The 288,358-nt window shown below is 38.9% G+C and overlaps 1 protein-coding gene across 4 annotated transcripts; it reads right to left on the bottom strand.

Annotated features, from left to right (window-relative positions):
• Positions 1 to 65,710: 65,710 nt before the first annotated feature.
• nectin1b (nectin cell adhesion molecule 1b) lies at positions 65,711 to 219,921 on the bottom strand. Of its 4 annotated transcripts, none has more exons than XM_067595290.1 (10): positions 218,857 to 219,917; positions 168,065 to 168,436; positions 166,173 to 166,472; positions 165,341 to 165,458; positions 159,738 to 159,889; positions 100,061 to 100,208; positions 91,231 to 91,324; positions 85,542 to 85,643; positions 80,356 to 80,468; positions 68,317 to 68,496 (listed from the first exon to the last, which is right to left on the bottom strand). In XM_067595290.1, exons 1-10 carry the CDS (start codon positions 218,906 to 218,908, stop codon positions 68,466 to 68,468), a joined length of 1,482 nt encoding a protein of 493 aa, XP_067451391.1. In that variant the 5' UTR covers positions 218,909 to 219,917; the 3' UTR covers positions 68,317 to 68,465. The 4 variants fall into 4 exon arrangements, with proteins under 4 accessions (XP_067451388.1, XP_067451391.1, XP_067451390.1 ...); XM_067595289.1 differs by having other exon boundaries at positions 68,359 to 68,496; positions 80,282 to 80,468; XM_067595287.1 differs by lacking the exon at positions 80,356 to 80,468 and having other exon boundaries at positions 65,711 to 68,496; positions 218,857 to 219,921.
• Positions 219,922 to 288,358: the final 68,437 nt, after the last annotated feature.

The following is a 288,358-nucleotide window of genomic DNA, read 5'->3' as shown; positions in this document are numbered from 1 at the left end:
TGCTTAAGTGCGAAAATGATATGCCTCATTGGGATAATAAAACAGTCACATGAATCACACTGGAAAACTCTGAAATCTGATCTGAAATCTTTTATAATTTAGGGACTGGGAATAAAAAGGAAATCCAACATTTCAATGGAGGTCCTGTGGATCCTCTCCAATGTATGATTATTTCGAAAATTACAAAGATTCAGTTTCCGCAGCACACACGACAGATATTATTGACCATACTGAAGGGACCTCCCCAAAGAAGAATCACGTCTTCCCTATAGAGCAGCAAATGGAAAGTGCTTTAAACTGTTTTCCCTTCAACATGGTGGAAGTGCCCTCATGGGACCCACTGCTGGAAGGCTGAAGGCAGAAGGACTGTATGATTAGGCTGGGGATCTGATAGAAGGTCGAGATCTGTGGTAGGCCAGAGACAAACACAGATGCTATCAGGATGTGTCTGGAGAGCAGTGATAGTCCTTCAAGACTGTGATCAACAGAGCGGCAATACTGTCAGTCCATCAGCTGGCTCACCTGAAGATAGCTAACAGCTAATCGATGATGATGTAATCCACGTTTCAAGCCACTCCACTCAGTTAGTTATGTTGTAAATCTTACTGTGAAGAGCTTCAATGTTTCCTGTAAAAAAAAAAAAAAAAAAAAGGCAGCTTTGCCATTATTGGTGATTACACCTGGCTTCTGGCTTTCTAATCTGAAGTAGGTTGTACAATAAGTGATTAATGAATTCTCTCCTTCACTGAGACATCATCTGAAGTTTTGAAAGGATTTGAAAAGGGTTGGGACCATGAGACAATACAGCACTTGTTAGCTGTCAAGAGATACCATTTAGAGCAAGGAAGTTAAACCTTTAATATCTCTAGCTGTGTTGGGCCGTTGTGAACCATGTTGCAAATCCATTAAGAAGACTGCTTTATGTTAAAACCGGATTTGCAGGATTGTTGCAACAATTCAATGAAGTACATTAATTTGCCAGGTATTTAATTCAATAGATAGAAATGAACATCTATCTATTAGTGTCTCAAAATGATATACACCCTATTTTAACTGCAACACCATGAAGGAAAGAAGAATAAAACACAAAGTGCACACTAATTTAAATGTGTTCAAACCTGTGCTCAGATCTGATACCTGCAATCACACATTTTTATTTAAACTACAAGTACAACCCTTTTGTATGTTCAATGTGACAACCGCAGGGATACAACCTTGCTTAAAGCATCTGTGTTTAAAGGCTTTTCACTAATTGCTGCTATGTATTTAACATCCAAAACTCTCTGAAAATAAGGGAGCCACTTGCCTACTGAAACTGGTCATCATGTATTAGTGTGATATTCAGAGACTGATTCAGATTCTCCTTCCACTGCTTACAGTTTCCTGTTGAGCATGTATATCAATAAAATATGTCTCTGACAAGCGTCCTAAACATCTATCAGTATGAATCTTGTTATACCCCTCATCCCTCCTTGTGTAAAATGGCATGCAATATGTGCATGAATAGCAAGAGAGGAAAAGCCCCTATTGTCTGCTGTGTCGGCATTTCTGTATTCACCACATGGAATACTTCCATTTGAGAAGTGAATTGTGTGTCAACATATCCCTGCTTCCCATCTTCCCTGAGGCGCTTTTCTCAATGCAAAGCTGGCTTTAGCCCCTGCTGACCTGTGTAGTTCTGCAGGAAGATGCTTTTAGCCCTCGGAGAAACAAACATGAAAACAGTCCCTCAGTCGAACACTGTCTTTAATAGTAATGTGGGCCCTGTGGGTGTGCCTCGTTTCCTCTGAGCTCCAGCACAATATCTCAGAAGACCAGCAGTGCTGGATTCATTGAATCTACCAGGAAGAATAGAGACTGAAATCCCTCTCAGTCCTGTTAATCCAAAACATTAAAAAAACATCGCAAAAGGAAAACTAATTCTTTAAAAAATATAGTGTGTGTGTGTGTGTGCGCACGTGTGTTAGAAAGCATCATCTAAATTGTGTCGAGATGAAATAGCGTAAGTTCTCGTTATTCATTATGCTGCCCGCTTCAGTGCCTGCCAGCAGCAGCAGGTTTTACAAAGACAGATGACTAAAAATTAGACATATAAGATGTCACTGTACAGTTCATAAGACCACTCAACTCACTTATCTGGCTCCTATGGCTTGATTAAAATCTGTTTAGTGTGTGTGTCCAGAGTGCAGCAATTTTTAAATACAACCATAGGTATGAGAGAGCAGAGTTATGGTCCGTCTCATTGGAGAAGACAGCTACAGTACTTGCTTGACTTTGGGCAAGGACATGCAGAAGCAGACCAGCACCACATGGGACATCTGGATTTTCACACTTCTCGACACCCATGTGTAATCGACAGCGACAGGCAGTGAGTGACAGCATCAACTCTGAGTCTGAATACTCAGGTGGACAATGATTCCTCAATCATCTCTGTGACTGGAACAGATCACCGTCCGCGCTGCGTGGCAATAATACTTTAGTCACACGTTGAAGTGGAGTCTTTTCAATGGGAATTGTGTCAGTTAAAAATCCACGTTTGCATTGTTTGTTTTGCGAGAGATGGCAGGTTATTTAGAAGATGAGTGACAGCTGCATTGTGATGATAAGATCGTCATGAAAACGGACCACATGCAATCATTGCAAATAGAAAGCCATCTTTCTTCATATATCAGATGTGAAAGAGAGCAAAACCAGTTTCTGATCAAAGTTTGGTGAGATGAATCCAATTTGAAATAAATAAAAAAAAATTACACTATACACTATACTGTATACCGCTATAAATATAATGCTGATATAAATATTCAGGTAATTCTGCAGGGAATCATATATGGGGGGGTGGACACAATTAAAGCAGCATTGTTTAAGCTTATGTACGTACTTGTATGGCACAATCACAATGTCCATGTGTTGCTTTCCACACCCTGTAATTAATTAAGATTTTGTGTCACGTTGTCAAGGTTTCTTTTGTTTGCAATTCCTTTATTATAAGCCTTTTTGCTAGGTTAACTAAGTTTTAATAGAGTAATAATGCTAGTACTAACTATCACATGTTTCAAAATACTTATTTCATAAGTTTATAATCATTTTGAATTACTGGCTGTGCACCTTATTTTTGTGACAATCTGGTATAATGTCCATACATCAGTGACCAAGTGCAGCTCATTTTGATGAATATTTATTTGATTTCATTAGCTCTGGTATGTCAAGCTGTTTCAAGTGAAAACTGCTACTGTTGTTGGCCCTGCTGCTACCCTTCAGTGTGACATCATACTGAGTGATTATTACAGAGGGAAGGTTACCTCTTGGATATTAATTTGGCTATTAATATTACTCTGGTTTGAGAGTACAGTGGAGACCTAAGCCACCTATGAGGAGTGTGAATAACTCAGGTTGAGGCGTCTGATGCAGTTAACATCCTTTATTTATGGTGGAATGGGCAGTGCTACCAGTGGTCTGCAATGAACAGAAATTACAGACATAACAAAAAATACAGGATTTAGTACTATAATGTCAATACCATAATCTACATAGGGATAATATAAAATAATACTGAATTAAACATTCTTATATGGGATGAACATTATAAACTCAGAGTGAGTTAATTCAGTCCTGCTACAACTGAAACAGCAGCCTGAAGTAGCTAGCAAAACTCAAATGACATTTCCACAATTTGACATAATATCCAATTATTAATCCTCAATTACTGATTACAATTAAAATAAACAGGAGATATATTTTTGTATATATAATTCACCAACTGGCTAGACATTCACCCACATCAACACATTGTTGAACATCCACCAAGGAATGAAGGAAAAGAAACAAAACTAATAACATGTGCCTCTCAGCTAGTAGGTGGGATTTTCCAGTCCAGTCTGCAGGGGCTGTCTCCTAGCAACTACCTAACAACAGTAGCAGCCTCATTTTTATCCATGGGACTTTCGCACAGTGATTATGGTGCAATTTAACTTAATTGTTTCAAAAATATGCTGGAAAAACAACTTACAGACATTTCCTGTCTGATACTAACAAATGTATTCTTTTTAACAAGATTTTTTTCTTGAGAATCATTTGGCCACAAATGTATCAGTGGTGCGAGGAACACAGAACCAATTTACATTGTTTACTCTAACGTTCATGAACCAATCAAACCTTTTTAATTCTGAGACGATTTTATAACATTGTGAACTAAACGTCAAGCTGACACAAATGGGTTTTTTTGTGTCAAGCTTTGTTTTCTCTGTTGAACTTAAAATTGAGTCGCATAGAATCACACAATCAGACAATATTTTGTCAACATTTATCAGAACAATTAGTGTGCAGGTACATGACTGGTTGATTCATTTGTATGCAGTATGTGGCTAGATAAGCAATGACTGTCCAACTAGACGGTCCATCAAGTGTGAAAGACCACAGTGTACGTCCACTCTGACAGTCTCAACAAAATGGTCTGTTGAAGTTCCACAAAGATTATTCCCAAACTTCCAGCGCCTCCTTACCTGGCTCTAGTCTGCCTGACAACTTGGGAGTGTTAATGGCTTCTACGTAATAAATGAAAGGCGGACAGGATGAGAAAATAAACAGGTCCACACAAAAGTTCAAGAGACGCATCATTTCAGAAGCATTAAGCGAGACAGGATTCAATTTCGGCTTGCCTGCCAGAGCGTGTCCTTCTCGTCTGTCACTTCCGCTATTTACCAGCAGTTCTGAGCCAAAGGATGCAGTCGTCACATTTCCCATCACAGCTCTCTCCTGTTTCTATCACATACCGGACATGGTGACATGGTTAAATCAGCATACCTTTGCTCAACTTGACACTGATCATTGTCCTTTTGATGGAATGCTACCATCAAAACTGCTGCCAGCTTCTGCCCACAACAGTATGAATATAACAGCAGACTTGGATGTCCATGTCATGTGAGCCCAAATAGATAAAAATGCCTCAGTAGTGATTTGAGGAACCCAAATTCCTGGCTCAGATAGTGAGAGTGTAGGTGATTGGCAGCTCGACCTGATTAGCCAAAACCCTGTTATTTTCTGACAAGGAATGTGTGGAATGACTGTCTGCAATGTTGAAGGTTTTCAATAGCAGCTTTAGTGATAATGCTAATTTACTTGAGTTTTTTCACAACAGTTGCCAAAAAAAAGACAGAGTGCATGTGATTGTAAAAAGTTCAAAAGAAGTATCGTATTTAACTTAATAATCATCCATAGAATGAAACCAATCCACTACTAATAAAGAAAAAAAATATTTAATTCAACAACTATTGAATACTGATTCTATATTGCAGTGTAGTACACCTTGGCATTTCACTGAAGCTGGAGTTCATGTCTCTAAAATGAAAAAAAGAAGAGAGTAAGAAAGAGAAAACTACTGTAAAAAAAATTCTCAAAAACGAATCAGAGTCTGGTGTGAGTCCAACTCTGTTATTGATTTTTCACACAGCCTGCCGGGAGAAATTATTGTGAAATGATTAAATGAGAAATATAAGAGGATACTGAAACCTTTTTTTATCTTGAGGCCACAATGTTGGATCCTGTGGTGAACAGGAAGATTCGACTATGAGTGGATTACCTATTGCTGCTTCCAGGTGACTCTTAAGATGGAGATATCAACTCACTCCTGATTGTTCAACATGTTACACAGTGTTGTGTTATAACTTACTGTAATGTATCTCTTGTGCTATAATGTACAGCCTGCAGTATGTACTATGCTAGCCACATAATCTGCCTTGCTTTAGAACAACATGAGGTATGATTAGCAGAGTTATTTTCACTGTCAATTAATCTATTGGTTATTTTTTTGATTAATTGATTACTTGTTCAATTAATCTTTAAAATTTTATTTTGGCCGATTACACAGTCTGAACCACCAAAAATATTCTATTTAAATGTATATAGAGCAGATAAAAGTGGTAAATCCTTATATGAGAAGCTGGATCCATCTATTATTTTCTAATACTGGGACACCTCAACAGCATCACAGTGTTTGATCAAAATGAAGAATAAAAAACAGTCTGGTGGGAACTGAACTTTTTACTTTCTACAATGTTTTTGTGTCAAACTCCTGTGTCAAACTCCTGCCTCTTTCAGTCTCATTTTTTGTTTCAAACTCCTGCCCCCTTCAGTGTCAAAGCTAGGGTGCTTTACTTTTTGAGTAGGAATCTGATATGAGATCATCTCAGCTTTTAGCTGCCATCTCAGCACTTCAATGTACAGCTGGCTTAGTTTGCTCATGGGATCTGTCCATGGTGCTAGATTGCTCTGTTTATAGCATTTCGGTCATCCATGAGACCTCCTGATTTACAGTCCATGTACTATCACCTCATTCTACCTGCATTTCTATTCTTGATGTGTCTGAGGTCACTCTGCAACCTATTCTGCCATATTATATCAGTGTTTGACTCCCCCAGAGGCCTTTGCTACTCTATTGTTCCCAGGAGAACACATGCTTTGCCTTCTGGGGCACAGAGGAACATAACTGGTCCAAGCAATGCATGAGTTACATTAAGTGAAAGATATATTGAGTGTATGACCTTGGTTTTATGAAGGCAAGAGAAGAGTGCACCAACATAAAATCCCTCTCTACCAATTTAATAAACTCAAGAGTAAAGGGGCAAGCTAAGAAGAGCAGGACAAGACTTCCCCTGGTCTACCAACTACTTATTAATTGGGGAAAAAAATCCACTTGCTAATAAATGTTCATATGCATGTCAGTTGTTTTTAGTATCAGGTTAATTTTCTTCCAGGTCAGAAAGGCAGCAACTCTACCATTGTCTGAGGTCAGTTTTGCTGGACAGCTGCTGGATAAAAGCTTCAAGAGCCCTCAGAAATTTGAGCAAATCTCTTGGTTCCAAATTTGTCAATCAGTAAATGGTCTACTATCACAGTACGTCACTGATGTGGAGATGGCTGAGAGGACCAGTCAAAGGGACTTTAAAGTGGGTTTACCTTTTTAGTCAGGACTGGGAAATTCAAATCCAGCTGAACTTAGTTTATTCATCGATTCATGGTATATTGCAATTATACCTATCAGGTTTTTAAAAGCAGAGTATTAAGTATGAAGTATAAAGAATACAATAAAGCATTTGCAGATGGGAGCACATGTCTAAAGCATTTTAGTTGATTCAGAATTTTTGTCTTTTCTCAAAAAAGGTAAACTTAATTTTGAAATACAACCTGTCATGTAATATTTCCAATTTTTGTGTTGTGGCCATGTAGATGTAGTTCTGGTGCAGCCACTGAAAGCAGTTATATTCCCACTATAATTTAGCTTTCATACCAACTGTAAAATTATCTGGACAGGTGTCTGCCATCAGTTCAACAAACCAAACCTACCTGAAACATCCCAACCTCGCTGCTCTCCAAACTCCAAGACTATATGCATCCAAGAACAACATAAGTCCATTGATCTCTACAATTCCTTTGAAGTTTGAATGAATGAAATTGTATTGAATGAAAGAGAACACAACATGTGAATTGTCCATTCAGTTGTTGTTGCAACACACTGCAGCGTGTGGTGGGTGCACACAAAGGCAATGAAAAGTAATATTTAAGTTTATAAACCACACAAAATGTTGACTGTTTGAACTTATAAATGCAAACGGACATTTGTTGTATATATTTATAATTTATTATAATTTATAATTATAACACTGTTCATTGGTCTGCCATTGAAATTATAACCAGAATTTAATTTATGGTTATGTCTACTCACACGTAAAAATTATGAAGCATGGAATATGAGTTGCTTGACTATCCAGCTTAAATTACCTGCATTATATTCTTATTTGATTTGATACTTTAATTTATTGAATGGAATAATTGAGCTTTGAATTAACCATGTTCAGTTTATTACACTATGAATATTGAACTGTATTTCAGTAATTGGTCACCTGTATCCATCCTGTTATTGATTGTCATCATTTGATTTATGCTACATGAGCAGATATATTGTTTATTTTTGTTTCCTCTGTACAGCACACACAATCAATTTTCAGTATAATACCACAGTGGTTAAACTTAATCCCTGTCTCCGCTTCGTCCATCATCGGTCAGGCTGACCCGATTACCAGCGGTTACCTGCTCACCTTGTCAGTCACCTCACCTGATCCATAGCCTACCCTTAACCTTTTTCACTTTCAATGAATAACAATTTTACAAAATTAGATCCGAAATTTATGTTTTACAGATCTGAATGACACTTGGAGTGATTGGGATGTGAGATTGCTTTCTTTCATTTGCCACATTAAGTGGATACTTTGTGTGGGGGCAATAATTAAATGGCCTCGAATTAAACACCACAGATAACTGAAAGTAGGAATTGGTCAATTAAAAGCTCACTCACTAAATGTACTGCAATTATAGTTATCAAAACATTCACTTTTTGCTAATCGTGCTTCACAGCTCTATTCCAGTGCAGCTAATTAAATCGCAGCAGACGAGATATGAATGCTTTTTGACCAATCAACATGTCAAGATTAAGACCAGCCTGCAGTAATGAAATACTGTGTTGAGTAAAAATTTAATTCAGATAAACATGGCAAGTAAAAAAAAGTCCCATATTTCATCAACAGTGCTGTTTATGAAGGAGTAGAGGACTGCTCAGAGATGTACTGTATAGACATATCACACCCACGGGCCCAGTCAGTTGTTTTGGGTTCACCCACTACACCGTTAATGATACAAGGTCTGAAACAAGCCTTTGTCGGACCCTACGCCTAAACAAGACATAAAATGTAAATGGCAACAATCAACTACAACTTATGATGCTTGATTTTGTTACTGCAGCACAAAATTGTAGTGGGGTCAAAATTTACCTCACCCAGGGGAAGCCATTCAAAACTTTGTGACAATTTAATTTTCTCTATTAGTGCACACCATACAAGCACTGATGGAGATATAAAACACTTAGCACTTAGCCCCATAACCTGGGGCTTTTGGAAACTGGGATTTACTGGCAAACATTTGGCACTACAGCAAAATAATGTAAACAAAATTTAAGGAGAGAGCAATCGGGGTGGGATTACTGGCCCAACATAAAGCTTTGGATAGTAACACCCGCCAACTGGTCTGTGTTGAGTTGCTCTAAGTGTATATTATTGTTGAAAATATCAGTTTGAAATGAAAAACTCTACGTTAACAGTGCACTGTTTTTAATAGCATGTGCAATCAATAATGCGCCAGCGCTATGGATTGAAATAATGACTGATCTTTCAGAAAGTTGAAGTGAGTGCAAGTAATGGTGAAGGTCAGTGGTTTGACCTGCAGGAGCGTCAGCTTAGAGAAAGGAGAAAATGCACTGGTGTCTGGAGAGCTGACAGAGGCAGCAAATGGAGAGCATGAAATGGAAGTACTGCTCGTTTGAACTAATTTTCAGAGAGAACCACTGTTCTCAAAGTGCCAGAGCTTTCAACTGACTACTGATATCACCTGTGAAAAGGCTGAAGCGAACACTCAACTGCTCTGGCAGCAGCTATTTTACAGATGTCACTACAATGTATTGTTCCCTGAATTTTTTATATCTGATTTTGTTTATCTGAGCTGTTTTCATAAAACTTTTCCTCCATCTCCAACTGTCTCCTAAAATCATCCAGAGGATGATACTAACCCTAGTCTCAACAGATTCAGGCTGGTTATGTATTAAAATTGATAATGTAATGATGCAGTGTGTTACTGCATTATTATTTTCTTACACTAATTTATGAACACAATGCTTCCTTTTGTTGTCTTTGATCTTGTACTCATTTAAGTCATAAAATGAACATGCATGAAGTGTTTTCTCTCTTTTTGTTAAAGTCTAATTCACCCTCAGAATAGGTTAATGTGAAGGTAGTTCAAGTGGACGAGCCCAGTGACAGAGATGCATATCATATATGGCCGGATTATGAGCCGTGATATGTTAAATTAAAACTGGAACAAATCAAGTAGGAGTCTTTTTGGTGTTCCATTGAATATTAATTAAGGTAATTAACTGAGGTAAATTGCAATTTAGAATGTAATTGGTAGTGAGATGACATTTGAAGTTCAAACAGGACTGAAATTCAGTCACCCCTAACCATATGCTAATGGAATTTCCCTAATCTTTAGCCTCGCTTTTGAATGCATTGGATTTTATTGTCCAATTAGTTTTGACCAAACAACCTCTGGGTCGGCAATGGTAGCACAACCGAAAAGAGCTGGTGGAAAAACAGAGGGACATGTTGGCTGGGAAACTGTAAGAACAAGTGAATCCGGAATACTAAATGTAATGACATACATCAGCAGTGAGCAGCATACTGGTGGGAGCAAGTTGAATGAGGGGTAAACTCAGCAAAGGGAGCACATACACTTGGCTTAGACATAGGAGCTGAAGGCTTTGTGCTTACCCACCAGGGGTAAGCTTTGTACTGTTCTCTGATTGAAGAAAATCATACAGTATGGATCTGTTGTACTGCCAAAATTTCTCTCCCTGTACTCCAAACACAAGATATGGGGCTGGAGAAAAGAGTTGATTGTCTGTTCTTTCAGATATTAAAGTGGTTGCACTGGAATAAAAGCTGTTTGAATAGATGAAACATTTTTTTCTCACCAACAAGAGTGAAAATCAAACAGGTCCTTGTGTCTTTTGTTCCTTTAACAAACTTGTATGAGATATAAACTAAACATCATCTGGATTTACCAAAATGTTAAACACCTTCTAATGCTGCGGTATTACTATTTGAAATCATTGACATCATTGACTATTTTACATGACACTTATCCAAACAGCATGAAATAAATACAATAAAAGCTTTGATCGAAACAAAAAAATGGAATACAATTCAAAAAAGGATTCTGCTGAAGAAAACAAGGCTGAAACAATGTTAAAATAAAAAGACATTTATTCAACTCGTCACTGAGGGAGTTTGTTACAGGATTGTGTTGTGTGTTAAATCAAGTGCGTCGTCTTCAGAGGCTTCCAGCCTCTAAGGCTGATTTATGATAGGTCGCTCAACAGTAATGACGTGTTTTTGACAGAAAAAAGTGTTGCTCGACACTTTCCTTTCATTTTGCGCACCTAGAGAATTTTGTTATGTCGCAGATACCGTCATATTTTGCCAATGTAACTGGGTAGTGTTACTAACATCACCATGGAGATTGCAGAATAACAATAGTAACAATAACAATAATAATAATAATAATAATAGAGATATGACTAGTAATAACAACAGCAGCAATAGCCTGAGAAGGACACCAACAGGACCGCGCCACCATCCCTGCACCATTCCCGCGACGAAGGCCCACAGTTTGGATTCCGGGGTTTACTGCGAGATGAGAAAACACAAAAAACTCCAGGGAAGAAGCTAAGTTAGTAACATGCATTAATGGTACATGAATGCATACAGATGGAAGAGGGGAGGAGAGAGGAGCTCAGCCCATCATGGGAAGTCCCCCAGCAGTCTCGGCCTATAGCAGCATAACTTGGGGCTGGTCCAAGGCGAGCCTGGCTGGCTGTTTGTTTACAAGAAAACTCCACAGGGTCCCTTTAAGGGTAACAAATATTGGTGGCATCTGATGAACGTTAAAACACCCGCGCACCTGCTCACTTGTGGTATCTCAGTCATTATTATTATTGTTGTTATTGTTATTATTGTTGTTAATTTGAACCCCCACCCGCCCCCCCTTCTGAACCCCGACTAATCCTGTCTGTGTAGCACATCCCGTGTTTGCTATGGGCGTCAATTGACACACATCAAAAGACACAACTCAGTTGGTGTGTTGCACTTCAGTATCATACTTAGTATAATCTGCAGTACAAACAGTTGAGTAGAAACATAATGTTAGAAAGTTACTCTTTATTATGGTACTGGTTAGCTACCGACCAATCTAATAATAAAAAATGAAACGCATTAAATGCAAATGACAAAATAAAATATAAGCTTGAACAGAAGTTTTTCTCTTTGCCTTGTGAGCTATGTCACATATCAGTATATACTATATAATATTACTGTATATACTGTATAACAAGGAGAAATGAGCTGTTTGAGAAAAGAATAGCCAGTAGAAATACATTTATTCATCTTAAAGGTTCTATATGTCGGAATCAGAAATTCCTTCTCATTAGTGACGTATGTGGCTGTTAACTGAGCTGCAGTTAACATCCTGGTGCTTGCGCTCGCTCGCGCTTGTGCACTCGCGTGCTTACTTTCTCACACACAAACACATACAGAGAGGCTCCTGTTGTGCTGTGGCCAATCTGCACCACCCAAATCACACAAATATGTGTTAATTAATCACCCAAACCTGACCCAACCCGCAAACTGCCACTTTTTTTTTTACCAACGGTGTTTACTAAACACCGGTAGGCTCAGTGAGCTGTGGCAGGGGAGCAACGTGCTGTGGTTGGGCAGCAACAAGCTATGGTCAGGGAGCAACACACTGTGGTCGTCGGTAATTCACTGTGGTCAGGAAGCAATGCACTGTGACTGAGGGACAATGCGCTGTAGTCAGGGAGCAATGCGCTGTGGTCAGGGAGCAATGCACTTTGACTGGGGAACAACGCACTGTGGTCAGGGAGCAATGCACTGTGACTGGGGAACAACATGCTGTGGTCAAGGAGCAACGCGCTGTTGTCAGGGAGCAGTGCACTGTGACTGGGGAACAATGCGCTGTGGTTGGGGAGCAATGCGCTGTGGTCAGGGAGCAATGCCCTGTGGTCGGGGAGCAATGCGCTGTGGTCAACGAGCAATGCTCTGTGACTAAGGAACAATGCGCTGTGGTTGGGGAGCAACGTGCTGTGGTTGTGGAGCAATGCACTGTGACTGGGGAAAAATGCGCTGTGGTCAGTGAGCAATGTGCTGTGGTCAGGGAGCAATGCACTGTGACTGGGGAACAATGTGCTGTGGTTGGGGAGCAATTGGCTGTGGCTGGGCAGCAACGCACTGCAGTTTTGTTGTGAAATGTGTGCTTATTACCACCTTTGAACTACCAACAGGAAAAACAAAAGGGGTAAGCTATGTTCAGCTATCGCTCTGGTGCTTGTTTTGTGCTCCTTTGTTGAGGAAATAATGTTGTTTTAGCTGTGTGTGCTCAGGAGTGGGCGACTTGGCATTGCAGGGGTGTTTTGTTGTGAAATGTGTAGTGGTTGATGGAGGCAGCTAGCTGTTTCATTAGCTGGAGAGCTAATATCTGCAGGGTGTTTCTAGTTGGATAGCACCGTTTCTGTTGTGCCATTATGCTGTCATTTGTTGATGTTAGTGCGACAGAGGCAAGGCACTTGGGAGTGCGCAAAAACATCACTTCAGTTAGATTTTTGCGGAAAATCTGGCCTGAGTCCTTCACATAGAAATCAGTCCACAGGCTGTTACAGACAACTGAGAAAGTTGATGAAGGTCTCTTTTTTATATTAGTACTCATTCACTCATTGGCAATAAAAAACAATTAATACATGTAAATTGCTTCACAATTCTACATATAGAACTTTTAAGGCTGCAACTAATGATTATTGTGACTTAAATTATTCTTTATATTTTTTCAATTAATATTTAAATTGACAAATTAAAAAATAGTCCCGAGGTGACTTCTTTAGATTAAATGTTTTGTTGGGCCAAACATGTTTGGCATTTTGCTCGATAAATTGTTGATTAATTTTCTGTCAGTGGACTGTCACTCGATTAATCAACTAATCCTTTCAGCACTAATTCACACCAAAATTCTGTTCTGTTCTGTTTCTTACAATTAAGTGAGTGATTAACAATTGTTCCTCTTCTTTGTTCACAATAACTGCCTGAGCAAGCTACCTGGGAAACAAAAGATACCCTTAATTAATTTTATCCTTCCATAACATATTGACGTTGTTATATACTTTGTTTAACTGTCCAGTGGCTGTTTTTGTGAGCTCCAGCACAGCAAACACAGACCATACTGTAATCACAACACATCACTGAACAATAGAAGTGCTCTCGGGAGGAGCACTGAGAATCTGCTTGCTTCTTCAAAGACCTCAGTGCCTCATTTTTAAACTTTCTCTTAGAGGTACAACCACAAAAAGAAACTGATGCCGAATGTAGGCTGGATAATAAAGGTGGATCTTCTGTTTGAGCCCTGCCCATCAGGACCAGCTAGAACTAATAACTTATTGATTAATCTGCTGCAGGCTTGTTCTGACTCATTGCTTATCAAAATGTTTGTACACTGAAATATTCTGGCTTTTTTGTGTAATACTTTTGGATGACAGTACTTTTTATATGGATTTTTCAGTTTTCCGCCACATGGGATATATCCCTCACTAACATGTGAAGTATTGGCTATTGTCATTTTTAAACATTGTAAGTAATAATACACACATTGACTTTCTTATTTGGTAATATTAAGCATTCAGAAATACAACATTTACACCAAGTGGTCATGCAATGTATAAAGTACAAGTTCCATGTTTAAATTGGTCTCCAAACTAAAATCACATATATCTGCCCTGATTGTATTTAGAAACCCATCTTGTGACATTTAAATTAGCATGCATATCTGAGCAAATGTTATATCAACCTGTCCACACTCATCTGTGATGACTCAGCCTATACAAGGATCCTACACCCAACAATAACTGTCTGAAATAAAGCCATTAATCTTGAACACGCTCCACTGCAATAAGGACACAGAAGTCACACAGTGTGCATCAGCGGAGAAGTACATATATCTAAATTTAGGTTTTTCAGAGATTGAAGCAGACAACAGCCCTGAGATGGAGGAAGTTCAATGAGGCAGCAAATGATGCTGGGGCAACTGATACCATCAAACCCTCATACGTCCTTGATTATACATACAGTATAACATTGGATTCTAAATATGAGAGGTTGCTCCAAAGAGCAAAAATCACTCTGCAGTCCTTGATTATTCATTAAACCCATGTAAAGTATTCTCAAATGAAATCACACCTTTCATTGAAAAGCCCTTGATAGGCACTGTAGCAGCAAAGGCTCACCAAAAGCAAGAGCAGGGCACACGAAGGTTCAAATATATTCTCTTTTATACTCCTCAAATCCAGCAGGCAATCAGAGCTGTACTTGAGAGGGCAGTGTATAGTTTAATCCATTAATCAGAAAGTCTCATAAATTGAGCTGCTGTTTAAAATATCCTTAATGTTTGCTTCTGTTTATGCCCCAAATGCTTCAAAGTCTTTTCGCTCAAAGGAAAACTTACCAAAAACCAAATTGCTTCTCATGTTTCTTATCATTTTGATGTTGTTTTAATCTAAAGATTTTAACTATTGTGTGTTTACATAACCGCACTGCAGGAATTTTAAAGGAGTTTGGGATTCAAGAGCTTAATGTCTAACATTAGTCCCAATGTGCAGTTCCCTCTGTATTGAGACCTTATGGTTGCAATCTGCATACACATTTCTAATGTTAATGCAGTAAAAATACACTGTTACACATATAATATAAAACATTAGCTATTTTGGTTGATATAGCCTTTAGAAATAATGCACACAAGTTAGTACAAGAAATAGTTGTGAAATGATGAGTCAATTAATCAAATAGTTAACTGACATAATGAATTTCAACAATTCAAGAAACTGATGAACTGTTTAAGTCATTACTTGAGCAAAACTTCACTGCTTTGAGAGAAAATGTAAAGATCCTCTGCTTTCCTCTGGTTTATTTCATGGTAAATTAAATATAGTGTTTTAATCTTACTTTAATTAATAGATCAATCAATAATGGGAATTATCTTTAGTTGCCACCATAAACTGAAACATTTGAATTTTCCTACACTTGACTGTAGACAATATATCAGTAAAATAAATGTGAGGAATGATATGAATGAAATAATATATCTTCGTTTATGACTGTGAAGCACTTAGCGCAGTCAGTATGGTCCACATAAGAGCTTTATAGCTAAATAACCCTTTAGGATTCCCGTGCTGTGGGTATACAGCCTGTCTGTGAGATGAATGATGGAGATTATTCATGGTCCCTTGGAGACGGTCTGAAGTGATGACTATTAAGGTGGGACTCATTGACCTCCTCTTGACTGGCAGTGACACCAGAGACTGCTTTGTGTGGGCCAAGGGTCAAATTGGATCACTGTGAGGTCACTGCTGACACGGAGTCCTAGACAGGTCCTCTGAGTAATTAGGTAAGGGAGGAAGCGCGGCTGCCTCAGACGGTTAGCCTCCACCGCTGAATGCCACTGGATTTCAGCTTTGCTATTAGTCTGCCTTACAGGGGCAATAAATGAGATTTTTACTGCTCCATAGCACAAAATAGCCATAATATATCTGGAGGGAGTTGATAGAGTTGTTGATAAATACCAATGACTCCATGATTACTTCACAAGGTGCTGACCTTTCTGGCGTTGAAAACTCACTCTCTGGACCATTCTGTCTGTTTGGCAAGAAAAACATCCTGCCCATGGGCATTTCAGGCCGCTCCCAATCTGTCCACCTGCCCCCAAATACACATCTCCAATGCCCCAGCTGCTCACATTTTCAATTCCTCAGCTACAGAAGATGAGGCAGCATGATCAAGGTAAGATGGGCTGACGGGCTCCTAGGGAACAGTAGCATTGAGGAGATGTGGAGTTGTTGAATTTATAGATTATCTTAACGCAAGGACTATTACTTGCAGTGTAAGCTGTAACATGAAAACCTTCTGCTAACCTTGGTGTTTTTTTGTCAACACACTACTTTACATCTGGGTGACCTTTGAGGCACACAGGCATTTACAGAGATTTAAAGCTGATAAACCTTAAACCCCAAAGCTTGTGAGTATGTAGTTACCATTACACTATTTAGTATACTAATATTTAGACAGTTAGATACACACAGACTCTTCTCTTTAATGTCCAATATAATTGGCTTTACTTGTTTGACATTTTAGTCAGTTTAGTTAAATTCAGTTCATTCAGCCAGAGTATACGAGGAATTTAATTCTATGTTGCAGTTCGTAATGTTGTATGCAATAAATGTAATAGATTATGTAATTCCTCTTTACATTCAGAGGAAAACAGCAACCCTCTCTGGAATATACAGTAAGCACATTTTGGGGAGTAGGGATCAAGTGCGATTAAGATCAGTTTGTTGGATCAGGTTATTGGATCTTTGGCTGCTGCTTTCCATGTGAAATTATTTCACAAACATCATTTTCACTGCAGGACTCCTGGCTGTTTTCACCTTTAAATGAAAGAACTCCACATTCAGGGGGAAGCTGAACTGATGAAGGACTGATGAACTCATTAGCATGCAGAGACCTAAAAGCAGATAATAATCTGTTGTCAGTTGTCCGTCTCCGCCGGACTGTTGCAGGTGGGGAATAAGCATCACCTTGGTGTTCAACATTCTGCTGAGCCTTTATGGGATGCTGTGATATGCTTAAAGGAGCTCATCCAAAATTTCACCACCTCAGCAATGCCAAGTGCGCAGGGCCGTCCCTAGATGCCCCAGCCAAGATATTTGTGAAATTTATCTGGCCTGTTCTGATGTCTGATTCACCTGTGTGAGCTGGCCAGAGGATGGTAAGTATGCAGCTTTTACCCAAGTAATGTTTTAATTATGTCTACTGGAGGGAATTTTATATTTGATTTTAAAGCCTATTATTCATAGTTGCACACATCAAAGCTAATATACTAGTTTTCACTCTCTGCGCTAAAGTTGCTTTTAACTTTTGAAAAAAGAGACGGAATTAGTGGAGTGGTGTTAGATAAAAAAGAAAATTATGTGACAAGTTCAGAGAGATCATGCATATTTTGTGCTGCGAGTTAGCCATGTCAGCGCAGTGAGGTCAAGCAAAGCGCTTAAAATAATACAGATGAAGTTCCCTTTTGCCTTAATATAAACACAAGGACGTTACTGAGCATACATTTTAATTCCGCATTCATGAATGTGCCCTTCTACTTCACAGATAGAAATTTGCTGACATTTTGAATGTTCCACTTTTCCTTCTACACAGGTGTTTTTTCTTATACTTTATAGACCCTCAAAGGAAAATTCATCTTTTTAATAGCCATAGAAACATGACAGCATCCCTGAGCCCGGTAGTCATTTTCTGTCTTGCTCAAGGACACTTCAGCAGAGCCGTTGCTTGCTGTCACAGGTGAAGGAATGTTATCTCTGTTGACTGAATGTGTCCCTTCATGCTCCAACTGTGTTCATTGTCTAACTGTTTAAGTTTATCATTCTTTATTAGTACAGCATGTTTAGAGAGATTTGATAAGATATTTAAATCGGGCAAACTGACTGTTTGATAGATAAATGGAATTAATGGCTGATATGCTTGCAAAACTGTCTAATGTAACTGCAGCAGATCTGTTTACTGTTGCATCTTTTCAGTCCCATCCATCATCCATTAGCTATACCCGCTTATCCTTTGCAGGGTCACGGGGGATTGAGTCTATCCGGGTGTTCAGCCTGGACAGGTTGCCAATCTATCCCAGTTCTGATACAATATAGACAGACTGTTGGAGGGAACCCACACAGGTATGGGGAGAACATGTGGAGGCCACACAGATAAGCCCCAGCCATCCAGCACATTCAAACCCAGACCCTCTCGCTGTGGCAACAGAGTTACACATTGCAGCCGCTTTTTTTCAGTGTGTGAAGCTAAAGTTAGCTCCAGCAGCCAGTTTGCAAAGCTGCCAACATTATCATTGATATAATAATGTTTTCAGATGTGCAACTTACCAGGATTATTATCATTAAAACAAAATATGATGCTTCTTTTCAAAGTCAAGATTTTTTGTTTTTTAATTACTGAGTGAAGTCTAGTAAAACATTAAACAAAAATGGGAGACCAGACGAATTTACAACTGTGGATAAGCATATTTTATTTACATTGAATGAAGGAAAACAGAAGAAACATGGAAGTCAGTAATCAGTGGTGTAAGCATATATTGGTGTGTATGTGTGTGTCTGTAGCAAACAAAAGCAAAGCAGCCGTGCCGCAGTGGGAGAGGGAGAGAGGGGTAACTCCGTGGAAAAGTGATGCTTTATATCAGAAACCACACCAGGCCCAGGCGTGGCTCATGAAGCAGATGACAACCCGCCGCCCTGTTCGGATCCTGCAAAACAAAGAAAAACCAGCAAAACAAACCAAAATAACACAGAAACACCTAGTGGAGTGGAGGGGGGGTCATCACACACTGCAATATTTTACTAAATGGAGCTAAACTCGTTAATATCTCTGTAAAAAAAAAAAAAAAAAAACCTGAGTAGAACTAAACAACAACCAACAACAGTCTTCTGGATTGAGCTGGAACGATTAGTCGATTAATCAATTAGTTGCCAACTACTAAATTATTCTCCAACCATTTTGATAATCAATCAATCATGTAATATTTTCTGGTTTCTTTAGTCCTCTATGACAGTAAACTGAATATCTTTGGGTTGCGGACTTGGTTGGGACAAACCAAGACATTTGAGGATGTCATCTTGGGTTTTGGGAAACAATGATCAACATTTTCCACCATTTTTTGACATTTTATAGACAAAACAACTAATCAATTAATCAAGAAAATAATCGACAGATTAATTGATAATGAAAATAATCATTAGTTGCAGCCTAAAATTGATTAACAAGATATGTTTATGATTACACTTATGGTAGTTGGTAAGTACATTGTTAGATAAATGAAGACCAATCAAACAAGCCTGAACTTAAAATAATCACAATTTAATTTGCAATCACAATGCTGGTCAGAAAAATCTCATTTTGACAAAATATTCGGTTTTACTAGGTCAAAAGAAATTCAGTAAGTGGACCTTCTTGACTTGAACTCAGTGAGAAACTATCTCACTGAGTTCAAGTCCAAATTGTTCAGCCTTAGCAAAGGACAAGGTGTACTTAGTCTAGTACAACCCGTTTACAACACCTGTTCATTTGACTCATATTTCCTCAGGGGCTGTGTTGTTCAATAACAGCCACAGTCACTAAGTGACTGTAAATCTTTTTTTTTTTGATAAAACTGTTGAACATTGACACTATTTAAAACCAATTCTCATTTCAATCATTTGATTTTAAGTGCTTGACACATCCATGTTAAACAAAACACACTATTTTCAATGCAAAATAGAAAAAAAATGAAATGAAATAATTTAATAAAATGCTTTTTGTCTCAATTTTTCTGTGCAGATTTTATATTCATTTGGAGATTTTTTTTGTGAGTCGATAAACCTTGAAGAGCATTTTTTACTTTTATCTATCAATAATAGGAGTTTGCTGCTTCCTCAACTTATTCAATTCTGTCTCCGGCATGTTAATTATGAGGCTGCTGCTGAGATGTTGTATACATGTTAGTCGGTTGACTTGTGTTCTCCTCAGCTTTTCTGTTCCGCCTGTCAAAATGTATTGATGCCTCTTTTAAAATGGCAAATACGGCGGACTGCGGAAATAATTCAGGGGAAATTTAGAAAACACTTGTGCCAGTCCGGGTCTTGAAATGTCAAGGTCCATTTTGGCTTAATCCTTTGTAAACAGTGTAAAGTTGCTGGGAACTTGACACTTCAAAGTTTCTTCTTCTTTTGTGCCTTTTCTACTTGACAAACTCAGCCTTGAGAATATTTCTCCAATGAACTTGAGATGACAAGACACCATTTGCACCACATTATTTATACTGAGTACAGACAGGGCAACTGAAGAATTATATTTTTAATAGCATGTCAAGGAAAACTTGAATAATGTAACTGCAAAACTCTTAACAGCCAGCCCGTCCTTACAAGAAAAACGTCAGTTTAAGTCTTAAATTCAGCCAGCAAAAATGACCAATAGTTAAGTTTACACTATCTAGTGGCTGTAGTATTTATTACCCGGGGAAGTGACACAATTCAGATGACATTGGTATAAGGTGACTTCCTCATTAGGAGGAGGAGGGTTGGGATTAGGGGGTTGGCTAGATAGTTATTTAGATGGCAAAACATGGACTTTGCCGCAGGAGAATACTATTTGCTTCCTGTTTCCAACTGCGAGTTGGGACATTTTTTTAAAAACCTTAGCAACTTTACGGTTGTGTTTACTGTTGCCATGATGACGAAGTTTGTGTAACTTTAAGGAAGAACTAACTATGTTTCATGTGATAATTTTAACCCAAATGATGGTCTTTCCCCAACCCTAACCAAGTGTTTTTTGTGCCTAAACCTAACCAGACCTTTATCACAGTGTCACACAATAAGCATGAAATACTTTATATAAACTGTCACACCTTTGGAAAGCGGCATTTTACGCTCCTATTTATCATTCTGAAAACGCTACCATGGGTCGTTCTGGAGTGCAGGTACAATCGACCCATGTGGTCATTTAATTATGAGGATGTGTTGTAACAGCTGTTATTGCCTTCAAAATGTCAGGAGTCTACGTATACACTGTGACATATTATGTGTCTTTAACTAAGTTGAAAGCAGACATCTTTTTATTCCATCAGTTCTACGCAGAGCCAGCCGACTGGTAAATATGCCACTTAAATTCATTAGACATTGGCTCATAAAGAGAGTAATTATTTGGAGTCCTGTGCCTCCATCCGGTTAGCGTAAGAGTCAATTAGGGTGAACAACTGAATGTTAACTGGCTCATTAGATGGCAGGAAACAAAGCAAATGTCACATTTCCATAGGAGTGCTGCTGCTTGGCTTAGTGGAGAGTTAGCAGGCCAGCATAAGAAAATCCATACAGACAATTTAATAACTTATGTTCTGGACTAAATGCTTTGCACCAACATCATCACATCCACAATTGGTAGTTCAATTGGTACCAGACTGAGAACCCACACAGAACAGCATTTGTTTCCTGTTTTGAAATATTGACTATTGAGTTGCACACATTTATTTTCTTCGTTTCTACAGAGAGTTATATTTAAAACCAATTGCATTAAATCAAACCATTCTTCAAGTGAGGAGTTGTTATGACAAAGATGAGAAAAAAAATACCTTAGTAATCAATCAATTTGTTCCTACATACTGCAGATGTAATACAGTTTTCAGCACAGTCAGTGAAGCAGTTAATCTTTATTCCAATGAGAGTGACAGAATCAGAATTTTTTTGTCCTTACACTAGCACAATTTAACAAAATTAGCAAGAAAATAAATCAGTTAAAATAAGGCTTGCTTTTGCCAGTGTAACAAAATAACTAATCGCTGGATAAATTCATTTTGTTGAAGTGGTTATCCACATAATCCATAACAGTCTTATTATTTTGATAGTAGCAAAATCTTAGATAGATAAATGGTCCCTGCTCAAAGGTTAAGATGCTGCATAAAACATCCTAAAGATCACTTCATGTCAATTAGCACGGTCTTATTGAGCTGTCTTTGTCGTTGGATATTCTGTTAATGAAGTTTGAGTTTTTGTCGGTGGTATACTATCTGTCACTGATCAGCCCCGGTTGCCGTCACTGCTACCATATTCTTTTCTTTCAGTTATTCAAAACACATTGTTGTCTGAAGGCAGAAAATACATTACTTTGTTCACACAAGAGAATAAGTGGAGCACCAACTAATTATAATTTTTATTACTGATTAATCTGTTTATTATTTTTATACTAATCAACTATTATTTAATCTATAAAAAAAGGTTTTATCTTTTCTTTTTTCTTTTTTTTTTTTGCAACCAACAGTGCAAAACCTAAAGACATACTGCATAATTTACAATATAATGAAACTGAGGGAAAGCAGTAAACATCAGAGAAGCTGACATCAGCGAATGTTTGGACATTTTTAACAGTCGACATTGATTTCTTTTAACCCAAACCATGATCTTATCCTGACTCTAACCAAGTCATTTTTGTGCCTAAACGTACAGTAACTAAACCTGAACCATAGCGTTGTGAGATCTGATAATACTTTTATTTTTTGGAACACTGATGTGTAACCGTTTTGGAAGACAGTAGCAATGTGTCTTTCTGAGGAGAAGTTACAAACAACAGATTTTGTCATTTAACATAGGAGGAATTGTTGTGCTATGATCATGCAATGTTACATTTATGGAAAATACAAAATGCAAAAACCACAAAAAAATGTTTTGTGTCTTTGCAGAATTTGGAAACTGGTATCACAGCACACCACGTTTCTCTGCATTTGTTGAAAATAATATGGCAAGGTGATACAACTAGTTTCATTCACATGCTATGCAATAAGCTCTACTCACAAAAAGCAAGTTGTATCTGCTGCCCTGCCTTTATTGTTGATTTTTAATTTAGAGGTTAAAGTCTGTTAAATGAGATGTCAATGCATGCTTTAGCAAATATAAAATAGATTTGATGATCTGAGTATAATTATAATCAGTAGTATATCAACTTTCTAAAGAGTACAAAACCAAAGAACACACATTTGTATGAGAATATTGACAGTTATTATTAAAGACTGCAGAATCTTCCATAGAAAGCAAATGTTTAATTTACACTGAACGCTGAGCACGCATACCTTCAGATAAGATCATTTTATAACATTTAAACTTTCATATTTTAAGAGAACAGAAGTGGCAACACTGTAGAAAATGTGTTTATAAAATTGTATCTGGATGAATACTGGTGGTTTGTGAATTGTGTAGACTGTTATCTAAAGAGAGGATAGATACAGCTCAAAAAATAACCCAACATTACATACAGTCGCACACACAGCCACACAAGGGGATGGATGATACAGAGCCTGACAGATGTAGCAAGCAGACTTTTGGGGTGGCGATAAAACACATGGAATAAGAATAGTCTCTCTGGACAACAGAGGAACCGCACTCCTTTCAGAGTGGCAAAGGAAGTCATACTCCAGATACTCAACCACAAAGCAGGCTACAGCTACAGCTCTGATACTGCCTCTTGTCTGAGAGCAATAGCCAGCAACACAGAACACTATCAAATAGAAGAAAAAAGCTAATTCAAAGAACAGAAATTTAACGATAAAATAAATGATGTGCAAAGAAAATACACACACATGCACACACACAAATACATGTAGACTCAAATGTAGCTGGTTTTCTTTTCCTGGTCACAAATAAGAGACGGCTGGAGAGACTGTGAGGTAAGCACAGGAGAAATGTTATTCAATTTCTATTCTCATCCATCTCTGTATATCCCCATGACTCTACTGAAAGTGTTTTCCTATCGGCAAATGTGGCAGCACTTTGGTAATAAATCATGAGCAAAAGCTGTGGCCCCCAGCTCAGCTGACATGATTCTCAACAATTGGAATTCTTTCACTGTGCATATGTTATCATGGCGCCGGCACCACGTAGAACAGCAGTGCAGCCACCAGTCAGGTGACTGTTAACACCAGGAGAATCTCTGTTCTCCTACTAAATATAAATCTAACTGATTTGTCACATTTTTATCATTTCACTGTCGTGTGAAAGTCACTGTGAACTCACTTATTAACATTTTGTGGTTTAAATACTGATAGTATAAAGGTTTCACATGAACTATAAAATTTGTGGCTCATTCAAGATATCCACTAATAAAAGATGGATACTTCTTATTCCCTGCAGGCAAAATGTAAAGCTATGCAAATGACACCATGCAACTACAGTATGCACATATTGCATATATTCAAGCCTTATCTTCCTTTGCAAATACAGCTAATAAAACTCTAAGCATAACAATTGGACCTGCAAGCAAGGTTAAACATTTGCAGCTGTGCCCTCTGCCTGCACTATTTCCATCTCTGTCCAGCAAATGGTGAGAAGTGTTTAGTGAGAGGCTGAAAGAAAATGCAGATTAGTCACCAGAAATTGGATTTGTGCTTGCCAGAGAAGCATCCTGAAAACATGTGATGAGCTTCACACAGCCGGAAACTAAGAGAGAGAAGAGGGTGAGAGGAAAAAAAAAAAAGAAGGGAGTGGGAGTGGAGGTGGGTGTGAACAACAGCTATTGTAAGAGTTTTGAAGTGACAGCAAATGATCCACAGGGTGAGATGGAGAGTGAGGGCCTCATCACAGTCAGCAATTCACAAAGTGAACAGCTCTCACAAGGGCAGACTGCCTATAATTTTCTATTTGTCTTAATTTTATTGTTTTGTTTTGTTTCTTTATGTGATTGGAGATTCATACTCGTTTTCAAGATGCAGACATTGAAAGGCTTTTTATGTTTGTGGGGGATTTCCTCTGATGAAAACCCAGAAATTCTTAATTATGATTCCCTTTTGCCTTTCTTTCATGGTTACATCTTGGCCACATTTAAGAGTGCCAATAAGCCTGTGAAGATGTGAGTTTTTCTGTTGGTAAAGTACTTGTGTATGCTAGCAGATGGGGAGCAAAAGAGCATCAGAGCATGACAATATAATGAGTCTACTAATCATAGCATTCAGCCAAGCAGACAGTAGAGACATTGTCAACACTTATAATACTGGTGCTGGCAAAGAGACAAAAACTTTTGATGTGGACGGTCCTCATGTAGGAATCAATAGAATCAGGGGCCACTGAATGGAGAATTTTGACATTACAACACTGGTCAAGCCAATACTGAGCGATGGTAAGAGTATAGTGATGTACTAATGTGTTACAGTACACAGAATATACAGTATTTCATTTGCTTGTTATCACAGTTTGAGTTCAGGAGCATTTTAACAAATTTGAATCATTTTTGGATTCTTAATTGAAGCAATTTCCATTGAGCTCTCTACAATTTTCTCTAACAAATGTTATAAATAAACTTATCATTAAGAAATAAAACTCAAGTGTTACAAGATTCTGACACACATTTTCTGTTTAGTTAAATAAGTGCATACAATAGTATAAAAACAACTGAAACAGAGAGATTTGTTAGACTCTGAGCTTCAAGTATTTTATTACTTTGTAACCAGATCCAAAATGTATTTAGGTAGCTATAGCAATCCAGCTGGATATTGTTAAAATGTTTTGATACATTCGTCCTAAAATGTTACCTGAGTTTCATTCGGATACCAAAACAATACTTTTTTTTCAATGGCTTTCTTTGAGGGATGTAGAGAGCAATGTTCCTGTCATTTTCACTTTTTCTATCCAACATAAGTTAACAATATCTGCACTGAGTGGATCTTTTTATTGTTTCAACAAAATATGGAAGTTTCTTGTTCTAACAACTCATCAACTTATGTTATTATGAGAAAAGTTTGTTTTAATGAGATACGTTCATTTTGTGAAATAATGAGAAAGTGATTTGTTGTCTAGTAATAACAGGAAAAGTATGTCATTATAACATGAAACTATCTTTCTATTGCTGCCTTGGAGAGCAACATTATACTGCCTTGTGGAGATTGATAACATTAGCTTTCAAGATAACTTTAAAACATGAATAATAAAAGCTAACCTTAGAGGCAGAATTTACTCATTGTCTGCATCATATTGCAAAGCAGGTGCTTTGTACGATTATTATTTATATTCTCCATCGAATTCATATCCCTAGATCAGGAACATACTGTAGCTTTGTCCCTGTTATGCTCTTACACTGTCATGTGTTTAAACACTAATTGTGTTGGCATTTACTCTTTTCAGAAAATATGGACTGACAGCATATCTACATTTCTTGGAGTGGGTTCTACAAGGACAAATACTTGGACAAGACTTTTATCTCTATTGCGGTCAAATCGGAGCAACATTTCAATTTGTCTTACACATATATAAAAGTATAAGTATTTAAATCAGGAACTGATTTAAATAAAGGAATCTGATCAAAGAATAAGTACGGTTTTGGTCTGCATCAAAAATGTACTGAAGTTCAACATTCAAACTATTGCAGATAATGATAATCCAGGTCAGCTGGAAATATGTTTCCATCAAAACACAAAATAATTTTGATATTATGAAATCTGCACTAAACCTCACTGAGAATACCAAATATGGATCATCACAGACTCTCACTGTGAAGTCAGTTGACCATACAGATGTTAATAGGTGCAATCATCAATGAGGCAGTTTCAAACAGAAGACATTTTAACAGATACCTGCAATATTACTGCATTACAACAGCTGGCCTTTTATGCCTTGTGTTACATTAAAGAATAAAGTATACGTGGTAATTTCCAACAGTGCAACGAATAGAGCGAGGTAATATTTCTTTAGACACACAATAGGTCTTTCATGCCTTGTGATCCTTTACTACACAGGTTCACTGTCGAGTCCATGTTTCCATTCTGTCTTATTATAGACATCCATTTCTTTTATGTTCACAGGCTTTTTCTTTCCATTGTGTGGCTGACGAGACACATTACATTTGCCTGAAGTCTAATGATGACAACCAGCCCTGACATTGTTAAATATTGCCTTAGGGACATCAAATATTTGAGGTCACATAACAAAACTAATGATGATCTGTCGGAGAGTCTCATTTTTGGCTCCTGAACTGATAGTGAATAAATTAACAACTATCAAATTACACCTGAACAAATGACACAGGGCATTTTTTAAAAATGTGCTTGCTAGTATCTTTTTTACCCATGAGAAAGTTTCAGTAACTTCTCCTAATTACTTTGGACTTAAATTGCAACTTATGATTATTTTCATTATTTATACCCGTTGATTATTTTCTTGATTAGTGTCACAAGATGTTAAAATAGTGAAAAAGACCTTTGCAATTTCACAGTCCCAGCCTCGGGTCATGTCTTCAAATTACTTGTTTATCCAATCAAATTCTTAAAAACCGACCCAACTGAACACCTATGGGGGATTTTGGACTGACGTGTTAGACAGTGCTCTCTACCACCATCATCAAAACACCAAATGAGGGAATATCTTTTTGAAGAATGGTGTTCATCCCTCCAGAGGAGTTCCAGAGACTTGTAGAATCATTGCCAAGGCTGAGGAACACCATTATTCAAAAAGATACTCCCTCATTTGGTGAGGTCGGTCCAAAATCTCCCATAGGTGTTCAATTGGGTTGAGATCTGGTGACTGCGAAGGCCATAGCGTATGATTTATATCATTTTCATACCATTCAGTGACCCCTTGTGCCCTGTGAATTGGGGCATTGTCATCCTGGCAGAGACCACTCCCATCAGGATAGAAATGTTTCATCATAGGATAAAGGTGATCACTCAGAACAACTTTGCATTGATTTGCAGTGACCCTTCTCTTCCCAGGGACAAGTGGATCCAAACCATGCCAGCAAATGCCCCTCACTGTACACACACACACACACATATATATATATATATGTGTGTGTGTGTGTGTGTGTGTGTGTGTGTGTGTGTGTGTGTGTGTGTGTGTGTGTGTGTGTATATATATATGTATGTGTGTGTATATATATATATATATATATATGTGTGTGTGTGTGTGTGTGTGTGTGTGTGCACAAAACAGAATATCTGCGTCAGCATCAGCATTGTAACACCAGAAAGGCAGCTATTTTTCAGTTCAAACTCAAATTCAAAAATGATTGTTAAAAGCCCTTCTTCACTTAAGCATTTCTAATCACACTTTACTATAATGATGTTATGTGTGTTTAATTAATATACTTGTATGAAAACCAATAAAGCAATGCCAGGAGGCACAACACTGTTAGTTGCTTTCAGAACCAAGGACAGCTCCTTAAGTAGCTGCACAGCACCAGCACACAATGATCTGTTTTCAACCAGGAACATGTTATTGATTTAGGAACAGTAAATACATGTGTGACTGTCTCAATACTGCTCTTGAGAAATGGTTCAAAATATGGGTGGTTAACATTCACATTCATTACCCATTTAGCCATGATATAATCACCTTGAATATCAGTGGTGCACTTCATGATATTGGAGTTTTGGCATGGAGTATAGGACCCACTTAGATTTTAATTTCCTCTCCAGGTTCATTGCTCATTTCCCATGACACTTCAGAGCTTATACAATTCTTTATGACCCTCAGCTGTCAACACACCCCATAACTCCACTTTCTGTTACACAACCCAAGGAACTGTGGCTTAAGAAATAGACTGGATAAGGAACAAAACTCAATTCAAAAGACATTGGATTTCTGTTCCATGTGCCATTTTGCTGCCATATCAAAAACTCATACAGTTTCGGGAATTAGTGGCCAGTGAAATTAAACTTGATGGTGTTAAACTTGATGAAGGCTCTACAAATCACTGCATAAGACAAATCTACAAATGATGACAGGGGGTATTTACTATCTCAATGTACAGGACATCTATTTCAGTACAGATCATCATTGCCTGCTGCAATGGAAGCATCAACTTAGTTAAATATATATGTTTAGTTCTGAAGGTTGTAGCACAACCATTGTAATTAACTAGACAATGGGAGTTGTTCTTGGAGGAGTATGTGCTGGCATTTCATTCCTATGTTTTTACACCCCTCTTGGTCTTTGCTGAGATGCAGCCTCCTTTCTGAACTTCAATTAGTGAGGAATAAAAGAGAAAGGTCAGAAATACAGTGCTTGACAGTTAGATGTTGCAGCTTTAAAGCTTTACTCTCTGTTTGGGGGTTGGTGCTATCTGTAAATGAGTGATCCTTTTTTAAAGTGATACTTAGATTGACATCACTTGGATCCCTTCTCATATCTACAGAAAGCCATTTGACAAGAAGAATGATAAGCAAGATATCATCTGCTCTGTTGCAGATTCACTTGCATTCATAAGAGACTACTTTCTGGTATATTTTGTAATCCACTTCAGACATATTACAAAGCTATATTCTCTTTCATCTCTCACATGCCCTATAGGCCGAGAAAATCTGCAAACAGAGAACCTCGAGTCAAACTGAAATCAAAGCTGAAATAAAAACAGGAGGACTGTACTGCCTTTTCCCATGATACATCTCTGAGGACAGAATAGGAGCGATGGCAGCATGTTTGTACCAAAGACATGTCTATGATGTTTATAATAACAGTGTCTTACATACAACAAAACATCGTCACAGTAGTTTTTTTTAGTGAGATACTGAATTACATAACTTTACAAGACTCACAGATATTTGTATTATGGAAACCATTTAAAAATTCTATTTTTTTTCTTCCCATTATACTAGGAAACAACTGAAATGTGTCCTATCTTTAACCAGTTTAATATCACAAAATGTAAGATTCAAGATGTATGATTTAAATAGAAGTGCCTAATAATGTTTGTGCAGACAAAATTTCTCAGAACTTCTGTCTGAGTCTTGTAAAAAAATCTCACAGGAATATCTGGAATGATTTTTAGCCATGGGTTTCAAAATATGATAGATCTCAGTTGAATTATTTTCTACTTTGGAATCGTCTTAAATTAAAGGAAAGCTGAATTTGATCAGATTCCTGAAGGAACTGACGAAATCACAACTTTCAGATCTGATTTTTCTGATGAGTTTTGAAAGTGTGGTCTGTCAGGTTTTAAGATACTTGGAGATACTTACAGATCTTTGGTCTCCTGTTGACAGATTATAGCCTGACGTTCTTAGGCAGGTTCCTATTGACTGCTGCAAAAATGTAGATTAAAAGTGAGAGGTGTCTCTGCCATCTGGGCTTCTAAACTTCAGAATGGCCTGCCTGCAGCTGAATAAATTACATAATTCATTCACTCATTTCAACTCATTTGATGGATGTGCAATTTAACCTCCCTTTTATGTTTCTTTCTTTTCTTTATACTATGTGGTTCCATTTTGAAAAATAACAAAAAATGCAACACAAAATTATCATTTTTATAAATGTTGTGTTGTCATTGTTGTTGCCATCACTGTTGTTGTTTCTGTCATTATTATTCTTGTTGTTATTGTTGTCGCAAATCAAAAAATGTTTCCAACGAACAAGTATTCAGGTCTCTGGATAAACTCCTATACAATCTGGATACACTGTTATTACAGAAGAAAATAATATTGTTGTTTTATATGATAAAAATAATCCTGCTGTCTTTTGTTATAAATCAAGAATTTCCACTTTTTCCTTATTATCTTTTCCTACACTTGACTTTAAACAAATAAATGGGACTTTTTATCATTTTTCCCCAATCCTTTGAGAAAAGTAAGTACAGCATTTAACTCTATTCTAGCTAGAGGTAAGATACAGTAATTGGAACACACTCTGTGCACCACAATATGAGTGAATAATGGTCTTAATCATCACAAACTGCCTCATTAGTATCATCAACCACAGAGGGAGAGCGGGACCAAAGCGGCTCCCTGAGGCATGCCAAAAACATTGCCCACCATTGCCCACATGAAAAGCAAAACATACTGTACTGCAGGAAACAACAAAAGTCTAACTGGTGAAGAAAATATCAAACAAAGCCCTGATGGTAAACCTTGTCCTGCATTCCTCAATAATGCATTACCTAATTAATTCAGGAACAGCATAGAAAATATGATCCTCATGTTTACAGAGCATTATGAAGGTGACATTCTGTAGATTTAAGTTACTATTTGTAATGATGAACTACTATAATGGGCACATTATGGAAACTGAAGCAAAATAAACAACACAGAACGCCCTGAGGGTAATCTTTATTCCATTGTATTACTGCAGAATAAGCTGTCTGTTTTCTCATTGTTGACTTTGCAGTCTAAACTGGTGATGCAGTCTGAGGTGTCACACATACTATTCAGGATGTGTGACAGAGGCCTGCAGAGCTTGCAAAGCAGGTAGCACCAGTTCCTCACAGGCAGAAGAAACAAATAGAATTATTTATAGGTGTAAAATATTTATTTGGGATGTCTGTGCCCCCATTGCTAAAATATAACATACTAGGTTATTCAGCAGAAACCTAGAGTGGGCTGGAACATTAAAAGATTAATCACTTCTCATTCCAACGCTATATTAACAACCTATCTGATGGTTCAGGCAAACACTTGCATGAGTTGGCACTATAAAACCACACTTAATTAAAATGAAGGTGTATGTAAATAAATGAACAGTAGCTGCCCTAATCTAGGATACAACAGTTACCCTATACAATGTAGAACATCTAATAATCATGATGAACACCACTATGTGGCAACTTTAGATGAAAAAAAATCTATCAAAATTATGTATCAGATATTATAAATAAGAGATGTAGTGCAGCACCTACATTTACTGGATGTGGTCCGTGGGACTAACAGTGCTAATGAACTATATAGTGTGAGGAAAAATGGAAATCAACCTTGTCGTTCAAATGTGGCTGTGGAGCAGGAATACAGAGTAAACACTCTACTTTTTCAGGCTCCAGAGGAGACTTAACAAGAGATTCATGGGAGCTTCTAAAAAACATGACAAATTCAAGAAGTCAGACATCTGTATCTGCATAGTGAAGGCTGGAAGCTGTGATTTTCTCAGTCTGAGTGAACATGACTGTGAGAATGTGATATTCATTTTAAAATTGCTTTTTTTTAAAAATTAGCCACGGTTCTTTATGGTCATCAAGAAGGGCAGTGGACCATTCAAAATGATGGCTGCTGTCAATCATCTGATCTCAAAAATCAGATTGTTATGACAGCTTTATGTATATTTGACATCATTCAAAGCATTTTGTTTTTTGTATTTATGTCAAAATGTTGCTTATATGTATTTATAATGGTTGTGTGTCACAAAGGAAGTCAAACACTGCCAAAACTGGTTTCCAAATTGCAATGTGAATAAAATCTGATTTTTGTGTGTCCAGTGCGCCGTAATGTGATTAAAAAATGCTTTCAAATGAGGAGTTTTACCAGAGCCAATATTAAACAGTGGCTGGGAATCATCCACTCACACAACTGCCTTAATTCCCTCGACTGTGTCTCCTAAAATCACAGACTTGTTTTGACACACAGCTGGGTTCTGACACTGTCACTCAGTGAGCAGGCACAAGCTTAGCAGAGAGGAGGAGTGATGATCTTAAACCGAACCTCTAAAATGTTATTTGAAATATAGCTTGACATCAACTATTATGCAGAAGTGTTACTTATTCCAAGTAGCGGGCCTAGCCAGAATGTGACCACACCCCAGTAAAGTATCTCCAAGCATTACAGAAATGTACTATCCAGTGAATTGAGATGTATAAATCTAAACCCAGCAACGCGCCTGATATGCAGCAGCAGGTTAAGACACGTCAGCAATGCAGCAGATAATTACACACATTAAAAATCACGAGAATTCATGGCATGAGCAGAATTCATGGTGTGTAGCAGACAATCTCTTATAAAATCTTATGTAGTGCTGGTAAAAAGCAGATGACCATCAGTATATCTTATGGTGGAAATGAATGCTGCTGAGTTTATCAGCAGCTAAACCACAGAACAGGGGCTCAGCAGTCTGGATGTAATTATGATGTGAGGAATAATAAAGCATAAATTTGCTTTGATTTGAAATTGTTTCTTTAATGCTTAGCTGAATATGAAGTCTGTGCTTAAAATGTTAATGTGACTACTAGTCTCTGCTGGCCAGTTTCCTGTAAAGCCCATATTATTGGAAAAAAATTACAGGTATGTAAAATGTGTGCAACATTTGATTCACATTTTCTAAAGCCAATATACAATGTTACCCTCCACTACACACCTGTTGACAATTAATTATAGAACATCCCCCAAAACAAAGGCAGCAAACTGCAGGAAAATAAGCTGCAAAACCAATTCATCCTAGAAGATATGAACATGACTATTCATATTCCACCATTACACAAACACAATAATGAAATATTGTCATGCACAAGCCAAACAACAAAGAAAAGAAAGTCATTCACAATGCAAACACTGCACACAGGTAACTAGCATTGGCTAGAAACATGATGTGAGCATAATAAGCAAGAAATGAGCAGCCAGCAAACTCCAAGACACTAAAAACAATTCCACTCAAGCAATTAAACAGCATCCTATACTCTGCAGCTTCATAGCTCACTGATTAAATCAACAACACAAACACAGCCAAGACATCAACTCATAATATGCATGTAAGCACAAGCAAACACATACCTAGTTGAAGTGAAGCAGTGACTCTCTCAGTAAATAGCAGAAGGTCTCTGAGCGCAGTGCAAGCCCGATTATTTCCTCCACAAGTGCATCCCAGTGAAATGATCCGACTGTAAGCAGCCAGCTTGTTTATGACATGCAACATGAACAGCAACTGTAGCTACAAATGTCCCGTAACTTATCAGTGCTACAGCAGAGTTGGCAAACCAGCACTGCAGCACAGAGCAAACCAGTGGGAGGGGTACTGACAGTTTAAATAGGCCGCGCTTTTACAAAACCTGCAGTGATGTGCTGAACCTAGTTGAGTCAGGTTTTAATTAGGCTTTGATTAGTGTCATGATGTGCATTCAGTAATTATCCTGCATTTTAATAGCTCCTTAAAATAGAACTGTTTGTGTTTCATTTCCTCCTCAGCAATATATATATATATATATATATATATATATATATATATATATATATATATATATATATATATATATATATATACACACACACACACACACACATACATACACACATACATATATATACTGTATATAATATATAAAATATATTTTCACCAAGAATACTTTGTTTCAACACCACAAATTGTAACAATGAGAAAATTAAAATCAGATAAAAGTACAACAAATGAAATTAAATTAAATACAATTCAACAAAATTTAATAAAATATAACTACTTAAGAACTAACAATTAGGACTGACATTTATACATTTTTTAAAATAATAATATTTTCTTGCAGACTGGAAGAAAATAACACTGTCTCACAGAGTATGTTAAAAACAATAAAATCTAATTTCCTAATGTCTGTGTTATTCAGAGTGAGCTGGATTACCACTATTATGACTTCAGTCAAACCAAATGTTTATAATCATATACAATACAACATCATCACATTATGATCTGGATCTCAGAAGAAAAAAAAAAACGTGTAAAACATTAATTTGGATTCTAACATAAATACTGATACTAATGGATTGAAACACATATTAAGAGGGCTGGTCAGTCTGGAAGACATTTCCATATAATAACCTTTGCTCTCACTCAAAATAATGAGCAGGTTCTCTTTTGTAAGACATTACCATGTTAAGTAACTCTAGCATCTTCATGTAACCAGGTTTGTCAATTTGCTAAGATGCCCTTTTTCTGTATTGACCGTGCCCATAATTAGGCTGTTTCCTGTCCATTCTGCTTGCTTTGTGGTCACTACAATCATTAAAAGAAAATGCAATAATGACAGCTCTTTATTCCATGTTTTTCTCAGCAACAATGAGTGTGGTTCATTTTTATTAATAATGAAAACATCCCTGCGGCACAAACTGTATAATGTCAGGGCTGATAAGTGAAGATGATGTCAACTGCTATCATGTCAGTTAGAAAATATGTCACAGTGTGTTTTTCAGGATTCTGATTGTACAATTAGTCCCTTAATTAAGTCCAATATCGCAGAAAATAGGAAACATATTGTTTTTTCTGCAATCAGAAATGATCTGTGAAGCCAACCCATACATCACAGGACACTAGGTGTTCAAAAATTGTCCCAGCTCCTTATTTCACTTCATGTCGGCTTTCTATATAAAAGGAAAACCAACAGAACACCATGCATAACTTTGTGCTGCATAAATTGTATTGCCAAATGTGTCTCATAAAAAATCTATGTCATAAAAGTATAGTCAAGTCATCTGATATTCACATTGCCTTATCCTATGTAATGTACTGTACGCCGTGCATGCAGAATGATGAATAATAGCATTTCTTCTTTTATATATTATCCATTTCTTCAAATGCATGTACATGTTTAATATGCTGCATTTGTGAAAGGGAAAAAAACGTATTCACTGGAAACTACAAAACCTAAAGGGAGCTCTGTATGAATGACTGCTGCTGTCATGTACAGGGGGAAATGTGACCCCCCTCCTGGCAGTGCTTTACCTTGCAATGTCCCCCTCCCACCCACCACCCCCACACTAACTCCAGCTGTGTGCTCCCTGCTTCCGTCTGCATCCTGTCTCCTTAGGCTCTAAACCATCATTAACAGGCAGAGTAAGCCGTAGCCTCTCCCAAACCCCTTCTCTCTTTCTCTCAGTGGTTTCACATAAACATAAGCCTCCTATGCCGGGCCTGGCATTCTTGAAATGTCAGAAGAATTGTCCCAAGGCTTTCCGGCCCGTTAAATTAAGCCAGACATGCAAAACTGAACCTCTAATGAAGTACTTTAACCTGGAGCACTGAACACCCATTCACAGTATTGTGTTGTTTACTTACAAACCACCATGGGAAAAACAGTGAGAGGAGGAAAGAGAAAGAAGATACACTTTGACAAACATATTATTGTGGAAAAGAGTCGACAATGACTCGGTGGCTGGAATACACTGGTACATTCTTTAAGGATAGAAAAGATGAAACACTTTGTCCAACATCACTGATATCAGTGACAAAAGAAGAAAAAGGAGGAGAAAAAACAGAACTCTCTCTGGACCACGTTTGACTGCCCGACACAGCTGATGTGCCCACAGACTGCTGCGTCAAAATGAACAATTGTGTGTCCAGCAGGCCTTAAAAGTGCATTTATCCAGTCGTACATTTGAGAAGATTCAGTCACTGACTTTCTGTGGAACTCACACTGCCATTTAAGGTTTGGACTAACACTGAGATCTGTCAGCTCTGGATTCGGCCCACAAAAAAAGTCTTCTCTGAGTATGTCACTGAGTTTGTTAAAGTGCATTAAGTGAGATTTCTTCTGTCTGATGCACAAAGTGCCCATAATATATCTGCAAAGGTCTGCAATGTTTGGTAGGGATGGTGATCAATACCAATGAGTCAATGATTACTTTGCTGAGTGCTGAAATTTCTGGCTTTCAGAATTTCACTTCCATCTCCCTCCATTTTCAATTGCTTGAAGATGAGGGTTGGTGTTAAAAGCAATGCAGAGCCACAGCACATTTTGTTCCCATGCCAAAAAGCCAATTAAAAAGGATCTCTAATGTTGGGTCTGCTCTATTTTTCTGGCTTACTCATCTCTTGTTAAAATGTGTATTTAATTGCATGAGTTGATGTAGTTTGAGCTCCTTCATTGCCAATAGAGACTGACATAAATAAAGACATCAGGGTGCTAAGAAGGTGCCTTTTAAGGTATGGGTAGCTGTGAATGCAGTATTAGTCATTCTGCTGGAGTACACGGTATTATATAGCATATTGTTTAGTATACAGAACATGTTATAAGAAAGAAGTAGATGTCCTTTCACATACTGTAGCTCTTGGTTCACACATACACTGATAGAATATATGGATTTCTTTACAGAATTGAAAAAGAAGGAGGTTCAGAACTCCTGGAGAAGTCACAGGTCAGGGTGTTGCTGAGGGGAATTTCATTGCTCAGGCTGAGCACCATTGAAATTATATCATCCATCTTCTATTAATGTGTTCACGGAGGAAATATTGGGTCCATATAGAGGTTTTTGTACTACACTGGATATGAATTATCATTGATTGTCATTTCAATAGATTTATTTATTTGTTTTTATTTATTTCAATTATTACTACAATCTTGGTAGCACAGTTGATAAGGTTAATACAATGATAATACAAGGGAAAATTTAGTATGCTGTACCCTAAAAACTTTAAATGATTGATAAAATTTTATTTAAATGTTGATCTATTGATTCTCCCTCATGTCTGGAAAAGGATATGTTTTTTTCACATATTTATATATCCTCCTGTTGGTTCTTTTTTGAAATGATGAGCAACAAGTCCAGCACATCATAGATGTGATCACAGGTAATACTGAGGCATATGGTAACAATTTGAAATTGCAGATGATGCTGATACGCAGATGTTTGTTTCACTTGCTTGTTTCATCCAACAAATCCAAATCCAATCTGTCTTAGAGACTAGGAAGAGCAAGAGGGCAGACAGCAGGACCCTACAGCTCACTGGCCAAATGTTGGTCAGTCAAATGGCTCTGGGATGAAAAGACTTGGAGCAGAAGGAGGAGCTGCACAGCAAATGTGTCCGTGTTAGCCCCACATTGATTAGCCACCACTGGGAATACATGGTTGAATTTATTATTAATGTGCTCTGAAATGCAACTTATTGCCGTCCAACTCAAAGTGGTAACTGGAAAAAGGCTGGATAATAGGTGCATACAGTCAGTCCATATGGGCTTACCATGAACCCCTTGAAGAAACTGTACCCAGTACCAGCCTACTGTCTGCCCATACAGCATGAGTTTCACCTTTATGGGGACCACACCCGTATATTTACCCAGGTAGATCACCTGAAGGCCCACATGAACATTTCTGGCTGAACACTGACAAGTTCCTTTTCACCTTTCTCTCAGTTGTAACATTAACATTTAACATCTATCAACAACTATGGGATGGGTTACCATGAAATTTGGTACAGATATTCATGATCCCCAGAGGAAGAATGCTGATGACCCCTCACTTTTGCTTTAGTGCCACCATGAGGTGGACATCTGTGGCTTCAATTGAAATGTCTCAACAATTATGGGACGGATTGCCATAAAATTTAGTCCAAACATACATGTCCCCGACAAGATTAATTGTGATAACTTTGGTGACCCCCTGCCTTTTCATCTAGTGCCATCATGAGGTCACAATTTCAATTTGTTCAATTCTACTTACATTCCCATCAGCCTCAGTTGTACGTCGAATGTTAACACACTAAACTAATATTGCAATAAAATGGATCTTCAAAGCACAGGATGTTCTTTGCTCTGTTAATGTTTTTACTTTGTTCTATAAGTTTCTCATTTCTCTCTTCATGTAGTTAGTATAAGTTCCTTTCAGCAGTTAATCGCCTTCCCACTCATATTCTCATTTCCCATGCAAAATAACCTTGACTGTGATAATAACAGTTGCAGTATGACATCATGTTGTGACTGGTGTCTGGTGCCTTTGTGTGCCTCCAGTATCTACTTGGAAAAAAAAAAAAAAATTGGCAATACTGCTTTTTTCCTGTGAGCTATCAGCTGTGAGTGTTTGCCAGTGTTAAAGGCTTTGTGAGTATGAAATCCAATTCTATGGGCGCAGATGACTCAGAGAAAATTTGAAAAGATGTTGATTATATTGATTTTGACACCACCCGCTCCACATCACACAAGTATAAGTCACACAGATACACACAGATTGGACATAAGGCATTTTGTCTGCGTCCAGGAGGAGACAGTGACAGAGGCACAAGTCAGGAATAATGAGAAAGGTAACAGCCTAGGAGGTGAGCTAACTGACATTAGTTACTGTTATTGGGTTGTTATGGTTTGCAGGGTGGAAAAGTGTGAAGAGTGAAAAGCAAAACACTTTGAGAAAAATGGAAAAATTGGAGGAATGTTTGGGATAAACTAAATATATAACTTTAAGGGTATAATCGAATCAATTAACAGTTTAATAGCATGGCTATTAGAATGAACGTATGCATGTTGAATAACTGAATGTTAAAAGAGACTTTATATCATTTATTACCAATTCATCTGTTCATTAATTTATAATATTCACAGCCGCAAAATGAGGTGTGTGCAATCACATAATCTGTCCAGTTAAACAAATACATGAGGTGGATTCTAATCGTAGTACCATTGCTGTGAAAACATTTGCAGTATAATGTATTCATGCTACATTTTCATTTTTTTCAGTTAATGTAATGGCATTACTTGAAAGCCTCCTCTGCACTGTTATCTTCCCTCTCTGACTGTCACACTGATGATGCTGAACTTGGAAAGTCAGAGATAACTTTTGCAGTGAATCATATAGCATCATTGGTGCTGTATCAGAATGTACCATGTGGCTTGAAATTCATGAAATAGCTCTGTGTTGCTCCTTGTCCATCACTCTGAAGTTATCTGTCAGCTAACTTAAGTTTGTAACAAGCCGGCACTGGGATAATTGGCTCAGTTTATTAACTTGATTTATCTGAGTGATGATGAATTAATTTTCCAAAAGGTTACTGACCAGTGGTCTGACTTAAAGCAGTGGCTGTCAAAGGGGCCATTTTGACCTTTTGTCAAAATGTCAGTTGGGTATATAATCCCAGCCTTCTGTACTGTATATGCCCATTTAGCTGTCAGTTTATCATTCATCTACACAAGTATTATTACTTGATACAGACTATGTGTGCTGTTTGACACAATGCAATCAATGAATAAGCACAATGAAAAAAGACGAATGATTATTTATTATTATAATAATTATAATTAATTATTATAATTAATCAGTCACTGATGAATTGTTTTATGGTAGGATTATTTACCCTGACTCACAGGTTTAACTTATTGATTGATTTGATTTACCAACAACAGTCCTTGCACCTTTATGAGGGTCAGTTTTATGCTGCACTGTCATGTCATTCTGACAGACATTTAATAGAATAATAACCTTTTTTACAGTCTTGCTCTAAAACAGTTATTGCTCCTCATTGTTACACACTGACAAAGATTTTCACTTGAAAAAAATAATATTTTGAGATAATACACAGATTGTCAATGGAAATGAAAAATAATTTTATTATCTGCACAATAGCTTCCTTGTTGAAAAGTGTCGTTCAAATTTTCATGGCAATTCCAGTTAACAGCTGCAGCTGTTGTGGAGCACAGGCTGCTAGTGACATTATCCAACACCTTATATTATATCAATAAAAATATTATTGCCTATAAAAGTCTGATTTCCTCACACTGAGTTGCCTACATGAGACTGCTGTCCCTAATAGCCCTGAACACATTTGTTGCAAGCAGGATTGCTTTTTCCCACAGTAGGCATCTGGTTTTTTGGTGCTCTCAACCTCAGCTTTACAGTGGGAAAAGTGAATTTCCAAAACGCTCTGAGAGAATCAATATCAGAAAAGATGGAATCATACAGCTGGTCTTTTGCTCTGTGTTTGCGATATGTCTGCACATAGAAGGTGTAATGAAATATTTACATTTTTTCAAGTATGGTGCAGTCATATACAAAAAAAAAGAAGAAAAAAAATGCAGTAATGTTAGGAACTGGATCAAAGGCCCTATTAGAAGGCTCTACTGAGCCGTGATGGACTAATTTTAGACAGTTATAGTCAAGCTAAAGGTCATCCGACCGTAATATCACGTTGACAATAAACATTAGAAGGTGACACACATGCAACGTCTAAAACTGCAGGTTTAAAACCTGCTGTTTGTGTGAGACTGCTGGTACTGCAGCTGGAAGAGCCTCCTGCTGAGTTAATGGTTGTACCTCTATCTAGCAGCCAAGGTCCCCTAATGTGTCATGATGACCATCTAGTACATGTTATACACAACATCAAATATAAGTGAAAAGATATAGTGCACGTAAATATTTTATACATGTTCAATGCATTTTCAGTGTACTCATGATCAAACAAGAACTTTCAAAGCACTGAAGATAATGGCTTGAGCTGAATAACAGTATTTCATCATGAAACTCATTCAAATTCTTTCATTTTGTGTGTGAGCCACAATCAGTTAACATTAGTGTCTTGCTCCCTCTTTGGACGATCACATTATTTATTGACCAGATAAAGTAGCTTCAGTCAGCTCATCGATTAAATACATGACCTTCTTTCATTTGACCTGAGGAAAGCCACAATGTGACCAGCTGCTGACCAGTGTCACCATCTCCCACTGACCCAGGCTGATCCTCTAATCAGATGGCTGCCCTCTCTTCCATTAATTTTACCCGGGCTTTTCTTGCTTAAAGAGCATTACATTCAAACTGATCTGTTGTATTCTGACTCATGGCTGTGCATAAAAACATGTTCAAAGAGATCGTTCAGCAGACAAAACTTCAGTGTTGTTCTTCTTTGGCCTAATGAGTTATTATTCCAAGAAGACAAAAAAACACGAAACATATATATATATATAAAATAAACTGAATTACATATTTTTGAACTTGTATGACAATACAAAAATGAATTACCTATGCATGCAATTATGAATAATGGATGCATGCAAACATAGTATTGTGGTGGTCTGAACAAAGTTGAATATATTAGTTTGTTTCTGCAGATTTATTTGACAATCATGACTGTCCAGCCTATTTAACTACATTTTCACATGGTTTGTGCAATGTGGTCAAATTATATAATAAATTACAACATTTTATTGAGCCAACAATGATTAAGCATCCTGTTTTCCTCACTGGCAGCTACCTAGCCTTTCTTTTTGCAATCTCTGTTCTGCTGCTGAGCTCCACCGGTGCAACTTAACTATTGTTGCTTTGCTTAGGGGAACGTTGATGTAGCAGAGAGATCAGCATTTCTCATTCTGCACCTGAATTTTCCATCTAGAGTCAGAGGTCAAACTTGCAGGTAGAAATCAGGTTCAGTATCTTCTAGGCTGAACATGCTCATGTACAATGTCCTTACCTCAAAGGGATACCATCTTAAAGGGAAGATATGCACATTCTAAAAGCAGTAAAAAAAAAAAAGAAAAGACAATTCAAAGTCAGTTGACTGTAAAATTAAATTAAACAACATTATATAACTAAATAAGGTGTAGACAGGGCTGCACCGTGACAGAGTTTTTGTAATAGTAATTATCTGTAGCTGGATAATAGTACTTTTATTCATTTTAATGATACAGTCCTCCCTTTTATGAGCACGTTTTCACTGCGTTTGAGATAAGTTAATTGAAATATAGTGCAGGTGTGATAGGAGCTCTCAGAATTGAAAAATAACCATTCTTTGACATTTGTCAATTGTGTCAGGTTTATAGCCAGGTCATGTGAAGGTGATAAACTGCAGTGTGGTATTCATATTTATCAATGGCTCTATTAAGTTCTCAGACAGGAAATGTAAGGTCATGGTGACTGGCGGTTGATGGATGCATTTATAAATGTACTTCCTTCTGTTGCCTTCTATAAGTCTGCATGAGAAAAACTGTTATGAAAACCATTATGAAATTTAATTTTTATTTTAATATCACTCATTTTAAACTGATAAACTATATACTATAATTATATATAACTACTAAATAGAATTAATCAATTGAGCCAAATAACTTGATCAAGATTTATAGTAAACTGTCCCATTAGATAGCTTAAGTGCAAAGGGAAGTCTAATATGAAACTCAGAAATATCTAGAGCATTCAGTCCTCTTTTTAATTTTTTTTTTACTGCTGCTGAATAAGTAGCTGATTTTAATATTTTTGCATATTTGGATGAATGCTTTTTATGTTACCTTCAAATGGGGCCATCAGAATTTAACTTTGATGAAAGCCTTTTGTGGAATTGTCATCTGAGCTAGAGCTCCTGCAGAGTTTACACAAGGTGGCTTAGATTTGACTTCAGAGTGTTGGGGGAAAAAAGATGAGTGACTCAAGAACAGATAGAGTTAAGGAGACAGTTTCATCTGATCTATGTGCAGTTTTTACATTTCTCTGTCTTTTCAGGACCGAACGCCCGCAGATGGGGCAACATCATGGACAGAACAGAAGAAAATCTGAAATGAGAAATTATGCATTTTTTCATAGTGACACATGTTTCCTTATATGGGCTCCCTGCAGACACTGTCATGTGCTGTTACAGTACATGAAAGCCTGACAATCACTCACTGCATCAGATATAAATTCCACTGAAGAAACTATGATAAATATTCATTTAAAAAGTTCCACATGTACAATTTTTCCTCCGCATGATTCAGCAAATACAAATCAGTCACAATAAAAGTACTATTGCATAAAGTTGTAATACAGATACAGAACCGTTGACAGAAAAAATATGCCATCATTTAAAACAGCAGCTATAACAACAACAGCTGCACCTGTGTCAAAACTCAAATCATAACTGCAGTGGTGTGACTTGGTGGTGTGCAAAAGAAATCACCTATTTCCAAGTGCTAAAAGATGATAATGAGATGTTTAATGCTCGTTTAAATTCACATTAACATTGTCGGCTTTTAGCTGACACTATTATTCAGAGTGAGTTCCAGCAACAATGAGTTAAAGAGGTAATTTAGCGTAAAATGTCTCAATCTCCAACATCACAGGCAGCTAAGAATAAGAAGGATCAAAGGTTAGAGTCACGCTGCCCTGATAATAGACACCCGATTTGACTGTTATCAGCCTATTGAATAGGCATTATCATTACACATCTGTACCAAATATATGAGCTAGTGGGGGCCTACTAAACCTTCTTGTAGGTTCAGGAGGCTGTTACCACCCATTTATTTCAGTGAGCCAATATTGGTATGTGTAGTTTGTCAGTTATTGTGAGGATTCGTTCAGGTCTTTCTATCGTTGTTGTGGTGGTTGCTATGGACGTTGCTATTGCTGAAACCACGTAGCTTACATGTTTGAATCAGAGACTGTGTAGTTATCTGAGCTGTTATGTTATTTGTGTTATTTTATGTAACTCTTTGATGATGGTCTTTCAATAAAAAAACAGAAAAATAGATTTTAAAAAAACAGATAAGAAAAATAAATAGATTTTCCAGTGCCCCAGGGATGAATTTAATTTGAAATCCAGAATTTGAAGCTTTATGATTGGTTGGTTTCTTGACGCAATGCAGTTTGGGACTGATTTAGATTATCTCCAAGTGTTTTCAAGTACTATGGTCTCTACTGGGATTTGTAGTTTTTAAATACATTGATATATTCCCCTTAATTAGAAGTTGGCGGTTTTAAACTGTGTGTACCCCAGAAGGTTTCAGGGAAACACATTGGTTTTATTAGATTTCAAAAATCTAATTGTTAAATGGGCAAAATTTGCTTTTTTCCATATTTGACAGCGCCCCCAGTTGGTTCCCAATGTTGACCATACACATGACAGTTCAGGTCTGCTTTGACAGCTGGTCCTATGTCTGTAGCCCCTCCTGTTGCTCAATGGTAAGCCTTCAAACATGCAACAGGTTCGAGGTTCAGAGGTCAATATTTCAAAGCAGGAGCCTTGTATCATCTTCAGACTGACATGATGTTACTCTCCAGGTTGAGACCTTTCCAACGATGTATTTGGTTTAGTCCTTCGACAAAGTTTTATTTTTCACATTTCATGAGCTCGACTCTACTCAGGCATAGCTTCACAGAACCCTCTGAAAGTTCAATAGGCTACATGTTTTATTTTATTTTATTTATTATTTATTCTTTTTTTCTGTTTTAGTGAAAATAGTGACAAAAATCCCTCAAGGTAAAATTGTTAGACTTGGCCTACTTTTAACTTTATTTTCATAATGATAATGCGGTGTCTTAGCCCTAATACCTTTCGCCTTTTAGCTAACAAATTAATGAATTTTAAACTGCACAACCCAACTAATGCTTGGGTCTAAGATTATCTCTTGTCTCTACCTCAATTTGTCAGGCTTGATAACAAAGTGTCTGACATTATCTTAACTAAAACAGGAGCCCCAGAGGCCACGGTTTTATCCCCCTTTTTATTCACACTCTATACCACTGACTATCGGCATAGTCAGTGTCTTGTCTAATCCAAAAGTTTTCCGATGACACTGCCCTAGTGGGTCTACTCAGCCAAGGCAATGACCTGGCCTACAAAAGAGGGGTTGAATTATTTGTCAGCTGGTGTGATGCAAATATTTAAAAATTGAATGTTGGGAAGACCAAAGAGTTAATTATTGATTTCAGAAAGCAGAAGGAGGAGGTCTTCCGAGTGATAATTAAGGGTCAACAGATAGAAGTTATCTAGTCTTACAAATATCTGGGTGTCTACCTTCACAGTAAATTAAACTGGAGGTTGTATTCAATAAGGCTCCGTCAAGACTATTCTTCTTGAGGTAGCTTAGATCCTTTGATTTCAGCAAGAAGCTTCTTCTTATTTTTTATCAGGGAATCTTAGCTAGTGTCCTCTTTTATGCTGTGCTGGAGAGGGGGGGGGGGGGGGGGGGGGGGGGGGATCAGAAAGGCTGGCTCAGTGATTGGTCTTATTTGAGGTCACTGTGTAAAAGAGAACAAGGGCCAAACTAAAAATGGTTTGGTACTTTGTAGGGAATCCATTACACGGTGTTTTTAACAGACTCAGAAGCTCATTCAATGAGCGACTCGTGATGCCTCTACTGAACGACTCAGAAGGTCTTTTGTTCCACCAGCGGTCAGATATTTTAATGAACAGTTTTAGATGTGGTCTAGATGCATAGCTCCTTTCAGCTGTTAATCATGTCTCAAATAGCTTTTTATGGTGTTATTTGTTTGTTGTGTACCGTGAATGCAATGTCTATATTGTTTGTTGTCTGTGTGAGTTGATTTGGTGGCAAATGAGTTTCCCCACTGGGGATTAATAAAGTTTTGTAATCTAAAAGTCTAATCTAATGAGAGAATCCCTTTGGAAGTAAGTGAAATGTGCCTCTGCCACCAGACGGTGCTGTGGGTAACTTAAAATAACGTCAACCTTAGTGTAAACACAACTTAGTTTATATGCCCATGGTACAATATTTGATGCAATTTAGTGCAAAGGCAGGTTAGGTTTAGGGAAGGGTATTGTGTTGTGGGTGGACTTGGTGTGTCCACCTCCTGTTCTGAGTTGTCTGCCATGGGTTGGCTTCATTTGATGTCAAATGGTGGGGGGGGGGGGGGGTTGCTCTAGGAACACACACAAAATCTTACTTACACAAAATAACACAAATAAATCTTCAATACAGTATGAGTCCCAATAAATTTTGGTCCCATTAAGAGTAAAATAGACGTTAAAGCAGGGTATGCTTTAGGGCATGGCTACCCTGTGATTGACAAGTTGCTACCACGGCGGTACATGAGGTGTTGGTTGGACCCTGGGGAGCTCCTCCCCAGCTCCATGTTCTCGTTCAAATATGGTCACTTCTCATCACTTCTGGCTCTAAAAAAATAAAGATGGCCATGGTCAACCTGCCAAACTCGAGGCTTCAAAGTGGGAGTCCACAAACCAATGGGTGACGTCACTGTGGCTATGTCCATTATTTTTAACTAACAAACTAAACATCATTTGCATTTATTGAACAAAGATTATGGAAATAAAATGCACATTTCTAGGTAGAAATGTTATCAAAATACATTTTAATGCCCAAACTATCTGAAAAGGTTGCATTTTCCACTGAGAAAAAAAGGAATGTCAGCCTTTCATGTGACAGCATATGCCTGATAACAGGCCTTCTGTGCCCACTGGGCTCCACCACCATTGGCTCACTGAAATAAATGGGTGATAACAGCCTCCTGAACCTACTGTAGTTTTAGTATGCCCCTACCAGCCGTATACTTGGTACAGATGTGTGATGATAACACCTATTCAATAGGCTGGTAACAGTCAAATTGGGTGCAATAGAGGTAAGAAAATATATCTAGGCCTAAAGAATGATTATGAAAAATCACTCTTGTTTGTTGTCTTGCTTTCACACACACTCAAACAGACACACAGAGAGGCATCAACCTTTTGAAGTGTAATGTATGAAAATTTCTTTCTACATGATAGCATGCAGCACCCTACCCACACCACTTATCTCTGACTGTGTTTTGTTTATCTGCCTCCTCACCGGTGCTCTCCATTTATCAGTTGCTTTGGCATTCCTGTTAAAGCATCCCCGTGGCTTGTCTCTTGGACAATGATGGACACAGGTGGTCAGAGAAAGAGTCCACATGGCTGAGACCAGAGCACTGTCCTGGGGCTCTGGCAGTGGCCTTGAAGGCTTATCATCTCTCCACAGAAGTGCTCTTTCATGCTTTTGATCTCGTGTAAATTAGTTTCTCTGGCTTTTCTGTTAACGCAATCCCCGTCACAGAAAATCCCAATGGCGATGTGTATGATCAGAAGTGTCATTTCTGATGCCTTCATGTCTGCGTCTGTGACTTTGATTGACAATCTTAAGGAGGGTAGTTTAGGAGATAAAACACGGCCAGACCACTTACAAGAGAAATACAATTAACTCATTATATGAGCTGACAACACTTACACAGCACTGACAGAGATCACAACCAACATCATTTATTTATTTGGATTTTAAAGTTTTTTTTCTTCCAAAATTCAATTAACAAACATAAAATAAATCAAATAAATCTGAGAAAAATCAATACAAAACTGGGTTGCACAAATTACAAGCTACTATTACTAAAGAATACATTGCATGTGTTATTTGACAAAAATATTAGCATCCAAACTTTACATTACAATAACGATAATAAAAATTAAGTGTAAAAATATAAAGTGTATTACACGGTATATTATATGGAAAACATATCTACGCTTCAATTACTTTTAAACACTATTGTTTAGTGGCACTGGCTGGTCGTCACACATATCACCATAGAGGTCCCTGAAAAGACTTCCTCAAAACTTTCCCTGTCTGACTCAGGTTCATCTGTTTGTTGAAAATGCATAAAGAAGATATCATTTGGACTGTCTGACATGAGCATCAAATATTGTTGTATTCATTAAATTCATGATGAGTAGTCCAACCTTGACATAGGCAAATACATGTGGTGTATTATGTAACATACTTGTCATTAATCTTGCAATGCAACAATAAATAAATAAAATAGTCCAATTTACCAATCATATGAATGATATATTGCACTCTAATTTACTTCACAGTCACATAATAACATTCTATAGTGCATGCACCTCTGTGCTGGTTCCTGCTTCCTCCTCCTCCATCCTTTCCCTTTCTTGTTCAGAGCCATGTTCACCTGTTTGTTTAGATTGTAGAGTAAGTATATAACAAATCATTTTCATTGCTGACTGACTATCAAATATTATATTCATTATAGGTTATAATGCAAAAAAAAAAAAAGAATCAATGAGTGGAAGAAAATTATCAAATTTATATTTATTTTACCCATTTACAGTTGAAGTTGATGACCATTTTTTTAAAAATCTTCAGTGAAATTTAGTGTAAACTTCTCTAAACACTTGTGCAGTCTGACTAGTTAAACCATCGAAGTGGTCAAATCTGCAACGGGACTCTAGCACTGAAACCCCAAAGTTAACAAAAACATTTTGGTCTTTAGGTAGTTCATTTAGCTTTAGTTCACAGCACATAACATGTATGCATGAAAAAGCACCTGCTCCCTATTCACTCATCTGTGATGTTTCTGCCTCTCCACTACTGTCCTCATCATTACCTGCAGACTGTGTAAATAAATCCGTTATCTTAGCACACTTTGCAGCATCAGCCAGCAAAACACACATCAGCCAGAAGCGCACCTTCTCTGTACCACCGGCCATGGGTTTTCTCTTTCTATCCATGTTTCGGCAACGAGTGCTAGATACTTTCAGTTTCAGTTGTGATTCCAACTGCTTCCTGCTATTACGGATTGCACCAACCATGTCGTTGCAGCTAAGATGACCCATTGAATATCCGTATAAAGGCTATATACTGCCAGGGTTGGGAATAGTACTTAATGTACTGTCTTCCAAACATCTTCAGCAACTGAACTTATAAGCTTACCCTTATGCAATCTTGATGTCCAACATACTCTAATTAATCAATTAGGTACTGGACTGCACTTTTAAAGTGCTTTTTTGCTTTACAATTTTTGCCGTCCATTCACCATTTCACACACACATTCATACACCTATGGCGATTGATTCTCCTCAAGGATCGAACCATCAACCCCACAATCACAGCTGAGCCATAGCTGCTCAATACTTTGGTAGTATTGATACTTTAGATATTGATATTACTGATACTAAGTCTTGTTTTAAGTATTAATACTGTACCAGTGTCTCACATTAAATCATTTTCTGGGGACATGAACACCCATTAGTTCAGAGAAGCCACACAATAGACATTTTCTGTTTTAAATTAAAAACTGGGTTGTGTTTTAACATGCATGTGATTAAGTAATTAACAGAGAACAGTAAAAAGTCTACTGTTTGGCAAACCACTGAGGTAATAAAAAAACATTCAGAAGTAGTAAATTAATGATGCATTCTCCTCATTATTATGACACATTAGTAGGGACAGCGACTATTTCATTAGCCACCATTAATAATAAAAGGTATCGATATTGGTATTACTCAGTATCTCAGTATCACCCACCCCTTCTAATCAATAGATATATCTATTTTCTCTTTTCCACCATACTGCAAACTCTGACTCTGTTTTTACAGAAATTATGTTTGTAATAGTTTTCTTGATTAAAACATGAATCATGTAGACAAATCACATGTGGCATAGTTTTATAAGTTGCATTTCCATCAAAGCAAGTACACATCATCAACAAAGAGAAACTAAGCTTAATAATTTGGCAGAAGCGGGACTACATGTTTTTACATGTTCTTCATAATGGATAATAATGGATTTTGTGGGGAAAAAAACTAAGATCGACAGATTGACATGATCACCTTCAAGCAAATGGTAATTGTCAGTGGCCACTGTGATAGAGGGCATAAGCGAATCACTGTCTATGGTGGCAATAATATATAAAGATCCTTAAGTACTGCTTGTCTTATTATTCTTTACTGCAAAGAGCAAAAAAGTTTTTATGTGATTGTTATGTCCACTGTCTTTCCTCTCGCCTCTTTTTAGAAGAGAGCTGTCTCTTTCACTGTGTTTCAGGTCTGCCACGCCCCTCTCTGAGTGCTTGGATCACCCACACCTGAAATTAATTTTATCATCAGTGGAGCTGTATATCAACCCCCTGGACCAGTGCTCCTAGCCATTTGGCCAGTGAGCTATCTGTTGGACTGCTGCACCTTATTTGCTTCCATTTCTGTAATTTAAGTTGATTTATCTCTGTTAATCATTTTCTGTAAATAAATGCTATTCATTGTTGCACTTCAAGTGTTTAAGCAGCCTTTTCTTGCCAATTTGGTTCCATTTTTGCAAGGGCTTAGAGTAAACTTATGTTACTCCCTGTGTTCCCCTCGACAGTACATAAAGATCATAACATAATTGGGGGCTCGTCCAGGATATGGCTTAGTTTGGAAAGTTTTATGAATAATCCTACTTTGAAACAGTTTGATACTTGTAGGAAAGACCTATGTGTAATTGCTGCACATTATGATATCCCTGTGTCTAAGTCATTTGTTAAGCAGGAGTTAAAGTCTATCATTCTGAATGGCTTGGTAGATAAAGTTGTGTTTCTCCTAGCAGTTCTGGAGCAGCAGGCCCCAGCAGATGATCCTGAAGCTGCTGCAGGGGTGGCTTTGGTCATAAGTCACCCTGAGGTGTCCGAGGATGTGTCAAGTCCTCCTGCTTCTGAGACAGTTGAGGCAAAACACCACCTCCCTCACTGCCACAGTTTGAGCCATTTTCTATTGATTCTTCTCCTTTGTCTAATGTGGGTACCCTCTTAAAGGTGTGCTTAGCCCATCTTTAACTTGAAGCAAAAGAAAAAGCACCTAAAGAGGAGTTAGAACTACAGTTAAGCTGCCCTAAGCTTGAGGCTGTTTCAGAACTATCAAAATCCACCAGCTTGAGTTACAGTCTCAAAAGAGTACTACTGAACCTTCTGCTGTGTTCCCTCCTTCAGCTTCAACTCCTCCAGCATTCGATGTAAGCAAGAAGGAAAAAGATTGAAAGTGGCAGCCTATCCCGCACATTTGAACAGATTGCTCCTGCCTTGCACCTTTTTAGATCCTGTTTGTTTTTATCCGCATCTTTTAAGAACACAAAGGATTTTAGTTATTGGACAATTGGATTTTAAGTGACTAGAGAAATAAGCTGAGCACTCGCTCAGAAAGCCATGACTATGCCTACTATGAACTGTGAGGACTGTGTTACTCCAAAAACTCAAACAAAAAGATTGCTGACCTTAAGGAGGATATCCAATGGATTTCTGATGAACTTAATAAAAAAAGAGTTTTGACTATTGTCCAGCTTCATGGAAGTGGCCATCCAGGACACAGGTATGTGGGACCCCTCCATCTGTCTACAGCCTTCCTCTTGCTCGACACCTAACCATCAGTCGGGATACTCGGATGGGGATGCCTCACTACCTCACCCAAGCCTCTCTAACTGCTATGCGCTGCTGTCTGTGGAGGCTTTGTTCCACCCAGCTGATGCTCCAGCAGTTCCAACTCATCTGGATCCAAAACTGGCCTCTGCTGACACTGTAGTATCTTCACCACCGGTGGCTAACAGTGTTTGGATGGTTTGCCAGTCTACTGTGAAGCCAAACCAACAGCCCTCATCTCATTCAAAGACCTCCACTTCCTGTTGTAAGCTCCTGAAAGAGGCTGTGATCAGACACTCTGGGCCGTGCCCTGAGTCAGCAGGGAAATCCTCTCTCAAGACTGAGGTCGCTGCCTCACCACAACACTCGCCTGCTGGGACACCCCATCCTCAGTCAGCAACTTCAACAAACATAGTGGAAAGATATCATGCACCCTCTTGCCAGGAGAACCCACAGCCGTCATCTCCTCGTCCCCTTTTCTCCCAAACCACTTTAATAGTTGGGGACTCCATAAGCAGAAACATCCGTTTCTTCAACATAGCCACACACTGTTTCCCTGGTGCCACAGTCCCTGATATACTGGATAAACTCCCGAACTTCTGTGCTCACTCCTGTCGTCTATCAAGCAAGTGATAGTTCATATTTGGGACAAATGATGCAGTTTGTCAGCAGTCTGCGCTGACTAAAAAGGATTTTAATGATGTTTTAAATGTTTTTAAGTAGTTATGGAAAGTCTACTTATGTCTCTGGACCTATTCCCTCACTGGCACATGGAACAGGGTGTTTCAGTAGAATCCTCAGCCTCCACACTTGGCTCCAGTCCACCTTTAGAGCCATGGGTTTTATTGACAATTTTAATCTGTTTTGGGATTGTTTCTTGCTCTTCAGGACTAATGGAGTCCACCCAAACAAACTGGGCTCATGGATGTTTGCTCCTAACATACAGCATGCAGTGCAATCCTCTCCACATGACTGACTGACTGTGAACACTTCACACACCTCCCAGGTTCATCACTGTTTCCAGTGCTAGTCCCCCCTTTTGTCCTCCACCAGCATTAACAGCTTCACCGATCCATTTCCCTATTCAGACCATTGTTACACATGGGGCCTCCCCCCTGGTGAGACATTCTGCTGTACATAGTGGATCAGAGCCTTGTTACCTGCGTCCCTTGGCTCGGGCCTCTGCTATTGCCAGCAGTGGGTTTGTGACCCTCAGGATGGCACTGTTAAATGCTCACTCCATTGTCAATGAGTCCTTTATACTGAACAATTTATTCATCTCAAAAGGCTTTGATTTTCTGTTTCTGACCAAGACTTGGCAGTGGAGCTTGAAATACGCCCCCCAATCGAACTGTGCCCATCAAACTGTACTTATATCAGCACTCCGAGGACCTCAGGCCAGGGTGGAGGACTCACCATGGTTTTCAGGAACTGCTTTCAAAGTCAGATGGTGAGCACTGGGGCTTTCTCCTCGTTGAATTGCAGATGACCAAAGTTGGTCGTTTTATTGTATTTTAATTTACCCCTGGTTAAACCAGTTCTTTTATGTCTGAATTCAGTGTTTTTTTTATCCTCTGTCATTAGGTTGGACAGAGTTATTACGGTTGGTGATTTTAATATTCATGTAGATGTCATTTCTTGTAGCTTTGCTGCTGATTTTAGTTTAATTCAACATGTATCTGACCCTACACACATTGGGGGTCATACTTTGGACCTTGTTTTACACTTGTTTTAAATGTTGATTCTAACTGCTCTGAGGAGCTGCATGTTACTGACCATGAATGTGTGCTGTTCAACATGTCTATTCTCCGCCAAGTGAACATGTAAAGTGCTCTTGCATTTTAAATCACCTCTAAGCTGAGAAGTTTTCTGAAGCTTTTGACCCAAGCACAGTGTAGTTTTCTCACACAGACGTAACTCATCTGGTCCACTCCTTTAACAAACATTACTCCACCATTTTGGATATAGTGGCTCCTAGTAAGATGAGACTTGTTCCCTCAGTCAATTCATCACCCTGGTTAAATGACGACATTTGTTGTTTCCGGCGTAAATGGTGGAGGGTAAAACGACTGTGGAAATCCACCAACAGCCTCCATTACAAAGACTTTTTAACGGAATTTGAAAAAATGGTCGAAGATGCGAAGGCTACTTTGCCAACCTAATCTCCTCCAGTAAACGCAACTGTAAAGTCCTGTTTGATACCATTAACAACATTGTCACTCCTGCACCTCCTGATGTGCCTGTCTTTTCAAATAAGGATTGCAGGAACTTTCTCTCTGTCTTTGAGGATAAGATTAGAGATGTCAGGGCTAGCATCATCCCCTCCTCTACTCCAATTTATGCCTATCTAACCCGGGCCTCAATTTTAGACTGCTTTTCTCCTATTTCCCTACAAGACCTTACTGATCTGGTGGGCAGTATGAAACCTTCCTCCAGCACTGCAGATATTTTACCAACATCTTTGCTCAAAAATGACTACGGTCTATTAGCCCATGCCTGGTCTCTATTATAAATAGCTCCTTGCAATCTGGTTGTGTCCCAGCCTATTTCAAACTAACCTTTACCCATCCCTTCCCAAAAACTACAGTCCTATATCTAATCTACCTTTTATTTCTAAAGTCTTATAGAAAGTTGTTGCCAAACAGCTCACTGCTGTCTTGACTGCACACAACATTTTAGATAACTTCCAATTTGGTCTGGGAAGCATTCCACTAAAACAGCTCTTCTGAGAGTCTCCAATGACATAATGATGTCTTCTGATGTGAGTGAATGCTGTTTTGGTGTTGCTAGAGTTTAGTGTAGCTTCTGATACTGTAGATCACAGCATCCTGATTGAAAGGCTTAGGCAGTGGGTGGGTGTCTCTGGGAGTGCCCTGTACTGGCTCTCCTCCTATCTCTCGTTAGGAGTTTTTCTGTGTTGATTGATCCCTACATGCCTGAAACTGCTGCTCTTTCCTGTGGTATGCCACAGGGTTCTGTCTTGGGTTCTGTGCTATTTGCTCCATATATGCTTCCCTTAAGTCCTATTATTAGCAAATTCAAAGGCATCTCTTATCACTGTTAAGCTGATGACATTCAGCTGTATGTCTTCTTTAAACGTGATGAGATTGATCTGTTTTGTACAATTGTCTAACTGCCATAATGGACTGGATGGCTAACAAGTTTTTACAACTAAACTCAGATAAGACTGAGGTCCTTATCATTGCTTCAGATAGCATAGCTTCTAAAGCTGCTCAGTGTATTGGGTCCCTTTCTTCAGCTGTACAGTCTAATCTTAGAAATCTCAGTGTCATTATTTGATCAGTCAATGCACTTGGATCAACATATCAAATTGCTCACCCGTTCATGTATCTTCCCTTTAAGAAACATTGCCAAACTCAGGTCTGTTGTATCACAACCTGAGCTAGAGATGATTATTCACACTATTACATCATCCCAGCTGGGCTACTGCAATTCCATTTTCACCTGCCTCAACAAGTTGTCCATCAACAGATGGTCCAAAACACTGCTGCAGGGCTGTTGACAAGGTCCAGCAGGATGACTCACATCACACCCATCCTGTCATCTTTACATTGGCAAACGGTGATCATGCCTTTGAAGTGGTGGCTCCAACACTGTGGAATGCTCTTCCAATAGACATACGATCTGTAGTCTCTGCTGATGTCTTTAAAAAAACAGCTGAAGACTCCTTTATTCAAATTGGCTTTTGTCTCACCTCATAGCGTTTAGTGTTTGTATTTTGTGTGTTTTAAGTTATGTTGTTGCTTATGTTTTAGTGTTTGTTTCTTTTTGGCATTATATTGTACTATTTTTATGGTCTTTTTCTTAACGATTTTACTCTTGTGAAGCACTTTGTGACCTGCTCTGTGAAAGTGCTATATTAAATAAACTTACTTATTTAATTACTTACTTACTTACTTACAAGCTTAGCTGAGCATATGTTCAAGAAGCCATGACTCCACTTACCTCAACATCTGGCTGCAAGAGCTGCATCTGTCTCAGCGAGAAGATCATTGAGTTGGAGCCAAGAATTTCCATGTTCTATCATCTCGACACTATCATCTTCAGCCCTGCAAAAGCCACTGCCACCAGTGCTGAAGAGCTGGTTGTCACTGCTCCCCATTCTGCTGACACTGCTACCTCTCTGGCCGTAGCCTCTACTCCGCCTGCTGATGCTGCTCCAGCTGCTGCTTCTGTTCCTGCTCCAGTCACCATCCCCAAGGATGGTGACTGGAGCTGCTTGCTCCACTATAAATTCCACCTAAATCAGCTGTGAGCAGTTTAAGGACTTCTCTCTAAACAAAATTGACAGTATTAGGCAAATATTTTGCACTCTATCAAAGATTTCTCACTGGCTATTGAGGACATTACTGTTTTTAATAATTTCCGTCCTGTCTCTTTATCCCTGCTTGGTCGCATAATTGCAGGCATGAAGCCCAGTAGCTGTCAGCTTGATATAATTCCAACAAAGCCCCTAAAACATTTCCACGTCATTTGCAGCAGTTGGTTCTAGGATACTGATGATTTTTAACAGTTCTCTAACCACAGGTACAGTCCTTTCTTGTTTTAAACATGCCATAGTTCAGCCACTCTAAGAAGCCTGGTCATGACCTGGCTATTCCAGATAATTTTAGGCCAATTTCTAAGCTTTCTTTTTTATCTAAGGTTTTAGAAAATATTGTTTTTAAATAGATTCTGTCCTTTTTAAACCAAAACAATATTTTTGAGAAATTCCAGTCAGGGTTCCACCATCACCACAGCACAGACAGCTAAGAGTGACAAATGACCTCTGTACTGCAGATGCCAGTAAATGCTTCCTCTTAATTCTTCTAGATCTCAGTACAGCTTTTGACACTGTTGACCGCACAATTCCCCTGGATTGCTTGACATGCTGGATCAGCATTTCTGTATCCTCCCTTGATTGGTTCCATTCTTATATTTCAAACAGACAATTCACAGTTTCCATCGGCAGCTCATCCTCCACACCTGCAAATATTTCATGTGGGGTTCTGCAGGTTTCAGTTTTAGGTTAACTTCTTTTCTGTCTTTTCATGCTTTCATTGGGAAGAATCATCCAAACTCATTACATTTGTTTTCATTGTTATGCAGATGATACTCAGATATACCTCCCCCTCAATTCCCAAAATCAAGCCAATGTAACCCAATTACAAAACTGTCTCAAAGATATTAAAGACCGGTTGGATCGTTTCCTTCAGTTAAATGAGGACAAGACAGAGATCATACTCTTTGGCCCCCCACCACTGTTACTGCCCAGAGCCTCGATCACCATTCCACCTACATCAGACTACATGTTAAGAACCTCGGTGTTATATTTGATAGCGATCTAAATTTCAACAGGCTGGTAAATTCCGTTGTCAGGTCCAGCTTTTTCTGATTCAGAACTATCTCCAAAGTTTGGCATTTCCTCTCACCTTCTGACCTAGAAAGAGTCATTCATGCATTAATATCACACTAATGTCATCCAGGCTGAACTACTGTAAATCCCTCCAACTAGGCATCTGTCAGGTTACTGTTTCCTGTTTACAACTGATCCAAACCGCTACTGGTCCAGGTCCAAGAAACAAGACCACATCACCCCTATCCTTGCATCCTTACACTGGCTCCTCATTCATTACAGGATAACCTTCAAAATTCTTCTAATTGTCCATAAATTTCTCCATAGTCTCACTCCTACATATATCTTAGAACTTCTCACCCCTTACAGCACCACTAGACCACTCAGATCCTCCCACCATGGCATGTTGGCTGTGTGCCCCACTCGTGGGAAAAAAAGCACTTTGGTGCAAAACCTGTTTGCTTTTAAAAGTGCTATATAAATAAAATAAACCTGAAAGTAGTTAGTGTGGGTTTCTTTGTTTATTACTTTGGCCTAGGAGACCCTGACATGTTATTTGCTTCCACTTCTGTAATTTTCTGTAAAGTGTTTCAGCAGCCTTTTCTTGCTGTTTTGGTTACATTTTTGCAAAGGTTTGGATAAATTTGTTATGTTACTCCCTGTGTTCCCCTAGACATTTAATAAAGTTCATAACAGTGATCCTCAGGAGTAACTTCAATTCTTGTTGATGAGTCCATGCTGCATTGATATTTAACTGTTCTGCCTCTGCGTTTCCTCCCTCCAGGCCAAAAATGTTATCTCCTATTCATTATTTGGCTTGTCATATCATATGAATTGCCAGACAAGAGAAACACTTCCAAATAATATGAATCAGTTTGCAAAACTTCAGTCACAGTATCAATAAACTTCAGCCAAAGTCAGCCTACCATATCTGCTCTCACAACAATATGTGATTAGGGAAAGGGAAAAGGCTTTACTATAGGGATTGGGTATGATGTATAGCAGGATGAATAATGCTTATTGGTTGTGGCCACTGTGAGGAAAAGGCCCATCTTTCTCTGCTGTGGAGTGTCACATGGAATTTGTTTCCATTTGTGCAAGGCAGCGAATCAGTCAATTTCATCTCTTTCCTTTTTCTCTTCTATGCATCCCAATGAGCTTAACACAATATTAAAATATGGCAGAGAGCTGATGAGAAAAAATGAGCGTAATGCCCTTCTGAGCTGCTGCCGCTGCTTCTACTGTCTGTCCCTGTTTCCTGCATCCTCAGACGAGCTGCATTGACTCTGACTACTAAAGTTTTAGTAAAAGCAAAAACACATATACAGTATGATGCATTAATAATCCACACACACAGACGACGAACACACACAAACACACACACGCACGCACATACACACACATGCAAAGAGCAAAACAGATGCATTTAATATGCTTGTCTGAAAGGTCAAGTGTTCAAAGGAAATTGGCTCATCCAGCTTATTGGAGAATGTAATGAGATGGAATTGTTTATGCATCTACTAAACACTTGTCACAATTGATGCTTTTCCCTGGTTATTCTAATACATAAAAGAAAATGAGAAATCACTTCACGTTCCTTTAATATGCTCCTGGTCACTTGTGTGTTTGATTCTGGGTGTGACAGAAATCTCTTTAAAGCCTGTACACACACTGGGTGCCTGGAGCCCAGCAGTGTAATTGGTCACAGACATGTTGCAGGTGTGTTGATAATTCCCATACAGCATGCTCGAGCTTAGCTTTGCATGTTGCTATGCCACCTTGTGTGGTAACCAGGGAGCTTGTTAGCAATTTTATTTATTTTATGAGGTACAGGAGGTGAACAAAATAGCAGGAACATGTTCAATTTTGCACGATCCAATACAAAAGGCCTGCAATATCCAGTTTTGTGAAGCTTATAATGTGTCATAGAGGTGTTGAATCAGCTCGGTTATTACTAGTTTGTCCTGTAATTGTATCAGGTTGCATTATATTGTACATAGACGGTGTATGATGCATGTGTATCAGAACAACTGCAACCATTATTTTTTATGTAAGGCCTATTTTTTATAAAACTTTATCTCACTGGATCATGAGATCAGCACATCCTGGCAACTGCACCTTCATTGTTTCTTCTGTATTTATGTCATGTCCTTAGGGTGCAATATGGGTGTCAATTAACATGATTCTCCATGACATAGCTGGTAAGTATTGCACTTGGGAGGAGGTCAGTGGGAGCTGGCTGGACATCACACTGACACACACTGTCTCCCTCAATATTTATTTCTTTTAACCATGACCTCAATCTTTCCCTAATCTGAAATGTTTTATTTTCAGTTGCCGAAACTTCTAGTTAAATTCACACACAGCAGTGAGAGATGAGAATCATGAATCACTATGGTTATATGCATTTTAAAAGGCACTTTCGAACAATATACCCTGATGATAGAGATGCTGTAGCAGAAAACACTCATATGGGTCCTGATGGAATTTACTGACGCTTGTAATGTGTCATACAGGTGGTGAATCAGCTGTCCAGTTATTTCTGAGGCTGCAATTTGTGGTGTTGTTGTATCAAAACATATTGAAAACATACTGAAAATGGTGATTGAACTTAACTATTTACCTAAATGTATGACATTTAGTACAGTTAACATGCAACATCAATGTAAATGTAACTGCATTCATTGCCCTTATACACATATTCACCTGTTGAGCAAACAACACATAAAATACAAAGAAAGGAAATATGTATGCTTACTGTAATAACTGTACATTAGGCATTACTTAAACATCTCACATTAATAACATAAACACAATGACAACGTCACTGCTGACTATCGTTAGTGCAGATAAATTTGACGCTAGAAACTCAGATTAATTTAGCTAACGTTGAACACACCTCATTGGCTGCTTGTTACAGAAGAAGATCCTTCATTTTGTTGTATTTCTTAAGTGTATCATATTGTCATTATCGTCTAGCTTGTGGAGGATAAAGATGCATACATTTTTCATACTTTATAACTAACTTAAACAACTTGGAGAAACGTGTTACGTGACAGTATCCATACCCTCTTTGCATGGGATGTGCAATGACAATACTAGCCCTCCTCAGAACTTAAATCAACTACAATCACTTTACCTCACAGTCATTGCAGACACCATTAACACTAACACATACTAATATAAGTTCTCTGCCAGCTACACAGAGAAACAAGATATGAGACACTGAGTATATTGTTGTGTCACGCTGGGTGTAGCAAGAATAACAGGAATTTATATAATTATTAAAAAAAAAAAAAACACCCCAGAGAAAGGGCACTTTCTCTCTAGGAGGCCAAACAGCAGGAGCTCAAACCCCCTTTGAGGTCTATCTATGCACGTGCCTGCCTGTTATTGTGTCCAATTATTACTTTGAAGACAATGATTTAGCCAGCCACCTGCATTAGATGCAATTCAAGTCACTGGAGAAAATTAGACATTGCATTTACAACAGATCTTTGTCTTTCACAATAAAGAAAAACAAAGCCTCTTTGATATTAATGCCATAACACACAACAGCTAATCTAACTGTGAAAGTTGCACTATTCTAATGTCATACTGTAATTGGTATTACTGGAGTCGGTGTTACTAAGATGTCTGTTACACAGATATTAGAAAGACAATGCAAATTAGGGAAGAGCAAAAGAGAAGCAGGGCGACGTGTTACATGAAAGTGACACAAAGGATTTGTTCCAGGAGACTTCACCCAATCCAATCAAGTGGGCTTTTCTGGATGAGTTCTCAAGCGATTCGTGCATCTCTCAGGAGAAAGCAGTCAAGTTAACCTGTTCTTCGGTAATCAGGAAATGAGGCTTTTAGTTACATATTCTGCTGACATTCTGCAGTAATATATACAACACGACTGTATGATATTAATAGAATACATAAGTGAGACATGGCACCAAGTGACGGTCATGTTATTCTTCATATAGGTTTTAAGAGAATTTGTTGTAGCTATGATTGTTATTTTTTGTCACCAATGAATGCATTCCCATAGTTGACATATGCATTTTTCTATATGTCTTTGTCTGTGGTCAGCACAGTAAACAACTACAAATTTAGATTTATTGAAAATTTTACTGTGTACAGCATCCTCTGCAGAATCTTTTATTCCAATTTGAGTGAGTCAAATCAAACACTGGTGGTATTCTACACACAGACCTTTGGCGGGGATGTGTTTTATAATAGATATTTGACAAGATATTGTGTGTAATTCTAATGAGAAGAGGAACACACAAATGTGTAACTAATTGGAAGCATTTTGATTCTGTGTCTAACTTCTGTTGATTACAAAACTCTGAACTTATGGCAGTCGGGCCTGAAGGTAAATGGACTGCACTTGCATAGCACTTTCCCAGTCTTATCAACCATTCAAAGTGCTCTACAATACATGCCAACATTCACCCATTCACACACACATTCATACACTGATGGCTGAGACTGCCATGCAGGGTGCCAACCTGCTCATCAGGAGCGATACAGCACTTCCTATCCCAAGCACCCCACAATGTCTCTATGCTCATCTATTCAGACACACACTCACACACTGATTGTGAGCCATCTGGAGCAGTTTGGGGTTCAGTATCTTGCCCAAGGACACTTCGACATGCATACTGGAGGAGCCGGGGATAGAACTACCAACCTTTTGATTGGTGGACGACCTGCTCTATCTCCTGGCTACCACAAAAGATATATTTTATTATGATTATATAAAAATCTACAGAAGGGGGACACAACCTAGCAACAAATACTGCACTTGAAGTTTGTAATGCTCAGCTCTATGGTGATTTCTTAGACTGTAGATTAATAAAAAATAAATTAGATCACCTTTTACTAAATTGTACAGTTGTTCAATTTATTCTGACCACTCCTCTTAGTCATTAGTAAATCACTAGGTATAATGTATTTATTTCTTAATGTTGTCATATAGAAAAAATGGATAATAATGAAGCAATTTGCTAATTTCTCATTTTACAGTAACAGTGTACAATTGTTTTAATCGCTCATTAGAAAACTACCAATGTGTTGCTGCTCTTGACACAAACATGGAGATTGCTAAGGTAAGGTAGAGAAAACAACAGTTACGCAATCAATGCTAGCAAAATGTTTTCTGTACAGGCTGATATTCACTAAGGAGCAAAGTACATTAAAGATGCTGAACTTTCATTTTAGCCAAGAGTGCATTTAAAATGAAACACGTTTCAACACACAAAAGCATTATCTTTTATTCTCCACTGTGCACTCTACAGAAAGCCAGTTTAACAACAGAAGTCTTTCAAGTATCGTAAAGACAATATTTTCATATGTTGTTCAGAGGCTCTTGTCCTTTTATTTCTCTGGGTTTTTGTTGGTATTTGTAAAAATGATAACAAACCTGAAGTTCAACTGAAAAATATTTTCCAATAAATGTTGCAAACACACAGTTTAATGGCAGTGACAATATTTCAACCTCATCAGTGATTGTCTTTGAATTCTTCATTCACTCTTCCCCCATATTTTCAAATCTACAGATGATACAATTTAAAACCTGATGAGTTTTGTGATCCACTGAAACACAAATGAAACCAAATCAATCAAGCAACCAATCAATTCACAGAACTGAAATATTCAGCAGTCAGATTCAGTGTTCAGTTACTTTGCACAGTTATATTTTTATCACTTTCTTCAAACACTGTGTACAGTGCAGTAGGTGTTACTGACACGGCCCTTACTGACTCTGAATTCTTACTGAATGAAGCACTTACAACTCATAGCTATACTATACCATTCTATATCTTCTTTTTATATTCCCCTGAGGTTGATTGCAGTTTGAATATATTTTCCCTTCACACTCTCTTTTCCAAACCACAGTACTCCTTACGTGCTACAACAAATGATTTCCAGTTACGCAATCAAACTTGGTTATTTCTACAGCTTTGGAACTTTCAAAGAATAGTTATTGAAACATTCAGAAAGATCACGGACACCACCCTGAGTCAAAGTAATTTAGTGTGTACAGGATGGTTACTGATGCACAAAACAGTGTTTCATAACTTATGAACATGTTGAAAAATGCAATAAAACCTAACAATAGAATAATGAAATGACATGATTAATGAGAACAATGCTATAGTTATGTAAGTATACATCAATAACAAAAACAAAAGATCTGAATGTGGTAATTGTCACTTCATTGTCGTATTGGCTGCATTCAATGAAAAGGCTCTTTACAGCCCTTTTACACCTTTTAGCACATTTATTTACAATTAGCATGTTCACATTACCGCAGATATTCCAATTTACACCTTAAAAGCAACCATTGGTTTATAACTTAATAATGTAATAGCATTGACCTGTTAATGGAACATGTCTTCATATATTTTGATGAAACAAAAAGGAAACAAAGAACAATTTATAAGCTTTTGAGTGGTTTGGGTATGAAGGACATTCGTATCTCTGAGCACAGTGGATAGCCTCTTCAGGGTGAAACTATAGGGGCAGTAGTAGTTCTAGATAAAAAGCATATAATGGCCAAATTACTTCCTTAAACTAAACATTTAGTTAACACACAACATGGCATGTTGCCTATGGCACAGAACCATACACATTAAAACAAATTAGCCTGTTCAATTTAGATTCCGCTCACTTGCCCCCAGGGACAAGGCTGAGCTAGGATTTTGGTAACATGGCCACAGTCACGCGTCATGTGACACCCGGGGACCCAGAGAGACCTCTCATACTATGGCTGGAGCTGAACATCAGACATATTACACTGATTTATCACAGTTTGAACCATTAGGTCCAAAAGCCACCAAGAGCCACATCAAGAGAGATATATATTATTTTAGTGCCACCAATGTGTGCAGGGAGTCAGCCAGCTCAGCCAGAGAGAGACACTAATACCCATGCATTATGGGTACCAAAGCAAGAAGCAGGAGGGGGTTTCTCTGAAACATGTTCTTCTCCTTAGAGACCAGCTTTCATCGGCATGAAGAGGCCAACATGTTTGAATAGGTCATCCACTGAAAAATACAACATTCTGCAGCAATAGAAATTTAGAGACAATTTCATCAACTTTTCCTATTATAGTTACATTTTAAAATTTATACACCAACCTGAGATAATGCATATTATCTTGATTTAATCCGATTACATACAGCATTTAAAGCTGGAGTGCGGGACTTTTGTCTCCCCCTTCAGGCAGTGAGAGCAATTGCAAAAACACTATTGACACATGCTTATGTCATAGGCTCCGCTACAGCCTACTCCATAGCTACTGTTGTGGCTGTAAAAGGGTGGATACATTGTTTTGAGCAACACACAACCCCTGCAAAATGACTCTGAATTTGATCCATTTGGTCCAGTAACATTTGGAAAGTCTAGAAGAGCCGCAAAATTAAATTATTTTATCCCTATTCAAGTTAGCAGAGGGCTAACTGGAAGTTAGCCGCTCAGCTGGTGGAAGAGAGCATACACAGTATGCATTCATCCAGCCAGTGCAGGAATGTCAAACCTGACACCAGATACACCAGTATACTGTGAAATACAGAGAGATTTACTTGGCAGTGATAGGCTTGATCAGCATTGTGTGAGCTCGTTTGGCAAGGGCTTGAATGTAATGAACGTTCACTTATATTTAAAAGTTCTGCATTGCAGTTTTAAAAATCTTATAGGTTTACAATAATTGACAATATTGGGACTTTGCCAGAAGGACCTAATAAGTCAAAAAGAAAATATTCAGAGTTGTTTTGTATGTGTTTGATGCCCAGGAAATGCACAGCCATTTCTTCTGTAATGGACTTGAACAAGACAAAAATTGTTTCTGGCCATGAAGGTGTCTTTTACATGCAGGTCTGGCTTTGTACAGCTCTGTTCCTGGAGGCTTGCTGTAGGCTACATGCTGCCTGGCATCCATACTGGAACTCCTCAGGCTTTGGCGAACAACAACAGGGTACAGCTGATTTCACTGTTAAAATAATGACTTCAAATAGTATAAATCAGATATGACGGATGAATGGGCTTCTTTTGTCTGAGGAACTTATTGTCAGCACTTATGTGATTAGTTAATTAGCAAGCTAGGAGAAAGATATTTTGTTGACATATTTAATTTGTAATATGGAGACTGTTATGTGGCTAGTAGCTCACAACATGCACCCTAGCATGTGTATATTTCCATTTTACTTTAGCATTACATTTCATTTTTTAAGCAGGAAAACAGCAATGAAAGATCAGCCTGGGACCAATCAATAGAGTGATTAAGTCTAATCTGCCCAGCACCAAACATTAGACAGACAAAGTTAGCAAAAAGGTGGTGAACATACTGGAACTTTTAACAACTTAAGAGTCAGATAGTTCCCTCTGGAGTTGGTAGAGACCACAACACAGTTAAAGGAGAGTGAATATTGGACTTACATTCATCAAACAAGACTCCAAATGAATGCCAATATTGCTCCTTGTCTGCTGAATATGTAAAAAGGTAACAGTTTGCTAACACCTTGACTACATAAACTTTCTAATGATTTGTCAATGTTGTGTTTTCAGATTGTTGAGATTCCCCCTCATGGCCCATAAAACAAAAAAGAAAAGAAAATCAATGAATGAATGCTGCTGTAAGCAAAGTATCAGATCATCACAGTGCAGCACCCCTGTCGGCCTTTTTGCTATGTTTTATATTAAATGCTACCAGGACAGATTTAGCATGAATCTCTCTGGATTGCCAAACCCATTACATATTATACAGTATGTTTTGACTATAGTGAAGATAGAATAACAACAACATTGGTAGTTTGTGAAGTTTAATGTTAAACTGCATGACTTTTTTTTTTCACACATCAGATTACATTGTTAATATTTACATCAAATATAACTCCAAATTAAAAAAAAAACAAACAAAAACAAAACAAAAACAGGTTAAATTCTGACACATCATTTCATTATTCCAGCATGGGCAACAAAAAGAGCTTATAACCCTAATATTTATTCAGGTATTATCCTTCCACAAATATACAATAAATGTCAAAAGAAATGTGCTGTAAGCCTATATATATGTATATGTTTAAAAAAATAAAACTAAATGTTACAGTCTTACAAAACACAAAACAAGGTCAAGGGTGAAAACAAACATGGCAATCGTCTTCAGGACATTCGAAAATATTCAATGTGACTGAAAACATAAGGATGAGACAGTGAAAATGAATACATGTAAATGCCATTTTAAGCATACTTTGCTTAAAATGTAGCACTTACATATAATAATAATAATAATAATAATAATAATAATAATAATAATAATAATAATAATAATGATAATAACAATAATAATAATAATAATAATAATAATAATAATGATGGTAATAATATTATTAATAATAATAATAATAAGGAAGGATCTCTTGAATAGTAAATGTGCCACAAAAAGACAAAGTTGTGTTTCAGTGTTTTTTCACACAGCAGGTACAGCAATAACAAACTCCTTCAGTGGTTTGAGACCACCGCTTAAACTAAATGCTACCACACATATCGAGCCATTGCAAGACAACAAGGTGAGCACAGGAGAAAGTCTCACAAGTTTTACTCTATCTCATTAACCATCACCATAGAGAGTAAACACTAAATTACCTTCAATACCTCAAGGTTTTTTTTCCACATTGAGCACAAACACAAGATTTTTCTTTTCTTTTTTTTTCCCCCAAACATACATCTGACATGGCAAAAAATGTGAACTTTCAGTTTATGCAAATTTGCTGTGTCTAGAGGGCTTGTGTGTAGGAGGCAGTATCCTGAAATTGGCTTGCCAAGCACATTAGCTTATATATGGTCTGAAATTAACAGTCACAGTGAAAAATGGACTCTAAAAATAAGTGGAGTGCTATCATATATAACTAAGCATTCTCTAAAAAAATACAGTAGCAAGCTTTTCTCTTCAGTGTTTCTTAGACTGATTTGAAACTCTTTATGCTATATTAGTATAATTGTACAAATTATATTCAAAAAATATTTAAATATGTTAAACATGTAGGCTGTCCTTGAAAAAGTCTGTCCCTTCATTTATGAGGAGAGCAACTTAAAAACTATTGTAACAGTTTATTTTTTTTTCCAGGACAACCCAGGTATGTGATTGTCTTCACCTATTGCACCTGCATAAAGAACAACTCCTGTTGGTTGATAACTCTGCACAAACACAAAGAACCCGCAATGTAATGAGCCTCAAACCAACCGCCGTGAGGAACTCAAGTTTTCACGTACAGATATGGAAAATACAGCATATGGTAAGTGATCATGTAAACTGGGAAGGTATAGCACATTTCCAATCAACTGTTTTCCCAAACAAGGTAGTGTTTAATGTAAATGTTGACATAAAAACAAATAGAGAAGAACTGAATGAAACTAAATGTCTTTGGCAACTACTATAAATAATAATAATAATAATAATAATAATAATCATAATAATAATAATAATAACCTGGATTGATGGATGATAATATATAGAGAAACAGAAAGTTGATACTGATGGATCTCAAGCCCTTTGTTTTTTGTCGTAGCTAATCAGGATAACATTCACTTCTAATAATCTGAAATATCCAGTCAAACTTTATAACAGCAAAGAGATGAAGGATTCAGTTGAGATACTGCCAATTCACATCTTTACATAATAACCTTGTCATTAAAGGGGTAGTCCATGTCATTATAGATTGATAATTAGCCTTAAAAAAATCAAATGGCGTTTTTTTTTTCTTTTCACCAAAACACACTCGATCACACATACAGTATATATGACTTTCAAAGAAGCAAGCATTTGATTGACAGACAAACAGAAAACAAACAAAAGAAGCACGATGCTATAAAAGGTCACTACCACGGTGGGAAATGTAAAAAAAAAGAAGAAAAAACATAACATCTTGAGTGATACAATGGCATATTCTGTACACAGTTTAGACGGTTGGCAAAAAAGCAAAATACTCAAAGGTGAGGAAGCAATCAAAAATCAAACAGGATGAGTGGGCACATGTGAGGGGTGAGAGGGAGAGTTCTGCTCGTGGTGAGGGAGGGCAGTTGGTGACAGCTATGCTAAAATCACGAGGTGAGCAGGGTCCTACAGAGAGCCTCAGTGGAGCAAGTAGTGCACAATACACAGGGGATTGAGGGCCACAAATTACAGACACTTTCATCATGGCAGGGGGAAACCCACATGTGTTTTAAGCTTACAGAATAAACAGAAGCAAGGTGGGGATAGATGAAAATCCGTTCAGCAGAGCTTTGTTTTCCATGAAGCGTTTGTGGCATTATCATGATGCCTCTTGCAGAGCTTAGAGTTATGTGGCATGTCACACAGATTGCTCCTTGGGGAACGTGAACGGAGCTCGAGGCCCAGGGGCGGAGAAGCTTGTGTTGGAGTACATGGGCTCGTTGGAGGGATGCTGCGAGTAGGAATGCTGAGGCAAGAAAGTAACAGGAGGGTAGGCTTGAGTGGGCTGAGACTCGGGGAAGTGTTCCATGTTGCAGACGCGCTGGTAGCTCATGTATTCAGCTGGGTTCAACAGCTCTTCTGGATGCCTCCCAGAGTCCTGCAAGGGGAAGACAAAAAGAAAAGAAGACAGTACTGCAGGAGCACAGGGTTTCCTTTGTCTGAGGAAGGTTGGCTGAACCTGTAGAAGAAGTGCCATCACATCAGTACATCACAGTACACAGCATGAGTGTGTATTTCAACCACAGAGAGGCTAACTAAGTGGTGCAACTGAGCAGGCATTGTGAAGAGTATGTCACACTTCAGCAGTATTTCCTTACCGATAAAAAGTATATAAACTCAAATTCAACTGTCATTCTAATGCATGTTCCTCTACACTGAGCAACCATAAAGCCAAAAGAGTTTCTACTGTATTCTTGCTTTTTTATACTGCTCAAAGGTTGAAATTATCAGTTGGCACTGATCATGATCATTGCAGTAAATACTGTCTTCAAATAATATTGTCTTGTCTGTTCTGGTCACAAAAAGTTGTAAAGTTTGTAAATTTGTAGGATTTGTTTGACGTCCTTTTACTTTTATGCTTACAGTAAAGGAAATTTTAAGAGCAGTCCATTCATTACAACACCAGATGTGGAATTAAATATACCATATGTGCATAACTAACCACTAACCTTTTCCACTCTGGGCTCTATTTTCATGAATTAGAAAGGTGCAGATTTGGCCGGACCGACAGTTGGTTTTTGGTCATGTGGCAGAGTGGGCTCAGTGAGAGAGACTGAGCCCACTCTGACTACATCTGCTTTTTCTAACAGGAAACCAGTGTTACAGCTAATTTTGTTGTATAATATAACATAAACCAAAAAGCATTCATTAGTTGCTTGTAGTTTGTTTAACTGATTTAAGATATTGTGTTCAGTTAGCAGTCATATTTGGTCACATTTATAGCAGATGGGTTAGCCAATATTTTGATTAAGACATTGGGCCTCATGCAAGAACATTGTGTTCTTACCCTAAATCTCTCTTATTTATTTATTTTTTTCTGTGAGGTTTGCTTGTACATGTGTTCCAAGTCAGATTTACCCAAACACAACCAAAACTCACTCGTCAATCATTCTTTTCAGCTTGATGAATGCCCATCATTAGTAGGTCTGCATTCATGAAATTTGTTCCGCTCTGTTTGTGGGCAAGTTTAATTCACAAAAATGTTACCAAAGACTGAAAAAAAGAAGTCCTGCCTTTAGAAATCAGCAGACAAAATAATAATAAATCTAGTAGTGTGTCAGCAGTGGGACCGAAACGATTAGAAAATATTAGTACAGCTGCCAAAGATGTGTAATTAGAGCAAAGCCATTCTGTGACAAATATAAAGAGGTGGTTTGACATGAAGTTAGATGCTAAAAAACGTCTCTCTAAAGAAAATCGGTCCAATATGGAAGGTCGTCAAGTGGGATGAGTCACAGAGATATTAGACGAGAGAATATTATAGGCTCCAGTAGATAATGTCAGATGCAAAAGAAGATGATACAAAGACCAGTGTTGGGTCAAAGACTATTTCTCTGTGTTTCCCTTACCTTAATGTGCACCCAACCTTATCCCTAACCCCAACCAGTTATCTCTGCTACACCTAACCATAACTTAACCTAAGCTCTAACCCCAACCACAGAGGCGGGAACTATGGGAAACATCAATTTAACGGGTGGGAAAAACTATTCAAAGGGGTAACAGAAATTCAACACAAGACTGGCATAAAAACACTGAGGCAACTGTCGGAGTAAGAATCTTTCTAATGACTACTGAAACGTAAAATATATATGCAAAATATGCCAATAAAAATCATAAACTCCAAATTCATTCAGAAAAACATTATAATTCTGTTGTTGTTGTTGTTATTGTTTTGGGATTTCTGAACTTTTTGTGTTTTGGGGGTTTTTGGTTTTATATATTGCAGATGTTGGAGGTTGAAGTGTTGTGTATTTGGGTTATGTTTCATGTATATTCTTGGATGGACTGATGTATGCTGGTTTGTATCAAGAGGTTTTGTGTTTTCTGGGTTTTGAGTTTTTCCTCCCCCTATGTTCCAGTGCTTGCTTTGCCCATTTTTACACACTTGCCCTGTATCAGCCTCCTCAGCCCTGCCCTGCTCCCTGTGTTTCCCTCCCCCCAGCCAATCAGTTCCCTGTCTGTTCTCTGGTATCCTCACCTCACTCCCTTCTCCTGAGCTTCTCCACCCGTCTCCCCACCTGCACCTCATCCCCTCATTAGTTCAGTTAGTTTTTAAGCCCTGGTTTTCTGCTCAGTCTTTGTTGGATCCTTTGTTCTGTCCTGTTTGCTCAGTCTTGATCTGCTTCACCAGCTATATTTTGGGATAAAGAGTTATTCTCGAGTATCTGCTACCTCCTGTGTTCCGCATTTGGGTCTGCCTCCTGCTACTTCCAAAATAATTCTTATGTCAAACAAGTTTTTTTTCCCCCTTGTGAAGAAAGACAGACTGTCTGTACAAGACTCATATAACAGATACATTTTGTTTGTACCTAATAAAATAGAGTATGAGGAAATTGGTGAATGTGACACATTTTCCTAAATCCCTGTACATGCCACTTGATGAATCTGTTAATACCAGGTTCTTGCATGAGGTCCAACTGTATATTTAAGTTGTTTACATGATTTCATAAAGTGATGCCTCCCTGCTGTTATTATATTTACATGGCTGAATATAAAGTACATATATATATATAAAGTATTGCAGAATGGTGAGAAGCTCTTGTAAAATACACTTGTTTTCTTTCCTGCCATTGCCAATTTTAACCAAAACAACTGCAGCCATTACTCTTCTGTGCAGTTACATCATGTTCTTTGAAGCATCCACAGTCTGATAGTCTGACTGTTTATCTATTAGAATTCAAAACACACTGATTTGAGTGCTACTTGAAAGTTTAAAACGGCTTTCAGGTCTTTAATGGAGTTGTGTTCACTGTGTCCTCAGGATGTCACCCATCATGCTCGTGTCACTGTGGGAACCTGGAAACCCTTATACTTATTGTCAACAAGTTTGGTCTGCAGAAAAGTGCAGAGGTTTGTGTATCTATTTGCAGTTGCAAGTGCTGACATTGGACCAGGAATGCAAAATTGTGCTGTGCTTTGTAAGTGTAAAGTCACACTTAAACATACAAGTAGGTGAATGTATGTGTTAGATGTGACTTAATTAATGAATACTCTGCTTTTGTGACATTGGTTCCTTAATTAAACCACAATTCTGCACTGAGATGTTGTTTGAGTTGATGAAGGGTCAAGTTTTAAACACTGAAATTGTATTTTGCCTTTAATTTGTAGTTTCCTGCTCATTCCAACAGAGGGGCTATTGTAGCAAGACATGAAATCACCAAACAAATACAGGCAAAAAACCCCAAAAACATTTTGGCATTGTAAAGTTGCTGATCTTGATCTGCACCACCATGAATATAGTGTCCTCAGCACTGAATTGTTGATTTTGTTATTTTGGCTTTTGAGAAAAAATTTAAAATCTGGCTTTTTCAAAACATAGTTTACGAAGAACATATATAATGGCTGCTGTGAGCAAAGAACATTGATGTTTATTCCAAGATAGTTTCAGGGTCGACTAAAAAAATTTGGGGCCAGTTTGAATTTGATCTCCCATTCCAAACTAAAATCACTGAAAGGAAATAAGTTAGATAATGTGAAAGATAATAATGTGAATGTAATTACTGTAGCCAATCATTTGATTGTTGAGGAAATCAAAGATTTCCTTGATGTGTAATTATACAATGCATTCAATGTTTTCAAAGGGAAAAAAAATATGATTAAACTGATTATGAAATGACAGTGATAAATAGCAGACATGCAAAAAAAAAAAAAAATGGATGAGAGTGAAAATGGAACTTACGAATATTCCTGAAACATCTCTACATCTACGAAAACGATGATCCCAGCCCTGAAAATGTTTCAGCGGGGCAACAAAACCACAAACAGACTTAAAATAAATCTGACAACAAATGGATTGCATTACAGTATGTGAAAGAAAAGTTGTAAAAAAAAAAATGAAAGGTTGCATTTAAGCTGTCATAGCATGAAATATATTGGATGGGTAAGACACAGGGGATATAATGAGGGATTTTTATTAAGCAGGCAATGAGCACCTTATGAAGACTGTTTTCTCAACAAAAATGTAATCTCAAGTGGAATGACTGGCCCTTTTGTTATATGAACATGGTTTTTAACAACATGTACTTTAAATGGAAAAAAGATTGAAATACCTAAAAGAGGAGGCTCGGTTTTTCAAATTACGTTGAGAGAGATGAATAGTAAAAAAATCACAGCGGATCTCAGGAAGACAAGAGGGTAAGCAATGATCTTCTGTGAAGGTGAATTGGTGTTTTCACAGCAGAAGACATAGAAGTAAACCTTTCCTGACACATGCTGAAGACATTGACAGAACCGTCTGAGAAGCTTATTTGTTTCAGGTCAGTATCAAGGACTGCTCACTGCTGGAAAAAAAAAACATTCTACTTTGTCAGGTTATTAATTTTCTTTGCTTGCTGAAAAGACCTTGGTGCTTTAAAACCAACAGCCTGAGGAGCAGTTTCACAACTTACAGGCTTGTCTCAAGACTTTTAGGATTTAGATCTCAAACTTCAGCAAAACATCTGCTATAGATAAAAATTTGACTCTATGTTAGGGATATAGTGTCACTTCAAACAAAAATATAGTCAACACTAACTGTGAAAAATGGGCTGCTTTAACTAAACAGACCAGTGACAACCATGTATCTCTAAGTATTGCTGAACACATGAAAACCAGTTGGATTATTTAAAGCAATAGTTTGATGTTTTGATGTTTTGAGAAATTTGCCTTCTTGCAGAGAGTTAGATAAGAAGATTGATACTGCTCTAATAATATATGGCTACAGCCAGTTAGCTTAGCTTAGCACAAAGACGGGGAAACAGCTGGCCTGGCTCTTCTGAAAGTAACAAAACCCACCTACCAATACCTCTAAAGCTCACTAACTGGCACATAATATCTTGCTTGTTGAATCCATATAAAAACAGGTGCTGGTTGGCAGATTTTGTTACCTTTGGACAGAACCAGACTAATTGTTCCCTCTGTTTTCTCTCTTTATGCTAAGCTAAGCTAACAGGCTTCTGGCTCCAGCTACATATTTACAGACAAGCCAGTGAGATATATGGTTTTCACTGGACAGAAATGAATCGATTGGTAGAGATAGATACAGCACTGTAGATAGATAGATATAGAGCCCCCCTTGGGGTCAGCTGAGAAAAAAAAGATCTGTGTGTAAATCTTTACTCTTGGTTTAGAAATCTGTGCACACAGTTTATAATCCGTGCTCTCGGATTCATAATCCATGCCCTTGAATTACGAATCCATGCCCACGGATTTGTAAACTGTGCCCTCTGATTACGAATCCATGCTCAAGGATTTGTATACCGTGCCTTCGAATTACGAATCCATGACCATAGCTTTGTATACCGTGCCCTTGGATTACGAATCCATGCCCTCGAATCACGACTCCAAGCCCACGTATTTGTAAACTGTGTCCTCGGATTTGCAATCCATGCGCTCAAACAACTAGTGGATGTTTCACAGCTTTTATTGTGTAACGTTGTATTTATTGTGCTTTTCACTCCAAAACCAACCTTTCAGTTTGAGGCTAGTGGGGAAGTAGCTAACGTTAGCTTCCCAGCCTTTTGTTAGATTTGTTAGGCAGTCTTTGTGTCACAACAATGTGAGAGACCTCCATTTACAGTGCGACTGTTTATCCAGTTATGAAGTGTCAAACAGGGTGAAGACAATTATGTGAGAATAAAAAAGTAATATAATTAATAACATTTTAATATTTAATAAATAAGTGTAAAATATCAGGGCACAGTTTACAAATCTGAGAGCATGATTTATAAACTGTGTGCACAGATTTCTAAACTGAGAGTACAGATTTACACATGGATCTTCTTTTTATTTTCTCAGCTGACTCCAGAGGGACTCAATACATCTATCTTTACCTGCTGTAAGTAAAATATCCTCTACGCTGATAGCACACCTTCACCCAGCCAGTAAATACAATAAACAATACTCACAAAAACAGCCTGCTGTCAGATTAAAAAACCTTAAAAAGAAGTTATGAGAACAATGACTCTCTGTTGAGTGATAGAAACCTACAGCATCTAATCAGGTACTGTCATACAATATATACACTATATTTTTATTGAATGCCATACTAGGGTTAGTCATTGTCATCTGCATTCATTCTGGTTTTTTACACAAAAAGAATTGTGAAATCTATTTTTTCATCAACTTCATTAAAAACTGATGCCTCCATACGCTTATGTGCCAGTCTGCATCTGCAGGAATTTGACCTATAAGTTTTGTTTATCAATACATTTTTTATGACTACAGTGTATTTCACCTTAGGCTCAGCAACAGTGAAGCTGAATGTGTCTTTTTTTTAATCACTTCCAGAGTAAAACTCTGGGATATAGGCCAAAGATTTTGATGATTTAGGATAATGGCCTATCCGAGGACATACACCGACTTTTTAAAGGGAAATTTAATGCAAAGAGGGCCATTAATGAAAAGAGGGAGATGATAAGATGGTAAATATTAATTAAAGCAGCTAAACTTTATGTAAATGTATACCTATCCTGTCTTGCCCCTTTAGATTTGCCCTTTATGTTTAAGGCAATGTCAGGAATGGACACTAATGTTTGACAAATTCTCTGCCCACAAGAAATAAAAAAAATCTAAACTCCTGAACAGTAACAAGTGATTGAACCCTTTGTTCAAAGAAAGCTTGACTCACCAGTGTGAGGGCACTTAGACACGCTTGGGTCAAAAACTGAAACTGAGTGTAAACTGAAATGGGCGACAGAAGTTGATTGAAAACATCAACCGGTACCTCCACATTTACTGTTTTACTGTTGTCTAGGCAGAAACAGATGTAGCATCTGCTTAAACAAAGGAGTGAGATAATTACGTTTTGTTCAGTTACATCTGGTCCAAAAATTTTGTTTCCTCTTAAAAGGATGTTGTCATGAACTGAGACTGTGTCCTGGTGTCCATGTTTGATGTCCTCTGGGGAGACTTGTTTTCTTCCTTTTTTCCCCCCATCAAATTATTATCATAATTAATTTTAAGTTCATTACTTTTGCCTGTTTTATACTTTTACTTTATAAGATGCACAATGTTGGACACATTTATAGTATTTGTGGCAACATAACATTCATTATTTTAGTACATCACCATTCTGTAACATGAATTTACTTCTATAAAGAAACTTATATTTCTGATTGACTTTAGGGATGATAGATCAACTCATTTATGTTATGTTAAATCATCACTTTTTTCATTATTATATCATAAAATAAACACCGGATTAGGTATTGCACTTCCTCTCTGAAATCATCCACATTTGGTGGAAATCTTGACTGACAGGAACTTCTTTTTTGCTCTGTGGCATCCCTCTGAACATTATCTGTTTATCTGTGCCTGCAAACTGTGCTGCCTTTAAGCTTAATGAACATTCAGATTTCTCAACATAAAGGCATCTTGTTTACCAAAGACACTTGAATATGTGGATATGTTCAGCTTTTTTTCCCCACTATTCTGAAGATGTTTTTTGTGCATGAAAAATCCAGATGCTTTGTTTCTGAGACTACGGCATCATCAATCTCCACTGATTCAGTGTTTCTTAAATGATATGTCTTACTACTTCCAACATTTAGTTGAACAGTAATTGGACTTGTTGACCCTGTTGATTTGAGTTATTCTCATGACGCTCAGTGTCAGCTACAGGCCACATCTGCCCCAAAATCATCAAGTAACTGAGCTTCAATAAACTAATCAATAAAACAGAATTTTTCAAAACATGAATTTATAATATAAGGTTATAAAATAAACCTTTTCATTCTGTAATAACATGAATTTATTTCCACTGGGGAGCAAAGTACAATGTTATGCAAATTAATGGATTTCACAGCCTGCCCGCTTTTGCCACTTTTCCTTTCATGCTTGCATATCTGTCCACTCAGCCACTGCCACAAACTGCTCTCACTAGGAAAAAAGGTCAAAAACAACAAAAAGTCTCAAAAAACAGTATCCTATATTCCATCCAAGTCTGTTCCTTCCTAATAATAAACAAAATTGTAACAAGAACTGAAAAAGAAAGTGTAACAACAGAAAGATCTACTCAAAATAGACAGATGACCTCACTTTTGTTTCATTTTACTCCACTTTTCACTGTGTTTAGTCTACCAAACAGTCTGCAAACATCCAGACTCAAACAAAAGCCTGCTTCTGATATATCCATGTAGGTTTTCCAGCTGCTTACAGTTTCATAATTAAATTGTCCTCTATGAAGATTTGACAATTTACAGAAGGCTACAGTACACTTTCTTTGCTTGTGTGGTCTGAAGAATTGATGTTATTGCTACCACAACAATACTTGGGGTTTTTCTTCTATGTTGCTAAATTAGAAGTGGCCATGGTGTTTAAAAAAATCAAGAAGTTCAGTGACCCTTTACAAAGCAGGTCTATTTTTTTTCTACATTTCACTTTTTTTTATCAGGTCATACTTTCTCTTCCTTTCTCACTGTGGTAAGAGCTCCGGAAATTCTCTTCAACTTCGTACAAATATAAAGCAAACGAGGACAAGAGGAACATTCTCAAATGCATACATTTATAACTGAGGGGTTAATCTAAATGAAATCTGGCTCACCTTAAAGTCAGGGTGTAGATAGTATAACCTTGAAGAAGTATGTCCCAAATACGTTTTCGTATATCTGATCATTTAATAATTCTGTCAAAGTAAATGAATGCTAGAAAAATACATTCAGTAAGTGATTAACAGTTGGCTGATTCATTTCACAGATTACTTTTAAATCACTGACCAAAGGTGAACTTTAAAAGCTTTTATTCTTCTCAAAGAATACAATCAGAATTGTGTCACCCTGGATATCAACTAGGGGTTCAATCTTTGGCTCTGCAAACAATCATTTTATTGAATGGTGTAACCCCATGACTGGAGCCAGACAAGACGAGGTTTAATGCTTTATTACAAACAGGGAATGTCAACACTCAATTCCCAGGAGGGCTTTCATGTTGAAACTGTTTCACAGCTACAGTATCATCAATTACAGAGCTGCTGACTGAACACCTTGTGAAAACTGACATAAGAATTGAATCAATATTCATTAATTTGCCTGCTCTGTCTCAACTGTGTAATGTCTTGGTTGAACATGTTTTCTGATAACAGTTTTCAAATATTCTGTGCGACATTTGGGGGGAAAAAGTATGTACTGTGTCCAAATCTTGAATAAATGTTTATTATATCAGTGTCAGATTTATATATCTAGTGAATCAAGATACAACACACCAAGTTAATGCCTTGCATATTTGTTGAAAGTTATTATTATTTCATTATTTTGCCAATATTCTGTCCCAAAAAGGTTTAAAAACTGCCAATAAATTGAGATAATTTTGCTTTCTCTAATTATTTTTTTTACCTGTTTTAATGATGTCCTAAAAACATGACCATAATTGCACATGTTCCCCTGTATTTCAAGAAAAATGAAGGACCCAGAGCCAGAATAAATGATGTCTTACTTTGGATACTTTGGCAAAGTTTGAGGAGCTTCCTCCCATGTGCAACTGACTGTATGAACAAGGCTTTGTCTGAAACTGTTACTTTATACAAGAATATTGAAATCTGCTCATTTATTCATCTTAAATCACAAGGGATGCAGTAGAACCAAGCATCATTTCCCCCTCTTGTTCAAATGATGTAATGTATATTTGGCTAAATTAAATGACAATGCTGGATGTGATCACCACTGCAAGCTTATTCTTCATGTACAGGTGACCAGCATCTCAATTAAAGGACAGCACTGATTTTTGAGCATTTGTTCCAGCACAAGGGACAAAGATGCCGCCTACAGGCTCCCACTCCCCAATCTGGGGGAAGTGATGAGGTCATATTATAGAAGTATAAACTCTGTATATACTCTGTATACAAATAATACATCTGCTCCACAAGTTGGCTGACTGAAATACATTGTCTGTATTTTCTTGAGATTGTTTTATTGTTTTCTTATTGTGTTTATGTGCTGAGTAACTGACAGAGGAGCTTGTTGACAGCAACAGATGTTATAATTATTCATCATGCATGTCAAACATTTTTTAATTGAAGTGAGTTATAGATAGGTCTGTATTATAAATGGTACACTGAGATGTATGCATTATTGTTGTTGTCACATTGGGTCAGCCTATCATCAAGGAGCAAATAATTAAAATGAACAATAGTAAATACTGTCTCCTGGCAACCAGGCACTTTGTCCAAAGAAAGCTGGACTCATTTCTGTCTGACTTGTCATTCTGGTTTACTTTGCTGTAAAGCATAACAGAGTTGCTGGGTTGAATAATGCTTTTACTGTTTACTGATATCACGTTGCATAATTCCTGGCCACTGAGCCGGTCGAAATTCAAACAGTATCTCCTGTTGCTATCTGAGGCTACCAGTGAATGAATACCTAATGTAGCTTTGGATTCTGGCTGTCTGGCGGTGTTTCACCTGCAAATCACCTCAATAATGAATCAAAAACTGCACTTCGAGTTGACAAATAGTAATAATGTGCTCTCCAGCCCATCAGACTGACTTTATTCTGTATATAACAGTATAAACTGGCAGATTTTCAAAAATACCAACAATTCATTCCTGTTCTGATTTGATTTTAGAAGGCTTTATGTACAATAATGTATTTTATATCTACATTTACTTCCTTGGGAAGGAGTTGTCTCTAAATGAGAAGAGAATTACAGTATTTAAATGACTCATGCTTTGTGGTGTGTCTCAGCGTGTCTCAACAATTGCCTTAAGAAAGCCTACTGAATTGCCTCTAGATTACCTGCCAAAGCAATTGCTATAGAAACCAGTCTAACCAGTCTAGTGACATGGCTATTTGTGTACCCTTATATCCTTCTTTGCTGTATGTGTATAATGAAGATCTGAAGTGGTGCAAAGGACTGCATTTGTGTGTGATGGAAGGATTTCTCTTGGCTCTCTCCTGTGGGGTTCAGATGAGATATCAGAGGCAGCGTCTTGTAGATGAGAGCGTTCTGCCCTGTTACCAATCAGGGTTGTCAAGTGTGGCATAATCACTTGAGAAACACATTTGGCGTGTTTGTGTTGTTCACACACAAATATTTTACATGCGATATCTTCAATATTTTACACTGTAATTTTTGTTAAGGCACAGCATAACTTAAAAACACCCTAAAGCACAGTCAAATGTGTGTCTTACTGAATGCAAATGCATGGATAGTGATTTCGACATTCCTCTAAGAGGTTCATGCAAAAGACTCATGCAGCTAAATCTCCCATATTATTAATATTAATAGGGAATGTTAAATTACATGGCAAACACTGTTTTTCTCTATGATCAGGATACATGCATACAAAAACTATAAGACAAGAGGAGAATAAAGTGTAGAAGAACAAAAAAATTTAAAATCTTTCCCTTTTTTGTTTGTCAGTGACTCATTTTACATGACATTTTCTGAAAATAATAGCACTTATATGGCTGATTGTATGAGCTTTCACAATTGTGCAGGCTAGATATAGATTTCATTGTGTCTCTTTTGCGCCAAAGAACAGTACGTCTCTGCCACGAGTGCTATCTTATATAGAAATAATAGCCGGAAAATATCTCCACCTCAATCTAACTTTCTGCAGAGCAACGAGGGGGAAATCAAAAGACGTCCAAGACTAAAGAAGAAGGTAGACAGGGGAACCATGTGGAGCACATAAAGGGAGAATGTGAAAGGGGGATGAACGAAGGGAAGGAGTGCATCAGTCTGTGTACCTTGAGGCCAAAGTCTGAGGGGAAAGGCCTATAATGGCATGCGCTAGTGTGAGCTAGGCTGGATGGTTGCATACTCGACAAGGTCCCCAGGGCCAGTGTGAGCAGAGCTTCGTGGGCTGGGAGAGGAGGCCAAAGCTGCAGTATCCAGCTCCGCATACTGGACATCACAGTCCTTGTGGCCAGAGTTCTGGAGACAAGAGAGGCGAAAGGTGTGTGAGGAGTGAGGCAGCCAAAAATATGAGAGAGTGAGAATGACAGGTAGACTGATGCTGAGAAAGAGCTGCAGAGACAGATGAGAAAAAATACTGACTGAAGATGTGATGGTTATGGGGACATTTTGAGTTAGTGAGTGTTGTTAGAGAAGAAAGCAAAGAAAAATGTGAAAGCATGAAATATATAAAATGTCAGATTAAGACTGAATGTGACAAAAAAAAAATTGGAGATGTTATACACAGAAAATCATAATGGACAGACAGAAATTAATATAGAAATATACAGACGGGTGACAAATTAAAGGAAAGTCCAACATAAAATGTCTTAGTAAGGTGTTGGGCCACCATGTGCCGCCAGGGCAGCTTCAATGCGCCTTGGCATTGAATCAGTGCTCCTTGGCATTGAATCAATGCTCCTTGGCATTGATTCTGCAAGTCTCTGGAACTCTACTGGAGGGATGAACACCATTCTTCCAAAAGGTATTTCCTCATTTGGTGTTTTGATGGTTTTGGTGGTGGACAGCGCTGTCTAACACGTCGGTCAAAAATCTCCCATAGATGTTCAATTGGGTTATCTAGTGACTGCGAAGGCCATACCATGTGATTCATATCATTTTCATCACAGACAATAGATGAGAGGTTAGAGATGGAAAAGGACTCAGACTTTGTTTACATGCACATAATGAAGTAGTTTTCTTTTTCTGATTTAGAAAATAGTTATTTCAAGGGTTTTGCATGTACAACAGAAATTTTTATCCAGCATCAATGTGTTTATTTCAGATTTGTTTTCATGATTCCGTAGCTCATGTGTGCATTTCCCAGAGACGATGCAATGCTCAGAGTTGATGGGTATGAAAACTGTATTTAAACAAAAAGAATCGCTGTAACTAAACAAACCAAACACATATTGAGCTTGTGTTGCAACTCTGCTTGGATTATGGTGAACACATGTCCACACAATCTTTCAAAAAATGAAAACTGTGAAGACAGTAATTTATGTGTCCTGATCACTGTATGAATTCACTGATTATGGCTCTAACCACAGTTACTGTTCAGCTGATGGAGGGATATTTACCCAATCTGTAAGCACATTCATGGAGATGCTGTTGTGATTGCTTTAATACTGGAACATCTGAGTGCATGTAAACACAGACAAAGACCTTCATTCAATCAGCATCTGACCACTGTGCACAAACACAAGTCCAATGATTGACTGACTGATTGACTCAATGAGCAGTTGGCCAAGTGGATGATTGAGTAAATGATCTTACTGTAATGGGGTAATCAATAAATGACAATGAAAGCTTTCAGCGCTGTTTATCCAATTCCAAAAATACTTCTTAGATTGTCATATTGTGCTCTAGAAAGGAGACTCAAAGGCAGTAGGTAAACAATCATTTGAAAAATGATGAATTCAGGCACTCACGGACAAGACGAGTCAATGTATAAACTGTGGAAAATACATTATAATGTGTTTAATAAGTAAATATGAGATGTTGACATGGGCTTGAAAGACAATGTAAAATAGACAAAAGGTAACAAGTCAACATTCAAGCAAATGAGGTTTTGATTTCCTCGGCCCATTCTCTCCTTTAAGGTAACGATGATTGACAGTTTAAATTTAGTTACAGAACTGAGAAATGTTTATTCTGTATTTCTTTGTTTGGAATAAACCTAATAACTTGACCAAAGACGAACATTAAAGATGGAATAACATGCCATTTAATGAAAAGCAAAATGAGTTTCCTGCAGCACAAATGAACTGGACTGCTCCAATGTTTGTATTGCCTTATTACAAAGTAGAATTACAGGTGAACGATGGCAGGAATCAAAAGACGAATCTTCCATTTCACCAGCTGCATTTTGAGGAGTAAAAACTCCAAAATCTAAATTGCTGCTGCATGTTTTTTTGGGTTGTTTTTTTTTTCTATTTTGGTAGCAACAACGACTGCTTGAGAGAGTCTGTTATTGGATCAAATGGTAGTGCCTCTCCTTTTAGTCTGCCTCCCTTTATTCCTGGTAATGACATCAATAAAGCAAAAGAGAGGGAGTTATGACTAAGTAAATTCAAAGCAGAGATGTCATGTATCTCGTATCTACCTACACAACATCTTAGGATGGATGGTGAGGGTGCGTGAATAAGAAAAAGCAATTGGATGATACCTGTTGTCCCGCCATTGCATCAGTGTTATTTCCATCCAAGAAAGGATTACAGAGAAATGATTGAAGCTTTTACAGAATTTCACGTTAATAATTTAAATCTACTGTGCAATCTCCCTACCATTGCATATTTCCCCACCACTCACGCTCAGCAATCGCTGGATATTTAAATATCTGGAATATTTGTCATGACCAGAGTGCAATCAGGGGGAAAATTACAGCCACATCGCATTCAAAATTGGCAGATAGTGTTTTGCCCCTAGAGAATCATCATTAGTAACACTCGACGCTCAGCAGTCAATGCATGTCTCTCACAAATAGTGTTTTGAAAACCTCAGTGATACCCTATTCATCCTAAGAGCAGCCCTAAACTTTAATTTAAATGGAATGTTCAGAGATAAGAAATAAATCTAAGGAAAATCTCCCCTCAGTGTCCAAGGATTATCAGAATTAAACATCCGGTTCCTTTGAGTGTAGAATTGAAGAAGATAGTTTAATATCTTGAATAACTACACAGAAAATCAAAATCAATTCGTCCAGGGGAAAAAAGAGTGATAGTAATTGAGTAATCCTGCGAGTTCGGTGAGAAAAGATGAGTCATTTAAAAAGCACACCATAAACGCAAAAGCAGCAATTATAACAAATTGTGCTGACAGACTAATATGTGAAAAACAAAGCATGTAGTTCAGCAACAGCAGAAGTTGGAGCATAGTTTTCCATTGTTTGATAGGAACTTAAAGGACCAGTGTGTAGAATTTAGTGGCATCTAGTGGTGAGGTTGCAGATTGCATCAGTTATGGGCTACTGTAGCAACATGGCGGTGCAACATGGCAAGCTCCGTGGAAGAGGACCTGCTCCCCAATGTAGATTTAAAAGGCTCATTCTAAGGTAACAAAAACACAATGATTCTTATTTTCAGGTGATTATACACTAATTAAATCATACTTATGAATATTATATTCCATTCCTGCCAAGTCCGTTCCACTAGATGCCACAAATTCTGCACACTGCACCTTTAGGCCAGAGTTGTCTACATCAATTTTACATCAAAGAGACATTACTTTTACACACACAGCAGGCAGCAATGAGCTTTAAGCCAATTTAAGTTATTCACCAGACAAGAATTTCAGAGAAATATGAAATATACTGTAATGTATATCTTATGCACTGTAAAAAGAAAAAAAAATCTAATTTAACTGAAAATATGAGTGATGAGTTGCCTTACAAGAGTAAGTTCAATGAACTAAATAGTTGGTTCAAACTTCTGATTGCTTGTTCTAATGTAAAACAGAAGTTGAGAAAAATATTTGATAAACTTAAAGGATAGACTGATTGACAATCTGTATTATTCTTGTTGTCAACAAATCCCATTCTTAGTCCATCTCTCCATACTTTCTGATGCCCCTAACCTGCCTGTGGCACTCAGCCTCAATCTTATTTGTTTTTACTGAAGATGTAAATCTGTAAAATGAGTTGTGATGTATAATCTTTTTTTTTTTTTTTTAAAGATTAAGCAATTTCTCAAAACAGCTGGACACTAGTTTTTTACTGAATGTTACTCAAATAGGAGGAAATTGTGGATTTGCTGGGAACTGGATGTGCTTTAGCTGTGGATGTTTGGTGCTCTAGTGATATTTACGGCAGCAGGATGTGGAATTGATTCATAATAAACTACAGTTTGTGTCTCCTCATCCAAATGCAGGAACATGTCTTCCAGTATAACAATGAGGCTCAGATTGTAAGGCTTGTTAGTATCTGGTTGGTATTAGTTGTTTTTTAGTTTTTTCATGGGATTTGTTGGCAGTAAGAAAAATATACAATAGAATATCAGCAGCCTATAAGCCTAAAGATTTGATTGATTACAGTGGAGCTACAAGGTGTTGACATGAAATACTGGAATCCAGATTATAACCCACATGTTACTGTCATCAGCTTCACATCAGTTTACTGCAAGTTGCACTTTTCCATCTACAACAGCAGATGTTTGTTACATGCAACACAACATTTTTGCCTTCGTTAGCAATGGAGCTAGCAATGGAAATACTAATTTAAAGCAGACTGCTCCTGGTAGCTGTTGTATGGCAGTTACAGCAAGCATTCATATTTATCACAGTGAGACACAGTTGAAAGGCTTTTTTTTGGCTTGTACACACAACAGACACACACACATACACACACACAGGCTACACAATGTCAAAAAGTCCAAAAGATTTTTATTTTCTTTAACTCAAAGCCACAACTCTAGCCAAAGCAAATAAAGCCCTAGAAACACTAAAGCGTGTGCCACCGAGGGAGGCTCACTACAGTTAGCAGAGGCATCTGATACAACAAGGCAAACACTTCATAGTCAACAGTTAACACTCAGGGGCGATGATGTATTGTAGAGCATCAAAGTGCAATTTATCTGCACACCGTTGCCATGCAAACACACAAGTAATTACGACGGATTAGAGGAAGTAGAGGGGAGGTGAGGCAGAGGGCAGAGCGAGTGGTGAGTGTTGGGGTCAGAATGTGAAATAGTCCACACAGCGAGGGTGTTTGCTGGACCACGTTTAGATAGAAGGTGAGTGGCGCTGATGTAAATGATGAGATAAAGAGCTTAGTCAAAGCACCCAGTGGATTTACTGGTCAGCTCGTCATAAAGGCTCCAATCCACTTTTAACACCAGACAGGCAAAGAAGCAAGCTACATTAAAGATCCTCTGTGACATTCAGGAAGCATTAAAGCACTGCATTTCATTTGTAAATCAATTCTCAAATACCTCTAAGCATAATGGCTGGGAAAGTTTGCCCTTTCACCAGCAATTATTGCTAGCCGAATGCAGCGGCTGTGGATGACCCCTTCATAGAGAAGCTCCTTTTGAACTCACTCATGACATGTCTACTCACCGGTTTATCAGTGAAGGGGGTCGACTCAGAGGGTGCCATGTCGTAATAAGGAGGCTGAAGAGGAAGCTTCTGCATTTCTTCCTCCTTGTCGAGATGAACCACCTACAGGAAACACCAAAAGCTCAGCAAGACTCAAAATGAGCTCAAAATCTTTCACAAACCAGGCAGGTCAACCAGTTTATACTGGAGCTGCTCTACAGTTCCCACCAAGGTTAACTTTGCAATTAGCCCATAACTGAAAACTGCATCTTTTGTTGCATACACATTCGTTCAGTACTAGGAGACCTCAGCAGCAGAATATTATGTTGGAAGTTGTTGACTTGCTTTGCTCACGGTTTTCAGTGGTAATGAGCAGAAAGAATCGAGATCTGAAATCTGACTAGAACACAGCTTGCCAGTAGTTTGAACTTAAGTTGCTCTGTTTAAGTCTATATGTGCATCAAAGTTATTTTGTCAAATTAATTACTTCCATATCTCACAAAGGCATGATGCAAACATGATGCAAAATAGTGGAGCAGCAATGCTACAGCAACTGTAAAGCTTCAAGAACTAGCTGTGCTACACAGCCACTGAAGGGAAGGACAGCAGAGAATTTGTTTTATACAAGAAGGTGACATGTGATTACAAAACAGATATGCTGCAGAATAATTACAGCTTGGCAAACATGTTTTGCCAATATATAGCGGAAGCTCCTTGAAACCACCTTCATGTGTTTATATGTTCCATCACAATGAAAACATATCTTTTAAATTAAAAAGTAAACATGGAAAATATGAACTATTTTTAACAGCATCACACACTCCCTGTCCTGATGTAAAATCCCAGTTTGGTGTTAATTGTGCAGGTTTCTTTTAATGTTATGTTTGTTTGAATTATAGCCATAAAAGATGGCTTTGAATAGAGATTTTCTCTAATTGTGCCTCAGCCTTGTCATGGCTGTACATAGAAATTTTAAATTGTTATATGTTTATTTATTATTTTTAGCTATTGAAACCAGTGTTTGAGTATTTAAAGTCATCAGTGTTTATAGGACCTTTTTAGAAAATTCAGTAGGAAATTAAGGAGTCACTCAGGTTTGAAGAGAGGGCACATTAGAAAAGAAATGAAGGGTGAAATGATGGAATCAATCCAAACAACATGACTCACATCATGACACTACAGTTACACACGTTTTGCAACCCAAGGCTCTTTTTTGACAGAGGCATGAAAATGAGATGACAACATCCATGACAGCTGCCTGTATTTTTCTCTTCATTTTTGACATTCAACAGACTAGTTTAGGACTAAGCTATATGGTTCCCACTTGAATATTCAATGTTCTGCTATTAGATTTTCTTCTGCAGCGGTCGTCATCATAACAGAAGCAGCGTGTGAGCAGGGCGGGGGGCAAAGTGCTCCCATATAGTTTTCCTTTTCAACATATTGCCAGTCTTAAACTTTCCCCACAGCGTGTTCTAATTCATCTGTCAAACTCTGTCATAATCACAAAGCAAAGTTTGATGCCACTGACAGAGAGGTACCTTTCAAGGGTTTTTAAGGTGGAATATTCACAACAGGCTCTGGAGACATTTTATGAAATGAATTTAATTAATTTTCTAATGACAAATGAATGCTCACAAAACCTTCATTTGTCAGACCTGCACCTTGCACAATGGAAAAAAAATACAAGTGAATGAAAGAAATTAAAGTCATCCAGAACAATGAAGTTATCAACATAATAAATGTGAGATTCATATAATAGATGCTGAACAATGCATTTCCCCTCCACACCTCTGTGCTGTTCAATTTGTGGGATCAAAAGGCTGCCAAATGCTGTTAGATCCCCATTTTCCTTACAGTCAAAAAAAGCTGTTGAATGCCAGTCAATATGCGCTGCACTTGGTTGGTGTGAGCTTTTCCATTCACATTACATGAAAAAGTGGAGAATTTAATGGCTGAGTGGTCAAACAGCAAGCTGAGCACCTGACTTCATATGCAATTAGCTGGAGGAAATGTTTGGAGCATAAAGACATCGGCCTCCTGGATGGTTGTCGTCTGTTTGGCTCTTTGTGTCCACCTCACAGCAACATACACTGACTGTTTGTGATGTAGCGAGCGCAGATGTTGATACTCTGGCTGCTTTGCCAGTTTCGCTCTGTGCATTGGGCAATGATAAAACCATGATACTGCCAATTTCTTCAGGCCAGTCAAGTCACCTAGCAACCTATCCTGAAATAAAGCTACAATATCCAACTTTTGCCGCATCCAATTTCAATAATAGGATATACTCTATTGCAAGCCCGTTTTCATCCCCAAGGCATCAAATACCGACGCTTTGTCACGCGTCTGATACTGACGCACAAGGTACCCTTTGGCACCTGTATGAGACACACCGGGCTTTCAGCTAACCAATTAACTTTCCCGAAACCTAACCAAGTGTTTTTTGTGCCTAAACCTAACCAGACCACATCAGCTCTGAGCGTGTAATATTGCCATGGATGGGCATTGGATTTAGTTGAAAGCCCAGTGGGTTTCATACAGACACCAAAGGATACCTTGTGCGTTGGTATCAGACCCCAAAGGGTGTTGACCAATTGTTAGTATTTGACAACCTGGGATAAGAGCATGTTGGCATTGCCCATTTCCTGTCTGTGTGGACCCTCGTTTCATGCCTTAATCCAAACCTTTCCTAAAATTGCTTTTTCATTGATGCTCAGGGTTTTTTGGACTGATGGCTGTGATCAGAGTTATGAGTATAGTTCTACAGCAACAACAACGATGTCAAAAAGCAGTAAGAAAAGAACAATTTGTCTTTTTAAAATCTTATAGGTAATGAATCATCCTTGTAGATATTTGCTTTTTTTTAGCAGGTCGTCATTTTTTACATGCTTATGATAAGGATTTGACATTTATGGACAGGGAACAAAATGAAAGACTATGACAAAATGGGCCAACAGTTACTCTCTTGAGTGTTTTAGCAAAAAGTATTTCTATACCTGCAGCAGTTCACAAATCTAGTGAACAATAAATAGAGTTGTGTTATTACAAAATGTCTGGCAGCTCCACAGATGCTGATTATCTTAGTATCGTTTAAAGAGACGGTTCATCAAGATGAGTGACAGGTTTGGGGGGCGTGAACATGCACAGCTGAAGAGAGGAGGGCGGGACTAATGACACTCCTACATTATGGTTTAAAGTTGTAGCTCAGATAAACCCTCAACAACTGAAAGTGCAACCTTTGTTACGGCATGAATGCTGAATCAATTACAGCCATAAATCATATGAAACCTGAAAGCTTGAACCTTAAAAATATCTTGGTCTGTGAATTACATACATTCTGTGCTGCACATGCATCACAGTAGTGATGCTTATTGTTTATGCATCAGCGATTACTGTTTATTCATGCATACTCATGAACCTGCTGTGGTGATTTTTTTTTTTTTTCCTTTGCTTACTTTTATTTTTCCAACTCTGAGCATGCTGAGCTTGCAGTTTCTTTTAAAGCAACTACAGCCATAAAATTGAACACATTAAATCCTGTAAAGTGTCCATTACAGCCTCATCATTCTACTAATCACAGCATTAGGTGCCTTGCTCAAGTACTCCTCTGCAGTAATTTTGCAGGGAGGAGAGCACATAACTTCCCTTCTCTCCATTATTTTCTCTGCCTAGACATCCAGAAGTTTGACCTTGGCACTATAAAAACTATCATAAAGTTGGATTTAAAATAGCAGTGCTGATACACGGTGGCCTTGGCAGTTAGGTGAATCTTCAATTATTTCTTCTTTCATTCTGTCTCATGTGCACTGTCCTCAACTTTTAATGCATACATACTGCACTCTGGTTCTTATGAAAGTTAAACTGTAGTTCCTGTTGTGGACCAATCTACAGCAAGCACACTGGAAACCCACCTGGATAATCAAAATAAAAGCATGTAATGCCACTTGTTTATTGCTATTTAGATAACCTAAAGCAATATCAAGCTTGTGCAAGCTGTGATAATCATAATAATAAATAATAATAATAATGTAACAAATGTTCTGTGTGACCAACAGCTGATTTATGACTGGAGACCAGGAGCCAATCATCAACAAGGAGCTGTGCAGAGTCCATTGAAGGGGTTGAAGGGGCTTGGAAATATTTTTAGACCTGCAGCAATTTTAGAGGCACGTGTCAGGTTTGTGGCTTCACCGCAATTTTGTAATTGTGGTGGCACACAAAAGGTACAAAAGTGCAGCCACTCCACGGCAGAAAGCCACATGTCTCCTCCAAGACATAAACTGTGAACCAATTCAATACTACATATTTTATATGATATATATTTTTATAGTGATCTTTATAGTATCCTTTTCTTTTTAAGTTAGTATGCAAGAAATAAACATATTATGCCGCAGTAAGAGGAAATTATGTAATATGTGTGCCTGACTGTGACTTGACACTCCCAATCAAATACAGCAAAATGTTTTTTTTCCAAAAATGCTGCTGTAATTTCAGAGGTGTTCATGCAATTAGTTTAAATTTTTTCCAGCTGTGAGAAGCCTCCCTTCCTTTGTGCATAACATTGTGAGTGATAGTATCAATCAAGGGAACCCTCAAAAATCAAGTGTTTTTATCTGCATACTGGCTGTTTTTGAATCTACTATTTTTTGGCAAGTTTTCCAGTGTTAGCTCACTACAGTACGTATTCAAAACCAGGCGCCACTTCCATCTTTACACATTTACCACCAAGCACTAACTACTGTACGACCATCAGGGCTGGTGGCGAGTGTTTTGCCTCTTCGCCCGAGATCAGTGATCTGAGAAAAATGATTATATCAGTAAATTGTCTTCACTAATCCACTCAACGTTGACATTTGAGTTTGTCTCTGATTAATAATAAAACTGCTCATTCAAATTCTGAAAACATGTCGTGGGGTTAAATATACAAACACTGCTGTGAAATGAAGCTGTTTATCAGACTTTGTGGTACTTTATAATTGACACCACTCATCCATTAAGGTCCAAATACACAAAACAGTACACTGCACACGCAATGAGCATGTCTTACAGTAAATCAGACAAATAAACACTGCTTTCCAGCACAAATAAAATACTTTTAAATATTTATGCTGCAGTACAAGGTCAGTATTTATGTGTCAAAAATGACCCACTTACCATTACTTTCCTCATTAAGAGGGAAATTAATAAGCGTCAGACTGGTAATTACACTACATGTTACTGGCTTCTCTTGGAGAACAAGACATTTCTATATTTAGATATTCAAACACTCTCGACTAATTGTACTGCAGCTGGATTGTTGGAGGAATTCTGCAACAAGCACCAGTCCAGAGAATAAGATGAGAAACACTTTGACAGCTGTGTATGATGGGAAATACTGTATACGTATGTGTGAAAAAATAGCCTTGTGTCACTAACTGACATTTCGTGGTTTTGCTATTCCACCAAAGCCATAAATACCCTTCAGACATCAAACATGAAATCCAAAAGATATGCATTAAAATTACTTTTGTGAATGGGTCTTATGAATGTAATTGTGAAAGGTTTTTGCACTTTCTTTAAAAAAAAATTGACATGAATTGGCAATATCTCACTGACATGTGACACATGACAAAAAAATTGAGGCAGAAATATGACGTTTTTAAAATGTGTCAGATCAGTCAGAGAGGATAAGAACAAGAGAAGAGGAGGAACAGGAGGAGGAGGATCTTACCTGGATGTCATCAGATGTCAAGTGTCCCTTCATGTCACTGTTCTTCTTTTTGGGTGGGGGAGGGGCTGGCTTGTGGGCAGGTGGGAGGTCAGTCCTGTTAAGAGAGTGAAAAGATAACATGACACTCAGCACAGTAAGGGATCTCCACTCTTTACGTCCCTCACCTTCTACAGCACTCTATAATGAGAAGGCCTGCCTGCACTTGCCTTTTTCACTCTTTCCTTGGATTTTGATAGATCTCGTGTTGGTGGCTTTGTTGCGACGGCAGCCATTCCCCCTGCCCTTTCAAAGGCTCTCGCTGGAGAGACACTGTGCTAATGAGAGTGGGCTGTAATTGGACACTGAGGTGAGGAGATGGGGATGGAGGGGGTATAGGGGGCAGGGAGAAGGGCATGTGTGAGTCAAGTCCTCAGGGTGAATTGCGCCTCATTCAGAGTGCCACATGGACAAACACCCTGCCCACTGTGCAGCAACTGTTTGTTTGACATGTCGTCCTGAGCTGTGACTCAGAGAGCTCAGCAGGCAGCTTCTGCTCTCAACCTTTCCCTGGATCCCTGGTACTAACATCTCCTAATCCCCAGGTGCTCACCCCGCCCCTCTGTTGACACACCTGGGGAAGAGCAAAGCCTCAACAACCCAACACCTGTGCTCATTTACATGCCGCCATTAACAGAGCAGTAAACAGCTATTTTCTTCAAATCAACAATGAAATTTTCACTGGAGATAAAGGCCACGCTGGCACACAGTCATTACTATGATAATAAAAAGGAAAATTAAATTGTGAACAGGAAAGACAGGAGTAATTGAAAGCTTGATGTTGAAATTGTTTGAAGTGCATCTGGATAATTATTTCAGACAAGGAAGCAGAAGGGTTGTTGCTACGAAATTGTTACAAAGAAAACCCCTTCCCTCAAACATGCTGGCAGTCAGATGTCATCTGCCGTATTCTGACATGATATCAGGAGTGATCAAAGATAATGAAGTGGAGCACAGACACTGAGCTGTGTACCTACATGCATTATCTCCAGCTCCTCCCGCCTCTCATTCGCAGTGGTTCACGTCCTTATTGAATAACATGACCTTTCCGCAAGGCCAAGTCGGCGTTTTAATGTGCAGAAAATTTGTGCATGAGTGCACCCCTTAACTCTTTCTTTCACGCTCATTATTTCCAGTCCGTATCACCTTGTCTCCAGACAGGGCTGCCGTGCCACTGCCAGATTCATGTGGCAGCCTCTTCAGCCTGCCTGCAGCACAGAGCCACAGCAAACGCAGAGAGAGGCAGCATGCAGCACACTCCCTCATCTACAATAACCTCTTCTATCGAAGAGCCTTCAGAGAGAAAGCATCCATTTTCTCTCAGACAGATAATTATGAGTCTTGTAGAAATGCGGTTTCCACAGGTACGGCAGCGTGCTCATTATAAAATATTGTAATCCGTTGCTTATGATTGACTGGATGCTGATACAAGTTAGAACTTTAAAAAAAAAGCTGTGACAGCTGACAAGATCATTTGCTTTCAAGAAATGTATGTGACAAAATGTAATTTTCAGCCTGTCTGCACTGTGCATACACATTTCATCAATTTGCTGAAACAAAAAGCTGCTGAGGCACCTCATGCGTTGACCTAATTGTCATTTATTGAAAAGAAACGTGACATCAGCCAGCGTTTGATACAATATTTACTGTGTTTTTAGACAAATCACTTTGACATCTTCATTTTGGGGATGGATTTATTCAAGCAGGATGAAATCATACGATGTTTACATGTGATGCACAATTTGCATTCAGATCCTGCTGCATTTTTTCAACTTACATTTGATTTATGATTTGATCCTGATGATTGCATTTCATTGCACATTATGTGAAGGAGCCTGTTCAAATAGGTAGCGTGTTGGGGCCCCATATGCAGAGTGGGTTTATTAGATCTGACCAAACATGAAGAAACTCCCTCGTCTCATGACTACCACCCCACAGCAACCACTTTCTTCCTGTCATACCTCCCCTTCTTGATTGAATTCGGCTACATTTGTAATCACATTACGCACAAGCAGCAGCCTCAGGAGATTGTCAGCGTGTAGACTGTCACTATTGGTTGACACAATAGAGGGAAAACACAGCGGTAAGTAGCATCAGTGTTGTGATGAAGTGAGGTGTGTGTAGAGTGCACAAACATACAGTACGACTGTTTGCTCAGGCACGCATGTACGAAGACAAACATACAGTATGTGTGTGTGCAGTCACTCAAACTGTTCGCCCCAATTCCAAACCACAGACTAATACTACAGGAAGTGATTAGAAGGCGTGCATCAACATCTGTCAAAGTGCAATATTCAAAAGCTTCTTCCGACTCAACTTAAAAAGTGAAAGGTCAATGTTTTTTTTCCAAAGATTTAATGCTTTATTTATCAATAGCAAAAAGTCAAACAAATTTAGCATGCATGCAGACATCTTTGAATGTTCTTAAACCATAAATTCAATTTTTCCAACTTGGGTCTGATTTTTTTTGGCTTTGAACATGGCTTTGGTAACTTTGAACTCACCAATCTAACAGCTGAGATCTGCGAACACAGTGACATCACTAAGTCAGATGAGTCAAGAAACAAGCAAGTCAGACAATCAGACAAGTTGTGAACAAAGCCAACAGTTATCTAACCCACTTAACGAGGAAGTGAAAACGAAAGTGAACACATCCAAAATATTGGTATTAATCCAGGAAAACTGTGTGTGAGCACAACTCTATCAACTATGTTAACTTTGAGTGAGGAAGTCTGTAAACTGTGGTGGATGTTCACAACAAATAAGTTTACCCCTCATCATTCATTGGCTAACCTGAGAGTTTATTTTAAAACCTGTTTGATTGTTTGGTTGATTGGTTTCTTGTCCCATCTAACTATATGTGATGTCACGGTGTTGTCAGATCCCTGCAATTAACTAAGTGAGAATTATTATCAATGAGGATGGCCAAAAGACCAAAGTTACAATAAACAAAGATTTATTTAATTAAATTAATTCATTTATTGTATTCTTAGATATTCTTTAGCTGTCTGAACACTGTCCATGATTTGTTTTCTTTTATTCAGCTGTGAGTAGTTCTTGTGTTACATTGTTGGCAAAAAAAAAAAAAGTGCAATTACAGCACATTCAAATTAAGCAAATTTAGTACATGTGGACATATTTGAATACACTTGTTTTGCTACGTCTTGTTTGAGACACACGTGCAAACTGAGGATCTTGTAAAAATAAACTCACATGCACATGAAAATATAACTGAAGCTGGACAATTAAAAATTCAACAGTTTTTATTGTTTGAATGATTGTGCAGAAAAGAAAACCTCACAGTGGCAGCTGTTGGAGTCGTTCAGGGAATGTAAATGCAGGTGAATGATTTTTTCTTCACAATAATACTGTACAACAGTGAACCCCAGCTAAATAATTAAATTACTTCTTTCCCATGCCAAGCTTGCTTTCAGGCAAGAAAGGATTACGGTTTGATCTTAAATATATATATATATATATATATATATGTTTTTTTTCTTTCTTCTTGTCAATGTTGTCGATTAATATATGCAGCCTTTCTTGTTTTAACATTTCAGAGCAATCAACTGTGGAGATGTAACCTTTTGACTGGATGAAATTGCCATTTGCAATAAAAAGATGTAGAAAAGTAATGTACAAGACAGTATCGACCCAAATAAAGAGATGATGTAGATTGAAAATAAGGGTGGATGGGCTGCATATCTTGAAATATGTATTTCTGCCTTTATTTTATGATGTATACTTTACCATATGGCAACTAAAATATTCAGTACTTTCCAATTTGTGTACGATACTCCCCGTTTTCTTCCCTGACACATTACGATCTAACTAATTCTGTGGTTTGTACTTAATGTTTGCTCAATCTGTACGGCACGATGCTCAGCTTGACCACCTCATGTGCGCATCTCAGCTGTGTGATTATACACAGACTTCCTCAGAGCTGAATGTGATGCAGGCAGCATGTGGGCGTTGGCTTTGTGAGACACAGACACTAATGAGAGCTGACAAGCACCACAAGCCTGTAGGGAGCAGAAAGCACTGGGCAGGGAACCATAAGCTACATTCAAGTTTGCACTGTTTCCTGCTCAGACATCCACCTTGAAGACCTCACTCCTCTTCGCTCTGTTGGCTACAAAAGGCTCAGGGCAGCTTAAGGGGAGATTTAAGGGGGATAGCAAGGAGAAAACATAACTAATCCTTAAACTGAAAAGAGTAATCTGTGAGGGAAGATTTACAGCAGAGAAAATGACTTTTACAATGCATTTACCAAAAAGTGACTTTTTCTATTTTAAAACGCAGAAGTAGTTTTCGAGCTGCAGATAATCAGAATTAAGACGTGCTTGAGTGTGACAGTTAGAAAACACTCCTTCCCTGTCTGCAGCATGTTAGAGAAAGTGAAGTGTTGCATCCCCAGAAGCGTTTGGATTATGGAGCCACCGTATGACCACAGCCATCCTTGTGGAAAGCAATGTGAAGTGTTTGAGCTGATCCTTGGTGCTCTCATTGATTTCTGTTGATCACAATCTTATTTGGCAATTTAAATGCTAATGATACTTTTAATTGCAAGACGGGATAAATGTGATTTGATCTTTAGGAGGCAATTACTTTCATGCTTTGTCTAGCTCCGATCTTTTCAAAAGGCGGACAACAATTACTCTGCAGAGCGCAGCTTTTTTTTTTTTTTTTTTTTCCTATTTTCTTTTCTCACAGGAGAAGAAAGAACAAAACAAGAATGAAACAAAATGACTTTTGTTTTTTGTTCTTTGACAAGTTTATCAAAAACTATTTCTGTTGTGGGGGAAGGTTTTGCTTTTCAGAACACTTGACTTTACATTTATACACACACGGCCAGTTTCCAAACCTTTTTCCAACACCTTAGGCATTGATACTAGATTACATACACTGCTATACAAAAGACATGGAAATAAAGGTGATTCTTATGGACAGTTGCATTGTATGTATAACATTCTGTACAGAGAAACCAAGCACCATTTTACTCATACACAACAACACTGAATGATTCAAATTCACACCCTGTAAAATAATAGTCCATGTTGAAAGACAGTAAAGACAAACCTACTTTGGTTACAGCTTAAAGCTAGAGGGTGTCCAACAATACTTTACCATTTATCACATTTTAAAGGTCTCCACACAGCAATGGTGAAAAGCACTGGTGACCAGTTTATAAATCAAAGGGTTACACGATAATAAATCATGTCTCTTGGAAGCACTTCTGCAAGTGACATCTTTCAAATTGCGCTGCTAAAGCAGCCATCGATTTTTATAACTGCAACATCCCCTTTTTCACTTAGACTTCACTGTAGACTATATCAGTAATTTCAAGTGTCCTCTAAAATCACAATGGTGCTACATTTCAGTCCAGCAAACCCATTTCCAGCCTTTAAGGTGGAGGAATTTGTACCAACAACTGAGAGAGAGTAAAATGTCTGTTTCTTGGTGACATTGAGACCCAGGTCATAATTCAACATATTTTTTTACATTCTGCATGTGATTCTTTTCAGATATTGTGGTAAAAATGGACAGGAAGTTGGCATCAAAGTGATTTATACCAGCAAGTATTTGCAACTGTGTCAACACTAGCTGCAGATCAGGAACACTAGCGAGTGAATTCATTTAGCAGGGGAACGGCGCCACGATTGACAGTGCTTTTCGGCATTTTGGAGGTCATACATCACGCTCGGGCAAAAAAGACAGTGCAATGAACACATTATTCTGAGAACATTGCTTTTGACAATGCCCATCTATTTTGATAATCACTTGACTATTGTGCCAGTGCAGCCTCTAAAGGGCCAGTGATTTATTAGGACTGACCAATTTTGAGTCACATCATGTGCTGCTTTGTGAGGGCAAACAGAGGCGTGACTGGAGGTGCAGTCAGGCATGTTATCAAATGCCCAGGCTTGATTAACGGCTCATCAACATGCAGAATTAAACAGTCTGGCTAAATGCTTCCCCTTTACCCTGACATCAGACACTCATATAAAACTATGAATCTCTCGCAGTGTTTTTTTTTTTTTTTTTTTTTCTTTTTTACATTAAAATAAACCCCAAACATTCACTTGCAACTTATCTGCATTCACATGATTAAACATTTCAAAAAAAGTAAACAGTATTCTTTATAAGACACTGAACATGTTTGATGACAAGCCATAGGAAAATGGACACAAATATTAATCTCGACAATTAAAGCTTTGAATCACATTTCACTACAATAAGCATTACATGCCGAGCTACAAATAGGAAACAATAACAACAGATGCACAGTACTGACACGACTATAACTCTTGTCATGCATATTTGACAACAATCATGCACACAGAAGGAGGGGAAAGAGCAAGAGGAAGAGGAGAGAGACTGACATTATCATTGAGTTTCAGCCTATGTGACGATTACAAAAAATCCTCTAGAAGCTCACAGATCTCCCTCTTACTAACAATTTGATATGTAATGTATGTTCAATCTCATAAAAAATCATAGAAATGATAAGCAGTGTTGTGTTCTGTCCAAGCTCCCAGAATCTGATAAATTCTAAGTGGAGCTGGATATTTTATCTTAAGACTTTTAATTAAGTCTGATTTATCTTGGCACTGTTTCCACTGAGCTTAATTTTCATTCATAGTTGTTTATCAAACTGCATCGCCATTATTTGATAGAGCAGGATGTTTTTTTTTGTTTGTTTTTTGTTTGTCTTGCCCCAAAATAGAGATGTTTGAATTTCATTTCAAACATCTCAATTTGTCGAACGATATCGAGAAAAAAAAAAGAAGAAAATCCTTAAATTCCAAGATTTTTTTAGACAACAAGTCCAGTGTAAATCTCTAGTAAATTAGTATATCGATGAATGTTTGCTGCATTCAGCGCTCACAATGGTGTGCTCAAGTATGTCACTTGGAGGCCACCATTACATGCAGGCAACAGAATAGAGGATCCAGGAGAACAGGGTTCAGCAGGGGATAGACTGGGGTCAGGTGCCTCTACTTTCCTTGTGGGGGACTCTGGCTTCTCTGGAGCCTGTGTCACACAACTATCAGCAACAGCAGCAACAGCAATGCTGAGGGAGGGGAGTGGGAAACAGAGAGCAGTTACTTTGGCATCAGAGTGAGAATGAAAGATAGATTAGCAGGGAGGCAGAAAGAGACAGAAAGCAATGGGAGAGGTAAGAGTTTGTGTGCTTCATTTGTCTTGAAAAGCATTCCTGAGAGGTCGAAGCTGTCTGTGGTGGTTTCTGGGTCTCCACGGGCTCAGCGGTGGAACTGCAGCCACTGCAGAGCACTGAGACGCACAGCATGCGGAATGGCAGAGGCCAAAAACCTGGCAGAGTGTCTCGACGATGCTTGATGTTAGCATCGCTGCTTTGAATATCAAATCAATTACAAGATTCTGGAGGGGGACCTCTAAAATAAGCATTGTAATCTCATCATGTGAGTTGATTAAAGGCTCATCTGCACCTTCAGCCAGATTCTGCACACCCCCAACCTCAGTTGTTTTGGTAATATTCCCAGGGAGGAAGATAGCCAACCCCTGCACACAGCAGCATCATTCCCATGGGGATGTGGTTTGCATGTTGTATATCCAGTATAGCCAAGAGCATCATGGAAACCCTGGCAACCATTGAGCTATCTGTCGTGGCCAGGTGTTTTAGACAAAGGCAATTAGCAGGATGCAACTTGAATGCTTGTTTCCTTCACATTGAGACCAAGTTTCATACTATTCTTTCTAAACAGATGGCAGAGACTTTTCTCACCCTCGGAATAACACAAGAAGATATTTTAGATTCTCTTAGCTGTGCCGCTTGTTTTCTCTCAGCTGCATCCTCTGTAACTTCTGTTTTCTCCTCTGTGTATGGGCAGCAGCTGGCAATGTTCAAAATTGTCATGGCCCCTGGTTTGCAGGCAGAACAAAATTACCTGGTTGGCTGGGGGAGTGCTGGCAGGAGTAAATAAAGTAGAAGAGATACTGAGTCCCTAAATCTGTCTTTAAGAGCGATCTGCTTGGCTTAATTGCAGTGACATGAGAGGTCTTACTTATTCTAAAACATTTTCCATTTGAAATGACCTACAAACATCAGTGTCAAAAAAGAGATAGATCAATTTTTTAGTCCTATTTTCATCATTTGTCCACGCTGAGCTGCAGAGGATTTCGGGTTTGCATGTTTCCAAACCCAATCATCAAACTGATCCACTGATTTTGATTAAAATTCATTTGCATAATTTCGCAACTATCCCACCGGATAACATCTAGAAACAGCCTGACCTCTGGACCTGCTGCATAAGAAAGAATCTCCTGGAAAATCTCCTTCACTTCTTGATGATATCGTAACCATCCGACAGAGGTGAAGCTTTCCCAAGAAGAGACTGCAGCACATGTTCCTGCAATCAGTCTTGATTAAAACAATAGTGTTTTAATGGGAAATGAGCCAACTGCAGCCCACATTACAATCAAGTAACCTCTTAATAGCTGCTGCTTTAGTGATAATCATCGATTCTATCTTCTGTAGTAAATGAAGATAAACTTGCTTTTTTTTGTCTGGGTGCCATTAGATTATTTTTCAAATGGTGACCTATTGGAAAGTAGATTATTGGCTCTCAGAATGAATGAGGAGGCAGCGACATGTTTGCGGTGTGTTCTTCTGTCTCCAAACACATTTACTTTCCCCAAAAGTGTTTTGTCCTTTTCAAAGTGTTTCTCTCTCATGGGCTGACAAGAGTGCACACCTAATCTTACCACCTGTCCAGCCCCCTGCAATATTCTCTGGCAGAGGCTTGGTACTCACAGGTCATTATCTGTCTCAGTGCGGGTCTTCTGCTGCCGCCGATGGACCATGAAAACAGTAACAGCCACACCGATGATGAGTCCAATGGCTACGACACCTCCAAGGATCCCGATAACGCCTCCTGGGGGACCCTGCGGTAGTGGCTTCTCTGCAGAAGAGAGGAGAAATAACAGTGTCAGATAGGTGCTCTTTGAGAAATTGATGCTGCTGGGTTGAACTTACGACAGCAGTGAAGACAAAGAAACTTTACTAATGTTTCATCTCAGCCACGTGTTCTTGAAGCAACATCAGCTTTTCCAGATCCACAAGAGGAAAACTTTTGCAATAAATAGCAAAAATTCTGGACACTCTTCAGCAACTGGTCAAAAAATATTTCAAAATGAGAGCAGTAATGCATCCAAAAAGAATAAAAAAACAATAGACTATTGTAAAAGGAAAATCTTTACAAGCCATTTGACACGACATTTGCCAGGCTTGAGGCTTTCTGTCATAAAACAAATCCAAATACTATTTTCAGAGACATATTTCAGGATGAGACCATTGTCCTGTTTGCCCTGGCACTGCATGAATACCACACTGTTGTGGTCACGCCGCAGCTGCTGCTGCATTTCTAATGTGTACTCCATCAACTGTTCAAAAGGAGCCTAAATTGGCTCGGATTTGACAGTGAACCTAAATGCACTCTTGAGAACACGACAAAGCTATTATATTTTAAAGTCCTTCCAGCAGGAGGTAAAAAAATACAAAATATTTTCCCCGCATTTCAGAGAGAGAATGTGTGTGGTTTCTAAAGTAAGACAATTTACCTAATTCTGTTTAGAGCAAAACATGGAAAAGTTAGTCTACAACTGTCAGCTCAAATGACTTATGAAGGAGACATGAAGGTCTAACCCAGTAAACATAGAAGATTGTTAATGTTACGGCTCTGTGATCAAACCTCCAGTCCTCCCACTGTTGATAAAGCCAAGGTTATTATCTTTAAAAAGGGTACAGGAATAGTGGAAAGCTAAAATTCAAGATATTGATGTAACTTATTTTTTAAGAGCTGCGCTGGGTCATGATCATCTCTTAAACTTAATTTTTACAAGTGTCTTTGAGAGACAATTTCTTGAAGTGTCTTAGAGAGTTTTCGAAGGGACTGTCGAAAGCAATCTGTGATTAGTGCCAGAGGGAACTTGAGAAGCTGGTAGAAATATTGGAAAATAAATACTTTTTGATGCCAGCATGTAATTGTTTTAGCTCAATACGTTGCAATAAATCGGACATGCTTTGAAACCATCTCCACTGCTTTGCATAAGGGCCTGCTGATTTTACGTTTTTACGTCTGATGTTAACAATGAATCATCCCGTATGAGATCAGAATACATCAAAATGTAATTCTTCTGTTGTCACGTATATAAAAGACAAATTACTGCAGGTCCCATATGAACCTCTTCCATTGTTTCCCAACCAATGTCAGGTATTACTAAAATAGGACAGTCATCTCTTTTCTGAGGCATAATGAATCTTTTTTTTTTTTGATGGCACAGCACTGGCCTCTGTTTTCTTCTACAAGAGCAGTTAAAGCTGCCCTTTTTAAGACAGGCCAGGGACCAATCAATGGATGTGAGCCTGTTGTGATAGGACACTGCAAATTCTCACCATCTCCAGTTTGAAAAGGAAAGCCTATCTGCTGCCCTCATGATGTCTCTATTATTATCTGGCCGTCCCTCTCGGTAGTGACAGGACAAGGCCTCGCTCTCAGGGGGCCTCTTCTCAACAGCCCCCGCCTGCTTCCCTGATTCACTGCCCATAATGATGGATACACAGAGGACTATTTCACATACGGCCACACAATAGCAAGCACGTTACCCCAACTTGTACCCATCACTTGCTGCCTCAAAGTCAGCGATTACATATTGTGTCCATCAGGTTGTTGTGTCACGCAGTGGTTGCTGCTGGTACTTAAAAGTCGCATCATGTCAAATCTGCCGCTGGCAGGCAAAGTAAATAGGTTTTCTTGTAGCCATACACACTTCTTTCTTGTGATGCATTTCAATAAAATGGATGTGGAGTAGCTTTGAAGACCGGGTGTAAATGTGATCTTGCTGTAGCATGGCAACAGATAAGCTAAAACTCCTACTGTTGTCTCATCGCACTAGATAGTGAAAGCCAGTGGGCTGAATTTAATGGCCCTAATGCAAATGCCAGACACAATAGTCTGTTGTATAACACTAACACACAGAGGAGTGGACTGGATCAGAATGCAATTTCCCTGTTGTGGAGCCCTAGGCACTCAGCACACAGGATTTAGACTGTCACCTCGTAACACTTAAAGGTAGGGTGAGCCATCTGGTGCACAGTCTGAGCACTTTGTCTGTTTCTCATAGCGGGAGAATCATCAAAAATTAAACCGTTCATTTTCTGTACATGAGTTCTACATTACAGGCTTCCTATTATCACCAAGCCTTACATGTATAAATTGATTTGCAAAATTTTACTGCCACAGATGTGGATAGCAGTGGATGTTGTGGTCGGAATAACAAAATAATTAAAAGAAGTCAGTGAGCATGCACCGTTACTCCTTAGCTGTGTACAATAACTCTGAGCTTAGATAATTTTATCAGAAGAGCAAGAGCTACCCTTTGCTGAAGCCGAGCCATTATACAGTATATACAACCAACAGAGCACCTTCAAATTCAATTAGTTAGAAGTAAGATAGTATAACTGTACCAAATAACTGGTGTTGACGACTCAGTTACTGCAGGAAATGTACTTTCAAGGACAACATGGTAGTAGGACTTCAAAGGTCTATTCTATCATATAAGAGCTGTATGTTCCTATCATCATCAACCTGACACACATCATCAACCTGCTACACATCATCAACTGCTTCATGGTATAAAAGAGTTTAAAAAAATAAAATAATAAAATAAAAAGTAGTTCTTAAGCGGAGCGAACCCAAGTTTCTGCCGAAATCACTCAAGGACAGGCGCTATTGAAGAATGTGAAGACAGGTTTGCAAGTTAGAGTTCAAGTGTCCAAATACCACAACAGTTGAAGACAAATTAGGCGATGACAGTCAAATGAGTCGCTGACAAATATTTATACTTAACCTTCGATGGTGCTCAGCCTCTGCTCACTGGCTCAAATCTTTAGCGGAGATTCAAATTTCTTTTTGTGTTAGTATTCTCTGATGCCTGTGACTTAGTCCTGTGAAAGTAATCATTTGGAAATTCCCCTGCACTGCACACAACAGGCAATACATGAAGAAGACTTTGTCCTTGTTGTAGAATAAACAGTGGATTGGCAACAGTAATAGGCATGAAAACAGAGTTACTGTATGCAGCAGTACTCTGCTTCCTGCTTTCACAGCCACCAACAGTGTGAATACCAGCACCAACACGATCGTTACCTTCAGTATCGTCATAAAACACAGCATAAAAATTAACACCGTGCTGTTAGCAGGAAGAGGAAAATCTGTCTCTAAACTCACTGCACAGCAAGGTGCCAAACATAAAGTGGATAAAGTAATAAAACAAGACTTTCATATAGCAAAATGGCCTGCTTTGATGCAAGTAGTAATTTCACATACATTATAACTAGATCATGAAATGTTAGGGGAGAGCATGCTCTTTTCCAGGAAATATTCACTGTTTTGCAGAAAGTTATGCATTTTATATTTATGAAAGCAATGATTGCAGCTTATTTTATATACAAGTATAGTTTTGGGGTACTTGTAACTCACTTTAGTACTTGTATACCACTGCATTTCAAAAGGAATAATGTTTGGGGTTTTTTGTTTTCCAAATGCAGGACTTTTACCACATTTTTAGCAAAACTGTGGTATTACTATTTTCTACTGAAAGCCATATTCATCTCTTTAGACCAGCACTAGTGGAGAAGAGAAACACAAAGGCCACCTGGAAGATATATTATCGCCTCATAAAGGTGTTCTAGTTAGCAAACAATCCTCTACTTTTGCATCCAGCAGACACAGAGCACCATTATCATCCCATTGAAGTTGTGTTTCTGGCCACCTGATGAATCTAATATTCACTCTCCTTTTAGCTGTTTTGACCCCATGATCTTCCATGATGATAATTGAAAATGCATTATTAGCGGCTAAATGTTTGACTTTCTTCATTAAGTCAATTGCTAATTTTGTCTGTCTGCCATTCAGTTGGGCAGTTACTATGGTACACTGTACATAGTTTATCAGAGCGTCTTGCTGGAGACATCCGAGTCCCAGAATCTCAGACTCCATCATGCTGTATAGTAAATGTGCGGGTCATAATACCAAACCAATAAGCAAAAACAGGCTACAAAGTTCAGTACAGAAGCAGAATCTAATTCTCTTTGATTTGGCGCTATAAGCAACATTTTCACAGGGTCATTTGAATCAATGCTAACATCAAAGATATTAATTGAAGATGGTTTAAGTAAGTAATCTTCAACCACTGATAAGAAGCCAAACAAAGCTAAGAAGCCACAGAAAGTTCATATTATTACAGTTTGCCTGACCAACATTTAAAGCAAAACATGACCCCTTCTCATAAAGGTATCAACAAAATCAAGAAGCACAAGAACCTTAAGGAATACCAATAGAGAATATAATCAAATAATCTTTGACCTGCTTTGATCTTTCACCAGTGGAAAACCTGCATAAAATCTGACCAAACTCTATTGAGTAAATGCTGTTGTTCAAATATGTCTTGTAGCTGCCACTGAAAGATTGTTATTGATTTTCAATAAGTGTAAAGCACCCATCCATGCAGCAGCTCTCTCTGTGCTGTCAGTCCACCACTGTGGCACATTTGAGCTGACAGACTTGACCTTGGCTTTTTGTGGCTGCAGCTCCCTCTGAGGTGGCGGTAACCTTCATTCTTGTCACATCTACTCCCCAGTGTTCATTGAGCTGCACCAGATGTATGCGCTATTGTTGCTTTTCTCTGCTGCACAGTATATCCACAACACACAGTACAGTCACAGACCTGCTCATAGTCCTCAGTCAGCTTTGATAGGCTTTGAGGCATTACATTTATGTCAGCTGGTAGCCCACGGAGAATCAAATTTCCCAGGCAATACATCAAGACGGCGTCATTGGCTGAGTGCAACTTCTACCCAGCAGATTGCTCTGTTTGCAACAGAGTTCAGACGTGCAACCAGCCAGAGGTCTCATGGGATTTGGGGGACACAGTGAAAGTGCTTTGCATGTGATTATTAGTTATTCATTCCTCAGGCACAGCCTACAGATTTTTATGCATGCTCCCAACAGGGGTCGGATATCATTTAGAGAAGATCTGGCAACATTTTTATGGAGCAAAAGCAACTGATCAGCTGAAAAATTGATTACTTTCCTACTACTGCTTGTGGCCCTTTCTGAATGTAAACTACATGCAGCGTGATACAGCAATTTAGCGTGTGGACCATCCAGAAACGTAAAAACAGTGTAATCTCAAGTGCCAGCTGTACTCAATAGCCAAAACATGTGGGCTATAGTGTTACTAGTCTCCCATAGAACATGTTAGTCACACATACCAGAGCAGGACGAGTTCAGGTGGGAGGCCAAAGGGTGAGCAGTCTCCAGCTGGAGTGGGCAAAGCCCACTCCAAATCCAATCTGTCGTAGAATGCAGCAATGCAGGATTTAAATGGAAGCAGGTTTTTTTCAGCAGATAGCTGTCATGTACCTGCTGAGACCTGTTGTGGTCCATCAAACACTGGCACAGGGAAGACAATTCACAACTTCATGATGTCTTTAAATGTACAGTCACCCCTGGCAATCTGATAACAAACAAGTTAAAAGGAGGTGTATGGAAAGCCTGAAACTATACGGCATCACACTGATGGTATTAAGAGGACTTTTGTGTAGTGGCGCTTTGTAAAAATGGTCCAGTCATAAGTCTGATCATATTCCAAGAATGGATGTGACTCCTGGCGCTCTCCCTCTCTCCCATCAGAAATTGTAATTGCTATCTCCTCCACAGGGGCCATAATACTTTCCAGCAATACTGGGGAGTTTTTAAGTGGACAGATTGAGAGTCTGGCTACTAACTCACGCCAGCTCCACACCACCAATGCCAGTCCGAGACGGCCACCTGTTCCAAAGACCACAGTGACTGCTTTTTTGCCGCAGCCTGCGCAAATCGCCAGTCAACCAACAGCGTGAAGCAGTCAAGGTGTCTAGTTGCCTTTATCTCTCTATTCATGAGTTGTACAGCTACCTTATGTGCAAGTAAATGTGCAGGCTGTTAGCAATTTATCTGGAGGAGATTTTTTTTTCTACCCTTTTTCCACATTGGGTAAATGCTGCAGGCCCCAATAAAGAGAAAGAAATGCGGTTTAATGGAGTTCATAAATCTGTATTTCATGCTGCCAACTCCAAGCGGCACATGCTGTTTCGTCTCCTTCTCCCACCCCTACCCGAGTTGGTAATCTCGTTAAAGTTCAATGTTTCCAGAGCTGTCTCCTCTGGGAACTGGGGTTCCTGATGTCATCCTCTTTTCCACAGTAGTTTACCCTCTAGAGAGGTCTGCATCCTATTTCACCTAGATTCACACTGATGGTCTGTTCTCTGCCACCTCTCAGACCCAGTGTATCAAAATAGAGACAGGGGCAGGAGGAGATGGAGGCAGGGGAATGTGATGGTGTGTGATTGCTGTTCTACATCACTCCACAGAGGGCAGCACTTCATTAAATACAAATTGTTAACACATGGGACGTGTTTATTAAGATGAAACCAAGCCCATTATGATCCTAAGTGTCTTGGACCTGTTGGGCCTCCATGAAGAACACCTGAGTCCAGAGTATAGTAATAGTATTGTTGTTTTGTTTTGTTGTATCATGATTCTTAATTTATTCAGATTTGTTTTATGTTATTTTGTATTATTTTCAGACAACTACTTGCATTTAAGGATCAAAGCTAGACTAATGGATTGATTTCACTGCATGGCTGAATAAATACCTGCTGAGCCATTCTGCTTCACTTTATAGCCTGTTCAATCCCTGTGTAAACATTTTGTGAGTCAATTGTATATTAAGGCAATCTGGGGAAGTAATCATGAGGCTTCAATAATAATAATAATAATAATAAAAACACTTAGCATGTTTCCATGATTAAACAGACGACACTCAACATCACCATGGCGAGCTCAAGAACACCATGGTACCACACACACATCAGCTGGAAGCGCCTGGTGCACCGCTGAGTCCAGTGGGGTAGATGAAGCGACGACAAGCAGCACCAAAGCCCCTGTCAATGAATATGAGATTGCAGGCTGCCAAGCTGATGCTGATGCTGTCATGAGGTATTACCTCCTGTGACAGCCTAAATAACAACAGTTCTAATTAAAGAATGATTGGAATGGGTCGACCACTGCCTCCTAATGGGGGAATAAACCGCAACATCGCTCCAGGAAGTGAATTGCGCTCATTTATTAACTTCAGGAAGCCGGTAGCTGCTGTCAAGATGTAATAGCTTATTTTAAAAGCTACATAACTTTCCATCCATTCTGCCCACTGGCCCATTCACTCCAGCACGTTAATTAGAAAAAACTATAAACATATACCAGTATTATATACAGAAGATTGTCCGATAGACTGCTGTTTTTCAGTTTTATAACAGAGAGTTTTGAAGTGTACAGTAACTTGGCTGCAGTTTCTCCTGCTGTGCATCATCACTAATCTGAAAACTAGCTTTGGCTCCACATAAAGAGCTGGCCATGCGGTGTTGGTGATAGGGTTCTCAGTCTGCTTTAGCGACACTCTCTCTCTCCCTCTCTCTCTCTCTCTCTCGAGCCCTTTCATGCCCCAGCTGAACTCCTCTATGTGTTGAATGTTAATTTAATGGCTGCTCCAAGCTCTAAACTGGAGAAACCACGGTGCTTATACAGATCTGTACTCTCATCTCCACCTTGTACTCCCTCTCTTACCTTCTCCTCCGTGTAAGCAAAATTACTTCTCAGTGTCTCTCTCTGGTAAGTGCCGTGAGGTCACGGCTGTAATTTCCTTTGCCTGGTTAAAAGCTGGACCCAGTCAGTCTGGATATGTTCAAGAGGAGGTTTTCAATTTAGCAACACTTGGGTTGGTGAGTCTGCAGATCCCATCCCAGAGGCCGGCCCCTTTTACTGCCCCCGTTGCTAAGCAAGTGTATCATCTCAAGCACCATACACACTCTAATGTATTCAAATAACTTCTGTGGGATTGAGCATCTGAAATACAATATATTTATATTCCTGTACTGGACTGTTTGTGTTCTCTCTGGAAAATTATCATTGATTCCTTTATACACACTGGCAGGCCACTGCATTTCAGGGCAGGAATATGAATTCACTCCTCAATATTCATTTAGCGCACATGTCTCCTGCCAGACATTTTGATTTTGTATCTGCTCTCCACTGAGTTTTTGTCTCAAGGTATCTGTCATTAGCTGCTCTGTTTACTTTTGAATAGGTTATCATTTCTTTTCACACTAAGCATTCTAAGAGCTTTTTGAATTTGCCTACTAATTAACACAATAAATAGTGCACCCATAACACCTACAGTGAGAAAAGACTCCCCCTGTACATCACTGCTTCATGGCACATTAATGAACACAGACACAAGAATGCTATCATCTCTCCTGGAAAGTGTGGAGACATATATGTAATTTTCAGGTTCAGTAGTGACAGTTTGTTCCGTGTGACCCCACAGATACAGCTCTTTCCATCTCTGAAGGTATGACATTTTCAGTTTCATGTGTCAAAAAGGTTAATAATAAAATGTATGATTTTCAAATGGTGACTATGACCATGTGGTTGTCTCCTGACATGATAAAAAAAAAAAAAAAGGATAGTGAAAATATGAAATTGTCAAAAAGAGACATTTTTGTTCTCTGTCAAAATATTTCTTGAAAGAGGTTTTACATGAGCTGAGCTGTGATGTTCAATATATTCAATCTGGATTTCAAACAATGAATTGGAATCTCTTGAAAAATGATTATTCCAATAATATCCGGTGATTAAGAATACTTTGTCATTCAGGTGACATCACTCTGACGCTCTTTTATAATGCTGGTAGATTAATTGTTGACAGTGTTATTGTCATCTACACAGACACATAAAGTCAGACGCATAAAGTCATGAAGTTCATCACTCAAAATCATTATCCAAGTCTTAATTAGACAGAACATTGAATGAAATTAAATGACGTGATTGATCACATTTAAGTGCATCACAAAATATGTGCAAAAGGTGAATCAAAACTTGCTTAAACAGTCACCTCAATGACACATTTTTAATGCTGTATTAACCTTGTTTCCAGGTACAACTCTGATGATGCACTTAGAGGGTGGCTATATCTGAGTACCTCTTTGCTGCAATTGGTTTTAGGTTAATCATATATTTAGAACAGAAATTTAATATATCTAAATAATTGTATTGGTTTGTTAGCAGGACTTTCATTTTCTCATTTTAAACCTGTTATATATATATTATATGTAATGTATGCAGTACACAAGTGGTACTTATTTCATAAGTGTGACATAAATGCCTCAAGAGAAAGCAACATAAGTTAATGTTGGTAAAGAGATGATGATGATCCAAATAACAAAATGAGTTCTGAGAAAAACAAAACCAAAACAGAAAAAGCTCCTTGGAAAAAGATTCAAGAGATGACCATCTTAGAAGATAACCATCTTGTCTTTCCACATCAGAGCAGAGACAGAAGTAAACAAACATGTCCTCAAACATGGTAAGACTTGTCTGTTTTAGCAAGTAAGAATCTTCCAACACACTGAAAATACTTCAAAAAGTATTGAGTATGTGACTGCTTTTCTGAAATTATGTCTTCCTAAAGCCAAAGAAATGTCTCATCCCCAATTTAGGAACAAAAATAGCATTCGCAAAAAACTCATAAGAGGCACAAGAAGCAGCACTAGAAATGAAATGCAGTATATTTCCTAAAATGATTCATCGGCTGACTGTAATCTAACATATTAATGATGTTGTACTAGAAGAACCCTGGCTTCACCCCGTTTTTATTTTTAGAATTGTATATTATCTGTTATCTGTTCAGAAGCTTATTTCAATGCAGATTCAAAAATAGTGCAGTCTAAAGAGCTTTCAGAAGATAAAATCCTAACTTACAGATAAAATAACCATTACTATCTTTTAAAAGGTGATCTGCACAGCTAGCATATCTAGTAGAAGCTTTTTTTTTTATTTGCTGTAGCTAGTAGTGACATTGATTGGTGGTTTTACTGTGGTTACCTGAGTGACCTGGAGTCATACTGTTTTGGATTAATGATTAGAGCAAAAGAAAATATAGTGTTTTATTAGGCTAAATTTAGAAACACTGACTCAATGAATCTCACAATAAATACATGATTCAAATAACCAGTCTAAGGTTAATAATGAGTAACAGAACATATGTCTGGTCTATATTTGGCTGTTTTGACAAACTACAAATAAATTTATGAGAGGACTTCTAGGAATAAAAGAAACATGTCCAAGATCAGAAGTACCACAACATAGAGTTAAACTCTCTCTGAGTTTCAAAGAGAGAACATTTAAATATGCTCTGTGCCAAAAGAATCAGCATGTTGATGAATCATGAGGCTGTTGATGTTGATGACATCACAAGTTGGTGTTTCCTGTTTTTGTCTTCAGGGGAGGCTTATTCATGCTGACATAGTATATATTGTTCAGACTATAATTCAGGGGAAAAATGTGACTTCTGAGCTGGAGTGTTTTTTTTAAAGAAAACTGAAGGTTTGAGACCTCCTATCAGTATTCATCCTGACCTGTACATGCAAAAACAATCAATATGCAGTAACTATAACAGCTGTAAGTGAGCCAGAACAATTACACTGGTAGGCACAGCCTCCTGCTGCTTGACTGGAATGCAGATTCCACAGACTGGCACTAATATGCAGTTCATTGTGGTTTATGGAAAGCCAGGTTGCTATAAAGGACTCCACACACTTGGCTGTTTCCACAATGCTTGAGATTTCAGGCAAACACTTCAGTGGAAACATGATGCAGCACTCATGGTGGAATAAGCAATCGATGGATAGATGAAATGCTTTCATCCTGGGTTTCCTTGCTCACACAGAGGAAGAAGCTAAAGAGAATAACACAGTATGGATGCATACCGAGTTTTCCCACGTGGAAATAAACCCCTTATATTTCACACAGGGGGATTCACTGGATTTAAACAATCCCCACCTCCACCGCTAAGAAAATACATTTGTGTTGCCAATCTTTTGTTGTCTCAAAAGCCAAAACCCCACAAGAGGCTGAAATCTGCAAAGGAACACAAGTGTATCTGACAGGTTTGAATACACCGCCAGAGTTGGTTACAGTCCTTTAAAGCTGTGCTGACACAGCAAAGAATGACCATTGGGACAAATACACTATGACCCATCACCACAAACCGCAATTTTATGGCTATTAGAGTCAATGAGGAGGAGCGGTATTTGAGGCGATTTCTGCCATGAAGGTCAGCCAAAAAAGAAAAGAAAAAAAAAACATTGAGTAATCTGAACAGATGATTTAAGTCTCCTTGTATTCATATTGAAATGGAGAAGGTATTAAAACAAAGATGAGTCCACAATTAAGTTTTTTTAGAGCATCGTTACTTCACTCTGATGTAGTATAATGAACTAGCATACCAGTATTCATGCGTATCTTCCCTGGACACACTGATTTTTAAGGGGCAGTGTGCTAATATAAACCAGACCTGCTCTCTGATGTCTAGCTCAGGGTTTAAAGTTAAAAGGAGGAGGTATGTCCTCTTCACGAGAGACAAGAGAAAAAATCTCTCCTCTCAAACATAGAAGCCGCCTGAACTCAGATCCGCTTCAGACCACGTAACAGGGGTGACTATTACAATTCTGCACGCATACCATCACCCCCTCACCCCAGCTGAGTGCAGTTCCACTCCGAGCACACAGACACCAGAGTTTCAAAGGCATTTCATCAAGCTGCTGAAGCTACTTACTTCCACCGCTAAATACTGCCGGGGAATCTCAAGACTCTGCTGCGGTCACTGAAAATTATCTGTGGTGGGAAATCTGCGAGGGGAAAGAGCACGGGCAGAAGAAAAGGAGGAAAAAAACACCCTCCAAAGAAATTAAAGTTGTGCAAGTCCTTGGAAAGAAAATCAGTGCAGTCAAAGAAAAATGCATTTTTTTTTTCCTCCATCACTGTTGCAATTACCTCTGGCTGAGGAGAAATTTGAGACCTTTTTAGAAGATAGATTTGTCATCTTTTTGATACAAATGCAGCAAATTCTCAAAAATGTACACACACATGCACACACCGAGTTTAAAAAAATAATCTCTCCCACTGTGCAGGACACTGAAAAAGCTACCATTAAACATTTACACATTTGCCTTCTTTGGTCTCAGTTTGTTACTTTTGGAAACCATTCAGTTCATGGCAAAATAAAGAAAGAGAAGAAAAAAAGAAAAGATGTCAAAATGACCCAGTAAAAACATACTTTATTATTCCCCGAGAGTCCAGAAAACACATACACACAGTTCCTCCCAGAATCCAAAGCAAACACATCTAACCTTAACCTTACCTTGACAGCAGTGACACAGTTCAGTTAAGTCCAATAAGATTGAATGAAGATTTAGAAGTGATGATTCCTCACATCACAGTGTCATATTTCAATTCATTTCAAGGAAAATTAGTATTTCTATCCATGCTAGCAGCATGGCTCTAATGATGGCAATCTCAGTCTGTCAACCACTTTGGTCCAGACTGAAATATTTCAACAACTACCACATGGATTGTTATGAAATCTGCACACATTCATTCTCTAATCATCCCCTGACGTCTTATTGAACACCACCATCAGGTCAAAATTTCAAATTCTCCAGTACTTTTGTTTATGATTAAATACTTGCAAAACTAATGACATCCCCATCTGCCTCAGCTGCACTTGTGTGTTTTGTGCTAAATGCAAATGTTAGCATGCTAACATGCTAAAGTCAGATAGAGAACATGGTAAAGATTTGCAAAACATCAGCATGTTAGCATCTTCATTGGGAGAATATTATCATGGTGACTTTAGCTTTTAGCTCACACCATCGCAGCGCCAGAGTACAGCTTCACAGAGCCGCGATCATCGACTGTCATGTTCTTACTGTTTGTGCAGACTGAAAAATGTGCCACTTGAATCAACAGGTTTTCATGATGCTGTACATATTGTGACCATCTGGATTAGATGGATTTGAAACGCCATGTTTCAAATCACAACATCATCAAAGTGTGTCACACTTGAATTGTTAGTCTTATCTGAAAAAAGCATAGATTATTGAATTATATGCAATCAAACACCTCAGAGACTGGGTGCAAAGTGAAGGGCCTTTCTTTGTTTTCTGATTTGCAAATCCTGGACTTACGTTTCTCACAACTTGTTATGCCTCAACATTGCATTAATTACAGATCAGAGTGTTGCCATAAACCATCACACTTCACTGTGAAGGAAGATGATAAACATAACTGCAAAGTGGGGCTTTGACTGGTAATCATGTGGGAATCAGGGGAACTGCTTTGGAGACTAAATGGTCCCATCCACAAAGTGCTACCATGTGGAGGTTCACAACGCCATTTACAACCAAATGTGTTTCTTTGTTCAGTTTCAGTGGAGCTGCAACAGTGTAATTTCAAGGAGGATTGGAAGCGGGGACCCCAGTGGGAAACTTGTTTCAAAAACAGATGCTCAGACAATCTATTCAGTCTAGAAGAATATTTGGTTTTGTGAAGTTGAGATGTTTTTAATAAATTCCTGTAATGGTAATTATTTTGTAATAGTCTAGTTAGACGTAAGGGAACACTGTTTTGCTCAAGTGTGATTTAGCAGCAGAGCCTTTTCACCAGGTTTAACAGGCCTAAATATCATATTTACCTGGTAAGTGCAACAATGCCTCTCGAAATATTGGTCCAATCAAAGACAATCTGAAACAATCAAAATCACACAGCAACACAGAAAAAGTCTCATAGAGGTGAGGTTTTACTCGTGGCTGACTAGCTGCTGTTACATTAACTTCTCTTATGTGTGTGTAAGTGAGTGATATTGATAATAGTTTGTGATGTTCATTGTTTTGGATAGCTGATCAGAAGTGCTTGCACATGTGTGATGTGGCAACACGTTCTCACTCCCAACTCGTCACATATCGAAGATTGATCAGGACCCCCTGGCGACACCCGCAGTATCACGGCAGTCACTGTTAAAAAATAATTATATTTTATGGTGTGACAATGCGGTGGTTAAGGTCTGGTTAGGTTTAGGCACAAAAACCACTTGGTTAGGGTTGTGAAAAGATCATGGTTTGGGTTAAAATGTGCTGACTCTGTGCTGATTTACAAGTTTCTGCCAACATCATTACAAGCCATCCACTGGCCCCTCCACCTCCTACTAAAAAAGTAAATCAGCTTATATACATGTCATGTGAAGTAATTTACGTCACTTCAGAAATGTCGATATGATACGTATTGTTGAAATGCTAATATGCTCCATAATACAGATGTTGAAATACATATTCAACGTATCTGTGGTTTGCAGAAATGCACAATGCCAACGTATTAATCTGGCAACAAGGCTGAAATTTGTCACCTTATATAGACGTCATCGGTCTCATAGCGTCTATTTCAGACATTGTGGGAGCTCAACAGAAGTCTATTGGACTACCCTGCACATTAAAAAATGATGCTAAACCCCTGGCACGAAATAAAAAATATGTTTCTGCTTATTAAAGAATTGAACAAACAATACATTTGAAAAGCCCATGACCCATGACAGAAGCAATGATCAGATTGCTGCACTGACATCACTGTGAACCATTTTCATAGGAATAAGGTTGGTAGATATTCCAATGAAAAACTGTTCACGACTTCCATTTATCTACATTGTAAACCAGCACTATTAACATGGCTAGATGCCTCTATGGTTAAGTAAGAAAATATGTCTTTTTTGTGCTTTAGTTGAACTGACCTTTTAAAAATCCCAACTACACCTCTGTATTTTATGATTCAAAGGACCATTGATTTTCAGGGTGAACCTCACTGATTAATCTTAACAACAGAGAGACAGATAGAGAAGCTACAGTATGTTCCAGTTAGGCTCACTGTCTACTGATCTCTTTCAAACAACTTGATTGCTCTTCTTGGATTATCGGGTGGATGTGCGACCGCATGAACACAACTGTGTGAACTTGTGTGCACAATGTGCATGCAAGTGTGTGTTTTAATTAAAGTTTGAGGAGGACTGGGAAAAGTTTAATTTAGCAAAGGCAGAGTGAAAAATTGTCTCGTTTTCTTGTCTTCATTTCTGTGTCGTTTCTTATCTTCCTTTAAGCTCGGCCACTGCACAGGTTATCTCCAAATTACCAACAGAACTCATTTATTCTTCAATTGAATTAGGTCCTAGAGAGGAGGCCTGCACAGCCATCTCTCCTTTATAAAACAACCCACCAACAGTGGCTATCCACAGCTACAATGATTAGACCTCAGCATGACCTGGATCAAACACCTCTATCAGACACCACTGCTTGTTCTCTCTTTCACCCTCTTTGTCTCCCTTACAATCATCCTCTCAGTCTTTCTCTTCCACTGAGTCTTGACAACAGATTTTTTAAACACTGTATTCCAGCTCACACAAAAGACAGATTCACAGAAACGTTGGTATCACAAGTGCACAAAATGTTAATGTGGCTGCCAATGTCAAGTGCACCCAGAAAATGTTTTAATTACAGTTTTTCTCTCAATTATCTGATGAATTTATATAACACTTGTACATGTTTTGAGAACAGGTGACACAAGACACAGAATGGTTTCAGTTTGAAACCATGGCAAAAATCATGCTGATAATGTAATTATGTTCTCAAAAGTGCTCACAAAATCGGCTTTTTTTTTAAAAAAAGACAAAACTATAACCAAAACCTTCACAATAGAGGCAGCAAAGAATAGAAAAACAAGCCTCTTCACACCTGCAACCATTTAATGATATCAAACCTGAAAATAAAATTAACAAAACGTTAAATATCGTCACCTGTCTGCAGTTCATTTTTACTGTCATTTGTATCAGACCGTTGATTTTTATCCACATCACAACTATTATTCTTGCTGGCTAGACACCTTGGTTAAAAATATGACTATTTCAAGCTTGGCATGACTGCAGTGATGTTATCACAGGCTGAGTCCATAGCCTCAGTGAGTGTGACCTCATTGTTTATGTTTATAAACTTCCCACCTACAGGCTGAATATAATCCTCAATTGTATTAAAGGTGCGTATTGTGGAAGATAAACCCCTGATATTACTCTAAAACTTCTATATTATTATTGAACCTCACGTTGTCCCATCACATGGCAACAAAGCTGAGAAAGTTCTGACTCCACTTAACATTCGCACACAATCCCCATTTCTGCCTGTTTTCATTTAAACAAAGGTGACCTACCTGATGTATCAGTTTTCATGTTAGTTTATACTGATAATCAAGTTAGATGTTGTGTATCTCTTCGTGTTCACATGCAGTGAAAGAGCAGGCACAGCTGCAACACATTTCTGGGACAAAGCATGGCAATATTGTGAGCAGAAGACAAAAGTAAAACCTGTATTCAGGGCTTACATTTGTGTTAAATGTTTTGCAATTCACGTTTTTAATATGATATTGATTATACTGAATAATATTTCAGTGAAAGGTAAAGAGAAACATGCGAGAACCTGAAAGTTCAATAAATGCATTTGCAATTATTGGTGCAGAAAGCTGACTGATAATAAATAGTGTAGCAGGCAATCAGAACAGGTGACATGAATTGTCCTGAACTACCCTTGACTCCAAACACCAGACTGCACGTCAGGGCTGTTCAGAGATGGTCATCACAGTTCTGCTAATTCAACTGGACTCAACTAAATTCAACTCAGCTCTATTTATAGAGCACCTTTCATACAAACATGCAGCCCAAAAGTACTTCACATAGCAATACATTACATATTACTCCATAACATTACTCCGAATTAAAATTAAAACAAAAAGCTAGATTAAAAACATACCTTTTTAATTTCCTTTAAGAAAAACACAGAAGGCAGCCTTACCGGTGCTTTTATGGGACACATAAGGAGCATAAAAAAGAAAAGTGGTGGAAGATCTTAGTGATCTCGTTGCAACATAGAATTCAAGTAAATCTCTGATGTCGGGGGGAGCGAGGTTATTCAAAGATTTATAAACAAGTAAAAGAACTTTAAAATCAATTCTGAAAGATACAGGTAGTCAGTGCAGCATCTTAAGCAGTGGGGTGATGTAATCCATTTTCTGAGTTAAGATTGCAACATTCTGAACTAGCTGTAGTTTACTTTTAGAGATTTTAGATAATCCAGTAAAAAGGGAATTATAATAGTCTAAATGATAATAAAATAATAAAAGCGTGAATGAGCATTTCAGCATCTATCTGAGTTAAAAAAAGGTCTGACTTTGGCAATATTTATGAGATGAAAAAAGGATGTTTTAATGACCTTGTTAAAATGAAAATTTGAATTCAAATCCGAGTCTAAAATCGCTCCCAAGTTTGTGATTTGTGTTTAATCTGTTTGCTAATACCACCAAGCACTAATTGCAGTTTTTCTCTTGCTGCTTTGGGTCATATTAAAAGATTTTCAGTTTTTTCCTCATTTAATTGAAAAAAGTTTTTATCCATCCATACATTAATGACAGTGAGTCAGGCAATGAGAGCATGCAGTGCACTGGGGTCATTTGGTGATACAGAGATGTACAATTGAGTGTCGTCAGCATAAAAATGGTAGTTGGCATGATGATGGTTAATTTCCAAGTGGGAGCATATATATGAAAAAAAAATTGGGCTGAGAACACTATCTTGAGGAATACCATATCCAGTACCATGAGTCTCTGATGCATAAGCACCCAGGCTGACAAGAAAACTGAAACCAAGCTAAAACACGGTCATAGTGACCAACCAACTTCTCAAGTCTGTCAATTAAAATTTCACAGTTGATTGCTTTGAATGCTACACTGAGGTCTAAGAGAAGAAGGACAGCCACATTGTTTGAATACACAATAATGCTCAGGTCATTTACAACTTTCAGTAGGGCTTTACCAATGAAATGTTGATTAGAAATGGGTTTGTAATTGCTTAGTTCTGAGTAATTTGGATTGGATTTCTTGAGGATAGGTTTTACCATTGAAGTCTTGAAAGCTGTTGGAAGATGCATAAATTAAGAGATGAGTTTATTACACTTGTTGTTACTGGGGAGAAGCTTTGGAAACAGGATTTCAACAGCTTGGTTGGGATGGGGTCTAGAGCACAAGTGGAAGATTTCATCCTGCTAATTACTTCACAGATGGCATCTTCTGACATCAAATCAAAGACATAAAAGATAGAGTCTCATGGGCAGGGAGATCCCAGGGAGTTTGAGTGTCTGTATTTACAATGCTGGCTCTAGTAGAAACTATTTTTTCTTTAAAAAAAAAAATGAAGCCAATTCTCTGCATTTAAGTGTTGATGAGTTATTATGAAGACTGAGAGCAGGTGATGAATTTAGAAGGCTGTCATTTGTGGGAAAAAGCACTTTGGGATTATTTTTATGTTTTCTGAAATAATCTTTGAGAAATGGGAGTGTCTATCTATCCTGAATGCATTATTGTAGATTATAACTTGATCTTTAAAAATGTCAAAGTGAACATGTAATATGCTTGTCCTCCATCGCCTCTCAGCTTTTCGACAATTTCTTTTCAGCTGATAAATTGCAGTTTTCCATGGTGATTTGCAAATTAATTGCAAATTTTTTGATTTGTGCAGGAGCAACTGTATCGTATAATAATCTTAAATTATCATTAAAATCATCAAAAGGTTATCAACTAAGACAACCAGTGGTGGATGGAGGAAAGGTATTCACCAGATTTGAAAATCTGTCAATAACTTCATTGTTAATGTTATGCTTCACAACAACAGTCTCTGTCATTTGATGTAGAAAGAGTGATGTTAAAAAAGACACAAAAATGATCAGAAACAGGGACCTTGGCAATGGATGAAACATCAATACCCGTAGTAATAACTATGTCCAGTGTATTTCCATGAATGTGGATGGCACTCTGAGACAAGCAGCAAGATCCAGGAAATCCAAAGCCCTCGAATCAGTGTGGTCGTTAACATGAAAATTAAATTAAAATCACTGAGTAAAATGATTTTATCACGACCGTGTCCTGGTTCTGTTCCAGTCTGGCTCTATGTCCCTCCACCCTTTGTTGAACTGGACTTAGAGGCAATCGGCCCTTGAAGTTGATATTAAAGTTTGCTTTCACACTAGTTGTGAAATGTGACTGAGGTGTTTGACACATCTAGTTAGACATCAAAAATGCAGCAACTTGTACATCAGGCAGTTTCATTTCACGTCTTCTGTATTTACATTTAAGGCATTTGACAGATGTTCTCATCAAGAGACTGACAGGTGTTTGTTCCATGGCTGGATTCTCTTCATCTCATCCTCAACACATTATGAAAAAATCAGTTTGTTAACATTTGTTTCTGTAGATTTGAATAATTTGCATTTACAGCTTCTGTGTGCCATGTGAGAAGAACTGCATCATTATTAAATTGTAAAGAAGAGTTTGCAGGTTATAGTGTACTTGTGTATTCAAGTTTATTCATGTATATTCTTAGACAGGTTTATGTATGTTGGTTAATTACAAAGAGGATTGTGTTTTCTGGTTTCTTGGTTTTCTGCTGCTCTGTCTGTTCTGCTTTTCCCTCCACACTTTCCCTCCACACCTGCCCTGCATCATCTTCATTAGCCCTTCCCCTTTCCCCAGTGTTTTCCCCAGCCTATCAGTTTCTTTCCAGTTCTCCTGTTTCATCTCCTGATTCACCTCACTTGACTTTCTCTGCCCATCTTCCCCTCTTGCACCTCATCTCCTCGTCAGTTCAGTTAGTAGATCAGTCCTGTATTTCAGTTTAGTCTTGTTGGATCCTTTGTTCTGTATAGTTCTGCTCTGCTCTGCTCTGCTCTGCTCTGTGCGGTTCAGTTTTGTTTTGTTTGGTTCAGTTTTGCTGTGCCTGCATATTCTGAATAAAGAACTATTCTTCAGTTCCTGCTACTCCTGTGTCCTGCATTTAGGTCCGTCTCCTGCTACTCCCTTGAAAGACTGGTTAGAACAATGGACATAAAATCATAAAACTCAGATGAGAAGTTGCTGTCATGTTTAGGTGGCTGATAGACAGTCATCGTGAGTACAGGCTGGTGTGCTTTGATAATCATTAAGTATTCAAATGTTAGAAAATTGCCAAAAGAACATCAAGTGCAGGTAAAACTACTAGAGAAAATAGTGGCAATCAAATCCCTTCTTTATTTTGTCTACTGGAGTATAAAAAGGTTGAATTAAGAGGAGAAGACTCTAACAAAGTAGCTGAGGCATTTGAAGTGAGCCAGGCTTCAGTTAAAAATGAAAAGCTAAGATCGTGTTCAGAAATAAAAATCATTAATATAAAATGTCCTGCGAGAGAGGCATCTAATATTCAAAGGTGCTAACTTTATCGGCTCACTAGGTTGCGTGCATTTCTGCCATAATGAGGGATCGGTGTGACATTAAAGTGCAAGACTGAGCTGTTGTGAAGAGTACCCAAGTCTTTGTTATTGCAACAGCTACCTATAACAGGATTGGAGAATATATCACTATTCATAACTGTTGAAGTGTGGTAGGAAGAGGCAGGTATTTTTATGGATTGACATTGCGAAATGACTGAACAACAACCGGCTCCTATATAACATGGATGTCAGTGTTTTGACAGTTTACAGGAGTTCAGTGTGAGTTCTATGTTGTAGGTTATTTAATTACCTTCTTACATTGTTTAACTGATAGATGCTCATCTGTTTTCACTAGCTAGTTGCACCAAACTGTCTGTCTGCAGTTTGGTGGTCAGCAGGTAGCCTGTGGTGGGTTTATCTGAGCTATTCTCCTGAAAACAGCTGTTGCTGGAAATGAGGTTGAGAGCAGTAAGAAGAAACCACACAGTAAATGTGCTGTTAAACAAAAACAAGCAAAAAAAAAAAAAAAAAGAAATGCTAAAAAGCTGTGTAGAGCTGCAAAATTAGAAAAAAATGTTTACGCAAACTTCAGCACTGTGAGCAATCCATTTCAAATAGTCATTTCATTAATATAAAACATATTAGTTCCCCTCTTCCTCTATAATTATTATATTAGTGGAGGTTTAGTGTAATTTATCATGTCAGCCAGAAAAAACGGTGGTACTTTGGCTCCGCCCCTTGAGGTTTAGCCCAGCCAATGAGATTGTTTGTACCTTGTGAGAAACGTTTATATAATTAAAACCCCACTTTGCTGGTCGTTCTGTATACACCATATATTGCTTTATAAATATTGCTTCAGATTTATTCCTACAGTATCTAGTGCCTGAGAGACCTCTTGTCTTTGATGATTGCCTCTCTCCTTTCCTCTCCCCTCTCCCTCTGCTCCTACATCTGCTTTCATTTTTCTCTGTGTGTATGACAAACAGCAAAGAAATTCCAAACTGTGGTTGTCCTAAGCCAGCAACCCCTCCTCCAGCTTTCTCTTGGCAGGATGGCTCGTGTCTCACATTTAATCATGAATGCTTTGCCAGGCAGCTGGGCCTGAGGGAGAATCAGAGGGGGAGCAGTAGAAACCTGATCTGGTGAGGCAGGCAGCGTACAGTTAAACCTCTCCATAAAGACCTGGGAGGCAGGCCATAGCAACACTATCATGACAGTTTTACCAGAAAAACAACAATGTCGGAATTGTTTTTGGTCAGTGGCATCGAATTAGAAGAAAGTGGCAGAAGAACACCGAAAGTTTAGTAAAACATCAGGAGCGTTTTTTAAATGGCAAATTAATTGAACAGATGGAAAAGGGAAACGTCATTCTCTCGGCATGGCGTCCATTCATTTAAAAAAATAGTTTCCATTCTAATATGACTCTTGTCTACTGAATGAAAATAAAAACATTGCCAAGACATGTGTGATCTATTAAACTGCCGAGATTTAAAGCTCCACCGGTGGCCAGCCCCTCATCACAGTGTCCAACATTCTCATTCACATCCATCCTGTATAATTGCATCCTCAACGAGAATGCTTTAAGGGAACAGATAATTGAGTGGCACATGAACCTAATCATTTCTGCAGAGTCTCTTGAGGGCAGCGGGAGTGACGAACTCTTTATCTCACAAGTCTCAAAAAAGAACCTTTCCCCTAATCTCACTCTAGACTCAAAGAGAAGGGCATTACAATGAGGATGACTGGTCTTCCTCTTTTTATGTCCAAGAATTTATCCTTGGCTATAGAAAAACTTGGACACGGTGTCTGTGGTGTTGCTCGTAGATCGATGAATGGACATTCTGAAGGTTCACTTATGCTCTTCAATGACAACATGTCAGTTTCACCTTGATTTTGAAGAAAATGTTGCATCAGTATGAATGAAAAATGATGGAGTTTGTGAAACTGCATCCTGATGCCCCACTTTATGGATTCAACTGCTGGAAACATGTACATGACACAGAAACACATAGCAGTTTTCTACTTCACTCAACTATGAAAAGTATTTCAAACAAAATGGAGGAAAAGCTGTTTGTCAATGGTAAACAGCTCACTGATTTTCTACAATATAATTGTAATGAGCTATATACAGACACTTGAATAAGCCAATGATGTGTGCAAGCGGATCACTCAAGAAATGAACCACAGTACTTCACTATGTTAAGTGTCTAAGTGAGAAAATACCTGCCCATTGGAGTTGAGTGTATATATATTAAGCAGAGGTGAAATGATTAGTTGATTAATCGATTAGTCACTCAACACAACAATTTTAAGCAAAAATACAAGACATTCTCTAGTCCCAGCTTCCAAATTGTGAGTATTTGTTTCCTTTCTTTGACCTTTATTACAGTAATTTCAATATTTTTAGGTCTCCAAGTGTTAGTCGAACAAAACAAGCAATTTGATATCACCACCTTGGGCTTGTGTTTTGTTTTGTTTTGTTTTATTGATTATCTGCCATTTAACAGATCAAACAATGAATCAATTAATTGAGAAAACAATCTCTAGATTAATTGATAATCGCTAAGTCCCCAATGCAAACATGTCCACAAGCTTCAGGCTTGTGAGAGGCAAAAGAGAGAGTTTGCTACTTTGAATGTGTTTGTATGAATGAGGCACAAGGTTCATAAGTTTTTGACTAATACTTGATAATTAATACTTTGTAGCAGAATTTTCTGTTTAGATTTGTGGTCAAAGTGCAAAGGTTCAAGAGAAAAAGTAAATCAAATCGTGTTTCAAAAATGCAAGTGTCTACGAAAGGCAAAAATCACAAATAAATGTTTGTGCAAAACCATTGGTTTGGTCAAGACTTGTGGTCTAATTGCAAAGTCAAATACACAGGTGTTTGCTTTATTTTTCATGTTATATGATTTATATTGCAACAATCACTGTGCATTTGCAATCACAAGTTTTTTCTTATTATTATAACTCAGTTCACCAAGTCATCCGGGGTACAATTATTCAAATCAAGTCTTGTCCAGTGAAATTAATAACCACAGCTTGGTTCCAGTGTTTGCCTGTCATGAGTCATTAGAGACATCTGTAGTAAGAATGTCATTACCCACTCCTACACCACATAGCTGACAAAACTGTTCCACAGGACACCGCATAACAGACACTGTGTGGGAGCCATGTTGGCCTGCGCTGGCAGGGGGTGGAAACGCCTCGGTATTTTTTTAACTTTCACTCAGTGAAACAGTCGAAAGCCTAGCGGAAGTGTCTGAAAAAAGACTGAGTCTGAGCCATATTTGAATGTCAGCCTAACAAGCACGGTGGCACAGGGGACACAGGCTGCCGTCATTATGAGGGTCAAGGATAATTACGGTGCAGCGAGAAAACCACGAGGCACAGGACTCAAATAGAATTTCAATAAAAAGGGAAAACCTGAGGAAGAGATACACGTGTCTGGAAAAAAAAAATGCAATGGAGAATCAATAACTTAATATGGGAAAGATGATTCACACAGCGGAAAAGCTGTTTATGACATCTTCTGTTAAGTCCAGCATCATCACCATTGGCGTCCCAAGAGCCACATGACATCATGTAACTACTATTACAATCCTATGAAATCTGCAAAAATTATATTGACCCACTCCCAAGATGAGATTGTGCATGAGACTGCAACAAAAACATGCTTCTGAGTTGGAAAGACAACCGAAAAGGTAGTGCATTAAGATAAAAGAAATATAGTTTACAAAGTTCATGCTGTGTGTTTGAATCTGTAATAAAAAAAAAATAGTTGTTGTTGCTGTGGGCATTTGCAACTTTTTAGGTGATAATTCAATGAGTGTCTGAATAGGCACAGTTAGCTCCGCTGAGAAATGCTGAGAAAACAAGCTCTGACATCAGTCTGGTATTCAGGGAACTGTTTTTGGGATCACTAACCCAGAGGCTTGTCAAAATATAATATTCAATTTTTTTTTCTTACCACCTAAACAAACAAATGCATTGTTCTCAAAGTCCTCTTCTGCAGAAATGATGTACACAGTCAGAGTTTCACCCAGATCTTTGTTTTGTCTCTGGTTCCCCTCCACCCAGGGCTCTTTAAACAGAGCCTGCACTTTGTTTATCCTTCGTCTGAGCAGTTCCAGCCTGAAAAACACGAGCATTGATTGACAATGCCAGCAAATTAAGACTTACAAACTCCCTCCCCAGTCAGTCTTCGCTCTTTGAAACACGAAGTAAATGTGTTCACGAGAGCTCACCACAGCCCTTCTCATCGATCAGCCGAAGCATCAGGCAAAATGGACATATCCAAAACAACTCCTGTCTTCTGTTTTCTCTTCTTGTTCCAGCCCGCTGACATTCTACCAAATCTATCAACATTCGGTTGTTGCATGGAAAAAGACTGCTCATTTTTCAATAGTCTGTCATGAAATAAAAATATTCCAAAAACCTCAATGTCAGGCAGATTAAACAACCACAATCAAAAAGATTATTGTACTGTTTTTTAATGAAAACAGCCAATAATAAAAGGAGTGCTTTGTCACAATCTTGCCTTTGTTTTCAATTACAGGAGAATGCCAAATAATCCTAGTTGTTCCTTTTTTTATTTTGGAGGAACATGATCCGTGGAGAATAATCATTATAATACAAATCCTATCAAAGCAGAGGCCTCTTCCAATGGGGTCACCTCATCTTGACATATAAACTGGGAGTGAAATCATTATGAAGCACTGCCCCATGTCTTTCACTGTGGCTCTTTCACGTCAGATTATAATGTACCCTGCAAACTTTCAATACCATTGTAGCATCTGCTTTTTGCAGCAAGTCATGAATTCAATAGAGAAAGGTCCCTCTCTAACACAATAGATCACCTGATTGATGGCTATTCCTGAAAGAACTGCCAGAACAAAACAAGACCCTCTCCTCCAATTCCCTTAGAGGCGATGAGTTTTGTCGGGTGTCAAAACGAACAAAAAAGAGAGGAGAAGCTGATTCATTCTGGCCTGAAAATAGATGACACGAGAGGACTGCTACAACATGCACGGCAGCATGGCCCCACAAAAATAAAAGACATCACCTGATGGATGAACAGTCACTTAATTATGAGGTACTCATATCATAAAATCATATCAAGCCCTTCTACGATGAAGTCGCTCAGAAACATCGAGAGTGCTGTCGTCATTCCAATAGGCTCATCTGCCCCGGTACAACTCTCTGTCATTCATACAAATAATAGCATATGATTACAGACGGTGGACACAATAACATGAACAAATGTGGAAAATGATGCAATCTAACACAAAAGCACTGAAACAAACACTGCGTACAGGATATGAGGCTTTCCATTTTGTTGCATTGAGTTGAGGTGTTTATTCAACGGCATTTATTTTTTATTCTCATCTTTTGTAAAATGGGGTTTTGTATACATTGTTAGGAATTAATTTTCAACTAAGTCAAATCTTTCCTGTAATATCATTATGGTTTTTTTTTTGGCATCAGCAGTCAACCAATTAAATCAGAACATTTCAAAAGCATTGAATGACATGCCGTAAATATGTCACCGTTGTTGCACAGTATACAAACACTTGGTGACTGGGTTTTAATATCAAATAAATCTGCCAATTTGAAATGAACCCATTTTGCCAATTTCTTATGATCCGTTCACTCCCAACGATCACACTAATAGCTCTGGCACAAGAGCCACCCTGAAACTGATGTCGTTTTTCTGATTAGATGCCAAGGCAAGAATCCATCTCATAATCAAAAACTGGAATAATCTATTCCAAAAATGGAATACCAGATTGGATAGGTAGTTTGCCTCTGAAATCATATCTAATAGATGTGTGAATGTGCTTTTCCATTTTTTTTCTGTATTTCTTGCTTTCATATCATCCAGTTGTTTTTTTTTTTTTTTGTTTTTTTTTTTCTTTGTCTGTCTTGTGGAGTTTTTCATTGTCAGCCCTGCAGGTATTTTCAGCCTGCTCTTCAGCTCTTTGTTCATGAGCTGTCACTGAAGTTTGTGTTGTCATTATTTTATGAACTGAGTAAAGCAGCATGATTGTATTTTAATTAAAGCATGCCACCCAGGTGTAATACAGTTCACACACTCCTGTTTGAAACAAGGAAGAGACTAAAGACTGAATTAGTCACACTGTGGTCAGGTAGCCAAAAACACAATTTGGAGGAGTCGGGTATCATCATCAAAATCTACCTTTAAGTCTAATGTTACAAATGGCAAAAAATAACCAATTGATAAATCTGGTTCTTATCTCATTTGAAATCTAAATGTATTTGACCTGCTTTTGTTAATTGACCTTTGGGTTGCTCTAGGGCACTACAGCAGCACTACCGTGAAGCTACCCTGACTTACTTTTGCAAGGTGGTTGAGTAGTTTGACCTTTTAAGCCAGTTAAAAGCTTGTGAAGTATTTAAAAACAGTATGTTTGAATTCTGTCAATCATGACAGATGATTGGATGACAAGATGAGGGATGATGACGAGTCAAAACATATCGAACCCGGTCGTGGTTATCAGACATCAGTCGTTAAAATTGAATTTACTGTCTCAATAATGCCAGAAATCCCTCTGCCAGAAATTCATAATGAGGAGTGAAATCTGTCTTTTAATTTAACAACTTATTATTAGAACATGCCAGTTCTTCAAAACAGACACACACACACACACACACACACACACACACACAAGCATCTAGTATAACAACTACAGTGGTCAAAATGTGTCCTTGAATATAGAAGTAGAAGACCCTTTCCTTGTTTTTCGGCACTACAATATACTGTATAACACAGCACCATACAGCAAACACAAAAAAGATCAGACTCTGTCTCATGTATTTTGATATTGCATCGCTCCCAAGTGCTGAAACCCCATTTACCGGCAATAAATGAAACCGAATTCCATCTCTTAACATTCCACAACACTGTGTTTACTGCTGCACTGGAGGGTATAGTTTTATGTATCACTATCTGTGAATATTGTATACAGCTGATGCAGCATTGCATACTGTAGTATGTGTTTTTTTGTTTTTTCATGCCTGTGGAAATGAATTAAGTTTTTTTGAACTAAACTAAGCTTTTCTATCATTGCTTGGAGCTGTAATCTAATAATAGTAATAAGAGCAGATACAAACACTTTTGCCTGCTGATGAGGACGGACAACAACATCGTGCAAACTAGTTCTTTTCTAGCATAATTCAGCCATTAGAGGTGCTGGTGGATTGTGTTACATTTAGAAAGCCTGTTCTCCCCATTTTCTGTTTTTATGCTAAACTAAGCTAACAGGCTGCTGGCTGCAGCTTCATATTCATTGTGCAGACTGAAAGTGGTATCAAGCTCACCTCACTCTCTGAGCAAGAGGATATTTGAAGTAGTGTAAGACCATAATATTATACAGAACATCCTTCTATTTCTTTTGGTGAAAGTCTTTTTTTTTGTATTAATGAGATGCTTCTTATATTTGAAGATTTAATGAATTATCAATAAGTTTTCATATATAGGAGCCAGTTATTCTAACCGAATTTCAGTTTTACTTCCATCTTGTTTGCTTATGTTTTATTCAATGTAACTGTCCATACATCCTCCACTAATGGCTCTCAGTAGCTGCAGATAAAACACTGTGTTCACTGACCTGATGACCAGCATCATTCATAAAAATAAAAAAAAAATCACACATATAGTAAATATATAGGCAACATATAGTAAATTGTGTTGCAGCATTCTTCCCTTACACTGCAGCCAGCTGTTTCGTTTTCAGTGGCATGAACAGTTCTGTAGTTTGAGGCCACTCGCAAGGAAACGTCCTTCAAGTCAGTCATTGAAATGCTAGAAATAACATACAGCTTTATACCGAGTGCACAAAAACCTTCTTATAAATAACTGAAGGCTACAAACTATGTTTACAGTGAGTGTATCAGTGTAGTGTTGTCTTCTGAAGAATAAAATCTTTATTACTAGAGCCAGAAAAAAAGTCAGAACATATAAATTACATCTGACACAGTTGGCATTGGCATGAAGAACCGGATCCCCTCAATGCGTGTTAAGCTTTGCAGTGGTGCTGATTAATTGGAGGTTTAAAGTTGAGCTTTGTTTTCTTGTGAATTTTCATGTCAAGAGCCGCGCTATGCCAAGTTCGTCATGAAACAATCAGCCAGGCATCCACTTGCCGTCGCTGAATACCTTGTCTTCAAACAAGAAGCTTTTACACACAAGGCTATTCAAAACAAGGGAAACTTGTTCAATCAACACTACCATGTTGTGTACCACATTACCTTTTGACAAGATGCTTCATGGCAGGAAGTCCTTCTGTCAATAACTACACATATAGTGTGAGTCATTCCTCACTTGTGTGTTGCTTTGAGAAATAGCCATCAGGGCTCCATGACGGATGTTCAAGTGAAAGCATTAAAGGTTATTCTTTTGAAACATTATTGTATGTAGCCTACTACTTCAATTATACAAGCTGCTAAGTATTATCTACATCATGTCACAGATGTAGACAATAAAACTTGTGGATCACAAATCTCGCACAAAGTGAGAGATAAACCACTCGCAGATTTAAATGAGTTGTCTTCATGGCAACAAATTCAAACCCTAAACATCCTGATTGTTTAAAAATGTTCATGTCATGGCAAAGCACAGCAGCATTAAAAGTGATTTGTTGACTGAGTACACAGAGGGTGGCTAATGCAAAGCAAACACACCAACAACAACACCACAATATGCACAATCCAAGTAATGAATAAAGACCAACAAGTAGTAAAAGTAATCAGAAACGCCTCTGAAGGCCACGGCTTCTGCCAACTTCCCAGCAAAAACAAGATGACAAAGCTCTTTAGAAAAAGGCCCAAGTGATTATCAGCTTGTACACCTTCATCATCTTCAGGGAGATACGGCTATAAATAAACATGTCATCAGTGTTAGTGAGCATTAAATTAAGCTAATACATCTATAACTTTGATTAGCAAATTAAAACTCAAAAATATGTTAAAATCTCAAGGCACATCAACCACATAAATTTGCTTATGTGTATGTGCTGGGTGATTATTCCTGTTTCCTAAAATACTCCTTCCTTAAGCCAAACACGTTTCTGATATAGTAGCAAAACTGCAACAAAGATGATAAACTTTAACAGAAAATGCTGGCAAAGTTAAAAGATCATACATTTTTTCAAAAGCCAGTGGCAGAAGTTCATAAATTTATCCCCGTCTGTGCAGCACTGTAAGTGCAGGTTGTGCAGGTTAAGAGGTGCAGGTTGTATCTGCAAAGATATTCTTGTGATCTCACTGATTCTACAGTCCTTCTAAAATGATAAAATGTTTAAATCCAATATGTCCACAGACTGTGCCAGGTTTTCCCAGTCTCATTACAAACATGACATTGGGAAATGTTAAATGACCAAATTATGGAAAAACAGAAGTGCTGATGTCACAGATGGGACTAAAGACAGTGCAAAATTATCTTGTTTTCTTTCAGTCCTCTAAGCTCAAGGGAACAGCGTTCAATAGCTCGACAAGATGCCTGTTGACTGTGACCTTCACTCACAGTTGTTAATGTTCCATGAATCACAGAGAACAGACGAAAAGAAAGACAGTTTTGCAAATCGGCTGAAAACCTCTTGCTCAGCTGGTTAGCTTGCTAACTAGCATGCATTTTATATACAGCACTGACCTTTGGACAAGTTCAGACAAGTTGTCATGGCCTTTCAACAGTGCAACCCTCTCTTAAATCCAACATCTGTTGGCTTTTCTGGCTTTTATGTACCAAGTGCAGTCCCATTTTGTGTCTCGTTAGAAAGCAGTGTAATAGACCAATTTGGGTTAAGTGAGCTTCTATGACAGCAAAAGACATCACAGAGACAACAACAAAGACAATATATTTTAACAAACTGCATGACATGTCCCTCAACGCATCAAAAGTTAACATTGGTTTCTTTCAACCATGATGGTGATGGGATTCTTTGTATGTTTTTTAACTCTACTAACCGTAACCTAACCTTATCCAGACCTGACTAGATATAGAGGTGGCAGATCATAAAAAGCATATGAGTTGCATCTGTAACGGTCATATATGCATTGGAAGACATTTACAAGCAACCTATGTTGTTGTTTAGGTATGAGGACTTATTGTCTCTCAAGAGGGATGAAAGGAAAGCTCTGGGCAAACCAGATAAGAACAAACTGTATTTTTGAACCTCTGTCATTAGGTGGCCCAATTACATTTTCTAAATTGTCATGTAAAAATGAAGCATTCTTAAAGCCTCTTTGTGTCTTCAACAGCTAAAATATCTCCAATCCTTAGGCCTCCTTCCTTGAATGGAGACATAATAACACCGACACATTCACAGAACAAAGCAATATCAGCTCTGCTGACGTGTGCTCAGTGACTGACCTCAGGTTTGGGTATTGAAACCTGCTGCTGGAGAAAGCCAATCTTCCTGAAGCAACTAATTGGTTGTGACTTGTCATGGCAACCAGCCATGAGACGTCAGGGGAATTAGTCCCAACTGGCTGTGTAGTGAGGATCAGTTTGTTTGTTTGCATTTTTGCATGGATCAGCTTTTCAAAGATGGAGTTGCAAATAGCACTGTAATCTAATCAATTGCTGGCTCTGCATATGCATTTGTAGCAGATTAGGAGATTCATTTTTGCTAGCAGCAATTCTGAACCTTCAAAGACCAGAGTTGGGGGGTCAAACCCCACAAGTCCACAGCTACAGAATCTATGAGACATGAGTCGGTGTAAGATGTAGAACTTTGGACTCAATTAAATATTCCCTGACCTCTGGTGCCCAAAAATAATTGAGTGGTTAAGTCAGCCGCCACTGCAGCTACCTGCGTGTGTCCCTCCTGGCAGATAATCAGATCCCACTGCTTCTTTTTCTCCACTGCCTCCACTTTCTGTCTCACTGTCTCATTTCCAACTGTGGAAAAAAATCAACCCAGTCGCCAGAAGAACACGTTGGCATCGAACGTTTCTGCAAACCACAGAAACATTGAATATATACGTTTCAACATAAACATAGCATAATAACATTTCTACCCGTTGAATAATGATGTTTTATAGTGTGACAACGCTGTGGTTAAGGTCTGGTTAGGTTTAGGCACAAAGACCACTTGGTTAGGATTAGGGAAAGATCATGGTTTGGGTTAAAATAAAAATAAAAAATAAAATAAAAACAGCCGATGTCTCACTAAAAAAAGATGGTTTTCTCACCAGAAAAACAAACCTTGTTCTCTGCTGACTTCCAACTTGCTGACAAGAAACTTACTAACCATCCACCTGCCCCTCCTCCTCCTCCTATATAGGAAAGATCAACTCATATAGATCATATGTGAACTATATCACTTAAGAAATGTTGAGATGATACGTATTTTGGAAATGTTGCTATAATACATTTTGTTGACATTTTGATATAATACGTTTTGTTGAAATGTTAATATGCTATGTATTTCACATGTTGAAACGTAGATATTCAACGTTTCTGTGGTTTGCAGAAACGTACAGTGCCGATGTTTTATTCTGGCGACCAGGCTGAAAAAATTCTATCTAAAACTGCTGCTCTTTTAACATCTAATCACATTTAAATTTTAATTGGGAAATTCCACATTTTTTGAGATTATCCTGCAGTGGAGAAAATTGTCAGAATGAGGTGACTATTTAAATTTTGCAAACATCAAAAGTAAGGAATCATGTGAGTGTCAACAAAGTGCAACACAGTATTATGTGATTCATTATGATGAAGGATGCTCAAAGTGAGAGCCAGGTAAATGAGTAGTTTAGTAGTTTTGACTAATATTTTCCTGTCTTTGGTGAATATTCCTCCACAGTGAACACCAAATTAACACCAATTTAATTTGGATAATTATGTCAAATCTATGGCATCTCAATTTGGTGAACAGGATGCTTTCCTGTCATTTGAACTGATAAAGCATGTGTGTTTGGACATTAAAATCCTGTCTGGTGCAGCTTTATGGTTTTAATTTATATACTATCCATTATTATTTGTTTTGAGTCGAGGAGAGTCTCACTGCTGTAACGACTGGACAGTGCAGCCTCGTCCTCGTGGTTCTGCTGAGGAGGATTGTTTCTGACAAAGGGTCATTGGCTCTGCATGACGACAGACATGTATGTGCTGATGGACTGCCTCCTCTGGCACAGTTAGTCTAAATGTAGACTGGCATGGACACTAATGTACACTGATAAAGCTGTGAGAGTCAATAGTCAGGGAAGAGAGCGTGGGGGTGGGAGACACTGGATTCTTAATTTACCCCATTTGTCCCATTTGTCAGGCACTGGAAGTCCGTGGTTACTGCAGCTTGATGAATCATTCTGAATGTGGACGTGGAGTTCTCCCTGCAGTCAGCAAGTTCAGTGATTCTTAACAGGTGAAGTTTCATTTCATGGCAAGCTTATTGTCTGGGGGCCAGTGAAATCTTAATTTCAACTGACATAATGATGCTGAGTGAGATTTGACTCATCCTGCATCCTGCATTTCTCTCCCAGTGAGAGCTGCAGATTCATGCATGATGATCACCAAGGACACTGGCAAAGATCTGGGTTTAGCCCGAGGACAGTATTTCTTAGTAGCTGAATGTCAATACAGACTACAGAGGCTGGGACTGGTCCTTCTGTTCAAGAATAGTATAGTATCTTGAATTCATTAAGGTTGCACATATTCAACTGAAAGCACTTCTTATATTGATGAAGAGCATAGTGATCTGCTTTTCCTCTATATCATCTCTTATATCTGAATCACATCGGAGATCATTAGCTTAGAATATGTCTGTTTTTAATTAGTCTTGCATAGCCAGACCTATCGCTACACTTTGTGTTAGCACTATACCAGCACTGGAGAAAGGTCTGGCTCAACCCACTATCATTGTGCTATAAGGGGGAAAAAAAACGCTCTGGCTTGTTTGTATACCTTTAAACCAAACACAATCATCTTGGGCCCAGGATGCAGTGACAGTGTCCTTGCAAAATAGTGATGGGGGGGGGGGGACTTGTTTTGATTGAACATTTGCATGTGGGGAGGCGAGCACAGGTATTAAAATGGCTAAACCCCTGCAAAAGTAAACACCACATAAAACAGTGAAAGACGTATGTTGACTTTGTGATACGACTTTTACTGATAAAAAAGACAAACATAATTTGATCACTGGTGCCCTAGTGGTGAAGCCTGCGTATACTTTAGCTCTAGAGGAGCTCACTGGACTTAACCACAGACTACTTAATTGCTATATGTAGCTCTCGCAGAACGTAATTAAATCTTTGTTAAAACTTGGTTGCTAGCTCAGAGGTTGTTGTCACATAGTAACACCCTTTTACCACTAATATGCATTGAAACTCGTGTTTCAAAAACACACAGATAGCAGAAGGGGAGGAGAATTCCCACTGAGTCAGCCAGTGGCAGGCTTATACCCACAGTCTACATCCTGTGAGTCAGACTAGTTTTTAACTAGTTACTGTTTTTTTTATCCTTTATATATTCAGGGAATATATATTCTGCAGAAATGCCTTGATCACATTCACACAGTTACACACATTCACACCTGGAAGCTCCCCAGTACAACCAGAGTCTGATCTGCCAGCCACTGAGCAGCTCCACTGGAGCAGTTTTGGGTTAAGGGCCTTGCTCAGGGCACCTCAGTGGTGGTAATGAGGGAGGGGGCCAGTGCTGCTCTTTCACTTTTCCCCACCCTGATTTATCCCGTTGGTCTGGGGATTGAACTGAAAACCTTCCGGACACAAGCTCGCTTCTCTAACCTTTAGGCCACTGCCCCTAATGATAAAGCCAGCTGGTAATCAGTAGTTAATGCCTTGAAATTTTGGCTTGTTATTTTTTACACTCAATTAAATCAATGCATCCACCAATTATAGCCTCAGACAAATACAATATCTTTATTTCACAAACTATCAAGCTAATTAAATAATGATGTTAAATAATTGTTCAGGAAATCTGTGAAATTGTGTTAAACTCGCTGGAAGAGCAAAATCTTAAAAGAATGTGTGCATGTTATATTAACATGTGGGCGCGTTAGTTCTGAATTTGCACCAAATAAAACATTTAAAAAATGAAAATGAGAAAACTCCTACACACTATCGCTTACTCCTGGAATATTTATGACTTAACATTGTTTGACCTTCATCAGGTACAACAAATATTTATACCAAACCAAAAATTTAAATAAAATGTCACAAATCAAAAAATCTCTATCTGTGCTTTATTATAACAGGGGCACTGAACACATATTTGTGCTTATATGCATTTACATCATGTGTACTAAATTTAGAAGGTTAATGTCCTTGAGCTCTATCTCTCTGTTCTTGTCATCGCGCCTAGTCTCTGTATAATTGAGGATTTCAGGGAGAATGTCATACACAATCTGTTTTACCATCTAGCTCCTTTAGGAATAAATATTCAAGGATATTTTTTTAATTTCAGCCAGTGACAAGAAAACTATTATACGATGCACAAATTCCAAGAAAATGTCAACAAGCTGATTATTACAATTTTGCCTTCGATAAACAATTTCATCAGCCTTTTACCACTAATGTGCATAGGAAATACCACAAATTCCTGCTCATAATTTCTCACTGAAATCAAAATTTTGTGGTTATCCACATGAAAACTGTAATTCAGGGGGTAATGTGCATCAAAGGTCACTCGGGTTCTGTGCAGAAAAAACATCGGTCCACAAAGGGATGAAGGATATGCACGCTAACTTCCTCTCTCCCCCTCTTAAACCCACACGCAGACAAACTCACACACACAACTTCTTGGACGCTGGGTAAATGGTCACAGGGACAGAGTATTCCCAGCAGGACTTTGTAGATGAGGGTTGTCAGCACTTTTCTCACCAGAGGGTTTAGGCCTTTCGTTCTGCTCTGGGATGGCTGAGTTTAATTGGAGAACGCTAATGCGCAGCTGGATAGCAGAGCTGCTCATGCCATGACTGGCTCTGAAAATGGGAGGGCGTGAAAGCAGGGCTGGTATGTGTGTGTGTGTGTGTGGGAGTGTGTGCCTCCAGCAGCAACTGCAGGCATCCCTCAAGATGCCAACAAATTTATTCATGGGATCGGAGCAGTTTGTTTATGAGCCGTCTCATTTACAAAATAATAGGCAATAATAATTTCAGCAGATTGATCCTGGGTTAATCCAAACAATTGCCAATTCATTATAATTTCACATTTTCTGGAAATAGAATTGACTTGCGCTGTCTATCAGTGGGGTGTAAAATGCATGCCCAATCGATCAGGTTATGTGAGCAACATGTTTTCTCAAACAAAAGCAGAACTGAGCAAACAATGTAAAAAAAATAATAATCTGAACAATAGAAAAGAAATTGGAAAACTTGTTAATACTCCACTGTATGATTGTGACACATTTAAATGCTGAGACAGGCCTCTAAAGAATTAAAATGGTATAAATAACAGTGTGTCACAACAAGTCAATATAGAACATAAAAGCTTTATCTGGGAACAAACAATTTGGGTTGTTACTTTTCCATAAACAACTCTTTTTCAGTTTGTAGATGATCAATAGAGTCTTTTAGATTTGTACTTTATGATTGACTTCACTGGTTTCTGTTCTAAATATCAAAGAAACGTGGAGGTGCTCAGTTCTGACAGATTCACAGAAAAAAAAAAGAAATTCATGGTCTTCTAAATATGCTGCTTGACTCTTTATGAGTCTTGCTTTTATTCTGTAATTGCAAAACAGATAATATGTGGCGGTCAGAAGAAGCTGGTGATTGTCCAGAAGTTTTATGCCACAGCAGGTGCTGCATTTGTAAACACACACTGCATTGTATTACGTGTCCTTAATGATTTATGATGAGGAGTCAGCTTGTATTTCAGGGCAAAATTCAATGGAAACAACAAGCAACAACAAATCTATTTGTAATGTATTTTTATGGAAATCTTTAGACATTCATAACTTTTTGTCACAGAGATCTCCCACTATAAACATTAAAGGTTTTATTTGTACTAAAATATGGACGCTAAATGCCTTGTGTGTATCATTTAATTAATTTTTCAGAGCAGTCTATAGGCTCAGTGTTTCAAGTGTACAGAATTCACAAATATCAGTCTAACAGATGGGCAAACAGTAGTAGAAAAGTGCATACATAGGCATTGAAAAAGGCCTAAATGAATGGCAAATGCCTGCTTAGCTCAAGAGCACGGCAGGAACAGTGGGAAAGGTTTCAGCCTTGGTCTTATGATCTATTCACAATAGTGTTTGTTTTATTGTTTATATCCAGTCAGCCGCAGCATTATGTTGCACAAACAGCTCATTGTTGAGAGCAGATTTAAAGAGATGGAAAGAACCATGTGAACACTGTCTGGAATATGAATGTACCTTTTTCTGTGTTCATTTCATTGGTTTGGTCACGGTAGGAATACTATATGTCTCCAAGTTACGTGCCTTGCGTTTTGGATGGCGCTCCAAGTGAAACATGTCAATTTTAGTCTCGCCATTTGTTGCCTGAGAGACAGAATCCGAGGAGACATACACAGAATAGTGAGAGTCAGGGTGGAGAAAATAGAGTTGGAGGTGACACATCTCAGGACATCTTTGATCAGATGACCAATGAAAATACCACAAGCCAATCTTTCCTGATGATTATCATGGAGTAATAGTTTTGTTTGGAGCAAAATGGGCTGCATTTATATAACGCTTTTATCCAAAGCGCTTCACAATGTCTTTGCTGCTCACTCACCCATTCACACAGACACTCACACACCAATGGCGGCAAGCTACCACGCAGGGTGCTGGCACAACCATCGGGAGCAATTTGAGGTTCAGTATCTTTCCCATGGACACTTCGACATGCGGTCAGGAGGAGTCGGGGATTGGACCACCAACCTTCTGATTGGTGGACGACCCACTCTTCCCTTGCTGAGCCACAGCCGCCCTGGAGCCCTGAAGCCTCAGAGCAACATCAAGACTCCGGACAAATTCCAAATGCTACTGTAGTATGGAATAGCTGACATTAGATTTTTATGGAGGAAGATTATACTGTCTGCCTCTAAAATAGTGAAGCACCTCTTGTGCAATGCTCAGAGTTACAAGCTCCTGAGAAAAATGTGTCATGTGATCACACTGACAAGTAGGCCGCAAACTTGGAACTATAATCCAGCAGTGGTTGAAAACCGATCAATAAATTACCCCAAAGTTATGTCTTAGACTTGGCTACTAACTACTATATTTGTGGTCAAATCCAGCAGAAATCCCAAATTAACTCACAATTCAAAGTTAATATGCCTGCAGTTGGGTTTGTGGTAACATCTATAAATACTAGTTATTTAATTCATTATTTTTGTATATTTTTGTTGTAGTTGTTAAGTCTTCATCACTACTTCTTTACTAATAGATATACAATATATATATAATCTATTAAGATATATAAAAGAAAAAAAAATCTTTCATGTGGATCCTGCTAAACTTAAGCAGCATATAGCAGCATCAGCAGCAACATTTGTCTGAGGTGTTCTTATAAAGAAAATGACAAAATATCATTTGTAGGCATGCTAGGTGTGGCCTTAGTGATGGCCTTGTCAGTCTGTTGGTCCGCCACTTTGATCCGGACTGAAATATCTCAACTACTATTGGATGGACATTACAGATATTCATGGTCTCCAGAGGAAGAATCCCTTATGACTTTGATGATCCCCTGATTTTTCCTCTACCACCACCATGAGGTTGACATTTTTGTTTTTTAGTGAAATAACAACTATTGAATGGATTTCCATCTTTCCCTCAAGACAAACTGTAATAACTTTGGTGATCCCCTGGCTTTTCATCTAGTGCCAAAATACCAATTATTCTATTTCTTTGGTTTATGAATACCTGCAAAAAAAACAGCGGCATGTTAGCATTGTCACTGCAAGTATGTTAGCTGACGTTGGCATTTAACTCAAAGTGCGACTGTGTCTCACAGAGCTGCCAGCATGGCGTCTCAGAACACCTCAGAGTGTAATATCTCTTACCTTGTTCCTAAAAAACATTATTTATCTTTTAACACATCTACAGTATATTAACTTTTGAGACTTGTAAGAATAATCATAACCCTTTAAAATGCATTTCTAGTGATGTAGTTGAATAACCTTGACTGATAAAATACATTGTTTATACTATGCAAGGCTGATGGCTGTTAGAGTGACTACCTGCAACTTAATAATAATAATAGTAAAAAAAAGTGTATGACAATAAACTGTGTCATTTACAACCAAGGACTGTTGAACATGAGAAGGAGAGCATCATTTACATTAACACATTTTTATTATGGACAACCCCATATGACCTCAGACTGTACATTGAAAAAAGGTAAAAAAACAAAAAAAAAAAACAAAAAAAAAAACAAGAGAAAGAAACATACTTATAGAAGCCATGAACAATCTGTTTATCCAAAAAAAAAAAAAAAAAAAGATTATTAGAAAGAACTATGCATAAACATACCATGATGACAAAACAATGCACTTTTTTTCCTGCATTTTACAGGCTGTGATACAAGTTAGGTCGGTGAATCTTTTGATAACAACAATATTACCTGCAAATTGAACATTTCATGATGCAACTCACACAGCAGCGTCCACTGAATATACTGTAGATCTTAAATGGAAACACCAGTCATTAGAAGAAATGAGATATATATATTTTAACTTTTAACATCAGTGTGGATCTGTATACAAACTTGCCTCAAAAGTAGAAACTAGTGCAGCCAAAGGCCACCTCACCGATCAATGACTAAAGTTCTCACCCATTATCCAGCCCAATGAATTGCTCATGCATAAACAGTATGTTCGTTAACCGTTTAATCGCTGTAGTTTAACGAGTCATGGTATTGGGTGTTTGTAGGTCAGCCTTTCTGAAGCCATTTGGATTAAGATCTTTTTCCAATTTGTAGCTAATCGACAGCTCAACAATTCACAGTAGTTTCTTCCCAAGCAAATAATTAACACATTTAAAAGTCCAATTCAGGGTTAAGTGAACAATTGTGGCCTATAAAGTCAAACTGACTCCTGAAAGAAACTCAAATTTGAAAGGTAATGTGATTCACAGGAAAAATGTAAAGAAAACTCATTAACTCATGGGGCTGCATTGAGATTATTGGAGACTTATTCACAATGCTTGTCTGAACTTATTGGTACCATAAATATGTGAATTATAATCCAAAAACATAAATCACGGCAGGCACAGTCTGTCCGTTTTTCACTTTTGTAGAAATTGTAGTCTCTAACAGTAGCTATAATTTTTATTCTCAGCTTTTACACTGTGTTAGACAGTGTGACATCATATGATGTTCTTTAACAAACTCGCTCTTGAAATTATACCCCATGAGGAACATATTTTAAAATGAAACTCCGGCCATTTTTCATCCTAAGAGTACTTAAATTAAATGTTGGTAGAATTCTACTTGCAGATCTGTTAAGAGGAGAAAAAACTAGATGGCCATGCATGTTAAAAGCCTATGTGCCATCAAAGCCCCTTGGGCTACAAAGGGCTCTTTTAGCAAATGGATGGCAACAGCTGCAAACTCTGGGCTGCTCTTAATGTGCATGGTGCAGATGTCTGCACTTGAGTCCCATAGCCTGAGACAGATCTGTCTTGCTCTACACTGGGCCTCTCTCATCATATCACTGTAGCTTCATTAAGCACTGAACTTAATATCAACATCTGCTTGACAGTTTCCTCTCTCCAATTAAAGGGAAAACCCATAAGAAGCTACAGTGATAACCTCTGAAGGCCCTTGTTAAATACCCTATTCATCCCTTTATCTTTTTGTGTTTTTTTTAATAACAGATTTTTTCGAAAGAAATGCTGTAAAGATGATAAAATACATCCCTCACCTCTAAAATACACTGTGTTTGGATTATAAGACATTTCCTAGCCATGTTTGATTTGTGTATTTTAATTTTTCATGCTCGGGCAAGACAACTCAGTGTGAACAGTGGAGGGAACCGAGGATGCATCCAGAGAGAATCATCCTGCATTAGCACTGCAGGCTTTTCATTCTGAAAACTGGAACGGCAATGAATAACTGAATATTGGACGCTGCAGTGCAAAACTGTGGTTCTGTTTAGTGGCTGGATGCCTAAAACACTCTCTGTGCTCTGAAGATGTGTCCACAAGGAAATTTGTTCTGGAAACAGAGCAACATCTGAAGGTGCAGATTTAAATATTGTCCATCTTTGTAAAAACTACAGAAGTTTCTTTGCAGAACAAACCTTTTACGTCTTACATGTAAGGCTCACAGGAAGTGATGGAACTGAAGAAATTAATCAACATTAGCACCTGCACGAGGGGACAGAGATTACATTTCTGATCAGAGCTATTGGCAAAGAGCTCAAATTACCTAAATCAATACAGCGATAAGAAATATGTTGCAGACCTGAACCATATTCAATCAGATACACACATCTATCCAATCAGTGAACTAGGACAGGGCACTGTTGACTATTGAACTCATTTAATGCTTAAAACAAATACAAGTTACTTCACTGGGTCATCACAATTGAACAAGAGATTTTTTTTCATATTTGTAACACCCTCAGAAATATACATTCACATGGCTGCATACAGACAATTTCTCTCTTTTGATTTTATTTCAATAACATTAAATCAACAAACTGTATGCATCACCCCTTTGTATGACAGTGAAGCCGCTAGTGGCATATTAAAAACGTACTGGAGGAGCATTTTTAGGTGGGACTTTGGAAATAAGCTATGCATCAACTTCATCTATCCATCATCAAGTCTATGTTTGCAGTCAAAATAGGTATATTTTACATGACCAGGGTCCCTACACAGTTGTCCCTAAATAAATCCCCACTATAATCTCAACCTTATATACAGTATTTACAGTGGAATGTTGAACATACTGAATACAAAAAGTAGATTAGGATGGAATGAAGTTACAGTCAGTATTACAAAATAGAAACTCATAACACCCCGACAACATGAAGACAATGTTTACATCTACCAGTATACAGAATGTCGACTCAAATCCGAAAAGGGCTTTCTTTCTCTAACATGTCTGAGAAGCAAGTGTGGCAGTGGTTTCATAATGTATGCAGAAAAATAAGTGAAATGAAACCCTAAACTTGTGCTTTAAGAATGGGTAGTGTTGATCTTTGCTTTGAGCCAAAGCAGCATTTTTTTTATTTATTTATTTATTTAAATTTACAAGTTAAATCTTTTTTTTTTTTTCACTGGATTAGTATTTCAATTGTTGTGCTTAGAAAAGTCAGCGATGTGTGACTATGTTGCAAAAGTTAGATCTCTTTAAGACTTAAACTATCCAGTATTGAATGGAGAAAAAAAAGTGCTGTATCACCATTTAGAAATCATTAAACTTTAAAATGGTAATGAATGCAGCTTTTAATAGATCAATTGATTTTAAGATCAAGTACAGATGCATTGTTAGTGTCGTGCTTTTAAGCTCAGATGGAATAACATCCGTACTGTACTAACGGAAATTCACTGCAATTTAAAGAATCATCATTTGTCTGATCTGAAGAGGTTTGCAGTTTATGTTATATTTTAATATTAAGTTATTCATGATGCTATTCTATGGCATGAATAATTTAAAGGTGTAGTATGTAGAATTTAGTGGCATCGAGCGGAACAGACTTGACAGAAATGGAATATAATATTCATTAGTATGTTTTAATTACTGTATAATCACCTGACAATAAGAATCGTGAAAATGTGTTTTCGTTACCTTAGAATGAGCCCTTTATATCTACATAGGGAGTGGGTCCTCCTCCATGGAGCCCACCATGTCGTACCATCATGTTTCTACAGTAGCCCAGAACAGACAAACTAAACACCGGCTCTAGAGAGGGCCTTTAGTGTTTTTCATGAGTTTTGCGGCCACCGTAGGTTCTCCCACATGTTTGGAAGGGGAGGGGGGGAGGGCATTCAGTTGGTTGCGGTCTGCAACCTCACAGCTAGGTGCCACTAAATCCTACACACTGCACCTTTAAATGAAGGAGCAGCAACTGTTCAGACTACCTCATTTCTCCTGACTTTGATAGGCACTGAATGCAAGAATAAAAGATAAAAAAAACATGCTTTTAATACATGTGTCTCTATTTTGATGTGATGTAAACGTGGAATTGAAACGTTACAGCAAAGCAGTTTATCTGAGCACAATAAACCAAAGGCTATAAAATTGCAATTTGTTTTCGCACTTTGAAAGTAGCAACCCCACTGCTGTCAATTAGTTTTCCCCCTCTGAAACTTTCTGATTCAAACCTCATGCATTGCTCTCCGACTGTAGTGGATACACTTTACAAAAAAAGAAATAAGGCTGTAAAAATGAATCTAAAGTAAGCTGAAATCAGCAGACTTTTAATAAGAACATGATATTTCCCCACTTTGTACTGTTAATTTGTGTTGAAAATACAATATAGTTTGAGGCTCATGATTAACATGCTCATCTAAAAACATACAGTAGACAAGCATGGACTGTAAAACATTCACATCTCCAGCCGACAGAGAGATTTACTCTCACAGAGATGTTATTTTTTCATCTTTATTTATATATATATTCATACACTTTTGTGTGTTAACTGTAATATTGTCGATGGGTACTGAGTGCCCATAAACTCATATCTTTGTCAATACTGACAACACTGAAAAAGTGCTGTCTTTTGAGCTGCAAACGAGGACAAACACACTGGAATTGATACAGAAAAAATAGCAACATACGCACTTCCACTCCCACACAAAAACATGCATAAAATAAGGCTTAATACAGTATTTATATTGTTCAGAGCCAGTCAGATATCTCATTTATATCCATGTATTTACTTCTTTGCTTGTCTTATCTTGTGTCTGATGTTTCACATTGAACTTTTTTTTTTGTTTGAAGCAAATGCATTTTGCTGATTGTATGATGGAGAGAAACAAGTCATTTGCTATTCTAGCATCAGCTGGCACTTGTTAACAGTGATTTAAAAAGCCGGATATATATAATGCCTTTAGACAGGGTCATTGTATCCCCACTGGCAGATTCAGATGCCAATATTAAGAGACAGAAAACCATTCATTCCTTTAAAACCCCCCTAACAGCTACTGAAATTCATTTCAGAAAAAAAAAGAGATGGAACAAAAACACCATGAAAGCAGCAGGTGACTTATTAAACTCCAGGATGGCCACCATCATATTTTCAATTCCCTTTACATGTTAAAATATTTTCTCTCGCAGATGTAACTATATGCATCGGTTGACATTTTCCTCCTATCCGTGTCCTTTGTGTCCATGGACGACTCCTCATAGAAAATGCTGTTGGTGTAAGCGGGGAGGCTTAAGTCTATTCTCCAGTACACAGTCACACAATTATAAGAAGAGACAGAGTCATTATTGGGAAATTCCCCAGACACTTTTCTCTGACATCCATTTGATAAAAAAAGGGTTAGAACAAAACATAATTATGACAATTCAGCATAAAAATCAGACATTTCATTATAGTGGTAACTTTTTGAGCTCGTTTACACAGGTAAATCCTGTTCAAGTCAAGTGACGATGACATTTCAGAGCAATTATTGAAGTTTTCTATGAGACTCATCAAACCCATTTTGGACGTGATTGAAAAGTGTGTTGTTGTGTCAGGTACAATTGTAGCCCTTCTCTCCCCTGCTACTCTGATTCACTGATGTGGGCCCTTTTTTTAATTTAGGAAAGAAAATTGAAAACACTTTTTTTGATTTTTATCTGTTACTGCCATATTCATACGGCTCAGTACACTGACTCCCTCTCAGTAAAGAAATATATCAAGCATATAAACACAGGGGTCAAGAAATACTAAGCATGTCTTTGGAAAACAGCAATAACATATCTGCTTTTAATGCTGTAAATATACAAAATTTTTGTAATTTCATGGATGCTAAACCCAGAGAGAAACAGGAGAAATGATAGAGGTGCTGTATGACGTAATTTTTTTTTTTCTTTCTCTGAAACATTTGACCACAAAATTACAAACACTTAGAACTCCACCTGTAATTATGTCAGACATTTAACTCTCAGTTCTCTGGTCACTTAAAAATCATACAAAAAGACATTATAAAAATAACAAAACGGCAATGGTATTGGAAAAAAACAAAAAAAAAACAAATCGTACATCCAGTGTAGGACTTTCACAAATGTGCTCAGCAAAACCTCAACCTGCAGTCTCTTTTTATACATTTAATACATTTATAACATGAAAAAAAACATGACACAAAAAGAATAATACACCAGTATTAATCAACCAATCACCTCCCTGGCCTCGTGAGTCAGTGACAACGAGTCCAATTACATACCTTTAGTTTGTATTCTTTGCCCATTCACCTGATGGAATTGATACCAATGCGGTCATGTTGAGAAGTTGATGTTGCTAGCACTTTAAATAGACTCTTGATCTTCTAATAGAGATTAGTTGGATGGGGTCTGATGTGGGGGGGAGTCAGGGGGGAAGGGGGTACTAGGTTGACCAAAAGAGGAAGGGGACTTGAAGGGTGCAGTTTGACAAATGGGAGGGTGGGGTTGGTGATGGAGGTGAAGGGTGCGGTGGAATGCAGGTGGGGGGGACGAGGGGTTGTTTGGTTTGGTTGTTGCATGCCACTACACATACCACTCTTTCTTAGAAATGACAGAGCCGTCGGTTTGAGAGATCATATCATCGGCTATCTCAGGTTCAGGGTCATACTGGAAAGCCAGAGTCCGCTCGTCATAATCTCGGCTTTCTCCTTCGTCCACAGTGAAATAGGGCCTCTTCAGGTCCTCTGCTTCGGCATCGAAATCGCGCTCGCTCACCTCAAACCCTCCGGGGCCACCGATCTGGGCGGGTTTCTTCTCATCATCCGAGTCATCCGGATACTGCAGGTTTTTGGGGATGGGAGGGTGTGCGGCTTTGCTGTAACCGTTTCCGAACACATGTTTCTTGGTGCTGTAGTCTCCCTTGAAGGTGCGCTGGCGGCGGCGCAGGAATATGAAGAGCAGTATGGCCGCCACGCCCAACAGGGCCACTCCCCCCACAGCGCCCCCGATGGCGGCACCTGCATTGTGCTGCTCCTGCGGGATCTCACGGCCCCCAGGTGGCGGGTTGTTAGGGAATTCTGGGTAGGAAAAGACAGATGGAAGGGAGTGTGTCAGTGCTCTGGTGGGAGGAGGTGCGTTTGTGCAGGTGCAGATTTTTTTTTTTTTTTTTAGGAAAGATGAAGTAAGGGAGACAAGGACGGAAAAGCAAAGGGGAAAGGAAGGACAGGACCCCCGGCCCCACGACGAACCCCGCCCCAACCCCAAAGGAGCCTTTACCAACAATGTGGCAAGGCTCAGTCATTGACAGTCACATGCAGTTTCAGACATGGAGAGAAAGAAATAAACAGCCAGTCCAGCACACAAGACCATTAAAGAAAAGAAATGAGTAAAAAGATTCAAGTGAATGAAGCTTTGTCAGCATGCATTAACCATGATTCCGTCTCCATTTATATTCACATATATAATTAAACAATTTAATGAGCAAACCGTGGAAGAATTATTTCATGTGGCCTTTCAGTTAATACAATTAACTCTGTAGATTTCTCACAACTCAAAGTTGAATGATATACTGCAATAATGTCCAGCATAAAATAATACAACATGACACATCTTCATCATCAGTGTTGCAATAATGAAATGAAAGAGCACTGCCAGAGATGATTATCAGCAGCCAAGCATACACAGCCATGATGCATCAACAGAGCTGATAAACATGAAGCTCTTCTGTTCAGGCAGCAGTGCAGACAGCAAAAGATAACATATGCTTCCCAGAGGAAAAAAAAAAAAAAAAAAAAAAATTCAGATTCAGAAGACAGTGGAGAAAAAAGAGGAAATTTTAAAATGACTCAAAGATGTGCTCGAATCTTGAACAGAGTGGCAATGACTAATGGCCTGCTAGAGACAAACAATAACTAAGATGCCAGCCTCCACAAGAGCAGAGTGTGAAGGCTGGGATTTTGCCTTGCAAATACAAAAAAAAAAAAAAAATATGTTGTTTTAAATTCACAACTGCCATGACTATACCAGATCTGGAGCAAACCTGAGCCATCACATTCATTCCACCATTTTAAGGAGCGAATAGCCTACTCTACAGGAAGATACACAATGCTCATGACTGAAGCAGTTGTAACTCACAGAAAAACTAAGCGTTGAAAGCCATGTCCCGTACATACACGTCTTCACTTAAAACCAAAAAAATGTGCAAAGCTCCTTCGAGCACAGAGACAGGAGAAACTTTTTTATCTGAAATGTGATCAAAGCCTCGGGGCGCACAGGTAGCGCTTGTCTAAACCTGCAGAGCATAAGCACATTTAACTTCAATGGTAAACGCTGAATCCTCAACAGAAGGTGGAAGAAAAAAAAAAAAAAAAAACAACAAAGAATTACACCGTCTACTAAACAAATGGTGTGGGAAAGGATTGAGAGAAAGGGAGAAAGAAACAAGTGAGGGAGGAAGGCAGGGCTTCCTGCTCGTGCAGGGCGAACCACAGACTCGTACTGTATGCAACAAGGCAAGACAAGACAAGATACAGAGAAGATTTACTGGCACTGATACCATTTCTTTCTACTGTTGTAGTGATTTACTCCATCCTATTATGACATGTCATAATCTAGTAAACATGGATCTAAACATTGTTCACCAGGAGAGAACATATCTGGATCTAATTTAATAAGTGCTGTAATACCTGGGAAGCAAATCAGCTTTCAAAAAGCTTAAATAAATGTTTTGATGTACATTAGAATAAATTTGCATCGACGTCATCGGGCCACATTTGAACTGTAACACGTTTTCACAATTAGGTTTTAATTATAGCTTATATATGCACAAATGATCCATGGAGTCAACATCATAGGGACATGACGAAGCTGCGTTAGCACTGCCTTGAACAGGATTTGTTAAATTTAATACATAAAATTATGAATAATAATTCAAATTGAAAGTAACTGATCATAATTGAGCCAAAATGAAGGTTTACGTTAAGCGATCCCAAAGGTTCCTTGGAGATATAAAATTATCTGTGCTGCTACTCAGTAAGTCAAACAGAGTCAGATTAAAACATCATGGCGAAAAAATAAACAAAAATAATTGACAAACTCTGGCATCTTCATCATGTAAAAGAAGCCAAATTTCCCACATGAGCGATGAAAGAAAGTGATTCTCAAATTATTCAGCTCAACTGCTGAATCAAAGCCATTACACTCATTTAGAACCGCTTTAGTGGAAATGATACATCTCTGAGCACAACTCTCTGCTATGTAAAGGACGAGGATGGGGGTAAAGAAGCTACTGGAGCCTTCCTCTCTTCTTTAATTACAATGGCATTCTATCAGTCCAAAGGAGAGACCTCCCAAACACAGTCTCTCTCCTCAGCTGCTTTTTCCTCTGCACCCGTTCTCCCAGGGCCGACAGTAAAGCTCTCCAATTTCTAAAGCAGTGCCGGGCACAGTCTCAAATATCAGCTCAGGTTTTAATCTGACCACCTAATGGGATTATTCAGACACAGGCCTTCATTACACACATGAATGAGAGAGCAAAGCCAGGTCACCCCTGCTCGGGAACACATCCTCCCACCAAGTCCAAAGAGCGGTGAAAATCTAGAGGATTGTAGGAGTAGAGAGAAAAGGGAAAACGTTCTCCTGTAATCCTCTCCTCTACCCTTCACTGCCTTCCTCAACTAGGATCTGTCTTCGCTCTCATCAATCCCTTTATACAATCTTAATTAGGCAGATTTTTGCATTTCTGAGGTTGCCCAGACTGAACATTTACCACACAGAAAGGTGAAAAAACACAAGGCGAGACCATTAAAACTACAGAGAGCCTTCAAAGGTGCTCTCTATCACCTCCATTTTTATAAAGGATCATGTGACGCTACCTCTTGACACCCGTATTTGAAGAATGTGAATGTCAACACTAACGACTGAAGAATGGGTTACAGTCCAAACATTAAAGCAGTTGTAAACATGGAGGTATTTTTGTTGGGTTTTTTGGCACTGCATAATCACTTCCAAGGAAGCCTTGGAAGATCTTGTACCGAAAACATGAAATGGAGTTTCTAGAGTTATTAAGATGTTTTACTAGAGGGGGGATGTAAGGGAGGAATGTTGAAGTGTTAAGATGGCTCTACTTGTGAAATGGACTTGGAAAAGCTCATCAGATCACTTCAGTGCTATGGAGGGGAACACAATGCTTTTTTTTTTTTAAATATATTTTGCAACACAAAAAAGGTATGTTGGCAAAGAAGACTGCATGTTTTCACAATGTTATCCAGCACACTTCTGCTTCGTACTTATCCCTCCGCAAGGTCACATCACAACACCACCTCCCCGTTCAGCTCACTGGCTTCGTGCTTACATGAAGATAACAAAAAAAAAAAAAAAAGCAAAAAGATTTCACAATTTCGACAGCTCGGCGGCTTCGCCTTTGTCTAGCCTATATACTCTGTGAATGTGAGTATGTGAAATTAGAGTGGCTATGGTACAAACTAATCACATTACGAAAAACACTAATAATAAAACACATTTGAAATGGTCGGGGTACAACGGGGGGTTTGACAGCATGTAGGAGGGAGGAGGCGTTCCACCAGCACGCCATCGCTACCAGCAACACCTGCCAACAGATAGATAAAAAAGACCTCAAAGCGGCACAACAACAATCCTGATACTGTTCCAGGCAACAAAAGGCAGTGTCTATTAACACCACTCTGGAAATATGTAGATAGTGGGGTAACCTTGAGTTGAAATGACTAAAATGTACTATTGAGATTAATAGGTGCCAAGATGTGCTATGAAAGGCTATAATTCAATCCAGAGGCATGGTAGATTTATACAGGTAATGAATAACATGACATACTGCTGCTATGTAAATGCTGCAACCGTGCCGTTTTTGTATCACTTTAATCATATTATTCTGAATATTCACATCTGACTTGATCGAACGGGTGATTTAATACCTCCGAACGTCTCAGTGACGAAATTTGTTTCCTTCACAACTCAGTGAGTGTTCTCCCTCTGAGTCATTAGTGTAAAACAGAAGCGAGTCTTTAAGAAAAACAAATGGCAAACAAATGGCAAACAAATGTGACGCACTCCAAAAAAAGACTGACATCTTGTTGTGTAAATGTCGCATCAGGTCCGTGCCAGATTTGTGACTTCAGAAAACAACATACGGAGCAGGGTTTTATATTTCAGTGTATAGTACAAAAAAAAAAAAAAAAAAAACAGCAGCAGGAAATGTTCAAAGATATTGAGGGAGTGGAACGTCTGATGCAGAAGGGGCTTTAAAGTAGAGAGAAACTGTTTCACAACTCTGTCCTGAAGGTACTCTTTCTGGGTGTGCTCGAGTCATGTCTGCACATGAAAAAAAGAAAGAGAGAGAGATACAGGTACAAACATTCCTGAGTCTTACCGCAATCATTTGGACAAGGTGTTATGACAGGCTGGGAAAATGAGAGAGGATTTCAAAGAGTGGTACAGGGAGTGGTGTTTTAATATGACTAAATGAGGAACAAGCAGCAGACAACAGAAGATGAAAAGAAAATAGAGGGCCACTTTGAGAAGTTGAGGAGTGGCAACAAGGAAAAAAAAAAAGAAAAAAAAAAAAAAGAAGATGGAGCGAGTGCCTTTGAGAGGTTGGGGGAGTGACAACGGCGAATAAAGAATGGCATAATGAGTGAGTGAGGAGGGGGACAATCGCGGAGGACGCGTTCAGTGATTCCAACGATCCTCATTACTCCCCTGTCTGAATTCGCCAGTGGTTGTGAAGTCATGGAAATGTAATGCTGCCACAACGAATAAAAGCTCATCACTGACAGGAATTTAACTTGCTGCCTGGGGAGTTGATGGCGAGGCAAAGCTCTTTTTTTTAACCTATTGCATACTACCTTCCAATATCTACCATTTCATTCTATTTGTCAACATTTGTTTTTTGTTTTGTTTTTTTTACACTTATTTTACAGAGGCATAATCTTGCCTCATATGTCGGTAAATGCCGCCATAAAAACCTTCAGACTAGTGATTCAAATTCAATTCCCTGTAAAAAGCCAAAAGATAAGAGGGCACAGGATGTGCTGAAGGAGATAACGCTGTGAAATACTTGCATCAAAACACGTGTGACATCATCAGTGGCATGTTGTGAACATGCAGTGACTTGCAGGATGGTCCTGTCAGAGGAACAGAGACTGATTGTTGTTTTCATCTCCCAAAAGCAGCAGCAGTATGTTTTTTTCTTCTTTTTTTGGGGCCTCTACTGGTGACCAAGAAGTCACAACACTATGGTGGCTTACAGTTGAAATAATATCCATATACGTGTATCAATAATAAACATGAATGAGCTGACAAATTAGAGCAGAGATAACATATCAATATTTACTTCTGTTCCAAATCAGAAAGTCTGTTTTGCTCCCTTGCAGCAATATTAGGGTCATTTTTTTTTTTTTTGCTAGGGTGGGGGTTGTAATAATCATTCTTAATGCACCTTTAATGAGCAATGAATATTTACACCAGCATCTAAACACTAATGCCGTTTAAAAACCATGTTTGCGCATAAGGTACCATTATTAATGCATCTCTAAATTTCCCTGCTACCCTGCATGTGTTTGCAGTGCTAAGTGGAAGTGCTGTAAGGATGAGTTATTGGGTCAGCAGACATGCAGCAAACAAATCTGCATGTTAGTACGCGTTAAGCCAGGAGAGGTCAGGGCCCTGTTTGTTTACCACACTATCCTACCCTCAGCTTCTCCTCTGTTGGGTTTTTTTCTTGTTGTTTTTTTTTTTTTTTTTGTCTCCTTGTTGTTATTATGGAACTGTGTGTGTAATGAGTGAATCACCACACAGCATCAGCAGCAGCTCCGGAGCCAGTGGTCAGACCCTGGGACAGCGTCTGACCTACTTCATCAGGCTCTCAGGGAGGCGTGACAGATCCGACACCACACGGGTGGACAGTGAGGAGGAGGAGGAGGAGGAGGAGGAGGAGGACGGAGGAGGCGAGTTGGGCCGAAGGGGCTCAGCCAATCCCCCAGCTCCATCTGTCTGCCACATCCCTCTCCTCCGCGTCCTCCGGAGAGCAGAAACAGCAAACCATGCAGAAACAAATGTTAAGATAAATCACTACGATCTCAGCTGCTCTGCTCTCACATGCTCTCCCCTGGTGACATTTCCATTTCACTCCTCCAGCCCGGCTATCTCTTCCTCTCCAAATAAAAAAGACCCCTTTACACACTGAACATCCCCCTCCTCCATTTTATGCAAAGCGAGCTGCAGCCACAATGTCTTCCCCCTCAGTGCTTTCCCTGGCACAGCGCAACACAGCAGAGGCTTTATGGGGTGGCCTATGGTGTGTGAGCGCAGGAGTGGCTCATGCTAATGTCTCATTTGGATAATGAGGTGTGATCTTGGCAGGAGCTGAGCAGCGAGCAGCCCCTCCTGTAGTGAGGAGACGCGGGGGCTAGAGCGTCAGTCAGCCTGCAGACTCTAGGTCTGTAGATGGCTGATCAGGAAGTTCAAGGGTGAGGGATGAGCTAGCTGGGAGAGGCAAGAGACCAATACGCGCCTCAACCTGCCTGACAACATGTGTGTGTGCTTGAAGTGAGGGTGCAATGATATACAAGATATACACATGTGGCCTTTGGATCTATGAATAATGCAAGCGATGATGTGAGAAGGCGACAGTGTAATGTGCTATATAGCGCGCAGATTGAGACAGACTCCACCATGACAAGCGAAGACAAACAAATTTCACATTGCTGGGGGAGCCTTTGCAAAGCTGACATCATAATGTCTCTTGTCTCTGTCACAGAAAAGAAAGAGACAAATAGCTGTGTGGAGCAGCTCTGCGGTTAGATAATATATGGTAATATACGGTGTGATACTTGTTTTATTCAAGGATATTCTCACCGTACACTCTAAGAAATTAAACTTGGATGTTGTTTGTATTACATAGTTTTTTTATGGTGAAACTACCGAATAATTGCAGTTTTGACCATCAAGACAAGAGGATTTCATTGCATTAACATAACAGTGTAAGGTTTCAGGAATAAGTCCCAATGGGCTATCTGTACTTTTCCGCACATGTGCAGTACGTGCATGGATACGTTTGTGCACGTTAGCAGCCGTTGCCAAATTTGTTCTCCTAAGATGGCAAAGTCATGACTCACCCTACTCTTCCTCTGATTGGCTAGTACTCATTGCCTTCATTGATTGGATTGGTTAGGTTTAGGCATGAGGAGTGAGACTGGTTACAGTTAGGGTGAGAATATCAGGGTAAGCCAATCAGCGGCAGAGTAGGACGGGTCGTAGGAGAAAAAAGCTTAGCTCAGTTCATTCTACATGTACTAACTTACGTTACAGATAAGCTGCAGAGCTCTGTTTCTTTGGAAACTGCACTCAGCGACTCTGCAACCTCATAATATGGTCATAATATCGTGATCAGTCCCTGACATTTAGGTTAAAGAACATTATCAGCTATAATGTGAACACAGTATAGTCCGAGTAGTTGTGTGTAGATTGTGAAGGTTTATTCATTCCCACAGAACCCAGCATGGAAAATCGCCGGGAATGTGTCCTAAGAGGGCTTTACTGTGACATCAATGAAAAGCCTGACACCCTTATAAAAGAGTACTTGGTATGTTGCACCATAGAGTATGAACCATAGCCTAACCAAACGTTTTTGATGAGATTCATGGCAACATAGATATGTACTGGGTGGGACATTTTGCAACGTGAAAATGAACTTGTGTTCTCTTGTTGACAACCTACACAATCACATACGCATCATTTCTTTAAAATGAGCTCAAACATCATTGTGTGCTAACATGTGCAAGGAGGTGTGCTCTAATAACTGTACATGTGCTGAAATGTCAGCTTTTGGAATTAAGTCTCTGCTAATTCAACATCTTTGTGTTTCAGACTCTTCAAATATTGTTCAGTGTCTCAGTGGACTTTGAGAATTCTTATGGTCACTTTTTATTATAGTCTGATAATTTACAGACATTTGAGAAATCAATTAGAGTAATTCATATTGAGAATGACAGCTGAAGTCCCAGTTTTTCTTTCATTTTGAGGATATTGATCCTGGTGCAAGGAGAGAAATGAAGGAAATGGTCTAGGGAATCTACGTCATTTGGCACATATTGCACCGCCATCTTTCTACAATAGCCCATAACCGACAAACCAAACACTGGCTCTAGAGAGGGCCTTTCATGTTTTTCATGAGTTTTGTGGCCACGTAAGTTCTCCTACATGCATGGGAGGGGAGGGTGAGGGGTATTCAGTTGGATGCAATCGGCGACCTCACCGCTAGATGCCGCTAAACCTTACACACTGGTCCTTTAAGTACAAGTTGTAATACATTTTAGGACAATTATAACAAATGTCAGCTCAGACTAACATCTTCTGCTCAGTAATTTAAATTTATGCTGAGAAAGCTCCCTCTGCTAGTGCCAACCTGCTGCTGCTTTCCTGCCAACCCAGTGGCAAGCATTTGGAATCATTATATAGACATAGCTAATGTTCTCAGCAATGATCTCATTTGCTTGCATTGGTTATGTGGAGGCTATTAAATTAAAGTGAGATTGGTAAATAAACACAGGAAAAGTCAATCTAGGTACTTTTTAAAAGAGTGTCAGCCCCTCCCGCGCACTGTTGCGTCTCACTGTCTTCGCCCGTCGTTGTACTGTAGGACATGGAGGATAGAGAATGTGACAAGCGGTGAACACCAGGAGTTGACACAGGCTGTTACATAAAGTCATGTAAACAGCATCCTGCCCTCTCTTCCAACTCTGTATCGCTCCCGGTTTCTGTTTGCCTCGGAGCCCATTTCTGAAACCCACTTTACCTCTTAAACTACATTCCAAAAAATCAGACCCACTGAAGCATTTCCTTCAGTCATATGTATACCTTTATTTATTTATATTTCTATTGGACCGTCTATGTTTTATTCATCTCATTTTCACCATGTGGCTAAGATTCCTTCCCCTCCCCCCTCACCCCGCACCTCTTCTCTCTCAAGTTCATTTTCTCACACGGGAGCGAACTATTGCTTGTTCAGGCGAGCGTGAACAGATGTCGACACCGGTTGCCTGTGCTTACAGAAGGATCCATCCTCATATTTTCTTGCTAAATTGAAGAGACTCCATCCAGTTTAACCCAAGTGGTAAAACCCTATAGCAAAGCCGACTGCACCTCTGCTCTCCATAGCAGCTCGGTGACACAGCTCCCACAAAGGAGGATGAAAGTTAAGGCCATAAGTGTAATCGCCGAAAGGTTCACATACTGGCTGACCCTGAGCTGATCTGATATCATCCTTCACAGCTGATCCTGCTAATGTGGCGGGAATTATGCATTGTATTTCACTCAGTCCGGCCCCCCCATCTCTCGCAGATTAGAGCTGTTGTGTGGAGGAGTCAAGGTTAAAAAATATCTCATCAAGTTTAAAAGATTATTCAAGTGGGTCAACAAATGAGTTCTGTAGTGAATGCGCTGCTTCACTGAAGGAAATTTTCCCACATGTCACATTATTGTGTGCTGCCAAGAAAACAACCACACTTCTCCTTTCACAGGGGTGATAATGACATGATTGTACGGCTATCCCGACAAAACGGCCATTCATCACGTCTTATTATGCGCTGGGAAGAAATTTAAGATGGCAGCGACGATTTGTTTCCAGCACAAAAACAGAGTGTGATGGTGGAAAAGCTGATTATCTTAATAAAAGACTGATTTTGCTCTCTTAAGTTTGGGGGAGAATCTTTGAGGTTTAACCACATTATTCAGCCCTCCTTCTGCGGCTTTTTCATCTGCAATATTTTACAGGAGTCACCGTTTGACTGGCATTCCTATTAAAACGGAAAGCTGCGGAGAATGAATCTTCAGAAATAACTTTCATTGTGAGTCTCTGAGGCTGTTTAATTGTCTTTATTTTTTAACATGGCCTCTGATGCCCATTAGTAATTAGGCGATTAATCAGATCTGACGACTTGTCAACTTTCCCTCAGGAGATTTCTGAACTGAATGTGAATGAGAGAGGTATTTGCTAAGAAGAGGGCCATTACATGAAGCTCATCTCTCTTGCTATAGATTCCTCTCCTCCCTCTTCCTCTCCCCTTTCTGCTTTTTTTCCGTCAGACTTCCTCTTTCACCTCTTTTTCTGTGAGGGAGGATTGATTAAAGCAGGAGAGTGGTTCATTAGATTCTGACAAGCGACACCATATCTGCGGAACACGTCCTTGGAGAAAGCCGTCTTAGCCCATGTGACTTACTGTCGTTGATGCCATCTCCACAGCAAACACTATCCCCAAACTAATTGAAACAAGTTGCTCTGTGGCCCTGCTATCTGCCGAGGTGACAGTTATGCAGCTCCCACAAATCTGTCCATGAAAACTGAGGAGCTTGATTAAAATGCACCTTCCTTAAGTGCTACATCAGTGTTGTTTCCCAGTGTGAGAAAATAGCTTTTCTGTGATACAAACAAGTTGTCACAGACATTTTATCTTCCTGACGCTGAATGCAGGGTTGTCTCCCTGGCAGGTGTATATTGCTGTGTCAATCTAAAAATCTACTTCAAAATGAAAACAAAAGTGTTACTGCCAAATTAATGCATAATGCAGCTAGTAGTAGTACATTTGGATAAATTCAGGTCTTGATACTGACAGAACCATGTACAATGGTGGTACGAGGTGGTTGACAGATTGTTTAAGTTTCAGATTTGTCAATGCTCTGATACAGTTTACTGCAGACTAAAAAAGGGCAGCTATGATGCCTGAGTTATTGACTCTGGAGAAATAACACTTTCCTGAGTGCCTCTAAATTCAAAGACAATTAAAAACGTGCCCTTTAACAAGGGAAAGAAATAATTATTTTATGTTCAGTGCTGGTCTAGAAATTGCTCAACTAAATATACTGCAACTATCAACTTGGTCAGCTTACTTTTCTGCAGAGAACCCATAGCTAGTATTACTGAAGCCCAATGCTGCAGCCTTGAATAGCAGCCAGCAGTGGGCCCTCTCACCTGCCATGTCTCAGCCAGGCCTGTCTGAGGCTGTTGGGAGGCACAAAGATGCTCTTTGAAGTTAATGAAGCATCAGCATACTTCTTTACCTCCGCCAACGGGTCATTATGCACAGCCAATGTCAAGGTTGCACAGAGCACTTCAAAGAACTAGAAGGAAATGTGGAGCCCTCCCTCAAGATCACCTCTAACAGTCTCTTATTCATGTCATCATAGCCGATACTAAATCTAAGCTGCTCCACATTCACATAAAATGGATTCTAAATAGGGAAGATTTCTTTTACACGTATCTGTAAAGCTTAATGGTGTTCTGTGGTAGTGCAAAGACATTATGCTGACAAGCCCACATTAAGACAGGAATAGGCTAGCATTTCACAACATCAGCAAAGAGCACATGAGCACAAGCGCTGTATGATCCCGGTGTAAAGTGTCCATGTTGCACCTGCACGAGACACAAGAGCAGGACAGCTCTAGCCCTGTTTGCACACGCTGCTGCACTCCTCTCTACATCCTAAAGCATACAAACGTTTTACAGTCAACCCGCTGTTTGCGAGCTGTTGTACAATTTGACTGGCCACCATGTTGGAGCTCAGCCTCTGAACTGCACATTGGGAAAGGGAGCCTGGCTGTTCTTGTCAAGGTTACTATGGGAACTGGCAACATGTTTTTTAGGGCTTGTGTTGGACCCTTTGGGAATGAACCCTAAACAGAAATTCAGGACTCTTGCCATCTTAACAATATAGAACATTTACAGCTAGCATCTGGCCAGCTTATTACCACAGAGGATAAAAACAGACCACCGAGTGCTTTGTGGCTTGTAATAAAGAATATGTTCTGGCATGTTGGTACTTAATATCAAGAATAAAATTCTGCCAGCCAACGGAAAAGTGACAATCAAGTAGTCAAGTAGAAATTGTGCAAAACACTTTGCTTTAATTCATAATTATACGTCCCTGAATGATATGTAATAACTTGTAGTAATTACTGTCAACATGCAGAGTAATAGGAAGTAACAACGACCTACTGCTGAGAACTAAGAGCATTTTCACAGCTTTAAAATCAATTATTACATTCCCTTTAATCTGCTGCCGAGCAATCTGCAAACCTTTACGTGGCTGTAAAAAAAAAAAACAACAGAAAAATGCCTGGATTCAAAGTTTGTATGCAGATAAATTGAAACTGAATGCGCACAAATTATGTACCCACTCATTGTTCACCTCACTCACTCAATAAAATTATACGGACAAATGATGAGAATAAACAGAAAGACTACGGGGAAAATAGCAACGTGGTTTGTTAATTTAAGCAATCAATGAAAAAGCAGAAATAGAAAATGCCTTTGGTGCCTTTGTTTTTCCTTTCCAAAGGGATATAGTACTTTATGCCAAACAGTGAAATCTCTTCGGAACACTATTACTCAATACAAGCTGGTGCACGGTGATTTCCTGACGGTAGATTACTTCCTCACTTTCCTGTTTGATAAGTAAGGACTGTTCATGCTCTTTTGAGATTTCTATTATCACACTATTAACCCGCCTACATTGGATAGGCAACTTCTCACACTGCAGGTAATGACATCATATCCTACAGAGCTGCTTTGTCCTAGTCTTACCCTTCCCAGTAGAGAATAACACACTGAAAAAGGAGGAAACAGAAAAAAAGGTATGCAATGACACTGTCAGACACAGCTGTTCACTTCACACTAAGCCCAGCGTTCCCAGAGACACAACATGAGTCAACATGCAAAGCAATGTGAGTTAGAACACCCCCGCTTCCCAGAAACCAAGCAGCACAAAGAGTAAAGGGGAGGAAAACGCCTTTCCAGTCCAACCAGACCAAAACTGCGACAGTCTCCCATACCACATACACAGCTGGTACCAATGGAGAAAGGTCGCCGCATTTGTAGTACGTATAGCAGAGTCAGATCTGGTATATATTGAAGCAAAGGCTTTGATTGCAAAATATCGTCTCTTATGGATAAGAACCCAGAGGAACCACAATGCGTGTGTGCCAACAATTATCTGGAAGGCAAGGGAATTGAATCAGTTTTGTTCAGCATTTTGTTTTCCCCAGAAGTCAGAAGAAGAAGAAGCAGAGGAAGAGGAAGAAGAAGAGACAAAAGAACTAGCGCAGTGCTCAACTGCAAGAGAGAGGCACGGGCTGTTTAGAGAAATGTGAGCGTGATGCGAGCAAACTATGATCAATACAGTACTCTCACCTCAAACCCCCATTTTGCTTGATGTTATTTTAGGTGCCGATAATAGACCTGCTTTATATCGCTCCCACACATGTAGCTAGATGCATAACAGGGCAGGGCGGGAGGGGGCGGCTGTTGTGTTCTCACAGTGTGTGTGAAGCTCTGATACACAAACACAAAAGCTTTTTTTTTTTTTTTTCCCTCTAACCTGCCAAACAGTGCAGCAGGGAGCTGCACAGCCAGGGCAGGTAGGAGCAAGATTGAAAACACATAGTTGACCTGCTACAAACACCTGGGGCCAGATGCATAAAAACTCTGTGTAGATTCAGGACTAAAACTGTGTGTACGCACGAAGCCAGGAATATGTATATGCGTTATTTTTTGTTATAAAGCCATGTGTACGTATGGTTCTGTTTTATAAATCAGTCAACTGGGGAACTGGGCGCGTTTTCACTCCCACAATTAGCCATAAATGGATGAAGACACACCCTAAACCTGCCCTTTTCATATCAATTCACCACCTGCTCCACCAGTCTGTACACCTGTCGATTGTGTTGCACTGGTGAGGCTCTCCTACAGCCAGAACTGCTGTCATCACGTGCGACCATTACGCACATCTGTGTGGCTCTTTATAGTGTCCATATCATTAATTCATCACATGGACATCTTCGGCAGTGATATCAAAGAAATGTAATCAATGATTAGTTTGTAGCTCTCATATCTAAACTAAATACCAGTTTATGTGCGGGAAATGGTGTTTGTGTGTTTGCATCATTTATGTTGGTCCGTGCGTGTGCATGGATATTTTTAATGAATTGAGCTGATGGGGGTTTGTTGGTTGCTGACAAAAATTTTTTAGAGGGCTACTGTATTGATGCAAGCCATGCCAGAGTTACTGAAGAGACGAAGAGAGAGAAACGTCAAGAGACCGACTTTGTCGAATTACCTGTGATGTTGACGTCCACGATGCCGGTGCGAGTCCCGATGCCGTTGGTTGCGTCACAGACGTACGTGCCCGCCAGGTCGTAGGTCACAGGTCCTTTGAAGAACAGGGTGTTGTTCTTGATTTCCACATTACTGGGCAGGGAGCCGTTCAAACTGTGGGGAAGAGAGGGAATAATACAGACACCATAAAAAGGCAGAATTACACCAGACCACAGCAAAAAAAAAAAAACCTCTCCCAGGAGCTGCAAAGCAATTCAAAGCACATGAAAAATACAGTCTCTAGTGCCAAACAACCCTGGATGTGTGTGTGTGAGTGTGAGATACAGTAAATACCAGGAATATTTGACAGCACTATATTTCAGCCATCATCCATCAAGTCCAAACAAAATTATGAGGACAGGGAATCCCAGCAGGTCCAAACAGGTAAGACATCGTTGAAGCCTGAGGACACAGGCTTTTTTGGCATATGGAATACAAAACAGACAGTGGTAGGTAAGGAGAGGGGGGGTAGATGTAGGGGGGGCTTCCTTCCTCAACTACAGCACAGCTCACATGGCTGAACTCAAAACTCAGGGGAGCTGTCAAGAGAGGCAGCTGATCAAGCGATAAACGCAGAAGATGCATATGCTGGGCTGTCAATGAGAACCGGAGCCTGTTTTTTCCTGCCTGAGGTGTTTGTCTTCATGGTTCACTATTTCTACTGCGTTCAGGCTCGCTCATGTCCTTTGATCAGGTCAAGCACACTTTGAGGTCATGGATCATGAGCACACTAACCCTCCATTCTATTATCTGGACCCCTTTTATGGTGCCTGGAGGCTGAATAAGGTATCAAATTTCGTGAAAATTGCCATTTCCCGCTGCCTTCCCTTCGATCAGCTTCATCAACTGCTGAATGGATCCAGCTTACAACTAAAAAGACAACTGTGAAAAAAGTAAACAAATAGCTCGTTTTGAGTGGTGGCTTGCTGAGCGTCGGTGGCGGTTTTGGTTTGTGTTAAGAATAAGGATGCTGCAAAGACCTCCTTCCCCGCACTCCTGGGCTTACTCTCTGTTGGAAAGACAATTTGAGATCCGCTGGTGTGTGAGAACATTAAAAACAATGTAATGCTCCATTTATTACAGCAGAGAAAAACAAAATGACATTACAGAGAGGCAACAAAATTAGGTCTCACACTAACAATGGTCGCACATCAAACACTTGAGCTACGCTAAACAGGCTTTCAACAAGGCTCTTCAGTGGCAGGGGGGGGAAAGGCACAGTGATGAGTTATTTGTTAATTAATCTATCATGAAATGTCAGTTGCTAACAGCTGATCTACATGCGTTTAAATGCATTTTACATAGCAGATTTTCAGGATAAGTCAGTATAAGTATAACTATATTGTATTTTTTTTTTCTTTAGTTCAGAACAAAAGTAATATAAAGAGCTCGGCTTGTGTTGTGTTTCATTGAGCAGGCTCGGCTACTTGACACAGCGGAGCGAGCTGCAAACATCCCTCAATACTGTATGCCATGATTCAATAATCAGTTACCTTGCAAGCCAATATCAAACGCTGAGTTCTGCAAAGCCCAATTGATTTGCTGCAGAAATGAAAGGCTGGCAAACTGCGATTCACCACAGATTCTGCGGCCACTTAAGATGTCTGCATTTGTGCGAGACATCAGAATGTATGTATGTATGTGTGTGTGTGTTTGTTTGTGCGTGCATACATATATATATGTGTGTGTGTGTGTGTGGAGCCTGAGGGCCAGTAAAATGAAAAGCTAACAAACAGCTTGAGATTGATGCAGATTCTTTGATGACTGGCGGGCCCGCTCTTGTGCAAGTATGTATGAGATGTGTGTGATAGATGCGGGAGGTTAGTGTGTGGAGGGTTGGGGGTGGGGGGGGGGGGGGGGGAGATTCAAGCCTCTATACATCAACCCGTCGCCCAGAATTCACTATAAACCGCATGATGGTGTGGAGGCGGTTTGAAACTTGAATGCAGGAAAAACTTACTGTGTGTTCTTAAAAGCTCAATATGTGATAATTAGTTTTAAAGATATTAGTTTAATGTGCATGATTAGGTCTATAAATAAGACGGTTCACATTGGCAACAGGCAACTGATTAACAGAGATTATAATATTCATTAAAAGGAAGAAATTGAGACTGCTTTCTGGACTTAAAGTAGTGTCTTTAATCAAACATCCATCTGTATCACTGGCCTTTAAAGTGTTTTAACATTCAAGTTTAATTTTTATTGTGTGGTTTCATTCTCTTGGAATAGCTGCTGACAATATTATCTTAAATATAAAAAAAACATCAGCCTTCATAGCTTGAAGTAGCTGTACTACATCCAGCAGTAATGAAATAAACTTGACTTAAATATTATTTAAATGGGCATTAAAGGTGCAGTGTTGCAGCATCTAGCTGAACTGACTTGGCAGAAATGGAATATAATATTTATAAGTATGTTTTAATTAGTGTATAATCACCTGAAAATGACAATTGTTATGTTTTCATTACCTTAGAATGAGCACTTTATATCTACATTTGGAGCAGGTCCTCTCTATGGAGCCCCCCATCTTGCACTGCAATGTTTTTAAAGTAGCCTAGAACAGACAGGTATTTCATTTGGTTGCAATCTGCAACCTCACTGCTAGATTCCATTAAATCCTATGAATTGATCCTTTAAGTAATCTGTGACTTTTATTCGCCGCTACTGGTGATTAAGGAATTGCCGACAGTTCTCTTATGGTAGAGTTTAATAGACCTGAAAAACAGAATTTTCATCATAGAGATAAGTAAGCTAGTTATGTAATTAGAGGAGAGACTGAAGTAATAATAACACTGATTTTTTTTTTTTATTCATAGCAGCATCATCTGTCTCTGGGAAACTGAAAACGCACTGTGAGGGGAGGGTATGTGTGCGCTGTGAAACTCCTATGAAAAAAATCCAATCTGAAATCTTAGTGCACAACTAATTATTATGTTATTTGTGATGATAAATATTTCTTCAGTCCTCTACTCCCCCACTTACCATTCTTGTTTCTATTGAAAACAGTGTGCACCTAAAACAAACAACACAAGAATGCCCTACAAACAAACATTTCAAAAACAAACAATAAAGTTGAAATGGAGTGTGTCCTTTTTTAGTTGACTCTCTCGCTATTTCAGAGCAGTTCCCCATTAACCCATTTTGAGAAATAGCTCTGGCATTGTGCTCTAAGAAAAGAAAACAATCTAAGATGCTTTCCTCAAGGATTGTATGCCAAGGCTTTCTGCACACTCCGTGCAATTCAGGGAAACAAACAGAAGATGGGAGAAAAAAATGAATGCAGATGGAGCAAATACAGATTCTTTTATAATTTAGTTGCTGCGATGAGTCAGATTCGTTAAAAAAAAAAAATCGACCTATGAACTCATTTAAGAAGATAAATACTATATACAACGGATTGTCTTTCTGTATCAAAGGCATTATTGGATATGGCTATACCTCTCTCGTGTGTGTGTGTGTGTGTGTTTGTGGTCAAGTGTGACGCAATCCTGCCGGCCTGTACTGGATCGTTCCGTCACAGCCTTGTGCTGACCTCCACAGTGGAGCCCAGGGGAACCTTCACAACAGATTTGGCATCTCATTTTCAGTGCAGCAATGGCCGTCCCCTCCTATCTGTCAGCACAGTGCCCTCGTCTTTCTAGATCACATCTCTTCACCCCCCCCTTCTTCTTCTCTCCCTATCTTCCATTATCTCTCTTCAAATCTTTCTTTGCCTCTGATAAAAAAATTGAAGAAAAAAAAACCAACAAACAGGCCAAATCTTCTCTATCTTGTCTTCTTCTGCCGCTACTGTGTGTATATCAATGTTTCTGCCCTGGAAGCTAAATCTATGCATAAGAAAAAAGGGGGAAAAAAACTCCCTATGCCTCATTAAAATCCAACAGGGGCCTGTAGAGTAGATACAATGAGGGTACAATGGTCTATTAATCCACACCCACTGAGGTCCAGTGACATATTTCTTAACCTAGCCTTCACTGAGCAATTACAGGACAAATTGCTACATTTATCTCTCAGTTTCACCATATAATGCTTTCATTCAAAACTGTGATATGCTCAAAAGAGTTGCTTTATATTCAAAGAGATAAGCCAACTTTTGTTTAGAAATTTGGCATTTGATGTATATTACCCCGAACTATTCTAGTTGTACGCCTTCCATGTTGCAGAGCTTATATTTTTACTGTAAAACATCATTTCCGCGTGACCAACTTTCATGCCATTACTCAAAGCAGATCAAACCCAGGGTTATTTGGCGATCCCCCGAGGCCTTGAGAACATGTTTGTATCTCTTCTTGCTTGTGTATTTGCCACAATGTCAAATACACTGATGTCAGCCCTCCGGTATGCCGGCCTAATCCACGGCTCCTACTCCGGCTTCAGCCCTCTCCTCTGTGAGTGTGTGTGTGTCAGGGACAAACAGCTGCCTTCTGTGCCCTCCAGAGAACACAAAAGCTCCAACAATGACTCTTTCTTACCCTTCTACCTGCATGCTGGTCCCAACACTTCAAAGCAAAACCCAAAAGCAAAGCAAACCATGCTCTGTTTGCATTTATCTCACAGTATCTGTGACTATCGGGCTGATAGGGGTGTGTGTGGTTGCTGTAATAGATCTATTGTGCTCCGCCTCAGGTCCGAGTCTTATCTTCATTACATGTTTTATAAACAAACTAGAAGAGTGCACTCAGTAGAATGCAAATCTCCACTAGGTGTGTCTGGGAGCGAGTCCGAACTTCCTTCCTTACCTCCCTCTATCCTCCCAAACAAAGAAAAGTTGAATCTCACACAATCGTCCCTCTCGGCTTCCTTACAGTAAAGATGGCGGCGAAGCTAACAAAAAATGGGGATTTACTCATCTTGTATCATGTCTAACTTTAGTGGATCATAACATATAGGGTATGGAATTAATGTACAGATGCTCCGTTTCAAGATGAGACCAAACGTTTCTATGGATGTCAGTTTTTGAGCCAAGACAAAGGCCAACATGGGGACTGCAACAGATTTGTTTTTAGCCTAGCTGATTGCCGGAAATGCCTTTTTCTGCAGTTGTTGATCACTTGCAGTCCTTACCGGCTGGTTAAGAGGAGTGAGGAGTAAGCAGTCAATGGTGGTATAAAATAGGTTTTTCAACAATTATTAATTACTGCAACCACAAGAGGTCCTTGAGCATACAGTCATGGATATACGCAAAAAATTTTAGGCTGATGGGTCCAGTAGTGTCCGAGATTAGCTGCAGACAGATACACATGCGCACACACACGGACACACAAGACCAAACAGATGTTAACAAATAAATGGAGACACATTTCTGGAGAGGATGAAGGAAATTGGTGTGTTTTTATCTTTGAAGATTACTTTCCTGAATATATATGCCTTGAAACAAATGTTGGAAAAGAGCAGACTCCATTCGACTGGTACACTGAATGAAATTGCCTCCCTGTGCTTTAGCAAACCCTCCAAAAAGCTCTTTTTTTTCCCAGTCAGAAATCTAACATGAGAGAAATAACACACAGCCATGCTGTCTTGTCTTCTGAGCCTTAAGGGGTTTTGTTAGGGTTTAGTCAGACTCACAGTTTCCACTGGTAGATCGTGACAGGGGGGTTAGCATCAGCCCTGCAGGTCAGCTGAACATTCTGACGGTTCAGGTACCAGTTCCCATCAAAGCCCTCGATCTTCACCTCAGGTTCATCTGCAAGGAGGGCATGCTGATGTCAGTTCTTCTCCCCACAATATAACCCGAAAACATCGTTTTATCATTTCAGCTCTGGGAAAGCATACAAATAGCTGCTAGCAACAAAACAGTGATGCTCTAGTATCCACAAATTCATCCGTTCTGAGTGAAGTGGTCCTCTATTCTTTTTGGCATTTAAATCATCCCAATTATAATATGTTCCATTATCTGAATGCATATATGATCAAATATGTCAAATTTCAAAAGCCCATTCATTGATGCAAATAGTTTCAGATTAGGTCTAGCCCAGGGACCACAACTGGACGTGGTCTTGATTAGCTCTGTACTCTTATGCACACCTGTAAAAAAAAAGTGTAAAGCATGATGTAATCTAACTAAAAGCAGTGAACCCCTGCATACTGTCAGTACAAAATTGAGGCTTTTGTTTCAGTTTTCCTTTTTTCTTAAAAATATTAACAAAAATGTAAAAAATGGGTGATCTGGGAGAAAAACAGATGATGATGTAATCACTGGTGACTGGTGTCACCTTGCATGGAAAACACAATTGGGTGCTTCAAATTGGTCTACTCATTTTATCATATACTGAAAAGAAATGTCTGTGAAAATTTGTAAAAAAAAAAACAAAAACCAGCCTTAATATTATATAACATTTATACAAAATCATTATGTAAACTTGATCATATGGGAGCTTTGAAAGATTTGGATTCTTACACTGCACATTGAGCACCACGCTGTCCGTGATCTTTTCATTTCGGTACATCACGATACACGTGAGCTTCTGTTTGTGGGTCTCTCGGCTCGGTATGACCACGTAGTTGCTCCGTACTGTCACCGTCCCGTTTTGGTTGCGAGTCTCCTGGAAAGTGGCTTCGCCCTTCAACCTGGTGTCCCATTTGATAACACTTGGGGGCTTCCCATTGGCTGATACACAAGTGGCGACAGTCATCTTGCGTTTCTGAGCCCTGGCCACGATGGTGGGTGTTGTCAAGGTCATACGTGTCATAGGGCGAGCTGTAGAAAAGAAAGCACAAAGCAACCAAATCGCTAAAATGTAATTAAAGCTCATTAAATACAGATCTTAAGTTTTTTTATTCTTTCACTTTCTATGTATCTATCTTTTTTTTCTATCTATTTGTGTCTACTTCGCCTAAAATCAGCCTTAGATTTGATAAAAACAGCTATTTGAAGTAAATTAAACTGAGGGGCTGAGATGAAAACAGCGTTGTAACTCAAATCATGCAAAGTTCTGCCTCTTTCCTTTCTCAAAAGCCGAAGCAGTTGTCAAAGCTCTCACAGATGTAGGACCCACTTGCCTACCCAAATGCACAGTCATCCAATTTGAATCCTTTGTGAGTTGCCAATTAGCTATCTACTCTTAGTACATCAAAAGGCAGGCTTGAGCTTGAGTGAATGCATAACTGAAAGAGATCTTTGAACGCTACTGGTTGGTTATCTGCACACAGGTTCCTGATGTTCACTGAGCCACAGAAGCCTAAAAAGACCTCAGCGGCTCAGTGACACAAAATGGGGACTCAGGGCTGACAAGAAGCTCTGGCAACAGGGACTACTTAAGCCAAGTGCTTTTTCTTTTACTGGGACTTAATGGAAAACACACCAACACTTAATTTCTAATTAGATCTCTAATCAGAGTCAGCACACAACCTTTTCAAAGCCGCCTCTCTTCAAGATTAACTACTTCTCAGGCACTCCTTTTTTTTTTCCAAGATGAGATTATTTAGGCCAAATTACACACTCTGAAGTGGCCTTATTGATTTCCGTCTCACCTGCCATTTTTATTGACTGCTGCCTGCAGCAGTTTCCTATTTTATAAAAGCCATATGGGCCAATCTGGGATTGGCGTTAAACGACACGTCACCCCACTCATCACATCATGAATCCGTCAAAATGATTTTCACTTCAATGCTGAACATGTATAATCAACTACAAGGTCCACAATGGAATGAGAGCCTTGTGGACTCAAGCATGACATGATGGCTGCCGCAGTACAGTGCTTTTCACCTTTGCAGAGTGGGAGTTTTAACTGTAAACAACCAACCAACAGCTTTACCAACAGCTTTAGCAAACAGAAAAAAGCCATCTGGTTTGAGGTGTTCTAAAGGAATCCAACCTAATTTACAACAAAGCCTGTGGCAATGTAATGTTGATAAGAAAAGCTGTGAAAGTCTTTCTTTAAGCCTTTCACTAAAAAAGAAGATGTCACTTTGACCCTGTTTGCCTCTGACCCCCTGTTATCTTTTCTACCAGTCAAAGAGAAAACAAATTTGGGTGACAGATTTTATATTCCTCTGACTACTCATCAGGCCAGCAATAACATATTCTGAGACATAACTGATGTTAAGTTGTAGAACCTGATTTGTCTTCTCTCTTTTCTTGGCTAAAGAATTGATCCACTGCACAATTACACAGTCTGAAAGATGAACTGATGAGTCAGATTTTAATCTGTATAGAGGGCCTTTGTCTTTGTTAGAGTACAAGATTTTGTCAGTTGTATAAAATTACAAATGTTGCAGATTCAAACAGCCTTAAAATCACTGATAATCTCCAAATGCTAACATTTTACAAAATTCTCAACAAGTTCTTACCGAATACCGTGAGGTTGACCATGTTCTCACGGTTGCCCGCAGGAAACGTGGTGTACTCGCAGATGTAGGCAGCTTCATCAGACAGCTGCAGGTTGGAGAACATGATGGTGGTGTCCTCCAGCGAAGGCGTACGGTGACGAACCGCTGCTTGCTTGAAGCTGACCCGTTCCTTGAAAGGCGGCAGAACGGACACGCCGAGGGCAGGGTTGGCTATGGCCACGTTCTGTTTGGTGCCGTTGAGGAGCTTCTGCCAGGTGACTTGAGAGATCTTGACTGGTGGGTTACTGTTGACGAAAATGCAGCGCAGCTCCACTTGTGAACCCACAAAGCCAGACTTACTGGGGTCCATCTGTACCATCTGACCATTGCCAGCTAGAAGTAGAGGACACACAGAGAGAGAGAAAAAAAAACATTTAATTACGATTAACAAGTGTCCAAGGCCAAGCAAAACACTCCAGTCAATAGCAAGTACATGCACTGAAAATCAAGGAGTCAATTCAGCCTCCTAGGTAGTATATGCACGCACAACACTCACAGGATTTAGCCACACACTCCCCATACATCAGTGTAAAAAGTAGGTACATTGCAGCAGTTGTGTGTAAAAGCTGGGGGAGTTGATATTAACATAACGGGCACATCTATACAACCCTGTCTTTGTCCACGAGGGTACTGTTTCTGATGAGATGGGAGGGCTGAGCGAGAACCAATGCATCACTAATGAATGAGTACAAGGGCAGTGAGTTGGAGCCAAGTCGTCGTCTGCTGTGCTCCCTCCACCTACCCAGCAACACACTGGCTAGCCCATTGTAATTTTAATTACTTTTTACTCACAAATACTTCAATGATGCCTGGAGCTCCTATTAAAAGAAACAATGTGGAGTCCTGTGTAAGCACTCAAAACAATGAGAACACACACATTAGCTATATAAAAAACCCAGCAATTATGCTCCTCTTCCCTACTACCCAAGCCTGTGAGGAGTTTGGTAGCAAAAGAACAACAACTAGCGAGGGCGGGCATTCTGGGCATTAAACTTGCCTGAGGTTTAGTCTTTCATGTATATGGTGACCCAAGTGTCAAACTCCCTTCTTCTTCACGCCCATGTACGTCCACACATTTGTAGTTAGCATCCTTGAATTAGATGTTCCTTACATAGTGCCTGCTTTTATCTGGTGGTGAGAATTTTAAGCTTTTATCTGTTTTATATTATTGTAAAGTGAATATCTTTGGGATCGGTTGTCAGACAAAACAAGCAATTCATTGTTGTCACCTTGGACTCCCTGGTCTTTCAATCTGATTCTTAAATACAGTTAAACAACGACAACTTTCATTTACACCCGATCTGACCTGAGTGTGCAGTCTGAACAGAGGTGTCATTGAACCGCACCAGGTCCTGTGTATCCTGTTGTCTTAGACACATCTTTGTTATCTCAGGCTCCGATTTATGTTCCTCTCCAGGTGAAGTCTGATGATGTCCCATTTCCTGGTCCGACAACCCCTGGCTGGGATTGTATTTACAACCAGTCGCAGCTATAATTATCTCCTATGGATAGACGGCCCACAGGAAGAAAGACTGAAATTCCTCTGTTAATCACATGGACTCATAAAGCCACCAGTGAATCGAGTCATAAAGAGAGGGAAACTATGCTGTGGTCTCAAGTAGAGGACTGGGGTCTACACACACACATGCATCACAAACAGAGCAGCTCTTTAACACTGACTAACTGCATCACAATGATGGATAATCGCTTCGTTCAGAGATAAAGTTTCCACAGGGGGCTTTAAAATGTAGCTATAAGAATACGTGAGAGGGATCCATTTATGTATACACCCACTCAATACAATATCTGATGTAGTCTATCTTCAGCTATACAGGAATCTGAAGCAGAGAGGAGGGAGAGTTCAGTGCGTGCAGGCTGTCAAACTGTCTAAGCAGCAGCAGAGACTGTTAGGAAGATTTTTCTTATAAAAACTGTAGATAGTCAGTTAAGGACACTGGGACACAATACGTGCATGAAGAGAGGAAACAGTCGGTGCAGACTCTAGCAAGAAGATTAAGATGAACAATGTATTTTTTTTCTATCCTTCACAGCGTTCGCACAACTCTCAGATTGAATGGCTTATGCTGGAAAGCAGTGCATTACGAGAGAAAGGCATTTTCTATCCATTGTTATATTCTTTTCGCTCAAGTACAGCCTTTGCTGCCTACATCAAATCATATAAAAAAACAAAGTGACAACCTTTTGAAGTTACTGAGTGCACATCATCTTTCATTTCCTTCTGACCACATCAGCAAGACCCTCTCTATAGAGATTTAAACTTGGGGGATTTGAAGATGACAGATTGATTTACTAATACAGTTTGACAGGGAGGACTGGCAACCTTGTCATCTGTACCTTGAGAAACACCTGTGTCCTTGCTCACCTCAGGGCAATGCTTTACTCCATTTTATCACAGCTTAGATTACCAGTCGTGGCAGCTATAGCATGATATTTTTTGAATAGCAAACACAATTTACTGTGTGACAACACAAGTTAAAGTTTAATCTTACGTTGGGGCGGAATGGTGGGATGTTTGTGCAGTGGGGCTGTAAAAACTCACAAATATGTACCTGGGTAGACCTTACCCACTTGAATACTAAAACAATACTGGCAGGGGCTGGTTGTGTGAAAAGCTGCAGCCCCTCCCTCCCTCCCTCCTTCCCTCTGCCCTTCCTCCTTTGAGTCTGATCCCACTCCCCACTCAGATTGAACCAAATAAACAGCAGCTCACGCAAATGGAAGCCAGAGGAATAGGCATAATTACACAGCTACAGAGCCCAAATCCCCTCCGTGAAGGACCAGGGGCGCCCACGGGGACCCCTTTCACTCAAGGACTGGAGGAGTCCTTGGCTGAGCACACAGTAGAGCTGTAATTACAGACTATACCACAGAGTGGCAAAGCCATAGAAGAGCAGAACCAAGTACATGCAAGAGGCATTAAGAAAGTAGATTTTGTGAGGGTTATGGGAACCAGTGATGCAGAAACAGGAAGAAAAAGAAAGATAGGCAAAGTAGGGGAAATGCAGAACTGGCCAGGAGGAGAGGGAGACAAAGAGGAAGGCGGAGCTTTAGGGAGATTTGTAGGTGCGCTGCAGGTTTGAGGCTGGCTGGCGTTGTCGCTTCTGCTGCTTTGTTCTCACACTGACAAGAGGGTGACTGGGGGGACAGTCATGCTCTAATACACCTGAGGACAGACACTGCCTTGAGAGTTGCCAGTGGAGAGAGGGGCCCTATTTCTGGAAGGAAAAGGAACAGGACAAACAAACAAAGCAGAAAGTATGCCCAAGCTGACAGAATATTAAAAAAAAAAAAAAAAAAGAATGGTTTGATTCACACTAGGTGAGTGAGCTGACTTGGATCAAGGGGGACATAAGGGGCACTATTAAAACAGCTGCTGTACCGTCTGGCCCTGCACTGATAGCGAGAGACTCCCAGGGCCTGAGTACAGAGCTGTGCAGAGAACATTCAACTGTAACAAGATCTGGCCTGTCAGGCAGCAAGGAAAAGCATGTGCTTTGTGTTGTTTGCATATGGCACACTGGACAATGTGTGGGGCATGCTACACTGAATAACAGCCTTCAGTCAAATGGTCTTCCTATGGTGCATGGACAACATCCAGGAAAATGCAGGGCAATCTTCAAAGCAAAGAGTTGTGATTACCACAGAAAGCTGTAGGGTGAATATATTTAAATCAATGTCGATATTTTATTACCCAGATAGGAAAACAAACAAGGGTAGGAAAAAGAAGCTTGACTCCTTTCTGTAACAATTCGAAACTGAATGAGAAACATTGCATTAACGTTTCAAATTTGCTTTTTTTTTGCAAATATAAGACATTCATACATCTGTTTCTTCCAAATATTCTTCAGGACAATGTAAAACCAGACCTTGCTCTATACACAAACAATAACAACGCCATAAAAAACCCTAAACTGAAAACCAGAGTGCCATTTCCTAAAGTCTAGGAAGCTTCATTTCCATAAAACAACTGCTATTTGGCAGCTCATCTCATATACGTAACACTATTTTTTTTTTTTTTTTTTCAGCTGAACTGGCCGACAAGCAACAACATTTTAAAAGACAATTACCGGCTCGTTAACTATCACTTGGTCCACGCACATCTAAAGAAATCAATTTGTGCCCAAGTCAAATAAAGTTCAGATAATTCACCTCTAGCCGCTGCAATATGAGGCAAAGAGGCAAAGATTAAATAGGACTGAATGCATATTTTACAAGAGACACTCATTAATGTCTTCTATTTAAAGCTGCACCAGGCGGCTTGGCAGACTGTCAGTCCCAAATGGCAGTGAGACGTCTCTCTTTGAAGTTTGAATACTTCAAAACCCAGGAAATGTGTAATGTGATGTCATTAAACTGCACACTTCTTGGACTTAAATGTCATCTTCTCTGTGGCTTTTTTAGGGGTGGAGAGAATGAAGAGTTTCCATTTTCACTGGACTGAGCGCTCGCTCCTCACATTTAATTTAGGCATATAGGTCAAATCTATGACGTTTCATATGTTAGAGATGAAACCGTTCTTCTTCACTGCAGCTGCGCTTTGTGATTCAAGCGGGCGTATTTTTGTATAAACTTCTTCTAAAGTGCAGCTTCAAAGCTTATCACATGAAGACACATCATCTCCTCATGCTTGATATGCTTTGGTTACTCCATTGTTACTTTAAGTGGGATGCTGATAGATAAAACATGGCTTGAGCCACTCGGGATAATGACTGTTTAATGTAGTCCCAGTTCCCACGGCGATGGAACAGGCTTCTGTGCTCCCCTATTCATGGCCACACACACACGGGGTGTTTAGGGGGAGTCCAAATCTTCTGTCACACACACACACACACACACACACACATACACACACATTGCCCATTAGATGCTTGTTTATTCCCCTGGTGGAATCTTTTTTCTTTTTTTTATCAGTGTTTTGATCATGTTATCAACTTATAGAAGTGCTTTTCGAATGCTTTATAAAATAAATTGCGGTGTCTCTGTCTCTTAGGGATAACTGTAAGCTATCTCGCTATGCTGGAGGCTTTGATACATACATATAGGGCACTTAAACTAGCAGGAGGGGCGATATTATAGGTTTAATGTTGCTTGTTGTTCACGGTGGCCATTCAGCTTTTTGAGATGGAGCAGCATGTGTCAGAGAATTTGTTTTAATCTACACTCAGACACTATTTGATGGTGCTTCAGCCAGGTCTCTTGGGTAAACAATGGTGTACCTGCCAAAGCAGCTCTCTTTACCCTCTGTCTCCCCAAGCAAACATTCAACTGCCTAGGCAAGCGAAACCTCGCTGGAACAGATGGTTAGTAGACCTGTTCCTAATTTTCCACTATCTGGTTCAAATTTGAAATACTCTTTTGTACAACACACTCATTCATTGAGGACAATGTAACATCTGCTGTGCTGTAAATGTTAATGATTATCGGGAATATTTATTATGTTAGGCAACTTCCCAATCTGGGACTGCTCCATGAAAAAGGCTGTGCATTTCATTTTAACTATTCCCAATGGCTGTTTGTTTGGGTAAGGGAGAGGCGTAATGACCGCGTACTGTGGCACAGTAGTCCTGTGTATTCCTCCGGGGTTATAAAATTACAGCTTTCAGGTTGGTAGCGCGTAGCATCGGCCAGTCAACCGCACGCACCGATTCTCACCTAATGTAGCTGCATGCATCGTTTCTGAGAAAACACGAGGTTCTGAGCACAAGCCCACACACACACACACACACACACACATGCCCCTCGAGCAGCTTTAAGGCATTTCAAATGTCAAGGGGATGCATCAGTTTGCCTGCAACAGAGCTTCTCATCTTAGTTCAGTTGGATAATGATTCATCCTTGAATGAAAACACTGGAAAACACCACAACTCCATTTTGTTATCAGAGGATTTCAAAGAACCAAACACAGAAGATGAGACAGTGGAGGATATTATGCTTTTTTTTGTTAGCCTCTTACTAACCTCTTTGAATTTAAATATACAGTGAGTAACTGCGCCTCTGGATTTCCTGTAATTAATGCTTTTATATTCCAGTCAAACAGGAAATATGCTAGAAGTAATCTGGGATTTTAGTTGTCTTTGACCGCAGCAATGACAAAAAAGCTGGGCCAAAAATAAGGCTTTTGCCCTAGAGAGGGAGAGAGAGAGGGAGAGACAGACAGAAAGAGAGAAAGAGAGAGAGAGAGAGAGAGACAGAGAAAGAGAGTATGGCATATATCAAGTGTAAACACAGTGTAAGGGAGCTCTAACCCCCTCCCCCCCTCTACCCCTGCAGCTTAACTAAACAAGGCCACCACGGTTTCGGTCCTACAACACAAAATAAACAGCGCTGACGTTACCTGACCGAGTGGTTTGATGACATCACCCACTGATACCAGATAGCGAGCAACCGTCAGACAAACAAAAGGCCGAAAGTGAGCGAGATTCCCCAACCTGGTAAATGAATGACTGTAACCGTTACAGTTGCGCTTGTTTGACTGAAACTCGGGGAAAAACAGGGAACAGATCCAGGTAGTGTGAGTGTCTTAAAGCGTGGTATCCCGAATGAAATGTTGTGGCGCAATAATAGCAAGATAATAATACGTTTTATCAGACAGATCTCAAGCCAAGATGCTGGGAAGCACTTAGACAGACCAGACAATTAGTCAACAAAGCGTCTCATCCACAGAATGGCCTCAGCGCACAAGATGATGTGCGCTGATTATTATTCAATAATGCAAAAGTTTCCCTGGGCTTTCAAACAAGGGCAGCTGTTGGACGTCTTAATAGGAAAGAGCTGATCAATAAATAAAAAGCGGGCCACAGGCACGCTGCGAGGTGATGCATTATGGTCTCAGACAAGCCGAGCCCAGGCGGCTGCAGGTATAGGCTCGGAGCATATTAAGAGTAAAGGGTGGGGTGGGGTTACATAAATGTGATGTAGAGGATTTTGGGGAGTTAAGGGGGAGGGTGAGCAGTGAGAGTGACACGCAGTGGGTCAGACGTGGTGAGCAGATTACAGCACTCAGGATATTAAAGTGGAGGGGAGACGATGCTGCAGGCAACACACCTCCTGTGGAAATCTCAGTATTAGCACAGGGTGACACAGAGGCTATGTCCACATTTCTTTTGACACAGTCTACATAACGGTACAATAACAAAACTGCTGTAGGAGCAAATTTTTCCTCATAGCTTTAGGTGAGGATGGAGTCATGGCGAGAAAGGTTTAAAATTCTTCTTGATGGGATACAAAGAAAGATTCAGATCTATATTCATTTGTCCCCTAAACTCACCTGACATGCCACCTAAAATGCACACAACACCTGTATAGTTAATGTAGATATACAGGTAAACCTATATTTTAATCACCGGTTGACAGCTACTCAGTTTACTTCAATCAACCAACAGAATATTGATTATTGATAATGCCAAACATTTGCTGGTCCATCTTCCTAATGTGAGGATTTGTTGCTTTTCTATTTTATATAATTTCATAACTTTGGGTTTTGAACTGGTTGGTTGGACATGGCCAACAATTTGAAGATGTCTATAAACTGATAATGAAATTAATCATCTCTTGCAGCCTTAATCACTACCGGTTGTGACGGCTGCTCACTTTGCTTGCATGCATCAGTATTAACGTGTGTTTTTGTGTCATTTGCACATTGATAACATTTTAAATCTTCACTGAATATGCACAACAACAAGTGTACAGTATTATAAGGATGGCTTTGGAGTGGGACATATAGAATGGGGAGGAGGGGGGGCGTCTCTGAGTCTGAGCCAGCACCACAGTAGTACCCTATACCTCCACTAAGAACTCAGCAAATACACCATGAAACACATATAAAGTCCTGCCAAAAAGTGCTGAGAAAGAGTCTGGCTCTGGACAACCATGCATGACAAATCCTCCTCTCACACCATCTGTTCCATTGTCCACAAGTAAAGATAAGTCTTGCACAGAGTACAACCACTGAATACTTCCATGTGATTATGCCAAGCAGTTGTGTTGGATACATTATAAAACATAACAATTTCAAAAATCAAACAACTATTCAGCTCAAACTGGATGATCGGTTATTGAATGTACATAAGGAAGGAAATGAACATGTGACATGGAGACCTTCTGCACGCTCAGAAGGTCTTGATGGGTGTAAATCCATACACCCCATGCAAGGTGACCTTTAGAAATACTCGGTGAGAGCACAGAATATCGTTTTTGGCATCTGACCTGTGTCAACCTTTACTTGTGGAGTTTTTTCTGCCTTTTTTGACAAAGGCCGGCTCTTACAGGCTTACAGGAGAGAGGAAGCCTTCAGGGGGTAAATAGATCCAGTATAAGCATGGCGAGAACCACTGTTGCATGACCAGTGGCTTATTAAACCAAGAAAAGAGAACGTACAATCAATATTTGATTAGAGTCACTTGTGATTTTTTTCAGACATTTCCCCTCTGTGTTATATCGGAGCAGCCTCCATAGATTTCTTGAAAGAAATTAATGTTGTGCATATCATACATTTTTAAAGATGTGTGGAAAAAAATAGAAGAACTGGCTGTCATCAAAGTGCATCTCTAATTGTGGTTGGGACATAAACAGGACAGCAGGGGCAATGCGCACACAGCTTTGCTTGTTGGTGTGTTGCATCGAGCTATTTTTCTCCAGCAATGCTGGCGCAGGCCATTTACACAGCAGATCCATTAACATATAGGAGAGGGAATTCACACTCCAGCTGGAGTGGGCAGTCGGCTGAAGCCCCAGTCTGCCATCAATCAACAATCACACTTAGTATGTGTCTGAGTCATGATCGCCATGGGACTCTGAAATGCTGTGCATTTGCTCAAAAGCAAGTGTTGTCACAATAGCAAATCTTTAGCTGATTACCAGCCCTCATATCACATTTGATAGTCTAAACAAACAACATTGCATGCAAACTGAAAGCAATGCAATCTACTCATCATAACATCGACCTAATATTGTAACAAACCAGTCATCTCTGTGCACGTGTACATGGAATTAAGTACAAATAAACACGATTATGAATTTTGCCCTGCAGTCACAATCATTTAGGCATGGATTAGTATCCTGTTTTTTTCCACGGGAGGAATGAATGTGCACAGTTATTTAAGCTGATAAAGTTAGATGTGCTACACTCATTTTATCCCTGAACATGTTATCTTATCTTGTTATTTAAATCGTTTTTCACATCGGTAATACATGTACATTTTTTATTAGGCGTTCCTTGCTGCAGTGTAACTGAAACATTCCCTGCATGCTCTCCAGAAGGTTTCAGGTTTACTGTTGAGGATAATTTCGCCTTAAAGTCTCTGTAACCTTGACTCTGGACTGGCTTCTTGAAAAGACCAGCATAGAAATCATAGAAGCATCATCGGCAAGTATACCATGTAAACAAAAAGACAAAATGAACGCTAACGTACGGCAGATACGGCTACACGGGTGCATGCAGAGTTTCAGCATAAACGTTGGATTCTGATCTTTGCCAAATCCCCCTTTTTCATGTGTGTTTTGATCATAAACCTCTATGAAATCCAGCGGTTCTAGGCAGAACTCCGAGACCAGGGCTGAACCATTTCCTAAACCACGACCACAGCCCATCTTTCCAAGGCGAGTAAGGCTCCATGTTCCACATACATATAACCGTTGGAATGCTCACCACATCTCAGGACCATGTTCATATTCTGCTGCATGTGCTTTCCAGCTGTGATCGAGTATTGTCTTTCCCAGCAGTCTCTAAGCTTCACCATATACAGTGTTTTCTCACAGCTCAGTGTGTTTCCATACATTGTCTTTCAGTACATCAAGGTTCTGTGTGATATTATCCAGCATCTGAAATACCTCTGATCATAGCTTATATGTTCACTTCCATCTGTCTTTCATAACTGTTCTATACCGACTTGACAGCGAGGACAGAATAAACAATACTGGTAAATTAAGATACTTTTAAAAGACTTAAAATAATATCAGATGAAGCAATGTTATAAAGCTATTTTCTGGACAGCTATTTTTGGGGCAACTATACCTTTCATTTGTCTTTTTTCTATTGTAATGCTGTTTTTGATGGAGAGATTTAAAAGAACACATGAAATAACAGCATTTAAATGTCTACACGGTTTGCAACTGGTCTTTCAAGAGAAAAGCAACTGGCATGGAGACATAAGTAGGGAACCACAAAGCCGCAGCAAGAGGAAAGGAACAGCCTGAGAGCTCAATTGGGTGGTATGAGTTACTCCAGTCTCCACTGGTTGTTAGATGTCTAACAATGTGTATTGACACAGAGACCCAAGACACAAAACCATTTGGTAGATTCTCAAACATGTACAATGCAAGAAAAACAGGCCAGGCACTCTTAAAATGTGAGAGGAAAGAGAAAGAATGATAGCAGCAATCAATCATAGGGATCAAAAATCATGAAACCACTCTCTGGGTTCTCTGAGTTTCATCTGAAAACACTATAGTGGGTGGGCTGTGGGCATGGGGGCATAAAAAAGGCAGGAAATGAACTCACAGCTTTTTTTTTTTTTTTCTAAGTGTATCTGCTGCTGTTGAAAAGACAAGGACTGGGGTTTGACACACTTCGCCCCAGAGAGTGTTAAATAGAAAGCGAACCCGTATTAAAAGTAGTCGACTCCACTGTCGCTTGCTACAAATCTCAACATCTAAGTTTAAAACTTAATACTTAGTAACATCCGGATAAAACGAACAATGGTGAAGAGAACTGCCATTGAATGGAGATAATTGTGCGGTTCAATGCAATTTCAATGTGGCCAAATTGTAGCTGTGTGACTGCTGTGTGACTGCTCCGCTGACAGCTTGTGCTATTAACTGCAATAAAACCAGCACCGTAATTACCCTCTGTGTTAAAAGACGTTCTGTAGTTAAACTTCACAGCGCGCTGATTCGGACTTGAAATGCAGAAGGATGCACAATGAAATGAGCCCGCGAGAACGGAGCGGGTTCTGCCTCGTAGGGCTTTGATGAAACAAAGAAAAAAAAGTATAGCTGACAAATCCTGATAATGTATTACTATTGATCAGAAGCGGGGAAAGTGAAGCAGGCAGTCACAGGCAGATTCAACAACTCAATTAAGCCGTATTGAAATCCCTGTCACTCACTCATGAGAGTAACCAATGGCAAAATGTACCGCTTTTTGGAAGAGGAGTCTGATTTGAATTCTAAGCTTGTGAACAGGCAAAGGAGCTATCTCCCAGGAAGCCTGAATCTCTCTAAGTGATAGTATAGAAAGTCAAACCCAAAGCGTCTTGTAGCCGCAAACAAACTTTATCCCACATGAAATCATTCACGTGAACGCCTACGCTTTGACATTAATAGCCTTTGAAATCTGCTGACAGAGTTTAGACTACCTCAGTAGCTGGCTCAAAGACACAGGGGCCAGTCCAGTGGGAGCACAGACGAAATAGCTGTAGACTGCATGTACATGCTTTTTCCTCAGGGCTGCAGAAGTATTATTTGGAGCCCTTACCCTCACATCACCCTCCCTTACTGTGTCTATACTGTGGGCTGCTCATTGTTTGACAGGATTGACAAGCTCCCTGGCAGAGCTGATTAAAAGCTTTAAGGTCAAAGAAGTGGGACAGATATCGAGCGAACACCTGTCTCCTCACTGTGAGCCGGTCCCCTACTGGGTGTGTCCTCCATTGGCGCAGAATCAATGGCTCCATTAAGACTCAATGTGGACTCTTTTTTTTTTTTTTTTTTTTTTGACAGGCCTGCTTTGGCTTGCAAAGAACCTTTCACCTGGCTCTTCCTCTTTTTATTTCCCTCTTGTAGTCATACCAAAAGGGGGAAGTATTGTTTTTTTTCCCACATAAGAGAGAGGAGATCAGTAGGAGATCATCATATTTTTGTACAACCTAGATAATCAGCTAACCTTTACCTTTAGCTAAAAGAAGGTTCAGAATATAATGTAGTGCGACAAGCACACATTGCAATGTATTTATTTTTTTCCAGCTTCAGACTTAATTTCATCATAGATTTCCACATTCTGGTAAAAATAACTTTGAAAGCCTGGCTGCCCACTGAAGATTTGCCAAAGGATTATAGATCATTAAAGAGATGTTTGAAGTTCACTTGAAGCCTCTCCAAATAAGTCACCCGAATCACAGAGTTTATAGTGTCTTTGCCACACGTTTTCTCTCTCGCTGCAACCCGGGTTTCTCACAAACTGCAACAGCTGGTCATGCTCTCTGGAGTCATAATCCAGAAGTGGACATTTCAATTTACTTGAGCCTGAGTTTGGATGATAGTGAATTAAGATACCTGCTGCCGTGGATACCTTACCGATTTCATCCTTTATGGTAGGCTTTCCACTCACAACTTCACAGAAGAGAAAGTGTTCTTATTCTGACATTGTATCTCACAATAATCTATAAAATGAAACCTAATACCATAGCTTTAGCCATGGGATCAGACTTCAAGGGATGGATGACTTTCACCAAAAGATATCTTGAAGCGTGTCCCACACACCTCTCATTGCTACTTTCATCACCAGAGTACTTCCATTTTCACAGGTTTCTGGATCCCCTCCCCCCACATAGTCACCTAGCTGGTCTTTCTTGATATGATTCAATGGTTGAGCACAGATCCACATTGTGCTTCTGTTTTTTTTATCACGTTAATAAGGTTTGTTAACTTCTTTCTGTTTGCTGTAAGAAAATAAAGCAGCAGATTTAATTGACTTAACAGACATAGCAAAGACACTCAAGCATTGTCAAAGTGTCAGACTTGTGCATTTTTTTTCACTTTTCCCACACAATGATGTATTGTGTAATTACTCTCACAATGTCTTCATTTCATTGTTTTCATCTCACTGAAGAATGAAGAAGATCAAGAACTGTTGTTTGATGAATATAGATTAAGAGTAAATGCTTTGATGACCGACTACAAATGTAGACTATAAAGAAACCTTTCTGTTTGAGTTTATTTATGAACTGGTAATTGACTTGTTACACCATTATAAACACTATCATTCTGGAGAACCACACAAGTGCCTTGTCATTTTGTTTCCACATTTAGATATTTGATGAAGTTGTAGCATAACCGAGAAGTGAAAGAAGCGAGCTGACACTTCTCCAGTAGTGTTTTCGAGCAGATGTGAAACTGTGTTTGCTGGAGGAAAAGGTGAAGGTGCTGGTGAAGTGCAAAGTCTCCATTCGCAACTGCACTTTGACCTTTTCTCATGTATAAGTTTTTCCTTTGATTTATCAGGAGTTGGTTGTTTAGTGAGGTCAGAAGGACACGAGGGAAGATGTAGTACAATATCCTGAAGCTACGTTTGTAAAATCTATGGAATTTGTGGAAGTTTATGGAAAAAACAAAACATTTTAAAACATTATTTGTGTCAAGTGTTTTCTTCAGGCCGACTATTCAATCTCACTGTTTCTTTGGTACCAACTGAAATGTGTAACACCAAGTATAGAAAACTACTGAGTCCCAAAAGTTGGCATTGAATGCCTCGTCAGATGTGTAGACTTGTTTACTCATTTTCTAATCAGATACTTACTGATTTATATTTTTTTTTTTGTCAATTTTAGACTCTTTTTTGCTGAATGAAATGTTTATATTCCTCAAAATAAGATTCTGTCCTCAAAATTGATTTCACGCTCTGAAATGTTGACATTTTGATTAATGCACAAAGAAAAAAAACGTGAAGTTTACACAAAACCACTTAAGTTGTAAACGCTTTTTTATGTGTATTTAGTGTGACCACATGTGTTGTGTTTGACTATTAAAACCCTGCAATACGTCTTATCTTTATCCTAAATTGTACTTTTCAATTTAATTATTGACTACTCAGGACTATTAGAACAATGACATTTAAACTGTTTCTCATTAGTTAAGGATCAAACCTCTGCCCTGCAGCCTCGGTATTTTCGTAGCCAACTTGGGAACACTTACTGCCACCAGGATTATAAATGCCAGTGTTTCCAGCAGCAGTGCATTAGATAGTGCACATATCTGTTACCTAGAAATGATAGTAGATTGGGTGAAAATTTCTCATCATCTCTGTGCCCTTCACAGATTGCAACTATACCCCGTGCTCCCACACTCACTTACTTGCAATCCTAGGCTTGCAGAGCTGGTGGAAAAATGTCTGAGCAGAAATGAGCTGTGCTAGTGAGAGTGCTGGTGCCTTGACAACTGACAAAACTGCATTTGCGCATTCAAACTTTGAAACATTCATACTGCAGTACACGCACGAGCGTTGTGAATGGATGCTGGAATAAGGCCCGACATATGGGCTTAACGCAGGCCGGAGTAAAATAAAGGGCAGTGAGTTGTGACAGGTGTATTCCTTGTGGGCATGAGCTTGTTTTTAATCTTGTTTAAAGTTGAAGTATTTAGATTGTGTTGTGTATTATTCTGTCATGCATTCAGTCAGTGTGGTAATTAATTTCAGAATGATGGATATGGTGAGTGTAAGACAGAAAAAAATTACATTAATCATTTTTTTTAATATACTTAAGCTATTTTAGACGGCTATTGTGCACTCATTCAAGCAGGACTAGCAAGGAAAGCTAAAAGCTAGCATCCAATCAACACTTATAACATGTTAATATAACCTCTCCAACATTTTGACTGTGGTACTATTTAACAGAAGTATTTCTTTCCATTGCTAGATGTTACACAAAGGATTGTAATTAAAAAAAAATACTCCTACAGTCCAAAAATAGATGTAAGATTCATGTTAAACCATTACACGCACACAGTCACCATCTTGGAAAATCCAATGAATCACTGAGTGATCAAGGCCAGTGGTGGGCTGGGGGATTTCAGCAGAGACCGGGCTCTTAAGGTGTCCTTTATCTGTTCAAGCATGGCTGCTGTGTATGCTCACGTGCTCTACAGTTACATAGTCGACCCTTCATACATAATAGATGTGCTGGTGTCCATGGAGCCACAGATGCTATAGCGGTGGAGGGTTGGAGCAGGGCACAGAGACAATAAGAGGTATTTTTATTCAATGTTTTATCAGGCTTGAATGCGTTCTACTAATCAGTAGCCTCTCCTGTGGCGCTGCTTAAATTTATCATGCTAATGTGGTAGTTGAGGAAGACACCGTTCAGTATCAGTGAATGTGAAACTGCATGATGGCAGAGGAAAATGTTGTATCTAATTGGTTTAAATCTTCACTCATTAATGTTTTTTTTAAACAGAGGTTGTCAACGCGAGCATTTTAACTCATGTAAGGCTTGTATTTTTTGAGCAATGGATGGCAAAAATGTAAAACTGTAAAGCTTCACTTGAGCCACCGTAGAGTACTTGAGAGCAGGAGTAGTTTATTAATTTGCGGGCTTATTGTTCCTAATGAAAGTGGATTAACCAACCAACAGGCATTAGCTGCATTTAGATTTAACTGCATATCTTTATTTCAGCAATGATCAAAGACATTAGGTTCCTGGGAAGTGGGAACATCGATGGTGTGTAGCAATTAACAGTATATTGTATTCCCATTCCCCTAACTGTTAGTTGTTTAGCAATTATCATGCTCACCATAATTTTGCTATAGTTTTGAAATGCAATTTATTTTATGAATACAAATATCTCGTCCCTTCTTTTATCCTTCTGTTGTGGAGAGAGAGAGAGAGAGAGAGAAAAAAAAAACATGAATAGAAAAAAACTGTTAAATATTTATGTACCAATTTCTTAGCTACGAGCAGATCTCGCTCGGCTGCACTAAAATGAAAACTCGCTGTGACCTAGTTAGAAGAATGCCACATGACAAGGCCGTGCCCGCCCTCTATCCGTGAGACTAGCCAAGCATAAACGGCCATATCGAGCATGATATTTTGCACGGGGATCCTTATCGACGGTTTGTTAGCAGGATGCGGGGCAGCCAGGTCTGTGTCCTACTCCTTGGCTGATTAGGTGGGTGAAGGACAGACCCTGGCTGCTCTGGCTCTACGTTGCAGGAGGCTGAGGCAGCTGCACTTTGTTAATGTGCTGCCACTCCCCTGCAGGGTGAGCAGGCTTGGACAGGCCGAGGTGACGCTCCCCTCTTTTCCACAGCTCAGCCAGCTTGACTTTGCTTGGCTGATGAACTGTGACGGGACACAACTCCAAGGTTGTTTGTGCTGCTTTTTTTTTTTTCCACAGCAAAACCAGTCAGAGCAGGAGTGTGAAACACGGTTGAACTCTGCTGATGGCTCTCAACCTTCATATCAGCTGGCTTGGCTGCACCCGTGACACACTCCAGTGAACACCTGAAGGATCCCCACTGTCAGGATGTAAGAGTTGCAAGCCGTACAGCCAGCTGCTTATGTTTCAATACAAGAAGAAGAGCATAAACAACGTCAAAAACCTGCCCAGACATGATTTACCTTGCACAACTTAAAATGAGTCAGTCCTGTGATGGCAGACACCGGAGCATTCAAACTCCAGGGAACTTGCTTCACAAGTCAATCTCAACAAAGGGTTCTGAGTAAGCGTGCGTGTGAGAAGAGACTGCATTTCTTTTGAATCACTATTCAGATCACTTGGATATGCCATTCATTACTCAGTTAGAGAGCCTATAACCATAATTTATAGGTCTCAAAGCACACTGTAGAGCTTTCAGCTAGTAGTTTTGTGATAATTCTCCCTTCACAACTGAGAAGTTGAAGGTGCAGTGTGTGGAATTTAGTGGCATCTAGCAGAACAGACTCGACAGAAATGGAATATAATTTTCATAAGTATGTTTTCATTGGTATATAATCACCTGGAAATAAGAATCGTTGTGTTTTCGTGCCCTTTATATTTACATAGAGAGTGGGTCCTCATCCAAAGAGCCAGCTGTGTTTCTACAGTAGCCCAGAATGGACAAACCATATTTTTGCAAGTTTTGCAGCAACCGTAGGTCCTACAGGCTTGGAAGGGGAGGGGAGGGGTATTCAGTTGGTTGAAATCTGTATCCTTACCGCTAGATGCCTCTAAATTTTACACACTGCTCCTTTAAGGTTGTTATTTTTGTGCTGCTCTTTCTGCAAGTCAGAAATATACAGTACCTCATGTCACTGCACTTCAAGATCCTACTCCTTCATATTTGCTGAAACAGAATCCAACAGCAGCAGGGTCACGGAGAGGCTGCTACAAAACCAATCAGTGAAAGACCATTGTACATTTTGCAGGGAGCCTAAAAAAAATTCCATAGTGAGAGAGGCTGCCAAAACCTCTGCATGCATATTATACAAAGAACCCTCTTAAAACGGTATGATGAATTCCCGCAAGATGAATTCTTGTTCATGTTAAGGCACAGAGAGCATATTTCTGTCACTTATTTTTTTTTCAGGGGCAATTTTAAATTCATGCAAACTAATCCCTTTGTTTGCTTGTTTTTTGCTTTTCACTTTTTATAGGCATAACACCCCTACTGGTTACATCCAAGACCTTGTTCACATCCACTGTGTTATTACTGCAATTTTACACAACAGGTAAAGTGTACAGAGCCAACCACCGGGACTCAAAACGACATCCATTCCCAGTGTTTAACCTGCATGGAGACTTTGCTGGAGGAAAATTGTTTGGATTCACACATTCAAGTTCCACATACAACTCCAGTTAATCCAAGTGATTACAAGCGACAGGCATTCACGTTGAAAGAAAAATGAAAAAACACTTCTTCACTTCAGAACAAAGAAAATTACACATTGCTCTGTGATTGTAGGTTGTTAAAATTAGACAGACAGTGAGAAAATCGCTAAGCAAAGCGATTATTTTGCAATCTACCATTTTACTCTATAATCGTTCTTCCAGCTTAGTACTTTCATCCGTCAGAGTTACTGGTAACCCCTCACCAAATACTCCATGACAGGTCTCTACTGGCTCTCCACATCCACTTAACAAGTGTTGGATTTCTTTAAAGTTTTCTGAAGTTTTTTTTTTTGTTTTTTGTTAAGAGCTAATTTAGCAGATTCTGCATGTGTGGCTGTCAGGGGATTACTAGTCCAGTTGCTCACTGTTTGTTAGTTTGACTACATAAACCAATTACAGAATGAGGCACCATAAGAGAATTAAAAGTTTGATTAGCTGTAGGGTGAATGGCAGTATAATTGGATCGGATAACAGTTGAATGACAACTATCTGTGAACAGAAAAGGAGTTAAGATTCTGGTAATGGTGCAAAGGTTTTAAGATAAAATAATCTGTGAAATGTTCAAATAGAGAAGTCTATCTGTTTGACTGACCGGTATGACACAAATGATGATTATGACTTTTATTTGAACTTATTTATTTGAAAAACATTCACATAAAAGTTTGTATTTGTAAAACTTAGGTGCAATCAGCTGCATTCTGCTTGAGGCTGGGAAATAGAACCGTGTCCTGTTTTTTTTTTTCTTCTGTGATGCATGAGAGGGATGCGACTAGCCAATCACAGCCCAACTTAAAACACAACAAGTTTGGACTTGTGGTTTGTAGTATATTTCAGCTGAAAATGTGGCACAGACAGCAAAAACAAGAACTGAGAAGTTGCCAAAGAAAGTGAGAATGCAGAAACACAAATTCCAGTTAAACTTCCAGTTAGACGAGGGGGGAAAAAAAACACAGAAATGGTGATATGTTGAAAGATTATCAAGGAAATTCTGTAACAAATAGCCTTGATTTGGAAAAAAAGGCACGTATTCCTGTAAACTATAATATCTAAATCCTCTAGAGAACCCAAATTCTAGAGGAATAAATGACCTCACAACAATATTATTTCTGACTCATAAAGTATGAAAGCTTTCCTTATTAAATTCTGTGCAGATGATGACAATGCCAAAATAATTATGGCATTTTAATCAACCGGGCCCTGGTCTGTTCCTAAGTGCCGGGAATCCTGAGTTGTGGAGCCAAGTCTGAAGAGTTTTCAAGTATGAGAACCTGTGCGGTTTAACAAGTGAACTCTGGGACGTGCAGTGCAGCAATGAGCTCAGTTTAGCTCAATAGATGTCACTAAAAGTAATAACAAATCTAAAAACTGTGCCATGAATTATATAAAGCTGCAGCGTTAGGCTTTCACCTGCACCTGAGGCAACAATCTGACACAGACTGAGCTGACATTTCTATTTTAGCCACACCGGCATTTAAAGTAATCAGACATGTTGCTGTCGAGCGCTTGGTTGACACTTAAACTCTTGCCTATATTTCCTTCTTATCATAGCAGTATGCCACGGACTGAGAAGTGATCATTATTTCTGATCTTTCTTGGAAGAATTGTTGCAATTCGTCTTTGAAGATCTAACAAAGATGCCCTTGAACCAGCCGGTATCTGAAGAAACACCTCATTAATCCAAAACTCTTCAAAAATCGAGGCTGCTCAGATTACAGAAATACAGCGCTGAGGGCTTTTGTAGATTAGCTGCATTTAATTTGGAAATTAGTTGAATATTTTATATGCAATTTGTGATTCAGTGAAACAGTCATTTAGATTCAAACACCTACAGACAGGATTAAAGTTAAGACAATTAGTTTTAGGATTCGCTGACCCGAATAGCCTGCTTCTACCTTGAGCCGCTAATGAATAAAAACAAGGGCGGAGATACATTTAAATTTCATCTCGTCTAAATATTCAGTAAGTTCAACACGGTGAGAGCATGTATAAAACAGAGGTTCAGCATTTTTCGTGCTGATGTGCCTGTGCCTGTCCTCTCCTTGAGACAACACAGTCCTTGACTGACCTTGGTGGATCGATCACCTTGAGATTTGGCTCTGACATGTGTACACGGACTATGGCCAGCTCTGTACGGTTCACAGAGTCATGTAGCAGATCCTCTGAGGGGCCGGTGACAGGAAAACCAGTGAACACAGCAACAGAAAAAAAAACACAGACAAACAAGAAGCCATCTCTAGTAGCAAAAGAAAACTTTCTTTCTTTCTAATAACTGACTGAGAAGAAGATCTTTGGTTTAATTTTCATTCACACATCTTTAAACGCTGTCCCATCCCAGCGTAGAAGTAACCTACTAACATTATACAGTACAGGGATGGCACATTGAAAGAAGGCGTAGGAGTTTTATAAAAAAAAAAAAGGCAGGGGAGAAGCACAAAAATAGACAAACAGTGGGATGAGAAAGGGAAAGACAGAGATGAGCACTTCCATTCCTTAGAGATTCATTTTTTATCAGACACCACTTCTATTTGCTGTGTCTCCATTGTCTTCTTTTATGTGCTTAGTGAGATATTGCACTCTGCCTAGCGAATGTGCAACGCCCACACTGTAAACAATAAAGTTCCTGATGAAGGAATAGGTGTTTGACAAACTGAAAGTGTGAGGGATTATTGTAGGAACTCTTTCAAAGTCTTTTCAAAGTGACTTCTCTGACAGTTTACCGGGGGGATTTAGAGTGTTTTAGATTATTAAGAAAAGGATTTTATTTAATTAATTCTATTTTGACTTCAGTCTCCCTATTGAAATAATTGACTAGTAGAAAAAATAAGTTACAAAAACTAAGCAAGCTAAGTGCATTTCAGGACAGTGCAGCAGTTTTTCCCTAGGCGGTTTCTTAAAAGCACCCAGAAACCATGTTGTAGTGCTCCTACAATTCCTGACACCTTAAAGGTCAGTCAAGGGTGAATTTTTCATGAAGAGGAGAGACATAAGCCTCTCAGTGGCTCCTTCTGGAGTTTGGAAGTACCACAGCAATTTTATGGAGGCAAATATACAGTAAGCTTGTGATTTTTGATTTTTACACATGAGGAGAGTGAAAAAGGGAACGAGGGAGAGAGAGAGAGAGAGAGAGAGAGAGAGAACCAGGAGGTTGATGGAAAGGACAGAGAGCAGGGAAACAGCTGGGGTGCCAGATCAAATGGGAATGCGAAAGGGAAAAAGGCTTGTTTTGCCCCTGCGCAGCGATGGGGGAGAACCAAGCGTGTAGTGCATCAAATTTTCATATGAGCATCAGTGCACAGCTTAGAACTGCATTATGGAACCAAAGCAGCAGAAAATATCCTTGAGGAACAGCTGAATAAAAATGTGGCTTATTTATAGACCATGATGAGAACACAGTTGAATGATTTAATTAAGCTAATTAAAGGACAGTGAAGGGCCATCAAGCAAAATATGTATTTATATTGTAATGTGCGTGTAATTATTCTGGAATGTGCCACATTATATTCCAATTTATACCTACATTTTATTCATCTCCATGCACGTATTAAAATATTAATGAGCGGAAGAAAAAAAATCAGCATGCTCACCACTTTAAGCACAAAGAAATGTGAGTCAAAGATTTATTCCAGTCCTGTACTTGTATGTCGTTTTTTTTACTTCTATGTTGGGTAAACAAGTGCTGGAATGTCCCCATGGAGAGTCATTGCCGAAATGCTCTCACAAACCAACATGTCAGGGCTGGGGAGTGTTGTTGATTGTAAACAAAGCCTGCATTCACAGCCGTGCATGTGTGGTCCGAAGTATGTTTGGAGGAAAAAAAAAAATATCTTTCAGAATGTTTTCACTGTTCTTGACAGAAATATCCGTTGAAGATACACATTTGCGCCGCAATTTAAAAAAAAAAAAAAAAAGTATACAACTGTGTCCGTCTACGATGTGTGAAAGTAATGGCTTTCAGTTTTCACACATACAGTAGGTCTCCGTTATGGAAACGTTTCATGCTGAATCTGTTCAAACGTGACAGGACCGCAACGGATAGATAGAGATGCAATGCACGCAAGATATTAAGCATCTGGCACGCCAGACAACGTAGGCATGTTCTGTATAATGTACGAGATGAGTTTACTGGGACATGACGCTGAGCTGTCTTGTTATTTTCGTCCTCGTTGCAAAAGGTAGAGCACATCTCCGATTTCTACTTTGGACTCATTTCTAGCAATTTTTCACAAATATAGTGCAGCTTCTGTAGTCTTTTTTTTTTTTTTTTTTTTTAAAGAGTCAAATCTGCCATTTGAAAATGATCTCTATGATCAAAGAGCAGGATTAAAGCTTCCTTTTCTAGTCTCCTTCACATGCTTCATGTAAGAGCGTCACGTGAGCACAATTATTTACATTTAAAGCATGTAGAAAATCCTTTTAAAAAAGAAAAATGAGGTGAAAAAACCCGGTGTAAGGTGCAGACTTGCAAAAAAATAAAAGTATCATAACAAACAAAATGATAGAAGGTTAAACGGACATTTTGACAAGCTTTTGTCAACATTTTTGACAAGGCTGTCTTTATCAAACTCCAACAAAGACAGCTCTGTCGGAAGGTTGTTTTTAGCTTCTACAAAATAAAATGTTGTTGTCTTTTTTTTTTTTTTTTTTTTTTTTTCAAAAACAAGGCCAGCATGTAGAACTGGCACAGCATTTCCAGATTGCAGTACAAGTCTGAAAGGGGGGGAGGAGGGATGAAAGTTTTGCTTGACAAACGAGGACTCTATGTGTAATACTTGGGTCATGTTCTACAGCACACCTGGTTTCCAGCCCTGGCACCACGTTTCACAGATGCAGTTAGCAGATGTGCCATTGAGAAGAAATAACGCTCTGTAATGTGGGTGTAAAAAGAATGAGTAAACAGCCCACAGGATTACAATATTCATAGACATAAAACAAGTTTATTAAATCGTAGGCAGGTTGCTTAATAATTTTGTCCAATAAAATGTGTGAACAAGCGGCGCTGAGTGCAAAAACAACAAGGGAAGCACGTCCATTTTTTATTTCTTCTCTACTTGTTCAATATCTCAGACAAGACAGCCTTTGGCTCGGCGTAAGTCAATAAAGCAATACACTGAGGTCTTCTAGACAGACAATGAGGCTATAGAGCTGTAGCCTATAGAGAATATGATATAGTAAATGTAAATAGTTTCTACTATGGCCAATAAATTTGAAGTTAAAAAAAAAAAAAATACTTGAACTATGAATGAGAAGGCGAGAGCAGAAAAAGCCTAACAGCAGCAGACAGAGAGGGCTGGTTGGTGTGATAAGGCTGTTTCATGGTCTGTACTGTGAAATTGGGATATTTCAGAATGGTAAGGTAATGGTGTCAAAACCAATCCCGCTTTCAAAAGCCACACGGATTTCATTGTGAAATTGCCATTAAGCACAAAATTGTAAGTGGCACATTTCAGTTCTGTGAAAGTTTCATCTTATACATCTGTGAAGGAGAAGCATCCATGTCTTTCAGGTTCAAGGCGAGATACGGAAGCCACATAAAGATATAATAACAGTAATATCACACCAGCTTTTAAAAAAATGTATTTTTTCAATTCTGACGTGAAAAAGTGTTGTGAAACAGTCTTACTAAACCCCTCTGAAGGACATTCAAAAGATTGTTTTGTGTTTTCTCGCCATATTGTCCCAATTAATGTTTCAGGTAAACATATCACAAGTATGTCTGGATATAATGAAGTGAAAAATGTGTCCATGTTGCCTTTGGCTCTACTTCAAAAATAGCACTGTCCTGTTAAAATACAGCCATTCATCCCTGATCCTCTTGCTCTCATAGTAAGACATGTTTGTCAGCCTGACAGTGACAGTGCTGCCAGCGTGAAAAAAATCCCATGCATTGTTATTGGTGTCACATGTCAGACATATAAAACAATAATTGCACTACTTAAATCAGGCAACAGGGCGATGTTTCTTGTATAAATAAAGTGGGACAACACAACTTGGCAGGTTCGGATCAGAGATAGAGGTGACCCAGAAACTCTGTAACATGATGACAACACACTAAGTACAATTGTGGTGATTGGCAGGTCAAAAATCCTCTACACGTCTAGGTTAAAACCGGGATAAATTTGGTTAATAGATGTCTGGAGTGAATATATAACTGTCATTCTAACAGCATTTCATTACATATGCAATATGAAGCAGGTCACATCCACACGTTGAAATACAACCATTGAAATGCTCTCATAGGCAACCTGCAATTTAATCAAATTATTTAAAATTGAGGGCAAGCTCATTCCAAATCATCTTTTTTTTTTTTTTTTCTCCTCCAGGTAATCATGCTCTATAATATCCTTTTTTTTTGTTCTCCTAAACATTATCCACCTGGGGTGATGTTTAAGCTTTCCATTCAGAGCAATTCATGCTCGCAGGCATGCCGGTGAATGAGAAACACGGACATATCACTACCCCACAATAACAGCACATTTGTGACCCTATTTAGCAATGGCAGGGTCCACTTGTGCAAACCCGACCATACTAATCCCCAGCTTTGACAGTGTCTAAATAACACACTCAATACACTTCTCCCGAACTCAAACAAATCCCTAATGGAAATGCACACTTTACAAACGCTGCCTCTTTAACAAACGTACACACACCAGTCCAAACCAGCGTGAGTTTAACGGCTTTTTCTAGATTATAACTCCCATCTACAGACCGGTTTAACAGCTCGGCCCACAGCTGATGTCACCCACGCTACTACTTTTTTTTTTTTTTTTTTTCGGTTTGGCACAGACATGTGGGCGAGCCGGGTGTGGCCACCTCTGCCGCAGCTTACTCTCTGGCCAGAGTCACGTATAATTTCTACACATTTCACTAACCACGACATGGCCAATATGAGACGTTCGAAACCCCAGGAGCGCCGCTGCCAGCCAAACACGCCTTAGCCTCCGCTTTGTGCAAACAAGCCTCAAGGTTTGACAGCCACTCGGCACCCATCCCCTGCCATTATCCATAAGGAGCAGTGTGTATGAAAAGGCTATACAAACGCTCTAACCACACATGAGATCCCAACATCTGTACCAAGGACACTGTGCCTCTGGAGGAAAAAAAACGGCGCAGGCGATAACAGAGCCTTACTGTGGGGGAAGCACCTTCCCCTCACTCGCCCATCTGTTTGGTCCCTTTTTATTCCAAGCAAATGACTTTATCATAAGTTCTGTAGGGGCCCTCATGAGGAGACTGTATTCTTGGATCCTATCTTCTTCTTTCAATATCTGTGAGACAGCGGCAAACCGATGTCAAGGTCTGTGTAAACTTTACAGGTTCAGGAATATCAAGAATGATTCATGTGTGGAATATTCACATGGCAACAGCTAAACAACGGCCCTATTCAGTGGACTGTGCCGCTGGTGTTTTAAGTAATTGTTTCAACAGCAGCTAAGAGACAGTTGGTTTGACGATGTAGGTGCAAGCAGGAACTTGTCCTTCCTGTCAGAGCTTAAACCTGAACTTCCAGCAGACGGGTGAATGTGTCTGTGTGTGTGTGTGTGTGTGTGTGTGTACGTGTGGGGGCAAAGGAAACAGGACAGGAGAATGCAGGGCTGTCAACTGATAAGTGCATACTGTGATTATTTATTTAAAACCTCCAGTGACACTTTGGCAATGCAGCGTTCTTGAGGGGGAAGGGCAAACAAAGACAAAAAAAAAAAAAAAGCAGAAGAATACCCGGGAGACTGCTGGAGATATTGTTCAGATCTCCCTGTTCCTGCAAATTCTCTGGGAGGTGGTGACATTACAATCCTCACCGATTCGGAGTATCTGCTACACTTACAGAAATCTTCCAATTTATCAGTGTTGCTTTCATGTTATCCGTGATGGTTTTTGTCTTCTAATTGGTTCGCTAACAGGGATGCCACCGAGTCAACCAAGACGTATCCTGCAACCCAACTACTGCTGAACTAGCACTGTTCCACTTCTGTCCCATGGTGTATCCTTATTTCTGCAGCTCTTGCACATTCCATGACTCCTTGTTGATAGACCTCACATGAATAAAACATCGGAGATTTAAGCATGTATCAACCTGGCACATAAGTAACACTCGAGCAGAAGTTCTCATCTTAAATATACAGTGTGTATAGGGGTTTTTTATTGCTGCTGAAACTATTACTCAATTACCAGGAATTTATTCTGAGCAATTGTGATAATTGATTGATCATGTGAGCCAAAGTAAGCAAAAACACCTAACATTTGTGCAATGTAGCTTCTCAAATTTGGGAATTTTCAGTTTTTCTCTGTTTCAAATCATTATAAATTGAATATCTTTGGGTTTTGGATTGTTGGCTGAAAAAAAAGCATTTTGAAGACACTGCTTTGGGCTCTGAGCTCTTATTTCCCACCATTTTGACATTTTATAGACTAAACAATCTACTTATCGAAAAATTGCACACAGGTCAATTAATAATGAAAATAATCAATAGTTGGGAGCCCTCGTTTTTACCCCTTCGAATAACATTTTCAAAGTTGGGCAATAATTGTGTAATATGTTAAGAGTTATTACACAATTATTGCCCAACAGACTCAACATGTTGCCTTGTTAATGTTCAAGTACATAAACAGGCCAAATTACTTGCACATGAGTATTTCTGCACTAATTTTACACCCTCCTGAAACCTGCAGGTTCTCGTTAAGACTCTAAATGTCCGAAGCGCAGCATTACCATGAAGCCTATCTTAAGCATCTCTATCCGCATGTTCAAAGTATGACATTTAAAGCATCCGTAATAAATCTCCAATTTATGATGTTCTGCTTTTCTTCCCCCCTCATTCTGTGAAACAAAAGGGTCTCCTCCCCTCTTCTGTCACCAATAAGATTTGAGTCTTGCGAAAGAATCGGCGCCGTATCTGCCGTCAACGCAAATTAGAGCTTAATTACTACAGAAATACCCATTCACTATTGTTTCCCTCCAGAGTGCTCCCCTGCGCCTAACCATCTGCATTACTTCAATAATATTTATCATGTTATACTGAGCAGTCTCACTTTCCCACAGTACCCCTCCTTAATAAGCCAAAGACCCAAAAGCATGCTGTGTGCGGATAATTTCCCCCACGTCCATTCCAGTTTATTGTTTCATACACTGTACTGAGCTACTCTTCCTCTGGGCAAATGTCCTCTTTTTTTTTTTTTACTTCCCGTGGCCCCAACAATCCCATCATAATGCATTGCCAACACTTCTGTGTTCCATTAGCGTCTGGCATTCCTCCACTAATTGCATGAAACTAGGTCTGCAACCTCTTTTACACCCAATCAGCGGGGGGCAGAAGGGTTCCCTCTCTTGATTATATGCCACAGGAAACGGGTAACAGCATCAGTGCAGATTAGACGAGCAGCTCAGGTGGGTGTTGGGAGGTTGGGCTCCTCTTACCTCGCCATGTCACAATGTTTGTCGTCACCGCCAGGAGTAAAGGGGAGGGGAGGTGGAGGGGCAGCTGGTGACGAAGCCAATTATTTTCACCTATCTGCTGCTCCCTGCCAGCAGACATGTAATCTTAAACGGTCTCAGTGATCCCTGGGCAGGCTTTGAGCCCTTGGAGAATATGGTTTCACAGATGAAGCTGTCACAGGAAACAGCTTGTGTTCAGCAGCATGCTTTTCAGTCGCTTCTCACCTGTCGCCTATTACAGCATTATAACAGGAATTTTACAAAATCCTCATTTCTTGAAACAAACAAACAAACAAAAAAAAAGCTTTTTAGCATTTTATCTAAGGATGTCTGTGTAATCACATATAGTTTTGTTCTTAAAACAAAATTTACAGCTTGTGCAGTGTCTTTTTTTTATGTAAATGAAGAAGTGTGTGGTGGTATATGAAAAAGCGATCGCAGCAGTGAGCTCTCAGAGAGAGCGGTGTGGAATTTCAGCTCTGCAGCAAAAGAATGGCGAGGTGGCGGGAGGGATGCTGTTACAGTTTAAGGATCAGGTGATACAGCCTGAGAAAAAGCTGGACTACAAAGTCTCCCCAGGTTATCACTATAAATAAAAGACAGAAGGCCGAGCGAAAATTGTTAACTTTGACCCCAAGGAGAAAACTGAGCCCTCTTTTGATGAGTCAGTCTTCCCTGTTGTGAGCAGGAAACGTACAGCCTTTAGTTTTTCACATCATGGAAGGTCCTGTAGCATCCAACTCTCCAATTCATTATCCCTAAAGTCCACAAAGTTATACCAAAGCGGCTAATGCTGGTTATTAAAAAATACAGTTGTCACATTGCAGTTCCTGCACTTCTCTGGAGATACTGAGACTTTTTTTTTCCTATATAGTGAATCACTAGGCTGCCCACTAAATCTATATCTTTCCCAATGGCAAGTGTGAAGCACCCTCTTGAACAAAATGTAGCTGTGTCATGCCCAGAGCTGGTGCCTGAAATATTGCCCTTAAAAAAGGGCACAAAGCAGGTTTTCAAAAAACAGAAAAAAAAAAAGAAAAAAGACTGGCAGTAGTCTGATATTCCACCAACACAAAAGGGAGTCTGCCTTTCAAGACATGGGTAAATCCATTCCACACTAAATAAAAGAAGTCCTTCTAGCTGTGCCAAGTTAAATCAACTTGTTTGTGAATGCAGAACTCCTGATCTCACAGTGTCCCTTTAACCCTTTAGATAATGACATTTTTATAAGCTATCGACGCATTGGTGAGCACACTCCTTTACAAATGGCTTTTGGCACCGTGCATCATAAAAGTGGGCAGAAGACAGGTGGGCATTTCAGTTTAATCATTTTAACCCTTTTCATAAAAGGTAGGTCAATTCTCAGCCACCCAGAAGAGAAATTCAGTTATTTGCAATCAAGGCCACACGGTTTAAGCAAAAATAAGGGGCACAGCAGTACAGAAACTGTATTTTAGACAGTTTAATCCTAGTTCTTAAGAAAAAGTTTCTGTTCCACATTTTGAAAACGCGGCTTTCAGTTGCAGGGTATAATGAAAGAGATGTGAGAGTGAGATTGGGAAGTTCCAAAAAAACACGTCTTGTGATGAAGTCTTTGCAACTTGATTTAAGTAAATAAGGCAAACAAATGATCTAATGCTCCTTCATCTAGACATCACTCACAGAGCACATACCTCCACCAAGGCTATACATTCCTTTACTTATATTTTCATTCAAACAAGTGCAGTGATCTTGTCTATCTCTGGATTCACACGTAAATTAGCTGTTAGCTCATGGTCTTACATTCTACTAAATTGAAGTTTTGAGGCACCTCGCTGACAAACAATGTGATTTCAGCTTGTTGGTTCCAGGTGTACAACCAACCTGTGTGTGTATAACACTGCATGTCCTTTGCTTTTATCTGTATTCTCATCTATGTTGGGTTCAAAGAGGCACATCCTCGCAGAGCCACCTCAGATCTATAAATAATCTACATTTATATTTCATTTATTTCACTAGAGGCAAATCAAGCCAAGCTTTTCTTCTCACTAATGGATCCCACACAAGGAGACTGACTGGACATCAAAGTTGCATAGAAAGAGCTTTGAAACGAGGCCATTAATATAATGATTCTCTTTCTGGTGCTGGACACATATTTGCAACACATTGTGACAGTTAATGTATCAAATTTTCATCATCTAAAATTATTTTTGGTCATTAGCATCCTGCAGATACCTTTCATGTCCGAAAGGAAACTTTGAAATCCGAGAGGACGTGTTGACTTACATACAAACATTTTGTGTGTTTTTGCGATACATGTAGTTCACATGGGAGCCAGTGTCACATAAATAGTACAGTGAAATATTGGAGACAATAAAGCTTTTACAAGACACTCATCATGTAAGATTACAGCCTACAGCTGATACAGTAACCACACAAGCATAAACACAACTGATGTGAATCCAAAACCTGCCTCGACACACCTAAGCAAGAAAGACGACTTTGCAAACGGAGAGACTGTAATCTGACTACAGTGTGGAGACGTGTCTATGTATCCATATCCCAACAACAGATATGACTGCGGATAGGGATGTATTTTATACTCAGCATTTTAACAAAAAGACTCAGAACAGCAGTTCTCCTCCAGGGCATCAAAGAGAATGGATACAAGGTAAACTGAAACACCGTAATGAATATTATTATTACACTTACACTTGAGGCATTTGGCAAACTCTAATCCAGGATGACTTAACAATAAGAGAACAGACAGTGGTTCGGTTACTAGCTCTAGGACACTTCAACGGGACACACGGTTGATGTTACACGTTAGATAAGTTGTAGCGGAATCATGTCAGGTTAATGGTTTGATTCCAAACTTCAAAACAAACCAAAAGTTAAATCCTTCAAAGCCGAAAATTACATTTTTAAGCTATTTGAATTGTAAGTATACACAAAGACACTTGATGAATATAATTTTCAAGCGACAACAAAGGCAAAGAAATAAGTGAGAGCTTCAAAGTGCATTTCAATCTGACATTCAGCATTCACGTCGGTTCAGGAAAAAAAAAAAAAAAGTGTTTCCTATCGAGGGAAATTACAAACATCAAAACCACGCCAAAGAGGTGTCAAGAGCGGTGCTGTAATCTGATTTTGGGTTGGGCCTTTAAGTCAAGTCAAGCCTCTTCTCTATGGAAAACAGCCCTGTCAGGACCTGCGTGGTGGGCCCCCTCTTTGTGTCACTGTCATTTAGCATCTGCACTGGCCTGTCAAATAGAATGCCACCCTCGCACTGGCTGCTAGCCCCCGTATGAGACAGGATGCTGAACAAAGGCCCCAGGATGATAGATGATGTTATACAACAGCCACTGTTTTTGTCAGTAAAAAGGGGGGGCCTCTGTCTGACATCTATTGATGGATATGATTCTGAAAATACGTCAGTGCATGAGATGAAGCCATCAGAGGAAGCTAAAAGGAAGGTAAATAGGAGTATGAAAACAGGGATATGAAGATATCAGGAAACGTCTCAGGGGCTAAAGTTAAAGTAATTATCTGTGACATTTTCATTTATGTAAATGTTTGTTTTTCTGTTCTTTATCATTAATTCATAAAACACAAAAGCAATCCAGCCCAGGTCATAAAGCTTTTACATTTGCAACATCTGCTGTTCTAAACACTGCGTCACTCCTGGGAGAAAAAAAAAAAAAAAAAACCTTCTGCAAGAGAGACAGCGATGCAGTTTATTTTTGCAAAAGCAGAAAACAATAGTTTGTTGAAAACAAGCAGAAGAACTGGAGAGTTAGCATGAGCAGCACTGTGACTGAGCAGAAAAGAAAAAGCCAGTGCCTAAACAGATCAACTTAATCAACAGAAAATCCAAGGAAGCAGACACCAAAGAGCTGGACATGCTGTTTGCTTGCCGAGGGAACCCCGGAAAATGCGGCGCAAAATCATCATAGTAATGACTGCTTACCACCGAAGATGCTGAGGGAAAAAGGGCACTTTTAGCCCTGTTGAAAATAGCTCTCCAGCCCCAGCTGTTGTGATGTAAAAATATTCACTAACACCTCCTCATTAGCAGGAAGCCATGCCATTCTCTCTCCCTCACACTGACATATATATTTCCGGGTGCTGAACATTAAACTGCTGTGTCTTCTCGGTGAGCTCTAGCACCTAGAGGGTTCATGTGTGAGTCATGGCCACTGGCTGGCCTGATACACAATGACAGACCAGGCCTTGGGCAGACAGAACAAATGCCATCATGCTACACTCGACTCACAGCACCGCAGTACAAAAACAAAGCCATTAGCTATCCAAGTAGGCAGCTGTGTTTTAGGCAAAACATCCTCATAATTAAATGAGCACATATGTCGATTGTACCTGCGCTCCAGAACAACCCATAGGAGCGTTTTCAGAACGATCTATAGGAGCGTAATATGCCGCTTTCCAAAATCACTGTTAAAAAATAATGATGTTTTATGGTGTGACAACACTGTGGTTAAGGTCTGGTTAGGTTTAGGCACAAAACCACTTGGTTAGGGTTATGGTTAGGGTTAGGGTTAGGGTTAGGGTTAGGGTTAGGGTTATGGTTAGGGTTAGGGTTAGGGTGATAGGGTTAGGGTTAACTTGAAATATAGTGTGGGTTAGAGTTATTATTTCCTTAAAATTACAGAACCTTTGTCGTCATGGTAACAGTAAACACCACATTGTTACAGTTTCTTAAGAAAACGTCCTGACTCACAGTTGGAAATGGGCAGCTAACAGCGGTCTCCTGCAGCTAAGTCAATTTTTTTGCCAAGCTTTTACCACCTTATCTAGCCATCCACCAAACCCACCTCCTAATAAGGCTAACTGTCACCTTATATTGACATCACTTGAACTGAGTCACTTCCCCCGGGTCATAATTACTACAGCCGCTATATGACGTAAACATAACTATAGGTTATTTTTGCTTGCTGAATTTTAGACATATACCGTTGTTGTTGTTTTTTCTTGTGAGGACAGGCTGGTTTTAGGAAACACCGTCAGAAGAGGGAATTGGCATTTTACCACACAAATGCATCACTGGGAACCGAGAAAAGCGATAAGCATATAACAGACTTAACAAGAATCTGACTGAGTCAACAGCAGCTTGGAAAATTCCATTTGTGTTTTGCAACAATACAAGGTCGACAGACAAACTTGATGTTCTTTACTAAGTATCCCTCATTCTCAAACGAGCTGTATATGCCTAGTAGTTTACAATTCCTTAGTTCTTTTCCCTGCTGGTTACAAATGCAAACAAAGTCAATATGCTGACAAGAGCCAACGTAATAGAAAATCTCACTGGCATATTGATGTGCAACTCTGGCCTTATTCAAATACAATCTGTCACAAGCAATACCATCGGAGTTGTAATGTGAATGTCACACATCAGTGAAGGAGAAGGACTATTTTTCTCTTATAAAAATGTATCTACATAGCTCTGGTGTATTGTGTTACAATTTATGAAGGATAGAACGAACAATGCTGGTACAGTATGTGAAATCAAATGTCACAAAGTTGTAACAGAAAGTATAATCAGCAAAAACAAAACAACTTTTGACGCAAGGTAATAACAGAGTAATTCTTTGTTCGGCTACTGTGTAATCGTTGCCCTCAGAGACAACGTACAGAATTCAGGGGCCATTTGATGAGCTTCAGTCTAAACCAAAGAAAAAATATTTGAAGAGTTTTCTGACCCCTGTTTCATTTTACTTCCCATCAATAAACATGTTTTTCAAAAACATCTACCATCCTCACATGACTCACTTCCTGCTCATTCTGCAGGACCTCTATGTAAAGGCTGTAACGAAATCCATCAGGCTCAGGATCCTGAACAGATCCTGTTTTTCTACGTGCACACAAACACATACTGCACTTGGTGTGAAAGGCAAATGTCAAAGAGCAGCAACAAAAGGAAGCCAAGTGTACTTTGAGTGTGACACACCTGGCAACGGCGCGACAGACCTCTAGATGAGTGTGATTAACCCCCTGGCCTGCTAGCTTTGTTTTCTTCTGGCGGCATCTGCTCCAATGAAGCAGCACAGGCCGCAGGAGTTAATGTACCAGTGAAGAAAGCAGGACAGCTGCAATCTTTGAAGGTCCGAGAAGGGGGGATACAGGACTCCCGTAAGGCTAAGACACTGTGAGGAGGACAGCAAATGGATGGATCTCTCTGTCTTGGATCACCTTTGCCTGCACTGTCCCAAAAAGACAGCAACACATGTGGCAACATGTCAACTGTGGGGGCTGCGGCTTGTAAATAAGACATTAACCTCCGTGTTTACGAAGGAGCAATGTGGTTTTGTCATTGCAAAGTGCTTTTCCATAGCAGTGCAGAGTTACTGTAGCTCACAGCTCCCTATAAGAGATGGGTGGGGGTGGTAAGGCAAAGAGTAATAAAGCGTGTCAGTTCCTTTCTAGGGATAAAAATATTAAATCTTTCCGTTTTCAGAGAAGGGGTCCATTTTCATTTTTTACTGCTTCCTCTGCCTCTCTAACCGATTTGAGAGGATAAAAAAATGTTTCTAGTCTTGGATATTTGTGCCAGGGAAATCAATCAATTAGCTATAAGCGCTGAGATAAGTCACTTTCTCATTATGTGGAGGGGAGCTGCGCACTGATGCTGCAGAGTGCACTTACTCGTGCACACAATGAGGTCAGCACGTGACCCCCCCCCCCTCCGCCTCCAGTGCTGGGTACAAACACATCCCTTCTGCAGAGCTCTGGGCGAAGTGTATAAGACCATCTGACTGAACTCTTAACATGATGGCGTCCTGACACATTGCGTTGGAAACAGACCACTCTCTGTGTGTGTGTGTGTGTGTGTGTGTGTGTGTGTGTGTGTGTTACTTAAAATACTTCCACACACGCAAGCACACTCTGGAGGATGGGATGGTATAGTAGTACCTCACCCGGTGTGTGTGTGTGTCAGGCGACTTTGCATGAAAAGAAATCTTGCAACACTCCATTGTAATGCATGATTTGCAGCCATGGTGCCTGAGCTCATTCAGTCTCTTGGACATATTCATTTCCTCCAAAACTCAACACATACAGGGAGAGGAGCAAACAGCTTTGTACTAATAAATCACAGAGTAAGTCTCCCTGCAGAAAGGTTACACATTTCTAATTGGATCCTTTCTATTCATCTTAGTGGGATTTTTCCCTGCTCAGCCTTTGATTTATAGCACATCAACTGGCTCTTGATTTTTGAAGCCTTGTTGATTCATCGGAGGCTGACAGCTCCTGACAGTCTCCTATAAATATTAATCATAAATCTAAGGTTCAAGTCATGGTGGTGAATAATCTGAAAGACATAACAAGTTGAGAATATTAATTAACTAAATTTAATTAATCCTCTGAATAAACTCATACAGGAAGTCGTCTCAACCCCCCGTGGCTACATTACCTGAGTAAAAGAACAGACATAAAGGTATATGATGGTGATTCAGGCCAAGTAAGAGCATCAAAATATGTACATTAATTCAGAATGCTGCCTTTAATTTTTCAGCACGCAGCCTTTAATTAAACCTTTGTTTAACCAGGGAAGTCAGCTGAGAACAAAATTTGGTTTACAATTATGACTTATGAAAAATCAAGTGCAGCCTGCATATTCAAGAATCAAACCTGTGGGAGCAAGTTTCTGCAGACTCCTGCAAAGATTGAGAAATAATCAACAATTACGTGGATTCGAATAAACGTGCATTATCATGAAACAGTAATGCTCGTAATCCTCTCGTTATTCATAAAGTCGACTTTCACATCTACCGCATGAAAATCAAGCAAATCTGTCTACATCTAGACGAGCTAAACAAATGAGTCTACACATGCAGCACAAAGGGCTTATTCATGGCTGGGAGATCCTGCTATGAAATGCCTTTAATTCAAAATATAACACAGCCTTTAATGGTAGTTTTCATTGGTTTCCTTCTTAAATTTCTGTAGGCCTTTCAAATATGAAAAAAAAAAAAAAAAGATTTGTCAGATGAGAACTCTGTTCAAGGTGTGTGGGAAGGCAAACCTCAAAGGCAAATGGATAAGCCTTTCATTCCTGGCTTTTGTTTATCTCGCAGGGAATTTTAAAAGGATATGATTCATTATTCAAACTGTATTTGCAGAATACAGACTCTTAGCCGTGCTTAGTTTTGAAGACGCTCTTTGTGTAAATGTTAAATAAACCAGACCTTTGCTCCAGGGATTACCTTGCAAATGCATGACTGTCATTCCCATACTCAATAGAGAGATCCTCTACAATAGGCCTATACTATTACGCTATCATACAAATGACAGAGTGTTTTGTACATTGCTCTTTGATAGGGTGCAAAACCTGCTAATCCACCCATTACTTTTCAATTTTTCTTTTTTTATATTTACATACCACTCTCCTTTAGTCTTCTAATAGCCCACTTTCCTTCGAACATCCAGCTGTATTTAACCAGTTCCTCCTGCTGTGCTTCTTATTATTATTTATTTTGAGCTTGTGATGATTGTGATTGAAGATGCCTAATTGTGCTACAGGCTTTTATGAAACATAGGCTATCAAGAAATCTTTTCATTTTCTGCATTTATCTTTGGCAAACCGGTAGCGTCCGACAATGATTGCACGCCAAAGGGCAACGTTTTGTTAATTTGATGTACTGCTAAATGATGAAAATGACAGCTTCTATTATCGCTGTGTGGCAAAACACTACCGCTGCAAACCATTAGGATGTGTTCAGGACTGCTGCAAATATTGTTGATTTTATTCAGTGGGATTTTTGTTTTGTGTTTCAAAATCAATGCCATAAACTCCTAGAGGGACGTGTATTTCTGCGATCCGTCCAATTATTTTACAAATACATACTTTTAGAGCAAGTTGTAACCCGGAGAATGGCCTGAATTTTACACTGCATGAGCATGTTGTCACTATTCATATTCATGCAAGTAAAGACATCAACAAATGCACCAGGGCCCGTATCCTGATGTGTGTATGTTTGTTATAAGTTATAATAGCCAAGTGGGTGCAAACACACAGTGTGAGTCAATTATCCAGTACAATCAAATAAAGCACACCATTGAAGTTCATTTGCCTGAACAAACAGCAATGTCTTAATCTTTGTGGTAAGTAGTTGTATTCTCAGATGGCACTCAGTTTCTGCTTGATGGATTCTCCAAGCTCCAAGCGTGAAAAGCAGTTGTAGATGTCAAGGTTCCCCTGACACTCATTCACCAATGATCAATTTCCCATCCTCCATCCTCTGGCCTGCCCTCACACATCAGCATCAATCCAACACAAGTAAATACAGTGAGTGGCTTAATGCATTTTCCTCTCAAGGGATTCTGCGGACAAAAATGGCATTCGGAAGGTAAATAAATAAATATTCCGTTGAGTGGTGGAGTGGATTGCATTCTGTTGAATAGTGAACAACCTTGCTTCCTGCTCCTGTCCATAAAAAAGGATTACAGTCGCAGAAGAAAATCCAGAGTTGGACGATAAAAGTAGCGATGGCGCTCGGTTCAAATGAGGAGAGAGGAGGCAGGCGTCCCTTGTTAAACAAATCAAAAGGCACCACTGTCGAGTCAGCATGTGCACTTGAGGAGGGGTAATTAGAGTCCTCCTTAAGCGTGGCCCCCATTCAAACTGCAATCAGGAGTTTGGCACAACAAGGACTATGAAAATCACTTCAGCTAACTAGGTCCATCCACAGTGCTCCACCATGACATAATCCTTTGGTAAGACAGTTTATTTCTCATCGCTGCACCAGTTCATGTCAAGCTATAAATGCACTTTCCCTTTGGCAATGACAGGACGGACAAACAAACCAGCATTCGACCCAGCCTGAGGGGAATATGTTGGCAAGACTGGCTGGGTGAAACTTAACTTGGTCACTTTTTCACAGCGTAACATCATACAATTTGATTAATCTCTCCAAATACATAATCTAGTATGCTGCCCACAGAGCACAGCGGTTCTCTCCCCACCTCTGCACAGCAGCAGCTGGATAAGCTGTGATAGGACGAAGGGGCATGGTAGCAAATACAACACATCCAGCGCTCGACATCATGACCTTGACTGGAGACCAGACTGACAGACTCTCTATCTTTTCACACTGCTGAAAAGGGTCTGGTCCAATTACAGGCACCGGGTACATTGTCTTGTTAACTTCAGCTCCGACTGTATATTTGGGCAGCACAGAGATCAAGCACTCGCTGGAGTTTAAATTGACAGAGCTACCTTTTCCACTGTCACAGCCTCCTTGTGTTACTCTGTCACTAGCAGGTGATGGAGAAGCAAAATAAGCCGTCTGAGGCATCTATGCAGATAAGTGACAGCATCAAAGTCGGTGGATTCTGACAGCCTTCGTAGGAGGTCTAAGTCTTGTTAAGCAATCTAGCAGAAGCATACTGTAACTCAGACGGCAGGTTGTAGTAGAATTTTATGGAAGAGGGGTACAACTGCCTCCGTAGTTTAGTCTGTCTGCCATGATATGTTGACTGCAAACAAACACACATTACTGGTCACATAAAAGGTCCACTAAAACTATGGTGGCCTACAGCAACAGCATTGGTAGACCGATGTAGCCTAACAGCTAGTAATAGTCCTGGAATGTGCAGTCTATTCATCAAACTTGACAGTTTTTATAATTGTTTTATCATTTAAGTCGTTCATCAACAAAAATGCCAACATTCTCTAGTTGCAGCTTCTCAAATGTCTCTGTTTTATATTGTTGGAAATTAAATATCTTTGGGGTTTTAATCTGTCGGATGGACAACACATGCACTTTGAAGACGTCACCTTGGGCTCTGAGAAATTATGATGGGCTTTTTTCACTATTTTCTGGAATTTTATGCATCAAACAATTTGGAAAAACAGTCAACACATTAACTGATTAAAAAAGCCCTACAGCCCTCAAGTGCAATAGGTCCAGATTTCTTATTTCTTATTTATTTCTTAAATTTGATCACGCGTCAGGTGGCTTTGTTCTGAACTTGAAAGTGGAAATGGTTGCAGCTCAGACACAGACAAGACAACAGCTGCATTTGATCAAAACTCCACCGGATTACTAATGAGGTATTGACCTATAAATGGCACTTCAGAAATGACAGCTACCAATATTGACCTTTAAAAGAGTAAATATAAACAGCGTTTCCCAAAGCTCAGCCTGTGCATGTGCCAGAGGTCAATACCAAGACTCCATTAGAGCCATTTAAGTAAAACATTCTGGAAGAAAATGGCACATTTAGCTTATTTGGCCAGATTATCCTGTGGAACAGGAAAGGAATATTTGAATGTTTAAACAATACGTAGGGCAACCTTGATGCAAGTGCAGCTGACAGACTGAGGAGCAAGAGGCGACCTAGCCGTGCGGACCACAACTCTGAAATACGCCTGAGTGTTAATTGGAAACACAGCACAAGTGCTTCCTCACTGAGGCGTGTCATTGGAAAGGAAATAAGCAGAAGCGACAAAATATACAAAGACACTCATGAGGATAAAGGAACACGGCTCAATATGATCGGAGCAGGCAGATGAGCCAGACGCTAAGTACACATCTGACTGAGGCAAGGCGGTAATCTTAACACAGACAAATAGCCCTTTGTGTAAAAATATGCTTGTAGCTAAATAAAACGTGTAATTTGTAATAAGCAGGAGCCTAGACTTGCATGAAATCTATGTGAAAAAGTTCCATAAAAACCTCAAAAACAGGTGGTAAAACTTTTTTTTTTTCATTTTCCCTATTTGGAATGTGATATTCCATGTTATGGTTGGCATAAGATGAAAACCTTGTAATTCCAAATTTCATTATTTTCATGTTTTAGCCTGAATTGAGGGATTAACATGTTCTATAGCCCTCAGGTTTAGGAGAACCTCTAAGGGCCTATTGAAAAAAAAAAAACATACATCCTGAAAAGCAGATTTGTGGAGATACAGTGTTGAGGGGTTTTTGCCTGACATATATAACATATATGTTTTTAAAAGTACTAAGAGGATCTGACTGCATCTGTTTCACATGTATCGTACAGGTGTAGTATTGCACTGTCAGACAAGTATCTCGTGACACAGTTCTCCTGCTCCTATGACTGTCCAACACCCTACCCCCATTCCCTGACCTCTATTTCCCTGTTGGTCAGTCCACAGCAAATCCGAAAAGCCTCCCAGCATCTCCATGGCGACGGGCCTCAGTTGAGCAGATGGCCTCAGTGTGCCGCGCGGCAATTAAAGAGGGAGCGACGAGCGGGGGAAAAGAAAGTGGGTCAGGATCAGGGGGAGCAGGGCCGGCAATGGAAACTGCCTCTGCCTCGGGCTCGCGCGCGGACGTATGCATTTGCGTACTCGGCGACGCGCGCGCACACACACACACACACACACACACACACACACACACACACACACACACACACACACACACACACACACACACACATGCATACACACTAGCATTCATGCCTCAGTGCACTCCTTCCTAGGGCTCCCCAGCAAAAACAAATACCCACCCCACGCCGGTCTCAAAGCGTCAGCAGTGTGAGAATGAAAAGAGCGGTCAGAGAGACTGAGGAAGTGCGGCGCGCAACAAACTGCCCCCCCCCACCCCCCAAAATCTCACACACCTAATCTACCCAACGGCGAGAGGTCAGAGAAACTTCCACCAGAATTACACGGGCAAATCCCACCACCCAATCAATAGGATTAACCCCTTAAATCCTATATAACGACATACAGAATCAGCCCCCTGTTATTTGGATTACTTCCTCTGGAGCACCACTCACTCTGGCAGGGATCGTTTTTTTTTTTTTTTTTTCCCCTCTAAGCTTAACCAAAATTTCACAAACACCACGGATGAAAGACACCCTCGGCGATGTGGGGCAAATCCAATCAGTTTCATCCCTCGACTACTTTCATTGCATATTGTGCAACCCATTGAAACATGGGACTTCCATTTCATCTTGACTTGGACCTACTTGTTATAACAGATCTGATTGAGCTTCTGAATCACTCATTACTCAAATGAAGAGAGAGGCTTTAATTAAACTAATTCAGCACACAATATGATCTTTAGCACACTGTAGAGCTTTTAATTTAATTTACGTTTTATGTGTCATTATATTCTTACAATTATGCAACATTTGTTTGAAGATAGCTTTAATGGAGAATATGAGTTGGTTTTGAGGGGGGTGTGGGGGGGGGGGTCCACTGGCTTCCCGCACAGAAACAGAAAAAAAGGTCTAATGAGCTGGAAAAAATTGAATGAACTTTTATTTAAACTTTTTCTTCCAGCAGCCCCGATGTGCCTAAATAAAGCTGCAGCCAAGAACACTGTTCCAAGGCAAACTAGAATCACCCTTGGAACATAGCCACAATCAGGAACAGCATGACCCTCTGTAAACTCCCATCCCCCGCAGGGTCTACATGTAAATCTCCATTTCCCCCTTTTTTCCTCTTTATATTTAGGCTGTTATTTTCCCTTGCAAATTTTTTTTTTTCCATGACTTAGGAAGGAAGGTACAATCCGTAAAACCCTTTCTGCAGAACAATTTGAAACTTGGCAACCTGAAGGGTATGAGTCTGCAGGCCGTAAGAGGGAAGGTATTTTAAGGGTTTTGCTGCGGTATTAAACAGCCTCTATATCAAGTTTCTCATTCCAACATTTGGTCCTCTTTAGCTTCTATTTTCAGTTTCATAATGCTGACACAAAAGGTATGCAGTGCCGGGAACAATTGCCAGGCTCTGCATCCATCTAAGATAAATATTTATGGTGCTCGTGCTCTATATGAACAGAGCATATGTTTAAAGTGGGAGAAGCAATTCGACTGACATCAATAAAGCCGGGAAAATACACTGTTCACAGAAACTCTTCATCTGTGAGTCTATGAGCTACGTGGGTGCAGGGTCAGCAAGTGGGCGTTCTTGTGGCCACTTATATCTGCATAACTTATCACCATATAAACGCTGTAACCCGTATATTCGACATGTGGGCGGGAAGGGGGGAACCTATGACCCCAAACCTTCTGTTTCTCTGGCCTGACATGACATTTGGCATATTCACGGCTCAAATGACAATTGCTGTAAACTACAAAATGGGCCCTGCATGATTCCTTTACTGGTATCAAAGCCCCTTTCCAGATTCCTGACTGGTTTATTCCACTTGCAAAACCGTAGCCAAGCAAGTCGTGTGCTGCCAGAGTGGAAGCTCCCATGTGGAAACCCCTGGCAAAGTTATTCAGCTGGAAGAGGCAAGAAAACGTGAGGAGGAGGAGGAGGAAGAGAGAGGTGGATGAGGGGTACAGCAGGCATTTTTATATGCAACTATTCTCTATCAGAAAAGATTACCTTTGGGGGAAATAGTAGCTCAGACAAAATGTCAATGCCGACAAGTAGTTAGGTCGAGGTCAAGTATGACCTCAGTCTTTCGCTAACCTTAACCAAGGGAGTTCTGATTTCTAAACATAACCATAACCAACGCTTACTCTTACTTACCATCACAGTCTTTTCCTAACATAAACCCTGTGATTTTAGGTGCCTAAGCTTTAACATACCACAAGAATATTTACTTGCTATGAGCCGCTATTACAGGAACATCAACTGAAAACATTATCAGTCTCAAATCTGGGAGCGTTGTCTGATACATTTAAGAAAAATACTCATCGAGGCGTTGTTTTTCTGTAGAAGATGGTAGAGAATGACCAGTGTATTGGCTGTGGTGGATTTCCTTCATGATTCTTAATTAGATTAGTTAAGTTTTTTACTAGTTTCTTTTTTAATATTACGATTGCCAGTGAGGTTTACGGTTCAAAAATGACTAATTGTCTTGTATTTGCTGTCATCTTTCATAAGAAAGTTCCTTGTTCAACTATAAAACATCCTCCTTCCGACACACCTTCATCACATCTAAACAGAAATGTGCTTATGTCATTATGTTCATGTTCGAGAATAAGGGCTGACATATCATTAAATAGACTTACAGCTCCTATAAAATACAAATGTATAGGACAGACAGGTTACAGGAGCTCTCCGGAGTTAGACATGATTCCCAGCCTCCCAGCCAGTCAGTCCCAAACATAATGCATTAGGGACACTGCATTGGCCCTGTGTGCACTCTCTGTGATAGAGACCCACAATGCAGAGGGGTATGTGCACATCTTGTATTCATGAGTGCAGGTCCCCTTTGGCTCTTGTTCATATAAGCTAGTCCTAATAAATGTCAGGTGTGAAAAGAACTGAATTGAATGCATGTTCCTCTTGTTTTCTCCCCTTTACCTGTGATGCACTGTATTTCAAATATACTGTTTCATTTAGAGGTGTAAATATGGTTTCGCCACTGTACAGCCATACCCTGCAGCTTTGCTTTTATGCATACAAGTCACTAGTTTTAATAGGTGCAGTGTTGATGCTGATGAGGACTCATGTCGGTTGTAGCTTGAGATAAAAGGATAAACAAAGCCCCTTTTCTCCTCTCTTGAGGTGGGACTAGTGGTTAGATTACTCACTCAACCCAGCCATTTCTTTTTCCCCACACATTTCAATACAAAATCTTCTGATAGTCAGATACAATGCAATACTGGTTAAAAAAAAGAGAAGAGATATTAGAAGGAGGCGGGGGCCATTTGGCACCTGACTTTCTGAAAACAATGCAACACTGGAGTGAAATTCAGCCAGGCTTGAAACTGGGGAATCAATAGCAGACTACATTAGTTGCTTTGGCATAGACCCTACTAACAAAATGGAAGGATCAATGCCAAACTGCATGCCTTCTCTGTGTTTATCCTCATTTCTATCATTATCAAGCTGAACCATGTGCTCTTACAAAAAAAAAAAGAAATAAATAAATAAAAGGCAAAGTGAAGAATTTCTACCACTCATATAAGTTGACCTCAATCTCACAATAATGACAAGCACCGGGACCATCGTGTCGACCGCAGCGCAGGTGGAGTGAGGAAATAATAGTTGAAATATTCTCAGAAATGTTCACATATAAGAAACTGAAATCCTTTTGAATTCAGCAATTATCTTCAAAGTTGATCACAGCAGGCATTGGTGCAAACATGAATGAAAGACACACACTGGGAGAAATATGACAGACACAGAGCTGACCTGTTATCAGTCATATTTTGCTAGTCTGTCTGCACAGGACGGGGGCACTAAGGAGCTTTGCACCGAGCTGCAGCACACTGGGAGCTTAGCTATATGTCAGGGAGAATAAATAAACCTGTGTTTGTGTTTTCTAAGCAGCAACCCCCCCCCCCTCCCCAAAAAAAAACCTCCCCCCATCTTGCCACCACCACCGCCACCACTGCTGCCCCCCCCTCATTCACCCACTCCCATTTACAGCCACGCTGTTGCTTTGAAGCACAGTCAGCTCCCGGAGAGATATCAGTACGGAATATTAAATGAGCGAACACCATCACTCATTAAAAAGGGAAACATTTCATGAAACAAACCCCCTTTTGTATCAAATGCTAACCAAGCCGACTCTCAGCACGCACCATCCTCAAAGGCAGAGTGAGGAGACAGGAGAGAGAGGAAAGGGAAGAAGAGAGATAGATAGAGGGAGGTGGGCTGTGTGTGTGTGTGTGTGTGTGTGTGTGTGGGGAATAGAAGGGGCGGGGGGGCGCCCAAGTTTGTGGAAAGTACAAGAAAAAAAAATGTAAAGTTCTGGCAGGAGATCAGCTCTGAGCCTAGTGAAAGCCCCAACACTGTGTCACAATGAGGGAAATTTTGATGGTACTTTGATTCCAAACATTTCCGTAACGAGAGATTCAAACGGGCTGCGAATTTTTAAAAAAAATGTTCGATACTTTCATCAAATGTGTTCTGCAAGCTAATACTACGTTTCAGCTTCATCCCTGGAGGGTGTTTATCAGCGGATGGCGTGTGCAGTGGGTGAGCTGGAAGGCTTGTAATGGGATTGACAGATAGGATTTTTGAAGGTGGGTACGGATGTTTTCAGTCAGAAGTTGGGGGGGGAAGTTTTTGATGACCTGTTTGAGGTCATAAATTTAGAAAGATGTCAGAGTTGATTTCATTAGTTACATAAAAACACAAAAAGTCTCTAATGAAACCAAGACTTTAAGTAGCTCTTTCAAGTACCCAATGCAAAAGTAGAAGAAACTCCATTAGACATTATTGAATAATGAATGAAATAGCATTACTACTGCAAAGAACCGCATCAAAATTACAGTGTTGTCAGTGAGGAATCTCCATCAAATATTTAATTTAAGGCCTATATTGGCCCAATATACCTCAGCCAACTGATATATGGATGTGATCCAGGACAGTAACAGGCAGAGCTGTGGGCTGGTCTCTTGTCAGTAGACTGCACAAGTCAGCACAAATTTCAACTGAGTCAAAATGCAAAAAATAAAAATTGCAACAGCATCAACTAGTCCACCGAGTCTCAAAATGAATCATAGTCCACCAAAACTAGCTCACAAAGTAAAACCAAGAGTGAAATACAGAAGTGTTTACATGATGACTACAATGAGTTCACAGAAAATGTGACAAAACCTCAAAGCTGATCACATTAATAATCATATGACAGAAATTACCCTGTATTTTTGGTGGTTTTGTTGTAGCACTGGTATCACTTATGATATCATTTTCCCCTTCATCCTCAGACTCAGCAGGATGTTCTCTGTCCTGTTATCAGGACTTCTTTGCTCTTTAATGGAGGCACATCAGCCCAGCTGCCTGTTGTAAATTGACTTGTTCAGGCAGTCACACAGGGGGGTGGGAGCGGCACTGATCAGATCTGCTTTATTTTTTTTTAAAAGGCATACAGCCTTAGTGGGAAGAGCAGGAATTATCCACTCTCTCAGTCCCAGATCAGCCCGTGACTAAATGCCCCAGTTGTACACCCAGACACTATGAGCAAAGAATGGTACTCATTTATGGTTTCTTTCTTTAAACTGCATTAAAAAAAACATTAAAATTACCCGTTCAAAATGTTCCCTTCACGCAGCAGCTCAAAAATAACAAGGAAATAGATGTACATCCTGTAAAAAAAAAATAAATATGACTTGCTCCAGTTCGCTCCGATGACATTACAGGTAGTAACTATAGTAACTGAGCACGAAGGGAGAAATAACGCAAAGAAGCTCAACAAGTCATTGGCAAGCCAAGACAGTGTCACATATAAACAGACAAAATCAAAATCCATCCAACATGTGAGATTATTTACTTTCTTCAGAGAAGATTTACATCAACTCAGGAACCATAATAAGCCTTCCCTCAGATGCTGGAACAGCCATCTGACAAATGGCAAAGAAAATGGAACAAGTGTAGTCAGTCAATGCCATACTCGTTCTCAAGAGCAGAACAGGAATTTTACCATTTAATCCCTTGACAAGGATCTGCTAAATAGAAAGAAAAAGACTCGACAGATTAATGCCAAATCAGAAAAGCTCAGGGCGAGATTTGATCCCCTTTATTGATTTCCTTTTTCCTTACTTTGCTGATTCTGCGATTTGAGTTGAAACACAGGAGAATTTCAAGGATTTAAAGCATAAAACTGCAGCTGCAGCTTGCTGATAAACGTGTTTTCCATCCCGATCCAACATGGTGACTGTCTGGTGTGAAGAAGGCAAAGGAGCAAGAGGAGGACTCTTCTTCTTCACTGCCGCTATGCACCAAAATAACAACCAAATAGCAGCATCAGAGTGAAAACACTGCATAAGCTACAAGCTATCTGGTAACCTTAGAAAGCCAGTGTCTGGAACAAACATTACTTCCCCATGCCCTAAAATAGCTTCATCACAGAGTCATGCAGGGGGAAGCTGTAGGCTCCTTCACTTGAGGCCTTGAAACATTCATTTATTTCTTATCAAGACTAAAATCCTGTATATAAACTACACATTCCAAACATGTAGAGGTGAACTTAATTCAACATTTATTCACTCTTTAATACTATTTGTGCAGTCTTCCGCACGCAGAGAACACTCCATTTTGTCATAACCTTTCCATTATTTAGGTTCAGTGCTTATCATCATGTTTTATTCAACTATTTTGTGATATGCAGCCTTTATGCAGAGACCACTGGGGCTGGAAATGTTCATGGTGAAATTACAAAGAAAGCTGAGAATGGGCCTCTTGGTTCAACTGCGGTGGTGTATGGAGCAAAACTTACTGTAGCTAATTCAAATAATTTGCCAAAGAACAGAAAAATCACTTGTTTGAGAGCAGTTCCTGAAATTAATAGAGGGCCACTCCATTTCAAGAATCATGGCAAAAAAAAGAAAAGAATCCACACTTTACAGAGACATTTCGTGCAGTGTTTCGAGATGGATTTGCCGAAGATTGACAGCAGAGCCGAAATGAGCTAAATGTTCAAAAAGATGAAGTTGAGTGGCCGAGTGCCTCCATTAGTTCCTGTGGCAAAAGTGAAGCTTAATCTCCTGTCAACTCCCCTCAAGCTAGTCTCCCAGGACCGAGCTCTCTCGCCCATCCATCACCTCAGCGGGGACCAAAAGGAGACTCCCCAAAGGAATGAGGATCAGAGCAATTTGCATTCACACTCCAACCATCAAGACCCAACAATCCCATAGCGACTCTCTCCGTTTCACTGTATCGCAACTGTCATCCGAATGAATTGCAAACTGCCGTGAACTAGCAATTACAGTTTTCTTCAAAAGAGACACAAAAAAAAATAAATAAAATGAGCAAAGGCAAAATGCTAATTACACTGTTCCAAAGGGGCTACGACCCATCTGAGGAAACATTTCCCTGCCTGTTTCAGTGCTCCACATCAAACATCCATTACATCAATCTTTATGAACATGCCAGCGACTGTCCTGCGACCCCCTGACCGTCCAGTCAGTCAATCAATCAATCAGTCTGACTGAAGCATGTGGAATTTCATACACAGAGACAGACTTCAATGTGCTTCAAATGAGTCTGAACAACAAATACACGCCGCAGCAGCACAGCATGTGACTGTTTGTCATGAGCCGAAATGAACTGCTGTGTCTCAGGCTTCGGTGACGAGCTTGTGCATAGAAATCAGGCAGTTAGCTGCGCAATTAACCCTAAAGAGTTTCAACAATAAAGCTGTCGATCAAAAACGGAACAGGAAACATCACCTGCGGTTCGTTATCTCTCAGGAGATGTCACGTGAGAATCGAACAGCGGATCTGTGTTTTCTTCTATATTCTTTTCTGCGGCGGCGCACTGCTAAAATTTCACACAATCACTAATCCGATCAGTGGGTTACTAATGATATTCACTCGCACCCTACGTTAGAATTGTTTTGAGTCATCCACTAGTGCATCAAATCCCAGAATCCCTCCCTCTCTTCATTCTTCAAAGGACATCTACATGAAAGGTACTGTTAAGAGTAATGGAGCTCCTTTAAGGAATAGGGCAGCGTATAATGTGTGGTTGTGCGAGCGGCAGAAAAGTGACGTTGAATGCGAGCGGAGCAGAGGAAAAGGTTAACAGTGAGTTGTCAGTCTGGCAGTAAATGTACAGTACAGGCTACAGTGTGTCAGTTAATAAATGCTGCAGCTTCTCAAAACCAAGAAAAGTCTCGTCTGTTGTTTCATTAACTGCTGGAAAAGTTAAAAGGGGTTAGCTCCAAAGTTAGTGACAACAGCCTAACCTGATCAGGCTCACTTAAGGTGGACTGACCTTTAAGGTGGACCAGCTATTCTCATTTTAGTGTAAATCTCAGCCGCTCCTAAACAGAGAACGGAGAAATGTCTGACTGCTGAGTCTCTCTCAAGTTTTCAACCTAAGGGGAAACACTGGGCAAATACACACATTTAAAGGTCAGGGACACACAAAATAATGCAGCTGTTTTGTTATATTGGTAGTAGTGAGGGACTTTATCACATATTGGGATAAAAATACTCATGATAATTCAATCATGGTGAATTCCCAGTATTGGGATAGTCATGAATATCCTCAATGAGTTGTCAATGCATCATGTGTCCTATGATGCAATAAAAATATTTGTTTCTTCACAAAAGGTAAGGTTAAGTAATTCCAGTATGTTTCAAGAGCCACTTTAAGAGTTTTAAGCATATTTTGGTGATTACCAGGGTCAATATCAATTAGATATCATTAATCACAATTATTTTTGCCGGGATAATTGTGACATGAAATTCATTTCGTCCCATGCCTGATTATTAGAGAAGCTTACTACCATAACATTTAAGAGTAATTCATATAAAAAGACTCAATGAAATGACTGACAGAACAGAACAACTGGGGTTTCCAACAGAATGAGCTTTAGCTTGCATGCTGCCAAGTTATAACAAAAAATGTAATTCACAGCTACATAAATTCCTATCCTGAATATGGCACATTCAAAAGTTGATTCTCATCCACCATTCGGTGTTCATTTCCCAACTGTTTAAGCCAACTAAGATGAAGTATTAGGGCTGGAAAATCTCCTTATCCCACCACTGAGAGCGATATCTATATGTGCTTCATACAGCACCAGGACCAGATGATGGAGCCAAGCCATAAACAACCACCTGGTTGCTAACTCAATTCACACTCAATTAAATATCAATCTGGAATACTGGAGAGACCCAGCTCTAATATAAGGAAGCAGGAACAGAGCTGATGTTATTATTCACAGATCTATTATTCTCAGTGTTCCTTTTATTTGATAATCTATTTGGCGAGCTACTCCGAACATTTTCCCGTTTAGAATTTTTGGCACTCGTGTGTTTTTAACAAATGTTTATTACCATGACAAGCACAAATGGCTCTCCCTGATGAATAACTGCAACAGGGTTTGCTGCTACTTGCATTTGTTAAGGCTATCCCCACTTGTTTGTGCCTGGGTAATGAGGGTAGAGTCTGGAACATGTTGTATATCAATTAGGCCATCAAAGGCAGTGGGCATTTATGACATCGCCCTTTAACCTCAGGGTGAAAAACCAAATTCTTGTTTTTGCATGTCAAAAGAAATGGATCCAAACAACAGCTGAAATAAAAAAAAATAAAAAAAATCAAAGACTTTTCTTCCATAAAGATGTCTGAAAGAATGAATTATGCAGTCATTTTGGTTTAAAATAAACTTCTGCACAATAATAATAATAAAAAAGCAGAAAAACAGCAGAGTGTACTCATAAGGTGTCTAATTAGGCTTAGAAAAAAAACCTCCTGTTTTACTTAAATAAGATGTTAGCGCAATTGTTGAGACATTTTCCACTCCCTTGATTGAACAGCTTCAAAAGATTTCCTACGTGAATCCCAAGGGAACCAGTTAATCCTGATCTTCTCCACAAGCAAAGGGATCATCTCAGTGTAAATCAGACAGGGCTTTTGATCAAAGTATTCAATCAGTCTTAAACACATGACGCCATAAGGAGCCTCACAGCGAACAAGGTCAACATCTTAGTTGTTCTCGAGCTCGAAGGAGGTGAAGAAAAATAAAAAAAATAAAAAAAACAGCCCAGATGTGCTAAAGTATTTGACTAGAAAATACTTTTTAGACCTATTAGACACACTAATGGAGATAAAAAGCGCTTTAAAAAACAATAGTGGGACAATGACAGTTAACATTACATTAAATAAAGATGTACATACTGAAGTCAGACAGAGAAAATGAGGCCATTCAAAACATGATCTGACAATTCTTGACCACACTTGACCCTGCCTCCATTCCTTTTCTTAAAATAGGGCCACCTACAAACTTTACCAGTCCAAGATGTAAACAAACCAGTAAACTCTCAGTAAAGCCTTAAAACCCCTGTGCATAATGGATCACAAACACACACACACACACACACACAAACACACACAAACACACGGGCGTGTATATACATGGTGCTTTGTTTGTTGGCTCGTTTAGTTTAGCAATTACAAGGTTGTCAATATAACCAGAATACTGATGCTCCTTCCAATAAGAGTCAAACACACGTATTAACTATGCGTTTAAATAATTAGTCCCACTTTGGGAAGCTTTAATGTCAAGATGATCAATGTCAAATTATCACTCCATTTATCAACTGCCAGTACTTCCCTCAACATCTCATCCTCCACCCAAAACACACACACACACACACACACACACACACACACTCTGCCTCAAAAAAAATCTATTATGTATTCAGGTGAATTACTCAGTAGGCTATATACATACATATATATATTTCTAAGTGTGACTGCAGCCAATTCTATAACAGACAAATGTCAACATATCCTGAGTCTTTATTATTGAATATTAAACCGGCAGAGGCATGTTAATTTAATTCACAGTGTAGATAGAATAAGGGATTTGGACATAATGAGTCATTCAGTTTAAATTATTTACTATATTCAACTAACAGACGGGAGAGCTGAGAATAACAGGCCACAGGTTTCAATTATTATTCAAGGGCACTCTGTGGCTCCGAGTTGCCATTAAATGAGATATTGGAAAACTTGGGGGAGAGAGTGCTGGCCTACACGGTTCGCACACATCGCCATCTGCCTGCTGCCTGGGTAAATTCATATTTTGCAGCCAAATAAGTATTCTGCAGCCGTTTTGTGAGGGCTGGATTCTAAGACTGAAACATTTTTTTTTCTCCCCCCCAGTTTCGTCTCACTCATTTGCACATCTTATTGCACAAACATAAACCAGACAATTAAATCGATCCACCCAATCATGCGTAAATCAAGTCTGTGTCATTGCAAAAAAAAAAACATCATGCAGCACACTGTCACATAGACACTACTGGATCAGGGAGGTGATGATAAGGTGATTGAATAAGGCAGATAGCTCTCTCTCCCTGCTGAAGTCTATTTCTGCGGGCTTACCTTGGATGTGCAGCGCCAACAGGAGTATCCATATCCCCACACACATCGCCATGGCCTCAACTATCCGGATCTTCTCTGGAGAGTGGATGGATAGGACTCACTCGAAACGACAAAGACCAAGCATGCAACTTCTGCAAATCCCACTTCGTCCCGAACTAGTCTACCTCCCTCACTGAGCAGTAGGAGACTTTGGCAAAACTAGAGGATCGGTGGTGCGCCTCTCCGTACCAAAGCATCAATTTCACGTCTGTGGTGATTCCCTTTGCACTAAGTAGAACCTGGCCGGGTTCCCAAAAAAAATGAGATCCAAGAGGCTGCGGGTTTTGCTGCGTTTAGATGATGGGAGTCTTTTTAAGAAACAGCAAAACGAGGAGAGAAAGGAGAGTTGTGTTTTTTTTTTTAATCAAAGGAGCTCTTCTAGTTTAACCATAGCCTTTGTTGCTCCATCCACTGCAGCGGCTGCAGAACTCTCTCTCTCTCTCCCCCCCTTCCAGTACTGTGGATCAGAGGTAATGTGGGCGGGAGGTCCTCGATCGATGCTGCGCTGGGAAGTTTCCAACACTTGGAAGAGTTCTCCGGGGAAACGTCGCCTTTTATTCTTCCGTGTGCGAGATTGACACAGCACCTAAGTTAACATCTGCTGGCACCGTCCCTCTTTTAGTTCCTTAAGTTCCCCCCCGTTCTCCCTTCTCTGCAGCCAGGGCCAGTACCGGAGAGATCAGCACACCAGGCCGGCGAAGTTGTTGGAACTCTAGAAATGGTGGGATGCGCCCCCCTCCTTTTTCTTTTTTGGATGAAATACAGTGTAGCTTTATCCCGCTTTGCGCACCGCCCCGCTGATCAGCCACCACAGTGTGCTGCTGACTATCGCTCCGCTTTGGAAGAGATCTGGATCGGGTGACGTTGAGCAAGGGAGGAGCCTGGATTGTCCTGCAAAAAAGCAAATGCATCGCTAGGGGAAAAAAAAAAAAAAAACTACAGCAGCCTGATAGCCCCCTAGGTAGTGACTCTCAAACTTTTCTTGTACGTGAGGGCTCTTTAATATGACACGTTTGGAGCAGACGGCGATAAAAATTTTGCGTAAAGGAAGAAACAGTTTCAGGAAGATAGTCGTGTGTCGCTGCGAGGGGACTGGGTGGGGATGTGGGAAGAGGACAATAACAATCTGTACAGTCATGCTGAAGTTAAGAACTGTGATGAAATACTACGGATGTGTTGAAACCCCTTCAAGGGCCCACGGAGCTATCGGAACCTTTGAGAACTGCGTTTCTGTCTGAAGGCAAAAGATAAATGAGATTCATAACCAAAACAAAAACGTCATTAGTGACTTAAACAAATGGTTGTTAAAAGCACCTCAAGCTGAAAAAGCTGCCTGGACCCCCCACTATAGTCACTAATCCAAGAGAAGGCAATGTATCTTTAAAAAATATAACTATCACAACATGAAAAAATGATATTTAAACGTTTCCCCCAATTTGGAATGGACACAATAAAATAAAATGTAATGAACTTATAACAAAAATGAACTTAAGGTGGGGATATCTATTCTCTCTGTGAGGTAATGTTTTCTAATTTGAAAATGGAAAATTACTCCAGAGTAGCAGAAAACAAAAAAGAAACCATGCAAATACACAGACACTTTTCCCTTTCCTTCCTTCCTTCCTTCCTCCCCACTCCTCACACAGCTCATCCTTTCCAGCAACCAACCAGGTTAAGGGCTGTGAAGGTACTGGCTGTGAATGAATGGGAGGATGAATGTGATATAACACTTCCCTCTTGTGGACAGTAGTTCTTCAGATAATTACAAAAGGACCAACCAGCTTAATACTGCTTTCATCAAAAATTTGAGTTGACTGTGTTGTTTTTAGTTTGTGGCTAAACTCCTGTTCCTTGTCATGAAAAACACCAGAGAATTATCTGCTGAACAGCAAGAGAAATTACCTGCCATGATAAAAGAGCACTGGGCCAATTGGTTATTAGGGTCAGTGTAGTATTTGGGGCACAGCAACATAAATCATACTATATAAGGTGGAAAACCACATGCAACATATACTATCCTTCCTAAGCAGCAGTTAATAAACATGCCTACAACCCAGACGAGTGCATTTGTACTGGGAGCATACAGATTAACTCAAGACTTGACATTTTGTTTTGTCAAATACAAAGCTTTGAAGAAAAATGAAAGTGCTGCTGCTTGAAATTCTGCACGCTTATCCCAAAGTAATGGTTTTAGCAAAATGGAATCATGTCAGCTGAATTTACTATGTAGTTTGCGACAGAAATGTATTACTGTCTATTGACAAGGCACACATAGCAACTGGAAATTCATGAGTATCACACGAGATAGCAGGACTGTTTCCAGAACTATGAATAAAATATACAGTATGAATTAATAATGTCAATTTTGCATTATGTTTTACCATTTGGAAGATAATCGCTTTACTTCATAAACCTTGAAAGGTCAGAGCAGCAGCAGCCTTAAGGTATTTCGAGATGGGTAGTAGTCTAAATCTGATAGATTTGGAAAATTTGGACAGGAGGAAGGTACCATAAAATCCTCTCCTTCAAGGACGACTACGCTCATTTTGCCCTTGAGCAAAGCACTTAACAAGTAACTGCTCCGGTGGCAGGTGCTCAGTGGACAGCAACGGTTGTACCGGCCAGCCAGTGAGTGTGTGTAGCTGTTAAGTCTCGGCATCCTGACAAAAAGCTTGCATGCTCAGCCAAACTTCCCATGACAGGTAATGGCTAAAGAACTTAGGGTTTGCCCCTTGCCTTTGGTGCATTAACTTTTATACCCCCTTCATCGAGCGGCCCAGGTTGTGATTGATCTACAGGCGAGCTGATGAAATTTGATATACTCATTCTGAACTACGGTTTGTGCCAGAGCTCAAGGCAAGGCCTGAGCCGCTGTAGAGATTTAGGAACTGTGCTGCATACTGAATATTTGGAGATGCATAATAAAAAGTTGTGATAGCATGGCTAAATAATAGAGTAGACCCATGAAATTATTTATCTATCCGTCTATCTAACTATCTATCTATCATAAAAGAACCTGAGCAGTAAACTAATCTCCCCTAATAACATACATGAGCATAAATACCACGCAAGGAGGAAGTTGGGGTGGTGGAAGGAGCTGTGGCAGTGTTGGCATGAGCATAATAAGCAGAGTAGCAGTGATAAGCGTCAGGTTATAAAGTCCATACTGTCCTCCTGCATGAATATGATTGGATGTTTCTTGCCACACAGCTGTGAACCAGCCAATGAAGCTCCGCCTGAACTAACAGTCTGTGTCACTCACTTGAATTATGTCTTGTATCAATAACTGTGACATAGGGTGAGTCAGATCTTCTTTCAGTCCCAAATTCTGTCATCACCTTGGCCAGTGATGCAAATATCATTTTTTTAAAACAAGACATCTGTCATATTGGTGACCTAATGTAAACTGTCACGAACTTGCGATTGTGAGCATAAAAATTATGGCATAACTTTGGCAAAGTGCTGATGAGCGAAACAGAATCCAGGTTTTCAGCAGTCCAGAGTAGCATGAAAATCTGCACTGGGCTCGACCCAAGTCTTTCTCCCTGGAGAAAGACAATTCTTTTGATCCAAAACTGTTTGTTTCCCTTGCCTGAAAAAAAAAAAAACATTTGACAGAGAAATCTATATCCAATAGAGACAGTCTCCAATTGTCTGTAGTTGTTCTGAACAAATATAGACCCACTCTAAATGGTCAATAAATAGCATGGACTTCTTTTTATATGGTAATAGGTCTTAAAATTATACTCTATGTTAACCAAACATGATCCTCAGGCAGCATATTACAGCTTTTCTCAACTGCTAAGACACATTTCTTGAAATTATACTCCATTTCCCAAAACTCTAAACACACATGCGTAACTGCTCACTCATCTTCACAAACTCCAAACTTCCATGTCAAAACCAAACTCTCCACTCAAAACCATGTAATCTTCCATCTTGCCTTCAGACATCACACAAAAGCCATCAAATACACAAACACTACAAAACAGCCATTACACACTGGTGAGATCAATGCAAAACACCAACCTGTAAAAACCTGTTACTGCAATGAATAATAGCACTTACGGTTTTCCCCCAGAACAACTTCTTAACATGATAAACACAATATAAAGACACAACACGTGTATACTTTTTTCAAAAAATTTTAAATCCTCACTGTACTGTAGTAAAATAAACTGAATTTGAGTGAAAAAGTAAACGTGCTGTAAAAAATATGCGACTGAACACAACAGTGAGCATTTCAAAATGTTATGTGCAGACAACAGTTTGTACATAAAGAAAGAAATCACATTTATTCTGCCTCAGCTCTTTGTGGATCCATTGCTCCAAAACAAGTAAACCGATAAATGACCCTGTTATCTATCTATCCTGTGGTTCTGATTGGCATGTGAACAATTTTGACTCTTAGTGTTTCCACCTGGGGAATTATGTGTTAATTGGGCTCCAGCTGTGATGACTTGAGTTAATGATATCGAATGCCAGCGCTTTCTAAATGAGCACATGAGTGAAAACAGGGGGGATAGTGTTTATAGTTTTGGGAAATGAGTTTGTCTTTTGGTAGATGGTGTCATGGTTTGGGACGCCCACTTATAGTGTGTAAGAGATTGAGAAAAACATCTGAATACAACAAACACTCCTTCCAGGCTGCTGTTGACTGTTCTGCCTTAGCATTTAATAAAGTGACATTATATTTTAGCAAACAAATTAGGGTCCATATCAACTTTATGACTTATACAGTGGATGGTTAACATCAGGTTAACATTCTCCATATAGAGATGGCAGTTGGAGCCTAAACCTGAATCACCAAATGATTGAATTATGATTGCATTTTCTGATGACAAAGTGTTGGATAATCTCTCAACAGCTGATAGACAGGGACACAGATGATTAAAGATCATTCCTACACATAAGTGCTATTGCAGGACTAAGTGGTTGGAACCAACTGAGCATCATCCTTATGACTAAAAATGCAAAAGAAGTGTTAAAAGTGTTAAATACGTCACACTGAATAATCTCAAAGCAGTAGATTCTGGACACACTATAATTATCTTTGGTGACATGCATGTTCCCAAAAGCGCATACAAACACAGCATAGAAAAGAAAAGCCAATACTGCACTGCATGAGGCAGATACTCTCCTTCAGGTTGCTTGGAGAGGTCTTATCAACATTTTACAGTGTTTTTATTGACACTACATTATCTTTTTCTTCAAATATCAATCAGAGGGACAGAAATTGGTTTTCTCCGGCATTGCCAGCATGTGCTCCAAAATCACAGGAAGAAGAGAGAGGAAGTCTTGGAGAGTTTAACACTCAGTAGGTCCCTAAGCCAAGAACATCATTCGCAGTCCTCTCACCTCTGGTAATCCTGTGTTGGACAAATTGATGGGAAAATACATCTGTGGCCAAAGATTAAAAAAAAAAGGTCTCTGTCACCGGACATGGTATTTTAAATATACATATTTCATTTGAGACCTGACCTCTGCCCACGTTCTGCACTTCAATATGATATTATGCAAACGCAATGCAATGCAAATTAAATGTGCAGTGTATTCAATGTGTTATGTTTAATGTCGCTTGTATATTTGATGGCATCCTTTGAACGGTCCTATGTGGTATTAATAATGTTGCAATAAAGTGAAATCGAATTAACTAAATTTAACCCTCAGGTATGTTTGCCCGCAGCTCCATTTCGGGGGCCTGATTTGCAGAAAAGTTTAACATTTGAGCCTGACACTGATTCTATTTAACACATTTATAAGGTATCTGTGTTCACCCACATTTCATTGACAGTTCTGTATTATCAAGTATGATATACTACCTTCATCATGGTAGAAATACTTCACATATGTACATATGGCCTCCTTTTTCTGTCTAAAATCCCAAACTCTATGAAATGCATCATATTATCTCATAGTTATCAAACAAATCAGCAATTTAATACAAATTAACTGATCCACAATTTATCTTACAACTGGTTTGTGCAGTACTAACTACATAAATCATGTCATAGTTATCTATAATTAGTATATTTACTTAAAGTTGCATTTTCAGTAAGAAAGCTGTAAAAGTGTTTACTGATACAATATGTTTTTTAGGGTAAGACAGGGATGTAAGGATCCATATACAGTAGGTGCATAATAACAAGAAAAAAAAGTAATATTACTAGATCTGTTTTCATAAGAATGGAAGCAGATTTTGTAATAAAAAGAAAATATATCCTAATCATAACAAAAGACCTTGTTACTGTGAGAAAACCTAGTGATTTTTCCTTGTCAAGCCAAATGCAATATGCTTCCTTAGTTCAGGGCTTTTGTGTTTTGTTTTGTTATGTGTGTGTGTGTGTGTGTGTGTGTGTGTGTGTGTGTGTGTGTTTCAAAACTAAGCTCAAACTCAAAAATGATGGCTAACCAAAGAAAAACAGATGACCTGCGGTAGCCTACAGCATTTCAAATTGTGTGTACTGAGCAGGTTTTCAGTCTTTTATTCATGAGTGTTGATGTGTTTCAGTTACAAGAACAGGAAAAGATGATGTACTTATTCATGTGTGTGTGTGTGTGTGTGTGTGTACGTAGCCATTGTGTCTCAATGTGTGAGAAAGACTTTGGCTAATTCTGTCCTTCAGGGAACATTTAGGAAAATGCCACAGTTCCCAATTTAAAGAGAAAAATCAATCTGTAATAAAGTAGCCAAAGTCAGATTTTGTTACTCCCCTGCTACAGTAAACGGGAAAACGAACAGTGGCGAATGAGTAAATAACAACTCACAGTTTACCGCATTGGTAGAGATACAATTGACCTCTGTCGGATAGTTGGCTGCCACTAATGACTGAGCATCAGCCTTAGCTCATGTGCTGGTAAACAAATAAAGAGCTAGTGTTGCAGAAAGCTGAGTTGACAGAAAAGAGGTTTGTTACTTGCTCAATTATGAATATATCATGACAAACTATCACATAAACAAAATAAAGTGTCAGATTATAAAGGGGTTTTTGAGGCATGAGTGTTCAAGATGATAGAAGATGGTTTTAAAATGATATTTTTTTCATCTCAAGTATCTAAAACCTTTTTCATACTGACCTGAGTCACAGGAATCAGCCCTGCCCATTTCCCAACGACAAATTTAACCCCACATTTCCCTATTATTTGCATTTTTCCATAGTCAGAGCTATACTTATCCTTTTCACCCTTGATTTCTGTGTCTCTTGGGTCTAGTCGAAACTGCAGAAGTGTTGCGATTGCATTATCTTTGCAAACTGTGGATCCAACAGCTACATCTCAGCATGGAGGCGCTTTTGCAGTGGCAGCAGGATAAAATCTCTGCTCTGACGATAATGAGACGGATCGCATGCATGGCAGCCCTTGCTAAGTTACATGGTTTTAACTAACAATGGGCTCATTTTCAAGGCACTTCAACCTCCTATAGCCCAGCTAGGCTGTCCTCACTTTGACTGGCTGCCTTGTTAAAATATGGATGTCTCTGCTATCATAGAGAGGCAACCAGACTTCCCTCACATGAAAAATAAATTATCATTCTGAGGCTGCTATCAGCTTTCCCTAAATCACAGTACCTTCCTGATGGCAATAAGCCACATTTACTTCACTCATCAGTGCTAAAAATAGACAAGGTTTAGCATATGAGTTCCTTTTAAATCTGCAGAAGGCAAGTTACTGTCACTGATGTCCATGCGTGCCAGCCGAGGTTGCTTTCAATCCAATCATTTCAAATTTGTAAATAGAAACCGCCTCATTTGCTAATGATCGAGTATTCAGTATGATATCTCCTGGTTCATTCAGATATCTCCTGGTTCACTCTGACAACCTTTTCACGCCAAAGGCTTTTCAGTTTTTCTGAATTTCGAAGATTATCCACTTTGCTGAATTGATTGCTGAATGGAGGACTTTTTGAATCCAGCTTTTGTGTCAGTATTCAAGGTTTAGAACATGTGCCTCACAAATTTGCAAAAAAATGTTCCAGGCCTGTCCTGTCTGATAAAAGGCCTAATATAATCGACATCCTTCCTGATCCTATACAAGAAGGATTTACCACGCTGGAAAAACAACCCGAGTGCACGGTGCTGGAAGATTCCTAGTAGAAAAAAAAAAGACACACCAGGAATACTTAAAGACAATTTAAAATCAGCTACGCCCACAAACCACACCTCTAGACTCAGTATGCTGAGGGCAAGGAGTCGATGCAAATGTCTACAAGGTCGAAAAGTAATGTGGGAAAAAACTTCCACAGTGTTGTCAACATACAGACTACATCAGCTATTTTAAAAGGCAATAAATGGAGAAAAAAAAATCTCCCCTCTGTCAGATTCCAAGAAGGGCATCCAAAGGTAACACAGCTTCTCTGCCACTATGTCACTATTAGAGTTTAAATCCCCCAGTTGGGAAGCTTGATGATTCAGCACTAAGTTAACCAGATTACTTGTTAATGTAATTATATTGTCTATCATCCGCTGTGTCATCTAGAATATGATCATTAAAAAACAAGCTCTTGTTGAGTAAATGTTTCTAGAATACTGCACTCCCAACATACTGCGTGAAAACAACAACAAATATCGAAATATATTGAAATAAAGGAGTTTGTTTACTGGTATATTTATGACGGATTGTGTCTGCGCTTTTGACTGCGAGTAATCACATACAAACACATACAAACAGACTCACAGATAAACCAACAAACAAACAAAAATTGGGTGATGACAGAAAAATGGATTTATAGAAAATGTTGTTTTCCTCAGACTATGTAAATGAATGCAAAGTAAATGTACAAAAACCTAGATTGGACATTTTGAAATGCTGACTGCATCATGCTCAGGCTATTCCAGACTATTGCCTGAGGCGGGTGATTTCATTTCTTTATTTCAAAGGAATACATCATTAAAAGTGTTTGCAGAGAGACACATGCTTTCTGTTGGTGTCTATTAACTTCTATTTATATTTCATAATCTATTTACCAGCAGCTTATTAGCTTAAATTTATCAGAAAGGGGTGACACAAAAGGCCACTCTCGGTTTTGCACTAATGCAAAAAACACTCAAATAAGCTGGCAGTTGAAATAGGAGCAGCAAATAAAAATAAAGTTTTGGTATCAGGCTCCAAAATTTAGTCGGGAACATTGCCTGTGCCGCAATGCTGACTCTCTTTCCCACTTTTGATGGATTAACTTTATTAACCCAAAGGGAAACTGATTCACCCTGACAGTCATAAAAAGAACAGACACAATAACGAGTCACACATGAAACACCCAATAATGTCAACAGTCTTTGTCTGCGACAGTCTGCACTTCATGCAGGAAGTAGGAAATAGCGTTGCAAAAACACAACACTGCACTGACCTCTACTGCTTAAACACGTACAAGATACAAGAACCAAAGTTAGCATACGTGCAGAAGAAACAACACAACAATAAACATTACACAATACTGCGTAGTACCAGCTAATGAGAGTAGTAAGAATTCCACGTGCAAACTGAAGTTGGCGTGCGGCCACTAGAGCTGTTACTCATGTATGTGTGTTATCCATCGATCACAATGACGCCACAGATGGCAGCCATGGTATTTTGCCCTACTATTGTTCTATTTTTATTCTTCTGTGTTACATTTGTGGGAGCAAATGCCAAGACACATTCTTTGTATGCTTGCATAATTGGCTAATAAAACTGATTCTGATTCTGATTAAGCATGTGTTACGAAGTGTATTAGACTGGTTACAGTCCATGCTGCATAACCACAACATCCTTGGTTTGACTCTGGCTTGGGACTTTTGTTGCATGTCATACTCCTCTCTCTCTCTCCCCTTGTTTCCTGTCTGCTTCTACACAATCTGCTGTCCAATAAAGGTGAAAAAATGTCCAAAGACATATCTTTAAAAAAAAAAGGAAAGTGTATTAGAAAGTCCAAGGGCAGACTGGACAAAAGAGCTCTTGGCTCTGTGACTTTTGGAGCTAGACGCCTAAATATGTCGCCTGGATTGCCTTTATACCCAATAGCTGGATCTTTAAATGTAGTCTAGACTCTTGATTCACAAAAATGTACATACGTTATTTTATAAACTGCGCAAATAAACGTGTATTGTGTATAAATACTTATACTAAATGTTCCATATTCTTCTTAAGTACCACATACTTACAATATACTTTATGTTTTGTATATATCATTTACATAACATATAACATGTGGAGCACTAAATCCCCATATACTATTTTGTTCAATTACACTTGGATCATTATTGCCTTTGTGTACAGATGCTTTCAGTAAGTTACATCCCCCTTTGTCCACATAAAAGGACGTGTGTCATGCATTTCCTATGGCTGCATGACATCATCAGTAAAATTGGCTTCGATTTGTCTCATTTTACAACAATAAGATAATCGAAGTAGGGGATGGTATGTGTACTTGAATCAATCAGTGTAGAATATAAGGAGAAAGACATGATTTGACTTTTTAGAGGAGACCGTCTGCTGATTCATACACATAATAAGCAAGACAGACAATGTCTGCACTCCATAAATACACTTTAATGCTTTTAACAGCACGGCAGCAGACAGAAAGTGATTTCACTGCTTGTGTTCTTGCAAATTTCAATGTAATAATCTGCACTGCCATCAATATTAACAATTATAAAAGCCATCAGATGTGCATCCAAATTCAATCAATAGCTTTTATGCTAAGCTTTCAGGAAATGCACTGCAGGCGGGAGATATATTTTATTCTGTCATTTGAGTGGGATTATTATCTGTCACAAACATGTGGTCACAAACTCAATACGGGAAGTTTTTTTTTTTTTGCAACAGCATTAAAAAGTAACTTTTTTCTCAACTGGCATATAATGTGTGATTATTATGCACCAAAATTCAAATTGCAAGGCTGCAATTGCAATAATATAATTTGAAGTCAGGACGTTTTACATTCAGTGTTAACCTTAAGTAACTCAAGTCTATTTAGCTATTTGTTAAAAGGCACTTGGTGTGAAAGGTGTTCCTCATGGATTCATAGATTATGCAATTCCATGTAAGTCTTGTCTAATAAAATACAATAAAGTACAAGTTACTGTACCGCACAAAAATACATGGTTCTGTGTGAGGCAAAGTCTGTGGAGTTAAACCGCTGAGCAAGATGGAAAAAAGAAAACCCAAGTGCTGCGAGGAAAGGATTCTATCTGGAGATCTTTAATTTCAGTCTTGGGCTTCAAAGGCCTGCAGAAGGAAAATGAGAGAGTTGGTGAGTGACCAGTGGGGCTATCAGCAAACGGGTGGGCAGTGACACAGGGCTCATCACAGGGACCATTCTGGAGGTGCAGACAAGACAAAATGACTCTGTCTGAATAAATTCTAGCTTTAGGCAACAGCCAGTCCCATCGTATATTTTATTATGGCTGAGACGTCAGAAAAATAAGACATAAAACATAAAAGATTATCATTTCTCATCTGTGACAAGACCTCAGAGAAACTATAAGATATAACAGATTTAGGTGTAACATTTTTTTCTTTTTTGTAAAAGATCAGGAAAATAACATTCTGTTTGATAGAGAGATGGAAAGCTGTTTGTGTCTGGAGTACTCTAGTGTATCTTGTTTATTTTCGTATTATCACAGTGGGGGCATGGAATCAGCCTGAGATCAATCCTCTTTAATGCTTATGTGAGAGAAACATCTGGTTTTCAATTAGATATTTAGCAAGCCAGACAACAGGGGGTTACCTCAAAGTAGCGGCTGTGTCACTGGGCCTGCAATAATCATTGGGCTAATGTGACTATCGAACGACACGTGGATCGAGAGCTCAGCCTGCTGCAGTATCATAAGATAGCTGTGCGCAGTCTGTTTCTTCTGATAAGGTGCAATCTGATTCAAAGAGATCAAGCATGCTGCAGGAATATAAGTCGTCTAACAGAAAATAAAACCCAGTCAACAGCCACAGATTAATAAATCCACACCCTCAATCAGAAAAAAATGTGATCCTGTCATGTCGGTCTCATGTTCCTGTTTGAAACCCCAACAGTCCACTAGCCTATCTCTGATGCCTTTCTGCCTGCATGAGTTTGAATAATACCCTCTGAGCATGCCAGGGGGTTATCAGCTTTCACCTCCTGGTAACAACCTGTCATAAAGTTGTTGTGAAAAAAGTGTTTTTTTCAGCCGAGGTAGCAACATTTGAGAATACGGAGATAGCTGAAATAAATAAAAAAAAGGGGATCTGCAAGAGCAGATAAGACTACAGGATGGCAAAATTGATTACAGTCTGTTTTCTTCAGCATGTGGATTTTGCTGATCCTAACAAAATCTTCCAAACAATACAGTAGCAAGAAATGGATTTTGACTTGTAACATCCTGTATCTGTGAAAGTCAAATAGCTTAGTTCAAGGGCCACTTTTGGGACATGATGGGGGCTGAGGGGCAGTTGACAAAACTCAGTTATTGTCACTGAGAGCCTTTCAACATGTACCGTAAATGTTTATCTTTGCTGGAAAAATGATATTTACAAATCGAAACTTGAGTCCTATGATCACATGCGGAGCCCACCAAAGGGCTCTAAAGGCTTGGAGCACAACCAGCAGAGTGATGGAATATTTGTTAGTGTGAAATGTTGTAACGCCGGCCACATCATCATAAAACATACACTAAAGACACTGAGCTGCTGGCAGTGGATCTCAGGCCGTATTATTTACCAAGGGGGATTCATCAGATGAAGTTATTTGTAGGTTACATTACCCCTCCGCGGACACACAGGTAGCGGCTAATATCATTTATGAACTCCTATCACTGAGACCGAGGTCCCTGAAGCAGCAAATTTCATACACAGTGATTTTAATCTTTTAGACTTGAGAAGCACCTCCCAGGCTATTACCAGTATGTCACCTGTTATATTCAAAACAACGCTTGCTTGTATCTCTGTTATGGAAACATCAAAAGTGCTTGTACCACTCAGAAGCCCTACCTGGTTTGCATAGTTCTGACCACAACATGATAAAGCTATCACCTGCATCACTTGAAAGTTTATCTTAATAATAAACACTCCCAGAGCTGAAGTTACTACTTAAACAGAGGAAGTGACTTTTTAAATCCTGGGCAAGCAAACAGGAGAGCTTGCAGAGGAAAATCAAGGAAAACATTAAGCAATGTAAAAGCATGCTGGTAATAAAAGAAATACTTTGAATACTTACTAAAAGCCTGGAAGGGATCACAGACAATTACTGGATTGCAAAAACGAAAACGTATGACGGTGGTTTTGCTGATGAACTGAAATCTTCTTACTGATGTTTTGATGACCAAGACTTTAGTAAGGATAATTATTCTGTATTGTCATTTCCTAGATTAAGAACTACAGAAATGCCACAAGGGTGCATTTCTTCATCTGTTTTATATATACGCTGTACACAAATGTACGCCATTCCTCTCAGCCAAATCACACGCTTCTTAAATACGCAGATGAAACAGCATCGGTAGGTTTTTAAAAAAATCAGATCTCTCAAGTCTACGATCTAATTTGAGAAAGATGGTGTGAGGATAACTATCTTCAGGTTGATGTTTAAAGAAGCAAGGACATGTTGAACTTAACAAGTCTGATGAGGCCTTGACTGGGATTGAAGGTTTAGTCGAAAGAGTCTCAAGCTTTAAATACCTGAAAACTGAAGTTGACAATAATCTAAAATTTACTTACTGTGCAGCAATAAATGATGTTCTTGCATCAATGAAATAAGTTATGGATCATCATTTGTTCAACTTTTTACAGTCTTACAGAGTTTTTTTTTTTTTTTACATTATACACATTTTATAGATCTGTATACCCTGGGGTCACAGATTGCTTTTGTGTGTGTGAATGTGTTTTATGAATTGTCCTTATTGTTTTACCTAATGGATTTTGTGCACTGCTACCTATTTGTGCTGTTTTCACCCCTGTATGAACTTCTGACTAAATTCATTTCCTATTTTGGATAATAAAATAAAACTTGATTTGATTTGGATGGTGTTTTCTCTGACTGATCTTAACCTCTATCACTCTCCTTGCATGTGTCCGACAAGTATGGAGAAGAATAGTAAGGCATGTTCCACTGCTGCTTTCCAAACATCCCCCCAGGCATCTAACCTCCTCTAGGATAAATGTACAAACTGGTGACAACGGAGACGCTGGCAGCTGATCCAAATGCACTGGGCTTCTACAGGTTAAGGCCTTCTACAGGTTACCCAGCATCCTCCCACCGCTACAGCAATCACTGATTTAATAATATGCAAAGCATCATGCTGTGTTTCCAACTGGTTAAAAAGAGTGCATTGAAAGGCTGGTATCAGGATAGTAAAGAGAAACAGGGCATTTTGCTGTAAATACACATACGGCTCTTGAGCTGAACATATTGTCCTAATGCATAGGGGAATTATAAAATAGCATTTTTTAGTTCTTTTAAAATCAGATGACATAATTTGGAATAGATCTGACATGAGTTACCAACAATTGCTAACAGTGATCTCCTAAATATGAATTTCACTTTTGGGGAAAACTGTAATTTCAGCGAAAACATCATCTCTCACCCTTTGAAACTGACAAGCTAATGGGCTTGATCAATATGCTGTCTGATAATTACATGCATTACAATGCATTAGGAGTTATGTAACTGAAAGATTTTTAAATGCAAAGACCACAAAGATTTATACATATATATATATATATATATATATATATATATATATATACAGTTGTCATGGAAACATAGCCAAATAGCCAGTCTCAAAAGGCTGCCAGATGCTGATGGCTCTTTTTGATGTGTTTACTGTCCCCACGGAAGTAGGAAGAAGCCATCACACTGAATCTATCAAAGAGGATCTCAAACATCATTTCACCCAAGAACAGTGTTGTGTTTGGAAGTCAGACTCACACTGGAAAACAACATTTGCATAATGACCTTTCCAGTCACAGTGCAACTGTAAAATAATGTATGTGTTGCTTAACATTAATGATATACTGTGGCTACAGTGAATTCTAAAAATATTAACCCCACTTTGATGTTTTACGCTATTTCTTGTCCCATAACGTCCTCCTCCTCCTCCTCCTCCTCCATCCTTAACATATAGAACTTCTGTTTGGTGTTAATGTAAAAGTAATCCCAGACTTAAGTGCAATGTGCAAACCATCAGAATTGAAAGTGCATGTTTTTCAAGCAGAGAGGTAACATTTGAGATGCATCTAAAAAGGTTTGCCTCATACAAGATTCTTAATCGCATTGGGATGTGTAAATAAAGGATAAAACTTGAAAAACAGACATCACAGGCACATACAACTTGAAGTATGAAGCTTGTCAATATTTGATAAATTAATGTTAAAACAAAGTAAATGTAGTAAAAAAAAAAAAAACAACTCTAAAAATTCATCTCTCAGCTAAAACCTTTCTAAGCTAATAAATTTATTCTCTTTGTAGAACAACAGCCCACACTACAGTCCAATGTAAATACATTTTTACTGGCTGTAACTAATGATTATTTTCATTCTCAGTGCTCTATGGATTATTTTAGAATGAATTGTTTGATCTATGAAATAACAGTTTCTTGTTTTGACCAATCAACAGTTGAAAACCCAAAAGATATTCAATTTACAACAGACAAAAGCAGACGATCCTCACATCTGAGAGGCTGGAACCAGTTCCATAGAAAACAGTTGACATTTTGTTCGTTTCTCTGATATTCCCCTGAAACCCTTCCAATATCTAAATATGTGAATTTAAACACGATGTGTTCCTGCTTGAGGGTAGCTTTGCAAAAGTGCTACACTTTACTGCATGGATGCTTTGATGGGTATGTGTGTGTATGTGTGTGTGTGTGTGTGTGGTGCTATTCGAAAGAGAGGGAACCTGAGGAATCGAGGAAGGTGATGAGCTGCTGTCTGGGTTAAAGCCAGCTTTGGGATGCGTAGGCTACACTATCTGTTTGGCCGCCAGAGCACAGGGCTGTGCTTGTGGTGTGATAACACGGGACCCACGCATAAAACAGGCTTAGTCTCCTAGAAAAGTTCTTTAATCAGCCTGATGCGCTTAGTGAGCAAAGACTGTGGGAATTGAAGTGAAGAAACTGAGGTCAGATAATGAGACTTACATCTGTAACATAGAGAATGTGATTTCCTTGAATCCAGCAGAGGAAGAAGAAAAGCTCATTATCCTTATCACTTGTCAGAGAGGCAAGATATTGATATTATGCATATTTTGCAAGGCTCTTGTCGGAAATTAGCTAAATCCTTCGTTTTTTTCCAGTTTGCATTTTGTGTCCATTTTCATATTTCACACTTTCAAATGCATGAAGGCACTGTTCCAATTTGTCTCCTGACTTTATCAATGTACTTTATTTTTGCACCCTTTTCATTCATTTCTGAGAAAGCTGACAGTTAATTGAACAGATGGATGATAATCACGTCTGTCGCAAACTCTCCCTGGAGACCGTCCTCTCCCTCTGGTAGGGAACAGCCCTGTTTTTTTTTTTATATCCTCCCAAGCAACAGATACAATAAAATGTGATGGGTGTGGGGAGAGATAGAAACAATTTATCAAGCCATGAAGCAACAGACATTGCAACATTCAGTAATTATGGCTGGCACTGATTAGCTCTTAGACTAATCGCTGCAACAGTCGAGTGCAATTTCCACATTTTTACTGAAACCTTTACTTATCTGAGACAGGTTCTTTTCCGTGAAGTGAGCTCTGTCGCATACCTTGCTGTATATATTTTGGATTTTATTCATGTAATCAAAGAAGAAAGCTGTCACAGTTCTTGTTGTGTGAAAGGCTATGGAGTCCTGAATGAGAAACTCTCCTCACTTTCGAGTTTCCACACAGAGGTCGGACTGTCGTTCCAGCAGAACAACAAGCCACCACAGCAATATAAAGCAGTGCCATGGACACTGGTATCACCTCATCAATGAATGCTGTTGATAAAATGCAAATAAATCTTATGTGGGTGCTATCAGGAAATGAAAATCTCCCTGGAATAAGTATGAAAAGCATAAATCATGGTGCATCTGCAATATAAGAACACATCAGCTAGCTACCATGATTTAAGCCGTCATGTTTCATGTTGATTCCAGCAGTTGATCGATGTAATGTTACAAACAGGGGCATAGTTAGTTAGTCTGGGACCCCCTGGCTAACCAACAGCACCACAGGTTACAAATATAAAATGCATGATTGTAATTGTGTCTCGTCTCTTTGTGATTAAAGTCCTTTTATGCTAAATAAACCACAGCCTATTTTTTCTTTTCTTTTTTTTTTTACAGCATTTCTTCAAATAAAGTAGCTTGGTTGAATAAATTAATTCATTCTATAGTGCCAAGTGCTGGCTGTCACTTTGATTATAGGGGATTCAAGCCAGACAGGTTGAGAACTGCAGCTGTGCCACATTTAACTTCTAAATGAATGCATTACATCCCACAACCTGACACTGTGATCACAGTGTTGATTCAACAGTTGATGCACCCAAACATGAACTGCAGTGCTTTAAAGACAGAGCTGAATTAGACCTGATTTGCTAAACTGCCAAAACTATTCTTTCTTAAAAGTTTTAGAAATTATAATCATCGTACCAGTACAAATCATCTTTATTATACTGGTCTGGAGAAAATCAAAGCTTATATAGTGTGAAATGTCTTTTTTTATCTGCTCCTGCTTTTATCAACTCATGAAAGATATAATAAAACCCTCAAAGAAGGCTAGAAAACAAAGCGCTTAGTGTCTTTAGCTGGAGTTTTGTTTGTGAGTAAAAACACAGTTCTTTTTCCAACACATTCAACACCTAAGGCTTCACACAATGCAAATGCAGCTTAAAATCAATGACGCATGTGTAATGGATTTCCTGCATTTGAAATGACTGACTGAGCAATGAGCACTATGTGCATCTGGTGTGAGCAAGGCAGTGCTTTTAAGTCGATTTGAGGCACACAGGTCATTCATTTTATTTATGTGAAAAAAAGAATAATAAAAGAATTACAGACGGGGCAGAATTACAGGCGAGGTGAAAGGGAATATTTTTTTGTTGGAATAGCTGTGGTGGAATCACCACGACACAGCCAAAGGCCTGTTGATCCCAGCGTTGCACTCCCTATTAGCATTATATAAGAGATGTCAAGGCTGGCTTAGCTAACACTCCCCATGATGCTACAAGCTACTCATGCATGTTTTACATCCTGTTATGCTGTAGAGAGATTGGGCTGTAGAACCTCTGGAGGCTGAGAAGTGACTCCTCTTGTAGAGGTCAATGCCTTTGCTCTACTTTTTTAACATATAAATGATACAATGTATATAGTGACTTGCTTGTGTGTCTGTGGATGCATGTATAGCTACACTAGCTTTTACATACTTAGCAAGAGAAAAAAAAAAGATATAACCCATTCAGTGTTTTTTTTTTTTTTTACTCTCAGAAATACAGAACCATTGTTTTTCTTTGTGAAGAAAAAAAAGCTAGAAATGAGGTCGTTTTTTCTGCCTATATCCATAATAAAAGCTTCTTTCCTCATGTACGCTCTCTGCAGTGAGCCAGCTGCAGTCGTGTCTTATGTCTTCACAAGAACGAAGCCTGAAAGAGCAAGATTAAGATTACGGGTCTACAGCATATCAGGCAGCAAATGCATCATTTGTCACTTGGAATATGAGGTTGTCATCGCACTGGGTAGATCACAGTGTGTGTATGTTCGTGTGTGTGGTTGTATGTATGGCTTGCTGGCTCTGTATGTGTAAATGTATTTCCCTTCAACAATACTCCAAGTAGGCTGCTGCACTTAAGAGGGAAATGTCCTCATTTAACTTGTCTGGTTAAATAAGGGTTACAAAACTCAGTAATATTAAATGTGCAATGAACTGACAATCCACAGAGTTTGATTCCTTATTTAGAAATTAATTAAGGTAGCTGTTTATTCACTGGTGCAGCCAGGGACTCACAGTTCTTTTTGTAACCGTTATAATCTGTATTGTATCTTTAATACAATGTGAAGACTCAGTGGAAAAGAAACTTCAGTATGTTGCTGCCATTGAAATCGCTATTTATGTTTGCTGTGAGTGAAATGATGCAGGCAGCACAGTGTAACTTGTTTTCTGGAGTAGTTCTGAACCAAGTGCAGGCTATGTGTCATAGACTTTTGGTGTTTTTTTCTTTAGCAATGTCAGGACTGCCTTAACTACCTCAAGATCTCTCAAGCTACTCATCCTTGGTTTACACCCTGTAGTATCATATCCACAGCCAGTGTGGTCACTGGAGATCAACAACATGCTATTTCGGTGCTGCCCAGTAAACATGATATATCACTGAAAATGAAAAAATGGACGCAGCTGTGATATTGCCATTACATACTGAAGGCAGCAGAGTTTTTGATCTTGAGGTTTTTTGTTAATTGTGTTAGAGACTGAAAGTAATCCAGATTAAAATGATTCACAGATGCAATTAATCTCATTTTAGCCGGTGCAGCTTCTCTAAATTGATATACATAATTCACCGGACAACTCAAAGTCACTGCATAATTTGATTTCTGTCACTTTCGGGTCAACTCGCAATTCTAATTTCAGATATGATGGACAAGTTATTACAATTTATTACAAAGTGTAGCGTGAACAGCGTTATTTGTTTAAAAAATCCATTTTTGCATTATAAATGACCTGAATGATGAATTCTCCTATTCCAAACTGAATGTCACCTACTCCATTTTTGGCAACAGATTACATATGAATTAATCAGGTTATTGTAATTCTGCAACATGTAATCCTTCAACCACCAACTCTACATGTTTAAATTTGAATCTCAATGTGTTTGTGTAAAAGCCCTGAAAAGAGAGTATTTGTATGAAAGATGCACAGACAAAAACATTCCTCTGGTCATGTCTGTAATGATTGAACTCTCATTACACCCGCATACAATCAATACATACTGCAGCAATTCACAAAATAAACTGTGATGAACCAGTTCATTTCTATTGCACTTATAACACAAACTCATCATTTATAGCCTACAACACTAATGGTACACTGAATTAATAACACAGACATTTAAGGAAACATACATGCAGGAATGGTTTTCCCATGACACCATTCCATAGACAACAGAGCGGTTAGCATTACATGAGGTTAGCGTGGTTAACTTATTCGTTGTTGGTTAGCATATATATGAGGTTAGCGTGATTAGCTTATTCATCATCATGTAATTTACTTCATTACTCCACAAAACATGGATATACCATAATACCAATATTTTCCCCAAGCACATACAGTATACACATTCACCTAACACACCTGGGAACATGAACTCTTTATATGAAGGGACTCATACCTGAAAAGGGAATATTTGTATGAAAGATGCACAGACACAAACTTTCCTCTGGTCATGTCTGTAATGACTGAGGATTGACTGAGATGTTGTCATTACATCATTACCTTTAACCTGAAATGCTTGAATACTGTAGCAGGATGGGGTTCCACTTTTGTCATATTGGAGGGTCTGTCTACGGCTACACTATCTCTGAGGCTGCTGAGGTCTCATCTCCATCTCGCTTTCCTGTCTATTATCCACTTTATCAGCCAATGTAGTTTTCCTTTTTGGTTTCACAGGTGGGTGCACTTCAGCTTCCAGTGGCAGGTGGTAAGAGAAGATTTCAATACAGAAACCGAGACTTTCCTTTCCTGTATTCAGGTCTTAGCTTATAAATAGGAACATCTCTCCCACTTACGGAACTACAGTATGAATGGAGTCTTCCCAGTGATTCCTCAATTTTCCAGGTCCACCACTTCTCACCTTGCCATCATATATCCTCTTGTTCCTCTGGGAGGATTTGTATGCATTTTCTCGTGTAATAGCATAGGCCTCTTGCATTCCTTGCTTCCACTGCTCAACATAATTATGGTGACTACCACTTCCTGCTTCAGTGGGCAAGTTAAACAACATTAGGATGGTTTGACTTGGTGTGTCAGCCCAGCACAGCAGGGATCTGCATCTCCATTACAACAGGGCTTCTTGCTTGAAGGTGTGTCTTTAACTGATGATGTGCTTGTGTGGAGTTGAAAAGCAGCAGGCTGTATACATCATGGCTGTGACTAGTCAAAGTCATTAATTTTCTATAAATTCTGTGCAATAAAAGTCCCCTGTTATTTTGTTATTAAAAAGCTTTTAATGTGAAGTAGCAGCAGCAGGAAATTTATTCTCATCAGCTGTAGCTTAACACAGCTCTGATTTGGCTGAAAGCAGTCAGGAAACGGTAAAATAAAGCATATATCTGAATGTACAAACAGGGACACAGGTGAGAAACTAAACCTCAAATCATAGAGATTCAGTTAGACCCTATAAAAGTACTGAGAGCTGAACAAACAGAGACTTTTAGAAAAACAGCTTTCTCTTTGGTCTCCAGCACAGACATGAGTTGAGTCTCACAACACATGCTTGTTTAAGAGAGAAAAGCAGGGAGGAGGGGGGTCATCACAGGTTGGCTGCAGTTGGTGAGACTTCACCGCAACCCGCATGGAGGCTGGTCAGGCGTGCTTTGGTCCAACTTTGGAGATGGTTTTAAAGTGGTAATGGAAACGCAAATCAATGCGGCATGGTTTGATTCAGCAGGGCCAAAAGTGCCAATATAAAAACTCTACATGTCAATGGGTAATCTTGGGGAACAGCCATATTGTAGGTCAAATGGGAAGAAGCCTGTTACCTCTGTGCAGTTGTGTGCAGTTATAAGCAAATATTAGCTTATTCAGAGAGTCTTTCCAGTGCAGCTTGTCTCTATCTATGAAAGTTTTAAGCATCTGCATTAATGTGTGATTGAAACGTTCTACTTGTCCATTCCCCTGCAGATGGTAAGGGGTAGTCCTCGATCCAGCCACACTACAGTATTTGCTCAGTTGTGACAAGAGTTGATTTTCAACCTTGGCCCCCTAATTGTGGTGAATGTGCTTTGGAAATCCAAATTTGAGGGAGTAATCATTGAATATTGAATATTCCTGCCAGCCACTGTTTTTCCAGACTTGGATATTGTACAGTATGCCTGTGCAAAGGGGGAAAATAATCTACAACTACCAATATATACTTAATATATACTCAATAAGTGCAAACACTTATTGAGATGAAGGAAGTCCACTAACACAAGTTCAAATGGCTATGTCATAACAATGTTTGTAAGAAGGGCCCTTGTCTAAAGGCCAGGTTTTTTTTTGTTTGTTTGTTTCAGGCAAGTACAGCTCATTACATATTGCTCTATTTCCTGTTGCATGTATGGCCAGAAAAAGCAGTCTATATCCAGCAATACTGTCCTGTCTGTCCCTTGGTCCCCCATCTGATTGTGTAGCTCCTTTAATACTGTGGTTTTGTATTTGTCAGGCGAAACCAATTGTTTCCTGTGAGCAGTCTTTCTCCATAGTACTCCATTTTCATCTGTCTCCAGTTTATCCCACTCCCTAAGGAAGCAAGGGCTCTGTACACTGAATTATCTCAGTTCTTGACACAAGGGTCTTGCTCCAGACACCTTACACTGCAGCACTGGCCCAATATGTGAGTCTTCTCTCTGATCCTGGTATATCTGTGCTAGTGTTACTGAGACATCTAAGGTATCTTGAGCACCCAGCAGACTCTTAACAGAGATAGCCATTGACAAGCTATCAAGCATAGCATCAATGTTCTCTTTGCTAAGGCGATACTTAATAGTGAAATTAAAATCAGCTAATTCTGCAATCCATCTGTTCCCTGTGGCATTCAACTTAGCAGTGGACAACACATAAGTCAAGAGGTTGTTGTCACTGTAAACTGAGAAAAAGGGTGCATAGTACAGATAGTCACGGAAACATTCTGTGATTGCCAACTTAAGAGTGAGAAATTCCAATTTACCTGAATGGAGATGGTAGTTTCTCTCTGATGCTGACAGTGTTCAGGACCCATATGCAACTACACAAAACTACCCATCCTGTTTCTGATACAGCACAGCCCCTAGCCCCTTATTGGATGCGTCTGTATGTACAAATGTTATGTAGGTACAAATAGCTGCTCAAGAGTTTGTTGGTGTGAGTCTTTCCATGCAATTGGTGTGTGAGATGGCACCACTTATGCACTTCCTTTTTTCTGCCATTTCCTTCCCTTGGGTTGTGAGCTTTCCTCTCTAGCAGGTCCCTTGGATAGGTCATAAAGGGGGTTGGCAATGTCAGAAAAGTCCTTTATGTACTGGTGGTAGTAGCTCAACAGTCCTGGAATCTGTCTCAACTCACCAACTGTTTTCAGTTTTTTTGTCTTTCAGGACCTTATGGCAGCAGTGTCAGCAGGATCCATTTTATTCTCTTCCGCTGATACTATTCTCCCAAGGTAGCAGATTTGAGCTTTGAATAACTCACATTTGCTCAGTTTCAATTTGATTCCATACTGCCTCAGTCTCTGCAATACTTTTCTCACATCACTAACTTGAGTTTTGAATGTTTTGCTGAACACAAGGGTGTCATCTAGACACATATGGGGACACATATTATATCTTGGAGGCCCTCTAAACACTCCTCCATGCAGCGTTGGAAAGCAGCCAGAGCATTCATCAATCTGAATGGGATCCTGGCCCATTCATACAGGCCCCACTGTATCACAAAGGCTGTTGGGTGCTTGCTGTCTTTTGCCATAAACCCACAGACACAAACTTCCTTAGGTTATGTCTGTTAAGACTGAAGGGAAGATGCGAGGTGTGCCTAAAAGGGGACCTATTATGTTTTTCCTTATTTTCAATCTTATAAATAATGTTACAATGTCAGATGTTCATATTAAACATGGCCAAAGTGTCAAATAATGAGGTAAACATATGGAGAAGTAATCCCTGTGAGCAAAAAGCATTGGCTTCAGACTGCTCTGATCGCTCAGTTTCCAACAGTTTCTGACGTCAGCTTGTGACGGATTTCTTTTTATGGTCATCTGCTCCACACACATCTTGTGAGTTCACAGCTCCACTCCATTAACATTTTGGCGTGTTTCCACTGTTTTGGGGGTAGTCATACTGAGCCATGACTCGAGCTGGCACACTGTGAGTGTTTTTCCATTACACAGCATGGCAAAGTAATAAAGTAGTTTACCTGTTGGAGGTGTACTGGTCATTTGCAGCTCTTCATCAAACTTCATCATCCCTGTGGCTGTTTCTGCTTGTACTATTCCTCCCTGCATTATTTCTCACTGATCCGCTGGACAAAGATCTCCAAATATGTCCATATGTTGTTGTGTCGACCAGGTTTTAGCGCCACTAACAGAACTTTGCTAATTTAGTGAGGAACACATTTCATTTCCTGTAAATTCTTCACAATAAAAGTCTCCCATTATTTAGTCATTTAAAATATTTTAATATGAAGCAGTAAAGCAGGAAATTTTGAGTTTGCATCAGTAGTAATTTAACACGACTCTGATATGGCTGCTCCTCAGCAGGCTTCCGGAAAACTGACCAATCAGAACTGAGTGGGATCATTGGGAGGGGGGCCTTAAAGAGACAGGAGGTAAAACTGCCTGTTAGACAAATGCTGAACGGAGGGGCTGCATAAAGGGCCAGTATAAGATAAATAAGGAGATTTTTGAACTGTGAATCATGTAAAGCTCCCCTTGTGGAGTCCCAGAATAAAAATACAGAGCTGGAAACGAGCATAATAGGTCACCTTTAATGAAGCTCAACAGCTCTACACTCCCCCTGTTGGACCCCTCTGGTAACTACAACTACTCTTAGTACTGCTGGTGTTAGGGTGACATTATCAACACAAAACATAAGAAAACACAGACATTACTGTACTCAGATTGCTGCAACTGACAACAAACATTTTAATCATAAGATAAAATATAACATGAAAATGCTGGTTATCTACATTATTCCATCTGTCACATTTGCACTGTTGCTGCTGAATAGCTTAATACATGAAGTAAATGAACTGCCACTTCTGCCTAAAAAAGGAGCTGGACTTTCATCATTGTGAGCCTTTAAATTGAACATTTTAACATCCTGTTATCAAGGAAATATCTCTTTTGTTGGCATCAGCACAGGGTGGATAGCGTTCAATGTCATGTGTGTGTCCACTGCTCCTTCCCCAAAGAGAGCTGAGTAATTTTATGCTCTAATTCTTTCCTTTAAATTAGGCAGGAGGCATAAAATATGAAAAAGGCAGAGATATTTTGAGAGGTCATGTGATTTGTGGCATAAATACTTAGCAGCCACTCGAAATGAAACATTTTATTATGTCATGTGTGCAAATAATGTTCAGATGTAACTTGATCAAATATGAGGGTAGTCTCTAATGTGTTCTTGATCCTTTATTTACCCGTGAAATAAGATGTGATGCAGCCATAGGATAATCTGCCAACTGGTTTTGCATTAATCTCGGTCTAATGTAATATGCAATCCCCTGCTGCGACCATATATAGCAATACCTAATCAAACGTAACACACAAGAAAATTAAGGAGTTCATTTTCTTATATACATGACAACTGAGATGATAACAAATTTCAGAGACACCTCTTCTGAAGAACAGCTCTGAAGATTAATTTCATGAGTTGCTTTTGGAATTTGACATCTCTAAATTATACAACTGGTTCAAGACCAGTGGAACTACATTTTTAAAAGCCATAAAATTATGCTCATTATCTTTCTTTTAGGAGACATGAGTAATGCAGTGTGAGTTTCACCTATCGTTTATATAATTATCATTTACAGTTCATGGTATTCTTATCTATGTTATCAGACATCTTCTCTCTCTGTCTTCATTTTAGTTTTTGAGATATTATACTTTGATTTCGCTCGGGATGTTTCACACCTTCGTTCTGTATTATAGGCAGTGCGTTGCTGGGAATAAATTAATCGCTGTCAAATCTACATCGTCTCCCGCTTACCTTCCGACATTTAAGAGTTGTTATTTCTCCCATGTATTAGTAAATTGCATGCATGCAATTCATTTCCCCCAAGGCACCTTGTCATTTTTCTCATCTGTACGGAGTGACTGGGGCAGTGAGCTATATGGGAGATATATTAGTGTCCAGGAGCACAGCACCGAGAGGGTAGGGCCCGTCTCTGTGATTTATTCCAAATCCTAAAGCCCTGCAGGAGTGTGTTGTCAATCCCATTGGCATCACCTTAGGGTCACATCAAAGCACTGAATTGGAAAAAACAGAGACAGTTGTTTACAAATTCTGCCACCTGTTTCATTCTTTGTTGGAGATGGGAATTAAAAAGTAAATTGGGGCTGCTGTTGTAGTATTAAATATGAAGAGGAGGTGACATGTCTGTGAAATTTGAATGGCATTTTCTTGGCCTGAACAGCATGAGACATTGTGTCAGCATCAATCAGTTATGTCTCTGTTGTTCTGGAAAATATTTAGAAGACTTTCTGAAGCAGGATTTACAATGATTTACTCAGAAATGTTCATACATCCATGCAAACAGGAATGCAGGTTTTTGCCAGTTTAAGCAGGATACCGGAGAGTGTGCCATTTCACAAGATGCCATCAGGAAAGACGCTTTTCATAAACTAACAATGGGTAACAGGATATTCGGTTCATCATTAGCGACACTGTATCCTCCTGAATCATGCTGCTCGTATGCTTGACTCATCACTTTTTCTGTTACTAAGCTACCCAGAGGTCACGGAGCTTATTAATTATCATAAACAATAGATAACAGTGTCTTACTATTGCTTTCACTACTATTGTTCATTGTGCAGAATTTTTTACCACAAAGAGTCCAACTCACAGACAAAAAGCCAAATGTATAATATAATCATTTAAATAATACAGATCACTAAATCAACCCTTGTTTCATTGAGATTGTTTTATGTTCTCATCGTTTGGGGATTACACCATCCCCACTGTGTAAAAACAATTATAATCACTGCAAAATTTAGCTTTTATCATTCCTTTTAAATACTTTCTTTTGAGTATTGAAGACTGAAAGACTGAAAAAGTAATGTATAGATTTTATATTATTTGTAGACATCTATTGAAACTTGCCAAATTGAGTTGAAAAAAAAGGAACCGTGTATCGTATAAAACCTAAGAGTACTCCACTTGATTGAATCTGTTAATTTCCTACTCGCTGAAGTTGTTGATGTATTCTGTCTCAGTGTGATGGAAGTACGGACATTAACCCCCCATTTGCTTCCATATTGTATTCCCAGTGGGAAGCATTCATCCCAGTAAGGTTTATTCATGAGGACAGGCGAGTGGCCCATGCATTATAAATAGAACAGAGCTCTCAGCCGTGTTCAGGATCTGACTGCATCTCTCAAGTCGCTACAGGTTTGATCTTTGAAAACACCACATTACTCTGAACACTGAAACGGAGCTTAGTAAAAATCATACTGTGAATTTTGTTTTCTTTTAGTCTCAATCAAAGCAAAAATGTACACTTGATTTCATAATTTGCTTGTTATTCCTTCATTCCCTCCTGTTCCAGTCAGTATTAGGCAACACGTTGCGAGACTCACGACCCTGAAATCCCGCTCGCTCGAAGTTAAAGGAAGGTTTACTATTGACTCAGAGTTTATGTTAGAACCACCGTGACTAGAAATATTTTCTTCTGTTCCTCACAATGAGATGGAGAATATTAAAAAATAAAACCGTCCTGCTAGAGGTGGCAGGCAACACTGCAACATCACAGCCTGGAGTATTAAGTGACTGCCTTTGATGCACGTTATCTGCATCTCTCTAATTTTCCCCTGGTGCTGAAAAAAAAGTAAAAGATTGAACTCCAATTCAAAGAAAACTGAACCTCCATTCATAAGAGCACCTTTGATTATTGAAATTCCACCCTGTTTCCCTTTCAATGGCAAAAGCTGGTTTTAATCTTCAGGCATATTTTATTCAAAACGGCCATGTCTCCAGGACCCTCCTTCTCTATCAGACCCCTGAAAGACTTCTTTGTGCCGCGTTCTGCGATTTAAATTTTGATACAGTCAAACTGATTGCACCGTGAGAAACCAAAGGTGATTATCCTGATGGACTAGATAGCAAAATGTAGCCTATTATGTGTGGTGAGAAAAGGTTGATTAAAATGAATTTCGACTTGACTCTGCTTCCTTCTTTTTCACCTCTTTGCCTGACCACATATTACCTCAAGGCCTTTCCTAGACTTGTGGGAGTAGCAAAGACACACTTTATATTTCAAGATTATTAACTAATGATTCACAATGATTGAAGCATGTACAACTCAATCAATCATCAGTGTGCATTTTGAGACATTCTTGAAAAAAAATGTTTATTGATTTTACAGATTACCTTCAACTGAAAAACAACACTACCTTTGTGAAATGTCAAAGGAAATTAATGCACACATAGTATCCTATTTGGGACTGGATGGTATGCAGTGTTTTCATATTACAAAAATAAAATGTAATACTAGGCTGAGAGGAAATGCTTGTGGTCGTGTAAATAAAATGGACCTGTGGTATTCACAGTGTTTAAGAGCACTTATCAATGTTGAGATCCTTGAACATTTGTTGAGATTCTTGGTGAAACATTTGTTTCACAAAGCACAAAATGTTCCCATGTGTGAAAATGTCCTTGTGTATATTTTACACAAGCAAATCCTGCTTCCTCCTTCAGTGCATTTCTTACTGTGACATGAGCTGTATTCATTATCTCATTTATTTCCATTGTACTTATGTTATATGTATTTATGAGCAGTGTTGGGCAGTAAGGCATTACTTTATAACATGTTACAGTAATATTATTACTTTTTTCAGTAACAGTTGAGCTCATAGGCGATCATTCCTTGAGTGGGGGTTAGGGTAAACACTTCATTGGGGTCATGAGGTGGGCACCCTCCTTCCTTGGCGTTTCGTTGACAGTAGTAATGTAAGGGATTACAATTTGAAGTTCAGTAGTTATATTACAGTTACCAATCCCAGTAATGCTCTGTTACTTTTAAGAGCCGTCCACACGAAGAAATATAACTATAACAATAATGATGTGAGCGTCCACACTTATGAGCGATAACGTTCTGTAAACAGTGGTGCCAAGCATGTGCTGAGCGCGTAGGAAAATGGATAGTGATGACTTGTTACTGCTGTACATTGCATAGAGGAAGAAAAAGAAAACCAGAAGGGTACGGGTTCACAGGCGGGTGGTGATTCAATATGTTGCTCAGAAGCATTTTGGGACACTAGTTGCTATGATGTTCCAGTGTTTACAGACCAAACTGCACCGACCAACGGTAGCTGCTCCGATTTACAGTGTGTCAGTCCATGGTGAGAAAGTAGCTAAACCGCATCAAAATAAATAAATGTAAATAAATTAAGTCATTGGTCAGTTTGCAGATTTAAGATGATATAAACAGGTTTTGAAGTTTTACTGAAAATGTCAGGCTATATGTAGATTTTGTCATGCTTTACGGTTTAGGGGATGGATTTTGATCGGCTGTCAGTGTTTCTATGGTTCATCAAATCACTCTGAAAGTGATCCCAACGATACTGTTTGCTGCTCTTGTTGTCATTATGGTAGTAGTGTGTACTCCACCACCTGAGTTAGAATGATTTTTAAAACTATATGTTTATAGTTATCATTATAGTTGTTGTTCTTGGTGTGGACGACCCTTTAGCTTTGTGCTCGCTGTCTTATCGGGATTAATGGAGGGTTGATATCCATGTGGTCTCTGTGTTCAGCTGACAGACTGTTCTGGAGGAAGAGAAATATTGTTTTATTCACATGTTCTGTGTTCTTAGGATTGCTACATCCAAAAAAATCACTGGGTTAAAATTTTATTCAGTTTTGGGTTATACATATTCATACTGGGTTAACTTTACCCAGGAGCAATCTGTTAGTTTGACCCACACAACAAGATTTAGCTAAAAACAGTCACAAATGTATTGTTTCTTGTACAAAAAGATATGCATATGACATTCAAAAGCTACACAAGTTATTAACAATCAATGACAAACCATGACATGTGAGAGTAGAGCAGATTATAACAAGCTTTAGTTTGGATAAATAACCCAACAGTATTAAAGAACACTAAAACTGGGTCAGAAACTAGTTTTCTGGACAATATTAACCCAGTATTGTGTCGGTGCTATATTGACCCAAACTGGGTCAAATTATAACCCAGTGATTTTTAGTGTGTAACGTTGGCCATGGGTACGCCTACATTCAGGAGTTATCTGACGCTAGTTTAGCTCAGAGTTGGAGGTGAATTGTGCAGAGGTCAGTGCTGTGTGCAGTCACTGAGGCTACACCAACACTAGCTGTTGGATGGTCATTAAATCCCTCCAAACCGTATCCTGCCTGCTTGGTAAACCACAAATGTCTCATTTTCTGTTTCTGCATGTGTTAAATACAAATGATGCAACATGTGTGTGTGCGTGTGTGTGTGCGTGTGTGTGTGTGTGTGTGTCCGTGTGTGTGTGTGTGTGTGTGTGTGTGTGTGTGTGTGTGTGTGGAGGATTCGAAGCTGTTTAAAGGCAACTTTGATGGAGCTGACGGCTGAATAACGAAAGTTCTGAAAAATAAGTAAAGTAATGAAATTATTTTTATAATGACACAACATTTACTCCTATGCAACATATTTTTTTTATCAGATACTCAGTCTTGGCACAATAGAAAATATTTTTGATAAAATGAAATATACTGTACAACTGATTTTGTTACATATTTTATAGTATCTAACTTTTTTGACATGCTAATGGTGGTGAATGTGAACAATATGAATTCATTTCCAACCTACTTCCTGTTTAAAGCATTTTAAAATACAAATAAAATATTTATGCACATTATAGCATCAGCTATGCTGGCTTTTCATTATTTTTTTTGTTTCTTTTTTAAATTTTATTTCATCTGCGATACATAACAGCCAAAATACATTAGTGAGATTTTATATAGTGAGTAATACGGAGGAAGTGCTGCCCCTAGCAATGTCAGAGTGAGTTACAGTCATCCAGAAATAGGTACTGAGGATGGGAGGTGAACATGTCATCCTGACTTAGGTCAAGAGCACAGGAGCTTTGCAGAGAGAACAAAAAAACAGCCTAACTGCTTCCCTCAGTTGCATAAAATCTTTGTTTCATGAAACAGGCCACAATTACAGCTCATGTGCACTCCAGTCATATCGTGGTTTCAAATATGTTATCTTCCCAGACCACAATGAAGCAGCAAGGGCTATCAGTATTTGTCTGATGAGCCAAAGAGTTGATATATTCAGACATTTCACAATTACTTCTTCTTATTGGAACAAAAGGTTTCAGAAATTTAAGTTAAACGATGTCTTCAGTGTTTACTGAGCTCACATTTTTTACAGCGGCTGTGGGATTGCATCATAAATCTCCTGACAGCCACAACTGACAACATCATGGAGGTCCACTAGAAAACAGTCCAAACCGCCAGATCAGAAAAAGATACCTGAAAAAGACTCCTGTCATATAGAATTAACTGCTGGAAGATGAAAGACAGCCAAGCACTAAGAGTGGGCGAACAACAGTGTATCATTATGCGTTAAGACTCATGGGAGCTGTAGTTGTTGAATGTTAACGTTGTAGCTATAATTGTTAAAGAGATGACACATTCAGATCACATGAGCATGTGTAGCAGTAGAATAAATTTGTATCTTTTTAAGAAAACTGCATTTACAGTTCTTCTGATACATGATCAGCAAAGTAAAAAAGGGAATTTCTGTGGTTTATATGTTATTTTTGTGGTAACCACATGGCCAATACCGTCTGCCATATCTCTTGCAAAATGAAGTGTTTGACAAAACCGTAACACAATACGGGCAATGTACTGTCTAGTCCTCAATAACCTAATATAGGAGTATGTTGATCACTTCTGACCATAAAATATAAATGTATGCCACACGCCACACACATGTATGTTCACTCTGCACATTCTGCATGATCAGAAACATGTTGACATGATGTCAACACCAATGCTAATAGTGGTTCTTGGTTCAACTAGCAATTTTCTTAAAAGGATGATCCACTTGCTGACAGACTCTGCAGCTGTTTGTATTTGTTTCATATTAAGTGTTTTTTTTTGTTGTATAATTTTGTTTTATTTACCCAGGACCCAGCAGCTATAATGTTATATTATATTATAACCTTTGCTCTACTAACTACATTACTGTTGCTAGCATAGGATTGATATTTCGATATGACTATAACTGAGGGAAAATAAATGAATAAATATAAAAATTATGCCAAATGTTATTTCTTATATTTCTTCCTTGATGCATGATTCACACACAAAGAACAGTGATGGAAGTCAACTTTGCAGTTTTCTTGCCATCATTGCAGTTTCCATAGCATCATTGTCCAAAGAAACACAACACAAAACTTAAAGTTTTATTCTTTAAGTCAGAAAAACTTATATACTTATATATATATAAAAAACTCAGATTATATATATATATATATATATATATATATATATATATATATATATATATAAAAGTTTGAAAATCAGATGTGTTGGGACTGAGACAGTGATGGTTGACATTATCCCAACACAAAATCAATCAAATTTATTATTGGCAAATCAATTTCTCATGTCTCATAAATTCAATTGAGACAACAAAGTTGTAGTTTGTGTTTAGAAACACAATCAGCTGTTAAAACCACTGAAGCTGAGAGCTACAGACCTCCAATATGGATGGTAGGGGGTGTGTTAAATCACCTGACAGACCTCTACTGGAAAAGGAAGAAATGCCAACATTACTTTATTCTCTCTATATTCTGTTGTCGAATATAATCTTCTAGTATAAGTTATTCAGCTAGAGAATAACAGCCCCATGATAACATAACCAGACCCCCCCCCCCCCCCACACCTCCCCTCTCTGTCTCTGACAGCACAGATGCTCAGACAGGCTGGGACTGGTCATAGAGTGTCACTCACAATCAGACTCTGAGTGCCAAAGTGCATTCATCCAGAAAATGCCAGATTCCACTATAATCACTTTTTCTTATTCTATCTCCATCTCCTCATACCTTGGCTATCTCAAATTCTGAAGACAGGCTATTGAAAATCTTGACCTTCAGGATGACAGTTATCACTGCTCAGAGATTTGTGTGTACTGTGAGTTTGTGAAGTACAAATCTTGGAACACTGCAGGGGTTACTGAAGCTTGTAAATATGTTCTACTTTATTTGACAAAAAAAATTTTTTGGCTGAATATTTGCATGATGAAAATGACCACTGGCATTACTTTCATGTCTACTCATTAAGATTTGTCATATTTTTCTGCTGGTATTAAAATATGCTGAGTTTTTTTTTTTTTCTCTCTCTCAAATATACAAGCAGATGAACAGAAGCTGCTGTCTGTGTTTGGCTGGAGATCATAGGTAAAACTGTTTTGGCATGGTTGACAAACTTTTCTGCACACAATTCTTACAAGGAATGATAGCGGAGAAGACATTCTTTACTGTGATTACGGGTATGACAGTGATGCTGAGAGCTATGAGATACTTGTTCTCACTGCATCAGCATCACTACAGGACTTCCACAAAGATACAGTTTCCCATGCAAAGCCTAGCAATGCATGGTTACTTGCTGAGAAATAGTTTTGTTTTTGACAACATTGTGAACTTTAAGAAAAATGAAGTGAAATTCATAAGACCTACTGTACAGAAAGGTAGATAACAAACTGGTTACTATTCTACCTAGTAAGGATTGTATTAAGTGTCTGTATAAGCTTCACCGTGGTACTCCAAACCGACAAGAGCTTTTGCCTTCAGCTGATACACTCTGTTTGAAATGGAAGGACATTATATGGATTTTTCATATTTTTGCAGGAAAAAAAAAAATGAATGAAGGACTGTGTAGAGCATTCTTCAGAAGAGGGTAATTTCCCTCAGCAAAATGCATTTAAAATGCATAACACCCTGCCCCAAACAGATTGTAGATGATGTCTGCAGCCAGGCATAGCCATGAGAGCCATCCCTTCATGCTTAAATGGGCAGTCAAGATGCATGATCCCTCGTGTGATGTCAGGAAGTAACCCCGTAGCAGGTACAGTGTGCCCAAAACTTCATTGATGATGCTTGCGCATATTTGATGTTGAATATTTGATGGGAAATGGGCAGGATGGCAAGGATGAAAAGCCGCGTCTATGCCTGGAACCCGCGATTTGATCAGCATATTAATGCAGAGAAGTGATTATACTTTGTTGGCGATACCTCAAGGCCGGACGTTTAATGAAAAAAGAGGCTGACCTTCCAGCCAAGCAGATTCAAGTTTTACCAAAAACTTCACTATCAGCATTCAATCTTAAAATAAAGTCCTGTTCATTTACATAATTAGAATTTGGATCTCGAAAAGAGTCCTTCCATGCACTTCACTGTTTAGTAATATGTGCTGCAGGACATCCGAATCCTCCACAGAGGACAAGTGAGGCATTATAAAAGGGAGATAAGGCACCATGTTGCAAAGACTTACACATGAGTTCATACCAAAGGAGACACCTTTCTGTTGAGAGAAGCTGATTTAATGTAGCTGCTGGAGAGAATTTACTGTCTGCCTCTCGCAGTATATAACTGCTGTATAATTTACCAGTTCTTATCTACCCATGTAGCACATGCTGATCTGGGATAATGGCATTGTTTGATGAGGCAGCCAAGAGAGCAGACTGCAGAGACGTAAGATAATGTACATCCTTCACACATCTGTGTGGGAAGTGTTTAACTTTTCTTTTTTTTTTTTTAAATAAGAGGGAAGCAATGTAGGAGGAAATTGCATTTATTTGTATTCACTGTTTGCTGAGAGTTAGATTCTGAAATGTAATTCAGATTTTTCAGATTAATAAACTTGCATCAATCAGAAACCACATTTGAGTGGATGGGAAAGTAAAAGGTGCTCTTTTTTATCCATTAGGAATACTCTTAGAAATATTGTGCAGCTGAGTAAATCCTGCATCAAACTATAAGTAGGTCTGCAATAGTGACTGTGTGTATGTAACCTTAAAAATACACTGCACGTACATATATTCACAGCAACAGGACTCTAGGTAGCACAGGAAGTATAGTAAACTATAGTGAAATTAGAACAGCAGGTCGAAAAGCTCTGTGTACGCTGTATTTTGATGTCAGTTTATGTGAATTAGAGTTAGCCCACCTTTCCAACGATATAAATGAAATTAATTAATTCCTGAGAGACAGCCATATGGCTGTTCAAATAACAACCCAGAACACAATTCATCATCCCATTAAAGCGAACAGAATTCAGGGCAGATGTTATTAAAACAAAGTTTTTAAAAAATTATGTTAATCAACCCAGATTGATTCTATGAAAGCTTGTCTGTCCTGCATGTAACTAGGTCAGCATCTTTCTTTTTTTCCCTTCCCATGCTTATGTTAACCTTCTGCCAGATAAATCCCACATTTAATGAAAGAAAAAATTTGAAGATTGGTATTCAAACAGTATTCCCATAGAAATCCGGCAACGTGAAAACAAAACATTTGCAGATTATTATCGACTTGTTTTAGGTGATTGTCATGTGTGAGGATGTTGCTGGTCTACTGAACTATGGTGTGGCGATAAGGTGAAGAGATGTACCACTCGGAAATTACAGAAATTAGAAAATACTTCAGTTTCTATAAAGGAATTAGGGCTCTTTTCTAATATTCTCAAACAGAGCCAAGCACTGAAAATATCACATTGACAGCAGGGTGGGTATTGGTGCAATATAAAAGGAATTTTCTGAACTGGGTACAACATTTCTAATTCCATTCTGTCACTGTTATCACGAGTTTGTCATATTTGTGTATGATGTTCCAATACTCTTTAATCCCTTGTGACAAGGTCTGCAAAATGTACTTTTTTATGTTTCCTCTTATTTTTTCAAAGAGGCACACAGTCAGAGCAAGGAGCACAAACTCTAACTCTCATGTATTGACGTTAGATGTGGGATTTTTTTTTTTCATTTATAGCTACTATATTCCTCTCTTATACCACAGCCGAGAGACTTAAAGACTCAGACTAAAAACCCCAAAACAAATCTTGAAGTTTGTTTTTTTCTTTTTGTATTTGGTTTTACAGGTTTTACAGTTCCAGGAAAATTCTTCCCATTGGCTATTACAGTTTTTGGCCCGACCCCCTTCCCCTTTAGCTCTGGGCAGTGTGACCTGGTTAAAAGTCCCTCTGTAATGCATGACAACTGAAAAGCTGTCCAGCCAGGGGCCAAATGCTAGCAAGCTTTTGATGGAAAACTGCACGGAAGAATTTGATCGAGCACTTTTGAAGGTTGGTGCAATTCAGACAGTTGATACCTGAACGCACCTCAGGCATGCAAGCTATTGCTACTCTATTCTACAACAACATCTGCCTCTGACACTGCTTTGGAAGGACATGGTCACTATGTCGAGGCACAGTGCTGGAAATGACGATGATAACTGAATGTCATCTGTTTTGGGGATTTAATCAAGCAAAAAAGGGACCTCTGTGGATGATTCTTCTGCACTGTTACAGTGAAAATGAAGTGTGGAGAAAGGTCTGGCAGAGTAAGACTAAGCAGATTCTTGTTTTGCCTTTTGGTTGTTTTATGTTTTAGTAAATGGTGGATTACAAAAATGGATTGTGCCAAGAATAGGGGGGGCATTCCAAACTGAGAAAAGGGTACAAAGCATCACTCAAGAATCATTCCAAGTGTCACATCTAAAGGACTGCATTGCTATACAGAATTTACAGCACACAACATTTTCAAATCTGAAAAGGTGCAGACAGTGTTTGCATCTGAGCAGAAGCATGGGACGTGAAGAAAACAGAAGGGCTTCGCTTCTGGGCTGAGAAGATGAATCTGTTTTATCCAGCAAAGCAAACCCTGGCTGTTTACTAAGCGAGACAGGATGTGCCCAGATATGTTGTGTGTTTGGGTTCCACTATTCATCACTTCAAACACATCCTCAGCTCACTGCCAATACAGTGTCTCATCCCCAATGCAGCTCAGCAGTGTGACTGCCACTGGTGCTCTCAGCCCAGGAGCCATAGCCGGTGATTTACTATCTAGCTGTATTTTGTCTCACTTGGGTGCACACCGCTAGCCACACTGTTCCCTTTCACAAGCTGCCTCGCCATATTTGTAATTCTGTGTAAAGCGGTACCTGTGAGGTGGTATCTCCACAGCATTCATCAGAGGACACTCTAATCTGGTTCTGTCTCGACTCTGCCTCTGCAACAATGAGCAAGATGAGTGTGATGAGGCAGAACCGAAAGAAAATATATTCTGCATCCAGCTGATCAGATAAAAGGTTGCAATTACTTGCCGAGGAAGTTTGCTCTGTGATTTAAACAATGGCTGTGCCTTTTACAACCTCAAGAGTGAGAGAGAGTCGGTCATGGGTGAAAACGTGATGTTTTTTACTTAATGCTGGACCTCAGCAAAGAATGGTCAGTAACTCACTAAGTGTGCAGATGACAGAATGAAAACTATAGTTATCCCTGTAAACACATCTTGTAATGGGATTAACTATTTATGCAAAGTGATGTGAGTGGCCTGTTACATTTCTAGTATATATAATCATCTAATGGTAGCTTATTCTCATATCTCTTTGTTTTGTTTCGTTATGTCTCCCTGTTTTTTATGCGAATTGGAGACCTGAGTAAAAACACAAATGAATGTGTAATGGAGGTTCTGCCACCTGTGCCCGCAGGCCAAATGGTCTTTGCAGAGTGCATTTTCCACTCAAAATGAGGCATACGGATTTGAAAAGGCCATTTCATATTTTCACATGCGCACATTTGTTTAATGGCTTATTTAAGTACAGTACCTTTCATTTTTTCCTTAAGGGGCCAATTTAGACTTTGACGTAAAGCTGCACAAGTAAACTTGTCAGGCTCTGGAAGGCAACAGAAAACACATTTTTGAGTAAATTGAACCTGTATATGCAGAAATCCTGTCAATAAACTAAACACAGCATGTTCATGTTTACCAACTTAGCTAGTCTGTGATCACTTTATACCGAATAGGTGCAAGAGGCAGAGGAGCAGACATTACAGAGTCTGGAGTGGTTGCTCCAGGCAACCAAAATGGATTTCGCTTTTTAGTTTTGATTTGTTTTTTTGTTTTGTTCATGTCTGTGGTGAAGAGTTCATACCACCCACCAAAATTTTACATAGGAAAATCTGAGGGGTCTGAATTGAGAGTGCTGCAGCTCTTTTTTGTGATTTAGGGTGCTACAGCAGGTGTAAATGTAAAGTACATTGATAGAGTGCAGTTTTATATGCTGCCTCAAGTCAGTTTTTATGTGCTGCCGTGCACCAGTCTAAACATGTATAGTTTCATAGGCATACACAAAGTGTATTCATATACAAATATGTCAATCAAGGCTTTATAATACACTATGTTTGACCTTGGCATAAACCAATTTATGTGCCTTTCTTTACCTAAGAGCCAAACATAATGTCTAGAACTAACTTCAGTTTCACACCTGCACACTAATAGCATCTAAGATATCAAATTAGGATACGAACTGTTGAGTTACAAAAACATCAAGGTAATGAATTAAATTGTGTAATTGGTTTTCTGAATAATTGAAATGGATATTCAATTTTTAGTCCCCACACAACTAAGCAAACGTGATTCATGTTGCCATTTAGGTGACTGCATTTTTAATCATTAAAAAAGAGTTGTACTGTCAGACTGCAGCTTCCCCACATAATATTACCACTGGTACTTTTCAAGTGCAGGACCAACATCTTCGGAAGGTAAAAAACAGAGAGTTTTACACCAGTAAAGGCTGAATAGTATCCATATCCAGTACCTTTTCTGTTCTACAGTAGATGTGTACTAGGCAAAACATAAATAAGAAGACTTTCATGCTTCTGATACAAAAACATTATTTCCATGATTTCTTGCAGCCCAAAATACAGAATAGCATAAATCATGTCACATTAATGTACTGTAGATTTTATTATTCTGTTTTCCAATTAATGTGCCAGGGGCATTTACGCTGTGAATTCAATTCTTTGTTCGCTGTTGTCCTAACCTAAAACTGGAATGAAGGCACACTGTATTCAGAAATAATATCGTACATCAGCTGAAATACTTAAAAAAGAGGAACATAAAAAGATTGAATGTTTTACAAGTAGAAGGGATTAAAAGAAAAGTAAGACAAGCAAAGGCATAAAACACAACAGAGGAAAACCTTAACTTTAAATGCATCATGTCTTGGATGCATCATTCTTTTAGAAAGGAACAACTAGCGACCACATTTCTATACATTTTAGCATGGTGGCTCAGTGAGTGACATGGATATTAGGCTCCTGCCATTGCTAATAATTAGGTTGGTTTAGTTTAGTTTAGTCTATTTTAATTTCAAACGTAAAAACTAAATAAAAAAAACGAACATAAAAACAAAACAAGCATAACAATAAAATGAAATAAACAATAAACCTATACAATAACCTCAATAAACAAATTCTCATAAACAGCACAATCTATAAACTCATATATGCAATTTATAAACAACTATCCCAACTCTATGTACAACCCAAATATCCACCCAGTACATATACACAACCCTTCCTCATCCATACACCTCTTAAAAATATAACAATATTTTTTTATATCTTTTGGAACTGATTCAAGTTTGTACTTTGTTTTACGTCCACATCCAGACCATCCCACAAATTCACCCCACAGATTGAAATACACATAGTACTCTTCATTGTGGTGAACACACAGAGCTTCTTTTTTTTACTCTTTCCTCTCAAATTATAACCTCCCTCTCTGTTAAAGAACATCTTTTGTATATTACCTGGTAGTAGATTATTTCTTGCTTCATACATTATTTGTGTTGTGTGAAATTCTACCAGATCCATGAACTTCAGGGTATATGACTTTAAAAACAGCGTGTTTGTGTGTTCACTATATCCTACATTATTTATTATCCTTATGGCTCTTTTTTGTAGTATGCATAATGGCTGTAGGGTCCTCGTTGTAGGTGTTACCCTATACCTCCACACAGTCACTCAGATACAGCAATACAAGTGAACAAGATAGAGTGTACAACGCTTTGTGATCCAGAACGTGCCTTGTTTGTCTAGTATTGCAATGCTCCTTGACAGCTTTGCTCGCACATACAGTATATGAGGTTTCCAGCAGATTTTGTGGTCTAAATTTAGAATGTAGAAATTTATTTTCATATACCCTTTCTAAAATTTTACTCTACATAGCTCATTTCTGTACAAAAAGAACAATTTCGGGCCTAATACTGACCCGTGGGGTACTCCACAAGTAATATCCATGCATGTTGATTTATGCTCACCTGTCTTTACAAACTGTTGCCTTTTTCTTAAATAGCTTCTCAACCAATTCAACACAACCCCACTGGTAAGATACCTTTCTAATTTATTAATTTATTGAATAATACATTGTGATCAATGGTATCAAAAGCTCTTTGTAGATCTATAAAAACTCCCACTATATGCTTTTTTGTCTATACAATCAGGAATTTCTTCAATTAATTCAATTAGCATCAAAGAAGTTGACCTGTTTGTTCTGAATCCATACTGACTGTCAGTCAGCAATTTGTGCTTCTCAATGAATTTGTCAAATCTTTCAGTAAAGAGTTTTTCCAATATCTTGGAAAATTGGGAAAGTAAAGAAACAGGCCTATAATTTGCAAAATGGTTTCTATCCCCAGTTTTATATAATGGGATAACTTCTGCAATTTTCATTTTGCTTAGAAATTTACCAATTTGAAAGGAAAAGTTATATATGTGAGTTAGTGGTTTTGCAATTCCTTCAATGACTTTCTTGATTATTGTCATACCAATTTCATTCCAGTCAGTTGTTCTAACATGTGCTTACAGTGTCCGTGATTTCCTTTTCTTCTACTGCTCGAAGAAAAATTGAACCCGTATTTCTAACCCCATAATCATCATCTATCCCATCTTTGGTTGTTTCTGGGTTACTGATTTTTTTTTTCTGCCAATTTTGGTCCCACTGTTACAAAGAATTTATTAAAACCACTAACCACATCATCCGTAATATTTATAGTCTTATCGTTATCAATAGAATACTGAGGGTAACTTGAGTTTCTAGATCCATCTCTAATAATGCTGGTTAACACACTCCATACCTTTGATGTTGTTTTTTGTTATTCTATACTATTTTATTTTATTATAGTTATTTTTTATATTTTTTTTCTGCCTCTGTAGGTTTATACTTTATGAATACTCTCTATAGTTCTTTTGCTTTTCTCTTATCTGTATATTTTGTTTTCTACTGTATTGTTTTATTGGACAATTTCTGTCACACAATGATTTGAATATTTTTAGGAATGCTTCATATACTTTGTCAATATCTTCTTCTTTGTATACTATTTTCCAATTTTGTGTTAGTAATTAATTTTTGAATGCATTAATGGATTCTCACTCTTTTATATTTAAAGTTAATGGCATTCTTAACCTTCCTATAATTACAGTCATAGACTACAAAAACTGCTAAATGGTCACTGATGTCATTTAATAATAGCCTGCTCTTCCATAATGTTTGTGAATATATATTATCTATTAGCATGGTACAGTGCAATGTTATTCTGCTACGTCTTGTTTTTGGATATAAGCTCATACTATACATTGCAATGATAAACTCTTCAGTCATTTTGTGCTTATTTGGATTTAACAGGTCTATACTGAAATCCTCACATATGAACATAACCTTTTAAATTGTTTTTGCAAACCTTTTTTTTTCCATCCAGTCCTTAAATATTTCAATATTAGATCCAGGTGCTCTATATATACAGCTCACAGTTCCATACAGAATTCTATTGTAATGCATTCTAGAACATCATCAACAGCTGTTGTCATGGTTTCCACCACCTCATAATTGAAGCTTGAAGCCACAACCCTTCAATTAATGTTACTGTCCTAACTGTTTAGTGCATCTGAGCTTGTTAAATAAAATAATTCTGTTTCCTACTTTGTGATATCAACCAAGTGAGAACATTCAGGAGTTCTTAGTAAAAGCAAGGTAAGGGTTAATTATGTAATTCTTTAATACACTAGAAATATTACTGAACTCAATATTCAGTTAATGTGATGTTTGATAAACTGTGATGGATTATTTGCATTGAAATGTAGGCCTAATCATTTTGCCTCTGTCTAAAATCTTATGGGGCTTACTGGTATGAAGATTCTTGTTACATTATGACATAATAAATGGTTGAGTTACCTTAAATGTGCTTTGTACCTTGAGGGAATTCAGACCTTATAGAGATATATACAGTAAGACCGGAAAAGGTACAAACTCTCTGAAGAAAGCACTGATGCCCAGAAGCACTGGAGAGTGAAATGCCCTTGGATCAGTGCACAGAGGACTATCTAAGTAATAACAATAATAGTGGTAAACTCTAATAATAGCAGTCTTTATGTGGTGAAAAAGGACATATCACAGTATGCAGAGTTTGGGAAAACAGTTTTTCCCTGTGGTAAGCAGACGTCACAATACATAACATTTTGCAAGTTTTATAATAGCTATTCTTTCAGACTGTCTCCAAGCTTCTGTTCTTTGTTCACTACCAAACTGTATGGTGTGACATTGAAATATCTTTTTATCCCAGTGAAAGATTCATAACGAAATTTCATGATGACAGGTTCTGGTATCACGGGTCAGTGATATTCAGACCACAAGTGGCTTCCTGTGGATAAGCAGTGCACAAGGGATGTAATGGAAAACAATATTCATCCTTGCAAAAATGTATGAGGGGAACGTAGCCTGCTGTGCTGCAAAGAAGACCAGTTGAGATTCAAAAAACATGTCTAAATGCCCTGTAACCAGTGAGGCTCTCCATATGCAAAGCTTTCCTTTCACTGTTTTATTTTAATAATTAATTCTACCTGAAATGTACATCAAATACATAAACTTCAAAAGCTTAACATAGCTGAGATTTTAAATAATTTGTGCTGAAGTGAAAGACTTCAACAAAGCAGACAGAATGAGAAGGAAGATACAAATTATTCCTCCACTGTATAACCACATTAGACATTCTGATGAAATTCTGTAAACTCAGATAAATGCTGAAATTTGATCAAAACTGCATATTAAATTTCCTGATTATATAAGTTACGTCATGGGTTCACATTGCCTTTTCAAATGTTAAACTTGTTTGTCTTGGAAAACACCACTGTGTAAGCTGTAAGGAGCTGCAAATTGGCAGGATGTGTCTTTATATAATTGCAGCTTGCTATATTAAACAAGTGTCCATCAAACACAGGTTGTGTTCGCACTTAGATGCTATTTACAGATGTGTTGACAACAGAATTATATTATGTCTCGTTGCAGTCACCAAGGAGCTTTTTTGGAACAGCATAATTTGCATTTTTCCCTACTGAAGAACAAAAACAGTTCTTCAAGGAAAGGGCTGAAAAAAATCAATATGGTATATGAATTATAATTTTAAATGTCCATTTGGATGTTAATCTTGTTTGCATAGCAGAGCAGAGCTATCAAAGAATTTTGGAAATAAAACATCTGCTTCCCAATTTAAACAAGCTTTGTCCTTGGTGAGCTCCCAGTAAAAAGAATTCACAGGAGGCATGGAGAAGGCACAGGGAGAAATTATTTTCTCTGTAGTTACTTTTGAAATGCTCCCAGGTCAGCAGCTGCTAGGTAAAGAAGCACTGAAAATGATCAAGGAATCACAGTACCACGTCGCATGTTTCAAGCTTTAGAGGGTGTTATACTCAGTGTGAGCAGCTCCACTTCCTACCCTCCTGGAAGCTTATATAATTTTCAAAATGCTGATGAGCGGCTCTTGCTTTCACGGTTACAAATGGCCTGGGATATTAAAATGAACACCTCTGTCCTAAAAATCTATTTACTGTGTGCTGATGTGAAAGAATCCCTAAAGTGAAATAAATGTATTCCCCATCTCTCATAATAACAGTACAATACATCCGTGAACAAAGCCAAAGCATCTGGTCCCTCTGTTTAAGGTAGAAATCACAGCAAGTCAGCAGATTCCTCCAAAGAGAAGAGATGTTTCGTAAACTCTGCCATAATACATCATCAGCATGATATCTCAAAGGATACTGCACAGATTCCAGTCCAATTTAGTTCAATATTTATCGGCGCAATACCAGTCTTATTAAGTTAGTCAGGTATTGACCAAACATTACGGATTCACATTTAAAGAGTACATCACCAACTTAGTATTGCTTTCCTGTAACACTGCCAAACTACTCATGGATCAGTAATAATAATCAGTTTTTTTTTCTAAAGTATCAAAATCGATGTAGCAGAAACAGAGATATCATCTATTTTACTCCATGCATTCTTCTTCTTGGCTAAAACCTAAGGCACCTACATCACCCACAATGCAGCTCAACCACTGAAATTTCCATCAGAGATTCGGTAAGCTAATATACATAAATCTACCACTCCATCTGCATGTTCCTGCATCTGCTTAATTATAAATGTATTTCTAATGTGAAGGCAGTGGCAGGCCTTTACTGTGAAACTGATTATATAAACACTTTTTGTCAGGAGGTCCTTTTGAAACGTTGAATGGGCAGAATACATTTACAAAGCTTGATAAAAGAGAACAGAGCAGCAAACAAGGACTGATCATATTAACAACAAACTTTTAGCCACTGGAGTGAAAACGATTGCTGGAGGATTAATGTTGGTTATCAGGTCAGTTCTGGTCTGTGAAAAAGACAGAGCCGTACTCTGGGTTTGGGTATCCAAAATGGTCAGTCAGACTGGTGCATCCCTATTTATTTAAAAAGCACTTTTGGATTCATAAGCTTAATTCATTCCTTCAATTTCTTGGTTCAAATCATATTTTTAAGTTATCTTTCGAGGCAGCTGGATTCGCGAGATCATGACATCACAAGATCATGCAAGAATACATCTCATCAGGCTCTGTGCTTGGTCTTCAGCTGAACTCCAGCTCGGTCTTCAGCTCAGTCTGCGTCCCATGAGGATTCTCGCATGATGTTGTGAATCCAGCTGCCTCGCAAGGTAAGACGGTGATAGACAGATGATTTAACCAATTACGTAGTAATTTACGTTGTATTTTTTGGTGTGCCCGCCCTTTTCCAAACAGTTTCCTAGGATGACTTCTCAGATGGTTCTGTGTAAGAAACCATCTGGCGTGTCAGGTTAATTTTTCAGTACTGGCTTCACACATTTCTGCCTTAACAAATTGTCTGCATTTATTTTTTTTGCCTCACTCCTACCAATTTCAGCTAATCTGTGATAGTAATTACAGATTCACACAAACTTGCATAACTGCTAAACACACTGCACACCTGCGACCACATTTTGCTAACAAACACCTTTAACCCGAGCAATCCTGCAAAATATCATTTTACCTACAAGTGTTGCTACAGCAACGCAGGAGATTTAAATGGCAATGAGTCTGGCTCTGTTGAAATTTTAAACAAGTACTCCTTTTAAAATTTAATCCTGTTGATAGGATTAAGATAATGTGAAAAAAACATGGCAGCTATCAGTTTACCCGTGTGGTTGTCGTTATGTGTATTTAATGTAGATCTGAACTCAGGTGCAGATTACAAAATTCTTCAGAGCTATTATTTCTGACTGTTCTCTAGTTTTTCCTCTTTTGTGGGGATGTTGCTTTTCAGCAAAACATTTGAGGCTGTGGCTTGTTCCTTCTCATGGTCACTCCATACTGAAGACACTTTGAAAGACACACTGCATGTATGTTGTTTCTTCTCTTCTTCTCCTCTGGTTTATCGAGCGTGGGCAGCTCCACTCCAGCTCTTCTTGCAGTCTTACTATATATAATTGCCCAACTGCAGGCAAGTGTTGTGAATATCTCTGTGGGATGCACACATCAGTATTTTCACTCTCATTTATATCACGTTACCTTTGACATTGCCTTGGCCATGTTCTCTAATATCACTGACATTATAGGAGCTAGACAAAGTATTGACCTAATCCAATTTCATGCGGTCTTCACTGATTACACGTGATAATAGTGACACAGGTTTTCTGAGAAAAAAAAACAGATTCTGAGGAATATTTTATACTTTGCTTGGAAAATTATTGGAAATCTGAAACCTGAAAGTTACCTCCATCTGTTAGATCAGTATATCTCAAAAATAAATGAAAGGATTTCTGAGTGTTTTCAAGAGAAAAAAATGATTGATTGATAGATGTAACTACTGTATGACATACTGTAACGCTACCATATAAACAGAATTATATATGTTTTAAGCTTTTAATCACAAGAAGTCAGTTGTCAAAATCTCAAAAAGCATGTAATTTATCATTTTTTTACTATCAAACTACAGAAATGGAGACTTAAATCCGAAAGGTATGTTTGTAAGGTCAATAAATCTATTTAATATTCATTTAAATGAAACAGATGATGCCTTTGTATATAACAGCATGTTGGAGAATGTGTTGGCAGAGTCCTGCCACATGCTTTCCAGTGGTGGAAAGGATTGACCCCCAAAGAGGAGACAACGTATATGTAAACCCATTACTAGTACAAAGAGGCAGCAGTGAAGTGCTTCTGTTTCTTCCCTTTCTATGGCCCAATGAGCACAAGGCAATTTCGTTTCTTCTTTTTACTTCTCTCAGGTGTACCTAGATGTTTTATTGCCTCACACTGATATTTCTCAAGGACAAAAAAAGAGTGCCAGATAAAAAATGAGATCTTGTAGACACTCAGGAAACACTGAACTGTAACATACTCATTACCCTCTTCCTCCATTTGCCTATATCAAATATACAAGCACAAGGTGATCAATACTGAGAGGAAAGAGATTAAGGTAGACATGTACATTTTAGCAGAACTACTGTGGAAATTACTGTGAGTAAAGAGGTCAGAACTTGACAGATCCCTATAGGGAAGAGAGGTGCTTTAGCAATTGCTTTCTCATGTGGCTTTTTAATCAGATAAATGGGGACCAACACTAGATTAGCAGTCAGCAACACACAATCTGAGGTAGTGTTTCATAAAAGTCAATTACCACAATACACAAAGTCATGCAATGTTGGTGTTATTTAACTTTTAGATTAAAGTATTTGAGTATTCCTGCAGCGACAGCAAATGTGTATCTTTCACCATACTTTCTTGATCACATCCAGACATTTAAATTTGCCATATCAACACAATCCTGACAATGGCAGTGCTGAGAAATAAAATAGCTGAAAATTAGCAAAACATCTAAGTATGCACTTTCATCATAGAAACACTGCTTTAATCTAAGCAAAGAGGATGTTTATGCTAGATATGCCTCAAACCACTTTTCATTTCATTAGCTCAGATGGACATTTTGAAAGCGAGATCTAAAAAGGGCTCTCACAGAAAGACGACAAAACACTGCACATCAAAAGAAGGGAAATGACAACTTATTTGACGAATCATTCAGGTAACAGCTTGCTTGAGTTTCTGAGAGAAAGTGGTTTGCATACAAAGCGTACGTACTTTCAGACTTCGGTCATAAGTGCATTTTTTTTGTATGCTATGTGACTCACGCACCGTGGTGATAGACTGTTTGGGGCACATTCATATGACAGGTGACACTAGAGTCCCCTAAACTTTTTTGATTTGTGTAATATTTTGATGAATTTCCAGTCTCGGAATTGAAATAAATGGGCTGAGGGGTGACATTCCTGGCCAAAGTTACAGGTGACAGTCTCTTGCATCAGAGGAAATTTGCTGCAAGTACTGAATGTATTCAAACAACTGATTTTTTTTTACAGAAATTTATGATATGTATGTATCATTCCGATAATAAATCTAAAGCTATTTCATTTGTTCTTGTCAGCCACCACACCATCTTTCATGCCTGCAACTGTATATCCCAGAACTTAATCTTTCCTCCACATTTGTCATTCTTTTTAATAAGAATCACACATCTACATTGTCTGTTTGATATGCTACACGGTATGTAAGGCTTGGAGGTTGTGAGGATTGAAAGAGAAAGTTAACATTCACAGATGAGTACACACTTTTGTTCAAATTTGCAAATTAATCACAAGAGCACTCTGATATTACTGAGATACTACACGACCAATAATGCCTTCTTGGATTGGCAAAAAAAAAAATGTATTTCAAATAACCTTTATATTTCACTGTCAAAACTGAGACACAGTCAATCCTTTGAAGTGTAAAATTTCCCTTATAGTATAAACAACTCTCTCCCATCCATGACGTTTACCTCTCCTCTTTGTGCTTGCAATTTTCTACATGAATAAAGAAGCTGTTCCTTTCTCCCACTGGCTAGACCCTGACTGGAGTGCAATCTGTTATAATATCAACTCAAGCCCCCATTGGCAAGCATCATTAGCCTCCGTTCTTTCTTGCATATTTAGTGCTGGCACCATCTATGTGGCAATAGGCATACAATTGATTGTGCATAGTAAGATGATTAGTGCTTAACATGTTACTGCTCTTTATGATGAACTTTTATTCTTATCTGACCATTACAATCTTCAAAATTCAATTATCAGTATCAGGGATCTCCTTTAAGTAAGAAAGTGGAGTGAACCAAATTCCTGACTCTTGATTTTTTATTCTGTGTTTCTCTGTTTTCTCCCCATGAAAGATGGGTTACTCAGTTTAAACAATCTCGCAGGATGTAAGTGAAGAAAGCTGTGACAGCGTATGAAAATGAAATGCCTCTTCTTCTGACAGTCAGCTTAGTATCCTGATACCGCTGCTAGCTGTGCACCTCGCACTAGGTGGTGAGGCTGGCTTAAGATTTCACACACATCTCTGTCATGAAAGATTGAGCGTGTGGGAGTCATTGAAATGTATTCATGCTCACAATGTAGAGGAAGCACAGGGCCACAGTAATGGTTGTCAGTGGCTGGTATGCCTCAGTGAACTGAAGACGACATTTTCTGTCTCACTGGCTACAGGGATGTTTGAGTTATATAACCCTGCAGGAAGCCACAGATGAGAATGTCACATGTGAGCCCTAATAAAATGCTACATTTAGTATGTGTGCCATGAAGAGCCCCACATAGTGCACGTGATTAAATAAACTCTATGTTTTTGTTTAACCTCTGTAATAATGTGATCATTTTATACAGCACTACAAGGTAACATTTTACTCCACGTGCCTCAGCTCACTTCTGTTTGTGAGACTAAATCAATATGATGCTGGGCAAAGCAAAAAAAAAAAAAAGAAACATCTGGGAATATTTAGAAATTGGACATTTGAACATTATTGCCTTAAATGTTGCTGGAAGCTTGGGCATGTTTTGACCTTGAGTGGTATATTTGAGACTATAAAAGCCCATCTGAAGTCTGTTTTCTTTCTGGGCCAGCGCAGACAGCCCTGTTCGGTTGTGAGTGTTAAAAGGGTCTCAGATAACATCCATATCTTCTGCAGAATTCTACAATATCGCCGCTCGGGTTAGGGTGTCCTTTTCAGAAATGCAAATGTTGTGAAAATTGGAGAATGCATTTCTGCACGCTCCAGTTACATTAATGAGGTAGGAGAAGGCAAACAATATCAATGGAAAGTTGTTCTGGAGTGCTGGATAAAGGAAACGGTCCACCATCTCACAGTGGAAGAATCGTTATGCATCTTGGTTTGGAAAGATTTCTTTGCAGAGGTTTTTCTTTTTTTTTTATTCCCACAAGGATAATTACCATCATTTTACACTGTCTGAGACAGAATTTCAGTGTGTTTGGTTTTTGATGAGACACTGCATATTGATGACCTGACTTTGATCGTTCCCAGCTCAGAGAACATCAGGGGTCTTTAAGGTTGTCTTGACAGTCTGCATTAAAATGAGGATAACTTGTTTGTCTGTTTTTTTGTGAGTCGGGGTCTAAGGATAATATGTTGTAAAGCCCTCTGACACATTCTTGTTATTTTAGGCTATAAATAAAACTGACTTGACTTGACCTTACTACTGAAACAATGTATGTGCACAAGGGTGAGTACCAGTCAAAAGTTTGGACACACCTACCCATTCACTTGAATGAGAAAGTGTTTCCTGTGTACCGTACAGTCCTGCCAATGGTTTTGCACTTTTCCACTGATCTACAGGCAGTAGTAACGCATCAAAACTCTGAGTCTAACTCTGAACTCTGAGTTGATGAACACTTAGACGGGAACAGCTGATCAGAGTTTGTTCAATCAACTAGTAAAGTAGAGTATGTTCACTCTGAATTAAGCTCATGCATGGTTAAACAAAAAAGCCATCATCAATGGCACCCCAATACTATAATTCACCATGGCAACATGGCTCCATTTTAATCCAGTGGACGTAGAGATACAGTGTTAATGCACGTGTATGCAGAGGGTGCACATCTATCTTTAAAAGAACAGAACAGGGAAAAGTGTATATAAGTTAACACAGTTAACAAGTTTTATTCAGTGTTGTACATACAGTAATTCATCATTTACCAGACTTACATTTCCTTAATGGATGATAAAGTGGAATCTGACTTTGTATCAGGCTGTAGCCTTCATCACATTATAAATATATTTGTTCGGCTTTAATCTAACGGGAGACAAAACACAGGAGGCTGCAACTGAGGATGAAAAATATAGCTGAAGATTTTAAAAAATATATAGACCAAAGAAAGAGAGACATGATTGTAAGCTCACAGTCTGATCCAGTAATAATGTGTTTGGTGATTTGCACTTGAAAAAGGCGTCAAGGTTAAAATACGGTAGATTTTTAAAATTTTTAGACATCTATTTGCATCTTGACCCAACAGCATTCAGTGACTTTATTTCAGCTACTTCAACAAATGTAGTAAATTTAAACATCTCTGAAGTGCTGTTAAAACATGTTAAAACTATGCTATTAAAAAAAAAAATTCACTTTCAAACTATATTCTGCAGCTGCACCAGAGTCCTGCTCACTCAGAAATATTAACATATACATAATCTCCAATATAATACGAATGATGTTCCATCAGTGCTACCAATCACATCATGAGTGATAGAGATAATTATTCATTGATCCTACAGCTGTCTAAAGCTTCATACCGATTTTCTAAATTTAAACTGAGATTACACATTATGTGCAATAAACCTTTCAGTGCAGGAGCCGCTCTAAAAAACTGACAGCTGTCTTGTGTGCACAGGGTTACATTGTTATGAAAAGAAAAGAACCTTCCTCGCAAGAAGGACATGCAGAGGTTTTATTATGAACTGAGGGTGACCTGACACTGTGGAGCCTAATATTTGAATGTTAGGGCAAAAAACACTGTTCAAAGAAATGACTGATGTGCATAAAAGTGGTAACTTTAGATAGCTCTTGAGTAATAAACTATTATCCAACCAGGATTTTGATTCTGACATGTAGTAAACCTCCGCTAATTAATGCACTTGGATATGTGCTTTGATATGGAATGAATAAACAAGGAAATTAAACAGCATATCTGGCTCTGCAGGAGGGAGAAGACTGAAAGAAACTCGGGGTTTGTTGAAGAAAACCTCCCAGAGAGCAGGTTAGGTTCACAGAGTCAGTTACCATGGTAACTGAGTCAGAGTTTAAGTTATCTCTTTCTGGGACTGAAAACCCAGAGTTTTCCTCATCTCAAGGTTAACAAACTCTTTTCATCTTGAAATGCACTCTTCTGGCTCTTCCAGTCGCCATACACTCCACTTACTCAGTCCTTAGCCTTCATTTGATATGAGGAGTTGTAAAGAAGGCTACCCTGACATTATGTAGCTAACCTTGCATATTGTGCAAAATCTACAACAAGAAAATCCCATGCTTGTTTACTCATTTTGTGCGAGCTGTTTATATGTCATAGTGTAGTGCATACGCTGTACCCTCTTTTGTATTATAAATGAAAAATTATATCTGAATTATGTCTGGAACTAAGTGACATTGCGGAGTAGTACTTTTTTTGGGGGTCACTGCACTGTAACCCTGCCCTAAAATTGTATCAGTGCTCTGGGCAGATGCCACTAAGGGCACCAGTGCATTTGATAGGGGTGGTGGGAGCGTGTTAACTGCAGCTCATTCTGGTGCATAGTGAAATTGGCTTGTTGTATCGGTGCCCCCCATTAGATGGCAGCCTAGGCCGTTGCATAGGTCACCTATAGCTAGGACTGGGCCTGCATTCAGTGCATTCAACATGTTTATCAGCATTACCAGACACAATGTGTTTTGGCGAACCTGAAGGTTGACAGAAACTTTGTTTACAAGAGCACCTTTAATTTTTTTGGATATCTTATTTATATTTATCTATTAATAGATTAATTTTTTTTTAAAAACACTCAATAGACAAATTATAATGATCATGATCATTAGTTACAGCTCAGACAGAGTTTACATAATTCTGCATTCACGCAATGTCATCACAAAAAAGAAGAACAGGAAAACCTCTTGTTATTATGACTTGAGAGTGTTTATGCATTATTCCAACATGGTTACCCTTCTCTGCTAGCCTCATAGCCTAAATTATCTGCTTTTGCTGCTGTTTGTAGCAGCTCATTAAGAAGTGAAACTAGATATAAACAGTGTGGATGTTCTTTTAAATTAGCTAAATTGATGCATTAGTGTAGTGGTTTTATTTAGTTGTAACGGCCACCAGTTCGTTAACATTTCTGTAGTTCTTTTTCACCAAGTAGAAGAAATTCCAGATATCTCCGACTTGGAATTTCAACTGACTGAATGTTTGAACGATGTGACATAATGACATGTGACATGTCATGACATAACAGGGTATAAGGCATGAGCAGACAGGACAGAGCAAGTTAATGGGAGACACAAGAGGCATTGCATCGTTCTCAATGCTTTACAACTAGAAGTGTAGTTGAGCTGATATAACAGGGAGGCTAATGTTGAAAATAAATGGACAAGGAAAGTTAAGGATTGCTGTGCTTGTTCTTAAGAGGAACCCGTTCAATTTTGATCGTCTCATCTGAAACCCGAATACGGTGCTATGTCCTAAATATGAGGTGCACACTTTGAAGGAGAAATGCACCTACTGAAACCAGACTTTGGTTGTTCCAAGGTCACAGCAAAAAAACATTAAGGAGTCTCTATATGAAATGTTTCTACTTGGACGTCTTTGACATATAAAAGTAACATCGAGATAATACCAAGATATTCTAATAAGCTATTTTCCTCAAGGCCTTAAACATTAAGTGCTAACTGGGGTGAGCTACAGTGCAGTATGTGAAATGAATGTCATTTATCATGATTAATGGTCCTGTGGTTGACAAGAGCTTCATAATTACTCTTTTGCCATTTTGTGGTATTCTGGAAAACTCAATTGTAAAGTCCAAATGACCACAGCTGTGAACTAAAAAAAAAGTAGTTATACAGTGACAGACTCCATGATTTTTATTATTTTGCTCTGCCATTTTATATCTTTTCATTTCAACTGATAAAGTGAAGCAGAGGTTAAAGTCTTGACAATCAACTTAAATATTTTTGCTGTTTTTATCCACACTGGTTCAACAGTTCAGGATCTGTTTCACTTTATGGTGCTGTCATCTCAACTTGTCAAACAGTAAGTTTATTTTAAATCAAGTGCGAGTCAAGGCGATTTCTGAATCCTCCTGATATTCACTTTGCCCAAAACGGTCCAGAGATTAATTACAGTTATGAAGAACTCTTTCCCAAAGCAAGAAACCAGAGAACTGCTGTGCGATTCAAACCTGTGATGCCATCAGGCCTAAAAAGCAGAGTTGCTCATTAGATACTGTAATGAAAGGAAGAATACTGAGGGCAGTTTCTGGGAATGAGGGAATATTTATTTGATACAATAAAACTCATAGTGTCATGTAAGACACATTGTGATATAGTCTTTAATTTTTCTTTGTTGTATTTTTTAAGAATAGAATATATATAGAATATATGCTCTTATAATGTGACAAATAATGGAGTTTGCTTTTTGTCCTGCTCAATAGTTCAACGTGTCTGCAAACTGTCAAGCATCAATGAATGATTCAACATTGATTAGCCTTATATTTATATATGGATATCTTCCACTGGGATAAAATCCAAAGCAGGAAACCGGATGAACATTAGTGACAAGAATAAAATATTAATTCTGAAGACCAAGCAGCAGCGTATCTTGACTTGTTGGATATTTTTTTTTACCCTTTTACCCTTTTTTCAATTGTATTCAGACATTACAGGCTACAATTTTCTGCTAGAGGTATTGAAGTACAAATGTATTACATTGCTCAATGTTATTTTGGCGTAAAGATCCAATATTGTACAAGGCACAAGTACAAAGTGATCCAAATCAGTGCAATAACTGCTAGTGCTGAGGTTGCACTGATACCACTCACGTTGTCATTGTTCAAAATGCAGTGCAGAGATCAATAAAAAGGCTAACCTGCTCTGGGAGTCTAAAAGGGCAAACAGCTGAAACTAAAGCTATATCTGAGAGCAGAGCTGGAGTGAGATGATTCCCAGGTGAGAGGGCCACAACATGAAATCCATTAACTTGTGCACTAACTGCTCGAAACATACTTGACATGAAATGATCAGGTAACAAGATCTGCAGTGCAACCTTTCTTTGAGCCTTTGAAATTTATTGTAAGGCATGCCATTATGAAGTATCATAAAATAAAAAATAAAAAATCACCCTTTTTTTCCCCACAAACATTTCAACATTTTTCCAGCAATAATTGTAAAACTGTAAAATTTTATAACCACTGTATAATGAGTGCAATTTAGCACATGTATATATCTCAAGCCATCCTAAAATATACAGTCTTAAAAGAAAGTTCAAATCTGAATATTGTTATATGATGAACATTTAATGCCTGTAGTACGTTCACATCTTTTCTTATCTTATCATTTTTGCATGATGTAGCAATGAATATTGTTGTTAAATTAAACAGGAGTTGCAAAAGATATAGAGTGACAGAATTAACAATGAACGAATGAATGAAATAACGTTGCTACTAAAATTCATTATCTGAGTTTGCAAGAGTCTGTATCTCACATTTTTCATATCACAGCCAGTGTTCACTGACAATTAAAGTGAAAGAGAGTGGAAGTAAATTACCCTCTCATCATTTTGATTGCGTCATTGCAGAGGGAATGCATAACAGGGAAAACACTGTGAAAGGTGACACATATTCAAATTGACTGAGCCATATGTTAGGTCTACAACAGCCTTTTAAACCAACTTGTGTGTGCTAAACTTCCCAAATGATGACTCTACTAAAGTGTCTAAAGAGGAGAACTATCGATTCGTGCTCACCATCCTAATGGATTTAAATCTTTAATTAGCTCGGTGGCATGTGGCCAAATGTAAATTAGACATCTGACTTGTGATTGTGTCAAGATGTTGATGAAAGGTTCCAACATTGGCTTCTGGCGGAAACAGCATTGTCTATGGTGAAAATAAATCTGATTACCAAAATTGAATCGTAGGTAGTGTGTGTGTGTGTGTGTGTGTGAGAGAGAGAGAGAGAGAGAGAGAGAAAGAGGAAGGGAAAGGGAGCCAAATGCAAATGTCACTAAAAGCTAATTCATTGTTTAGCTTAGTTATAATTTTTAAAGGTCCATTGTGTAGAACTTAGTGGCATCTAGGGGAACAGACTTGGCAGAAATAGAATATAATATTCATAAGAACGTTTTCATTAGTGTATAATACCTGAAAATGAGAATTTTTGTGTTTTCGTTAGCTTAGAATGAGCCCTTTATATCTACACAGGGAGCAGGTCCCCTTCCATGATGGCCGCCATGTTGTACCGCCATGTTTCTACAGTAGCCCAGAACAGACAAACCAAACATTGACTCTAGAGAGGGCCTTGCACACCATTCTCCTACATGCTTGGAGGGAGGCGGGTTGTATTCATTTGGTTGCAATCTGCAACCTCACTGCTTGATGCCTAAATCTTACACACTGGACCTTTAAGTTTAATTACAGCAAAATATGTTTGATCCAGTCTGGGGTTCAACGTCGTCTCAAACAAATAATGCCTCCAACAAAACTCACCCATGGCTGACTGCTAAGCTCCCATCTTTGCTTGTTTGTTGTGTTAATATAATACTTATGATTGGCTGAGCTGACTAAAGGCTGTTGACTCGCATATCCAATATCCATATCCACCCATGTGGCAGGAACAAGCCACAGAATAGTTGTGAAAACACAGAAGCTGTGACAAAAAATAGCTTCAGGCTACAGTGTCGGAACAAACAAAGGCGTTCTATCTAGTGTATTTGTAATCCAAAATATGCACATGTACAATGTGTGAGCGCTTATGTGACATATATTTAATAAGCAATTCATTCTTATTTTTGTGTTTTTCTCATAATTAACCGAAACAATGTTTTAATACCGCAAGCTCATTCCTCAACTAGTAAAGAACGCCAACTCTGCTTCACGTCCGGCATGGAGACAACACCTGTCGACAAACTGACAGGACACAACTGGCAAATAAATGTTACCTGACACACTATTAAAGCACTTTACAAAACTAAGTGTTGTTGTGACACGAAAACAACCAGACCCAGCCGTTCAGCCCATTTAATCAAACCCCAAACCCTCAGAGGCTTAATAAATGTCCCTGTCAGGTTTCATAAATGGGGGATCAATTATAATTGATTTCACAGTCTGATACATTTATTAAAGTGGCATCCATTTATTCACGTGCTTACCTGTTTTGCCCCTGCTTGCAGTCGCTGAGAGAATGAGCTGACTACCTCATACTTTATTCAAAGTATCACTTTCAGATTTCCGTTACAGTGAAATAATTGCTACACCGCCAAGGCAAATTCAATACATACAGAGCAACACTTCATTTCTCACACTGGTCAGCCGAAGAGACATCTCTATAATTTGCTAATTGCATGATATGTACTATTGCGTGTGCAACAGGCAGACAAAAATGGAATTTCCCTTAAGAGCAGAATAAATTAGTTCCAGGGTATCACCTCCTGTCACATTAGGTGACATCCCCTGCAGATGAAACCTGCCACTCAGCAGAGCAGAAGACCATCAGTGATTATCTCATCTAACCAACGACGTCAACGTCTGACATGCTGGGGCGAGCCATTAGTAAAGGGCTCCTCTGTGGTCTGCTGGTAGGCCTTTGTTTTGTCACAAACTTAAAGTCGTGCCCATTGCATCAAGTCAATAAATGTGTCTGTATGTGTATGTGTGTGTGTGTGTGTTTTTGTGAGGTGGTGGTGAGAGTGTATTTGAGCACTTTACCCAACCAGAGGAGGCTGTGCATGTTAGATGATGGATTGTCAGTATTGGAAACTAAATTTGAATCAGGTCTGCTGCACTAGCATTGACTTTCATTATAGATAAAAAATGAAATGACAAGAGGTTAATGAAGAAAGTTTGGAATTCAAAAATATATACTTTTTTTTCCATTAGACACCTTTAACATTGTTATATTTAACATTTGTTGTCTGAAAATCTCCGGGAGAAATAACCATCTGTTCCTACCTTTTTTCACCTTGTTCAAACTTTGACATACAACATATGATTGCTTGATAAATAAACAGTGTTTCCATGAAGCAAATTCAAATCAGCTATGACTACACTCCTACAGATAAGCACGGATTGCAAAAGATGGAAGACTGGGTTTTCTCATTATCAAAAAGTGAAGTAGAGCACAAGCTGATGCTTCACTGATTTCCAGCTCAGTTTTTTTTTTTTTTTGCGCTTGACAGTGTACCTATTCTCTGCTCATGGCAAGTTGTATTTTCACTTTCTCCACATTGCCAAACAGAGTACACAAGACAGAGTACACAAGACAGCTAAGAAACCGATGGTTATTTCTCTCTGACCTTTGAAAAGTAGACTTGTGACTGGAAGGACTACGGTTTGAATTCCAAAGCAGATTGGAAAGTGAATAAGATATGTTCTCTCCTTCCTAGATAAGTAAAACCCAGGTGCTCATGGGAAAGACAATAAACCTGTAACTCCTAGAGCTGCACAGTAGCTCACAGGTTTGAATGTTATAACAGACTCAAAGCATCCTTGATTATAAATGTGATTACATCAAATAAATAAGTCCTCAAACATACAGCAAATGACAAAACTGTTGTCGTTCATCAGGGCAGACCAAAACAACTCCAATAATCAGCATTTTGCTGATGTGGCACCCCAATCAGTAGAACAAAGACACATCAAATTACATGTAGCATGGTTAAGGTTAGGGAAAGATCATGCAAGTTTTTGAAAGAAAGCCACATTGAGGTTTGGTAGGAAACATGAATCTCTTTTGACATCAGAACATCCACCAGACTTCCTCTCCAAGGGACGATCCACATCACTAGAATTTTGTAAGCCTTCCTGGTGCATTTTAGCTGTCCAACACTTGTCCCTTTTCACAGAACTGATATTTATAAATCCACATCGACTCAGAGAGATGTGACACGCATCCATATGAGACCAATTACATTTTTTCCAAGTCTTTTTTTTTTTTTTGCTATGCACATAGTGAATTTCCACAGGAATCTATTTAAAGCACACAAGTCTGCTACTTTCTAAATGTTATGAACATGTTAACCACAGCTACAGTGATCAATCAATGCCTTCAGTTTCACTATGAAACTATGAGCTAATAGGCAAAACAATGCAGCTTTTCTTGTCTACTTCTCATGGAGTTTACTGGAAAACTGTTGTCATCCATTGAATTTCTGATGATAGTAAGGTTAGGGTAAAGGTTAGGGTTAGAAAGAAAGAACGGAAGGCTTTGATTTTGATGTTCTGGTTCTGAGTACAGTGACCTTCGTAATGGAGGTTTGAGCTCGGATCAACGCCTCAACAATGATGTCTCGCATCTGGTCTGAATTTCGGATAAGACCTTTCACATTGATGTAAGAATGTCACTGTACTCTCTACTTTGCTAGTGAGCAAAAACATACTGTTAAAACAAATAACCAAAGCTGTTGTTTCAAATAAAGGACAAAAGACAGCTTACTTGTTGAAGTCTGACTACTGTTCAGTACATCGCTGGCTTTCTGTTGTGATATGCACAGGTCGGTGCTGACATAACAGTTTAACTGAAAACACCAGCAGAGACTGAGTTCATGAAATCAGTGGGCTCTGTCTGCCAGGTCCGGCCTATGAACCTCTCACTCCTGTAAGGTTAATAGTGTGGGACGTTACACCGCTCTGTTGATTAATTAGAGCTGGACTGGGGTCAGTGCCTCCAACCCTTAGCTGGAACTGTAGCTCATAACAAACAACTGTATTTACATGGTAGCTGTGAGGGGGCGGACAGCTCCAGAAAGACCTGAGCCAGATGAAAACACTGCTGCCTCCAGATAGAAATGTGATGAGTCATAAAAAGAAAAAAAGCAGTAAATTTACCATAAATGCTTTTCCTTGTTGTTTCTATTAATACCTTGTTGACCTATATTTATGGAGGCTGGCTTTGAGCTCTCAATTACCACAACAAAACTTACAGTAAGACCTTGCTCTGAGTGATAAGCCCTTGAAATAGCTGAATGCTTAAAGAGAAAAAATAATATCAAATGCAACTTTAGCCAGACAGTGATGAAATGAAGTCTTGATGTTGTTGTATTGCTGTAGGCATAAGAGAAGCATCATGTTTTATTCAGTTGTATAAACCTCACAGACAGAATACCTTAAAGTGACCAGCGAGCAAGCCTGGAAAGCTCTGTCTTTGGGCTCCATCCTTTGGTCAATATGCATAACTGCATCAACAAATATGCTTGTTGGGGGGGTTTATGGCATCGAGTAGTCTAGGTGGTAAATGGCAAAGAATATCATCTATTTCACGGTTGCTACTTTTCCTTATATTTCTTATTTCTTTTATGCTTGCTGGCATTTCCCTAGATAGGATGGACAGTGAGCAATATCTATTTGTAATGAGAAGTGGCTTTATGCAAAACAAATTCCAGACTCTTGAACAGCTATACTTAGTCCTTCCAACAATCCAGCCTGACACATTAACCAACCATTTTTTCACCCAGTGAACTGGCTGACAAGAAGTAATCTACAAACCATACAATATTGTGGCTGATTAGATCTCACACATCACTCCAAGGGACTTTTCATTTTCCAAATGAGTTATCCCGCCTGCACAAATGATGTAGCCGCATGACATCAAGTGTTAAATAAGCTTTGGACCAAGGCTATCCATTCTACTTTGTAGCTGCACTGTAATGTCTACTCCGCCATAAAAATCGTATTTTCTATCCAATGCAGGTAAACGATCTCCAGGGATATTCATGTGCTCATTTAACTTTCTAATAGAGGACTTTAAAGACATGCAGATAGCTTCTCACAAAGACCAGATAGGCCTTCTCAAGTGCATCCTGGCATGAGAACAGTTGACTCTAAAAAATGCATGAGAAATGTGATGGTAGATGAATGCATGCTTTCCAGGGAAAAAAAGCGAGTGGGACAGCATTTTATATTTCTTTTCTTTCTCTGCTGGTGCAGGTATGACAATGTCAACAATCATTTGTGTTAAATAGTTTGTATTTGATTATTTATCTGAGTTTTTTTTGATCACTGATCTGTCATGCGGAAGAGACACAATTATGTGTAACTAAATTCAGGCAAACACTCATGCACTGACAGAATATTCAATTGCGCTATAGCTGTTTAAACTGACACTGTTTATTTCAGTGTGCCTTGAGTTCTTCACAAGCAAATGTTACTCTTTCTACCAAAGATACCCTGAATACCATCCAAAACGTCAGCTAGTCCTTGGAGCACAGTGGGAGACTCTTACTCATGCTTATAAAGCCAGACAGAGCTGTCAGATGAGCAGAGAAATAACATTGATTGAATAGCTGTATGTGTGTGCACTGTCAATGTGGTGGGAAAAGGATAATACCCTACCTGTACTATACAGGAAATCATAGGTTGAAAGGCAAAATTGTACCTCATAAATAGGATGCAGCTTGTATTTTTACTCTAGTGCTCAATACACAAAACATAAATATAACGCATCAGCAAGCTACAATGAAAGTATATAGATAATATTACATTAAAGCAGAGAAATAAAGATAAAGCATATTTGTTTAGAGACTGGGAGTGAATGTGTGCATTAGTTGTTAACATTAAAAGGGTCATAGCCCACCAATACCGTTACTGGGGTTTTTTTATCTATCATTTTTCTCTATTTTTTTCTTAGACAAATTGTAATGAGATTCCTCATTGAGACACTGCATCTAACTATGATATACTGTATAATCCCCTGCAGGTTCCACATGCAGGTGCATCTTCTTGAATTGATGTTAACAACTTATACAGGATAAGTGCTTCCAAAGAGAGTGCAGCTAGAGAGCTTAACACACTCCTTTGTGTTGCTCAAAAGAAGCTAAGCCAAGTGCTCTGGGTATTGTCTTTCTCACTGATTTGAGCAGGGCAGCAACTTTTGGAACAAACTTTGGTACATCTCTGGTCCCCAGTGAAGAAATTTAGAAAATGTTTTCTGCAGAGTTCTTTGAACTACTTTGACTTCTTCAACAAGGACCAATATTGGTTTGAATTAACGTGAGGATGTTAGTGTTTTGTCCCTGCAGTTCCTTTTCATGTAGCAGGAGTTGCAGCAGACTATGAAGCATGCAGGTGCTGCATTATGGCACTGACAGGGAAGTAGTCAAACATTTCCCCAGCTGTGGGATTTTACACAATAGTGTTGGCAGGAAGCTTGGTGCTGTACTGGTCAGATCATAGAGTGGCTCTATGACTCAGCCATGCTGTCTTTTCTAAGAAACAGTTGCAGGTTTACACTCATTTGCCTGGAACTGAAGATGAAATTAGCAAGAGTTATATTTTATGAAGATTTGTGCATAATTCAAGTTAATAAAACACTATAAACTTATTTCTCACCCCTAAATTTAGATGATAATGTGGGTGGCAATTTGTGTTGTGTCTCTATGTGTTCCCCACCTCTCATCCAGTGCATGCTGGGATTGATAGCAACCCTGCACAAGATAAGTGGTGTTGAAAATGAATGTATGCAAATTTCTTAAAGACTCTTTCTGTAATTTTAAGACATAATTGAAGAGTTTCACTCATAGATGAAACATAAGCACCATCTCTCAACTGAACATCATCATGTTTACATAGACAAGCATTTTGTCTAGTTAGTCAGTCAATTACAGCAATTTGAGAGTAATAGCAGGCTCTTCTCATGTTATGAATATTGGTAGTGGGGTGAGCCCTTCACATCTGGATTATAGATTGTATCTTTAAATTGAATGGTAGCACTCAATTAAAAGTAGCAGGCCAGCTGCAGTGTTATAAGACCCCCTCCCAATCCCCCTGCCCATACCCAACACAGACACAAACACACACACACACACACTATCCCTCCAAACCCACAATCAAATTTCACTACACATCTGCAAAACATTCCCAGCAGGCCTGAAACGTATATTGGCCTGGGGAAATCTATAAGATTGGCTCACCTCACTAGTTTAAGTTTTGTTCTAAAGTTTCAGTGTGTTGTTTTCTATCAGCCAGTGAGAGGTGGCACAACACCTCTAACAAAGCAGCCTGCTCCACTTAAATTCCTCTTGTTTTTGTCCAAGTAAACCATAAATCATCCATGGCTCATAATGACAGTTCCGGCTACGCTCCACTACGTTACTTTGGGAAAACACTGCAGTTACATGTTCAGATATCCCAAATCTTAAAATTGCTATTCGGTTTTATACATTTTGTTTCTCCTCAGTGCCTTGGTTGATGCAATCGTGGTTGGTTGGTTGGTTGGTTGGTTAGAGTGAGTGAGAGATTCTGTGTGTAAGTGTTCATGCTCAAGCCAATTCAAATTTTTGTTGTGAAATTCTCCAAGGCAGATGTGCTCTTGAGAAACAAATCATTTTATCTTTATGGTTGTTAAATATCTTGTTCTACACTCTGTACCACACATGGAAATTTAAAGATACTGTAACAAATACCAAAAATAGGGCAATTTTTGTAGCTGATATTGATTTGATCTTGATTGTTTAAATGTGGCCATGACCTATGCTGTCAAATTCAAGTAAATTTGGCAGACTCCTGTTGTTAAATTACAAAAAACAGTGCCCGGTTTAAGATTTTCAAACGTATGCAAAATCCCATACAAATCAGCCTGGCATGCTGTAGCGGCAGCTACAAAACCAAATGTATTGTATCACATATTGTAAGTCATATTGTCACATATCCTGGCTACCTTAATCATGTAACTACTGCCAAAAATTAAATCAACATTTAAAAATCACTATTATGATTTTTTTTTCCCAACAAAGTTCCATCTGTCACTAAATCTGAAACATATTTGTGAGAGGGCCCTAACTGTTGTGCCACAGAGAGGATAGAGAGCTAAGCTGCAGCCCCACATTGATTTTCCTGTAGGGGAAGCAAACCTCTCATGTAGAGGATGATGGAATAGCAGACTGCAGCATAGCAGACAAAGTTCATATCAGTGAACTGTGTTCTGGGAGGGATGGAAAATTGTTGTGTAATAACCATTTACACCTGACATCTGTCATGTTATTGTAAATAAAATGTAAATAGCATCTTATTATCGTACTTCTGGAGTAAAACTATAATCATATGTAACTCCTAACAACCAACACAATCAATCTGTGTTTGACTTGAGAAACCAAACTGCAACAATAAAAGAGGCAAGTAGTAAACTGTACTGTGATTTATGATGATGGATTCCCCCACATGCATTCTATTGTGGGAGACATCAGTGGCGCCTCACAGCCTTGCCACACTGAGCCTGGCTGAACCATATGCCAACCAAAGCATTTCCACATTCCTTCAGAGGGTGTACGACTTTTTAATAAATTCATGAAATGTCATTAAATACATTAGTTTATAGGCCCCTAATTTTCATTTTCAAGGCAAAACTGTATGAAGTGGACATGGCCTGATGCATTATAGACAATTTCTTGCTTTCATATTTTCTATTTCATGTTTTTTTTAAAGATTTACAGATGAAAATATGACAGATATAGGCAGGAACTGGGTTAACAACCATTATTAGCTGCACAGGAAGCAAAGCTGATAGGATTTCCCCGCACGTCTAAGGCAAGAGAGACAGGAAGAAATATGTACTTATTGTGCTGCAGCACAGGGGGTGTTGCTAAAGATTTCCCATAAAAGGAGTGCCTTGTTTATTTGCTTAACCTCTGGCACCTCTGCAGTTATTCCCCGTCTCTCCACAGAGCGGATTACTTTGTTTTAATCCAGCTCAGAGTGCCCCCGCACAGCATGCGTTAGTCCTTCGTCATCATAACAGGCCAGGTATCGACACACAGGCCCCTGTTTACCTCCATAGGGCAGAGGGATTAGGAGCACAAGCTTTGATGTCAGATTCACAGACAGTAGTGGAGCAAAGCTAAAGCCTCTGCAGGGTTATTATGATATCCAAGTCCATTTTTTCAACAGACATTATGAAGCAATGAGAGAGCTGTGAAAGAGAAGAAGAAATGGAAAAGACTTTCTTTTATCTTGTATTATAATTTTTTCATTGTAACATTTTATTTATTTAGGTATTGCTTCTCATTTGTACTGTAGGGATGAGCTATAAATGATCTTTGGTGTGTTTATTCAAGTCCACCAGGAGATTTTAAATTAGCCCTTAAAGAAATGTCCATTCTATCTCCTAAACAGCTAATGAGTGATAATGTAATCTCATTCACTATTAGCACTTCACTGAATGCTACTCCATTATTTATCCCCTGCTGTTGCAGTTAGATTTAATCTATTGTCTTGGTAATTGCTTAGAAGAAATACAAAAGGATGTGTTCATCCTATGTTAGTATTAGGTTTTACAGCATTACTACTACTGAGGGTCAGTGTTTTTTGATTATCTGTTAATTTCCCTCTTGGCCTACGGCAGTAGCAACTACTTCCTTTCAGCTCTTGGTTTTGGAGTCTGTAAACACTGTCAATGTGTTTCCCTATTGACATAATCAGGTTGAGTGGTGCTGATGCAGTGACATTTGTAGTAATAGGAGACTGATAATCCTCACACAATTGCTTCTCCATTTTTGTACTATAGGGAAGGCCAAGGGGGACATACTGTGCTTCTGCAGAAAATCTGCTGCTTACTGAGTGACCGTGAACATGATAGCCTAGCCCTCACTCTTTAACTCTTATTACCCTGTGGAAAATGGGAGTCTTGCTGGATCAAACTGTCTGTGCTGACTTGGTGAATGGGGAGCATGAAGGCCCTGCAGAAATAAAAGCAGCAAGAGCTCTCTCAAGTGGTAAAAAGGAAAACTTCTCTCTGCTCAGTAATCTAGAAGCTCTTCTTTTAATCTTCTTGGATTTTTATCATTCAGGCAAATAACTATTCTGTCTAAGGTTTTTAATTGCCTTTTTTAAACCTTGCAGTAATTTGTCCAGATCAGATTTTCCTCCACCAGTTAAATTAAGTCCTGGAAGGGCACTAGAATACAGAATTGCAACATTACAGCAGTAGAAGTTTAAATTAGATACTTAAAACCTGCAGCATTAGTCAAGCAGGTGTCATTAAGGTTTATAATTTTCCTGCAAGAGGAGTCTCTAAAGTGTCAAATTCATATATCCTGATGCATACATATACTGTTACAACCCAGCTTGTTAGGGGACAGGGAAGCAATATAAAACCAGGTGTTTTTGGTAAGACAAAGTTATTTATTAACAAGAAATTATATTGTTTCAAAAATACACAAACACGAGGGGCAAACTACCAAAGAAAAAGGGCCTGTAACCAAAAGAGGACTCCTAAACTTGAGCTAAAACTAAGGAGGACAACACGAGGAAACAAAACTCAAAACAAAAAACTCACTGTCTAGACCTAGTCTTTAGTGGATTGGAAAATGTATTTATTTTTATTATTATTGTTAGTAGTAGTAATTTAGTTGCTCCTAATGAAACTAACAAAGGAATACTAAGTGTGTGTGCAATCAGTGGTCAGCAGAAGTAGTCCCCAGACAGCAAACGAGGGCTTTGTACTAGTTTCACAGCAATATATATCTAAAACTCTTAACAGACAGCAACAAGAAGCACAATTAGTGATCAAATACTTCTTACTAGTTTCACAACAACAAATCTCTACATTCTCATAGTCACAATATCCCAGCCACTCCGATTGACAGGCAGGCCAGACATTTATTGGTTCAGACGCCTGATTGAAACTTCTGGATTGGAGTGCTGGACCGGGTGCCACTCCAATCAGGATCACCGCCAACCAGGACGTGGGAGGAGCCTTTGAGCCTGGAGGATTGGAGACTGCTTGACATGTAAAAAAACACTAAAGAAAAGCACTAGAAATATGCACACAAGGCAGGGGTTGGTGACAGCCATAACATATAAGATGCTCAACAAATTTACCATTTTCAAATCCTATTCAAGTACATACTTGAATTGAATGAGGCAATTAGTTTTACTGTGTGGGAACTTGTAGTCATGTACAGTATATGCTAAAATTAAGATTTAGTTCTTTAATTGATTAGTTCATCTACAGAAAATTAATCAACAAAAACCTTGATAATTTATTAACTGTTTAAGTCATTTATGAAGCAACAAGATTAAGAGTCTACAACCATGTGGCTCTGTGAGCATCTCAAAGCATCTCAGCAGTGCTTAGCTAAAAGCTGACATCTGCATGCTAACATGTTGTTTAGCAGGTATAATGTTTACCATGTTCACCATCTTAGTTTAGTGTTGTAGCATGCTAACATTTGCTAATCAGCACCAAACATGTATAGGTGAGGCTAATGGGATTGTCATTACTGTAGTTTTGCAGGTATTTGGTCATAATGAAAAGTATTAGACAAATGAAAAGTTTGACCTGACAATGGCTCTGGGTAAAAATTTAACAGATCACTAAAGCGATTACAATTCATCCTGAAGGGGTCATGAATGTCTGAACAAATTTCCATAGCAAGCCATCCAACAGTGGTTGAGATTTTTCACTCAAAAGCAAAAATGTCAACCTCGTGGTGGTGCTAGATGAAAAGTCACATGATCACCAAAGTCATTAGTTTACATCATCTGGGTACCATGAATGTCTGTACAACATTTTGTGCCTGTCCATCTGCTAGATGTTAAGACACATTCTCTGGTTCCATCTTCTCAAATGAGCTCTGGTAACTTTGACAGTCCATTTGACTTGTTACATCAAAATAATAATTAAGAATCTTTACTTGAAGCTGTACAACAGAAGCATCACTGCAGGATTAACCTTCAGTCTTCAGCCATTTTCTTTATCACATCATTACATCTAGCTGTTCATGGGGGAAGTATTTAATTTCCCCCTAATCAATTAAAACTGTCTGTCAGCCACTGATGTCATCTTCAGTCAACAGTGAAGTTGCATTAACCAGCATATAGTTAAGTTAAGCAAGTTTGCGAAGAAAACTGGTTGATAATGAGAACAATGACAATTTCCTGCACTGTGAGATTTCCAGTTACTTTATGTCTTTGCAGCTTTTAAGATGGAACGACGTTTCACTTCAGACAGACTGCTGTCTTACCTAAACTGTGAGAAAACTATAGAAAATGAAAAGCACTCCATATCAAACGCATTTCCTTTGCCTCAAGCCTCATTATGAATAAATATTCTACCTCTTTTTCAAAAACATATGCATATAGCATCACGTTAACACTAATTTTTTTACATATTCAGTTATTTGTCCCTGTTCTTAGTATGCCCAAGACAACTGACCATACAAAGTGTATGAGACTTCAACAGAAAAATAACTTGGTAGCTGGGTACATACAGCAACACATCAGCCTACATCCATAAGGTAGCCTGTCAGTCACAGATCTACTGATGTATTACAAAGAATGTACGCACATTCAGTACCGAAATGCACTTACAGACTTACATACAGACTAGATTTAAAACATACATTTTCTGAATTTCTAACATTTGCGTTGTACGATGTCTGCCAAAAATATTTAACCTACAACTAAATAACGACTAAACTAAAACATCTGCGAAGTAAAACCAAAAAACACAAAAATTACATTTTATGAAACTACAAACTAACCAAACATGACAATCCATACCAAGCGAGGACCTTTTCTTTTCAAACGTTAGGTTTCAACTACCATACTTCAACATCAGATCTGCCTCGTCCTTTTAAAAGTCCCAAAAGCCTGTACCTCCAAGAGCTCTCTCTAGCTCCAGATCACTGCTGCCAGTAATTGGAAACAACTGAAAAAGGCTTTGAGCTGGAACCATTTTCATCTCTGTGACTCACTTACACACATTTGCTAGAGATACTTGCAGTTATTTTCGAAGCCAATGACAAGTCTGACAAGCTACAGTGTTTCCATGTTGGATGTTACTGTTTTGATCAATCTCACCTGTATTCATATCATTCATATCACTTATTTTGGCTACTTCCCCCAGCGTTGTTGTCTACCATTTGTTTACATGCAACAAAACTTCTTTTGAAACTACATTTTTTTCTCCACCATACCTGTGTCTGTCGCTGTGGAGATTCCTAAAGAGCCAATGCTCTGCTCTTCATTTTACCACCGTAACTTACTTCTGTTGTGTACACTGAATTATTCCTGATTCTGTGGTGTTTTCATCTCTCTTTTATTTTCAATGTCTTTATTTCATTTTAATACTTTCCTAAAAAAAAGCACACTTCACCAGACTGTGACTGTAAACCATAATTTGTTTCTAAATAACATGCCTGATTTTACACCAAAGCATGCCTGGATTAACACAAGATGGTGGACTAGGGAGTGCACACAAATCACTGGCTTTACATTAATCTAGACACTTACTCCACAGATTTACTGCAGAAAGTGATGGAACACCACAGTTTACAACATAGATTGACAGTACTGTGTAAATACTGATGGTTAGCCCAGAGATTTGCTGTGTGTACTGTTGAAATATAACAGTTTACACCAGTGGTTCCCAGATGTTTTGGCTTGAGACGATATTGTCAAAGCAATATCTATTTGAGATTCCTCATCACAGTATGAGATGTGAGCAGTTTAACCAAAGAGGGATTTTTCCTTTTCAGATGGTTTCATTTGAATATTTTTTTTTTCTGAGGCCAGAATAGATTAATTTATCCAGTATTTTACAAGAAGAAGACACAAAAATGAGAGAAAATGGTCACTGTGCAGAGTAATAATTGACCATATCTTTATCCAACCAATGCTGTGTTTTCTAGTTAAGTGATTTGGTTTTACACCATAGATCTGAATATAAACCAGTGGTAACTGCAGATTTCTACTTCCGAATTTTACTTTCACTGCACATACAGAGATGCCATCACATGCTCATTATATACTCACTTCATAGGTCGTTGTTAGGCCTGAAAAACCACTGCAGAAAAAATTGTAATTACAATTATCCCATGCACATCTAATTTGTGCTACGTTGTGTAATTACAGGAAGATAAGAAGCCCACCAGTATTTAAACACTTTAAACCATGCTACCCCCCTTATAGCAGCTAAACACTGCTAGACAGCAGACTGTCAGACATGGCACAGAAACTACAGAGCAGAGAGTACAGAGTACAGAGAGAATAAATAGATAATGTGGTTGTGTAAACTACATTTTATGAAAAGAGTTTCATATAGAGATGCATAACAGCAATCGTGTCCATTGTAAGCATCCCAGCTAAAACCCTTCCACAATCCTTCAGTCACCAAAGTGTATCACTGCATAAAGTTGATAAAATAAATGCCTTAGCTGCAGAAGAGTTTCCTCTGT

The sequence above is a fragment of the Thunnus thynnus genome, chromosome 7 (genome assembly GCF_963924715.1).
Source record: "Thunnus thynnus chromosome 7, fThuThy2.1, whole genome shotgun sequence".
In the NCBI taxonomy this organism is placed as follows: domain Eukaryota; kingdom Metazoa; phylum Chordata; class Actinopteri; order Scombriformes; family Scombridae; genus Thunnus; species Thunnus thynnus.
The sequence above is the reverse complement of the archived record's forward strand: the minus strand, read 5'-3'. Positions and strand labels throughout refer to the sequence as shown.

Bases quoted from the DNA above. Each gene is read 5' to 3' on its own strand.
- nectin1b (XM_067595287.1), bottom strand. From the start codon at position 218,908: ATGGCGATGTGTGTGGGGATATGGATACTCCTGTTGGCGCTGCACATC. The intron at 165,459-166,172 runs GTAAGAATCCAA...CCCTCCTTGCAG, and splicing joins CGTGGTGCTCAATGTGCAGT to ATGAACCTGAGGTGAAGATC. The intron at 68,497-85,541 runs GTGAGTAGACAT...TTCCCCTTGCAG, and splicing joins CCCCCTTCACTGATAAACCG to GACTCTGGGAGGCATCCAGA.